This window comes from Wyeomyia smithii, chromosome 2 (assembly GCF_029784165.1).
Source record: "Wyeomyia smithii strain HCP4-BCI-WySm-NY-G18 chromosome 2, ASM2978416v1, whole genome shotgun sequence".
NCBI classification, from domain to species: Eukaryota; Metazoa; Arthropoda; class Insecta; order Diptera; family Culicidae; genus Wyeomyia; species Wyeomyia smithii.
In genome coordinates this window covers 265,819,242-266,035,687 of record NC_073695.1, presented here as the reverse complement: position 1 = coordinate 266,035,687, position 216,446 = coordinate 265,819,242, and the positions used below count along the sequence as shown (strand labels likewise).

The following is a 216,446-nucleotide window of genomic DNA, read 5'->3' as shown; positions in this document are numbered from 1 at the left end:
TGATTGTTGCTACAAAAAGCATTCATGGTCGATTCATCATTAGAGAAAAATTTCACAAGAAATTGAATATTGTTTTAATTGTGTTTGATTGGGCTGAAACTTTGTATAGATGCTATTTTGTGCTATTGTTTTTTTTTTAAACCGACACATTTTTGAGAAGCTGTGTAATTAGGTAGAAATGGAATTGATGATTACAAATATTTTTAGAGCCAAAACGGTTTGTTTGATCTGTGTTATGTCTTCGACAAAATTGAAGAAAATAGTTTTGTCATTTCGAGAACAATATGCACTCTATTTTTTCCAAAGAAAAAAAAAATTTAAAACTAAAATATTAATAAAAAGTTTTTTTTTTAAATACCTGTTTTTTTATGAAAACAAAAAATTAGCCGTCTGATATTGGAAAAATGATAAACAGAAAAAAAAAAAGAAAGGACCAAAGTTAGAACGCTTGGCTTCATGGGTATGACGTCTTAAGCTAAGTTGTAGACAGCCATTTTGTCCTTCTAGAGAAAATATCACTGTGTATGAATTTAATTTAAAATTGATTAGAATGGTTGCCAGTTTTTACCGTGGAATTAACTCTTATTGACTGGTTTCTAGAACATGATGTCAAAAGATGAATTGTCATAAAATTTGTTCTTGCATTCAGAAGCTCTACAAAACCACAGAACTGTACATTTGATTGTATTTATCGTACACCTTTTCATCGCTACAGACATCTCCAATCGCGCATGTATTGGTGCACTTGACATCGTGTTACTCGGATGGAAAATGAGGCGAACAAAGTGCTGTCAAAATGCCAGCATTGATTGCGAAATTTTTATTTTATTTCGCTGAATCGAAAGTTACCCAACAAACAATTTTGTTGGATAACGGCTTGTTAAGCCGAAATCTACTGAATAGTAGCTTATTAAGCTGTAAATCAACAAAAATGTTTGTTGGGTAATTTATTCCCACGCGGATTGTGTGATTTGGATACGGATAGTATCTTAAAAATGAATATTTGATTTTCAACTCCGAGCAACTCAAAAAAGACTATATTTTTCGACTTGCTTAACACCGGTAGAGTTAAACAAGAGTCATTTATGAGGCAAACAACCCGAATTTAGTGTGCGTGACTGAGTTGTCAGAAAGCTCAAAGCTTCAATTATTAGGAGTATTTTAAGTTAAAAACACGGGGAAAACGTTATACTATTTTATCCGCTTCTTAAAACCGTTCAAACATTTTGATATTTCAAATCTGTTCGATTTGATGAAAAACATGATTATTGAAACCTTAATGTTCTCATAGAATGAAAAAACAATTTGCGTAATGATCGTAAACCAGTTTTCTTGGAATTTTCATTTTTTTTAATCTTTCATATCTAAATTTTTGCAGGATTAGGTAAAAAATTATTTCTTTCATGAAAATTAGAATGAATGAATGAATGAGAATGAAAATATCTGAGTTTTTTTATTTTATATTTTGATTTATTTATGGATTTACGCTAAACGCAAAATCGTGGGTAATGTGAAATCAACCAACATACGAGAAAATATTCACTCGCTTCGTAATTGTTGCATAAAACATTGTCGTCTTAACTTAAATAAATTGACTAACTTAGATCAATTGTTAACAGATTATAAAGATGTTAAGCATAGTTTACAGTTCCAAGAAAAATTTTGTCGTGCAAACCCGTTTGCGGAACGCGTAGTTATTTCATCAGCCTGCAGTTTACAGTTTAAGTGAAGCAAAATTCACGAGTTTACACTCCGAGCGAAATGAAAGTTGCCTGCAACTGACAGAATATGAACGCACGCAAGTTTTTGCTTGCTACTGCTTTTTTCACTGCCGTTTGCATGCTTGAAAAAAGTAAACCCCAGTGAAAAAGATGAGATCCACAACTTTCGATTTCGCTGGATAGATTTGGTTTACAGTTCCAAGCGAAGTGAAATTTATGCAGGTTGCATTTTTCACGAGTGTGAAAAAATTAACATTTTGTATGAGATTTTCACTTCGCTTGGAACTCTAAACAGGGCTTTAACAGATATTTCAAAAATTCTTTAGGAAAAACTCGAGACGCTCTGAGACCAGGATTTAAAATTGTTCTTTTTGGAGAACGGTGTTTCTTTCTTAGACTTTTACTCAATTAACACTCAGACGTTTTTGATTCCCGATCCGCGTTATATTTCGAAAATCCGCACACACTCATTCTCATTTTAATTGTTCAGTAATTTTTATTACGGTCATGTTCAGTAAATTTGAAAAAATACTGATCATTTTGTAATTTCCTCAAAAATAACTGATGTCGGTTAAAGTTTTTACCGAATTACCGTTATACAAAAGGCACTTGACGAGATCAGCAAAAAACATTGCTGACCTTTTCTGTAAACTAAAGTATGTTCTGCATTTTCATAAAGTTCAGTAGATATTTGACGATCTGTCAGCACCTACCTAGGTGTTGCTGAAAACCCTTCAATTGATTTACTGAACTTTGATGTTTGTTACTATACTGTTCGGCAATTTTTCTGCATCTTTCAAAACGAAACATCAAAAGTCCGTCATTTTGCAAATATTCAAAGAGTTTCGAAGTTGAGTTTTTAAAGTGTTTCGCGTGTGATTTTCGAAAAAAAAAACTAAAATGGATATCGTACTTTCAAATCTACAAGAAGACGACGTGGAAGTACACGATCTATTCAGTAAGTTGTTATTTATCAAATATGTACGTATTTGTGTATTTTAGTTGAATGTTTCATATCATGGCACATCCGCAACAATGATTTCACCCAAGATTCTATCTATTAAGCATAGTTTACTGTTCCAAGCGAAGTGAAAAATTTGACAAGTGAAAAAGCGTAAATTTTCGCTTGCGAAATCTGTCGCGAAAACCCGTTCGAGGAACACGCAGATTTTTCACCAGCCTGCAGTTTACAGATTAAGTGAAGCGAAATTCACGAGTTTACACTCCGAGCGAAATGAAAATTGGCTGCAACTGACAGAATATAAATGCACACAAGTTTCCACTTGCATGCTGCTTTTTTCACTAGCGTTTGCATGCGTGAAAAAAGTAAACCCAAGTGAAAAAGATGAGATCCACAACCTTCGATTTCGCTAGATTGAATTTGTTTACAGTTCCAAGCGTAATGAAATTCTTGCAGGTTGCATTTATCACGAGCGTGAAAAAATGAACATTTTGTATGAGATTTTCACTTCGCTTGGAACTCTAAATAGGGCTTTACGATTAAGATAATGCAAATCATTTCAGTCAGCATATGGAAATTTTTCCACCACAGGAGAGCAATTTACTAGAAGCCTGCAATAAAAAGCCTATATTCATCATAACATTAAACGTATCAAGTTTTTACTTGAACCAGTATAATCGATCCAAACAATCCGAAATACCTTTATAAAATTATTCAATGGTTGTAATAGCAGCTTTCACAATGGTCGTATTTATTTTTCTCTTTTCGCTGTACGTTTACAGAACGCTCGGTAATTTTTGACGAATCGTCAGCTTTGCAAATTTACAAAACGCTTGGTAATTCGTGACGAAGTCAGCATTGTGAATACCGACTCATGTAGCAATTTTTGATGAACACTTTGTAAATTTTTACTGAGCTATCTTCTATGTTTGACGTTTCACTGAGAATGAAAAATTACCGAACACTCGTCAAGCAAATGAATTACCGAACAGATTGCTGATGGCTCAGCTGTTGAGAACTCGTTGAAAAGATTGCTGAGTTCGATAAAAGAAACTAAAAGAAACGCCGTAACACGTAAAAAACCGCAGTAATTCGAAAAACCTCGTAGAAAAATCCGCGTGGAAAAACGTAAAAATCTGCCTGTATTTCGTCCCAATGCACATAAGGCTACATAAACTGTTTGAAATTGGTTACTTACCCTAATTATATTGAAAGATTATTATTACAATTTTTACCAGTGAGCCGAAAAACTATTTTTTTCCATGCGGTGAAGGTGCTAAGCAGAATAAAAGTAGTAAGTTTTTTTTGCGGCAAATTGTGTTGTTTAGCTATATCAGTTTTTTATATCATCTGAATAAGCTGCATTTTTAAAGCAAAATGTGATTTTCAAAACTTTTCTATCGTTGGCCTTCAATTTTTGAATCACGATTTAAAACTGTTCGAATGCTCGAAATCGCTACAATGATAGTTCACCAATGTACCAACTGTCATTGGAGCAATTTAGAGGGATTTTAATTCTCTATTTAAAATCAAAGGACAATGATATAAAATTATAAATAAATCACGTTTTGCTCAGAAAGTTACACTCTTTAAGCTGATATATAAAAATCAGGAATCCGTGAACAGCTAAACAGCCCAATTATATTGTGTTTACGTAACTAAGTGTGAATTGAGTATGTTTACGATAAATATAAAAAACTATGCAATACAAACTTTTTGGCGGTACGCAATATGTGAACAGTTTCCATAAGAATCGCAGCAGAAATCCAAAAGCAAACTTCGGGAGAGAGAGAGAAAGAAAAGAGACAAAAGAAGAACATGAGGGATAAACAAGAGTAAGAACACAAAAGTGGAATATAAATGTTAAACCTTTGAGGAGAGCGAGTGTTCGGTCGCGTGCTGATTTTTTCTAGCAAGAAAAAGTTGTGCTGTTACTTGTCCGATTAATTTTCAAGTGAAAAAACAAATCCCGCTGTTAAAATTACGAAGTATGACTTCGAGATTATTGAATTTATTGTTTGCGGTGAATGTGGTGACGAAAACTGCCTGCTACAAATTCTCCAATCATCATTAGCGATTGAAAGGACTCGACCATTTTTTCGTTTTCTTTTTTGGAGTCTGCCAGAAATGTGAATGTATGCGAAAGCAAGAGAAACGTGAGAGAGAGAGAGAGGAAAGCGCTCCATAAACGCGTCATCAAAACAAAACAGAGAAGTGCATGATCTGTCAAAATTGAAAACTGACGGAGCTTTCTCTCATCTTGTTCTTTAGTCCATTTCTCGTACGGGTTCCAGATTATTTTATAATTCGTGCATAATACAAAAGTTCAGTTATTCGCTTGAAACGAAAATGTGGTTGTTTTTTGTATGAGTTGCAAAGCCAGCGAAAGGAGAAACCAAAGAGTACTGTTTTGCAATGAAAATGTTCTCACCAGAAACTGACATCACTTTTTTGCACACTCCGGTCGATCGACCTTCATTCTGACTCGACGGCTGCCTAGAAGGTTTGTGTAACTCATCGAGCAGTACGGAAATCAATTCCATAACTGTTCGCCAGATTGTTGACTCGAAGACGGTCGGAAAAGCGTAAGTGAATCATCATTCAGTAACCGGATGGCGCTGTAGATTCGCGAGCTGGAATGAGCACCGCCAGGCCCCGTCTGGTGTCCACCTCGTTGCGCAAAAAAATACAGCCTTCGTCGCCAGTGAAAAGGGTGAAAAGTTGCAACGAAGTAGAGGAACCGTCATCTCCCCCTCTTCCGCAGTCGTCGGAAATGGCTGAACCAGGCGGAACCGGTTCCGGCGAGGATGTGACCGAGGAAGTTCTCCCCGAGCAGCAGCCACCAGGCAAATTCACCGAAGCCGACCTGCAAGCTATCAAACTAACAAGCGACACTCTGAAGGTAAGCCATTTGCCAAATAAGTAGTAGTAGTAGCAGCGACCGAATCGGAGAAAAAATTATCGATTGTAATTGTGCGGGGGTGTAGGCGAGTAACCTACACCTACTTTCTGTTGTGTCGCGAAAGGGTGATTGGTGAATCAGTTAGTATTACCTTCATGGAGATCGTGTCATGGTTAAAAAAAAGCACATAAAGCACTCATCGTGATTATGGCGAAAAATGGGGTCGTTCAGAGATAAACTTCCGAAACAGAAAAGTAAACAAAATTAGCTTGTTGTTTGCTCGAAACATGTGAGCATGGTTTTTGCAGCGAACTAGAAAAAGTTTCTTGCCTCTTTGTCATCGTTTTTTTTTTGTCTACTTTCGTACCTTTCCCCACTGCAAGATGGTGTGATGTGGATACAGCATGCAGTACAGCACATCCAGCTAGCAAAGTGCGGAATAACATCTGTAGGTAGTGAGAAAAATCAATATTTATTTTAGTGTCGTTAGTAGCGAAGAGTGAGAAAGCACACTGTAGTACACTACACTAAGTAGCTACTATCTAGCAGGGGTGAAATTGCCGAGCGTGAATTGCCATGAAGTGCTTTGTTTAACGCTGATAGGAGACAGTTGAAGTACTTTTTTTGCTCGGAATGTCTACCAGACACGGCATATAATCTGGGATGATTAAATATATCATTCTGTAGTAGGTGATTTTTTGAGAGAATTTTGAAATACGACCTGCAACAATTGAATTGCATTATTTTCACTGTCAACGTTTAATTACAAGCTCCTTGGGATCGCTAAAACATGCTCTATTCATATTCCACATTATAATCTTGACACAAACTATGTTTCAAACGTAAAACGATTAATTCATCAACCGTAATCAAACAACTTTACCATTTCGGTGACACACGAATCGTCTTTAGATTCATAATTGCTTTCTAAATCGACAAAATCACAACTTTCCAAGTAATATAATTTACAAGTTAAATCCAGTTCGCTGTAATAATCCGTTCCTTCCACACTTTCTTTCCCTTCGATCCGATAGTTGTTTGCCTAAAAGGCACACAAACCGAACAAGAATCTTGGTTGTTAGTGATAGTTTTATGTGAGAATTGTAAATAGATCAACGAATTTTAGTTCTGAAGTTGAATAATCTAAGACACCCTGCTTTTCGGCAGTGTAATGTGGTTAAAACTTCGAAAATCTTCAGATCCAAGAAATATAAACTCTGCGGACCCCAAGTCGTCTTCACGTGATCGATCCACCTTGCCCACCGCACCGTCGAGTCTTTGGTAGATTGATTTCATGAACCATCTTTACTGGGTTGTCGTTCGACATTATTGCGACATGCCCAGCCCAGCCCACTGCAAGCTGCCAATTTTAGCGGTGTGAACCATAGATCATCGGCATTCCACCGGAGATGGTACGCAACATCTTCCGGTTGACGACCAGAAGGACATGTTGGTCCTACACAAGTTTTGTCCAGGCCGTAGAGGAGTCACGGTCTGAATAGTGTTCTGTAGATGGTCAACTTAATGCGGCGGTGAATTCTATTCAACCGGAACGTCCTTCGGAGTTAAAAAAGTGGGTACGATTTCCAGCCATAATGTGTCGATAAATTCATCTGCTGGTCTTTGCGGCAGTTAATAGGGAGTATAATAGAAATCGTCAACTACCTATTATTCAGCGCTATTGTGTATACAGCAACCCAAAATTTTACCAAAACCAAGATCCGAGCTGTCAACGATATCTCCTAAATAACAACCGGGCATAAACATCCTGGAAGGGTATAAAACCTTACATTTTCACCCAGGGCAAGGTAGTTCATATTAACCCGCTCCAAGGTACAGATTAATAAATCCGGTCTTATGGACACCCCGAAAGAAGCTGCGCACGGAATTTTTCAGTATCGAACCTGGATTTGAAAATTGGTGTTTTCGCGTTGAGATGTACCTGAATACGGCGGTCGTATTTAAGGTGCTGACGGAAGACGCTCCAGCAGCAGATGCGGAGAAAAAGTTTTTGGAGGCGGCCCTCAAGCAAAGAGTTTGATTGTTGGATTCCTGGCTGATGAAGTTCTGGAGGTTGTCCGGGACACGTCTACTGCCAAGGAAACGTAGACGACATCAGGTCGAAGGACTTTAACATGGGTTCATTCTCAGGCTCTCCACTACATACCCTTCCTTCAAGCTGAATTCTATAGTACCCTTGCTGACTTTCATCCTAACAAAAAAGTCCCTCTTATGATAAAGGTAATAAAGGGAACGAGGTTTCGATAAGACTCCTTCCGCTTGACAAAAATATAAGTCCTACTTATAATAAACCTGACCTGAGGTGAAGCATTGAGTGCCTCTTCAGGGTATTGTGATTGTGACGCGGTATTGGTAGGAGGAACGAGGTTCGATAAAACTCCTTCCTCATGACAAAATAAGTCCTTCTTATAATAAAACTGATTTCAGAAATATTTACTCTCTACAGGGAATTGTAATTGGCGATGTTGGCATGAGGAACGAGGTTTCGATAAGACTCCTTCCTCTTGACATAATAAGTCCCTCTTAGAATAAACCCGGCCATAGAGGAACGTTAGGTGTAGCCTCAGTTCAGGGAATTGTAATTTGGCGATATTGGTAGGATAGAATAGAGGCTCGGTATACAAATGCATTGAGTGTTTCATTACCCTAGTAACACAACTGGTTTTATCAAAGTTTTATAGCGCTTTTTTGGCTGTATTGGGCGCTATAAAACTTTGATAAAACCAATATTTTTACTTGGGTAATGAGTTATAATGTCTACTAATGAAGGGTTGTGAATTTCGTGAACCGGATTCAGCAGTTAGCAGAACGTGCCGAGTTAAAAACCATACACAGCACACACACACACAAATCATACCATATCATAGACACACACATCATACCATATCATATAGACACATACACATCATACCATATCATACAGACACACACACATTATATCATATCATACACACACATCATACCATATCATCATACCATACACACATCATACCATATCATACTAACATCATACCATATCATACACACACAGCAAGCAAGCGACCAATCAGAGGACGTTATTTTTATCTCAACAAGGCTTAACAGTTTTCAATAGTGCAATAGTTCTTAGATTCAAACAACATTTTTCTGCACTTGGGCAGATGCGTGTATAATTTTCCAATCGATTGCTGCAAGAATGAAGAAAATCGGTTGAAAACCAACCGACCTATAAGCATTTGAAAAGGGACAAATTTCGTCCCAGTTTTTCAGTTTGCATCCCTGTGTGGTATGCTAAAGTAAAACGTAGTTCTACGTCAAAAGGCATTTTGCTGTTCAAAATCGGTTGCTGATCGCAACCTTTGTGCTGCCCCAACAGTGGGGGAGTTAAGATACACGGACAACATGCACTGTGGAAGCTATTTCACCTTCTGTAAATTAGACGGCCGCGACAGATGTAACTGCTAGAATCCGCACAGAATGCTTGCTTACGTTGTCAAAAATTATTAACTTTCAATGACTTGTTTATTTGCCTTGAAAAAGGCATTTTGCTGTTAAAAATTGAATTTGGTGATGACGATCTTTATGCTGCCCCAACAGTGGGGGAATAATTGCAGTCTGGCGAGGCACGCTTAGAAGAACCGCGCTGCTACTGAGACATGGTGACCAACCACAGCGCAAGTGATTTTTTTATTTGAAGGCAGCCACAGGCGCAAGCCGCTGTTACTTCTGAGTGCTGTATCTGCTTTTACTGCTGTCAACGTTGTTGACGGTCCATCCAGCTCACCTTCCGACTAATGAATGTAGCTAGTTTTCCCAGAAACTCTCTTTTATAGCCGAAGGGTGCTACGTAATAGGCCACGCCCTTCTGTTCAGTTGTCTAATTCTCTAATATTCTTCAGACGAATTATTCCACAATTCGCATTCGATATTTGTTTTCAGCGAATAAACACCGATGGTGCTCTCACACACGCAACGGTTTTAACCCGTATTTTATTGCGGTTTGTAACATCAAGCGATTTCGTTTGCCCGTTGTTGCGTGTTGCATCATGTTGCAACTTGCCAGCTGGGAGACGACGAAATTCTGTTAATGCTGATTGATTGAATCGACTTCATATTAGCTCTGCATATTCGAATTAACTGCCTTTGTGAATGCGTTCTAACAGGGCAGTTTGTTATTCAAAATCGGTTATGTTGATCGCAGCCTTTGTGCTGTCCCAACAGTGGGGATATTAACTAAATAAACTACAACAGAATTTGATTTGATCCCGCGAAGAATGTTTGCTTGTGTTGATGCTAGGAAATTTTCACCCTTCAATTACTTGTTTATTTGCCTTGAAAAAAGGCATTTTGCTGTTCAAAATTGGACTTGGTGATGACGATCTTCATGCTGCCCCAACAGTGGGGGAATAATTGCAGTCTGGCGAGGCACGCTGAGAAGAACCGCGCTGCTACTGAGACATGGTGACCAACCACAGCGCAAGTGATTTATTTAATTTGAAGGCAGCCACAGGCGCAACCCGCTGTTACTTCTGAGTGCTGTATCTGCTTCTACTGCTGTCAACGCTGTGGACGGTCCATCCCTACCCTTGCATCAATATGTACAACTTGAAGCCGAAAAAGGTGCTCTTAGGCTCAAACGTGTTGAATTTTTTCAGGAAGGAGATCTACAGGAACAGGATTTACGAATCCTCAAAAATTTCCAACTGAACACCTTAGTAACCATGAATGAAGATCTGATGGATTCTAGGACTAACTTCAGTGTTCCTTTCAAAGTGATTGTATCCAATCGCACCGAATGGGAAGAAGGAGGTCCTAAAGTTCGTCCAGGATCAGTCATTTTTATACAGATGGCTCTAAAATGGGCGAGTCTACAGGCGCTGGGGTCACTGGACCAGGAATAAATGTATCAACTCCAATGGGACAGTGGCCCACAGTTTTTCAAGCCGAAATAGATGCTATTTTAACATGCACAAATATTTGTTAGCTAGGAAATATAAATATGCCAATATCTGCATTTTCTCAGATAGTCAAGCAGCCCTCAATGCATTAAAAGCATATACATGCCAGTCGAAGTTGGTATGGGATTGTATTCAATCCCTACGACAACTAACTGCAACAAACGTTGTTAATCTATACTGGGTGCCTGGTCACTGTGGTATAGAAGGTAATGAAAAAGCCGATCTCTTAGCAAGAATTGGTTCTTCAACTGCATTCATCGGGCCGGAGCCATTCTGTGGGGTATCTTCATCCTGTTTGAAATTTGAGCTCAGAGGCTGGGAATCAATGATGATTGATGCCAACTGGAAGGCTTACTCCAAAGCAAGACAATCTAAACTATTCATTACACCATGTAATAGAATCACACGGAACCTACTCAGTATGAATAAAGCTGATCTGAGTACGTTAACTGGCCTACTGACTGGACACTGTCCGAGTAGGTATCACCTTAAAAAAATAGGTAAACTGACAGATGACATAAGTCGTTTCTGTAATTTGAAGTAGAAACCTCGGAACACTTACTATGCCAATGCAGCGCATTGATTCAGCGAAGACTGCGTATTCTTGGAAAAGGTGTCCTTACACCTAAAGAGATATGGTCTGCTGAACTAACGAAGGTAAGGAACTTCATCAAAGAAGCGATACCTTCTTGGGGTGAAATGCAAAGTCTGGGGGCGACTATCACTGATACCCATAGTGATGGAACGAACTGGCAGTTCATATAAAGTAACGCGGAGTATACCACAATATATCTAACTAATGGTAGCAAAGGTCATAGGCTCCTACAAGAGAAAAAAAAATTTGCACGTGTCATTAGCCCGAAACAATTGTTCCAGCTCTTCACGATCTCTGTTCTCCAGCTAGCGTTTCGTTTTTCTTCAGAATCATGATCAGCTAATTTCGAGCTCGTCGATATTTGGCCGCGTTATCTCTTGGGTGATGGTTAGATAGCTTTTCCAAGCTAGTTTTTTCCTGTCCATTGCTTGCTAGCATTCCCCGTCAAACAAGTCATTTTGTCTGCTCGACGTTGTCTCATCTAGTGTCGCGGTTGCGGCCTCTTCGATGGCCGAGTGTAGCTTGTCCCATCCATCGTCGAGAGTAGAAGTACATAGTCCCTCCGTTGAAGGTAGCGTCTCGTCAAGTAAACGCGCGTACTTCTCGGCAGCCTGGGTTATGCAACTGCCACATGTTTGGCCGAAGAGGACGGTTTTGACGTGTGTTAAATACCGTAGAAAGTAGAACTTGAGCGCTTATGTACTGCTACTAGGTTTTGAGTGTTTATTACCGATTTTTACATCACTTCCCTACCAACCTGGGCGTTCATAGCCCCGATAACGATCTTGATGTTTCGTAGCGAGCAGCTGTTATATGTTACCTCCAACTGCACGTAGAACGATTCCTTCTCGTCGTCATGTCTACCTTCGTGCGGGCAATGTACGTTGGTGATACTGTAGTTGAAGAAACGATCTTGAATTCTTAACAAATACATCCTCTCGTTATCACCTTCCAGTTGATCACGCGATCATGCATCCACAAAAACCCGTTCCCAGCCCAACCGCTCTGACAGAACTGGGCCTGAAGGCACGGACTCGCCACACCTTCTCACCTCCGCGACAGATTTCCTTACGGTGCTCTAACTTCAGCGACTTGCAGTTCCAAGTATTAGGTATGTGCCCAATCTTCCGAGTTATATTTTCTTGATTGCTCGTAGTGTTAACATGCTACGTTGGTTACCATTGTCTTCGCTTTGTTACTCGTAATCCGGCTGGTGCCACGAGGAGGAAGAGATAGTTGCTGTTGGGCTGGATGCTACGCACTACAAAAGGGTCTATGTTTCTCCACCCTATTTCAAAAGTTCTGTTGTCTTCTGCCCGTGCACCAAGATTATTTGCCATATCGTCTTCGCCCTCTGCTGCATCGGCCATCAGATGCTCATTGAAGTACTGCTTTCTTCTTTCGATCACCTCACACTCGTTGCAAGCTTCTGCGCATATCGGATTGCGGCACGTAGCCTTTGCGGAAATTGTTTATCTTCTCGTAAAATCTTCGGTTGTCGTTAGTTTGGTACAGCTCTTCCATCACTACGCAATACTGGTTCTTTTGTTCGCGCTGCTCCCTTCGGAGTACTGAGATTTAGCTGTTCCATTTAGTGATGGGAAATATCGCCCAAAACGGACTTAGATAACAATCGATAATTCCGGGGCTTTTATCGATATTATCGATAAGTATCGATAATTTGACAGTCAACGTTTGCGGTAAAAAAAATTTTTTCAGATGGTGATGAAAAAAAAACTATTTCAGATGGTGATGAAAAAAAACTATGACAGATAATTGAGTTGAATAAATTTCCCATGGAAGGTTATCATGTTAGCTTCCTCACAAAAAAATATTACGTCCTTGCGTGCAGCCTTCCGGCAGTTAACCGGAAGATTCGCCATGGCGGACGAAAACATGCGTGTAGCCATGTTTTTAAGCTCTTTCTTCGTTTTTTATTAATTCCTCCTTCGTTTTCGCGACAAAATTGTTAGAATAGATCTTGCGCTTCAAGTTTTTCCAGAAATTCTCGATGGGAAGCAGGTGGGGAACATTGGGCGGATTCGCCAACTTCGGTACCACATCGATATTCGGCCGCTCCATCTCCTCCAACGATCGCTTCGAGTAGTTGGCCGACGTCAAATCTGGCCAGAACACCGTGTCTTCGCGCTTATGGTATTTCTTGATGAACGACGCAACTTCCGACAGGCACTTCGTACTATAAATTTCCCCGTTCACGGCCAGCCTGGAGCGAAAGAAGAGCAACTTTGACATCCCTTTCTCACTGATTGTCAGCCACAGCCGCTCCTTCTTGGGGTGCTCACTTCCTTCGTGGGGGAGGTAAAATACGAAGAGCCCTGCTAGTCGTTGCCATACAGGGTGAGATAGGTCTAGTCGTCCAATGCCACTGTCGCGTCGCGATTCGCCGGGAAAATCGACTTGACCATCTTGTTTAACCGCTGTCACTGCGTCATTGCCTGCAGCTCCGAGACCAGTGGACGGGACTGCCGCTTCCTGCATGTATGTCCATGTTCTCCAGATGCTTTTTCACTGTTTTAGAGCATGCACCAACCTCTCGGCCAAGTGCACGCAGCGATTTAGCCACTTTTCCCTCGGTCTTCCTTTTCAGCATCCTTTGAAGCTTCTTGTCGCTCAGGGTCGTTGGCCGTCCGGAGCCGGGCTTTCTTTCGATGCACTGATCGTTGTCCAATAGTGTCAAGATGTTGTAGATGCACGAACCGGCATACCCGGCATCCACAAAGTGCCGCACGATGTTCGTTTTTGACGCGGCGGGGTACCGTTTTTTGAACGCGCACACTTCTGAACGGAGTAGCTTCACTTTTTTCGTCATCACAGTTAGAGTTTGACTGATGGAGCTGTCAATTTTTTTTTACTTACTCATGAGTTACTATGATTGATGATGCATGAGTAGTTTCGTCGGTGCGATTAAAGGTAAACCCATGAAAAATCGGCAATTTTTGTCCATTTTTTTACCGCAAACGTTATTCGAAAAATGCAATTTTACTATATAAAGACAGACAGAGATGGCCCAAACAGAATGGATACGTTTGCGTTGCGTTGACGTCAATGTGACAGTAAATGTATGGGCTAACTGTCAAATTGCCGCAAACGCAGCCGCAACGTATCCATTGTGTTAAGGCCTTGAATGACAAATCTTACGATACTGCGAATGAAAATTCAAACAACCGGACGAGTTAAACAGTTTGTTTTGGAAAGTCTTCGGGTTTTACGCCGGGAGTGCTTTCTACGGAGTAGTTACAGGCCGAAGTTCATTTTGAAGGTTGTATAATAAGGGAAATAATTGAAGCAGGCAAAATTCTGTCAATTTTTAAATGGCCAAAACTTCACGAAAAATGAATCAATTCTGACAAAACATGTTTCATTTTACTGGAAAACTGTCCTAGTTTCCTAGTATTACTTGAGAACTGGACGTGACCAAGGGTCACTGGAAATGTTTCGGATTTCCAGAGTGTGTGCCAAAGTGTACATTTTTGCAACGCGTAGAACTTTTTCTGACATTCTGTTTCACTTAGGTTTATATGTTGTCAATAAATCAGTATTTATTTCGGGTTTATTGGTAGCCAAAGATTGAAAATTCGCCAAGGAATCATCGAGTTATGAATTTATTAAGTATGGGTGTTGATTTTGGCGGTTTTTTTCCCGGTTGGCGGTTGGGTACTAATTTTCTTTGAGCTTGCAGCACTCTAGCAGAATTCAGTCGAACATTGTGGGTGTGTAGGTCTTATTAAACCAAGCAACTTTGCAATCTTGCGTTTGAAAAGTTATCTGGATTAACATTTAAAAAGGTCAGATTATTTTCACGCGGATTTTCTCTAAATGGTTATTTATGCAGATTTTCAAATTAACGTGGTTTTTTACGCGCGGTTTCACGAGGCATGTATCCCCCGCGTAAGAAAACCTAACTGTATTTGAACCTTTTTCTTATGAATCAATATATCTTAGTAAAAATTATCTGAACTTTCCTTCAAAAATATAAAAAAATGAGTTGAAGATCCTACTCTGAAAAACATATAATTTTAAAAACAAAAAATGATTTTAGAAAATACCGGTGATCTCAGATTTTTTTAAATGAAGTATTTTAGATAGACAATTTAGTTGCCTAAAACGTTCTATGCGTTGCAAAAATGTACACTTTGATACACACTCTTGAAATTCGAAACATTTTCGGTGTAGGTTGGTCACACCAAGTTCCCAAGTAATACTAATATAATACTGTTTTCCAGTGAAATGAAACCGGTCATCAAAATTGATTCATTTTTCGTAAAGTTCTGGCCATTTAAAATTCGAAAGAATTTTTTTATCTCAATTATTTTGTCTACCCCCTGTAAACCAGGATACATTTTTGGCGCAACAATTTCGTTGATTTGGATTTTAAGTGGAACTGAAAATTGTTTGTTGGGTAAGAGATACTTTAAACTTAAACAGTTCCAAGTTAAACTAAACAATTACCAGAGGATTACCAATAGACTGTCGTTATACATGTCCATCATATTATAAAACTTGGCAAGCCAAAGAAAATGCATTTTATTACAATTTCGTATCATTTCTTTTTATGAGATGGTGCAAAAAGTTTGGATATTTTTTTAAAGTTCTATGTTGTCGAATTCATCTGTTCTTAGAAAACTAAAAACTATAAATATCTTTTTAGTTACCATTATTTCTCAGAAACTCAGTGACACCCGGGGCGAACCTTTACACCACCCCCAACAATGCTAAATCTTGTCGAATAACAGCACCCAACAAATACCTAGCGGCAAAAGCAACTCCTGGGGTAGGGTAGGTGAGGTCTCCTTCTTTTGGGTCTCCTCCAATAACCAGCCGCACTGACTTGTGCTCGACCTTATAATATCGATAATTATCGTTAACGCCAAAAAATTAACGATTAAATCGATGACCAGCATTTATCGATATTATCGATAAGTATCGATAAGTTTCCCATCATTAGTTCCATTGTTATTTGAAAAAGAAACCCAAAAATGGTATTTTCACGTTCGTCATAAAATATACTGTAAGTTTCAAATTCGTCGATAAACCGATTTTGAGAACATCAAGATTATTGTACCGCTTGATTGAAGTAACTGAAGTAAAATTCATTCGCATTTTCACATCTTCTTTCTTAACTCTTTCCAGCGCAATCCAAAAATGGACTTCAGCAAAACCGATCTGCTGAAGCTGCTAAGCTATCTGGAGGGAGAACTGCAAGCCCGGGACGTGGTGATAGCCGTGCTGAAAACGGAGAAAGTTAAACAGCTGCTCAATACCACCCGGTACAGTAAGTCCGCCAATTTGAACGACCCCCACGCGGCCCTGTACCGGGACAATCTGGCATCCAGCGGTACTATTGCCAGCCGGCAGTCGTCGATTCAGGCGGCCTACTCCGAGCACGAGATGCGATTGCTAAACGATCAGCGCGTGGGTGTGAAGGATCAAATGGACTCGCTGGCTGCGCTGGTGATGCAGCAGAGACAAACGCAGGCTAAGATGGTCGAGGTTCTCAAGGATGCCGAAGAGCGGTACAAGCATGTCGTGCAGGAATTGGAAGACGAGCGGCGGAAGCATGAGCATACTACCGCCCAGGGGGATGATATTACGTACGGGTTGGAGATCGAGCGTTCGCGCTTGAAACAAGAATTGGAGCACGAGAGGGAACAACGCAAGGTGCTAGAGTTGGAGGTGAAAAAGATCGAAGAACAATTCGATGCTGAGAAAAATCGACAAAAGCAAATCGTTCTGTTACTGCTGGCTGAGCGCAAGAAGATAATCATTAAGTATATAGAGGAACGCAAGAGAAGTGAGGATTTAGCGCAGATTTTGTCGGAGGAAAAGATGCGGGTCGATACGATTGCCGAGGGGCTGGAGGAGGAAAGTAAGAAATCCCTCCGAATGGAGGCAGAGCTAGAAACCCAAACGCAGCAGTACGATTTAGAACGAAAGATGCTTCACCAGAGTTTAGCGAAGGATGAGAGAAGGTATAGGATTGTGTTATTTTTTAGATCACGTTTTCACGTTTGTTTTTTGTTACAGAATAAAAGAACAGGAAATAGAGATACAGCAACTTAAAACCGAACTGGATCTTTTGCGGAAACAAACTGGGATACGTCATCCGATTGTTGCTCCCCAGCTTCCTACCAAACCAGGGGGACTGATGCCGTCTAGACCATCGATGGGAGGTATAATTCCCGGTGAGTTTAGATGCAATTTTTCAAAAGCACCGCAGGTATGGATCTCAGGTGCAGGAATTATAGTTTAAATTTTTTTCTAAATAACTCTTGGGAGATTTTTATTCTTACTTTTCTTGTACTAATTTTGTTGTTGCTATTTCTCGGCTGAAAGTTTCAAACTAAGAAACATCTAAAAAGATTTGAATTTAAAAAAAGTGATCGTTTGAACTGATTCAGTATGTTTATATTCTCAATTCTACCCTTCATCAAATTATATTTTCCAACCCACCTGATTCATAAAAAAAAAAACACAACACACATTCCATAACACCGGGGTTCCCAACCAATGACCAACATTATCAACATTCGCCAGATGTAGACAGTGTAGCTCTCGCCGCATCTGGTTCCGCGGTTTGCTCTCCTGCTGCCGGATCTGCTCATGCTGCTGCTGCCGCTGCCGCCGCCTCCGCAATGATTAGTAGTGTAGCCACGAAAGTGGTCCAGCCTACTGCCACTGTGTCTAGCGTTCCCGTTTCCGGACCAAGTAATTGCAACTACCACTAACTAACCTATTTTGCCGCAGTTTTGTTGAGAGTGTCTCATGCTGAACGCGCTTGTTACGTTGCTCACGTTCTCTCTGTCTGTCTATTTGTTTGGTATTTGTATGCGTTTTCTTACCTTTCTTTTTTTTTGTTTATTCTGTACTTGCAATTTTCCTGCTGACTAATCGCACTAAAATGAAGTATTTGGTTTTTGTGATGGTTTCATATGTTTGCCTATTGATTGTTTTTTGTTAGTAAAGTACAATTAAAACCTGTTGGCTTAAACTGTGTAAAATATAGTAAATTGTAGAAAAGTTTACAGAAATAACGTTGTAGAAACTGTGACTGAAGCTTCAAGAAAAAAAAAACAACCTTTGCTGACAGCTTCATCAAATTGTCACTCTGCGTTGCACCGCATGTGTCATAACGTGTATCGCCGTCTATTGTTTGCGTGTGCAGCTCATTTTCACTCGTGTGCCAATTTTCCACATTCCAAGCTTACCAAGCCTTAGAATAATTTGATATTATTCCTCTCCCACAGCCACCGGAATCGCCCGTTCAGTGTCCCCTGGTCAACTGATCCGCCAGACAGCAATCTCGCAGCTATCGATTACGTCGCCCCCGATTGGGTCGGGTCCGGGTTCGAACTCTGCGCCGGTCGCACCATCACCCGAGACCTACGCCAACGCCACACCGGGCAAGGTAAGCAAGTTCAGTTTCTTTCGTTCCTCTGTATCACATGGCTTGATTGATGATAGTTAATAGAATGCTATTTGATAGGATTACTTTAGTAGCTCGCTATTATGGTTTACGGTTTCGAGTCAAAATTCCTGCCTGTCCAAAGTTCCTCCTCATCCATTCCGATATGTTTACGTATATACGTGGGGAAATAACACTCCTGATTCTCTAGCAGCCCTAGTTAATTGGCACGTTTTCGGGAAGGTATTTGAGTTTTATTTTCTTTTCATCAGATCCAGGAGAGAGTGAGACCGGTTTGAATGACGCTTTCATTTCACTACAGGGACGCATCACTTGAGGCGTTTGTGTTTCGATTGGTTTGAGTATAATTTTCACTAAACGATTGTTAGTTTTTACGAACCTTGTGTTCCGTCGTTGTAACCTTATGTTCTTCTGTTTGATGTTTGGAAAATAGGCTGAACGTAAGGGCACAACCGATGATGAGTTTCATGATGAGTTACTTCAAAAACCTATCGATTGGATTTTATTGGTTGCCTTATCCATCTCGCCAGAGCGTAACATTCGTTTCCATTTCTAATACTTTCTCAGTGCTTCTCAACATCTCGAGTACAAGCCACTCGCTAGCGATAGCTAATTTTGCTCTTTCTGTTTTATTTCCAATCACCTTCCTCGAAACAAACCAAATTGCCGGTCCGAAACAATATCCGCATTAAAAAAAAATAAACTAACAATTGAACAAATTCCAATCGATTCGCTTCTATAGAAGAAGGTTTCCTAATATGAGGACTGTAGCGTAAATTAAGCCTAACCACTATAACATGAAGAATATGCTCTTTGAATTCCACAACGAACAAAGAAAAATCATTCCATTTTTTTCATTATAAACTTCGACACCGCAAATCTCTTATCTCTTTCAATAACTGTGAATTGAAATGGACATCGTCACCAATCAACCAACCGGCCGTCACTCGTTCACCGATCGCTAGATGGCAACCGTTAGAAAAGCATCGTCATCGCCAGCTGGAAGTCCTGCTGGTATTGGATTCTCAGCCGGAATGGGGGGCACAGCGACTACTCTCAAGAAGACAATAATTCCACCAGTCGGAGGACGTGGCGTCCCGCCTCCGATTCCACCTAACAAACCGCAAATTCCGCCGAAACTGTCAGCCACGTCGGCAGCAGCAGCTGTTGCCGCCGCGGCCGTATCATCCCGCATACCATTCTTGAGCAATAGTAATCACACCGGCAACAGCAACAGCATCATCAACATTAGTAATAGTCTAGCCAATAGCAGTACCACCATCGGCTCATCGCTTCCATCGCCATCGTCCGTGTCCTCACCACTATCATCATTATCATCACCATCACCATCCTCTTGTTCATCTTCCACCAATAGCGCTAGCAGTACATCGGTCGCGCCCCCGGGGCTCACCGCCGTCAGTGGAAGTGTACCGCCCACAAATAATCTTATCGCATCTTCAACAGTTGCCAACAATGCCACTGCTGGAACAACAACAGCAGCAGCAGCAACCAACTCCCCAGCCGTTGCCACAGCTTCTCCGGCTGTCGCCGTCTCAGCCGCCGCCGCAGCAGCATCACAAAATTCTCCGGCGTCAGCCGCATCTGCATTCGTTTCAACCGCAGCAGAAATACTGACAAACATCGGTTGCGAAGGTGGGATAGTGTAAAATCGCTATTGTTCCCTCCACATCACACTAGGCGCGGGCCATTACTATACCAGTCAGCCACCACCACCAGTGAATCACATAACAAACACCCGAAAATTATTGATCACCAACTAATCATAAATTTCACGCCTTTCGCGCTTCTATTCAGAAAGGTACCATTAATTGACAAGATTTTTTCCGAATATTCTGTAATCTATATTACAGGATTGCTGTTATTTTGACATTGTGAATAAGAATTTTTTCGCGCTGTTAAGAATAAAATGCTGATGCAAGATGCATCTCAATTTGAATCTGAATGGAAGCGCGCCTCGTGTGGGCACAGTCACCACCATCTTCAAGTAGCGATTAGCCTCAGCATCACACTTAACCACACATCATCACCTACACAATAGCTTCTCCGTTTGCTGCAGTCAGTAGACAATTAAGATTTAACGATCCAGTCGAACGTATTATATTGGAACATTCTCTTTTCTTCTTATTTTAAGTGACTATTTCGTTTGTTTCGTATGATACTATCATTTGTGTAAGCCGCTCGGAAAGTGTATCTGCTTGATATTGTGTTGGCTCTAGGACGAAATTTACCAAAAAATTGATGACTTCATCTTTGAAACAATATTTGCAGCTTAAGATAAAATTAAGAACAGAAATGGACGATAAGTTTTTTTTTGAGATAGCGTTGGAGGTATTTTATTTCGTTAACAGCATATTGCGTAATTTTGTTGTTTAATTTGAAATTCTTCAATCTTAGGGCAGACAAAAAAACTCCGTCAAATGTTTGTTATTTTTTATCGCTTTACTATTTCTATCGCTAATGTTTCTAACCGCATATGATCAGAGCAAAAGTTATGATTGTAGGCGCCCCAAAATCCCCTGAAACCTTCAGTTGTGCTTTGACAAAAAATGGCCAGAAATTTTTGAAAATTCTTACGTATTTGTCACCTCTTGGTACTTAGCAGAGCGGGTCGCGAAACCGAAAAGGTAGGGAACCACTGCTTCAGTAAATACGCAATGCAACACAACCCTCTTATTTTGATGTAGGACTATACGTCTTACCGCACTATATCGGGCTACATTCAGCGGAAATTAAAATCAAGGTGTAACTTCGGAATGAATAATATTTCAAACGGTAATAAATACTTGCGAACCACATAATGAATTACAAAAATAGGTCGTGAATTATTGAAAAAAGATAGACATTTTTTTAATACTTCAGTTATCATTGTTACGTCATTGTTCAGTAGTGGAAATTGATGAAATAATTTCAAAGTCTTATTTTCACAAACAACGAATCAATTACGTGCGAGAACGCCTGGTACAGAATTCATGAGTAAACAATAACTGCCTACTGTGATATCCTGTGTACAGGGTGATGAAAAATTATGCATGTTCAACTTTATTCTTTCAATATTAAACAACATTAGCATTGGTTTGTAATATTAACATCACATAGTTTGTAATATTTACATCACGGATTCGAAATGTCCACCCTTGGCTTCAACGCACGCCTTCAATCGTTTAGGGAAATTATCGACGATGGACGATAGTTCTTCTACAGATATGGCATCCCAGGCTTAGGTTAGACTAGCTTTCAAATGATCCAATGATTTGTGTGGGCTCTGGATTCAAGGATGCGATGAAGCCCAATCTTGTTGTAATGCCCATTTAGTTTTACCGAAATGTACACGTGCCCAAGGTGCCACTGTGTCGTTTCAAAGCTTTTGGTAAACAAATTAATTGTTTTTTACACCCTTTTCAATGAATAGTTTACCGGAGTTTTACCGGTAGCCGTAATTCCCGTCCAAACCATCGCCGACACTGGATGATGAAATCGAGCTACGTTCATACGCTTAGAAGAGCCTTTAGGCAAAAGCTGACGGTCATTTTGGTGGTTTTGAAACTGCTCCACAGTGAAAATTTTCCAGATTCAAAAGTAGTTTCCTGAAAGGGCGTATGCATGGTGGCATAGGTTTTATTCAAAGCATTGTAGCCTAGAAACCTTTAGTTGTATAGAAAAACTGCCTGAGAATGAATTGTAGGAAATTAAATTGCTCTGCAAAAAAAAAAATATCGTGTAGAAAAAAAATTAAAAAAAAAGAAGGAAAAAAATCTAGTTTTAGTAAATTAAAGTTGTTAGTTTGTAATTTATTCCAATCGAAAAAAAAAATATATATAAAAAAACAACTTCAATTTACTAAAACTTAATTATTTTCAGTTTTCTCTGTTTGTGATTGTTTTTCAGTTTTCTCTGATATTCCCCTGATCAAAAAATGAATTCCCTGTCTATACAACTAAAGATTTCTGAGCTACAATGTTTTGAATAGAGCCTATGTCAAAATGCGTACGCCTTTTTAGCAAACTAACATCAAGTCTAAAGAATTTCCTCAATTTGCTAAGGTCCAATGCATATGAAAAGTTGTGTTCAAATAAAAAATTGTCGATACTCGAAGCAGGGCCGGATTTAGGCGCTGGGGGGCCTGAGACAAACTTGTTTGTGAGGCCCTCTTTTCTTAAAACATTTAGAGGTAACGTTCTGGAAGGTGACGAGCAATAAAAAAGGTCGCCTTGGGATTAGGGGGGCCCTTTGAATCGGAAAGCCCGGGGCATTTGCCCCCCCCCCCACCAATCCAGGCCTGATTCGAAGAATGATTATTTGCTGATTGTCATTTGCCATAGAAACGCTCAGCATAACCTCTTTTTTCGATTTATTGATTATTTTTATTCTTTCCCTTTACTGCTTGGTAGTAAAAAGCGCTACGCTGAAAAAAGTTTAATCCGAAAACTTCATGAGCTGTCATCTGTTTTCGTTTTTATTATGACGTCATGTGATCTATTGCATTGCTAGACTAGACTATTTTGATGTCTCGAAGGTAAATCTTTGTCGAGAGGTTCGTCGTCAGACTATTTAATTATCTGTTTTAGAATGCTATTGAAACTGATGTCTTGATGGCTTAAAAAATTCAAGATCGAAAATTCCATGAACTATCTGTGCTTTTTTCATCCGGTAATATATTGACCGCTTTGAGGCCCGACTTCCCTTAGTCCGATTGAGCTGGAATTTCGGTTAGAGACTTTTTCATGAAGACGAAACTATTAAGCTCCCATGCCAAACGAAGATTTGAAGAGCCGATTTCCATCGGCACCCAACAGTTTATGTCATGCGACAAACAACAATTCGACAACAATTGTTGTTCTCGAGTTGACCATTGACTGAGCTACGCAGCACGTGCGTTGCACAGTAAGTGGTATCGCTGATGATAGCAGGAAAACACTTAATCCTATAGGTTGATCTATCGTATTCTCTTTTCAATATTCTCCCGCACTCATATGCCGGTACAACACAACACATATTGAGAATGAGTGACGTAAGCGCGCCAAACCACTGTTTTTCTAGTCCCGTTCTACTACATGTTATTCATTCATTTAGGTAGCTCTCACTCAACCTGCTACTCTTTTTAATATTTCCAAAATTCAATTTTTTTATCGTTGTTAACTAAGTAAGCTTGTCAGTTCGCGACTTTTTCGCCAGAAATTTGCCTGAATGCGATTTCAGTTGGCTGGCATTGCTAGCCGAAAGGCTGTGTGTTTGAAATAATCTGGGCCATGCGCGATCTATGGTTAGTTTCTTGAATGTATGAACAAATATCAGTTTTCCAAGGAAAAAATCATAAACGGTAACAGCGCATATTTATTGAAAGGAAATTCAGTAAACAGACTTTACGAAAGAGGGTTATTCGAACGGCTTATTCAATGATAGTATTTTAGATCTTTTGTTTTCAAGTTCTAGCTTCTGATATGTTCCCGTGAAACGATTCCCTCTAACTCGACTTCACTCATTTTTGGCCAGTTGAAATTTGCATTTCAAAAACTACAAAACAATAAAAAAAACTTAATATTCTGTGACGGTGCTGTTGAAACGGATGTGGACACGGGAGCTAGATTTTGTTCGCAACTGTATAAGCAATACTCATCCTCTCAGTAGAGCAAGCTTTCGGTGTGTTTTCAGTGTGTGTGTTCGTGTACCATTTTTTGATTCATACACTAACCGAAAACGAGGCGCCGTTCCATTCCCATGGCTTTCTAATATTTTCATTTTTTTGGAGTGTTCCTTCTTGCTGCCAGTGATACTAACTAAAAAAACAAAACAATCCGTGTGGCCAGATGGTGTACGACGGCAATGTGACGGCATTTCGTTCGAATTAATCTCATGGATCATTCCACGCATTTTTGTCATCCCGTTCCAATCATCGATCATTTAAATTGTGCGGCTAGTTTCAAGTAAAGAGTAACTGATAAATAAAGCAATCTGTAACGGCTCGGCTGTCATTGCACGTACTTCTATTTGAAGTTTCAACAGTTGTATCTGCTAGCAGCTATCGATTTGATCCCTGGTGTTTTGTGGACGTGAAGAGTAACTAATTAGGAAATAGGGTTCATAGCAAATATACTATAAAAAAATATAACTGTTATAATCAAAAAACGAACAACTCAAAAATCATATTAGAATAACTACTATACGCTTCAATGGAACAAAGAGCAACTGCTGCAAGGGTATTTTTGGGGAAAGAGATAGTTCAGCGTGATGCCTGTTTTCAAACCGATCACAGACCGATCAAAAGCAATAGCTCTCTTCTCTCCGTTGTTTAAACATAAACATGTTGACCGACGACCACCAGAATTCCTTTCTGTGCGATAGGCTTATTTTCATAATGTTACATAAATCACTACTTCAAAGCAGCCCTCTAGCCATTAGTGTTCTTTTCCTGCGCGAAAACTTCTATCTCTCCAGGTAAACAAAAATCCACAGAACAGTTGAGCGTCGTACATAGTAGGCGTATGAAATAGTCCGAACATGGTTAACCAGTGCATGTAAATGTAAGCAAGAAAGTTGATATTCTCCGTAGTAGGCCAGCTGTGATTTGGTTAAGTATACATAATTTAGACTGCTAAGGTTATTGAACTCACCAGCTCTGGTGATAGAAATAACTAGAGTTCCACCACGAACTGTCTTGAATGAACTATTTTATTTAGCTAGAGTACATGGATTTTAGTTAGGTTTGGTAATTTTTCTAGTGTTATTCTAGAGCGCTGCGATTTTAGTTAATATCTGAAAACAATCACAGTTATCACTAAAGAAAATAAAGAAAATAGAGTAACATACATCCAAAACGAAAATATGCATTGATTAAATACGCTAATAGCAGATAAGATAGAAGAATCAACTGTTGAGAAATACTTAGCTCGCCGGTTTTCGCGTTTTACAGTTTTTTTTTAATGTAACCAATCGGACGTTTTAATTTCCTGCAAATTGCAATGTGCTATAAAATGGCAGTAATCATGCCACAGAAATTCAATAGTATTATAGTTGTGCATTTCCACGATGTGGCCATGTTTTGCTTTCTGTATACACGCATACACATTAAGGTTTAGGATTAGTTTGCTTTTGCGGCAATTTTATTTTCGAATTTTTGATTCCGGTTAATGATAAAAAAAAAGTTTCAATGCGAGCAAAGTTTTCCGTGGTGTAACCTAATTAGAAACAAAAAGATAAAAAATAAAAAAATAAATGAAGTCTAGTTTCATTTCCTGCAAGGGTCCTTCGTATAATAATAATATTAATAATCAAATAATACGCCGAGTCCAAAACTACAGTGTTGAAACATTTGAACATACTAATGGAATATAGTTCATACGAATATGCAGCAGAATAGAAGCATGCTGATATGCACGTGGGTGTGCATTAATATGTAAAACAACAGAGTTACTTACTGATACACACACATACCGAGAACGGTAACAAGTTGAGTTGGCAACATGTAATGCTGGAATGCCAATTCTGTTTCCAGACAGTACCAGAAACTAACCTATCTAGAGACTTGCAAGAAATATATATTTAATTAAGTTAGCTGTTGTGCTGTATCCGAAATTCCTGTCGCGGATTGTTTCCTGGCATCTAAGGCGAAGCAAATTCAACAATTTGATACAAAAAAAAACAAACTGCTGAAGATCCCTCAAAAATGGTCGAAACGTTGGAAAGTGTTGTCTTGCAACTGGGTTCGCCGTAGAGTTGCTCTAGCTCGTGGTTTATTCTTCTCTTTCATACGCCATCCTCACGTTCTCCGCCGAAGTTTATCCTAAGCACACGTTGTTCGAAAACGGCCAGTGCTTGCGTCCTCTTCGAGCATTGTCCATGTTTCGTACCCGTACAGGTCTTGTGAAGTTTAGTAGGCACGACTTCCAGCTATAATACGTCTGCGGATTTCCCTGCTGCAGTTGTTGTCTGGCGTTACTAATGATTCGAGGTACACAAATTCGTCAACCACCTCCAACTCATCCTTGTCGATCACTACGCTGTTGTTAGCGATCGTTTTCTGCTGCGACGTATTGACCTTTAATTCAACCTTTTCTGCTTCACGTTTCAACTTGGTGTACTGTTAGGAACCGCCTGGAACTTCCTTCCGACAAGGTCCACGTCGTCAACGAAGTAGATGAACTGAGTGAATTTATTGGTGATTGTCACTTGGAAGGGTTGTACTTTGGGTCACTTTTAAAGGGTCTGCCGCTGCGTGGTAATTTAAGCCGTTGTCGATGTACGATGGACTACACACAAACCTTCGCTAACCGGTGAGAGACGACGAAAGACGACCTTGTGATTGCTTGGTAGTTCTTACATTTCAACTTGTCACCCTTCTTGTACATTGGGAATATTACCCCATAATTCCATTCCCCTGCCGGTTGTTCTATATCTCAGATCATAACTATCAGCTGGTGCAGACAGGAAGTCAACCTTTCCATATGCCATATTTTTCAGCTGATTTGTTGTTCTTGAGCTGCTTGATAGCATCCTCAACTTTACTTTGGGGGAGGTAGGTATGTCTCCCTCATCCGTTGTACTGGCGGAGTCGTTCCTCCTTCCGCCGTTCAGGTGTTCATTATAGTGCTGCTTCCACCTGTCGATCAATTTGTTCACCCGTCAAACTTGCTTGTCTCGGAAAAGATGGGTCTGTGGTCTTCGTTTCGGGTTATATCGTATCACGTTTTGACGGGTTTCGCTGCAGCATCGATGCCCGTGCAACATCCTTCGCAACTAGAATTGTCTGCCACTCATCATCAAACCAGTCGTTTCTTCGATTCCTCTCGATGAACCTATTAGCATCTGTTAATGGCTGCCATCACATTACTCCAGCAATCCTCTAGAGGGGCTTCGCAAAGCTTTTCATGATTTTGGGGAGTTTAAGTCGCTTCAGATCATACCGTAGCGAGCGACGTCCGCTAGATGTTGTTGACAACCGAAAGTCTGGCGCATTTTGACCACCAGGTTAGAAACCATGTTTTTGCCACGATAGATTCGGACGCCGATAATTTCCTGGAAGTGTCTTCTATCAATCAAAACGTGATCGATTTACGATTCGGTCTGTTGTGGTGATTTCCAGGTGTACCGTTTTGTGCGAATATGCTGGAATTAGGTACAACAATTACCATATTCTTAAAGGCGGCAAAGTCAATGAGTCGAAGGCTTCCTTCGGGCCAACCTGAACGTTGAGATCTCCAATGACGCCATTTTTTGGGCCTACCTGTATCACCTCTGGTCGCTAACTTCTATCCCTACTTTCACGTGGTGTCGACTAGGGTACGCAACTTTGGAATTTAAGATGGCAGTCCCGTCAGCGGGATAGAGACCTCAGGCTAACAACCTTTTGTACCTGGAAATTTAAAAAAGTTTAAATGAGAGAAGAAATCGATCTGGGTCTTTGGCAACGACATTTGGCATGAAAACACGGACACGAATCGGAACATGGAATTCACTGACCCTTGTCTAGCATGGTAAGCTAGCTCAATTTGCAAAGGAAACTATCCGCCTGAAGCTTGAAATTCTGGGACTGGGCAAGGTCCGTTGGCCGGGACCTGGTGAACACAAGACATCATCGGGGCAAGTCTTGCTCTACTCTGGCATACGAGGTGAAAATGCTATTCGAGAAAGAGGAGTTGGATTCCTACTGAGCCCAGGGGTACATGCTGCCTTGATGAAGTGGGAACCAATTAAGGAAAAAACAATTATGGCCAGATTCAGAACACGGGCTAGACACCTTACTGCAATCCAGTGTTATGCGCCAACAAATGCTGCCGACCTGCAGGAGAAAGAAAGTTTCTACAGCCAGCTGAACCCACAACGCGAAAATTGGCCCAAACAACGCAGACCTTGAACGCGTCATGGGACACCATGGTCTAGGAGAGATGAGCAAAAACGGAGAGTTGTTTACAGAGTTTTGTGGTAATGACAAAATTGTTAAAAATCTGTCCACGTGGTATGTGGATGGCCCCTAAGATGAATGCCCGTCAACGATACGCTGAACTGGAAAGGGCCGAAAAAGGAGAAACTGTCGCCGCCAAAGGGAGATATCCACTTGTTGTTCGATGTTTCTCGCCGCCTTAGTGGTGCCAGGATGAGTACAAAAGTACCGTTAAAAGACAGTGCTAGTCAGCTACTGATTGACTGTACTGAACAGCTCAAGCGATGGACTGAATATTTCGAACAGGTTTTCCGGGTTTTGAACGTCAGTGACCAAAAAAACCAGCAGCACATGACGCCAACAGTTCGGCGCATCAAACGCGTCAATACCAAAGCGCCATTGCTAGATGAAATCGAAGCGGCAATCAGGAGTATGTAGTCCAACAAAGCGCCAGGGATTCGCCCTGACGGAATTAAATCATCTCCTTCACAAACATTGAACTGCCCGTATGCGAGTTTTAGGGAAAAATATTAAAATGTTTGCTATCACATTCACTCTTGAAGAAATTCCTATCTTCTGCACTCATAGAGTAAACAAATTGAAGGTGGCAGCACCGTAACTCCGTCAGAGCGAATAGACTGCATTTCAGCCGAGATGCTCAAAGCTGACCCCTTTGTCAGCGCAGATAATGCTTCAGTTAACCACCGTGGCATCACGTTGCTCTGTATTACTCTCAAAGTACTCTGTAAGGTAATCTTTAATCGGATCCAGAAAAAGATCGACGGCGGCAGCAAGCTGGATTCCGTGTTGGCCGATAATTTGAAGGCTGTAATTACATTCTGACCAAGCGTCAAATATTTGTCTCTTTTTGACAGATAAAAATTTGGTCAAAGATAATTGTTTGTCACTCTCCAATTTGTTAATGTGGTAAACAACAATCATGATGTCAAATAAATTTGACCATTATGTCAAAAAGTCAAATATTTGACCATTGGTCAATGTAATGCAGGCTTAAGAAGAAACTTGTGGGAATCAGAGCTAGGTTAGTTGCTTCTCCCAGGTTATCAGTTCACCATTTGAGACCAATGCAGACATCATACTAACAATTTTGCTTTTTGCTAATTCTCTTCTTGCAGGATAGTTTCAAGTACACGGATTCTTTGGATTGATGTTTCTGCAATTGGAAAATCTTTTTACCATTCATTGTAATAATATATCGCGTTTAATTTGTAGATTTATGTAAAAAAAGTCTGGAGAACAATCCGATGGCGATTTTTGGGGAACAATTTTCTGAGGTCTGGTCATTCTTGGTCATTGGGAGATGTTGAAAACAGGTATGGGAACACACCATATGCGCTTCAAACACAATTTTTGTATTAAGCAGGCATTAGACGAACCAAATATTTGCTATTTCTGGTACGAATCTTATTTGCACAAAATAAAATCCATAGATTTCCATAGTGAAATCCGGAGTGATTCGCGATTCGGGCTCAACTAACAAAATGTAAACAAATGGTTTTATTACACTATTGGTTTCGAAAAGACTTACGAAATTCATGGCAAGAATCCTTTCTTTTGTATAAATCGATAAAATTATTTAAATCAAGCTTTTAGTGAAGGGCGATAAAGCAGTTTACCCAAAACAAAAAATACTTTGGAACTAGGCCCTTTACATTGTTTTGAAGCAACGGGCTTATTAGGGGCCGTTCCTAAACCACGTGGTCATATTTTGATCACTTTTTATACCCCCCGTACCCCCCCCCCCCCCCCGTGGTCTCTCGTGGTCTTTTGGCCCTTGCGACTTTAACCACGTGGTCTTTTCATTTGTCAAGTGCCGAAAATTCGCTTAAACTTTTTGCATTTTAATTATTAAACTTTCAGTACATTCTATATTTCTAAAATGCAAAAGCTTCATTCTCGACTTGGTGGCAACAATAAATTATAAGTCAGTAAAAAAGACCACGTGGTCATTTCTTTAACCCCCCACCCCCGTGCGTGGTCTTTCGTGGTCTTTTGACAACCCCCCCCCCCCCGTCCCTCTACCTATGACCACGTGGTTTAGGAACGGCCCCTTTGCGAAATATTTCGTAAACAGGCGACAGTAAAGGGCGGATCAACTTTTGTTTTCAAAATAAAGGCGCATTTAAAGGGGCGCAACTGGAGAAAAAAGAAAAACAAGGCGAAAGAAAGATGGGCGTATCTAGTTGTCAGAATGCTTTAAGGCGAAATAGAGGTGGGCGAATCTAAAGGCCTAGAGTTAAAGTTTGGCCGACTGAATTTCCGTCGATCTGGCAGCCATTCTATAATTTCAAAGAACTAGCAACATTGCGAAAAGTAAAAGTCATTTCATGACTATTCGTATTTTCAGTTTCAAAGTTTTTTGTTTCAATTTGTTTTGCTATATATAGTAATGAAAAAATGAAGTGCTGTTTTCTATTTTGATCAAATCGAACATCAGGAAATTTTAAAAACATAAGCTTTTTTCGGTTCCCCACCGATAAAAAGCATCGCCGAAAATTGCTTGCATTTTGTGAATTACAGGAGGATTTTTCAATAATAGAAACGACACATATTTGTAGCCTAAGTTTGGCGTTTTGGAAATATCAATCCGAATAAAAAACAAAGTTATGCAGTTCCACTTAGATCACGATGATTTTTACTCCATGTCGGAGAACTGAAAAGCATTAATTAATTTTAGTTATACTGTAGTGTAAGTAAATATGATAAATTTAAGAACTTAGGTTGAGGTTTAGATCAGGGTTTAGTTTAACTAATTCTAGATTTAATATTAAGCTTTAAGTGAATAATAGTTTAGATGCATTTTGAATAATTATGATACAGATTTTAGTCAGACTCAGAATCTCATCTAGTTGTCAACAGTGAAGAAAAACAAAATTTAAAATTCATCAGAAGCAGAAGACCAGAGACAATAGAAAGGAGATCTATGGCGTTATGAATTTGTACCCATTTAAAAAATAAAATATCGTGAAGATTTTTGGAATTTATTGCTTTTCTTTTATAATCGAGTTTCATCTCTAGGGTTTTCGCATTTTATCCACATCCCTGTCACGAACGTCATTTCCATACATTCTGCTTGAAGCCGTTTTTCTCTGGCTCTCTGGCTCTATTTTACGTCAAAAGGCTGTCAGTGCTCGCGAAACAGTCAGATAAGTTCCGTTCATGCGAGATCAACTGTTGCTGCAAGTGGTATGTACAAATGCGAAGCGCCAAGAACGTTTGTTTCGTTTTGAATGTTTTATGGATTTTGTGCAGGACATAAATGGTCACGTTCCAACATGTTCTAACACGTTCCGGATAACCCTACTTTCAATATATTTAGAAGCACTCAATAAAAACATGTGTTGCTGATGCGGCAAAATAAACGGATCTTAAGACCATATTTTCAACACTAGCGCCATCATCGTCAGCGGCGGCTTCAGGAAACAGTTGCCATGACATGGGTCTGATTTTATCATTGCTAAATCACAATACTTCCCATCTACTAAGACAAACTTGACATGTCAAACATTCTTATGTTCGATTGGAATAAGTTTTGACAGTTCGATTGGAACTTTTCAGTGACAGTCGTCCAAACTTTAACTATAGGGCTTTAGGCGAATCTCGTTGTCAGAATGCTTTAAGGCTCAATAGAAAAAGGTTAGAAGAAAAGTGCAGGTTTAAGCCATAAATGCACAAATTTAATGTAGTATTGTGAGGAAACTATAAGCCAGGTATATTTTACGTCGATTTTTGGTATTGATGTTAATGTTAGTCACTTCCTTTGAAATTACGATTTGAAAATGTACTTGAAAATTTTCAAACTGATATTCCCCAATGTTTATCTTTTGCCAGTTGCGCCCTTATCGCAAATCACTCCGGAAATGTTTACAAACTTTTATATTGATATCACTTTTTTTCTAACCTTTTTCTATTGAGCCTTAAAGCATTCTGACAACGAGATACGCCCACCTTCTTTCGCCTTGTTTTTCTTTTTTCTCCAGCTGCGCCCCTTTAAATACGCCTCTATTTTGAAAACAAAAGTTGATCTGCCCTTCACTGTCGCCTGTTTACGAAATATTTCGCAAATAAACCCGTTGCTCAGGCCCGGATTTGAGGGGGGGCAAATGCCCCGGGCCTCCCGATTCAAGGGCCCCCCCTAGTCCTGAGGCGACCTTTTTTTTGCTCGTCACCTTCGAGAACGATACCTCTAAATGTTTCAAGAAAAGAGGGCCTCACAAACAAATTTGCCCCGGGCCCCCCGCCGCCTAAATCCGGCCCTGCCGTTGCTTCAAAACAATGGTAAGGGCCTAGTTCCAAAGTATCTTTTGTTTTGGGTAAACTGCTTTATCGCCCTTCACTAAAAGCTTGATTTAAATAATTTTATCGATTTATACAAAAGAAAGGATTCTTGCCATGAAGTTCGTAAGTCTTTTCGAAACCAATAGTGTAATAAAACCATTTGTTTACATTTTGTTAGTTGAGCCCTAATCGCGAATCACTCCGGAATATATCGTGAGATCCGAGTATTTTTGATCTTAGACCTTTTTGGTTCACGCGTCGAGAAATCTGCCGCATATAAACAAACTTCGTTCAAACACAACACAGCTGTTTGGTCCACCAGTAGAATTTAGGAAAAAAAAAAACAGCGATAACTCGTGTATTAAATCTTTTTGCTATTCTTAAATACGCAGAAGATGAAATCAGCCCAGAGCACTCACCGCGAAGGTTATCCATTTCCGGGCAAATACACCGTGCAGTTCAAATATTTCAAGTTCAATCCCAAATTGAGAACAACCAAACGGCAAACGGATCAGCCGCTGGTGATAGTGAATCCAGAGAAGAAGGAGTGTGCTCTTTCGATAGCTCCTTCGGATTGCGAGCAACCCGTCAGGTATTCGGAACAAGACAATATTCAAAACAAACATGAAACTTGCCCTAAAAGAACTTGTCCGACGTGTGGCAAGGCGGTAAAGGATCTGAAATCTCATACCTTAATTCACACCGATTCGAAAAACTTTCCGTGTAGTTTCTGTGGCAAGGAGTTTACCTATAAAAGTGATCGGACTTTGCATGAGAACATTCACAAAGGGCTGAAACCGTACAAATGTACTCAATGTTCGAGCTCGTTCGCCCACCGGAAATCATTGCTTACGCATAAGGTTTGGTACAAAAACGTCTTACCGGTAAAATATTTTACAGAATACCAAATTAATTTTTAGGTAACTCACAGTAAATCGCGCAACTACAAGTGTGTTATATGCGGTAAAACTTACGGTCATCTAATTATTCTAAAGAAGCATCTAGCAGCGCACAACAATGATCGGCGATTCAAGTGCTCCGTTTGTGACAAGGCTTTTTTGACAAAGTCAGTAAAACTTTGAAACTGCGTCAATGTGACTTATTAAAACATGTATTTTTAGACAAGTTCTCCAAAACCACATGCTTGTGCACAGCAATGACCGTCCCCATGGGTGCCACATCTGTCCGAAACGATTTCGCAGAATTGATAATTTAAGGACACACTTGAAAATCCACAATCAAGAGACTACCGAAGTGGTGTCTCATCCTAATCGGGATGCTGCAGATGATGATACCGTCTTTGTAGATATTGACCAAACCGACAGCCAACCGGGCGGAGCGCTAACACTCGAGCCGTACTTCTCGCGATCGGAAATTGAAGTTCCAGAGGAGTTTGGTTCGATGAATCAGCAGTCCTACACCGAAGAAAGTTACGAAGATCAGTTGGATCGATTGGTTGGAGGGGAGAGCTATTCGCTGTCATGGGAAAATGATGGGTATCAATTCTAGTGATGATACGTGTTTGACCCATGGTGTATCAATCACAAAAGCTAATCGTTTTTCTAGTAAACGTTGAGTAAGGGAAACGTTAGGGTTGGATGCTATCGGAACTTATAACTGAGCATCTTAACGATGTATGGTAAGCCGAAGAAGTCATCGACGTACCATCCAGCGAACGCCATGGCTTTGGCCGCTATCAGGAACGTAACGATTCATCGCTGCATTGTCATAGCCGACAACTTCAAAGCAAACAAACGCTGTCCAATCAACTATCGATAAGAGAACAGGCGCTGCTTCGCGGAGTGTATGGTATAAAAGGTGCTCCAGCGATGACCAGTTCAGGTATCGGTGATTTTTATAGCGCCGAAAGATAAATTTTCCACCAAATTCGATTGTGGAAATTAAACCAATCTTCCGACGCTTCGAAAATTCTTACCTCAATTCACGTCAGGAATACCATTTTCCTCTTGGTATATTTCCTCGTATAATTAATATGTAAGCAAGAAAAAATACGAAATAGTATCAATAAAATTCTGAAAACAATCAGAATCGTTTGAAAAAACAATTTACCGGATTTTTGTTCTATAACCTTCGTCATGATGGAATGCATTTCGACATTTTAACACACTGACTGTCGAAATGTGTAGATATTCAACATACTATTTAGGGTATTTTTTTTTATTTTCAGGGCCCCACTTTTTTCATTTTTTTTAAAGAAATGTATTTGAAATAAGCAACTTTGAAAAGATTCTTCTCATCTCATACTAAATAAATGCACATTAAATTTACGAGTCACCATTCGTCTCCACCAATGAGCTTTCTTGCATACATTATAAAAGCTTGCGTGCAACTTGAATCGCATAGATTTGGTGCCCACAGGCTCGTTCCGTCTGTGTGGTTTCCATGCCAAGTAACCAAACAAATGTGTAGCAATTTTTGTTACATCTCCTCCCCCTCCCTCGCTCCAATCGCTACCGTTCATAACAAAAATAAGGCTGCACTACTGCTCCAATCACCAGTCGGCTAGGAGTGCAGTTTTGATGTAAAAGCATTTTCTACTACCAAATTGTTTGTTGTGGTTACGTGTGTGCAAATTTAAAGTAGTTAAAGGCAAATTACTTTACATTAGTTCTATTCGGAAAAAAAGTTAAATAGTGTCAGCATATTTCGTGTCCTCAGAAAAAAGGAGGTCAATAAAAATCAGTTCCAATCTAGGTGCTTACGAGTGAAAGTTTTATTACATTGTGGTAACACAGGAGCAAACAAGTAAAAATGGCTACCAAGTCCTCGTCGGCCACGTTCGGACTCCATGCTCGGTCCTTTTCGGCCAAGAGAGCGATTAAAAGTGCTCCCAGTATACGACCAGTTCCAGCATTTTCGATCGAGTCACTGCAGAAGAACACATTCGTGATGGGCCCTCCCAAGGCGCAAAAACGTGCGTTTTTCATATCTTCTAGCACTTTCTAAGTGTTACCTTATCGTTATTTATTATTAAACAAGTTTGTTTCGTCGTTTTCCCCCAAAAGATAAATACATGATACAACCGAAGGCGACCTCTTTCCGGATGTACTACGACCGAGGGGATCTGCCCATCAAAATGGAATACCTGACTGGTGGTGACAAAATTGCCTGGACGGTCGACATCGACAAGCTGGACTACGGCCTCTATCTGCCGCTGTTCTTCGACGGTCTATCGGAAACGCGTCATCCGTACAAAACCTACGCCCGGCAGGGTGTGCAAGACCTTCTGTCCCATGGTGGCGATAAAATATATCCCGTCATACCGCAGCTAGTAATACCGATCAAAAGTGGGTGTTCCTTCTTCGATTGTTTGTTTGGCTTATCGTAAAAATTTATCTTACCTTCGATTCCCAGATGCCCTTAACACGCGTAATATCGAGGTCATGTGCGTTACTTTGAAAATCATCCAACAGCTTGTGATGGCGTCTGATTTGGTTGGTCCTGCCCTGGTGCCCTTCTACCGTCAGTTACTGCCGATGTTTAACGCTTACAAAGTCAGAAACAGTAAGTACGGAAACCGTGGAAGAGAGAGGTGTACACAAAATTAAAAAAGGGGGAAAGGGGGATTGGAAAATAGCGTGCGCTCAATGGTAAAGTTTTTCAGAGGCATTCGATGCTGCATTTTAAGGTAAAAGGGTTAGGGGAGGATTGTACAAAACGCACCAGTTAAGCATTTGCGCGATTTACAGCGCTTCTTATCATTTGCAAGCGACATTGAACGTGTGGTATGATTGTAGGATCTATATAATGCATGTTTATGACGAAGTTAATTCTAAAATACTCGATTTCGATGTTTTTTTTTCGGTAAAAATAACCATTGACTCCAAACAAGCGGTAAAAATTACCATTGACACCAAAACCAAAGCGCACCACAACAAAGACAGGAGCAGAAGGCTAACATATGACACTAGCAGAAATCAGCACGCGAAGTGAGAAGTTCTTGAAGTCTCAGAAGTAGAACCGAAGGCCATAGAATGTGCCCTACGTTGTCAAGCAATCTCGCGTAAGCACTTCTCAGTGCATTCTGCCCCAATTTAATTTTTGGTCGTTTTCAGGAGAAAGTTGACGAAAGTTAGTGAAATAAATTGAAATATTCATAGTATTATAAATTCCAAAAGTGTGAAGGTTGTTCCCCTAACCTTCACACTTTTGGAATTTATAATACTATGAATATTTCAATTTATTTGTCAGTCTTTTGTATTATTGACAAGTTAGTCATAAAAGCTTATTGAAAAATTCATGAATAAAGTAAGTATTTTAGTCATTATGGGCACTTTTTTATATGATAACTGTACTGCCGGTACCCGCATAACTGTCCCATACTGATTTTGGTCACTTTTGAGTTATCATCGGAAATCGACTTAATTGTTATCATATTTTCTGGAAAAAAATTAAAATTGATACTTTTGTATGGAAAAACATGAAAAAAATACCATGTTGTTTTTGTCCCATACAGTGCTGATAAAAGTCATTTTCCCCAGAAAAATTCTTCGAAAATTACAGCCAATCATTTTCAATGATCGCAGCACTCTTTCAGATACACTAGATTTTCGTCCTAGTAACGTGCTGTTATACTCAGATAAACTAGATCGCGCGCATCGTTCACGGTTACGGAATAAAATTTGACGACAAATCCAACCAAATGATCTTCACTTCAAAGCGAAAAAGAAAAACAAACAGTCCACTCAACTAAAATGAACCTCACCGAAACACTTTTTCACTGACACTGACCGATGCCTTGACAATCCTCGTTAACTGATAAACTGATTTTGTTGTCTTGCTTTCATAGCATGAAATATAATGAGGTGTTTTGACAGTTGACTTCCATGCAAAAAGCGGGAAGGGAGAACTCTGAGAGGATTGTAAAAAAATAACGTTTATGGATGCTTTTTTTCACTTTCACTCAAGAGTGTCAACAAATATCAACCCTGGTCCCATATTGAAAGTACCCGCATTACAGTCCCACTGCATAGTGGTAAAAACTGCAAACATATAATTTTGCTCCAGATTAGTGTATATCGGATTGTTTTAGGCATGTAGAAGTATGTCATTTAATTAACAAGACTAATGTTGTTTTTCTGTAGTACAATCTACGTTGCCAATGATACAGCCGGTTGCTGGTTGAATTTATATGTGATGGGACAAAATATACGAGTACTTTTCAAATGTACCCGCATATTTTGTGCCATTTTGTCCTTTTTTTCAACTTATACAACGTAAAATCAATTTCATCCATGTTTTTTTGTTCTCAACGATAAACTTGTGCTACCATGGAACTGTTATGGTCATTGGTTCTGGATGTAATTGCTGGAAATCCAAAAATTCACGGATAATATTGAATCACCGTTTTCTCAACATGTTGTTTTTCATTATGGGACAGTTATCCGGGTACCGGCAGTGTAGGAAAGCTGGGTTTTTATGAGAGAAGTGAAGAAATTCTTCACAAAAAGCCAACTGGTGCGTCTTGTACGGCTCTCCCCTATTGGTGTTTCGTCAAGCTTGGCTTTGCGTGACCCTGGTGCTGTTTGTTATTTTAGATGGCAGCTGCGAAAAAGGATTTTCCAAAGGTTTTGAAACACCGCGAACTGATTTTGTTTTCAAGCTTAGAATTATGCTATACTTTTCACATAAAAAAATCCTCTATCCCACAGAAAATATAAAATAGAAGGATTATATCTCGGTTGTTCTATAAACATCTGAACCTTTTCCGCTTAGTGAATCGGGTCTTTAGGGCCCGCTACTTAGTCCAATCTTGAATATGATTTTACGTTGGTTTTGATTTTAATATAGGGTCTAGTTAGGATGTCTAAAAAAAGACGATCAGTTGGTCAAAATTGTGTTTTTTTCAGTTGTTCAAAATTACGAAAGCTGATCAAGTGAAGGTTACGGATGCAAATGCTGGAATTGTTGACAGTGACGATGGATTATTTGAATTTATCACTTTGAAACGAAGCTAATTATTACCAGAATCCCGATTTGCATTTTTAAATTCGCATATTTAGCTTGTCACAAAATCACCATCATTATCAAAGTCTCTCGAAGAAAATTGAAATTTGAACGACAGTAATTTTGTATTGGAACAACGTAGAATGTACCTGGCCACGCCCAATGGAAATTAATTGAGGATTTTGGGAATGTCAGTTTGCTGTTACTAAAAACCGAGGAATCCTCTGCATCAACAAGTATCGTCAGAAGAAGTTAGTGTCAGTGGGAAGGTACTGATGTGGATCAGCCTCGGGTGGTAATGTGATTTTCAGTTGGAATCCGCGCTTGATATGAGTACGGTACTATCTCTGAGTATACAGCCACCGCGCTTGAAACGGTCACCATATAGAGGGCGGTCAAACTACCAAAATTCGAATTTCATATTCAAGAAGTTTTATTATAAAAAATCTTGTTAAATCTTTCATGGCACGTATGTTCGCATACAATTAACAGTTTATTATATTAGTTTCCTAAAACTGGAAGAGTAATGGATTTTAACCCCACAGAGCCTGCCGTAAATTACATGCAAAATATGTGGAATTTTCATAGTTTTGACCATCAAAAACTTTAAATGTAAGCACGTGTAAGCACAGTTGCTGATAGTGTGCTTAAGAATCCCACTTATGCCCTTTAATAATCTATTTAAAAAGTTTGCGAAAAATTTGCGTTTTTGTAGAAAGACATGATTGAAATTTTTCCCTTTTTTTGCATGTTTTGAATTTTTGGGTGACTTATTAACGAAATTATTCATATATCTTAGCAATTTGGCTCAAAACACATTACATTACTCGTTTGTATATATTGACGAGTAATTTTTGTTTTTTCGTAAAAATATTACATTTTCCCAACCGTTTTTGGAACTCTCCTCATACAATTCTCTCAACCGACTTTGAGTGTTTCAGCCGTCTTGGAAAGGGGGAAGATAGAGTTTCCAAAATACACAGATGATTGGTTCCTTGTTGGGAGTATTTCAGGGGTTGATCGAGGGCCACATTTAATGAAAAATAAAACTTTAACTAGATTAACTTTTGGGTTTCTTGAATACTCATCCCTAAGTGGCAATTCTACTAACTTTATTTGAAAGCTGAGCATTTTTCCTAGTAAATACAGCCTTTATATGTGTTGAGGATCTTAATAACGACGCGTGTGTACAGGGGGAAATAACTTTTTATTACTGACTGTGTTACTAGTTTATTTAATAACAACATATCTCTTATCCTTTAATTGAAAGTTAATGATAAATTTAAGCAGTATATCAAGTAACTAGCCAAGAGAATAATCATCAAAACGTTTAGGCCGCTTGACGATTTGTCCATTTCTGTTTGAAGTGTCACACTGTTTCCATAACGCCCGACCACTGTTGCTACTACTACTGATGACTCTTTTGCCCCGACTTTCTTGTCTCTCACTGTTTTGGCCTGATATTTATACACCTTGTTTCGATCTCGCAGTTGTTCGTCGTCATTGGCATCAGGCTGAAAATGCGGGATCACGTCCCGAAATCTCCTACATCAATTGCGCGGGCGCTACTCCTGTTATGGAATGCGGTGTTAGAGAGTACATGTATAAATATTCCTGGAGAGCTTCTTTCCAGTCTCTGCCTTGGTGTTTACTTATTTTGATCACTTTGAGGAAAGACCTGTTCTGACGCTCAACTTCCCCGTTTGCACTTGGCCAATAGGGAGTAGTATGGGTTAGTCTAATACCGTTGTCCACGCAATAATCCTGAAGCTCCAAACTAGAGAAGTTTTCGCATTATCAAAGGTCAATATATTTGGTAGTCCCATTCTAGTAAATATCATTTTTAGAAAACGAATGACATCGCCTGATGTAGTTGATTTCATAGGTTCTGCCACCACAAAGCGACTATACAAATCGATTAGAACAAATACAAAGAAACTGTCAGGTAGGGGGCCCTAAAAAGTCACCAGAGAGGTGATACCAAGCAGTTGTAGGTAATTCACGAACGCGTAGCGGTTCAGGTTTATCGCACTGACCAACAAGCTGACATTCGAAACATTCTTTGCATATTTTCTCGGCTGCTGTATCGATACCGGGCCACCAAACTGCGACTCTCAACCTTCGCTTCATCTTTTCGCGACCAGGATGACCGGTATGTGCCAAGCATAATATCGCATCGCGTAAGCATAGCGGTACACAAGTTTTATTTCTACGCAGCAAAATTTCACCGACGACACACAACTCGCTTTGAAACGGTGCGTATCCTTTAATGGTATCATCCCATTTGTTAAGCTGTAGTGTTGCCTTTACTTTCTGAATTCCTTCATCTTCGCGCGAAGTTCGGATAATTTCAGCCATTGCTACTGCCACCGGTCTACTTGCCTCCACTATAGCGCATAACTCAGCTTCTGATTTTCTATCAAAAGTTTTGCTGTTCAAAATTTCCGCCAGTCTCGAAAGCGGGGCTGCTATGTTGATTTCACCAGGAACGTGAAGAATAGTGTAACGAAATGCTTGCATCCTTAACACCCACCGTTCTTGTCGCGGATTGGGAGTTGAAGTCATTTTAAAAATATTAATTAGCGGCTTATGATCTGTGAGTACGACGAAATCTAGACCGGTGAGGTACATTCGGAAGCGTTCCGATGCCCAAACGATTGCTAATGCCTCCTTATCAAGGGTTGAGTACTTTTTCTCTGTTTTCGACAGGCTCTTGCTAGCGTAGCTGATGACACGAGATCTTCCGTTGGAAGTCTGTAATAAAACTGCTCCTAGCCCGTTGTCACTAGCATCTGTAAAAAGTGTGGTCCTATGTTTTGGGTTATAGTAACCGAGGTACTGGGGGTTGGACAGGGTAGCTTTAATTTTCTCGAAGCAACGTTTCCTTTCGTTAGTCCAAACAAACTTATTACCTTTAACAGTCATTTCTCGCAGCGGTGCTGATGTGTCTGAGAGCTTTGGGATAAACCTGCCAAGAACTAGGCCTAAAAAGCTGCGCATTTCTACAGAATTCTGGGGAGGCCTTAATGACTGAATAGCGTTCATTTTATCATTTGTTGGTAAAATTCCTTTCTCGGACAAAGTGTGACCCATAAAATCAACGGACGTTTTACAAAACTTGCCTTTTTTTCATATTGACTGTCAACCCAGCTGCTCTCAGTCTGTCTAAAACGGATTTGAGCTTTGAATCATGTTCTTCTTTGGATTTAGCATATACGAGGATGTCATATATGAAAACTTTAACTCCTCTTAGGCCTTTTAACGCCTGCTCGATTTCCCGTTCGAAAATTTCGGCAGCGCAACTCATGCCGAACATGAGTCTTTTGTATCGATAATACGCGTTAGGAGTTACAAACTTAGTAATTTCTCGTGATGCAGGAGCCAGTTCGATTTGATGAAAAGCTTTTACCAAATCGTTTTTGCTAAAATACTTGCATCCATCCAAGTGCGGCATTATTTCCTCGAATGTTGGCAACGGTTGACGTTCTGGGATGATAGCTTCGTTAGCACTCTAACTCAATTTCTTCTCTACTAGTTCTTGTAGCGGAATAGGCAATCGTCGGCATGGTTGTTGTACCGGTAAGACACTGTCGTTAAGTTGTATATTTATTTGCACATTTTTCAATTTTCCCACCCGTGGTTCCTTGTCTTTAACGCTAAAAACTTCGCCACGAATTTCAAGAACCCCTAGGTCCATTGATGTTTGCTTACTCAACAAATTATCGCCGTTTTCGCTATCTACCACATAAATTTCCCGTTCAACGCTCTTCGTACGCGTTGCAATAACCGCCTTTATGACTCGGTGAATTTTATTTTTCCGTCTCCGTACACCCGAAGACGATTTCGAAATTTGGCCACTTCGTGGAACTTGCAACCGTTACGTTTTAAGACTTTCCATGTTTTGCGACTGATGACATTTACGTATGCACCAGAATCTATCACCCAGTTTATTTTAGCTCCGCCTGTGAAGCACGTCACTTTTTCGTGATTCGAGCCCATAGTGTAGATCTGCTTAATGTTATTTTCGCTGCTTGAATCATCCGAATCGCTGCTGACATCCGAATCACTGCTTTCCTCTCCAAAACGATGTACTTGCATTACACTCTTTTTGTTTGATGTTGTGGAAAGTTTTGAGCTCGATTTTGTTTTACACATTTTACGAAAGTGTCCGACGATTTTACATTTGTCACAAGATTTGTTTCTCGCGGGACAACTTTTGTCGTTCGCAAAATGACCGGAGTTTCCACAGCGAAAACATACATCCTTTTTTTTATTGTTTTTCTCACGAAGCTAATAGTGCCATCGTCCGTAGTCACACTACTCTTTTTCATTTCAATTTTGTTTCGCTGTATCGTTTCCAGGATTCTAGCTTCTTCTATGATTTCACTGACCAGCATAAGCTTCTTTTTTAAAATTACCTCACGGAGGTCGTCAGAATGAGAATTGTCGAACACTTGCTCTGTTATTCGCATGTCTAGTACTGCACCATACTCACACAGACGGCCCTGTTCCCGAAGGCGGCCTACGAACTTTTCTACGGATTCGTCCTCTTTTTGCTTCAAGTTGCGAAACACGAAACGGTCGTACGGAACGCTCGCTAAGGGCGCAAAGTAATTATCTAGAAGCTTGACTGCTTCGCGGTAAACATCGGATCCCTGGGGCGGTGCAGCGTCATGATTGTCCAGTTCATAGAATATATCTTGGACTTGGGTTCCAGCAAAATGTAGCAGATACGACTTTTTTCGAGAAGGAAGAGCGATGCAGTTAACGTCTAAAAACAGTTCTAATGATCGCTTCTATCTCCGCAAACGGGTGCCGATTGACGAAACATCCGATGTATCGAAAGGTAGCAATGTAGCTTTGTTGTTTTCCATTTATTTGGCCTTTTTACGTCCTACCTCGTGTTGCAAACTTTGAGGTTATGTGCACTCACTGACGTAGTTACTACGTAATTTTCAATGAACACGGCGTTTTATCACCGTAACCCCACAGTTACTGAATGGTACCGTTTCCTCCAGAGCGAATTTAATCTTCCTTTTTGCAGAATTGGTCGAATTTCTATCCTCCACGCGTGTGTATAGGAGGAAATAACTTTTTATTACTGACTGTGTTGCTAGTTTATTTAATCACAACAATATGTTTGAACAAATGTATAAAATAACATTTTGAAAGTAAAAATGTTCAAATGTTCTCACAAAAAAACGTGGTTAACATTATTGTTATTTGAGCTCAAAAAACAAAATTCATCGAACATTACTCTACAGTTCGTTCTTCGACACCGACTCTCTATCTGCTTTAGTTTTTGAGTAATTACAATTTTATTGCAGGTGGAGAACCACCAACATAAAACTGGCAGATGAACCACAAATTCTTGAAATCGCTCGCAAAAATTCGCTGAATAGTTGATAAATAAACAAAGACATCTATTAGATTTGAAATCTGGCAAAATTATATGCATTCAAAGTCCACAAATTTATAAAAATTGGAAAAAAATCTGATATTCCATGTTCAATATAATTTTTTGAAATTATCCATTGATGCGGAACTAAACTCTCGCTATTTGTCAATAGATGGAGCTAGCAGTCAGTGTTGGTCGATTTTGACATATCTAAAACGTGAGGCTAACATCTCAACAGATGTGTAAACGAGATATCATATCACCGACCGCCTCTTTTCATGCATCTTTATCTTACTGCTGACAGCGGGCACAAATTAATTTGAGCCCAGGGCATGAGTTCATTGTCATTCACTGTTACTCGGTATAGGGGTGCCAATGGCGAAATGGGGGCTGAAACGCATCGAAAATTAAAAAAGGACTGCGGAATCGCTGGCTCTATCAAGTCTCCTAGCTAATTAGCCAACTATCCTGGAGACTGGTAGTTAGCTAACACTGGGGTGTCGGGGGCCAACCTGTCGCCTGCTTTGCAACTCTAGAACTTTTTGAGAGGCGGCTGCATAAACCGCCCTCCAGATGTTTGGGTCTTCACACATCCTCCGAACTAGGTTGTCCGGAGTAGTGTCTGGCCCGCTCACTACCATCATGTCGCTCCGCGCACGCGCAAAACCAGGACATACGAAGAAGAGTAGTGTCTTCCGTATCCACCTGTGTAGATACGGCCCGAACTTGTGTAGATACTGCCTGAAGTAGCTATGACCTGACAGGATGTCAGGTGAAAGTTAACTTCTCCATGGCGCTTCCTGACCCATCCGGATACCACCGGAACAAGTCGGTGCGTCCATCTACCCTTCGCGGAATCGGACCATTCCTGCTGCCATCTGATCATCGAGAATGCTCTTTTTGTACCTCATATGCCTCTTGTGTCACGTTGGTCGAAGCATTCTACTTCCTCCCTAATGGCTATACTGATAGGCATCATGCCGGTTAGGACGCAGATTGCGTCGTATGACACTGTACGAAACGCACTCGCAACCCTCAGGCTCGTGAGCCTGTAGGTACATTCCAGTTTACCACGATAACTGTTACTGTACTTAGCGCTTTGGATCACACTGGGCCCCCATACCTAGTTTTGGACGAAACCACGCTAGCAAGAAGTTTCGCTTGCTGCCATTCAACGCTGAGTTATTCGACATCTTTCGAGATAGTGCTGCAATAGCCGTTGACGCCCTCTTGCAAATATAGTTGACGTGACTCTTAAATGTGAGTTTGACGTCAACCATAACCCCCAAGAGCTTCAAAGATCGCTTTGAGGTAATGGTGCAGTCTTCGACTCCAATCACCGCCTGTTGCTCTGATTTGCGGTGATTCACAACCGTGACTTCCGTCTTATGTTGCACTAACTCCAGTTTCCTGGAATACATCCAGATTTCGACCTTGCGTATACAGTGCGCGGCCGTCAACACGAACTTCTCGATTGACTCGCCGTAGACCATCAGCTTATGTCGTCTGCAAAGCCGACGATCACAACTCGTACAGGGAACTTGAGTTTCAACATCCCGTCGCACATGACATTCCACAACACCGGTCCCAGGATAGAATCTTGCGGAACTCCTGCGGTAGTTGGGATCACGGTGTTCCAAATACCGTTATAATAAAATAAAATACGCTATTAAAACTGGTAATGTCAGTTGGTTTGTATCACTGTCCTGCACTTCTGAACCAAATTTGAAAATCATCGTTGGACTATTTTTTGAGTTACTTACACCCTTTTAAAGTTTTGGGAAGAATTTCTCATACAAATATACTCAAACAATCCTTCCAAAACGAACATAAATCATAGTAGGTATTGTTTTGCAGGCAACGTATGCCCATTGACGACCTTTCTGGAAGATTTGAGCTGTGTTAGGACCATCAGAAAATTGTTCGAAATAAAAAACCCCGGGTAAAATGGCCATTTGTCAATCTAAACCAAAAAATAACATCATTTGAACGCCACCACCTACGGCGTTAGGCCCGTTAGCTCCATGGATAACAGATCGACCATCTGGGTGAACCTTTCGGTAGACCAACGTCGCGGAGCATAGCAACTGCAGTAGAACACTCCGTTCATCTTGGCAACTACGTACCTCCTGAGATTGAGACAACCTCCTGATCCGGGAACTTGCTCGTCGCACATATGGCCGCCATACTGGACCTATCCGCGACCCGGTTACCGTTTCCGGGAGGGATGCGGTGAGGGTTCCGATATGATGGCGATGTCCGACAACGACTCGATGGCTGCTTGGTGTAGCAGCTGCTGGGCCGCGAAGTAATGGTTCAGGTTCAGTTGCGTCACCCTTACGCCCGTGGTTTCGCAACTGGCTTACCGGCTAGGCACCTGGGGCCTCCCATAAAGTGTTTAGCATCCCGTTTTCCGGAACATACCATACTTGGGAGACTCTCCACAGTCCTTCGCTTTATGGCCTGCACCTCCACATCGTCTGCACAACTGGCTCCTATCGGGCCGCTTGCAGGTCCAGGACTTATGTCCTCCCCAAAAGCACCGGAAGCAAATGTCCGGTTGCTGTAGTATACTCAGAGAGCATACAGACCATTCGACCTTCAACTTGCTTTCTTTCAGGGCCAGGTTAGCGTCCGCCGACGGTAGTCGGAAGTTAGCTACGTGGGTCCCCGCCGAACCTTTGCGGGGGCGGATCGACTCCTTTGCCACCTCCACCCCGAACTTCGCTTTGAGGACTTGTGCAATGTCGCATCCCTCGGTGATTTATTATTATTATTATTATTATTATTATTATTATTATTATTTATTCGTCTAGTAGTGTAAAGGTTGACCTTTTTAATTTAACTACTTCCGATTGAACTTTCGTCTCTCAATCATTTTTATGTGTTAATTTATTGTTTAACCTAACCCAATCTTTCAAAGCGTGATTCCAGAAATTCAAACAGTCTCTCTTGAACATTACCTCCGATGCAGAACTTTTTACTCTGGCGGGCAACATATTCAAGCTAACGATTTCATCCAGGGTTTTAAGCTGGACAGTCACCTCAAGGTGAGTGCCCGCACTTGCACCTCCTTCCCTAGGATCTGGATGCTGGCGAGTCGATCGCAAAGGTCGAGCTGACGGTCGCGCACTGCATACGCAAGCTCAAAGACTACATGCACTCCAGGAAACTGGAGTTAGCGCACCAGAAGACGGAGGTCACAGGTTAGTGAGCGGGTCAGACACTGCTGCGTACAACTTAGTTCGGAAGATGCGCGATGGCTCGGACCTCTGGAGGCGGTTTATGCAGTCGCCTCTCAGACAGTCCTGGAGCTACAACGTGTGTGGCATCGAGTGCTGGGCCGACGGCAGATCCAGCCAGTACACCGCGTTTTCGCTCGTATGGTATTTCTTGAACTTACGGTAGGCACTTCTTACTATAAATTTCCCCGTTCACAGTCAGTCCGGAGCGAAAAAAGAGCGGCTTTGATATCCCCTTATTGCTGATTGTCAGCCACAGCAGCACCTTCATGGAGAACTTGGTGTGTCAAATGAACTTCTCCTCGGAGCTTACTTCCTTCGTGGAGGAAGTAAAATACGAAGTGCCCTGCCAGTCGTTGCCATCCATGTTCGCCAAATAATTTTCACAGTTTGACCGATGGCACCAACCTCCTCACCAAGCTTTTCCATCGGTCAGCATCCTTTAAAGCTTCTTATCGCTTAGGGTCGTCGGAGCCGGGTTTTTTTCGATGATTTGCTTGTTCAATAGTGCCAAAATATTGTAGATGCTGAAATGGGCGTATTAGGCGTCCACAAAGTGTCGCACGAGATCCGTTTTTGACGCGGTGGGGTACCGTTCTTTGAACGCACACACTTTTGAAGTGGTTTCACTGTTTTTGCCATCAAGGTTAGAGTACGAGGTAAATTTATTCGGCTGACTTATGGGTTACTATGATTGGTCCTGCATGGGTGGTTCCGCTAGTGCGTGTCCCAAAAAAAAATCGATGCTAGAAAAGTCAAGATGCTGTTCTAAATTGTAAGATAATGTCATTTATAGCATTTTTGTAGAACATTTCGACTTAAAAAAAATGTTTTCAGGTTGCCCAAACGTGATTTATGAAAAAATGACTTTTTTACGCTACAAACCCACTCTTTTTTCACTTTTTACAATTCTGGTCGATTCCTACATTTTTCCATATATTTTTTTATTTCTACGGGATTGTTTTTGAATATATTTTGCGTGGTACAGTTCAGCATTGCATTCAGTTTTTTGATTCCCAGATATTATAATAAATATTCAACTCAGACTCAGTGAAATCCTGAGGGATGTTTATCCAGGAAAATAAATAATCGCCATTAAGAAGGGCGAAGACTGGCACAAGGGACATACGAGGTACCAGAAAATTATTCTCGATGATTAGGTGGCAGGGGGAATGGTCAAATTCCGCGAGAGATAGACGCACCCACGAGTTATTCCGGTGCACATTGGTCCAGAAAGGCAAAAAAGTGGAGTCATGATATCAATACTTTTCCTTGAAGTCAAGTTGAAGCGTTTATAACTCTTGTAGGTTCTTTTTGTCCCAATCCACCAATATTAGAGTACGGCGAGCATGTGTTACAGCAGGTTTCCATATATTAAAAATACTAACTTTTCTATGTTAAGAGATAGAATTATAGAGCATACGGTATCTTCATAAGATTCTAGTTTAATCGTTTCTCTTGCAAATTTTAGTCCAGTGTTATCCATACCTGAGTGAAACGTGCAAAATCAACTCGTTCACTGTGACGGAAATTTTCACCCCGGCGAGCTTATGAATACACCTTTCGTGTCTTTTTTTTGTCCCCCCAGTAAATTCCGGCGATGCGATCGACTATGGCCAGAAGAACAACATGAACGTGGGAGACCTGATTGACGAGACCCTTCAGGTGCTGGAACGTCACGGCGGCGAGGATGCCTTCATCAACATCAAGTATATGGTTCCCACGTACGAGTCGTGCTATTTGAACTAGGATGATTAGGGCAACAGGCAAGGGGTTTATTGGGCGGAACGACTCATACCCAAAAACCGCTTCGATGCAGTGTAGAGTGGTTCAAACCCGGTTCGACTAATGATGGCGGCATTTGGTCGCGCTTGAACCAGTGATGCTGCGTAACGCAATAGGAAAGAAGGCAAGTTGATTTTCATTCACCTGGTGGCAGTCGGTTGTAGCTAGAAAAGTGCCAAATTAGTAAAGTAAACTAGCTTCGGAGGCTGCTGGCAGGATAGTCTGCCAGATGCAAATGGAAATACCGTCATCTCATAATTAGAAAATAATTAGCTTTGGTGGAAAGTGAAAACAAAAATTACAGCTGATTAATTACTGAGACTAATGATAACACTAAACCAATTCGCTTGTTTTTTCATGTTAGCACGTTTTTGAAACTCACCTTAACTATTCTAAAAAATGCTAAGTTTGTTGTAGCTGGGAATCAGTTACTGTTGATTAATGTCGATGACATATTAAATTATGTTGCCTCAAAACTAGCTAGATTAGTAACTGTAATACTGAATTAAAGCAATACTAATTTAACTTATGCGAAGGCTTAGTATGATTGAGTAGAAAAGATGATTATTACATATTGGTGAGTTCAAAATTTTACGAAGGAACTCTTTCAAAACCTTTTTTTTTGGGTTGCGGAAATGTAATATGTCATATATTAAAATGTACCAACGGACTCTTTTAATGTAGATAAAAAATGGATTAAACTACTTGAAAGTAAATATATTTGTTTCGCTTAGCTCTAAAATTTCTCTGTACCTTTACATGATCCGATTTTATTTCTATTTGTTGTAGAACGTGTCGTTAGGATTTTTTTTGCACATGAATCCATGACAACCCACTTTAAAGATATTCGTACCTTCGAGAATTTATTTACATTTTTCAGGTATTAGGTTACCATATTTACGCATGTGAGAGAACTATTCAAACAAAGAAACTTATTCGGTTTTCCTTCTCTCTTTGGAACAATTTTTTTCTTTTTCTTGCCAGTTACAAGATGTTAAATGAAATAAATTGGTTGATATAATAGAAATTTGATAAAATACATAAATTTTGTTTCACATATCTATTACCCTTTGTTGAAGCAGAAGGTGACTTTTGCGATTTCCACTTTGGCAATAGACTAGCGCCAATAACAAATGGCGACCGGAAATTGAACATATCGAGTGATGGCTTTATTGCAGCGGAAACGTAAGACAATAAACGAAAGGCCACTATGCTGTTGCTGCTGCCCCCACCATCGGACTTTCTTCGTTAATTTTCACTAATGGTTTTTCCGGCCACGAAATATCGATTAGGATGTGGTGAAATTTCAATTAAGTTAGGTAAACATTTGACTAGCTAGCTTACGGCTGTGTGCCGCGGGTGTATGGGAATGTGGAAAGTTAGGACGAGTGCAAAATTTATTTACTTTTTGTTTGGTCGACGTCGCGTGTCCGGGAACTTTTAATTTATGATAGCATCAGGTTGATATTTTTTTAATTAGATTTCTTTGTTTTCTGTACCGGTTGAAGGTAGTTAGTCTGTTTGTTTTTTATGTGATTGGTGATCGATTAGTTTATTCAGGGTGGAAAAGTCGGTAGTCGGCATGCAGCAGTTCCACGTTGTAAGTAACTCTAAAAGGAAAACATTAACAGTAATTCACTGTAGCGATTTACGGATTATCCATCTTCTGCTCAGTACATACACGAGAGAACGTACCATTCAGGCTGGCTACGGCTTTTACGGTTCAGCGTAGACGCAAAGGAGATGATGGCCTGATCAGTTTTTCTTTTTCATCAATCCACTCTTCTCACCCTCCTGCCTCCGTTTAACCCTGGAAGCTGTGGAAATGTGCCATGTTATGACCGGCTTGTTCCAAATACTGACAGCACAGCTCGTTGAAAGCTTTCGGGCCGCACAGGCAAACGTAGGTCGCGTACAGCGGGGAATCGACGTTGGTGAGCCGTTGTGCGATTTCGATTGATATTCGTCCTGACGCCAGCTTTACACTCCGGTGGCTGGTGGACGGCGGAGTTGAGGAGGGGGAGGAGTTTGTATCGTTTGCCATCGTGTCCGGTGCAGTTGATCCATCCGAAGACTCGTCCACTAGATTTGACGGTTGTACTGGCTCGACTGGGGATGACGCCGAAAGGAAGTGAAGCACAGTCAGCCTGGACGGACGGATGCAGATCCCGGATCGGTGCGATGATTGACGTGGGATGAACGGTGTGCGTGAAAAGAGCAATAAATAAACGTTATTGTAGCGTTGTTGAAAGCGGGTGAATCTGTGCTTTTGCAGGATATACCAGGGAATAGGTTTTGTGCGGTTTCTTTCTCATATTGCTTGTAGTATGATATACTTTGTTTGTTGTCATATCCTGCTGAGATTGAAAAGTACCGCGCGGCTAAAAACTCAAAACCAAGCTCAAACTCAAGCGAAATTTAGGAAGTTTATGCAGGAAAATAAGAGTTTATTAGAATTTACGAACCAATACAAAGAACAGATGCCAGAAATCGATTTTTTTTGCAAAAGAAAGCAAATAGAACGAAAATTATTTAGAAAGGTAAAAAATAATAAAAGAAATAATTGCATAAAAAATCAGTGTGAACATGCAAGAGTATGAAATTGAATAAATATCTTGAAAATATTACACAAAAACAAATTTCAGAAGAATATCTTATGTATCAAAAATTAAATAAATGTTGTAATAATTTATTGTAATAAACATGAACTAATAAATGAATGTCAATAAATAGAAATATAAGAAAACGCCAAAAAAAAAAAAAACTTCGTAAAAGTTTTAAAATGTCAAAGAAGGTCCAAAATTTGGGAAAACTAACATGTCAATATGTTGAAGTCGAAAAATTAGAAATATGGGTCATTCCATACGAAGTGTACATGCCACTTAGACACGACCATCACAGATTTTGTTCAAAGTTGGGGGAATTATTCTTCTACTGTCTCTTTGGAAAAATTCCAATTTTGGTATCGATTTGAATACCCCCCGCTCTCCAGGACCCCCCTCTTTATTGCAAAGTCGCGCAATTTTTGTCAAAAATCTCTTTTTTCTTTTTCTTACAATTCGTAGACGTAAAATGTCCGAAAAATACTGATAGATGATTTTTGAGGGGAACAAACCAAGGAATCCAGAAAAAATACAAGTTTTGACCGGAAGTGTTGCCAGATGAACTATTTTTGTATTTGAAAACTAAATTTACATTTTCACCAAATGCAGCCATTTTTATTTTAAATTTGATAATTTCATCGTGTTCCATGGAAAATTCACATAAGAAACAACTATCATCCCGAGGTAATATGAGCCAATCTCGAGATATTACATTTTTACGAAAAAAGTTGTTAACTTCGTAATTAATTTTTTTTACAATTTCTAGACGTAAGACACCCGGAAAATAGTGATAGGTGAATTTTGAAGAAAATTAATCGAGGAATCCAGAAAAAATATTATTTTTGACCGAAAGTGTTGCCAGAAAGATTATTTTTGTATTTTAAAACTAAATTTGCATTTTTCGGCAAATGCAGCTAATTTTATTTTAAATTTGATGGTTCCAAAGTGTTTCTCAGAAAATTCTACGTAAGAAACACTTATCAACCCGTGGTAATATGAGCCAACCTTGAGATATAACATTTTTACTAAAAATAAATTACGAAACTCAGAACTATTTTCGTAAAAATGCTATATCTCGAGATTGGCTCATATTACCTCTGGGTGATAAGTGTTTCTTACGTAAAATTTTCCAAGAAATGTGATAAAACCATCAAATTTGAAATAAAATTAGTTGCATTTGCCGAAAAATGCAAATTTAGTTTTAAAATACAAAAATAATCTATCTGGCAACACTTCCGGTCAAAAATAATATTTTTTCTGGATTCCTTGGTTAATTTTCTTCAAAATTCACCTATCACTATTTTCCGGGTGTCTTATGTCTAGAAATTGTAAAAAAAATTAATTACGAAGTTAACAACTTTTTTCGAAAATATGTAATATCTCGAGATTGGCTCATATTACCTCGGGATGATAGTTGTTTCTTATGTGAAATTTTCCAAGGAACACAATAAAATTATCAAATTTAAAATAAAAATGGCTGCATTTGTCGAAAAATGTAAATTTGGTTTTCAAATACAAAAATAATTTATCTGGCAACACTTCCGGTCAAAACTTATATTTTTTCTGGATTCCTTGGTTTATTTTCTTCAAAAATCATCTATCAGTATTTTTCGGACATCTTACGTCTATGAATTGTAGGAAAAAGAAAAAAGAGATATTGAACAAAAAATGCGTAACATTGCAATAAACAGGAGGGTCCCACAGAGCGGGGGGTATTTCAATCGACACCAAATTTGGGATTTTTCCAAAGTGACAGAAGATGAATAATTCTCTCAACTTTGAGCAAAATCTGTGATGGTCGTGTCCAAGTTTGTGCTTTTTCGTGGTCACTTCGTATGGAATGACCCATATCTGTAAATGTTGAAAAGGCAAATTGGTAAGCAAAAATGGTTAAAGTTGAAATTATGTGGAGGAAGGAAGGCAAAAACTGTCAAAAAATATTTGAAACTAAATAAAAAAAAACAGAAAAAGAAAAACAATCTTTAATGTATATACATTGAGAAAAATTACAGAAATAATGCATAGAAAAATTGTTGTGAAACGTCAAAAAAATGAGAAAAAAAAGGTCAAAAAGCTAAAAACGGTCAAAAAAGAAATGATATCTTTTTAAAATGGATAAGCAACAAAGATACCAAAGCGAGGTCAACCAAAAGGTTGAATAAACACAAAAAGGCATTTAAAAAAATACAAAAAATAACAAATTTTCGAAAAAATATCTTTTAGTTTAGTTTATCTAAAGTATCCAAAAAATGGCAGAAAAATGTAAATATATCAAAAACTACAAAAAAAAAATGAAAAGAAAAACATCAAACACTTTAATAAATACTAATAACGAATAAATTTCAGTTTCAAAAGCAGCCAAAAGTTATTGAAAATGTCAAGAAAATAAAATTATCGATCAGAAAAATGTAAAAAATAGTGCTGGTTACAAAATATCCAAAAAAGATGGATAAAAACTTAGACAAACAAAAAACTGACTAAGTAACTAAAAATAACGTAACCTGGTGGAAAAATATCATAGATTGATAATAGGCGAGGCAGAGTAACAAAACGCAAAAGCTGCCAAATATGTCAAGAGTTGCCAAGAAACGTGAAAAACGTAAAAAATACGATTACGAAATTGTAAAAATGTCGAAGGAAATAAGAAATGTCGATAACAGTAAAAATGTATGCAAAGCCAAAAGAGGAAATCAAAGAAGGTTGGAAATGTGAGCACATTTGAAGAGGTAAAAATCTTACAAAAGTAGAATAAATAAATTGCATGAATGTATCAAAACCGGTCAAAGGAGAAATTTGTCAAAATTTGTTAAAATATCATTTTCGAAAATACAAAATTCTCCAAAGGCAGAAATGTTTCAAGAATTAAATTGTTAAAAAGTTAAAAAAAAGTGTTCAAAACGATGCAAGAAGGTCAGCAAATGGTAGAAAATCAGATGTAGATAAATGTCAAAAAACTTATAATATGACAGTACAGATATATTTTTTTTTAAACTTTGCGTCAGAAACAAGAGATAATAAATTGAAAAAAAGGTGTCAAAAATGTTGAAATATAGACATAGAACCATAGAAAAATATACGAACATGGTAAAAATATCAGGAAAGTAACAAAAAATTCAAAACTGTATAGAAAAATAAATTGAGAGATGTAAAATATAGTGAACGGTTATTGGATAACAGATTTAAAAGACAGAAAACAACTTAAAAATGAAACCAAAACAGTAAAAACCGAAAGTACAAAATTGCGATAAAAATAAAAAATTGTCAACGTAAAATCTCAGTCAAAGAGGCCAAATATGTCAAAAAAGAAAGATCAAGGAAATGAAAAAAATGTAAAAAGGACATTAATTTCAAGAATTTTTAATTTAGTAAAATATAAAAAAATGTTAGAGAAACTAAAATGTTAAACAAAGGTAGAAATATAAAAAAGTTGACAACCGTGAAAAAACACAGAGATAAAAATAACTCAACAACATCAACAAATGATTAAATTATGCCAAAAAAATGTAAGAAATGTCTAAAGTATAAAAACTTTTATAAAACTGATAAAAAATGGTAAAAAATGGTTGAAAAGTGAAAAAGGGAAATGTTAAAAGAAAGTCAATAACATCAACACACAGACTAGATTTGTTGTAATAGCTGTAGAGGTTGTCAAATAACATAACAATAGTCGACAAAAGCGAAAACAATTTTGCACAGATTGGAAGAAACGAAACATTTTAGCTCTTTAACCATTTCTGTGAATTTTGGTGCCCCTTTTTTCCTGTGTGGACTCATCACTGTGACCAAAGATTAGATTTATTGTGATATTGCCCAGTTGTTTGCTGTACTACGCACCTCATACTATTGGCAGTATAACTATTGACCGAAGTAAGTGATACGCTAACCAATCATATCCGTGCTCGTGTGTAAGTTTTACCTTTCCATTTCAAGCTTACTAAACCGAGCCTCTGTCCATTCTTACTTTCATACGTTACGAACACCAGTTTCATCATAAGAGGCACCTATCTTTTTTAGAAGGAGAGTCAACAGGGGTACGGTAAAATTCAGATTGAAGGAAGGGTACGTGGTGGGGAGCCTGAGAATTAACCCATGCTAAAGTCCTTTGACAACCAAACGGCCTGATTCCACTAAGATTCGAACCCTCGACCATCCGTCGCCAAAGCGGACTCTGTAACCTTGCGGCTGTACGTTGGTGCCCCTAATCAGCTCGGCTGATTATACTTTTGCTTACGGAAAATGTCATTTATGTCTCTGAAGACTTGATGCACTTACGAGGCGGCTAGGGACACCAAAACTCATAGGAACGGTTTGAAAAGCTATAATATTTCAGTTTTCTCCAGTTTCAGTTCTTGGGTCAAAATTCTCCTTTGCACTTTTGTCGACCAGTTGTCAACACAGGTTTACCTTAGAGCAGAAAAAAAAAACTGAAAATAATTGAAAGACTGAAACCTTTAAACCGTTCCTGTGAATTTGAGTACCCTTAGCCAGCACGGAGGTATGTAAAATCTACAGAAATTTGAATTAAGTTTCCCCATATGCAATCATAGAAGCGACGAACCCAGCGAACTATTACTTTGCGGCCTTTGGACGCACTTTTAAGCTGGCTAGGGGCTAGGGCCTGGTTTTGTCTACCAGTGTTGTGTTATTTACCAATTGTTCTGAATTTTGAATCATATTGGTTTCAACTTTAAATTATGAACTATTTAAACATGTCTAGTAAGTGTTTTGATGTTACTGACCAATTTTTGGTTCCAACCACTTTCTATCATTTTTTATTTATTTTATTAAATTTAGGTATCTTATTTTAGACATTGTTAAAATTTGTTTGACATTATTTTATCATTTACTGATGTTGTTGATTTGTTTTTATCTATGTTTTTCCCACGTTTATCAATTTTTTAACATTGCTACAAATATTTGAAATTATCGTTCGACTTTTCTTTTACATTTTACTAGACAGCTATCTTTCATCTTCTCAATTTTGATTCCACGTTGACCATTTTTGATTACTGTCGCTATTTTCTACTTTCGAGGGTTGCCACTGTTTTCGTTTCATTTTGAAGTTTTTTTCCAATCTTTCATATCTTTTATTCGATGATTGTTCGCTATTTTTGACATCTCTCAATTTATTTTCTACATAATATTGATTTTTTGTTACTTAACCGATATTTTTACATGTTTGTACATAAAAATGTTATTCGATATTTTAGAAACCTTTTTGATTTTTTAATCTTTGTTTTCGACGCTGACTTTTTGGCAATTTTTCAATAAATTTTAATGCATGAACTTTTTATTTATAGTTTTCTAAACATTTTTTGTTAGTTTTTCAACATTGTTTCAATGTCTTGTTTTATTTATTTAATGAGGTGACTTAAACTCTTGGTCATTCGTCACTCATCTTGTTTTAGATTGTTGTTTTATTTTCATGTTTTGTGATTTTTAATTTTTTTTTTATTTTGATAGCTCTTTTGTCCGTTTTATGTCGTTATTTGAATTTAATTCTTCGAACAATTTGGTCTTTTGGGAATTTCGACCTATTTTGACATTTTTGATGATTATAATAATAATAATGATAATTTAAATAATAATAATGATAATAAAAAAAATTGTGATTTATTTTATTAAACTTTTGAAAAATGTTATCGACATTTCTTATTTTCTCTGACATCATCTTCTACTTTTATCATTCTTTTCGCATTTTTACCTCTTTTGACGTTTCTCGACACTTTTGGAGCTTTTAAGTTTTTTTCCTGTGTTTTAGATTTTTTTCAACTTTGATCATTTTCCAATATTACGTTCTTTTTGCGTTTGGTCGTGTTTTCTTATGTTTCATTTTTTATTCATTTTTCTTGGATATTTTTTTGTCATCACTGATATTTTTTACATTTTTCACCTGATACGACATTTTTTTCTGACTGTTTTCGGAACTGTCGCTGACACGTTTAAAGTTTTTTCTTTTCAAATAATTTTGTTGTGAATGTTTCACTTTTTTTTAATTTTTTTTTGTATTTTCCGTCATATTTACATTTTTTTGATACTTTCTTGGATACTTTGGAAAAACTGAATTTTATTTTAAAAACTGTTATCTCTTTACGGGTTATTTTCAGTTTTTTACATTTTTTTTAATATTTGGTTGACTTTTCTTTAAAAAGCTTTCACTATTTTCTATCCATTTTTCAAATGTTTGACCTTCCTTAATAATATAACCATATCTCTTTTGATGGTTTCAAAAAATTTTCTGCCGATCGTTTCTAACATTTTTCATAATTTATATTTTTATTTTATCTTTGATATTTTTATTCGTCATCGTAAAAACTATGTCGAGAATGGTCAAAATGTCGAGAAGATAAAAAAATACGGAACAGGTTACGGTAACAGTGAATACTATAAATTGAAAGAACGTTAACAATGTTAAAAATGCTGCGAAAGAAAATTCTCGATCATTGTCAAAAGAAATAGAGAATGTAAGTTGTCAAGAAAGATAAAAAATAATAGAACAATAGGAATATGTCAAACGAAAATATGCGAAAATAGGAATATGTCAAACGAAAAATGCTTTCAAGGTATTAGGAATTAAGTAGTTCTAAACTGAAAACAAATGTGAAAAAATTGTTTAAAAAATGTTGAAAAAAAAAACATAAAAAAAAATGATCGGTAAATGTTTCAAAAGTAGGATAAACCTAAAAGAGAAGCAAAAAATGTAAAATAAATCCCCGAAAATGTGAAAAAAAAACGTAACGCAAAACGTATTTTAAAAAAAAGATAAATTGAGATACCATGGTTATTTTAAAAGATTGTTAAAATTAACGAAAAAAACGGGAACATTAAGACATGAAAATAAGACAAATTAATTAAAATATTATAAAAATGTTAACAAATGTTGGAACATATTATACAGGGGGTCACCGTAAAAGTGATACACACATTTGAGTGCCTCTTTTCGCATCGGAAGGCCTACCTTATTAATCAGCTGTTTTTGTTTTAATTGCAATTTTTTTTTCAGAGGAAGATTGCAATGGATTCAAGTAAAGAACTAATTGTATCTGGCTCAGTTAAACACCACCACGTCGAATAAACTATTAGTGATTAAGAAAAAGTAGATAACAAATCAAGATTTTGTATTGTGCCGGGATCAGCAACATACACATCAGAAGCAAGCTTTTACATCTGAATTTGAGCAGATTATTCGTGTACAGGATCATCAAATGATTTGGGGAAATTGGTACGGTTAACGCCAAGCAGAAAACGAGTAAAAAACGGATTGTGCGGGCTAGGGATGGGCGATACTGACGAAAGTATCGATACTTTGGTATAGCGATACTTCAATGAACTTCGATACCAGGTATAGAAGTGTCGGCTGAGGGAGTATCGATTATCGATGTTCGATAGTATTGGTATCAAACCTGCAAGTTTTTCCGAAAATCATCATTTAGAAAGTATCGATACCGGTGCTCATCTCTCGCGGTGAGTATCGATCCCAAAATACTCGATGCCCGACCCCTAGTATCGATACCTTTGGTATCGATGCTAGCATCGCCCATCCCTAGTGCGGGCTGCAGTGGTGATCAAAGCGATTGAAGAGTGTAACCGACGAAATCCTGCCCGGTCAGCAAGTTAAATGAGAAAAATGACAGGGTTGCCAGATCTCGATTGTTACTGAATACGTACGCTGCTCACAACATATTTTTTCAGATGAAATATTATTTTCTTCGGAGGCTATTTTGAACAAGCAAAATGATCGTGTGTATGGAGCATGTCTCTGTGATATTCCAGCCGTTAAAAGTGGAGTGAAAGGATTCCAGATTGCTTCAGCCGTGATGTTTTGGGGAGCAATATCCAACAGAGAAAGTTGCGACTCCTAATCATCAACAGAGGTGTAGAAATTTATGAAGTGTATTATCTACAACACGTCATTATAGACCATTCACTGTCTTGTGTCAAGAAATTATTTCCTCTAGCCTCTTTCAACAGGCTTCAGCGCCAGCGCATAAGACATTGGTTGTTCAGAAGTGGTGAAACGAAAATTTACTGTGTTTTGTAACCACCCCTAAATAGCCCGCATCATCTCCTGATTTTAGTCCATTGGCTTTCAGCATTTAGGGGTACATGCTACGAAAGCTGAGTGAAGTAAAACATATAACTTTGGACACTTTTAAGAACCATTTAGTGAAAATCTGAGATGCAATGCCGATCGAAGTCGTGCGTGCGGTTTATGATAATTTTGAGGAGCATTTGCGGGTCGTAATCAAATACAAAGGCATAAGCCTTGAATTGAACTGATTCAACTGTAACTTCACCAGAAAAGAAATATTCAGTTAAAATTTTATGGCATAAATAAAGTGTAACACTTTTACGGTGACACCCTGTTGATGCTGAATTTATTTCCCTGTGGTGGAATCAGTAATAATGTAGTAATGTTGAATTAACTGAGTGTGACAGCATAAAAATATTAAAGTAATACAGTTATGAACATAGTTTGATTGTTTTTCTAGTCCAGAGAAGTCTCCGACTAGTTTGGGGCGATTATAATGCCGAAGTGCTGGCCCCGAAAGTTCCCGTTTATCATAAATCCATAATTTTCCATTTTGTTTTTAAACTTTATTTTCGAAATAACGCGAACCTAATTCATTCAAATCAATCTGACCGTTTGGATTCGGTTAAACTGAAGTACTCAACCTGAAAATTAAAGTCATTGTATTTTTTAAGAAACTCTTCCGTCTGTGGCAGAGCACTCCATCTTTCTAACAATCTAACGTTATCCAGAGCGAACATGACACACGAACCTAAAGGCATATACCTAGCTTTCGGACTACGGTGACACAGCTGAGTACCTGATGTTAATCACAAGAACTTACCTTTTGTCCTTTTCGCATAAATTTTCCAACATCTCCCGGCACCATATATCCGCTTCGGTTTTATTGAAGTACAGCAAACTCACAGACTCGCTGGAGGTGGGTTTCGTGGAACCGGAAAAGGGGAAAAACGAAAAACGGATATCATTCATTAGTTTGCTTTTCTACGGATCTACAGGTACAGGTAAATATGTGCTATGGTTATACGCAAAATCGCCAGCACTCGGGACCAGGACACACAGGATGCAAATTTTCGTACAAGCAATGAATTTGTAATTGCACACCCGAAGTTGGCCTGGGCTTGGGTACAATTTCAAACTGAGATCCAGATCAGGCAGTAGCGGAAGGCAATTTGTTTCCGGTTAATTACAGCTGAATAAATCAAGCTGGTTTCCCACATAAATAACAAACGAGCGCTTCTAGCGCTCACGCTCAGGTTTCGTTTGATGAATCGTTCTCACAATTTTGATAGGTAACTGGAAACTTGTAAATTTGTTTTCTCGTAAGAAAAATATGCTCGTACAAATTGTACGAAAAAGCATAAAAGCATTCGAATGGAAACAAAAAATCTCCAATGTAGATTTGCGGTTGCGTACGCGGGGGTCAAAATTTTCACAATCAAGCTTGACGTCGTATTTCATCATACTCCAGTCGTACTAGTGGGGAAATCTATGCAAATGAAAAACAAAAAAGACCAAAAAAGAAACGAAACGCCGCTGGCATTCGCAAGTGGCCTCTTCACCCTTTGTATTTCTGACGCCAACGATGCTACAGCTGAAGAACTGAGTGGTGAGGAATGTGGAAAGTTTATGTCTGAACGTGTAGCTTTTTGTGTTTATGACGGTTGCTAATGGCGCCATACGAATTTGAACAGATCTTGTGGTGTAAGTTTTTTATGCGAAAAACGCTAGAACGAATGAAATCTAAAACCGTGACTCAATCGGGTAAGTTTCTCATATTTCCGTGACGTTGCGAAACAAGCACTGGAATACTTTATCCCACGTAGAAGGAATGTAAGTTTTCCTCTTGTGGGCGCTTAGTGGGGTTGAGAGTTTCTAATTAGTTGTACTGACTACTAAGAAAAGCTGCCAAAGAATGAAAACAACTTTCAAACTGGAAGCCGTAAAGTGTCACATGTTGCTTTACAGTAGCAAATTGAACTAGAATATACTCTGATGTACCAAGAAATAATATTTTCATAATGAACATCCATTTCTGTCACTGGTTGTGAGTTGTTAATCAACAATCTCTTCAGTTTCTGATTTTTACATGTATTTCGAGAGTTAATTAGACGATTTTTGAAGGTATATTTCTAACATAAATGCGTAGAATCAAGAGCTTAGTTCAAAATATTATACTCCCTAGCGGTTCGGAGACAAATATAATTTGAAAAAATTTTCACAATGGTGAAAATCGTCCTTAAACTGTTTTCTTTGGTGTATGAAATTTGTTGAAATATTCTTACTTTGTTCTATATCAGCGCACAGCAGTAAAAAAGCTCAAAAACGTGGCTTTTTTCATTTACTCTCCAAATACTGATTTCAAACTACCTTCGAATGAAAATTTAGTGTAGAAAAACTCTCAAATAATGACAATAAGTTTTGATTCGAAACTCTGCCGCTAGTGGCGCTGTAAAATCTACCTTTTCAGAGTTGCATTTTAGAGGAATGGCGTCTTCAGCAAAATTGTAGATGCCTTATTGAATTGCATGTCAGGCAATGAAGATACTAGAAAGAACTAATTTTTCAATCAATATCGGAAAGTGATCCCGATAATTCATCCTATGCAGGTGTCGTCTGCCAGTATTCGCCTAACTGTGGGATGTGTAAAAAATGACGTTTTTAAGCTATCTTTTTTGTATCTACTTCAAACTACTATACAGACAGTTTTTTAGATATTCATAAAAAAATCTAATTTTGAGGACCAGTCAAATATGAAACAATATATCTTCAGAATAAGAAGAGTTATGTCTGCGGCAAAGTTTTTTGAGACAACATTATCTACAGTGCCTCAACAATTATGGGTCAGCTACAATTATGGGTCACTTTAACGCAAATATGTATATTCTCACGAAACTGAACAATTTCATTGGCAGTGATATTTTTTATAACTTACTTGTAACCTTATTTATATGATTGAAATGATTCTATGTTGAAAATGTCAATAAAAACAATGATTCTGCTCTGTGCAATAAGTGAAGTGACGCATAATTGTAGTGATGTTACATTTAGCGATGCACAATTATGGGTCAGTCCATATTTTAGCTATTTTTATAACTTTTGCATGATAATACATCAAGACTGAATAAAATAACTTATTATCAAGCTAACAATAAAATAACTTTTGTGAAGGATTTTAACGCTTTGATACACTAAATGATCTTGAATGCCAAAAGTGACCCATAATTGTGTCTTTTGCTATATAAGTAATATTCAACCGATTTACACACATCTTCTGCAGTGAAACTAATTATCGATCAAAAGTATATATCAGAGCACAAAAATAGATGGTAAAACATTCGTAGTTGATAGTTTTTCCGATTTTATATTCATTTTTGAATATTCAGGCAACATGTTGAATGAAATGAAAAAAGTTCACTATTTTGAGCTCTCGTCCCCGAAAAATAAACTCTCTGTCTCGTGTTTTAATACGATAATTTTAACTACCACAGGGTTCGCAGTTGTGAGTTTTTTGTGGAAATATATGTTTTCACAGATTCCATCTTGGTGAGAAACTTTTGTAACGTTTTTTCTTAAACACTAGATTCTAGATAGAAAAAAAAATTTCGCAATATTCTGCGGCCTTTCGAGAAATGATTTTAAGATAAATAAAATATAAAACTACATATACATGAGATAATCAATACGAACCTCGACGAATCAGGAATTAAAAAAGAATTCAAAAGTAAAAATCTAAAATCAAAACTCATAACGTCAAAATAATAATTGTTTGAAGATCAAAAGTCAACAGTTCACAAATGCAAAAAATGTTAAAAAACTATGCCAAATTTAAGATAATAAAAATAAAAAAAAAAACAAACTGTCACCGGGTAAAAATGACGAACTATCGAAGATTCAAGAAGTGGAAAAATAAATAAAAATATAGTCAAATTCAAAAAGCCAATATAAAAAAAATCAATAGGTCATAAAACTCAATCAATCATTGAAACATTACTATACAAAAAAGAAATAAGTGACAACAATTCAACTTTCATCCAAAACTAATAAAATCCCCTTTGGTAATATTGTGGAGGCCCTGAAAATATTCAAAATAGTGTCCTATGAATATCATCCGGGATTCGCTACGATCTATGATTATCATCCCGAATCTGGAAATACTCATATATGGTAACTTATTTGATTTCCAGAGTTATTATATTAGTGTTGGATGAAAGTTATTGTTATTGATCACTTCAAATGCAACAATGTAATAAATTATGGTACCTACTTAAAAGAACCTGTTTTGATCTGAAAGAGTTTTCTAGCGAATATGTATTGATCGTCTATAGGCAGCAAAAACAAACTCTAGATCACCCCAGTGAATGTGAGGTTAGAAGGAACTCACTCACTTTTCTCAGAGATGACTGGACCGATTTTTATGAAATTAATTGCAAATGAAAGGTCTAGTTGCGCCATAGGTTGCTATTGAATTTCATTGTAATCGGATTTTTTGTTTAGAGGTTATGTATTAAAATGTAAAAATCACGAAACATCAATATCTCAGAAACCACATAACCGATTTCAATAAAACTAGTTTCATACGGTTGGGCTGTCTCCAAAACCCTTAACTTTTAAATTTCGTTATGATTGAACATATGGCTCAAAAGTTATGTAAAGAAAAGTTATCATGAGGTTGCTTAAAATCACTCATTTTTCTCAGAGATGGCTGAACCGATTTTCACGAAATTAGTGTCAAATGAACGGTCTAGTTGCCCCATAGATTGCTACTGAATTTCATTGTAATCAGATTGTAACTTTGTCCGTTGTTAATAAAAATGTGAAATCACATAATGAAAGTAAACATATTGACTTACTCCTAACGATCACTGGCTAATTAAAAGGTAGGAAAGTGATCCAAATGGCCGAATGTCATATACTACTCGACTCAGTTTGACGAATCGAGCATTTTCTGCATGTATGCATGTATAGGTGTATATGTTTGTGTGTGGGTGTGTACGTGTGTACACGCAAAAGTTGGAGTGTGTGTAACCACATCATTTATGAGCGAAATTAGCGCATTTACTGATTAAAATTGGAACCAGTACAACGCATGTGCGTTGGGCATAACGCATTTGATGCTCTAGCGTATTTTGAATGTATTGCGCAGCTCCAAACCACTGCACTTATAAAGCATCAGCCGTTGTTCAGAAGGTTGGCATCGTTAAAACAGTGCAACCAGCAATCAATACTGATAAGTTGGGTACTGACTCCATTGAAAAAATTATTGTCTGATCGATTCACTTTCATGAATCAGGTCATTTGAAAACATCATTCAATCATTAACAATAAACAAAAATATGAGATAAGTCCAAAACATTTTGCATTTAATTATGACTCTGGTTTCATTCACATGCATTCGGTGCTACGTTACTGGCACCAGCGTCAATAACTTCCGCGGCAACAAGGCTCGCTATTGGCTGTTTCGGTTGCTGACGATTTTTAGGGATGCACGAGCCGTTGATACGCACCGGCTCGTGAAAGTAGAGAACGGTTTTTTGAGCGCCTCGAAACTGATCGCCCGAAGCCGAAGTTTACCGAGACATTACGATTTTTGTGTATATGATACATATTCTGTTTTTGATCTCTGTCAATGTATTCCTTGTACAACTTTTGCGTTATGCGTTTCACGCATTGGTTGTGCGAAGTGCGAAGAGCAAATTCTGTGCGAATTGAAAGGACACATTGGATGATTAAAGCTTGAACTTTTGCGTGTATGTGCACCTTTTTTTTCGTACTCACTTTTCTCAGAGATGGTCTGACCGATTCTTTCTATCTTGGTGTCAAATGAAGGGTCTATTTGCCGCTTAGGTTTCTATTGAATTTCATTGTAATCAAACTTTTAGTGGCGCTGCGTCAAAATGTGAAAATCGCTCTTATATCTCAGAAGCTATGAAAATAGTTGAATTCAAATTAATGGGATTTTAAACCCTTAAACAATGAAATTCATAATGTTTAAACATGTGGTTTGAAAGTTATAGAAAGAAACGTAACCCGCTGACTGTTTAAAACTATAGCAACCATCAAAATATGTGGCCTCAACATCATTTAAATTTGGTATTGTATTATTTCAATGTTTGCGGCCTTGCTCGGAATTGAAGTTGAAATTAAAAGTCATTTCTATCCTTTCACTTTTTCTTTAGCACAAATGTTACGTTAAATATCACATACTATACCTAAATTATTACTCTATATATTACATCAATATTCTAGTACCCAAAGAGTGGATATACCTTCATTAAATTGTATTTGACAATTCAAGAATGTTTTCTTAAACCGGAAGCTGCAAAATCGGGTTTCAAAGTGAAATATGGAGTTTGCGGGCCCCGGATAATGTTCCCAAAAACATTGGGTAATGTTTGTCCCTCTAAGGTTGTTTTCCAGAAATCGGAAGCTACTATGTATCTAGAAATTTAAAATGGCGTCCTAAGATGATTTCTGGTCTCTGGGTGTAACGCTTCCGTAATACTCATAATGGATGATAGGGGAACTGCTCCATTATTCATCTCAGCCCGTATATTCATCTCATTCAACATGTAAACATACTTGAAAACAGGAAAAAACGCATATCTTCTTCTTAAACTAATCTGCTAATTCATGGAATGGATTCTTCTTAGTTCACTTTAGATTTCTCATAAAGTATAATCCTCAAAAACTCACTTAAAAGCATCTACCTCAGAAAACAAAATCCGCGCATCGTTTTATACGACTACAACGGGACTCGTTCAGCAGCCAACCAAAGTTTTTTTCATCTCTAGCGGACTACTTTTTATTTTAATCACTAAACAAAATCACTAACTACACTAAGAATACTTTAATCTTTGAAATGTTCACCTCAAATTTTCTAAAACAAGCTTGAATTAGCAGAAATATATGAGATGAATTTCTACAATTCCTAAATTTCAACTGTATGTATTCTAATCTGTTTTCACTGCGTTGAAGAAAATAAAGAGTTGCCGAATCAGTTTCTGTTAATACGAAAAAATCATACTGAAAATGTTGAATTATTCCGACATAATTTACATGAATTTACAGCACTGTAGTGGTTACCTTGGTTACCTATTTTGCACGTAAACAACTGCAGCGGATATCTAGGTAACTACTACGATGGGCTGCGGCTACGTTCATCCATTATAATGTGATTCATTCATGATTAACAGTGTGATGAATATGGGGGCATCGTGAGATGAATAATTGAGCAGTGATTCAAGTTTTGAGATGGATATGGAAGCGTTGTGAAAAATGGTTTGTTCTAAAAAATTCAGGATAAATCTAGCTAATTTTACTAAATATACAATGCTAAACGATTCCATAAATGCTTATTTGTTCAGTGATTTCGTGAAAATTTGGTGTTTAATCCGTGCATTCTTCGTGAATATCGGCTTAATGAGATGAATAATGGAGCAGTTTCCCTATTTGGTCATCTTAAGTTGTTTTCCAGAAACTGAAAGTCGGCATCTTCGACATCGAAATACCCGGATTAGGCAAAATTTGGCCATTTTAGGATGTATTCCGGCAACCAGAAGTAGTCATCTGGATTTTTCGCGTGATGTATTTGAAACATATTTTTTTCATGGTATTTGCATATGTATGTTTTAATGTATGCTCATTAGACTGGGACACAGTTATATGGGAAAAAGCGATGGTGTTATTTTTTCCAGCAACACTGCTACCTGATTTGGTGAAATGCCTGATTTGCGCCCGATTTTTAAAACTTCCAACGATTTTATATGCGAAAAACCACTTTTTCAAAACTTTTTCGATAGAGATGTCCAGTTGGCTCCTAAAAACATATCAATACATGATATTTATAGGAAATTTGGGAAAAACTCTTCTGAAGACTGCAACGCGCTATCTTGCTTGTGAATTCACCCCAGACTGATTGAATACCTGACGAACGGCTCAACATTGAATTTTACTAGCAATACTGCTGCAGCATGCTGCTGTTGCAAATTCAACCATGTGATGAGAAATCATATCGCTTAAATTTATCTTGGAGGCTTCCCCGAAGATACTATGAGCACTTTTTCACACTTTGAAAATTAATTCCATGCGGAATTATTTCTCATATTTAAGCATGTTTGCAATAGCAGCATGCTGTAGCAGTGTTGCTGGAAAATTTCAATGGTGAGCCGTCCGTCAGTCATTCAATCAGTTTGGGGTGAATAGCTGTTTCGACAAGCATCGTAGCGCCTTACGGCCCTCAGACGAGTTTTTATCCATGATATTTCCTACAAATATCATGTATTGATATTTTTTTAAGAGCCAACTTGACATCTCTAGAGAATAAGTTTTGAAAAAGTGGATTTTCCCATATAAAATTGTATGGAAACTTTAAAAATCTGGCGCAAGTCGGGCGTTTCACCAATCGATATGAAAAGTTACACAGTTGTTATGGGACCCATAAGAAACACGAAAAGTGTATGGGAGCTAACATTTATTTTTTGTCCCACCCTAATGCTCATATGTGTGTGAATGTTCGGTATAGTTGTGCTGTTGGCTATCCGAAATTCCTTTTTTTTTTTTTACCCTAACTCACGACCCGTTTATTAACGGACCGGCGCCAACGGCTTTACTTCCTCATGCGATGGAAGGTGTGATCCCAGAGATTTTTCGCCTCAGAAAATCTCCCAGTGTCGGCTAGGATTGAATCTAGACCAGTTGGGTTGGTTGTGAGTGGATCACGCCACCTCACAACCATCGACACCTATGTCGGCGGTGGGATTCGAACCCAGGCGTCAAGCGTGGTTGGCGGAGACGTTAACAACCACACTAGGCCCCCGCCTATCCGAAATTCCTTATTTAGAGTGAAAAATGAAACCAGCGAAAATTTCAAAGGAGTATTTTTTCTGTTAAATCGTGTAAATCTATTTTAACATATAATAAGTTTGAATGAGAAAGGCTGGGTCTCACCGCTAGGTGGATTAATTTAGGTTTTTGGTATGCCTTTACTACAGTCTGGGTACATGTGGTAGGCATATCGGACGTACCATTCGCTAGTAAAATGATTTGAACAAATTAAGTTCTTTTATAGCCCAAAAAGAGCATTCCTGGTTGACTAGGTATAATATTCTGTCTATCGTATTAGGGAAAGCAAGCATTAAGCGACCAATCAAAGGTCGAAATCTGTGTTTCAACAGAACTTGACAATTTACAATACTACAATAGATTGCACAATCAAATTAAAATTTTTCTGCATTTGGGTGGATGCGTGGATATTTTTTTCCGTGTGGACTCATCACTGCGACCAGAGAATAATCCATTGTGATATTGCCCAGGTGTTTTCTGTACTCGGCACTTCATATTATTGGCAGTATCACTATTGAAGCAAGTGATACACTTATCATACATATCCGTGCTTGTGTGTAAGTTTACTTTTTCGCTTCAAGCTTAATGCTGTACTGTACCTAGCCTCTGTCCATCCTAACAATATCGCCTCATTACAATTCCCTGGAGAGAACTTTCATACGTTTCTCACACCAGTTGTATTATAATAGGGACTTATTTTTGTTAGAAGGAGAGTCAACAGGGGTACTAAAGAATTCAGATTGATGGAAGGGTACGTAGTGCGTAGATAATTTTCCAATCGTTTGCTATAAGAACGGAGGAAACTACATCTTCACATACAAAATACATCTTCCCACCATCCGCGGCGTACATGAAATACATCTTCAAACACTTTAATCATTAGCCGAAATACCCGTACACTTGACTTTACTTTAAACATCCGAAAAAAAATCACAAACATTCATTATTTTTCGACTTTTTAGAGTAGGGTAAGCAAAGCGTTGGTCGAAAAATCGTCGTGAAAAGCGTGAGAAAAATGAGCTTTTGATTAAATTAGTTCACTCGGCAAAAAGAGAGTTATCGGTTGAAGATACTTGGCATTGAACCCGCGAAGAAAGTATTTACACTCAAACTTAATTACACTTACACCACATATACCAGCTTTGATGATGGTGGTGGTTCAATGGAATCTATACAGGCACGGAAGATGGTTTGAAGGGCCCTTTCGTGCCTCAGCCAGTAATGTTTTCTGCTCAATTCAAGTGCACAAAGAGTAAACTTTTCGAAGAATTGCTGCAGCTTATGAGAAACTCACCAGCACAAAGAGGAATGACGTGAACGAAAAAAGAGAAATGATAGTACACAATTCCACTCTTTGTTTCTCTTTGTACTGAGAAATTGGTTACGTTGCTTGCCGCGAGAGCATGAGACAGAAAGACAGGCGTACTCTCATCTCTATAAGCTTTCACAGTAATGTGGTTATTACCACTGTCAAAGGCAACGTGATTGGGACCGGGGATTACTGTGTCTAAAATTCTCGTCTGTTTTGTCTTTGTCATTATTACATCAATAATAATTTTTTTTGTAACAATATTATTAAAAAACAGTATACGTACCTTCATTGCCCATTAAGAGATACGGTTTTTTTTTTTGAAACGTTTGTTGGTTTTGTGATGAGGACGAAGAGCTGAAGAGCTTAGAAATATGATGATGTGTTTTAGCTTAGCTCTTACGTTTTTACTTTCCCGCGGGGGCATTTTCCACTCTCATCATTTGATTTACACGTTGTACTCAGTGATGCCACATTTGCATCTGTATTTTGATGCTCAAAAAATCTTGTCACCTTGGTAAAACTTCAAGAAACTTGTTTAACCCATTCCCGGCGGAGAGAAATCAGATTTTAACTAGTGAATTACATCCACAATTGACACAAACTGTATTGCATATTATAGATCGATATTTTCTCTAACCCTATTGAGTTGTGTTGTTGTTCAAAACTGCAAGTATAAATGTTAAGCTACAATCAAAATTTAGATGCCGCCGGGAATAGGCAAACATATATCCTGTAATTCATCCATGCACACGCTTACGCGAAGCATACAAATATAATCGAACAAGCCTTACAACATTTGAGTTCATTTTTTTTCAACTATTTCAAGAAGTTTAATTTGCGATCAGGAAAACTAAAAAATCTGTATAAATCTGCATTATTTCCAGAAAATCTGTAATCTGTATATGCAGATATCTGTATGGAAAATACGTTACAAAATCTGTATAAATACAGATAAAACGGCATATGTGGCATCACTGGTTGAACTAAGTACACCAGCGCGAGAGGAAGAATGTGAGATTAATTTTCCATTCGAAAAATACTAGTACCAATGACCAGCATATCGCACTAACCAAAACGAGCTTCACAAAGTTTCTCAAAGAGCAACTTTGTGTAAAAGAACAATTTAGAAGAGCACACGACTTCAAAAGAGCGAGTCAGAATTTCACTTTTCTCTTTTTTCCTCTGAGGAGAAACCATCCCTGCTCTCAGCTACACAACAGTTTATTACGCTGTTGCGTGTTGCATATTGCACTTGTGCGGCTGAGGCTCGAAACTCTGTTCGTGTCGGATAGAAGCAGATGGCAGAACGAGTTGCATTCTCAGGAACGCAAAGCTGTTGCGTGTTGCATATTGTCATTTAATACATTATTTGGTTGAGCAGAAAACAGACTCTCGCAGAGTCTAAAGAGTGCATTCCCGGATAATTAGGTATAGTATTCTGTCGACCGTGTTAGGGAAAGCAGCTCAGCTCCGATTGGTTGAAATCTGCGTTTTGAAAAGCCTTGATAATTTTCAATTGGATGCGTAGCTAATTTTTCAGTCGAGTGGTTGAAAACTAACCGAGGGATTTTTGACAAATTTCTTCCTCTTTGGCGTTTTTGAATTTTCATTTAATTCACTTGTAGCGGAGCTTCCTTAGAGACGTAGTTCTACATAGCATAGCATAGCTACTGCCTGTAGTTGCACTCCGTAATTGGTCAAACCAACAAAATTGCAAAATGAACCAGATCAATGGTGCTTTAGACTAGCATTACATTCTCATTGTGCATTTTTTTCTGGTTAATACTTTTAAAACTGACCAATAAAGACGCCGGCCACGACCAAAAAGGCGGTGCTTCTAGGAAAGGAAAGGGATAGTGATGCTCGTTTTGTTTAGAGACCGCGGGTTCCACTGCATCTCTACGAGTGTCATAGAATAGGATTTGTAATAATATAAAAATGCACAGCTCTGGTAGCTTTCTAGTAAATGATACTATACGTCACGCGAAACTAAACTTCAAATATCACAAAGCCTATTGTGAGGGCAGGGTTGGCTTTCTTAGAGACGTAGTTCTACGTCAAAAATTCAAAATGAAAAACGAGAAACTACTTATTCAATAGGTTTAGAAAGAAAAAAAAATAAAAGCTACAGAATAAAAATGCAAAAAAGGTCAAACAACCGAAAAGTTTAAATAGAAAAATTCAATAACAAAATCGGTGTTGAAATCCGAGGATCCTGAAAATAAAATTTAAAATGCAAAATTCGATATTTCTAGTTCAAATATGTATTAAAATTGAACGTTAAAAAGCCAAAAAAGTCAGAATTACAAAATTCAATAAGTCTTGCATTTTTAAAAACCAAACGGTCAGAAAGTAGAAAATTCAATATGATAAGATTGAGTCAAAATAACAAACGGTAAAAAATCCAGGAATTAAAAATTGAAAAACGGAAACTCAGACAGGTAAAGCTTAAAAAGTCATGATGCCAAGAATAAGAGATTTCAGGTAAGCGAACAATCAAAGTTGTCAAAAAAACATTGACCTTTGTCAAAAAATTCAAAATTATAGAGACTCAGAAATGTCGAAAAAAATTCCATTCTAAAGTCAGGAAGTCCAAAATGTAAAATCGAGAATTAAAAAGGCAAAAGATAAAAAATAAAAAATTGAATAATGAAAAATCAGAAAAAAAATCAAAAAGCCAATATTCAATAAGCTAAAAGTCGATAATTCAAGAAACCGTTAATTCAAAAATCTGAAAAACCATAGAAAAAAAAATTTAAAGACAATTTTCGTAACATATTATTTTTAACTTTACGAAAAAAATCATATACCTATATTTGGTTGTCTGTGTAATGTCCACGGTCCAAACAAAATTTTTAGAAGTTATATGAGCAGTTGTCGACGGACGGGGACGGGAGGAGGGGGCTGCAAAATCGTTTAAAATCTGTCCACGTGGAATGTGGATGGCCCTTTAGCTGTCTTCGTTATACAGTAAATTTAATTGTCGGCAAATGCAACAAACTTGTGAAGCAAAAATCACAGGAGGGTTGTGTGCAAAGCCACGACGGCAAGGTTGAAGGAGAATACTTTTACAAGAAAGATAACCCGGTTGCTTGCGTGTCAGTCACTTTGAAATCGGATTTGTTTCGTATATACCGCTTGTTAAGCACAGTATCAACAAATCGTAATAAACATCACACTGCTGTGCATTTGCAGCAGCATTAAACCTCAGTTGCAGTTTATTAATAAACATTCATTATGCACTTCCAAAAACATTTAGTAGCCTTGAAAAAGGCCGATTGCTGCAATTGCAATTTTTATTCAATTATTGCATAAATGCTTCATGGTCAAATATACCCGCTACAACTGCTACGCTAATAGTAGCCATGCCACAGTTGTGGCCGCTATACGCTGCCATTGTCAACGCTGCCCCTGCATCAGCTGGCCCAGCTGCTATCGATGCTGAGATCAGCTGCAACTAGTGCGCTATCCATTGCTACGCCACAGCTGTGGCCGCTATTCGCTATCGCTGGTATCCACTGCACTGCTACTGCTGCTGCTAAGGGATGGCTGCTGTTGTCGCAGTCTAGAACTGTTATGATCGGCTTCGGCTGAAACAGGCTTTTATATAAGCCAAATAGCGTATTTTCAATTGCAAGGTATATAATTCTGTCGACCGTGCTTGGGAAGCAATCATATAACGACCAATCAGAGGTCGAATTTTTCGTTTTGACAAGGCTTGACTATTTCCAATAGTACAATAGTTTGAATAATAAAATTACAATTATCTTGATTTGGGAAGAATCTTAGAAGATTTTCCAATCTATTGCTGCAAGAACGAAGAAAATCCATCGAATACTAACCGATTTATTAGCATTTGAAATTGGACATATTTTTCACTTTTTTCGGTTTAAGATTTTCATTTCACATCCCTATATAGCCGAACTTCCTGAAAGAAGTATTCCAATTCAAAAAATGAATCTTTTTAAACTTTAACATCAATGTAATTGTTAAATGTTGTTTGCAAAAAAAAACACTACAGGCACAACATCACCAAGTGTAAATGAAGTTCTTTCGAGTGAAATTGAATACATTTCTTAAAAAATGAAGGGAGGATGAGGATTAAAATATGTGAATCACTGAACAAACGAATTTATTGTATGTGTAATTACAGTACAGTCCCACGTCACCATTTCATACAACCCTAGGGCTGTATACCTTGTAGTATTTCTATTTTAATTTAGTATAGTAAACTTTTCATAACTTTTGATAACTTGTTATTATGCAGGTCATTCACACGAATAGTTGTTTCAAAGGCACTATTAAGATAGGATGAAGGTGAACCACGCTATGGAATCAGGCTCCACTTTTTTCTTTTTAGACCACTGTGGCACAAAAGTTTATATGCTATCAGACTCGTTTCGTGTTAAGTCAGGGTCAATACGATTAAAAATTCCAAGAATCAAACAACCAGAGATTTAATAAATTAAATTTTTCAATTTTTTGAATCCCTGAAAGATTTGGAAATCAAGAAGTCAAAGGATTTGAATATTTGAAAGTAAACACAAAAAAAAAACAAAAGATCTAAATGGCATCCGGTCATAAAAATCGATCAGTCACTAAGTTAAATCACTAAGTTAAGGATAAAAGTCAAAAAGTCACAATGCCCAGAAGTAGAACAATTAAAGCAAAAAGTTAAAATATCAAAGAAACAACAAATTAAAAACTTCAAACTCAATATGGTTAGAAACCCGAAAAGTCACAATATCGGAACATCAAAAATTCTAAAACTCACACCAAAATTAAAACGGTCAAGAATAAAAACATATGCATATCAAAAATAAAAAAAAAAACTAGGAAAACAATAAGCCAAGTCGAAATAACCCAAAAACCAAGCAGTCAGAAAGTTATTTTTTTTAAGTTTCAAATAGTCGAAAAATCAAAGTAAAAAATGGTAGAAAACATGAAATGTTACAATGTCAAAAACTTCAAAATTTCTAACAGTCATACTATCAGAAAGCCAAAAAATCAGATTGATCAAATCGAAAATTCTAAAAGTCTATAGATCTCAGAATTAAGAAGTCAGGAGATCAAAAGCTCAAGAGCTTGAAGTCAATAAATTAAAGCCGGGGATTCAAAGTCACAAGAACTGAACATTTAAAATGGTTAAAAGTTAAAAGTTAGAGAAAAGTGTCAATGAACAAAAATATTCAGTTGAATCTCTGAAAGTCAAAAGATTTGGAAATCAAGAAGTCAAAGGATTTGAATATTTGAAAGTAAACACAAAAAAAAAACAAAAGATCTAAAAGGCATCCGGTCATAAAAATCGATCAGTCACTAAGTTAAATCACTAAGTTAAGGATAAAAGTCAAAAAGTCACAATGCCCAGAAGTAGAACAATTAAAGCAAAAAGTTAAAATATCAAAGAAACAACAAATTAAAAACTTCAAACTCAATATGGTTAGAAACCCGAAAAGTCACAATATCGGAACATCAAAAATTCTAAAACTCACACCAAAATTAAAACGGTCAAGAATAAAAACATATGCATATCAAAAATAAAAAATAAACTAGGAAAACAATAAGCCAAGTCAAAATAACCCAAAAACCAAGCAGTCAGAAAGTTATTTTTTTTAAGTTTCAAATAGTCGAAAAATCAAAGTAAAAAATGGTAGAAAACATGAAATGTTACAATGTCAAAAACTTCAAAATTTCTAACAGTCATACTATCAGAAAGCCAAAAAATCAGATTAATCAAATCGAAAATTCTAAAAGTCTATAGATCTCAGAATTAAGAAGTCAGGAGATCAAAAGCTCAAGAGCTTGAAGTCAATAAATTAAAGCCGGGGACTCAAAGTCACAAGAACTGAACATTTAAAATGGTTAAAAGTTAAAAGTTAGAGAAAAGTGTCAATGAACAAAAATATTCAGTTTAAAAATTATTTATAATTAATAAAACCACGAGGTATCAAATTAAAACAACCGGAAAACAAGTAAAAAATTAAAAGAAATTAGAAAATACCAACTCAAAAAGTCAGAATCAAGTCAGAAATGCAGTTCAAAATTAAAAAAGTTAAAATTATGTAAGAAAGTAAAAACAATTCGAATGATTGAAAGAGCCAAAAAAATTAAAAAGGTAAAAACGCAAATCTAACATTAATCTAAACCTACAGTGGAACTTCATGTATCGGAGACCGCACTTCGAAAAACGAAAGTCTAGACTGAAACCTTGAATAACGATAGTCGAAAATAGGACATCACAATTTTGAAAAAAAAAAATAAAAAACATGCTCAGAACTATACCTTAGAAAACGAGAATCAAAAATCGAAAAACAAAAATCAGGCGACCAACATTGGAATTAGAATCATAACTTTGAATTCTGACATCAGAAATTGAGAGTTTAAAGACAGAAACAAAATTTCAAGTTTTTTTTTTAAATTTAGACTCTTTTTTGTATAATTTACAATTATGTTAAAATTCAAAACGTGAATGTTATTTATTATAAACCGTTATAGTTTATCAGCATACGTCTACATGAATTTAGGTCGTTTCGCTGCTAAAATTTTTACTGATATCTCACATCGAACGAACTCGAGAATTATTTTGAGTTAATGAAAACATTGTCAACTCCCACTTTGTAATGTAAAATAATTTTTAATGCTGAGCTACAAAGAATTCCAAATTAAGAACACAACAATCACTATAAAGCAGCAAATTTATTGCCCCATGAGTTTTATCCACGCTACGCCAAGCAGCCATTTCCACTAAATTCCGAGTCATTGCATTGAGCATCCATTATGACGAGCCAGTTACCAATTACGTTGCTGACCCGTGAGAGCAACCAGTCTACAGTGAAAAAAAAAAAGCTTTTACAGCTGGCTCCGATTAAGTAAATCCCCCCATTGTTGGCGATTTTTTTTTACATTTTCTCCGACATTGTTATAATACAGGCTCATGGTTGTGCATTTTTGTTTCCACTTTTCAACTGCTTTTATTGCTGTGAATATTAGTATACCGTTCGGATTTTCATCTCTTTACTCAAGGCCAACAAGAAATGCGATCCACAATAATTACCTAGCTAATGGCGATAATCGGCTGAAAAACAATTTGTAAAATAAAGTGGTGCAGAATATGGAACAAGAATTCAGAATGTAAAATGCGATTTCAGAGCCACTGAATAATTTAAAGTATAAATTAAGAAAACGAAGAACTACAAGCGTGACTTACATTTTATTGTTGCTTCTGTCTAGTAGATAGCCGAGTAAGGCGAGCATCGGTGTTAGGCCGCTTCCGGCGGCTAGTAAGGCAACGCGGTTATGGTGCTTTAGTTTTACGAGCGAAAAGTTTCCGCTTGGTTGTGACAGCTGCAGGGACGTAGCCAGGGGTACCGGCTTCGTAAGCTGCTTGGATAGCCCCGCTCCGTCCGGGTAAGTTTTGACCAGCAGAGGAATGAACGTCGCAGGACATTCGGTAGGAATAGCAATACCAGGTACCGGCGTGTAGCTTCGGGTTATGTACTCTCCGTTGATGTTAGCGGACACGGACAGATGGTGCCCGATTGGTGTTACCTGAAGGAGGGAGTTATTTCTTGGTCGGAGTAGCAGGGCACAGGAGTCGTGCGTGATTGCGATTCTCGTAGCAACGTCGTACTCGAACAGTTCAATCTCGCAGTTTTCTTTCCGCTCATGCTCCATCTGTCCGTAGCCGGACCACAACCCGGGCAGTAGTTTATTGAACACAATTTCCACCTTTCCCGTTTCCAGAGACTGTCGCACACTACAAGGCCACTGCACATTGCTCGACACCTGGAACCGGTACCGGTTTACGACGTTTCCTTCGAGGAATATTCGCACGTTGAATTCCAAATTGTTTACGAACTCTACAATCACTGCCGGATTGCAGAGTGCTTTGGTGTAGAAAATGAACGTAACTTCGGCCGTTTTTTGGATCCAGTCGAAGCGAGGCACAACGTTAAGCAGCTTATTGGTGATTTCGTCGCTAGAACTGCTGACTATCGACAGTGCAGTGCTTGGTTTTAACGCAGCGGAAAGACTAGCTAAACTATTGTTACTTGATGAGAGCGATTGGGGACTAGTCGGGGTCGGTGGTTTCAGGAAAGTCGATGGGGATGTGGATTTGGAACTGCCAGAACCCAGGTTTAGAACTGCGGTATTGCGTAGAGGACCTACGTAACATTTGGCCAGCAATGACTCATAGTTAACCCAAGCGTGAACTTCGTCGAACAGCTTAGTGGCATCTTTGCCGGCACCTCGCAGCAACTCATCGACACCTGTGAAGTAAACTTTAGTTGTCAAACTGAAGGATGTGGGGAACTTGCTCTCCTAACTTACCGCCAGGATGAAAGTCCAGGTAACGCGTAACGTTGTAAACTTTCCCCCGAATCGCCAACCAGACGTCGTCTCGCTTGTTGTGAAGCGCCAATTCTGAGTGACTAACGGGTCGTGCTTTGCCACCGTTTCCTGCTAAATCCAGTCCTGAATTACCCAGTCGGATCCAGTCCATCAACGAGTGGCCGGGTTTGAGGGCGCTTTTATTTCTCGGATTACCTGTGAAAAGAGAAACCGGCAAATGTTTAGTTTTAAAGCAGTGTCAAATTTAAATTAAATTTTTAACTCGTGCTGAATGGGTTTCAAGTTTCATAATTTTGCATTCCACAAACAGACTCAAGATGAAAAGACGACTGCTCCGAGGTGCTACAGTGGATGTTAAACATGGGACTTTCATGTGGACGGATAAACCGTCCTGTTTTTACTATTCTTTCGGTACACCTCTGGGGGAAAAGTTTTCCGACAAATTGGTGTTGTGAAAGATTGAAGCTGACCGTGAAAAGGGTAAAGCTCAAAGCAAAAAAGGGGTGTTGTTTTTATTTTCAGTTTTTTCTTAGCGCTTAGCTGCACGGCCTGCACGGTCTAGCACTAATAATGTTTTGACCTCATGCTCTTACCAACGTTAATTGCTTACGGAGTGAAAAATGACTTAGATTAATTGTTCATTGCGTAAAGAATTTTACCCTCAATCCTGCAAATGAAATTTTAAATTTGATTTGCCAAATACGAATAGTAAAAACTGGACGGTTCAAAAATTTGCATCATTTGCATTCTGGTTTTTTTTTCTGAAACGCTGTGAAACCATGTTCCTTTGATAACTGAAAATTTATTAAAAAATTAAGTTTATCCTTTCTCATATTTTTCCTTTACTCTCATTGTCATTGTAACTTTAAATTACGTGTATATAGAATTTTCAACATTTATGGCACTCAAGACATTCTTGACATTTAAGCTATTTCAGTACCTATATTGCAGAATCAAAGAAAGAATTGTGTTAAATCTAAACATATTGTATGAACATACAGTTCTGTTTGTTTATCTGATCCTTTTTAGGCTTAAGAACTACTGAATCGGTGTGAAAATTTGTAAGTAGAGGTTTGAAGAGCGGAAAACGTGATCAGGATAGTTAAACATCTCTCCCTCTTTTGGTTTCGCCAAACCACTTGGTTCTCGGATTCAGAGATGGAACGTACTCTTTAATCCAGTGTTCACACATTACGCTACCCATTTGCCATGAACGCTGGAATGTGTCGCGCAACGGCCACGGCAGGACTTACACACGGTTGATTCAGAGAATACCTTTCAGAAAATGTTTTGGGGTAAAGGCTTTTGCTTCGAATTTAGTATATCCTCCGGACCGATAACCGCAGTTTGCAGAATCTCGTCCGTTAGTCACCTTCTATTTTATAGAGCAACCAACACTCAATTCACGGAACGCACAAGGCGCTCCCAGACACCCTCTGTGTGGCTCCTCGCAAATTCGTTCTGTTCTCGGAGGAAAACTCGAATGGCCAGACCCGGCAACCGGGTGAATCGTCATCAACGAGATCAGGTTGTTATTCCATTTGCCAGACATGTGAACAATGTGATACAACGTTTCTTCGTTCTGTGGTCCACAGCATATCGAATGGTTCTAGGTTATCGACGCTGACGCAGCTGAATGACCAAAGATACGTTGTAAGCCTCTACAGCTGATGGCTATTCGTTGAACTTGCGGTAGACAAGGATGAAACTTGCACCACACGTATAGCGATGACACCTGTCGGACAACCGCATCCACGTGTGATAGTGTTGCACAATCATCCTTGTAACTCTATGGTCACTTGGCAGAATGACTGAAAATCTAAGGTCAAATAAAATGAACTCCGCCCACTCGAACCGACGTTCCAATAAAATCAATTCATTCTGAACGACCAACGGCGTCTTCAGCACAGCCGGCTTGTCGATGAGCCTTTCCGCTGCCGTCATCTTCAGAAGTAACTGTTCCGCTTTTTCATATTCGCTCTGCTGCATTCGTTTACGGATGGATGCGACTAGTCTCGACTGCAGTATTTTCTCCTGTCTGCCTGTTGCAGTGTTTAGGTCGTCAATCCTTGAACCTTTTCGATACAAATACGCTCGATACGAAGCGTCATACGCACAGACATTGTCCAATTTCAAAAATGATGTGCGTCCATTATAGCGTCTTGTACCGTCGCATTGTCCACAAACAAATAAACGCGTAGCTTCTCGGGCGTGATCGCTGCTGGTAGTTCCTCTATCGACCAATCTTCTCGCTCTTGAACATAAAAACAGATCTTGAATCACCTTCTAAATCTTCAATCTGTGTGACTCTCGATAATCGCCTCTGCGTGTCGCGGTTTGAGGACAGCAGCTAGCAGCTCAAGGTGCGAGATCGACAGTTGCTTCAACGGAGCCACCTTTGACCGGCTCATAACCAAGGCTTATTTTTTCTCTCTTCAATATTCTGCAATCTGCATCCGGCGCTTTCATTTCTTGAACGACATTCCATTATTCCTAGCATCTTGCATAAGCATTTTGTCTCACACGGAGATTGGAGTGAGGAATCCCATAGGGTCGAACTGTGCCATCACGAAACTGAGCGCTGTTTACTCCGTCGGATACACTTCGCCATTGAGAACTTTCCGGAGTTCTGTCTTCGACGAGGTAGTAAAAAGGAAAACGTCCTAGACGATCCTCAGAAGGCATTCGTACTCCATTCCTTTATTTCAAGAAAAGTGGACTACTCCGTCTGAACTACGTTCGCCGAGTGCCGCCAAAAACTTCGCCGAATTCGGCATCCCGGAAGTGGTATATCTCGCCTCCTGGGTCCTCTGGATCGCCTTCTCAATCTTCCATGCTATCTCAGTAACCGTTCACGTAGTGCTGCATGACAGTCGCCATCAAATTTCCCGGGAGCTCTCCCGCAAATTCCTCAGCATCCAAATTCTTGACGAGCTGCGCAGAATACTAAGAACACACAATGCCGAAGGTTGCCACGTCTATAACGCACACTTGAGGAGCGCCAGATTCGTCACTCCTGAACAGAAATCAGTCCTGAACAGAAGTGCTTGCTTATCCAGGCTTCGAATGTAAATCTAGTGGAACATTTCCTGAATGCCTTTGAATGACTCTCCCGAAAACCGCAGACTACTTTTGGGAACGATACAAACATGCTCCAATAACTCTGCGTTCAACGATACGACTCAACACCTGGTACTAATCGATCTACTCACACATGCTCCGCTTAAGCCCCGGATCTCTATCCAGTTTTCGTTGGAGGGCGTTCAATCTTCGTACTATCATCGGATAGCTTTCAGAAAACTTCCGTTTATCATTTCGCCACATCAGTCCTATTTCGAAACGATCGCCTTTTATTTCTATGGTAGCTTCAAGGATTGCTCGTGCACGATGCCACCGTCTGACGATTCCCCACGTAAAGCCGGAAGCAGACGGGTGGCCTCGAGAGTGAGTCGCACAACTGCTTCACCGCAATCCCGAACTTTATGAAGGTTTCCAAACGGTTCGCTTTTGGTGATGGTACGCTCCTCACTTTCGTCAACAATATCTTGAGTAGAAGCTCCGTTTTGCCGACAGTTTCCGAAGAGTCAGAGTCGGAACAGAATCACAAGCCGACTCCTTTTGAAGCCACTTCAGGTTTTCGAGATTCGAGAATCTACAGGCTTCTGTTGTAAACTCGAAACTACTTAGGAATAGTGGCCAGACTTCCGGTTTTCTTTTGATCGCTTGGAAGCCAAACAATGACGCCCCCGGCCCATCTTCTTTTTCTTCCAAGTTCATAGGTTTTATTACTTTCGGCGACCGTACACTGTGATATTCAATTTTATAGTCGACTCATGCCGTCTTTAACTGATTGGAAGCATCTTCACTCCGTGTATCTCGTTTCGAAAAGGCGCCTGAAAAATCCTTTATCGGTCCTTAAACGGCACCGGCAATTGCTGCCTCATTTTTTGCTTAAAGTGTTTCTCCGAGGTACCGCCGACTACGTTTTTCAGTGCCTTGACGTACCGACTACTTCGCACCTTTTGCTTCCGGATTTGATGTCCTTTCCTGTTCCTGTCATTCTACCGATAGTTGTCCCATGTTTATTGGAAACTCCACAGGAATTTGGATAACTATGCGTAAGAGCTTAGGTGTTCCCGTTTGGCGGGAAGTCAAACGCCGCGACAAAATATTGAGCAACTACGGGACGCAGAGGCTGCACAGGAATACGCGCAGCAGCTGGAAGCAGCGCTGCCCACGGCGAAGCTGCTTTTGAAGATGGCTGGAGGAGCATCCGATCCGCCATAAGTAGCACTGCTGTAGCGCAACGGAACGATACCGACAGGCACGAAACAGCCAAAACTCAGTCCTCCGAAGGAAGAAGCGCCAGCAAGAGGACCGAGATCGCGAAGCGATGGAAGAGCTGTACCAAGCTAACAACACTCGGAAGTTCTACGAGAAGCTGAACAGCTCCCGTAAATGCTTCGTGCCAAAAGCCGATATGTACGGGAGCTTGGACGGCAACCTCCTTACAGACGAGTGTGAGGTAATCGGTGGAAGCAAGCCTCCGACGAGCATCTAAACGGCGATGCATTAGAGCGATTTTAAATCGGCATACGACACAATCGATCGAGACCAGCTATGGCAAATTATGCACGACTACGGATTTCCGGACAAACTAACGCGATTTGTAAATGCGACGATGAATCGAGTGATGTGTGTAGTTCGCGTATCGGGGACACTATCGAGTCTCTTTGAAACCCAAAGAGGTTTAAGGCTAGGCGATGGTCTCTCGTACCTACTGTTTACTGGAAGGTGTTATTAGAAGAGCGGGGTTGATCCCGAGTGGCACGATATTCCAAAAATCGGTTCAACTGTTTGGTTTCGCCGACGATATCGACATTATGGCTTGGACCTTTGTGAAGATGGCGGATACGTACACCGGACCAAAGGCCGAAGCCAAACAGATTTGACTGGTCATCAATGCATCGAAGACGAAGTAAATGAAAGGAAGGGGTTCACGAGAAGACCTCGAGTTTAAGTTAGTGGTGTTGAAATCGAGGTGGTCGATAAGTTCGTGTATCTGGGCTCGCTGGTAACTGCCGACAACGATACCAGTAGATTCAACAGTGCCCGGTAAAAATGGTTCTTGATCGCGTCGACCATACTATCGCGGAAAAACTGAGAGCAGCATCTGCTATCGTACAATGGCTAAGGTCCTAGTTGGTACATAGAACGCTATACGTTAGGATTGGATCATAGCAATCTGCATGTTATTCGAATTAATCGGGGGCTCCGCAAGGCAGTAAATTGGGACCACTGATTTTTTCGTTGTATATCTCGGTTAACTTTTCAAGAGGACCTAAGTAACAATGAGAGATTCTCTCCTCTTGCACTATTTAGTTAACTACAGCGCCGTTACAAAAGTTTTCATCGATTACTTGCAACAAATCGAAAGGTTATAATAATACTTAGCTTACTATGCAGAGTATCATGAAAAAGGTTTAAATAACTTAGGAATGAATCAAAGAGAATGTAAATAAAAAGAGTTTCTCAATTTTACTTAGGCTCTTTCGAAAAGTTACGCATTATATAAATGACGCATCGTTAGTACTACCAAAGAATTGCCGCAAGTTTTTTTGCGAACGATGTTAACCCATTTCCGGCGGGTGATGTCATATGGCATCACCTGACATTTAAACTTCGATTTAGGTTTAACAATTTCACTTGAAAATTGGCACGATGAACCTATTCAGTATGATTAGAAAACAGATTAACCTTTAATATGCAATTCAGTTTTTACCAATCGTGCATATAGTTGATGAGTAATCAGCGTTTGAAGCTCATTTTCTTAGGTAAAAACTTATTTCTCTCTCCCGGGAAAGGGTTAAGCTGTGAAATATAAAGCGGAATACACAGTAGTTGACATTTTCCATGAGTGTTGTTTTAACAACTCACTGACAGTTATGTGATTACATTCAATAGAATAAATGATGTTTGGCCAAATTTTGACTAGAGTTACCCAGATTCGAATTTTGGTTGTTACATTGAATGCAGCGCTATTGTTTAGTCCGCACAATAATGGAATTATATTAAAGGCCGACAACTTGGATTTATCTGCAAAATTATTAACTGTTATTATTTTATAACAAAAGTTCACTCCGTTGGACAACGTAGTTCTTTTCCCCTAACAAAAAAAAAAAAATCTTCAAAATTGCATCTGAATTTCGTGCCCCACTGTGTCTTTGTTCTGGTGTGATCTGTTCTCGAAATTAATTCTGTAGTGTGGTGTCCTTATAACGCGAACTGAATTGCAAGAATAGAATCTGCATAGCGAAAAAAGCGTCTTGTGTTTTCTCGTGGCTAGTTTCGCAACAGTTATCGGTGTTTCCTGGTCGCTGACAACTTTTAGGTAAGGAAACACTGCAGCAAAGACGGTTCGATGCATGGACTGTTTTTATTTTCAAAATTTTAACTGGTGAAACTAATACCTCGGGAATTTTGCACCAACCAATTTGACTTCAACATGTCGATGTTCAGGCGATTCCTCCGTCAACGACAATTCTAAGTGTTTTGTAAATTGCTTTGTTTGTTGAGAATTGTAATATCCTTAAGCCCTTAGAACATTTTATCATTAGGGCATTTATTTGCCAGATGATTTTAGCAATAAACAATAAACACAACAATGAATACTATGTGCATAATGAGCGTTGTTCTGGTAAAGGAACACGAACACAGACATTATTTCAGACTGTGTTGCTTCGGGGAAGAAGGCTGGCGCACCTCCTTCCACTCATGAAAAGTAAGTCTCTGGAAAAGATAACATATACCGCTAGTGAGTGGTCTGGAACTGCATATAGTAGAAAAAAAAATTAATTTTTCAACTTAATGCATCAGAAATCGATGCAGGGTTTGAGCTAGTAAAAAATCTTCAGAATGTTCGGATTATTAATGTTGTCATACATTTAACATAGTTGAGGCAGTAGGCTTCTTGTGCACTCAAGACTTCTCTATTTTCACGTTGTTTACCCATGTGATTTATTACAAAATGCAGAAGTAGTAACGAATGTTACAATAGTGTCGGCATAATTATATAGCCTTACTCTAGCATTCTAACAACTTGAGATATCCTTTTTAGAGTTGTTTCATAGAAATAAGCCCTCCACAAAATAAGTATAATAAAATACTTGGCACTTCAACTATATGTAGAGTTTTAAATGGTATCCCCGCCGATACATGCGCTTATTCTAAGACTAAAATATTCCCTCGTGTTCATAGAGACTGGAACAAAAAAGTTTTTTGCGCAATTTTCGCCTAAACGTCCTAAATTACGATTCAAACTACCTGAATATTAATAGCCTATTAATAACTTTGTTTGATATACCTGAATCGTGAAATTCGAGATTTTTCGGGGTTTTCTTCTTCAACATGCCATAAGTAGCCGTAAATCATTTTTTTTAAGATTCATAGCTGAATTTCTCAAAAAATACATCAGGCACTAACTTCATATCCAAGGAAGAGTTTCTCAAAATACTATTCTCTACAAACTTTCCTTAGACGTTATTCTTTTATTTTGCTTTCTTGAGAAGTTAGCAACAGCGCCGCCCTAGTGGTGAAATTTAGAACTACATAGCCATTACCAAAAGTTGGCGAATAGTTTCAGGATCAACATTCGAGAAGACATCGTTCATCTAGGAGGCAACCCTTAGTAGATATTAATTTCGCTCTGATTTCAGTCCTTTCCGACCACTGTGTACCAGTCAGCTTATAGGCGAGTAACGAGGGTGCGTAACGAATTCTTGCAGTAAACGACATGTTATGAATAATTTACACTAGTGCGATCAATGGTTTGTGGTTCATTTTCTTTTGTAATACATGGGAATTGTAAACTATTCATTAAAAAAATGCTTTCCTTCCCGATAATTGTTGAAAGACGCTTCCCGAAACCTTCCCAATTCCAAATTTGAAAATCTCACGGAATAGTCGAATATGCAGTGTAAGTATTTCTTTTCATTATTATGTTGTTCATTTAGTTGTTCGTTGTAACGTGAAATCAAGGTTTTCTGGACGAACAAACAACTTACCCTTGATTTTGCAACAAAAATTTCCGAGTATTTTCCATTGTGTTCTTTTATTTTGTTTCAATTAAAGTCCGGAAAAGTGAGAAAAAAACAAAATTTTCATTGTTGTTTTTTTGTTAAAAATATAAATAGCAAATAAATATTTTTTTCTGGTTGCACTGGATTTTGCGTAGGGCAGACGAAAATAATTTTCAACCGGCGATTTGTTTCATAGCAAAGAAGGAGATAAAGAAGCCACTTGGCCACTCTTTTCTTAGCTCGAAACGGCCCCATGAACGTTCTACCATATTTCGATGTAAGGTGTTTAATTGATATCGGGACTGCTAAGGGGCCAAATTTCTTTTTCCCGGAATTCCGGAACCTTTTCAGAAAACCATTGTTGTATTTTCTCGGCATTATGAGCAGGTGGAGTCTTGTTTGAAGACGAAAATACGGCCAGCATTAATCTTCTCCATCAACGGAACAAGAGCATCCAGCATTATCTTCAAGTTCACATCGTTTGCTTTCTTGAGTCCTTGATGAAAAATAGGTTATTACATTCCTAGGAGGTAATTGTTGACACTTTTACCGACCGAACCATCTCTCCTCTCTTACTGTCTTGCTTCGACATCTTTACGTTTACCCAACACTGTTTGTTTACATCTGATACCTTACAAAAGATAAGCTATTCAGTGCTGCCAGATATATCAAGAATCTTATTCCATAAACATGAGAAATCATTGTTTAAAATTTAGTGCAAAAACTCATCACGCACCTTGTATTACATGTGGTATAAATGCATTTTCTTTCTAATTTTGTTTTCAATTAGAGTTCTGCATGCTGAACTCTGCTGCATTTGTTATTCGCATTGTAGCCTCGTGGACTTTCAACAGAGAGAACAGTTGTGATTAATATATGTTAAAACGCATCAAAAGCCTTATTTCTAGGATAGAGTCATTCAAAGAATAAAAATCCTGAGTTTTCTTAAAACTTTTAATTTTTGTTCTATGCCAAAGTTATGTTCTATGCCAAAGTTATCACTATCCGATAATAACGCAATTCACATTATATTAAACTCCACCTTGCATGAAGTATGAGTATTATTTTTCATTCCACATTTAACATATATTAATTGAAAACGAAAATGAAGCGTGTAAACCGGTTACTCGAAATGTAAATAATTCGACAGCTCTAAGACAATTTAAATATTCAGCTTCTCAGCTTGAATGATATCTGCCAGAGGGTGGCGAGGCGAGAAATACTGTTACGTCATGCTTCACTCTCTGAAATGATCCCTCACAGGTTGATTTCGGCCGTTGATGGTACCGATTTAAAGCTCCGAACGAGTGACTGGTGTGCGAACAGGTGCAATATCTTTCGGTCCGCTGAGCATAATTTCATTTACGACGAGAATTAAACCTGCCATCGAAACGGGGTCCGCTTCGCGATGAGTTTTGCACATTTGCAGCCGCGTTTTTTTGCAGGTTTCTACACCGATGCTACAGGATTGGAGCAGTAAAAGTAGTGTACTTCCACCTCGATGGATACGCACGGTACATATCTACAGCGGCGGTGCATAAATATCAGATCCAAATTGTATTACTACCCGAGTGGCAGGTTTAGTCGTTCACGACAAGATTTTAATGGATTTAATGGATGGTGGCGGTGCAAAAATGCGATCAAACAGTAATTAAATTTTATCGTCAGGCTGTTGGAAATGTCGTTTTCTCTCTTGATATCAATTATTCGATTGTAGTTATTTTTGGGAACTAAATAATCAGCAGGACATTAGTCTTCGACTTTCGATGCAGGTTTGATGATGATATATAAGCAGAGGGAAAGGGATTAATCGATATTCATAATTCTCGAAAACAGTCTGGTGGGGGAAGATTGTCAATTAAATTTCATAAAAGATGGCCATCATAACGGATGACTGGTGAATGGAACGTTGACACGATAATTGAAATGTCATTTTGAAATGTTCTTTGCGAGGGCATGATGATGATTCAGTGAAAATCGATTTGTTGAGCATCGAGTTGTCGACCTTACGAATCGCAACGTACATTCGTAACATCTGTTGCTTTTTAGAAGATGAATAAACACTTCATATCACGTTCCGCCTAATGTTGCTCGAATTAAATGATGTTTTTTTAACGCTTTATTAAACACGTAACCCAAGCAACCAGAAGTTCGAATTTCACTTAACAAACGAACTTAGAAGTTCACATAAGGTTCGGATTTGGTTCCGTGGAACTTTCTTGCTGAACAACAAGACACATTACTCACAAACCGAACTTCATTTAAATAAAGTACCGTCTACACCTGAAAGCAACTTTAAAGTTCATGAGAAGCTGCTTGTTCCCCTTTATTGGAACCTTAAAGTTCACATAAAGTTCACACGTGAACTTCAAAACCCCCGAAAATTAAAGTTCGGTTAACATTTTATCCGTACTTCTGATCAGCACGAAAGTTTAGTAGAAGCTGCTTACTACTCTTCATTGTAGCCTTGAAGTTCACACAAAGTTCACACGTGAACCTTAAAGCCGCCGGAAGTTAAAGTTCGGTTAGCTTTTAATCCGTACCTTTAATCAGCACGAAAGTTCAGGAGAAGTCTATATCGTACTTCATTTCCACTTCAAAGTTCATGTTAAGTTCTGACTCGAGCTTTACTCTTCTTTGGCGAAAGTGAAGTTTGCTTCAGAATTAGTGATAAAAAATGAGTTTTCAAAAACATTTAAAAATGTGGTCTATTTTATTATCATCGGAATTTTATTATCTAAATTAATGGCAAAAAGAAAACAAAGCTATGATTCGAATAGGTAATATTAGGGTGCTTAAAGGTTTTTCTATCTAAACACTTTCTTTTGTTACCTTACAGGAAATCAATAATGAATTCAGATACCCATGAATGTGTAGGTCAAAAAATAAAAATAAACCGGATGTAAGCTGTGATTTCCCGTTAGACATTTGCGTGAACTTTCATCTATCTGACATCTATTGACCGAAAAAGTTTTTATTGATTTTGAACATTTATCATATTTTGTATATACTGCTTACAAGAATAGAATTTCGGTAAACGTTTGGAAGGAAAATATTGCGTACACAACGTTTTTCAATTACATTACCAACGAACTGCAGTAAAATCAAAACAAACTAGAGAACTGTCAGACTTAAGTTCACATTGCGTTCCGCGCGTACTTCTTCTGAGCTTGAAAGTTCAGAAAAAGTTCCGCGCCAGCCTTTCTGAACTTCCTAGTTTGTATGAGGTTCCGCCTGTACTTTATCTTAACTTTCAAGCTGAAAGAGAGACCCCGTATGTTCCTAGCTATGAACGTGTAGGTAATGAAGAGAAATCAGCACATCGAGTAAAATTGATGCTGTCCTCATATAGCGGGAACGGAGCAGTGGTATGAATCTAGGCTTCAAAGAGGGAGGACTCGAGTTCGAAGCTTGTGTAGTAAGTTGCAAAAAAATTATGAAATTTAATAATAAATGGAGCCAGAAGTTATTCTTCTGATCTAAATTTCTTCAGTAAATGATTATCATGGGATTGATGAAGCAACACGAATGATGAGTGAGGGAATTGGAAAATTGCAAATTGATTTTTATTTTAGGTATTTTGAAGTTTTCTTCTCAAGCTGAATAGTGGTCTGTTCAGCGACCTAACCGAACCTAATGTGAACTTTCTAGTTCGGTTTAGAAGCTGCTTTGCATGCTACTCGAAGTTTATTCAACAAATGCGAACTTGAAAGTACGATTAGTTACTTAAAAATTGAGCTGAATAGAATTCTATTCATGATCGTTAGATTGGCTGATTAGTCTATAAATTCTATTTTTATCCGAACTTTTGGTTACTTGGGAATGGCTGCCTCCATTCGTTTTTTTTTCATCGATGTCACGTGAGTCTATGAACGTGAATCTGTAGACAGGGTAGCGAAAAATCGGACAGCAGTTTCATCACATGCGAATCACTGATTTGGAATGATTTTCACGTCTACCTGTTCAGCCGTTAAGACAAGTTTTTTCTTGGTTGTTGTATCGGTTATCGTTCTTGAATGGTGTTATTTTTAGAAAAGCACAAGACGAAAGAAAATTATTCTGGTACGATGAATTCTCCCCGCAATGCCAATATTCCGGGCCGGAATGTCTCTCGGTATTTCGAATGGATAACGTTCAGCAAATACTTAAGACATTCTTGCTACTTACTCTCGCAGCTGCCAGGATTTGAAATTCTTCCTCAGTTTTTTTTCGCATTCTGCCATAACAATTTGCGTTTCAATTGTCACTCTTAAAATATCATTTTGCTTTCGTTTTGCTTTTTGTTCTAAAGCTAAGCATCCTCCAACGACTGTGGGTAAATTCCGAGCCAGCACTTGCTCTAACTCCAATCAGCATTCTAACAAAGCGAATTTCGTTTCAAACATTCCCCATTTCAAGGGTGATTTTTGCCTGCTCTGATTATAGTTGCAGCTGTTGGAGAGCATACTAAACCCCTTCTAGAATTGCATTCAGTGCAGTGTAGCTCCCAAAAGCAAAACTACTGCTCGGAGGGCTCTGTTGCATCGTACGAAGCTCGCAGCAAATACAACAGAATGGGGTGGAAAATCGATATCTGGAACAGAGCTATCTTCTCGGCTCGGATGATGCTACTTCCTGCGAAAGGGAATCTCCATTCCGACAGCTTTACGATGCGATCTTATGGATACACGTTGGATGTGAGCCAGGAATGAAAAGTTTTGCGTTTTTTTCAGTCAAAATTGAAGTGAAGCTTGTCAAGTTCTACGATGAAACCTTTTGTATGTCTTCCAGTGGTTGTGATTTTTTTTCAAATCGTCTATAAACTTTTTTTCACATTTTCTGGTGAGATGAAAAAAGCAATGCTTATTATTTTTAACTGCCTGGAACAGCCAAAAATTCATTTTTCCATAAGGCTGGGAGGCAATGTTTACATAGTTGCACGTATCTTTCCACCGACTCTTGCGAACCTCCTCTTCTCATTAGGGTCGCTCAAGTGACTAAAAAAATGGAAGTAAGTACCTAGCTTTTCGTCTCTCTCGTTCACCTCCCAGGCCGGGTTTTATTTGCATGCCACAGATTGGCACAGCTGGCGGTAAGCCAAGCAACCACCGGAAAGCAAACTGTTGAATTCTTTTCAAGTCACGGCCTGCCAAAAGTTGAACGAAACGTGGAATGTCACAGAAAGTTAGGTGTGAAAAAGAGAACAATTTTAAATTATTGTTGTCTCATTAGTTATAATTTAAATTGTAAAAACAGACCACTTTAAATTTTAAATTTTAGTGCAACGTAAGAACTCGCGAATAAATATTAATCGTTATACTGCTTACCGAAAATACACAAAAACCCGTTAGCAATGAGACCAATTTCATCAAATGTCTCCACACCGATGGAAAAAATGGCAGCGTGGGTGGTAAACGAAATGAAACATTATCCCATTTCCCATGGCGCCAGCGTGAAAAACTCGGTCGACTTGGTTGAGCAACTAAAAGGTGTAGAGTTGCGAATGGGGGAGATAATAGTGTCGTTTGATGTCAAAGCACTGTTTCCAAGCGTACCGGTACCAGATGCCATACAAAGCTTTCGTGGACATTTAGAAAGAAGCCGAGCTTCATCCATTCAAATTGAAGCCTACACATCGATAGTGGAGCGATGCATGGACCAAAATTTCTTCACCTTCAGGGGGAAATTTTACCGGCAGGTATTTGGTCTTTGTATGGGCAGCAAATTGTCGGCACTCTTAGCGGAGTTATTTATGAGTGATTTTGAGGGAAAATTGAAAGAGGAAAAAAATTTTCCCCGCGTGTGGAAGCGGTACGTCGATGATGTTTTTGCCATCGTAGAAGAACGTCATTTAGAACAAACACTAGAGCTGCTAAATACTCGACATCCGACGATCAAATTCACCGTAGAACAGGAAGTGGATAAAAAACTTCCCTTCCTAGATTTGATCATATCTAGGAAATCTGACAACTCGCTAAAATTTGGCATTTACCGGAAACCAACATCCACGGACCGGTACATCACTTCGGACTCTAACCATTGTGGAGCCCAAAAACAAGCGGCTTTTCACTCCATGGCCCATCGCCTTGTTAGTGTACCGATGGAGAAAGATGAGTACACGATAGAGAAGGAAAAAATTAAAAAAGCGGCCAAGTTAAACGGATATGACGAAGATTTTGTGGAAAAAAAAAATTATCCGCACACACGAACGGAAACAACACAAACGCGAAGTCACCACTCTGCAACCAGAAAAAGAAAATTTAGAGAGGATCAGCATGCCATTCTACGCAAAAGTTACAAACCGGATCAAAAACGCCCTTAAAAGGCACGGCTACCACGTAACTCACAAAAGTGAAAACAGACTACGTGATCTTTTGTGTAACGCGAAAGATAAAATTCCGTCTAATGAGAAGTCTGGAATCTACAAAATTGAATGCCAGGATTGTGCAGCTGTGTACATTGGCCAAACACGGCGCAAGTTCAAAGTTCGTTTAAAAGAGCATAAGAAAGCTGTGGCCAACAAACGAGCCAACGAGTCAAGTGTGGCAAGTCATGCTATCTCCCTCCAACACAATGTCGATTGGGACAACGCGAAAATTTTGAAAAATATTAGGAAATCGTCGCAACTTAATGCATGGGAGTCGATGCATATCATGACATCGGAACAGCCGCTTATGAACGATGATGATGCTCCCATACTGTCGCCTCTCTTCCACCTCACCAAACTGAAATTGTAACTCTCTCCTACTAATTAGTTGGACATCGCCCCGTAGATGGGTAACAGCTTACCCGAAACCGGTCGGTAAAAAAGGTAAAATTTTTTTTACATTGTAAGAACCATAAGTGTTTGTGTCTCGTTTAATATTTATTGTAAAAACAGATTTTCATTCTCAACGAGATATACAGAATTACAGAAAATTTCCAGTCTGCGCTCAATTTCTGTTTTTTAATGATTATGTATAATTTATCATTTGCGATTGCCAGAGCGAAGGATGCTCACTAAATGTTTAATTCACCCGCAATTAATTACATTGGACGGTACGGTGTAATTGAATTACTGACCGATTCCGGTTGACACGTGGTGAATTTTTTTTTCGCTCATCTGCCCGTTGTTTTCCGTTTGGATGCTTTTTTAATTCGACATTTCAAATTAATCACATAAAATTTTTTTCTACCTGTTGAAAAAATGTCAAGAGAAACTATACCAACAAAGAATATTATTCTCTGATAATGTTTCAACAATCCGGAACATTGAGTTCTGAGCCAAAAAAAACTGTGCTTTTGTTGATCACTGGAGCAAAAAGTGTTCGCATTCTTCACTGTACACGTAAGAACTCCCACGGGGCCCCGTGGACATCAATCTGGGATGGGAGCATAGCTCCGTCTTTCAAGTTGAACACAGTTACGTGCATGTTTTTTACATTCCCTATCTACTTCCTATGTATACTTTCACGCTTACTTGGAACTCTCGTTTGTTCGAAATAGATCCTTTCTTCATCGATTGCTTTTCTCGGTTCGATTAACACAAGAATCTCTGCGGGTGACAACCACACGACTGACGAGCCACTGGGACACAGTAGTTTTACAACACTCAACAAAGCTCCCTTTAGAAATTGTAAAGGAAGTGAGGAATTATTTAAAAATTATTGGCTTTGATTGAAATATTAAAAATCTTTAAAATGACTTATTACATAAAACGTATAAAATGAATAAATTGTATAAAATGTTTAAAATATATAAAATGTATGAAATGGATAAAATGTTCTAAATGTATTGAATGTTTAAATTGTATTAAATGTGTAAACTGTATAAAATGTATGAAATACATGAATGATATGAAAAAAATAAAATATATATATATATATGTAATGTAGGAAATTTAAAAAATGTATAAAAAATCTCAAATGTGTATAGTTTCATAAGCAACTTCAGAAACGTCAGAAATAAACGTTAAATCTCCTTTTAAAAACATCAAAAATAGAAGCTATGAATACCACGATAGGCGGAAATTTCACCTTAGTAAAGCAATTCTGTTTTCAATTGATGTTATATCAATAACTTCCATTGCCCGGCCTCTTGCTCTGTCAGAATATAAAATAAATTTTTGCTACAAACGCTAGCAGTATCGGAGAGAGAAATCTCCCTTTTCTCTACGTAATGAAACGTGTCTTCTTTTTCCGCCCTGTCATTTAAGGTGGTACGAAAAAATTTGGAATATGTATTATGTCATAAATACTTAATAAATACTTAATACTGTAGTTTTGCTGACATTGAACCCTTATCGTACTTGTAGAATGTTCAGGAATTTTCATTATATGCGGCAACAAATGTTGAATAATTATTTTCAATCCGCAACATGGATTCTCCAGAAAATGTAGACAATATAAAGAATATTAAAAGTAGATGGTGCTATCCACGACACGACCGGATAGTTGACGTAGGACTATGTGAATTATTATACTGGTTAACAAAAGCGAAATCGCCCTAAGGCTTGAAAAAAAAAATGGCCCGAAATGATTATAAATTTTAACCATTCCTGTGAATGTTGGACCCCCTAGTAAATGTAGAAGTGCCTCAAAAGGCCACAAAATGAGTGCTCGCTGGGTTCGTCACTTCTACGTTTGCTTACGGGAAAACTCATGTAAGTCTGTGAAAAAGTTATTTTTTTAGGTGCACCTAAATTCTTAGGAATTTCTTTTTTCCAATTTGAGCTTTAGGGCAAAGCCTGTGTTTACCGGTGTTGTTGACGCTATGGTGAATTATGAAAATATAAGAAATATCAAGTATTATTTACATGTTATAAATTAGTAGAATATTAATGAAATTTTCTGTTATGTTGGAATAAAATAAGGAACAGCTGCTCTCATCAGCTGAAAACATGAATTAATATATACAGGCCATGTTCGATTTTGGCAACACGACCAAATTAAAATTTTTTAAGATGCCTACCGGACGAGAGAGAAAATTCAATAGCCAATTATATAGCTAATCCGTTGCCTACCGGACTGAAGGAAAATTCAATTCAACGCTTAAATGGTTGTTGGTGGCAACACGTCCAAAGCTTTTATGGTGCCAAAATTGAACCGTGCCAAAAACAATACGTGCCAAAATCGAACGAGGTCTGTAATATCAACGCTCGCTGCGCTCGAAACATCAAACTTACTCTTTGCTTATGAGAAGCAACATTGCGGCGGCGTTTGCTTAGACGTCATTTAAATAGATCATCTACACATCTACACCTTTGCCAAATCCCGCTGACAACCACTATAACAACAATAACGGTGTACCGTAAACAGGGGTTATTTCAATCAGTTTTTGATATTTGAGCAATTTTACAAAAAACGGGCAACAATTTAATCGATCCTTTTAAATTTGGTTGAAACTTTGCATAGATGGTTCAATGAGTAAAATATGCCATTTTTCGCTATTGTTTTTTTTTTCTAAGAAAGCTCGTTTTTTAAATGAAAACTGTAAGAGATTAGCTAAACATTGCTGGCTATCCTATCCGATCGTGGCAGAATGAAAATTGAAATTTTTCTCGAAAAACAAAGCCAGAACGCATGATTTGGTTGATATAACGCCTTCAGCAAAGTGGTAGACGGTAATTTTGTCCTTCCAGAAACAAAATACGCCGTGAGACAAAAAGATTTTTTTTTATATAAAAAAAGAAACACAAATATTATTATAAACTAAATACACTTCAGTTTTTTCATGCGGGGAAAAACGGCAATAATTCTGAAATCCGCTTAAAGAAAACTTCATCTGCTGAAGGTTTTTAGTAATTTCTGAGAAATATTTTCGAAAAAGAATCAATAGTCATGTTATTTCCATCTACGATTAGAGCTGAAAATCAAGAAAAATATAAATTGGATTATCTAGATATTCGCGTAAAAAACCGCGTAAATTCTGAAATTCACGTAGAAAAAACGCGTAAATTCCGAAATCCGCGTAAAAAGATTCAGTGTATCGCGAAAAACTCACTTTTTGTGAATCTGAATTTTTTGACGTAGGAATACGTCTTTGTTTTCAATATGTACTAGATTACATTTTGTGAAATTGAAAATGAAACTGGCAAATGTTGCGTCAGATTTCAAACGATTATAGCAAGCGAACGACTTAATGCATCTTAGTCATTTATATGTCGGTGGATAGATAAAATGTGTAACAATTGTTTGATATAATGTTGTTGCTTTACTGCTTAATGGTAAAAAAAGGTGAAAAGTTTCAAGGTCAAGCTTTCCCATACATTTTCCTTGCTATTCCCTTGTTTCTCGAGCACGGATAACAATAACATGGACGGAATAAATTCCACTGCCTACATATTCTGACTCAACAAAGTGTTTTGTTTCGTTTGTCTTTCTTTAGGCTGCGTGGCCACCCCCTCATGGCAAAAATCTCCACTGAACTCGATACAAAAGACTGCGTGGAGAAAATTCATCTTCAGTCTAGTTTGTCATACAATAGCGAGAAATCGACTCGCCTTGGCTGCTTTCGCTACTTGATTTGCGAGCACCGCAGAGAACGTTGCGCAACGATTCGTTACTTGTGCCTAGATTTCATCGAACATCTTATGGTTATAATGAACCAGTCGCCGCGTGCATTCGTGCTTTTTCACTAGTTGAAGACTTATTTTTATTTAACGAACCTATCCATCAATTCAAAAATAGACTACTTAGTTCGACTGTAATAGTTGCTGTAATTAAGTTAAGGTTTTCAATTCATTAAGACTTAGTGTCAGATGAATTTAATCACAAATAAACAAAGCTAGCTGTTAGCTATAGCTGTTAGAGGTACGCGACATTAGGAAACGAGAGCTGCATACGAGTCAATTTTCAGGCACTGCGGAACATGTTACCTTTATTTTGCATATGGCAGCAACAGTTACCATCGTACGCTGCAGGATTTTTTGCTGGTACAGCTACTGGAGGGCACAGCGGAGAGCAAAATTTATCTTGCGCGGCCAAGCAAAATATTCAATGCTACCGGTGGTGGTGCGATCATCAACGTTCTATAGCACACATTTCGAGCTGAAGATTATATAATCAGTTCTTTTCAGAACTTAAATGCTTGAAAATAAGAGTTACGAGAATTTTCACAACTACTACTAGTGCGAAATTTTCATGTATTCTTGCATCGTTATTTTTACAATAACGACCATCAAATATAAACAGTTTATCGCAGCATATAATATATATATATATATATATATATATATATATATATATATATATATATATATATATATATATATATATATATATATATATATATATATATATATATATATATATATATATATATATATATATATATATATATATATATATATATATATATATATATATATATATTTAGTACTACGTCACCATTCCATACAACCCCTAAGGCTGTACACCTTGTAGTATTTTTCAACGAAAACTACACTCTATAAGCTAACTAAAAATAGTTTTCTGAACTGAGAGAAATGAATATAAATTTTCAAAAGAACTATTTTTACTATCATACTTTTTTACAGTGTGATAAAAAATTTTTTCAAGTTTATTTTTCGGGGTGTATATTTTTTATTGGAAGGACGAAATTACTATCTACACTTTTGCCAAAGACACTTAATCGATCAGATAAACCATTCAGACACTAGAAATACGTTTTATCTCTATTAGACACATGGCGCAGGAGATCCATTCACGCCAACTCGGCTAGATATTGGCATCACTCACTCAGAATCACTCAGAATTCAATGAAACTTTGTGGATGTGTGTGTAGGTCTTACTACACTGAGCAACTTTGCATATTTCTCCGGAAAAGTATCTGCACTAACATTTGGAAACGGCTGAAATTTTTGTTTACAATTCGATGTATCTGAATAATGACAAGAGATAGAGAAAAGTCGTCAAGGAATGACTACTAGGAAATTTTCTAACCTTTTATTTAAAAATATTGAAAAAATTATTATCCTACATTAAAAAAATATTTTAAAAACAAAAGATAATTTGAAAAAGAGCGATCATCTCAGATTTTTTTTATAAAAAGACTTTTGAATAGACAATTTAGCTATATGAAACTCTTCTCATCAAACCAAAGTGGTACTCTTGATGCACTTTCGAGAAAAAAAGATTTTCTACCAAAAAATTTTTTTAGTGGCTCCATACATAGTCGTGTAGGAGCCGTTTGAAAACTTTACGAACTTATTTCATTTTTTGTCATATGACTTACATTTTCAGTTTAGTAAAGCGGACAATGCCATTGACAAAAACACCTTGCCGGAGACAACGGTGATTGCGGGTTCAAGTCCCGTTTGGACGAGGGAAATTTTTTTTAAGCCTAAAGTCACACCTTCTATTCCCGTTCATTTTCGTTTGAACGTTTTAGACGTCTTTGTTTTACGTCTTTGTTTTTTATACTGAAATGCATTCATAACAGCATAACCATAATATCCAATATGTAGTTGGTTAGACAGAATGCTGGAAAATTTAATAATATATTAGTTATCATTATTGTTCCATTGCTAAGCGGTGAAAATTGGTAAAAAGTTTCAAGGACAAATTTACGCGAACAGTGAACTACATCCGAGCATTCCTAGCACAGACGACAAGAATAGACTCTTATCTGTATCAATATAAAAAAAAAACTACCAGAGTCTCTCCGTCCCAATAGGTCAATTAATTTTTACACACATGAACTGACTAATTTGATGTCTCGAAGGTAAAGGTTTCTAAAAAAGTTTGAAAAAACCCTTTTTCTTGAAAAATGTCTAAACCTGCTGTAATTAAAACTGATGTCTTGAAAGAAAACATGCTGAATAAAGCAACAGTACAATACAGTATATGTGGAGCAGAGTGCGGCTGGTCTCTCGTAGTCTATCATTGCAGCGGTACACGACTCCTATACGCGTGCGATAAAAAAAACTGCAATGGTGTTGCTGTTGGTGATTGGAAGTTTATCTCATGAATATGGTTGTCATGAAAACCATAAATTACTCAACAAGATCATTAAGGCAGACAATGTGGGCAGCAGGGGAAGCAGAAAATAATAATTTTAATAATGGCTTTTACCCGTTAATATTCAAGTTCATTAGGGCAGGGTTCAAGTCCTGTCTGGATGCGGTATATTTTTCCATCATATTCTCAGTTCGCTTAGTTTTCGTTTCCCCTGCTCAAAATGATAAAAATATTTTCACCGTCTAAAAGGTTTGTTTGAAAAATAGATACAGTGTTTTCGGCAAAACTGTAGATGATAATTTTGTTCATTAAAAATAATAAAAAATATAAAAAAATTGTAAAAATTGTTTTTAGAAAAATATATTTGTTTTAGTTTTCATTTATCCAAGTTTGAACAGTTATCATTAATTAACAAAAAATGTGTAGTTTTTGTAAAAACAAAATTCAGATTTTTGGAAAGTGAGTTGTTCTCTGAGATATTCAATTCAACTGTTTTTGAACTTTGTTTCCAAAAAAAATTTTTCTTTGCGGTGTAGATATTTTTTTTTGAACGATACAATAACTATCTACAACTTTGCTTGAGACAACATATAAATCGAACACACTACTTTGGCTTGGAGAAAAAATATATTTTTTCTTGAAAATTGCAGATTGCATTTGAAAAATACAATTTCTTGAAAATAAACTATTCGAGGTGAATATTTTTAATTTTTTCGAAGTATGTTTTTTCGGAATGACAAACATACCAACTACAACTTTGCCAAAGACAAACCGATCCAACAAACCGTTCATAAGCCCTTCTCAAATATTAGTCGTGATTCGAAAAATAAAAAACTAAAAGCACAAAACATATCTAAAAAAAATTCTTCAAGTTCGAATAACTAGCAACGTAAGTTGTTGTGTAGTTTACGTAGGAGAAAAAAACAGAGTCTTGTTTGCAAACCGACGACCGCAAGGTTGACGTAGAACTAGGGTTGTTTGATACATTACTTGTTTTGAATATTTTAAAAATTTAGTGCAGAAGAGGAGTTAAAGTGCTACGGAATTTTAATTTGCACTTGCTAACCTATGAGACAACATCACTGAACAGGAATGAAACAAACAATATGCGGCGGTCAAAATGCATGCAGGTTAGAATAATATTTCACTTTTGATTCAAGCGTACATCGAGAACGTATTGAATCTTCAATTCATTTGTTTGGTAGTCCTGAGAAGGATAGTTTGTTGTTCAATTTACAATCTGATTGCACTCCTTAGCTACCCCGACAGCGGGAATTATTGTACTTTTTGTATTAGGAAGGCATCGAATTATTTGTTTTGGATAGGAGAAACGAAATATTTTGAAATCTTGTAAACATTTGATTCAGATAATATTATCAAATTTCAGTGAGGCGACATGATAACGGAGGATAATTTCTACACTACAAACTAGACACGGTCAGCAGATAGTGATTACCAGCATCCCAAAAACGTTTGTATGTTGCCAAAATACGGCAGAGCATTCCACTGGAGGAAGCGCCGGCCAATACACCTACAGCTAATGCTTCTACTACCGCCTAAAGGTAGCTTTTTACTAAAGAAAGTGCCACTGCATCCACCGCTGATGCTTTAATCCGCTGGTACAGTGACGTTTTGATTATATCACGTTAAAAAAATCGCCGACATAGTTGAAACGTGATATACTTGAATCATTTGTTTCATGTAGGTCGACTATTCTTTAACTCAAACAAATCGAAACATAATACAACATATAACAAAACTATAATATCTTTAAAGAACTATTGACGTAGTGACATTTCATGGCTATTTCACGTATTTTTCATAAAGAAAGGTCAACTCTAAATTGTGTTGGTCAGCCCAATCCACACTGGGCCAGAAATCGATTATCACTGTGTGTTTCATGCAATAAATAGATAGCAATTATGGACAGCTTTCGAAGGAGGGGGGGGGGGGGGAGGTCTGTATAATGTCCACGGTCCATACCAAATTTTTAGAATTTATATGGGCAGTTGTCCACGGAGGGGGAAGGTCAAAATCGTCCCCCTGAATTAAAATATCGCAAAAACACAAAAAACACATCTTTCAAAAATATTTGTAAGAAATTAATTTGAGCGAACTCATAAAACTATCACAATAAAACGTAATTTTTTTTAAAGAATTTTTTTTTAAACTCATAAATCTCCGAAACTTGTATAACTAGAAATTATGTATATTCTGTAAAGTTTCATAGAATTAAGAGATCTACAACTTTGTCGAGAATTGCAAAGCTCTAGCGTGTAAGGGAAAGAAGTTGGCATCGCAACGCCACCTTCGCAGCTAAATTCCAAACTAATTCAAACATCAAAATTGAAGCCCTAACTATATCAAGAAACACCCTGGCCCAGTGTGCAATCGTTTATGAGTTAAGGTAAAGTTTTGTGGAGGTTTTGTTCGGTGGATCAAAGTAGATAGTACGTTGTTTATCATCCTCTTCGTAGGGTCCCACAATCTAAGTCCAATGGGCAAAATTTTTGCTGAAATGAAACAGATTCGAGACATTTTTAAATTTGATTGACAATTAATCCATGATTTTTAGGTAATTAAAGAACTTTTCCTTGAAAGTGTCGATTACCTCAATGACCTCTACTGAAAATGTTTCTTCACTAGATTTCACCGACAGGTGGATTAATGCGTGTTTTAATAATACTTTTCATTTATGTCAGAAGCGTGAATAAATCGAAATGCTTTGCGTGATTAACTCGACAGTGATCAAATTGAAACGTGTATAAAACGAACCGTGATAAAATCGACACGTCACTGAGCTTCATTTGGACCGTCCTAGCGGCCATCCGATAGTAAAATGATTGGTTTAAGTAGAAGCAGGTTCTTATATAGCCCAAAGAGTGCTTTCCCGTTTAACTGAGTATAAAATACTATCGACCGTGTTAGAGAAAGCGAACATTAAATGACGTACAACATTCTGAATGAGTCAATATTTCAATTAAGTAATGATTTGTCCTCAAAAGGACAATTTGTCGTTTAATTTAATATCGGATATGATGCTGATTTCTGTGCTATCCCCGACAGTAGGAATGAGGTATTCTTCTTAGGGGCCATCCACATACCACGTGGACAGCTTTGGGGGGGTTAGCTAATGTCCACGGTCTATACAATTTTTTTAGAATTTATATGGGCAGTTGTACACGGAGGGGGAGGGGTATCAAAATCGTTAAAAGTCTGTCCACATGGTATGTGGATGGCCCCTTCTATCACAGTGAAAAGCTAGCATCATAAAACGTTTTTGTGCTGTCAAAATACGGAAGCTTTTCATTAAAGGGAGAACCGGTCGAGGTACCGACTGCTGATGTTGCCGATGCTGCACGCGGCACTTCTTTACTAGAGAAAATGTCGCTGATGCTGCTGCCACTACCGCTGCTGCTTGATTAGAACCATCCTAATCGCCATCCACTAGTAAACTGATTGGTTTAAGTAGAAGCAGGCTCTAGTATGGTCCAAAAAGTGCCTTTCCGGTTTACTAGGTATATAATTCTGTCAATCGTGCTAGGGAAAGTAAGCATTAAGCGACCAATCAATTCGCGCTTCAATAAAGCTTGACAATTTTCAATGTCAAAATAATCAAGTTACTTTTTTTTTAATTTGGGCAGATGCATAAATACTTTTCCAATTAATTGCTGCAAGAACGAATAAAATCCATTGGAAATTATCCGGCATATTAGCGTTTGGAATCGGACCCATTATTTCCTTTTTACGTTTAATGATTTTCATTTTACACATTTATGTAGCCGATCTTCCTGAAAGACGTAGTTCTACGTTAAAAATTATTTAATATTCAATTCATTATAACCTTTTTGAGTTTATTCTTAATTTTTTATGTTGCAAAAACGTGATCGAAATTATTTTGACCCAAAAAAACTAGATTTTAGAGCCATAATGCTTCCAGGAAAGTTGATCCATTGTTTTTCTCCATTTTATAGAAGTTGCAATGTTGTGATTAATCCACTTAACAGTGAGAATCGAATTTGACTTTTTCATTTTTGCATATAAAAATTCACTTTGTTTGGCAAAGTTGTTGAACATTTTATAAGAAACAACTTTCTCGAAGGTAAAATACTTCTATCTGCCTTTTTTAATGTACTTTTGTGGAGGTTTCTACAGATGGCCACTAAAAATCATTTTTCTTAATATAACATTTGGTGGTGATTTTCTACATTTTTCCAATGTTGTTGTTTGCTATCACAAAAGACACAATTTCATCGAAGAAAGATTATTTTTATCTCTCATATTTCATCGGTTATTGAGATTTTTATTGAAACAATGCAGTAGTTTACTAACAGATATCTTTGAAATCTGCAGATTAAACCTTTTCTATATTTGAGTATAAGAAAAACGTCATTTAGTCCAAAGATTTGTCTCTCGCTGTCTCCTGTTTAGATATTTGTAAATAAATAAGTGCATTATTTTAATAAAAATCTTTAATAACTAAATAAACTTGAGAGATAAAAATAAACTTTTTTCGGTGAACTTATGTGTTTTATTGTAGTTAACAACATTGTAGGACATTAAAAAATTTTAGAAAATCACTATAAAAAGTTATATTAAAAAAATGATTTCAAGAGGCATTCTAGAGAAAACTTCACAATAGTTCATTTAAATTAGCAGATACATATATAGTGTCTACGACAAAGTTGTTTCTTACAAAATGTGGTAAAACTTTACTCAGCGAAGAGGATTTTTATATGCAAAAATGAGAAAAATAAAACTCATTTCTCACTTTTAGGTAGATTAATCACAAAATTCTAACTTCTACAAAATGGAGAATAATTGATTGAACAACTTTACTGAAGACACTATTGCTCCAAAATCATAATTTTTTAGTTAAGAGTAATTAGTGTAAATTACGGCATTATCGCTGTGGAGCAGAATTCACGGCGCCATCGAAACGACTGCGAGAGAGGTGGTAGGTACGACGCGTGGAAGACAGCCTAACGGCTGGTTTGATGCCGAGTGCCAGAGAGCGACAGATGAGAAGAACCGTGCCAGGAGCCGCATGCTCACTGCGGCTACGCGTCAGAACAGAGAGAGGTTCAGGGTGGCAAGAGCTGCCGAAAATAAAACCCACCGTCGGATGAAGCGCGAGTACGAGGAGCAGGTGCTCGCCAGCGCAGAGGACAGCTATGCTGAAAACGACGTGCGGAGATTCTATAGAACTGTCACCAGAGTCAGAAGCAGGAATTTCCCTGAACCGGTCATGTGTAATGACAAGGACGGCAACCTGCTTACTGATGAACCGACGGTTGCAGCCAGGTGGAAGGAGCATTTTCAGGCGCTATTGAACGGTGAGGAGCCGGATGAGCAGAGCAGGAACAGGATGACGATTATGAGTGACGAACAAGCTGTGGAGCCACCAACACGAAGGAGGTGAAAAAGGCGATTAGTGAGCTGAAAAACGGCAAGGCCGCTGGGAAGGACGGTATCCCGGCCGAACTTCTAAAAGCGGGTAGCGAGCGGCTGTACTATGCGATCCACCAGATAATACTAAGAATCTGGGCGGACGAACAAATGCCGAACGACTGGTTGGAAGGCCTCATATGCCCTATCTATAAGAAGGGCCATCGGTTGGATTGTGGCAACTATCGAGGGATAACGTTGCTCAACTCCGCATATAAAGTGCTCTCCCGTATCCTGTTCTTCAGATTGAGACCGTTAACGGAATCCTTTGTTGGCGAATACCAGGCTGGTTTTCGACAAAGGCGTTCCACGACGGATCAAATTTTCACCCTGCGACAGATCCTCGATAAGTTCCGGGAGTACAACCTATCGACACACCATCTGTTTGTCGACTTCAGGGCGGCATACGACTCAGTGAAAAGAAACGAGCTGTGGCAGATCATGCTGGAACACGGTTTCCCTACGAAACTAATAAAGCTGAGTCGTATGACACTGGAGGGATCAAAATCGTGCGTGCGGATAGCTGGCGAGACATCAGCCGCGTTCGTAACGTTGGATGGACTGAAGCAGGGGGATGCGCTCTCCAACCTACTGTTTAACATCGCTCTTGAGGGTGCAGTACGAAGAGCAAACGTCGAAAGAAACGGTACGATCATCACGAAAGCTCACATGCTTCTTGGTTTTGCGGTCGACGTCGATATCATCGGTATCAACCGTAAGGCCGTGGAGGAGGCCTTCGTACCTTTTAAGAGAGAAGCAGCGAGATTGGGACTTCTCATTAACTCTGCCAAAACGAAGTACATGGTAGCTGGCAGAGAGCGTGGGAGTCCCCGTGGTGTTGGTGCTGAGGTGGAGATAGATGGGGAACGATTTGAAGTGGTTTACGAATTCGTTTATCTTGGTACGCTTGTGACATGTGACAACGATATGAGCCGTGAAGTGAAACGACGAGTTGCAGCTGCGAACAGGGCTTTCTACGGACTGCGTAACCAGCTAAGGTCCCGTAGTTTGCAAACTCGCACAATACTAGCGCTGTATAGGACGCTGATACTCCCGGTGGCCCTTTACGGACATGAAGCATGGACGCTGAAGGAAGCTGACCGACGAGTGCTCGGAGTTTTTGAGCGTAAAGTTCTGCGATCGATACTTGGCGGTAAATTGGAAGGTGGAGTGTGGCGCAGACGCATGAATCACGAGTTGTACCAGGTATACAAACATGCTGATATAGTGAAGGTAATACAGCGGGGCAGGCTTCAGTGGGCTGGACACGTAGCCAGGAAGCCTGACGAGAGAGCCGCCAAAACTATCTTCAGTAGAGAACCAGGAAGAGGCTGTCGACTTCGTGGTAGGCCTCGCACGCGGTGGATGTGCGCGGTGGAAGAAGATGCACGATCTGCTGGTGTACGGGGAGACTGGAGAACGGCTGCCCAAGACAGAAGAAGCTGGACATCTCTAATTCGTTCGGCCCTGGACCGGTGAACGGTCCGTTAGCCAAAAAAGTAAAGTAAAGTACGGCATTATTCTAAAAATCGTTAACAACCAAAAATATATGTGGGATAAAAATAAGCTTTCTTCGGAGATATTGTTTGTTTTATTGTAGCACATAATTTTGTAGAACATTCGAAAATTGTAGAAAATCACTATAAAAAGTTAAATAGCAAAAAAAGATTTTTTATAGCAATCTATAGAAAACTCCACAAAAGTCCATTCAAATAAATAGATAGAAGTATGATGTCTTTAACAAAGTTGTTTCTTTTAAAATTTGCTACAACTTTGCTGAACAAAGTGGATTTTTATATCCCAAAATTTAAAAAAAGTAAAACACGTTTCTCACTGTTGAGTGGATTAATAATGGAATTGTAACTTCTATAACATGGAGAATAATTAATGGAACAACTTTACTGAAGACGTTACGGCTCTAAAACTAATGGTTTTGGGTCAAAATAATTTCGATCACGTTTTTACAGCTTTGGAAACAGTGTGCGTTGTGGCTTTGATTTTTTTTTCTTTCTTTCCTTTTTTTTCTTATTTCTTTACGATCAAACAACCATCAATGTTGGGGTTTGGGGTTTTTCATTCAAAATAAGATAAAAAAAAGCTTTAATTTTGAGACAGTAAAGTTTTAATGTTTAATAATTTAACAAACAAGATCCCATATTACTTCCTTGCGGGATGTTACACTAATGTACTTATAACAGACACCCCAATGTGATTCTTATTACGCACGTGTGACATTGAGATGAGATAGGAACGGAGGCTTTTAGTCGACGGAAAAAGTTTCGGTCGAGTGCAGTTCTAATGGCTTTCGATATAAACTGGGTAGAAAAACCAGGCCAGCTGGTATAAATCTACACTGCTACTAGGAACTGTGTTTCTCCTCTGTCCCTAGTTGCTTCTTTTATTTCACAATTACTTGGAATGTGTATGTCATGCACGGCAACTGCTGCACTGTTGGCTGATAGAATTACAAACTTAAACCATTTCTATGGAAATAGATGTAGAAGCTTTTTTTGTTAACAAGGTTGTTACTGAGCGAAACTGAGTGTGGGTACATTATGAGTTATTATTTTTTCCGGAATAGTTATGAGTTATGTTTCGAAGTCAAGTGGGAATATGGGTTCCTTCAAGCGTTAATAGAAGTGAAGCGAAAATTTATGATATAGTACCATTAGCAGTGCGATATATTCTTTCATCCAGAGCATGGTTTGTTATGTGATAGAACTATTATGACAAACTATTGCTTTAATTTTAAATCAACGTGGATGTTATGATTGCTACGACAATCAGCTACGTCAATCTTCACCTCAGTTATCTAACGACCGGTCCGAAAGAGTCAACTGCAGGAAAATAATTTTCATTAGGCTGTTGGTAGGCAGGAAATTGAGGTTCTCTTTTATTCTTGACAGTTGTCTTCTTCGTGACGATACAACTATAAAGGCAAAAAAAAAAAGTTTACGAGTGGAGCAAACAACCGGAGATGGGATGCAAAATTTCCCACAAGCCGAGTCGTTTGGAGCAAGATATGACATAATAATTACGGCCGACTGGCTCCGAAGTGGCTATACACTTCCTTACGATAACCGAGCTCGGAGGAAGAAAGAGTGAGGGCGGCTGCTTTTGTGGGTAAACATCAGCGGAGACAAATCACGAACGACATTCGGTTGTGAAGTGACTTTTGGCAAGTACTTGTTTGATGATTCTTGTACAATTTGATGAACTTGTACAAAGCGCCTTTGCAGAAATCGGAAACAGAAACGCTTGAGTTTTCTTGATTATTTTCAATTAGCATATGTGCAATTTTTAGGGAGTGTCTCTTTTATTATTATGTGATTAATTCGGAGGCAATTTTTGAAAAAGTGCGAAGGGGTGTTTGTTGTCGGTGCAAGAGAGCTGTTTTCTCTTTAAAGTTGAATCAAAATCTTATTGAGAGAGTATTAACTAAAACGTTAGTAAGAGTACTAGAGATGTCTAAATATATGAGAGAGGAAAACAGTTGCGATTTATAAAAATTAAGTAACTAGAGCACAAATAGGGAAATTAAACAGCATTGACGAAAAATAAAATGAAAGAAATTATGTAAATAAAAATAACAACAGAAGTTAACAAAACCGAGAAAAATAAACAAAAATATCTGCAACAAGGTGCTCACGCCAAAAGTGGAAGTTTCACAAACGTTAGATTTTTCCCCGAACTGCCTTTGAACGCTTGGATGATTTAGCGTATATTTACGCTGCGTTGATGTGCTTTCGAATAAATTTGCCGTACAAGCTACTCGTTTTAGAGTCAGTACACGCTGTAAACATGCAAAAGTTCGATTACTTTCCCCCCCCCTCCCTTTTTGCGCTAAATTTGCATCAGAAAACAGATTCACCACCCTCCATCAGCAGCAACTTTCACAACAAACCAACCCCTGAACCATCAACTTTTCGCTGCGGTTGAACAATCTTTGGCCAATGAATTCCTGATTGGAACGTAACTTTTCGACGTATATTGGATTTTCCGTCCCTCCTTCTCATCAACTGTGTTTCAGTTTGTAGCACATACATGAAATTTTGCGGACTAGTTATTTTGGAGCAAAAACATTTGCATCAAACCCATTAGGGCTTAGAGAAGGCTCAAAACTCATCTCATTCTGGTCGACTCGTGTCATCACATCGTCCTCAGGGATTTTCTATCTACGTGACAATTCACAGCAAATCCTGCTGAAAAAACCATCATGATGATCATCGCTACGTATAAATACACCGAAGCATTTCTCTGTCACAGAACACACGTAACCTCTAAGGGCAGCCTCGTAATCCCCAAATGATGACAGCTATTGAATTTGCCAGACGTTTGCTTGCGTTTCGAATCAGTGAGAAGGAGATGAAAGAAAAAAACGAGGTTGGAAATCGCTACGTACGAGCTGATAGAAGCCAAATGCTTGTACTTATGCCATAACCGACAGAGAAAAAGACATGTTTTGTACCGAATTTTGAATCGGAAAACCGCATGTTCTAGTTTGCTACCAATATGGAGAGTGTGGAGTTTCCTGCTGTGAACAATCAATATATTTGGTTGAATATAACACGGGGATGGGGAACGTTTCGTGGCGCAGATTGCGAACTGACGGTTCCCGCTCAGATTATTTGAAGAGTGTTTGGGAACTAATCCAATTTGATCCGATCTAATTGAAAATTTGTTGTTCGTCGAGGGGGCATGCATCAACTTTTTTCTCTCACACATACACACAAAGGGCCATCAAACTCATCAGTTCCACCAGTTTAACACGAAACGGGAATAATTTTCAATCAAACCAAATTCTCTGTGCATGTTTGGGGTATGAGCATAGAATTCAAAACGTTTTATGCATGGATAACCGTGCGACCCCATTGGTTTTTATTCGAAGGTGACGCGTTGCATTTCATTGCGAGGAAAGTTATAAATGGATTTTATTATGAAGCCTCATAAACAGGGAATCTGAATGACATGACTAAATATCCCATTAATATTTACCTTTTCAGCTACTAGTGAACATGCTGTGTGCAAGTAAAATCCCAAACATCAATGTTAAGAATTTTTTTCTTGTGTTAGATGTTTACCGTTTTCGTTTACAGCGTAGCACCAGCAAGTGGTCCAAATTAATGCAAATTCATTCCGCGAAACTGTAAACTTTTTTCCCTTTCTTCTGCACCCTAACGGTGATCGTATCCGAGCTAAAAAAATACATGACTTCCTGTTAAGCACTTGAACTTTCAACCCCCACTCCGTACAAGTCTTATTCGAAGAAATTCATAACGTAGGTTTTTATGTCATATGAAACCCCTACCGGAAGGTTCTATATAAACAGAGTAACGCACCGGAAGGGAAGAAGCGAAAGTCAAAGGCCAACAGGGCTAAAAAGGTCGGTAAAATACAAACCGGGCGCCGGGGATTACCCTTGCCCATGACGTTAAAAGCTGTTGCCATCCATTGCTAGGCAGTATTCGTTGTGTGCTTACATGCAGCTCGGTGATGATAACGAATCATCATCCTACCGAGTAGATGCTTCACGCTGAAAAAAAGTCTGGGAGGAAACCACAAGTTTACCCAGTGTACAGTTTTCATATATTTGTTTGTGCAACAGAGTGATAGTTTGCAAATTCACCCAGCTGTGCTGCTGCTAATGTTGGAAAATATGGTTGCAACAATACATACGAAGTCAAAATTACTACTAGCACTGTGATTAAAATTTTCACAATGGCTGTGTGCTATACGAGGTTTGTTCAAACGTGTTCGATTATAATCTTGATTCTCGCTTTTTTTTCAATGTTTTCTTACTGTTACTTTAGTCCGAATGTTTCACTAAAATCAAATTTCTTGTTTTTCATTTTATTTCTCAACTCTATACTATCTATATTATTCTGTTTGATAAAATGTTATTGATTGAATTATTCTAATTTTACCCTCTCAAGCACCAGTCATGGCAACACATGCAAAATGTACCAGTTATGGCTTCTGAAGCTTACATGGAGTACAGTAAAATATCTTTTCACACTTTTGGTACGTCGTGAAAATGACATAAAAATATGAGCGCTTAGTTTTTCTCTACAATGAAACGTAATTGGCTTCAAGTTATGAGTTCTGCAAGAATAATCATGATTGGTACAATGTCCATAGTAACGAACCCGATTAGAATTTCTTCATAAGGGTAAGATGTATGATCGTTTCATATGTCTGGTGTTCTAGGTTCTCCAATACATTCGTCCTAAATCCATATGTCATCGCTTCGAATTTTGATTTAGAGATGAATTAAGAATTAAAAGTAATTATCTTGCATGTTAACGTAGTTTTGAGTATAATATCTCAGTTTTTGATAATAAGATTAAGACATTTTTAGTTCAGTAAAGCGGACAATATATGTAGTTTTACGAAGATGCGAGAAACAAACGAGAACAAGTGTGACATACAATCAGAATAAAAAAAGTTCTTTTTCTACTGCTGTCAAAAGATGATTGTACATTCTTTATTATGAAAAAAAAAAAAAAAAACATGAACATTAGCGAAAGGTCCGGCGAGGTTTTTTCATGATACCGGGCAAGAGAGGTATACGGCCTTCCCGTCGACCTTTCAAATGTATCTTTTGATTCTACCAAACCACTTTTTGCAGTTTGATGTTCTCCAGTTATTTTTGTACACCAAGACAGTTAAAATCCCACAGAAATCTTTGATTGGACGACATCAACGATGACTAGAACAAGATACCTGACTTCCAGTTTTTTCATACATTTTGTTTACGACATCTTTACAACAGTTAGTGCTACCATCTGATGACTTAAATGCGTATAAAACTGTGGTTATCGTGCATGATCTATCAGATGAAGATAAAAACTAGATGGCAGCACCTTATAAAGGTATTGAAAAATAGGCAGAACCTTACAAGGATATTGAAAAAAATTGCTCCGCCTTTCGCCACCTTGTCGTCATCATGAAATTACCATTATACAAATTAGTTCGACTTTCGTTCTCGCGTACGGACATTCGTCCGCTGCATACTGCAAGAGTCAGATATCTTGTGCTAGTCATCTTTGACGACACTGAGCCAGATTCGTTTGGTTGCGTCATTCTGGTACACATCTTATTTGATAGCCAAACCATTGCACAGTGGGGAATCGCTGGCCATCGACCCAAAAATGAAAATGCGAATTTCATTTCAATTATATTTTTCCTATAGTTGTATACTATTGAAGTGTCAGAATCCAAATTTTTAAAGCATTTCGACAAAATTTGAATTTTCTATGATTTTTCAAAGTGTACTGAGTCAGCGTTTTTCTTGAAAAAAATGCAATGTTGCGAAATTTGCTGGAGCCTCAGGGGTAACTTGTATCTTGATGACGTCTAAGGAAAAGTTGTCTGTAGAATAATGGAGAAAGAATCCTCATCATTGGATAATGTATAATCTCATTGTAATACTCAAAAAAATTAGGCGGAATCAGAAAATTACGTGTTTTTGGCATAAAACAGCGTTTTAAGTTTAGACGGCAGGGTTTGGCACTATTGGCACTAGTCCGATCCTGCGCAGAGTTGCGCAGAGTACCCTTCTTTCGAAGAGAAACAACAAGTGTTCGGCACATATCGGATTTTTAAAATGTAAATTTGAATTGCACACTGCAAACAGTCAACAAAATAACAAATGGCTCGTATTAGTCTGATAATAACCACGTTTTCAAACATGTTTCAGTAGGATTAATCACACTGTTTTTATATTAACAAGTTTAACCCTTCAATATTCCGAAATATAACGCAGTATCAAAAACTAATCATTGTTTATGTTTCGTATCACCAGCACTGAGTACCGAAATGACAATTTTAGTTTGTGTCATACCAGTCACATGTAAAAACAATCGTGTAAACACAAACCATGACATAATAAATCGCCTGCTAATTTCTACAGAACAAATAGTGAATAATTATTTTGACGTTAGAAACTGCATTTTGAAAACTCCCCTTGAAGATATTAAAACTGTATTGAAAATGAACACGAAAATGAAGATGGAGGTGGAAGTTAATAAAAAGAAGAATGCGATAAAAAGACGCAATTTAATATAGTCACTTCGAAAAAACCAAGTCAAAAGTAATTTTCATCACGAAGCATCTTTTTCAATTGTTTTTTTTTTTATTTTCCTAATAAATGAATATATTTTTGTTTTTTTTTATGGCATATGAAAGTCTTTCAAGCATCATGAAAATTACCCTCGTGTCAAAAATGCACATTTTCATGCAAAAATAACATCAAATTCGGACTCAGCGTCCCAAAATTATATAAAAACCATGTATTTTCTATTATTGAAGAGATTTTTTTGCTTAGCCAGCATTTGTATGGAATCGCCCCACTGTGCATTGAGCTTGAACCATAATTTAGACAAGAAGAACAAAACCCTGTATTGTCTATAATTTTGGTCGGTCTTCCACTACCTTCCTTGCGAATGATTGTTGAGATTTCCAGAGAATTATAAATAGTCGAAAGCAAAAGATTTTCGTTTTTAAATGGTACACCGTGAACTTTTTTTCGAGACTTTTGTGCAGTTTATAAAAAAAAGTGGACAATGCGTTTGCTCATTGCTTCTTGTTTCGACGCCATTTTGAATAGAACTGAGCATGCAAAGCCAAAATAAAAAACTGGCACAAAGAGGAAAGAAAGTGATACATACTCTCATTACTCTTTGAGCGTGTTTGTTGTTACGTAGGAGAACCTCAAGAAAGTTTCAATGTTATAGTTATTACCCGTGAGGCTCACAACAAATTAGCACGCCTTGATCAACTGCCCTGTGAGCGATATTTCTGTGACTGGGAGAGAGTGTCTTCTTACACGCAGAGAATATTAACGACGTACTAATATATCTACGACCGGCGTGGATGAAACACAATGCCGGAGACATCGGAGAAAACGGGTTCGAGTCCCGTTTGGATGAGAACAATTTTTTGCTCGTTTTTTTGCAAGCTCGTAAAATTACATACATTGCCTGTATCACTAAACTTAAATTACAGTCGTGAAATCAATAATAAAATTAATGCCAAAAATAATTCCAGCATCAGCTTTGCAACCTAGAATTTCATAATCTTCCATAGAATTTCTAAAGGATTTAAATTAGTAGACTGCGCTGGCCAATCCAACAATTTTATATTTTCTTCTGAAAATCATCTTCAAGTTTTCAATGCTGTGTATTGAAAGAGAGTGTCTGTAGATCGTAATGACGTAACATAACATCATATTACAACGTAAATCAATGCGCAAATATGGAAAATTAACCAAAACTTCAAGTGTATTTTGTATTTTCTCCATGACTGTATATTAGTACGTCGCTAATTTTCTCTGCATATGGAAGGAAACTCTCTCCCAGTTAAAAAAATATCTTTCACAGAAGTAGATAAGGATAATTGTTTCTAAGCCTAAGTTGTACCGTCAGTTAAAGTTCATTTTTCGCGATCTCATTAAATTACATACACTGTCTGCTTTACTAAACCTAAAATAAAGTCCCAAGACAAAAACTGAAATAAGTTTGTCAACATATTCGTATGTCAACATATTTACCGTTTTTGACATTTCGGACTATTCAAAAAAATGTTGAAATTTTTAATAATTTTGACATTTTTAACATTTTGCCAGTTTTGACATTTTTGGTATTTTTGGTATTGTTGATAGTATTTACATTTGTACCATTTTTGGTACCATCAGCTGGCTGGCATAACCGAGACATCTCTCTACCGGGAGGGGTGCTCCTTTCTAGAATTAGGTATAGTCACAAAAACTGATTCAAGCAGTCAGATAAATAACACTCACGATACAGCCTTTCGTTGTTTAGTTTAAAATAGTATATCTTTTCAATGCTCTGTCATCAGAACCATGCGTTTAGTTAGTGCATTTCTGATACTAGATACCTTGTTTACATGGTAAAATAGTAAATTTTTTGACACTTCTTCGCGTGAATAAATTCTGGTATTAGACACCTTGTTTCCCATGAGAAACAACATATGGATGCGGATAGGTAAACAACAAACAAAAAGTAACGATAAAGTTTTCATTTCTTAGTTATCAGAAGCGATAAAAAAGTCAAGAATAAAAGGCTAGAGAAGGCCAGGGGAAAATGAATTATTTCCCTCCGATTTTTCAGCAGGTTAAAATCATTTCGTTTCATGAAATCAAACTAGTAACTATTGACAATTTCTGGGAAATATCACTGAAAAAACTATAAAATTTTACCCGGACTTAAAAAATGTTTAGTGGTTTGTGCACAAAGCTGTATAAAAACAATTGAGACGTGAGTGCCTATATTGAGAAATTGATAATTTTGAGGTTTAAGAATCTATTCCCAGAGAAAATTTCTTCAATAAAAAAAAACTTTTTTTCGCGATGTTTGAGGGAAGACCCTACTCTAAGAGATTGAAAAATAACACTGGGCGACAAGCAAAAAAAAAAAATAAATACTGCCCCGAAGCTCAAAAGAGTTGCTCTAAAAAGGTTATAGCTTCTAATTATTCTTGTGAATTTGGTGCCTCTGGCCAATGTAAAAACGCGTCAACTTACGTTAAGGTGTCGCATAGTAACTGCTCGTAAGTTTCGTCGTTCAACGTTATGTTTACGAGAAAACTCATTGAAGTCTCTGATAAAAAATATGTTGGTGGCTAGGGGTACCAAAATTCACTGGAATGGTTAATGAACTATAATGTTTAATTTTTCTCCAGTTTGAGTTTTACGGCCCCTGTGTTCACCAGTGTGATTGAGAGGTAATGCCTACATTGTTATATTAGTAATTTTGAGGTTTGATATTTTTTTTTTAAAGGCAATTTCATTATTAAAAAAATCTTTCGTTGCGATGTTTAAACTAGACGTTTTCAAACTAACCCTTAAATGTGCAATGTTGTTTTGAAACAACAGTACTAAAAACGTTTTAAAATATACGTATTTCAGTATTTTTAAGAAATACAATTCATTAGAACAGCTCTCTAGACTCTAACGAAGAAAACTTAATAGCTGAAAGTACTGTATTTGAATGTTTTGTTTTTATTTTTGCTGTCAAAAAACATTGCGAGATTCCCGACTGGTGCTGACTGTCTTAGAAAATCAATTTTAAAATAAGGTTATTGGTTAGTGAAAATGTCTGAATTATCAGTTATCAGTTATACTAACAAAAGGTCAATTTTAAAGTTACTGTTAACAAAAGTAATTGTTCAGACTTTATTTTGCGATAAAGGCACAGTGTTGTTTAAAAACAACATGGTAAAATTTGCACATTAAAAAGTAAATCTTTCAATTTTTTTTATGCATATTGGTTAGTTTTAGAGCAGTAAACCTGTTAAACAAAAATTTTATGGTATTAGATGATTGTTTAACGTCGTGCGCATTTAAGGAATAATTAAGAGCGGCTTTTATGGCAAACAAGCAACTGGTAACACTTCTGATCAAAAAAAATATATATTTTCTGAATTCCTCAGCTAATTTCCTTCAAATTGCATAATCCAGAATGTCCATAATCAAAAGAGTTCCAGAGATATTAGCAAAATAGGAATAGTTAAAAGTAAATCAAGATAATTCGAATTTATTTGTTGAAATATCTGTAACTCGAGTTTTGCTTCTAATAACACTGAATGATAAGTGTTTTCTTCAATTTTTCAAATGCAAAAATAACATATCTGGCGACACTGCTACTCAAAATTAATATTTTTGGATTTATTGTTTAATTATATACAAAATACAATTTCTAGAATGTCCATTGATATAGCGTATACGGAGAAATAGTAAAACTCGTAGAAGAAGATTGTTAAAAACAAAAGGAAATTTGGCTTTATTTCTTGAAACATAGCAATAAGTATTAAGTGTTTTTCGCGTAACAATTTCTCAAGAACACGATGAAATTATTAGTTTTAAAATCACCATATGTTTATTTGACGAAAAATGCAATTTTATTTTTCATGTATAAAAAAATCTGACAACACTGCTGTTAGTAATAATAATATTTTTTGTTTTCTTGACAATTTTTCTTCAAAAAATGCTGTGTAAATTTATCAAAAAGTGGAAGACAGCGTTGCAAACCGAGTGAGAAGCAAAACCTTCTCCCCCTTTCTGCTTAAGAACGAGACATATGCTACGCTTCTCAAGTCTTTCGAGATACTCTTTCTTCTTATCGCATTCCCCTCAGTAGCAGCGAGCACGCATCGACACGAAAAAACTCTTTTGTATTGCTACCCAGCAACAGTAAAAGAGTACGTGAGTCCCTGCTAGCGAGTAGGAGAACTCGACTGAAATTGCCCGACTAGGAGGAGTGCTTAAAAAACTGTTCTCGAAAATGAAAATGTTTTCTTCATCTACCCGTTTTTGCCTCGTGCACCGACAGCCGAACGTGGGGGAAGAACCTGCATCGAACTGATTTGGTAAGTTTTTTAAAGCAGTCTAATGCAAAACTTGCTGAAGCCAACCGCTGCCGAAGTAGTCCGTTACCCTATTTGAAATATTCTTTTTGGTCCCTCCGCAACTATCGTAATGCATCTTGAAACAATTGTACTCGGCTGGTTGTGCTCGCGAGAAGGGGACTACACGCGAGTAAAAGAGTAATGCGTACATATGATCTCAGGAGCGAATGCGAGCAAGGAAGACAACGAGAAAGAACGAGAAATAGCTGTAATGGAGAAAACTTCAGTGTGTGTATCGGCAGCTACGAGAACCTCACTTGAGGTGCTGCATACTGTTTATGAGTGAGACTAACAACACTGGAACCAAAGTTGGAATTTTTGTATAGTGACTTTTCACCAAACTTTGAAAAATTCACCAAACTTTGAACCAAATTTCAGAAGATCGGCGACCCGTTTGCACTTTTTCTGCACACTCGAGATAGAATTACCCGCATCTTTTCAATATTGTTCAACTAGAACAATGCATTAAGTGCACTTCTGATACTAGTCTCCTTGTTTCCATGGGACAATGGCATAGTTTTCGACTTTACTTCGCGTGAATTAATTCTGGTATTAGACACCTTATTTCCCGCGGGAAATCAATATTTTTGACCACTGTTTTTTCTTTCAATTAGAGACGTTTTAACTATTAGATAGTTATTCACATTCACTTTGGCAAAGTTTTCTAAGGTAACAAGGCAAACATTTTTTGCTGGAGATACTGGAAACCTACTTCACAATCTTACTAAGCTATCTGATTATGTCCAATTATGTTGAAAAAGATTTTTGCCATTAAAATTTTTATTTTAAACCACTATACCTTCGACATTTTCACTCAACTTTAAAAACAACCAACCATTATTTTTTTGTATGTTACAGCAGATTTTATTTTTTAATAACTAGATTTCTATTAATTTTTTTTTTGCGTAAAAATTCACTTTTGACAAGTAATTCTCGATTTCCTACCTATTTCATCACATTCCACGGCAATATAACCACCAATTGAATCGTCCAAGTGCTCTACGCACACGGCAGTTAAAATTTCTCGCAGAAATTGGCAGAACCTTGTAAAAACATGGAATACTTTTTTCAAACATAATTGAACATAGATAGGTAGCTCAATAAGATTGAGGAACAGTTACCTAGTGTCTTAAGCAAAGATATTTATTACATCATTTTGGAAATTTTTACCAAAGACGGTGATCAAAAATATTAGTCTTTTTCATTTAAAAGTTCCACCTTTCCTTTTAACGTTTGCGAGACAATAGCTACTGGGTAGCTTATTTCATTTCTGAACCATGTACTTGTATGTATTAGAATGCGAGACAAAAATCAAAACAGCCATTATTGTAGTGTTTTTTTGAATTGGTGTGACACGAAAAATGTTTAGTACCGATGAAAGCTACTATTTGCATAAATGACGAATGTCAAATAGGTAATCGTAAAAGTGTCTTAAACGCCAAATTCTTTGTACAGAGGCTTAAAATGATAATTTTCCTGTAATATTATCCATTTCGAGATAAAAAAATTTCTAGGCGCCGAAAAAGTGACTTCAACGCCACCACAATGGTTTTATTTTTGTTTTCATTGATTTTCCCATTATTTATGTTTAAATACATTTCACGGTCACAAAACATTTATGCGGCAACATTTTACGCTGTTCCACACATAAATTAAGTATTGTGCAGAAAAATAAGGGACCGATGTACGTTTGATTGCTCATTCTTGGTTGCAAAGGTATCCGTCGAAAACTTACGAGGTTATTAATATAATTACAGTATGTCTCAAATACGTATAAAACATATCAACATATGTATAGAATTGGTTCAATAAGAAATTCACTTTTTTGATTTTTGTGGAACGTTGCATTGTGCGACGGCGGCATGGCTTTCAAATAGGTAGCCAGCAAACAGCAATTAGTAATTAGAAGCGGTAGGATTGAAGCCTGGAATAAATAGTAGGAGGGTGGTATTCAAGACACGACCGCATGACGTTGACTACCGTATTCTTACATTCCATTGAAACAAATAGTAGAGGGAATTGCAACGCTTCTATTACAAAACTTCGAGGCACCAAAAGGTGCCAGTTGCCGATTATTCTTGTTTACTGGTTAGTCCGTCCAGAACTCCAACCATTTTAGTATTTAGCAGTAGGCAGGTACTACTAACAGCCACCCGCATTACGAGTGATACCGGCACGAGATGACCGGTACCATTTTGTCTTTCCTTCTTTCAGCTGCTAACACTTAGCGTCCGTATGTAATCGGTACGGTTTAGTAATGAAACTGATGGGATGAAATGTTCGAACGGTACCTTTTATATCAAGGCTTCGTCAGTTAGTTAGAAAAAAGGAGGGGCTTAGTAGAAAATGGAATGACAAGGAACGTAAATAAGCATCGGAAACAGAAAGTGACAGCAACAATAACAACAAAGTTAGTGTCGACTGTGCTTGGGAAGAGAGGTTGTGATTGGCTGCGCGGTATGATTTAGACAATCGATAATAATTACCAATTTTTCAATAGTGTACCTCAAACAATAGTTCGTTTTTGTTACATAAATTTAACCGTAAAAGAATTTCTGATCGATTGATGCCAAAACCTTGAAAACCTGATTCTAAATGACTGAAAAATAAGGGCTCAAAACCTGACCTTTTTTCCCTAGTTTTCCCTGGTTGAATTACTTGAATTACTTTTCAAATTCAGGCGCCTAACTTCGATATAGACGTTAGTCAACGTCAAAAGCTTTAAAAAGGACAGTGGAACTCGAAAAAGAGATATGTTTCTCTCCGATTTTTAGTAGGTTAGCATTACATAAATATAACTTGTTCAATACAGAATTTAATCTGGGCGGAGGAATTCCGTACAAATGAGGATTCATGTCTTACAAGTATCCGGTAAAAGTCGAAAAAGGTTAATTTAGCCTGCAGTTGAGTTCTTTTGTTCCAGGATTGCAGGCATTCCACCAATTTGATTAACCAAATGCAGTTTCTTTACCTAATCAATATGGGGTTAAAAAAAACATTATTTGGATCGTTTTTAACAGCTTCTTACAATGTGAATTGTTCATTTAGGATACAAAAATAATTATTTATTGCTTAATTTTTTTCATTCACAGAAGATAAATTATATTCGCACTTGATTGAATATTGGTGTTGACAAATGTTATACATAATAGATACCTGGGAGCCATTTTGATATACTTATCAATGAAGCGTATAGTATAAATCCTGATACGATTTCCATCATAAGCAATCCGCCATCAGTGGGAGCGACAGAATCGATGATTGCTACCGGTGAATCTTTATCGTCACCATTAAATTAATCCAATCAATCACATTCGAACGTCGTCGTCGTCGTCTTTCTCATCCAACTCTTAGCTAACCTGTTGCCCACAGACGCAGCGGTCGTTTAGTTTACCCATATTTATGAACTTTATTGATCGAAATCGCATAATCCCTCAAGCATTCGTTGTGCGCTTCAGTTGTTCCTCTGTGTGAAACCGACAGAAAACAAGTCAACGACAAAGGATTAAAGGATATCAGCTTCCGAACACGAGTCCTTGCCAGGTGTGCTCGTTTCGATACAGCTCCAGCATTTACGAAAATGCGACATGGTTGGTTGACGAATTTGGAAAATAATCACCGTCAAGAATCAAGAAAATGTCTTGAATTTTAAATTTGGTCTTGATAGTTGAAATTTTGTTGACCAGTAAATGGTATGATTTATACGCCTGTTGTAATATGATTAGGGGTGGTAAACAGGTTGATGGCAAATTTATTATTCGATCATAAAATCTGATTCGTAATCAAGAAGCAAAATTGATGTAAACAGCAAGCACAATTGCAAGAATATCCCCCTCTCTTCATCCGAGCTCTTTGGGCGTCTTTTTCGCAACAATAATTGCTCGCGGCATGAAGGAAGGGAAACTCATCAACCTTCTTTCGAAGAAAAGCTTTTTTTGTGTAATTATGCTTCTGATTATTGCCTAATGATCAGAATCATCATCAAGCTGCGGTCTTAGTTTGTAGAATTAACATGAAAAAATAGCGAACTAGAGAAGTAAACAAAACGAAAAGATTTTCTCGGCTCTCGACAGCATTCGCGGTGCCATACTTGGCACTTTGCTGGTAGGGAAGGTTTTATATGATGCCGATCTGCTGCAGACTGCCACCACCACCACCGAAATTATCATAATGCCATAATTAAGTAATTTGTTTGCGACCCTCCGCGATATTTTTGCTTCACCCAACGATTCAGTTTAACAAATGATTCTATCCTAGGTCGATATTCGAGATTGTTTAATCAAATAATTGGCAAAGTAAAGACCGAACGCAACACCCAAAACCACTCACCTTTAACGGGATCGGTTCTAATTTCCGGCTCCTTTTCCGCTTGCTGCACCATCTTCACATTTTTCAGTTCTGTCTCGGCGACGCCGTCGGCAGAAACGTGCACATTTCTCACTTCATTACATGGCGACCGACCGTTGGCCGATTTGCGGGACGCTTCATCGGTCCTAGCCTCGGCCCCGACAGCAACGTCCTGCTGTTTGGTGCGAACTGCCTTGTACTGCTCCGAGTCATTCTCGTCCTCGATAGCATTTTTTCGCTTGAAAATTTTCCACCAGCCACAAAAGTTCATACTTTACGGGTTTTTTTTTCTCTCTGTTATCCCTCACTTCACCTGTTCGCTGTATTTCTTTTTTCCCAACACGCGGTTTACGGGTCAACCAGCTGAGGAGAAGGCCGTTTGCTCCGGTGAACGAATTCAGTGATAGTTTGTCCTGGTGCCATTACACCAGCAACCAGTTACGGTGGTGTTATCGATTTTCCACTGCGGTTCTACTGGATAGATATCAACACATTTACCACTGGCAACGGGAAGCTGGATCGTTTCGATGTACCCCGGTAGGAAGACCGTTCTTTTTGACAGCTTCAATCACATCCTATCGGTAACAACGTTTATTTTTACGGTTCATTCGATTATTTCGGTTGTCTCGTTCGGAATGAAAGGATCACGGCTGATTCGATTTAGAATTTGTGCTGTTTGATTTGCAGTTTGATAACAGTCGTCATCTTTGAATTTTGAATTGCCAGGATTACTACCACAGCCAGTAAGTAAATTAGACTTAACAATGAAAGTAACTGTAACGGCTAAGATTTCACCTGAAAGACTGATTAAATTCTATTCCGATAAAGTCGATCATTATCGCCTTTACCGTGTAACAATCGCCTTTATTACGGAGAATTCTCTCCGGTCATGTTTGCTTCATCACACTGGATATAAACGATGAGGTAAACTTTTTCGATATCCTGTATGCATGCATGCATGCCTGCTGCTAATTACTAATAAAAAGCTGAGCACAAGGCAAATTTTATTTCTTGTCAATAAAGTTCCTAGCTTCTTCAGATAAGTGCCAATTAATTCTAGGAAGGTGATTCTGAAGCAGTTTTTGCAGATTGAATTCAGATTCTTCGGGAATTTACGGGTCGCTTAAAGCTGGTTTCAGCAAATTTTTTTTTTTTTAATGTTATTACCGTACAGATTTGAGCTAGAGGATTTCAAAATTTCTCATGGAGTTATGCATGAGAATCGAATCTAAAAAATCAGGAATGCTCTTCTTTCGCACTATGACTTATAGTTTCATAAATTTAATTCAGAATATATATATCCGCCGCACTAACTACAGTGCTAACGGTGCCATCACTGGTATTCAGCGAGCTTTCAACCGAGTTTCATCTGCCTTTGATTTTCATCTATCGCATCGAGTTTTACGCTCAAAATTTATTTCTCTGTTTCGTAGTGTTTTATATTATTAACCATTAGGACTAGCTATTTATGTCTGTTGGTAGTTGCTTATAAATAAATAAATAAATATAGGTAACGTCTGAGCTAATTCGAGGAATTAAATTTAAGATTTGATGGGAAAAATTGCCCTATGTGCTTATTTTGGGGAGGTAAGCATCTTCAGACATCTTACACATAGCATTTTTCACAAAAAATAACCGGTTGTATCTGAGACACGACCGCCCTCAGGCCTATGGAAATTGTTGTTTATGAGACGCATCAGTGGTATTCGCCCGAGGTTGCCTGTATTCTGCTGAGAATGCAGAACTCGTATGAAAATAGTGCAATTCCACAAAAAAACTGACAACCAATTTAATCGACCATTTTTGATTTGGCTGAAACTTTGAATAGATGTTTCTAAAGCCAAATATGCCATTTTGTGCTATTTGTTTTCAAAAAATTATAACTCTTTTTTTGATTTTTCCATGATCGGACCGGTTTGATTGCTGTAGTTTTCATAAAAAATCGGATTTTTTAAAAACGAGCTTTTTTAGAAAAAATAATTATTATTAATTTTTATTTTAACTTTTTTTCACAAATAAAATATTTTTTTGGTAGAGTGTATATTTTTTTACAGAAAGCTAAAATTGTTATCTACAACTTTGCCAAAGACGTCGTACCGATGAAACAAACCGTTTTGGCCCTAAAAATATTTGTAATCATCATTACTTTCCCGAAATAGCATTTTTAAATAGCTTCTCAAAAATGAGTCGTGTTCCAAAAAAATAAACAAATAGCACAGAATGGTATCTTCTGCTTATAGAAACTTCTATGCAAAGTTTCAGCCAAATAAAAAATGACAATTGCTCAATAGCTTTGTCCAAAAAAATAATGGTTTTTAAAAAGACGGTTTATCTACAGAATCCAAAGCAGCATCAATGTAAGATGTTCACTCCGGACGTCCGCACCTTATGGCTACCAACACGAAATGAAAGAATAATTTTTTGCACACTCTCATAATTTTGTTAATCAGGTAAGAAATAATGTCATGTAAGAAATTCTAATTCGATTTCGGTTTAAATTTTTTTCTGTATGAATCACCCACTGCGACCTGAAACATCCATTTTTTGTGATACTCGCACTTTTATCGTTAGTGATATCACTATTGTCAGTGAGTGATATGCTTTTATTATTTTCCGTGCTTGTGTGTATGCTTTTCACCTTCCACTGTACGTTTACTCTTTAAAACCTCGTGCCTCTTGCCTATATTGTCACCAATTATAATTCCCTGGAGAGGTTTTATTAGAATGTTCCTTCTGACTAGTTTCACTATGAGAGGAACTATTATTGTCAATAGGAAGCCATCGAAGATTTGTAGAATGAAAAGAAAAAGAAGAATGAATAATAATTAAAAGAGAACTTCAAAAATATTCAAGAAGGAGACAGGTTGAGAGATAGTAACCAAAGTCAATGACTATCATGCAGCAAAACGGGATTAGGAAAACAGTGGTTTGCCGCACTCACGACAATCACTCTCAATACGGGTTGCGTTGTCGTAGGGATATGAATATGGGAGAATATTGAAGAGAAAGAATAGGAGAGGATAAATTATGAAGTGTTTTCCTGTTTTCATTAGCGATGCCGCTTACCGTGTAGCGCACAAGTTGTTTGAATAAACCGTTGCGTAGGGGAAATTTGGGTCTAGAGCTCTATAGTAATATTTTAGAGAAAAACTTTCTTCTACAAAGTTGTTACATATGATGAAGCGCTTATTAAAAAAATATCAAAAAAAATAGGGTGACCAAAATTTTCTATGCAATCAAGTATCTAACTCTTTTATCTTTGTAGATAAAGAGAAAAATTTGTTCTACAATGTTATTGCTCCAGTAATTTTAAGTAATTTAGTAAAAAAAAGTTTTTCTCTATCTTTGAAAACCACCGATTTATATTATTAACTTTTTTATTTCAAGTTTCACCTTAAAAGTGTCTTCGAACAACTTTTAGAGCTTTTTAAGAGAAACAATTTGCAATGCTGATATCTTAAATATCTCAATTCTACTCAAAGTTGTTAATATTTTTCATAAAAAAAATATGCGTTTTTCATTCTTTTTTGGGCAAACATAAAAAATATCTCTTGGTCTCATTTTGAAGGGCATACTTGACTCTATTTTTAAAAATTTATGCATTATGCATATATAAGCACGCAGATCTATTTTTTTGTTATTTTTTCTTATAATTAGAAGTAATTACCTTTAATTTGATCCAAGAAGATCGAAAATCGATCGACTGGTTCAAAAGTTATGAATTGTTTGAAATAAAATACATAGAATATAGCCGTTTTGGTCACCCTAATTTTTGATATTTTTTCAAAAAGCGCTTCACCATGTGTAACAACTTTGTAGAAGATGTAGATGAAGAAAAAAAAACTTTCTAGAAGAAAGTTTTTCTCTAAAATACTGCTCTAGAGCTCTCGACCCAATTTCTCCCTAAATTTGGTTTCTGGATCATTGTGCAATGGTCAATTTGAGAAAAACATTCGAGTTGTTGTTTATAAATAGTGAGTTGTCAATGGAAATTGCCTCTTTCCCACATTCAGGTCATTCATAGTCTGAAATAGTATATTTCCCGGCATTCCCTCGCTGGAATAAAGTGCTCGTATTAGACACCTTGATAGTAGCGATTAAGTTTTACTTGAAAAAAAAAAAAAATCGACTTCTTCAATTTATGTGCATTTCTCCATCGATCCGAAAGTGAAACTTTGACCGCATGTAGACTGCATATTCCGAAAGACTGATTGAGCTGAAACGCTTATGAGCGTCTGGATTTATTTATTTTTTCCAGTTTCGAGATGCAAACCAAACAACGCAATCTGCTTTCTAACCTGGATGCTCCCCTCATTTGATATATGCTTGAGAGACATACAGTAAAAGCACTGCATTGAGCTATGTTGTGTAGTTATTGTGCGCAATGTCCTTTCGTACGAAGAAGCTCACATCAGTTTATTATCTCTCTGGAAAGATATTTTGCCGAGATTTTACCGCGTTGTTAAGAGAGAATAACGCAACATTCATTTTCGAACTACCAACATTAGGCGGTAGAATATTTCAACTACCTGTAACGCTTGGAGAATTTTGTTTTGAAGCTTGTTCTAATTGGGAAATTGAATTTTGTTTACCTTGCCTTGCCTTAACAATTGCTAAGCGGACTGGGCATTGATATAAATTCGACAGATGGTTGCCGTTACAATTCGCACAGCGAAATTTTTTACTCTCTTTCACAGGACATGTGTCCTTTTTGTGAGAAGAGTCTCCACAAATCAGGCATTTTTGGTCCATGTTACAGAACTTTGAACCATGGCCATAACGTTGGCAAATACGGCATTAGGTGATATGCATTTCACCTCCGCCAAACTTCCTATAAGCTTCCCATTTTACACGCACGTTATATAAAGCATGTGCTTTTTCAAAAAATTTTAAGTTATTAACCTCACTGCGGTTAAAATGAATTAAATAGTTTACAAGGGAAATTCCAGTTCGCTGACTGTTTTCGCCTCGTGATTTTTGTTTCATTAGAATTACTTGCGTAGGGGCTATGCCAAGTAATTCTGTTAAAGTAAGTTTGATCTCATCAACGGTTTGATCGTTGGTGAGACCTTTCAAGACAACCTTGAACGGCTTGGCGTTCTTGGTTTCATATGTAAAAAATTTGTACACCTTGTCAGTTAAATACTGAACAAGACGATCACGACCCTTTATTGAGTCGGCTAATAAGCGGCATTCACCTCTACGGCCAATTTGATAGGTAACTTTAACGTCAGAAACAAACGTTGAAAGTTCCTTTTTGAATATATTAAATTCAGAAGAAATAGTTACCACAATAGGTGGAACTTTCTCCTTTTTCAAAGATTTTACATTTTGTATAGTTTCATTATTAATAACTTCCATTTCACCAGCTTCTTGCTCAGGCAAAATATCAAAAGGATTGTCACTACAGACACTCGAAGTGTCAGAAAGAGATGCCTCTCTTTTCATCCCCGCAGCGATGCGTGGTTTCTTTTTTCGTCCTGCCATTTCAGGTGATACGAAAAAAGTTAAAACAAATGTTAAATTCAAAAGTAGGTAGTATTGAGAAAGACTGATGGGAAATAACTTTCAGGTAGTCTTTAAAAGACACACTGACAAAACACAAACTTTGAAGCTATAGGCAGTCAAAGACCAGTCCACAAGCAACCGAAAACACGTCTGACCTGTAGGACAGTTCAAGACGCACACAACGCTCGTTTTGTTTGTATAATCCGTTGCGCAGTTGAATCAATGGTCAATTCAATATTTGTATGGGAATTGCCACTTTCTCTCAACCAGGTATGGCTACAAAATTCCATTACCACAGACAGACATACATTCGTGGCAAATTTTCTCCTGCATAGTTTGAAATAGTATATTTCTCAACAAGCTTTTGCTAGAATAAAGTGCTGATACTAGACACTTTGTTTCCCTTTGAAGGAATAACAAAGGTTGCATGGCAGCAAAATAAATGGGGAAAACAAGAGTAGCGATAAAGTTTTTCTTTCCAAGGACTAAAAACTAGAAAAAGACAGGGAGCAAATTGGAAAAGAACATCGTTTCCCTCCGGGGTTTGATTAGTTTAGGTTTAAGCAAAATTTATTTAATACAATTAATCTAACAACAGGCTGATTTAGGGAAAATAACGATATTTTCTCCGCAAAAGATTAACTCAAGTCGAAGTTTTAATTTAATTTTCGAAAAAATTCGTCAAGGCGTTTTTTGACGTGGTCGTAGTCTTTGTTTACTGTATTAGGATGCATTCTGTAAAATTGTAAATGAAACTGGCAAATGTTACGTCAGATTTTGAACGTTGATAACAGCATAACCACATGATAGATACCAATAACCAATATGTTGTTGTTGGATAGATAAATTGTAGAACAATTTCGTAATATGCTAGTTATCACTTTAATTTCATTGCTAAGCGGTAAAATTGATAAAAAGTTTTAATGACAAATTTACGCGAATAATGAACCAATTACATGCGAGCATTCCTAGCACAGACGACGTGAAAGGACACCATCCGTTCCCTGTGATATTCTCGGTATCAATATCGAAATAAAAATTTAAAGAGTCTCCCCATCCCAATAGGTCAATTTATTTTTGCTTCTATGAGCTTAGACTAATATGATGTCTCGAAGGTAAAAGTTTTCCGAAAAGTTTGAAACAATCCTCATACTTGAACAATTTTTGAACCTGCTTTCAGAACCTAATAAAAACTGATGTCTTGAAAGAAAACATGCCGGTAAAAGCAACAGTACCAGTGGAGTAACGAACCGCAGGTCTCTCGTCGTCTATGATTGTAGCGGTACCCTTCTATTCGTACTGCAGCGGTACTATTCGTACTGCTGTGGTACAGTTTTGTTCGTACATTGCTATTCGTGTGCAATCGAGGAAAAACTGCAATGCTACTGGTGATTGAAAGTTTATATCATAAATATGATTACCATAAATTACTTAACAAGAATTGTGAATTTTTGTAACGCATATTTATTTAATTTTATCTTGGATATTCACTAAATAATCGTGACCGGTTAGTATTGGAAGAGTAAATTCCCAACTATACACATTTATAAAAAAATAAGAGCCTGCTAATGCTTGTGAATTTTTGGTTTATTTACTAAAATTCAATTATAATCTCTTTTTACATTTCAAAATCGTTAGATGATATATTATTATTCTTAGCTTTACCATAATAAACGTATATTAGCTGTCTTCGTAATACAGCGAATGTAGTTGTAGGCAAATGGCAAAAAACAAAAATGGAATTATTGATTGCTACGAACTCGTTAATAATTTTGTTTAACATATCTTCTTATGTTTGCCAATTAATGAACCTTTGTAAGGGCTTCCATATTATTTTGAAAGTAAGATCCATTTTATAGATTTGATGGAGTTAAATAAGACAAAACCATTCATTATAATAACGTAAGTATTATTGGATTTGGTTTTTGAGGATATAGAGTTAATTTTGACTTTGACGCATTACGAGAAATTCTTGGTGCTTCTTCAACAAGCACGATATGCTTGTGCCTTGTCAAATACATGTTGTTTGCACAAAAAAATACTACAGGCATAATATCGTCAAATATAAACAATATTCTTTCGAGTGTTGTTGAATATATTTCAGAAATTGATTTCCAGGGGAGGCTGAAAATAAAAATACGTACAGTCGCTGAGCAAATACATTGATTCTGTCTGCAGACTCTGTATATTTTGTAACAAAAAATCCTCTAATTACAGTGTTTAGTCCCACTTCACCATTTCACACAACTCTAGGGCTGTATAGCTTGTGGTATTTTTAACATTTTTGACGTAGGACTACGTCTTTGTTTTCTATACTAGATTACATTTTGTAAAATTGAAAATGAAACCGGCAAATGTTGCGTCAGATTTTAAACGATTATAGCAAGCGAACGACTTAATGCATCTTAGTCATTTATGTGTCGGTGGATAGATTAAATGTGTGAAAATTATTGGACATAATGTTTAACATTGTTGCTTTACTGCTTAATGTTGAAAAAAGGTGAAAAGTCCCAAGGTCAAGCTATAATAAGATATAAAAGACTGCGTGTAGAAAATTTAGCTTCATTCTTTTTCGTCACACGGTAGCGAGTGGAGTATGGCTGTTACAGGTATGCGGCATTAGGGAACGAGAGCTGCGTACGAGTCAACTTTCAGGCACTGCCGAACACCTTGCCTTCATTTTGCATACGATACCATCAGACCTTTATTTTGCATACAGATACCATCGTATGCTGCAGGATATTTTGCTGACACAGCTACCGGAGGGTCCAGCGGATAGCGAATTTTAGTATGCTAGGCCAAGCAAAATATTCAATGCTCACGGGTGGTGCGATCATCAGCGTTCTGTAGCACGCATTTCTAGCTGAAGATTATGGAATCGGTTCTTTTCAGAACTATAAATACTTGAAGATAAGAATTATGAGAATTTTCGCAATCAATACCAGTGTGAAACTGTCATGTATTCATGTATTTCTCAATAATCATTTCTACAATATAGACCAGGGCATTAAAGATAAACGATAGTGTTGCCTATGAACAGTTAATCGTAGCAAGATATAACCCTCATTTTAAGAATTTTCACTGCTAAATTGAGTGATTTTCTGGTTCAATTGTTTTTTTGTGCCTACTCGAACACCGTTATCGGTCAAATATCAATAAGGCAAATTAGTTAATCTAAGAACCAGAGGAATTTTCACATCCGGAAAGCACAAACTTTCTTTTGGTGCTTATCAGTATCATATGTTTCGTTTCTTTTTCTCAAAACTGTGTGGCCACGCCTTTAATGCAAAAATCTACGCTTAACTTGATACAAAAGACTGCGTGTAGAAAATTCAACTTCATTCTTTTTCTTTACACGATAGCAAGTGGAGCCCTTATACCTGTGTGAGATACACGGTGTATAAAAGGCGTAGTGAAATATGTTTAACGAGATTAAAAATCAATATTTATATTTGTCCTACGTCACCGTTTCATACAACCCTTAGGGCTGTATACCTTGTACTTTTTTATGTATGTTTTTTAGCTAGAGGATTCTCCCAGAGAGTTGATTTAAAAAACAAATAAGACAACACCAGGTTTCTAAGTTTTCAGAGCTGATAGCTGGTTGGGTGACTCAAAAATAGGAGTTTTCGAGAAAGTCAAAAAAGGAATCAAATTGAGACCATGAAGAAAAGTTATAAACAGAGACTCAGACTAAGAAGCGAAAAATAGTTATTGATTTAAGAAAAAGGCTTTTGAATTCCAGGGTATAAAATGGTGTACAGGTTGGACTCGATTATATATAGTCTCCAATTTTTCCACTATATATAATCGAATTTTATATATAATCGAAACAGAGAAAAATACTACATAGCAGTATTGCAGTTTTGATTGCACGCGAATAGAAGTCGTGCCCGCTACAATGATAGACGACGAGAACCTAGCGGTGCTCTACTCAACATATACTTTACGGTATTGTTGCTTTTACCAGTATGTTTACATTCAAAACAGCATTTTCTATTACGCTCTAATAGCAGGTTTATAAATCGTTCAAGAAAGGGGCTGTTTCAACTTTTCGAAAAACCTTTACCTTCGAGACATCAAATTAGTCTAGGTCAATTTTTTTTTGGATATTGATAAAAAAAATATTACAGGTGGTTGGTGTCTATTCATGTCGTCTGTGCTAGAAATGCTCGCATGTGAATGGGTCATTGTTTGCGTCAATGTGTCCTTGACACTTTTTATCGTTTTTTTACGGCTTTGCAATCGAAAAACAATGATAACTAGCGTATTACAAAATTGTTCAACATTTTATCTATCCAACAACTTACGTGTTATAGTTATCCATCATGTGGTTAATGCTGTTATTATCTTTTGAAATCTGACGCAACATTTGCCAGCTTCATACCAGTATAGAAAACAAAGACGTAGTCCCACGTCAAAAAGGTTACTTTTTTACATAAATGATTTGTTGTTTTCGAATAAGAAATTTATTTTTGACTCATCCCCCTAAAAGTCAGAAAGCACATTGTGTAATGTCCATGGTCCATACAAGCCAGTCGTCGTAGGTTCGAGTCTCGGCTCGGGAGAGATTGTTAGTGTCAGTAGGATCGTAGCGCTAGCCCCGCAATTGTCTTTAACACTAAACAATCGGCTGCGAAGTCTGTGTATAGTAAAACAGAAGGTCGAATTCCGATACGGAATGTAGCACCAAAGCTTTGCTTTTAGAATAAGAGGTTTAAAGTTCACAAAACGTCATTCATACTTGAGGATTTTGTAAAAACAAGAAGCAACAAAAGTGATTCTGCTTGTATGTATAATAAATATTCTTAGAAATGTTTCTTTAAAAACTTAATTATTATCTGAATGGAAAAAGTAGAACCAAAGTTGCCATAATTTCACGCGCATTGCAATTTACAGAAGTTCTTGGCGTGCCAAAAATTTATTTTAGAAGACCTTGAGTTTGTTCTTTAGAATGCTCATGTGGCATTCTCTTATTGTAATAGCACTCAAAAGTGAGCAATCCAGTTAGCAATAAATATAGCTATAAAGCGCTATACTGCCTTGAAGATTTAGTTGGGATTTAAAAAAAAGTAGACCATATTTAACTAAATCGGGTTGAAGCCATATACGACAGGCGTAGAAGCCCGTGTACCTACCTAACTTTATTTAACTTTCTATGTTGCGTTTCAAACTTAGTTAATAATATTAACAAACTGTTTCAAAACGAAATGTCCGAATTGCATGTTCTACTTGCAAGCTTGACTAGGCTGTTTAGAACAATTCTTGATGATTTCATGAAACCGAAGTACATGCAAAAACTCGAAAATCTTAACGAAATAGTGTTAGATCAAAAAAATTCTGTGAAATTAGATCATTTTACATTTTAATCGAGGAATGCTTAAAGCAAAAAACCATAAACAAAGAAAAATTTATCGGTAGTTAAGACAAATATTGTGAGGTTCTACATTACCTCAACGAATCAGATTTTAAAAAGATTCAACTTTGACGATGAGCTTGTTAATAATATGAATATCATCGATCCAAGAAACATCATACAGAGAAAGCATTGCTGAAGAAAAATACCTAGTGAAGTGACAGAAAGTGACTTTAGGAAACTTCGGAACCTGCACTCCACTAATATTTCTAATAAAAACAGCTTTTTGGGGAAAAGTTGTAAGATTGAGAAATTTTGAAGGAGGCAATAGCTTTCCAAACTTAAGATTTTTTATACCGCAGCTTTTAATTTTATCCCATTCATCGGCTGCTGTTGAAAGATTTTTTTCATCCTATAACTTAAACAAAACAAAGACAAGGAACAGGTTGGGGACAAACATCTCTTGAAGCCCCTAATTAAAATCTACTTCAAAAAATATCTATAAGTTAGCTCTGTTTTGATTTTATTATAGGATCCAGTTTTTTAAAACATTCCGTCAGTTTTTTGAAAAAAAAAAAAATGGAAAATCTGCATCTCAGTATAGGTCAGCAGGAAAACGCCAACTGTCGACATCTGCATAATTCGAATGTGCTGTTATATCAATCACACTGCTTGACTGCTGTAACTCGACTGCAATGCCAAATACTTAACTTTTGTTAGTTACATTTTAAAAGAAAACGTTGTTCTAAATAAGCATTTAAGCATACAAATCACACTTTTTTGTTGAAGACCACACATCTCCAGGACATTTGTTTTGGTGTTAGAAATGAGCTCAGAGGTAGAAACTGAAGCAAAAATACTACAAGGTATACAGCCCTAGAGGTTGCATGGAATGGTGACGTAGGACTAAATGTATACATTATATGCTGCGATAAACTGTTCATAGGCAACACTACCGTTTTTATTTGATGGTCGTCATTGTAAAACTAACAATGCATGAATACATGAAAATTTTACACTAGTAGTTGCGAAAATTCTCTTAACTCTCATCTTCAAGCATCTATAGCTCTGAAAAGAACCGATTCCATAATCTTCAGCTCGAAATGTGTGCTATAGAGCGCTGATGATCGCACCACCACCGGTAGTAGTGAATGTTTGCGCATAAAATTTGCTCACCGCTGTGCCCTCCAGTAGCTGTGCCAGCAAGTATCCTGCAGCGTACGATGGTAACTGTTGCTGCCGTATGCAAAATAAAGGTAACATACTCCGCAGTGCCTGGAAGTTGACTCGTATGCAGCTCTCGTTTCTCAATGCCGCGTACCTCTAACAGCTATACTCCACTCGCTATTGTGTGACAAACTAGACTGGAACTGAATTTTCTACACGCAGTCTTTTGTATCGAGTTCAGCGTAGATTTTTGCCATTAGGGCGTGGCCACACAGCTTGGAGAAAGAGAAACAAACCAAAACACCTTCGATACTACTGAGTGATTTTCATAAGCATCAAAAGAAAGTTTTTGCTTTCCCGATGCGAAAATCATTCTGGTTTTTAGATTAACTAATTTTCGTTGCTAAAATTTGACTGATAACGGTGTTCGAGTGGACCCAAACAAACAATTAAACCGCAAAATCACTCAATTTAGCAGTGAAAATTCTTAAAATGAGAGTTATATCTTGCTGTGATAAATTATTCATAGGCAACACTACCGTTTATCTTTGGTGCGCCCTGGTCGTTATTGTAAAAATGATTCTTGAGAAATAGATGAACATTGCACACTAGGAGTAGTTGTGAAAATTCTCATAACTCTTATCTTCAAGCATTTATAGTTCTAAAAAGAACCGGTTCCATAATCTTCAGCTCGAAATGTGTGCTATAGAGCGCTGATGATCGCACCACCACCGGTAGTATTGAATGTTTTGTTGGCCGCGCATAAAATTTGCTCACCGCTGTGCCCTCCAGTAGCTGTGCCAGCAAGTATCCTGCAGCGTACGATGGTAACTGTTGCTGCCGTATGCAAAATAAAGGTAACATACTCCGCAGTGCCTGGAAGTTGACTCGTATGCAGCTCTCGTTTCTCAATGCCGCGTACCTCTAACAGCTATACTCCACTCGCTATTGTGTGACAAACTAGACTGAAGCTGAATTCTCTACACGCAGTCTTTTGTATCGAGTTCAGCGTAGATTTTTGCCATTAGGGCGTGGCCACACAGCTTGGAGAAAGAGGAACAAACTAAAACACTTTGTTGAGTCAAAATATGTAGGCAGTGAAATTTATTTCGTCCATGTTATTGTTATCTGTGCTCGGGAAGCAAGCCAATAACGAGGGAAATGTATGGGAAAGCTTGACCTTGGAACTTTTCACCTTTTTCCACCATAAGGCAGTAAAGCAACAATGTTGAACATTATATCAAAAATTGTTACACATTTTATCTATCCACCGACATATAAATGACTAAGATGCATTAAGTCGTTCGCTCGCTATAATCGTTTGAAATCTGACGAAACATTTGCCAGTTTCATTTTCAATTTCACAAAGTGTAATCTAGTATAGAAAACAAAGACGTAGTCCTACGTCAAAAAAGTATTCTGGAAAAAGGTGTTAATAGCAGTCAAAAACGTAAAAAATGGGACACCCGAAAAAATGTTCAATGCTAAGAGATGGCGCTGTAGTGGTAGTAAAATCGAAATTTCCACGGGAATTTTGCTTGATTAACATAAAAACTGCTATCAGTTACCCTGTTTTTCTAACTTTCTAGTATTTACTTTTACTATATGCAATCTATTTCTTCTTTTTTTCATGTGAGGATAAAATTATTATTTATAACTTTGTCGAAGAGACTATGCCAATCAAACAAGCCGTTTTGACTGCAAAAATATTTTTAATTCCCCACAGAGTGCTCTATTGGAAATAAAAAAAATTCTACAGCCAAAACGGTTTGAATGATCGGCATAGTGTCTTCGGCAAAGTTGTGAATATCAATTTTGTCCTTCAAAAAAAAAAAAAAAAACAAAATTCACCCGATTATTTTTTTTCCTTAAAAATCCATAAATTTTTTTCGTAGTTGTAAAATAAAATTTTTTAAAAATCGGGTTTTTAAAAAATAGGCTTTTTTAGATAATTATTTTCAGATTTTCTTTTAACTTTTTTTCAAAAAATAAATAATTTTTTCTTAGAGTATATGTTTTTTTCGGAAAGACAAAATTATTATCTGCAACTTTATCGAAGACGTAACACCGATCAAACAAATCGTTCTGGCCCCAAAAATATTTGCTATCATCAATACCTTCTCAAAATAGAATTTTTCAATAGCTTCTCAAAAATGAGTCGTGTACCAAAAAAATAAACCAATAGCACAAAATGGCATCTTTTGACTATAGAAACGTCTATGCAAAGTTTCAGCAAAATCAAAATTGGTCGATTAAATTGGTTACCGTTTTTTTTTGTGAAATTGCTCAGTAACCAAAAATCTGAAAAATAATAAAGTAAGTCGACTAGTCACTCGATGACGCTTCAAGTTAGAAACATTAAAAAATAAAACGTTGAGAAAAATGCTTATATTTTGACAATTTTTTATAGTTAGATTAAAAAAAAGATTTTAAGGGGCGTCCTAGGGAAATCTTCACAATAGTTTATTTAAATTGGCAGGTAGAAGTATGGTGTCTTCGACAAAGTTTTTTCTTATAAAATGTTCTACATCTTTACTCAGCAAAGTGGATTTTTATATTCAATATACACTTCACTTTAAGGCAGAAACTAAAGCAAAAAGAAGTATTCTAAAAATAGGTGTTGATAGCAGTCAAAAACGTAACAAATTATCGAGAGAAAAATTAAAAAAAAAAAACTCGAAGAAAACGGCGGCGTATCGAGAGGTAAAAAAGTTAACATAAATGCTGCTCTAACAACACATAGTGATTGGTTCCGTCGCTTTAAAGACAATAGTTTCAATGTTAATGATCGTCCGTGCGAAGGAAGATCAAAAACCTTCGAATACGCTAAACTGCAGGATTTGCTCAATGAGGATCTATGCCAAACGCAGGAACAGCTTGCTTCGGTATCAAAAGTAACCGGCCAAGGTATTTTAAAGCGATCGCATGTTTTTCCAAAATAGAGTTGCATTTTTATTCAAAGAAACAGCGAGAACTTAGTTGAGCACCCAGAAGTAACCAAAAATATAAGAAGTATAAAAGTAATGAACTAGTCACCCGATGACGCCAAAAGTTTGAAACTTTAAAAAATGCAGCGTTGAGATAAATGCTTATAATTTTGACATTTTTCAATAGTTATATTTAAAAAATGGTTTAAAGGGGCGTCCTAGGGAAGTCTTCACAATATAGTTCATTTAAATTGGCAGATAGAAATATGGTGTCTTCGACAAAGTTCTTTCTTTTGAAATGTGCTACATCTTTACTCAACAAAGTGGATTTTCATGTTCATTATTGGATTAGTCACAAAATTGCAACTTTTATAACATGGAGAATAATTAATGGAACATCTTTGCTGTAAACACTGCGGTTCAAAAACCAATTTTTTTGGGTCAAAATATTTCGATCAAGGTGAAAACTCAATTGTGGAAATTCGAAAAACAATTCCACAATGGGTTAGGTAACAAATTTGTTACAACAGGTAGAATTTTTCGCTGTTCCTTTTGAAGCAACAAGCAAAACTTTTGTATGTGAAGTGTTTTGCGAAAGTTTTCTTCGGTAGTCTAAAATCTAAAATCTAAATGCAAGGTTTCCAATAAGCAAAAAGCTCTAATGTTTAAAGGAAAAAAATATGTTTAGTCTCCAACTGATAAAAATATTTTTCTCTATTTGCTGGCCCATTATATTAAAAGATAGTTTTTGAATCGCACATCATAGAATCAATGTTGATGTATGATTTTGATGTGAAATATTCTCAGTCAGTTTTTGTAAAAATTTTCAAGGTGTAGGCATCATGTAAAAATTGACGAAATATTAAAAACTTCAAAAATTTAATTACATCGAAGAGTGATATCTAGAACATTAATTTATCGTGAACATTGCAGAATGTAGTAAACTTTTGTCCATCGATGACTTCCATGGGACTTTTTCGAAAATCGTTCTTGTTTTGTTTTTGTCTAAGTTTGAATCACAAACTTCTGCAATTGTATCATTGTATCCTGAAGTCTTTAATTCTGAATTATGATAATCTTAAAATGAAGATTTAAGGCTACTGGACCAATATTTATATCATGGAATTGAAAACTCAAAAACTCCTGGTTTTATGTTAGATAATTGTCCCATTTCGTAATTTTAAATTAGTTTTGGCGTTATTTGATGCATAAACACGCACTTCCTGTTTTTAGGCTTTATTTGCCTGTTGAACATTTTATCGTAGAGCTTAATTTATCCCAAATATTTTTCATTCTCATTATTCCATGAGCTTTGAAATAGAGTGCTTATAATTCAGTGCTCTTGTATAATTGGCACCAATCGATCCAATTTTGGAAATCCTTCAATCCACAAATGAAGTCCATTGCATTAAAATACTTCAGCAAGTGATAAAGTTTTAAATGAGTCCTTGAAACAATTTGGAAGCGAATAATTGCCAACTCGTGCAAAGTTTCGACTCTGCAGATATGTTTTTTCGATTAGTTTTCTAATAGTGAATGGTATTGTTGAAACTTGCGATAACAGACAGTATAAACTTTGCTCGTCGTATGCTCAGTTCAACCGAATACCGAGAATTTCATTGGTCGTTTTTCATTTTTTTCTTCTACGACTTGCTAGTTTGCCATATAATTAGAAATGGAACAGAGCAAGCAATTCCGCTCACTCAGCGCAATAAAAAACGTAGTTTTACGGTATTTTTTCTCCGGCACTTGCAGGGTTATGTTTTGCAGCGCTTCTTGCATTCCACTCCACAATCAAAATCCGCACAAAATCCCACTGCATCGCTTGCATGCTAACAGGCGCCTCATCTTCAGGAAAACGTCAGTTCAGTAGTTTTCTCATCAGCCGAACAGTTCCGCTCTCTCACTGCAATGCACGGCTCGGCAGTAAATCTGGACTCCCGATTGCATGTCAAGAGCGTCAGCGTCAGAAATGCACTTCCGAATTGGCGACAAAGGATCAATCAAAGCCGCAGCTATTCATAACTTCAATCCTAAAGCACTGTTTACACAGTTACACAAAGAACTTCACCATGCACCATCGGCTGCTGCTAAACAAAACCTTGTTATCCTTGTTGCGAAACAAAATCTCACTCGCAAACTGGCGTACACTTTGTGTATCACTGCTGCAGCCCGCACGTGTCTCCCCACGCAATCGGACGACCGAATGGAGGTGCTTTTCTTGGGATAGGTCCGAACACCAGTCAGCACGAGGCAGTACTGAGAGGCGGAAACTGGTATCCTGTCGTATTTTATACGCGGTATCGGATGGCGACTGTGGATACGAAAATGCTTGCTTGCTCTTCTTCTCGTCATACTGTCGTAGCTTCGGTAGCTTTGTCAAGCGAAAGCTTCTCAGCTGCAGGACGAGAGAATGCAGAAAGAAAAGCGTCCGATTTTTATCAATGAAAAGCTTCCCGCTTATGGATAGGGTGGTTGTGGTTCGGGCGGAGCAGAAGTGGGGGTGGTTTGAGTTATTGCATAACCGTTGCGTTTTCCGACTAGCTGGAGCTACGAATGTAATAAATTTGGATACTCATATCAATGAAATTTCTAGATTGTAAGAAATTACCATCCCAAAATCTCTACAATCCTGCAATACTCTCAATAGCTCGAACCTTAGAAATCTGAAATTCTAATTACTGAAAACCTCAGAATCATATATCAAAAACAGATTGAGTCCCCTAATTCAAAAATTGTGTCATTGAGACTCTAATACCTAAAAGCTCTGATAATCAAAAATATAAGAGAATCAAATCCTAATAGTATCCTATCCTAATCAAAAACCGGACATTTTAGAATGCCAAAATCACATGACCTTTGGTATTATGAAAATTTTAGAATCCAAAATCCTGCAATTCTAGCATTAAATTCAAAATTGAAAAATCCCAAAACAATAACTTGTTAAAGTCTTTGAATCTAGATTTCAGAAATCTACAATTTGACCCCAAAAATCTCAATCTCAAACGCAAAACTGCAAATTTTGAACATTAAAAAGTTTTAACATGAAGAATCCCTAATCACCCAGAACTCAAATTTTCGAATCTGAAGTAGTCAAATATAATTTGTTTTTCGTATTCCCGAAATCGCATGACCTTGAAAATTCAAAATTCAGAAATCTGGTATCTATAAATTGAAAAATTATAAAATCCTGCGTTAAATAATGAATGCTTGTTGATCAGCTGGAAGCTTACGAAATAAGAGGAATAGTCAAAACACTGATAAGCAGCTGTCTCCCGACCAGACTCCAATTCGTATCAGCTGGAGACTTCAATAGCCCTTTCGAAGCTGTGTCGACTGGTGTGCCCCAAAGTAGTAACTTTGGGCCAATTCTTTTTTTCTGTTTAATGATGATCTGGTGAAGTTAAACCTGCATGGAAAATTACTGCTTTTTGCCGACGACACGTCAGTCTTCCATTAAGAGGTAATATTTACCAAATGCTCAAAAAACAAAGCTTTTTTCATAAATTTTTTTACAGGACGTTTGAGATGTAAGGTATATGAATAATATATCATTGGATTGAGCAACCCTTGCAGAATAGAAAAAATATTTTTATTGCTATTTTTGTTTCAAAATGGCGCCTGTGCAGCGATTGCCGTGAACCGCTTTTTTAAAGTTGTTCCGCGACGAGCAGTAGAAGTCGTGCCCAACTCCACCTATAACCAAAACAAAAATTTTTTCATTACCTACATAAGTATCGCTAGTGAAGTACAGTCAGGTTTTTTTACGCGGTTTTTTTATACGCGGATTCTTTTACGAGGTTTTTTTACGCGGATTTTTGAATTAACGCGGGTTTTTACGCGATACCGCGGTCATTCAAAAAAATTTTTCGCGAATTTCCGAATTAACGTGGGTTCGGAACCAGAAACGTGTTTATCTAGTAAAAAATTTGTCCAAAAAATACTCTCCGTCCACCAAAAGATCCGGAATGACCATCAAAGAGGACAATTATTTAATGGTTCTAGGGCATCTCGGGTTTTTTTTTCCTAAAGCCCTTCTTGCTGAACTACTTTAGGGGTCGTTCCTAAACCACGTGGTCATATTTTGATCCCTTTTTATACCCCCCCGTGGTTTTTCGTGGTCTTTTGGCCACCCCCCCCCCCTTGCGACTTTACCCACGTGGTATTTTCATTCTATCAGGTTCTGTTCAGCCTTTTTGCGATCGCAATCGTTGTCTAGTCGATTTGTTTCGCTTATCGTCACGATTGAAAGCCACCAACTTTTTATAAGTCGGCAGTCCGGCTCGTTTTTTAGCTTGATTCACAGTTGTAAACGACACTCTCAGCTTGCCTGCGACATCTCGGACGGAAAGGTTGGGATTTCGCTGAAACTGCTGGCCACTCTTTCCGTCGTTTTTGCGGCTTTCGGATTTCGATTTCCCCCCCGATTTCGTCTTCCTGGCAGTCGACAAACATTCTCCAAACACTTTTATCACATTGATAATGGTTGATTTTGCCACATTAGACAATTCCAAAATAAAAATCAAACATAAAGCATTATACTATACACACACGTCTTTAAAATGAAAGGTGTTAGGTTTTTTTTTTTGATACACGATAAAAATAATATGGTGAATTGACGTTAGGCAGCTTTTGACCGTAACACCCTTCAAGACCCCGAAATTTTAGAATTTCAAATTTCTCTAAACTTGAAAGCCCACAAGTTTTTAATATTGAAATTCCAAAATTTTAAAATCCGTTATCCAGATAATCGCAGAATTTAAAAAGCTCAAACTTCAATACAAAAAAAATCCAAATTGTTTTGCTCCGATCATTTTTGAAATTCCTATATTGAGTCCTTATTGAAAAATTTTGGACCGGTACTTTTCTGCTTGGCTATTTTTGAAGTTTGATTAGTGGGTTTTTCAAGGAAAACCACCCAACTGTGCTTTGAAGAACGATAACTCTGCGAAAATCATGATAAAAATGGGTGTTTTGGAGCGGTCAACCTAAAAGTAAAAGTAAAACTCCAAAATGTTAAAAACTTGCAATCAGATAATAACGGAGTTTTAAAAAGATAAAACCTTTTAATCACACAGTCATTCCATCATGTTAAAAATCGTCATAGTTGGTTACTATTGAGTTACTTGAAACTGAAAGCTGGTGGCCCAAAAATCGACTTATGGGTCATTCCATACGAAGTGACCACAAAAAAGCACAAACTTGGTCACGACCATCACAGATTTTGCTCAAAGTTGGGAGAATTATTCATCTAATGTCACTTTGGAAAAATCCCAAATTTGGTGTCGATTCGAATACCCCCCGCTCTGGGGGACCCCCCTCCTTATTGCAAAGTTACTCATTTTTTGTTCAAAATCTCTTTTTCCTTTTCCTTACAATTCATAGACGTAGGATGTCCGAAAAATACTGATAGATGATTGTTGAAGAAAATAAACCAAGGAATCCAGGAAAAATATATGTTTTGACCGGAAGTGTTGTCAGATAAACTATTTTTGTATTTGAAAACTAAATTTACATTTTTCGGCAAATGCAGCCATTTCGATTTTGAATTGGATAATTTCATCGTGTTTCTTGGAAAATTTCACATAAGAAAGAACTATCATCCCGAGGTAATATGAGCCAATCTCGAGATATAACATTTTTACGAAAAAAGTTGTAAACTTCGTAATTAATTTTTTTACAATTTATAGACGTAAGACACTCGAAAAATAGTGATAGGTGAATTTTGAAGAAAATAAACCAAGGAATTCAGAAAAAATATTATTTTTGACCGGAAGTGTTGCCAGATAGATTATTTTTGTATTCTGAAACTAAATTTGCATTTTTCGGCAAATGCAGCTAATTTTAATTTAAATTTGATGATTTCATCGTATTTCTTGGAAAATTTTACGTTAGAAACACTTATCATCCCGTGGTAATAGCCAATCTCATGATAAAGCATTTTCAGGAAAAAAGTTCTGAATTTCGTAATTAATTTATCGTAAAAATGTTATATCTCAAGATTGGCTCATATTACCACGGGGTGGTAAGTGTTTACTACGTAAAATTCTCCGAGAAATACAATGAAACTATCAAATTTAAAATAAAATTAGCTGCATTGGCCGAAAAATGCAAATTTAATTTCAAAATACAAAAATAATCTATCTGGCAACACTTCCGGCCAAAAATGATATTTTTTCTGGATTCCTTGGTTTATTTTCTTTAAAATTAACCTTGATCGAGCCGTGGATGCTGTAATGCCGGACTTTGGAGGTGTTGCTTCTCGTTCACCCAGAACGGTACCAAAATTCACTGGAGAGGAAATATCGACGATCTACTGCTTCACCTTTTGGCGTGAATTAATCGCTGGTCACCACTTTAGCCGTAACAAAATTCACCGTGCCGGTCACGCTGATGGCAACGGGTTACTTGGCGCACGAGAATAGCGGAGTTAAAAAACTTCACTTCGAAGTCGGATAGCACACCAGAACAAAAGGCTATCAAATTGGACTTCTGACTCTTGATCGAGGGAAACAATTACGCTGTGTGGTTCGATTGGGGATTTAATTTCTACTGATCGGTTTGTACAGAGCTAGGATTAATTGGTATCGGTATCTGGCTATCATTTCTCCTCTCGCTACATCTCTCTTATCAGAGAATGAACTCTACAGAGTGCGTTTAGTAGTCTTGCGTTACGTTATAAGTTAAGTATGTTTAGCCTAAATTTAGATCTAATACTAGCTCGTAAGAATAATCTAAGTTTTAACAATTTAACATGCACACTATTTACAAATTTACAATTTTACAATTATTACTATTTACAAATATACTAGAAACACTTTTTATGATCAGAGTATTGATCAAACCTATCACTGTTTTTCGGGTGTCTTACGTCTATAAATTATAAAATAAAATAATTACGAAGTTTACAACTTTTTCGTAAAAATGTGATATCTCGAGATTGGCTCATATTACCTCGGGATGATAGTTGTTTCTTATGTGAATTTTCCAAGGAACACGATGAAATTATCAAATTTAAAATCAAAATGGCTGCATTTGCCGAAAAATGTAAATTTAGTTTTCAAATACAAAAATAATTCATCTGGCAACACTTCCATTCAAAACTTATATTTTTTCTGGGTTCCTTGGTTTATTTTCTTCAAAAATCATCTATCGGTATTTTTCGGACATATTACGTCTATGAATTGTAAGAAAAAAAGAGATTTTTGACAAAAATTGCGCGACTTTGCCATAAGGAGGGTGGTCCAAGAGAGCGGGGGGTATTCGAATCGACACCAAAATTGGCATTTTTCCAAAGTGGCAGTAGATGAATAATTCCCATAACTTTGAGCGAAATCTGTGATGGTCGTGTCCAAGTGGCATGTAAACTTCGTATGGAACGACCCTTATTCAAAATCTACAAATCTTAAAAATTGGCAACTTTTGAGGCGATTAACCGATGTTGAATCTTTTTCGTCAATTTTATTATAAAAATGTTGTGACTTTCGAAATAATGAATTTTGGACACCCATCTTTTTGTTTGGCTCTTAGAGTGACACTTCTTGAAATATGGTGGTCCACAAATCGACTTTTTTCAAAATTTACAATTTTCAAACATTCGTAATTTTTATATCGTTGAACCGCTTTTGATTGACGTCAATTAGTGTGCCTTTTAAGAAAAAATATCTAGCTGTGCTTTTAATAGTAATAATTAAGCGAAAATCATGATAAAAACGGTATTTGGCAGGTTTGTAGGGTTCAGGACCTGGGAGACCCAATCGTGTAATTTCTCAAGAAACTTTTTATAAAATATCAAATTATCTCAAAAGTATGCTTTATTTTGAGGGTCTTCAATATCGGTAAAACGCCTTGAAAATTACAAGCTTTTGAAAAATCGTAGATTTTGAAAAAAGTATATTTATTGAGCCACACTTTTTCAAGAAGTATTACTTTACAACCGAACAAAAAAAAAACCGGTTTAATATTTTTCAACAAAGACCTGAATAAATTTTGAGCAGATGGCACTTTTTTTGGTGGAATTGCTGGTCAAATCCCACGAGCTCAAAATTCATAATTTTAAAGTACCAGCAGCAGTAGTACGTGCATAAGCATGAGCATTTCATATGCAAAAACCTGCCGGAGAAAACCTCTCCCGAAGAAGTTTGATACCCTATTAATATGCTAAGATAGAGAGCTTCATAGCCGCAAGGTTACAGAGTCCGCTTTGATGAGCGAGTGGTCGTGGGTTAGAATCTTAGTAGAATCAGGCCATTTGGTTGTCAAAGGACTTTAACATGGGTTCATTCTCAGGCTCTCTACTACCATGGGTTCATTCTCAGGCTCTCTACTACATACCCTTCCTTCAAGCTGAATTCTATAGTACCCTTGCTGACTTTCATCCTAACAAAAAAGTCCCTCTTATAATTAAACTGTTCTGAGTAACGTATAATAGTTCTCTTCAGAAAATTGTAATTATGACGCGGTCTTGGCTGGAGGAACGAGGTTTTGATTCGAATTCCTCTTGACAAAAATATGAGTCCTACTTATAATAAACCTGACCAGAGGTGAAGAATTGAGTGCCTCTTCAGGGAATTGTGATTGTGATGCGGTGTTGGTAGGAGGAACGAGGTTCGATAAGACTCCTTCCTCTTGACAAAATAAGTCCCTCTTAGGCTACTGACATACTGAGGCGTCAAATGAAGCGAAGCAAGAAGCGTCGCAAAAGCGTCCGAGCTACTTCTTCGAACGTCTATATGAAACGCTCAAACCGGTCATACTCAAGCGGCAACGACGCGTCGGTAGAGGCGGCGAAACAGAACGAGAAGTGTTTTGACGCGCGTATACTTACGCGGTAATACCTTGTTCAGACAAAATCTTTCATCGCAAGGTGCTTTACATTTGCTTTGTTTTGTTTTGGTAATTGAAAAAAAAAAGCAAATAGAATACATTTTCGTTTACAAAATGTTAAAATGTTTAAAAAATGTTAGTGCAGTAATACCATGTTCAGACTAAACCTGATATCGCCAGGTGCTTTATATTCGCTTTATTTTGGTCTTAAATATAGAAAATATCGGGAAAAATTTTCAGGTCGTCAGGAAAATAACACTGGTATTTTTGATTGATATTTCATGCCTAACATACTGAACAGATATCATATTTAAACTTGTTGAACGTTACTCGGGGTCAGCGGGTTGAAAATTTAGAATAATCGGAATATATATAGTTTGCTTGTCTTTCAGCCACGCGCACGACAAACGAAAGTTACTCAAATTGCCTTTTTCCCAAGCAAACTCTGAACCTGAGGTACACTAAAGTTTGTTATTTTTTTTGTGGGTAGCAACGCAAACACTCCTGTTCTGACTACAAGTTACCTTTGCTTTTAGTCCTCGACTCACCTCCTCTTGCCTGGTATGAAGCCAGTCGTAAGGAAATCAAAGCTAACTGCGTCTTAACTAATATTCGGCACACGTGTTAAATTAGCACATGGCTATAGGTTCTGATGCAGGCGCATCGACAAAAACCGCCAAAAACGTAATAAGAGCGAAAGGCAATTTTAGGATGTAAGAAAGACATAGGGTAGGGAACATATTTCAAGCAGCTTTAGGAACCGCCTGTGTATTCAGACGAAATACTCGAAATGTGTTGGGTGAAACTCAAACAGTAGTATATCAATCTGTTTGCTATCGTTTTCTCTATCAGAACTTGTTTTCAGATTGTAAAACTAAGTTTGCAAACTTTGACAATCATCAATCAAAGTTACGAATCGAGGGACACTATTCCAATCACCCCGAACCTATTTTAAGCAGTTTCCATCTGTTTTGCAGGTGTTTTTTTGCAGCACCCGAAGTGGCTCCTGAATGGCTGCAATATAGGTCGATTTGTTTCAATTGGTGATTGTTCACAGATTGCTTTGTGATTAACGGTATTTCTCATATTCGTAAGACAGCTAGACAATCAAAGTTTTCGTTTCCATCTTTGAAATTGTCGATATTGATCAAAATGCAGGAGTTTGAGGCCTGTTTTCTTCGACTGATTAAAATAGGCGCTACTGCTTAAGCCGTTCCTTACCCTAGTATCAAAGATATCAAGCATGTAAATGAAATCTAAAGTTAACCAAACCACTGTCAGTTGATTATGAACGTTACTTTATAGTTACAATGTTCAATAATTTCTGTAATGTCATGGCATTGCCATCTAAATTAGGTTGTCAAGTGATGTAATATGGCAGTACCAGTTGAAATTCATTGTGGATAGATTATGAAAAAGTCAAGAAAATAATGGGGATTAGAAACCTTTTTGCTCGAGAAAATAAGCAGTTTGTTTTTTTTTTAAGTGTGTAGCAATTTTTATATGCATTGATATTGTATTTTTTCAATAGTACAGTTATTCGATAGCAAAAAGTTGACCGAAGACGTTAATAACGACAATTTATAAAAAATTTAAGAAAACCGGCTGTAACTCGCCAAAGCCATTTTATGCAAAACATCATATCGAGTTTCAAGTTTAGCTTATGGCGCGGGACAAGCCGCACTTGAAATCTATCCAACTTTCTCCCTATTACTCAAAGCTCTAACAAAATTTACAAAAATGTTCTCAAGAAGTTGTACTCAAAGATAAAGCAATATAATTTTTTTTCGATATTTTTAAAAATAGAAAAGACACTTAACCTACACAAGACATGCTGCACCCCAAATTAATTCTTTAAATATACTACGACGTTCAAGATGTACGGAGAAAGGGATAATTATTTTGCTGATACGTGAAAATTTTAGCTGTTTCAAAAAAACTTAGAGTATAAGATAAACCCATTCCCGACGAGAGACATTCAAACTTTGATTCAAGTTCAACAATTATACTTGATAGTTTTCACGATGAAATTATTCAGTAAGGTACAGATAAATCTTTAATTTGCAATACAGTTTGTGTTAATTATGTTTATAGTTGATGAGTAATAAGAGTTGAAGTTCATTTTTTGAGGTAAAAACTGGTTTCTCTCCGCCGGGATCGGGTTGAGCTATTGGCCATTATTTTTGAACATTATGTAAAATCTGATCAACAGTTTTGATTTAAGATATTTTGATATATCAACATAAAATTCTCAAAGTTTGTAAAATTAAACTTAAGTTTATGTACTATCCTGCAAATTCGCTACAGTAAGCCAACATTTTTTATTTTTTATCAAATAATATTTGTTTGCTTATGTAGAAGAAGACGAAAACAAAGGAGTAGACAATGGTGGTGGTGATGGGATGAGGATTGGTATGTTGTTACGCAACACTATAATAAACGTTTCTGTGATGGAACGCAGATGACAGATGTTTCATGCGCGTCATTTATCACGTATGAAGTTATATCGGAGTATTAAAGAGGGATTTGAACTACCCATAAATGATTAAAAGGGGACAGTACTTCGTTATTTTAAGCTTTGCTATTGTTAATAACAAATTGCAAAGACAAACTGTTGCATGTGTGGATATTTTTTTGAGCAATCCAGTATTTTTTCATGAGCAATGGTTTTTGTAAATTGTTTTTTTTTTTTTACAATCACATTCATTTTTAGTTATTTTGTAAGCTTAGTTTGAATATAACATATATATGTCACATCAAATAATTGAGAAAATGAACTATTATTCAAGTTATGTAATTAAAAAAAAATGAATCGTTAGAAAACAATTTTTCGAAAATAATCAAATAATGGAGAAGAAGTCTTTAGATATTGGAGAAAACAGCTGTGCAGTGGATCCGTATAAGAAGCGAGATGCAGATTCGTTTTCGAGTAAGCAATCAAGCCACGATCTACTGAACGTAGGATTTATCGCAGTTTAGATAATTAATTAAGTTTTAAACCAGCGCTGGCCATTGCATCGAATTGTCGATAGTGTCTTAGTTACATATTGAACTTCTACTCGATATTTCAAAAAAAAAAAAAATTCCATTTTAGATTAAATACCAACTTTTGATAGTTCAAAATGCATTTGAAAGTGGCTAGCCACTACGGGCCAACTAGTTTCTTATATTTTTTACTACGTCTGTAGCGCAACTGACTTCAGAAATATTATTTTATTTCATAAAAAAAAATCCCTATGTTTACTAAAAACGTGATTTACCGTGCTTGAAGAAACAAACAAATCTTCATTGGACGAATTCATATTTCCTTTAAACGAAACCGCTGCTGGAATCTAGGAATATGACAACACAACGCATTTGCGACGCTCGCTCCAGTATGTCATAAAAATCTTCACCCAACGCTTCTGTTTATACCGCTTCTCATACGCTTAACGCTTCGCTTAATTTGACGCCTCAGTATGTCATTGGCCTTAGAATAAACCAGGCCGGAGAGGAACGTTAGGTGTAGCCTCAGTTCAGGGAATTGTAATTTGGCGATATTGGTAGGATAGAAAAGAGGCTCCGTATAGTAGAGCAGTAAGCTTGAAATGAAAGGGTAAACTCTCACACACAAGCACGGATATAAATAAAAAAATACCTGGGCAATATCACAATAGATCAAAATGTCTCTGGTCGCAGTGATGAGTCCACACAGAAGAAAAAAAATATGCTAAGATTCTAAAATTTGACAATTCAAATTGCTAATTTTAATTTTAGCAATAAAGATTTATTGTAAAAAATGGAAAATAATCTGGAGTCATGAATAATGTCATAAAATCATAAATTTCTAAAGTTATTCAAGTTCTGAGCCGTAAAGTTGTGAAAATATCCAGAGGTTAAAATATCCTAAGTTGTGAAAATATCCGTAAAGTTGTAAAAATATCCTAAGATGAAGCAAAATCTGTTTATTGAACATACAAGTTTTGTATGCATTTTCCAGCATAACTCTTGAATGCCCGAAATCCACGAAATTCTCCAAATTCCTTTTACAGAGGAAGTGGTCACAGATGTATTGAAATGGAGAATGGTCACCCCCTGCCCTGAATCATGAAGAAGTTTTCAGGTTTTATACGATAAGCTGATTGAATTCTTTGATTCTTTGGTCCTCGGTCATATCTAGAGGTCAGAAGTTGATGTCCACAGGTCGGAAATCGAGAAATATGCTTAAATACTTCTCATTATTGACAGGACACCAATAAACAGTAAATTGACGTCTTTTAACGTCATTTAGAAATCCAATTCGTGACTTTCGGATTCTGCGAAGCTGCGTAGAGCTAGAAAATGTGTATACACTTTCCAATATTCAAATTTCTGGAACCGGTATTATATCCAGAAACTGAAAACCGTCATGTTGAAGCCTGACATGGTGATTCCAGTTTGAGGAAAACTAATAATGCTAAATATCGGTATTTTCGTTAACAGGGTGACACGTAGAGGATGAAAAATGATGTCTGAATTGATAGAGTTGGTACAGAAAAATTCGACACAGCAATTGTACCAAGTACTTTTTAAAGAAATGGTATCTATTTATAGTGAATCGATGTTTCTATCGATAATAATTATTGGCTGTTTGGCTATTAGATAGTTAAAGAATATCTAAAGCGGGTAATTTTCAACGATTTAAAAACATTCGTGCAAATATTTCTATCGATTTTTTGATCGATCGTTTTTTTAAACCCCTCGACTTGATATAATGATCTTTTATAAACGGAGAGTCCAAAATACGTTAGGAAAATTGCTGAGGTTGAGCTATTATTAAAATAAAATTTAATCAAGAACGTCGAACGAACAAGATAAGAGCTTTTAAAATCTATTTGTATAAAAGTAGAAGTGTATTTGAATGAATGATCACTCCGTAACATTTAGGCCTGTTTCTACCAACAGGTGTTTCTTGACATAAGAAAATAGTTGTTAAATGGTAAACCTGAGATTGAGCCCTGATTGGTACAACGATCTTTTTACAATTTGGTTCAAAATTGTGGATTTAATAGTAACATAGAATATCAATTTTCAAGCTCTTCAGTGATTTCTGAACCACCATAACAATAAAAGCTAAGTATTCTATAATTTGAAGAACCTGGAATTCAAGATTCTTAGAACTCTAAGATTTTTAAATCTTAATGTCCTTAAAGCCTAGTTTTATAAAATTCCTGAATTCCTGAATAATGAGATTCAAAAACCTGGAAATCTTAAGACCTTTAAAATTTAACAGTTTGAAATATGATGAGTTTATCATAGATTTTATTCTTAATAATATATTTATGTCAAAATAAGGCGTTTCTTAAAAAATCATTGGATAATTAGAACTCGTAATAGAAGATTCTGCAATTTTACGATTTTGTGGTATTTTTGAAAAAAAAAAATGGAAGCATTTCACTAACCTGTGGCGGATCCAGTGGACTGTTTGCTGGTTTGCTTCAGTTGCGTAACTGGGGTACGAAGAGGAGACGTGGAAACATGTTTCACATCTTTCTCTTCCGTCGGTACCTGCAGGTTTGTTTTACTATCCATTTTGCGATGAAGAACTGCAAGAAAAAAGAAAATAATTCATTACATGCAACGTATGACTGCAACTTAGTTCAAAATTAAATCAAAAGTTTTAACTTTTCGCAAAGAGAAATTCCTTCACGTTCGCTGACAACATTTCTCCCGTTTAGGCAAATCTCCGCTATTGTATTCGAACCGAGCAGACATCAATTGGCAGTGAGTGACTCTTGCTACTCTCTGCGCCATTCTCGATTTCTCTCACTGTTTGTATTATCAGCTGCGCAATGGAACAAGAAAATGTCGCGCGTCTTCACGTGATGCGACTGTTATGGTTCGAACGTCAAACTGACAGCGCTGTCAGATTGTCGAAGAGGAATGAACGATGCGCAGTTTATTAAGAGATTCTGTTTATTTCACGGCTTCGCGTGTGTAGATTGCAACTTGGAGTAAACAGAATCGGTGGTGTGCTAATAATCATCGTTTCACCGTCAGTCGCTTCGGTCGAGTGTGTATTTTCGGAATTTTTTTGCGCGACCGGGATTCGCCATTCGCCGTCGGTACCTGCCCTGGGATCAGCGAGGTGAAGAAGTGTCGTTTTTGTTGCGATTTCATTCGGTGCATGTAAGTGGCAATAAATAATGAAGAAAGAATTTCCTTTTTCTTTGCAATATTAGAATATAAAGAAGTGATATCTGCGGGTCGCCCCAGGGGTGCACACTAATGAGAACAATATAGCAAGATGTTGCAATTGTGTTTGCGATGGTGATAAAGCGTCTGAACTCCAGATGACCTTAGGCAGATATTTTTCGAAGAATACCACAATTTCTAGACGTATCTACAGACGACGCCACAGACGTATTAAGCGAAATTGCTTTGTGTCACGGTTGGTTAGTGCTTACTGGGGTGATGGAAGCAACACCCGAGCTCTTGGTGTATGGAATTACTAAATGCAACAGGCGGCATGAAGATGCCGCCCCGTCAGACAAAAAATGGGAAGCAATAAAAAAAAGTCGCGCATTTATGTTAAATAATTCACAAACATGACACAGTTTGTAGACTCTGCTGCCGGCTTGAGACCCGATAAAGACCTTGAGTCGAGGATTTGGTAGTATTCATTACATAGTTTACAAGAGAGCCAGTCGTGGCCGTGAGAGAGTTTAAGTGAGATAAACAAAAAAAAAAAAATCTAGAATTAACGCCATGCTATGTTCGATTCGATTGATTTGCATGGTGACACTTATCAATGCGTGAGTCATTTTTCTAGCAACGATTGTACGGACAATATTGAAAGGGTTACATAATTATTGTAACTTGTGTGTCAATACTTTATCATTCCCGGTCGGAAATTATTTGCGTTCTTATCTTATCTTAGGCCAAGTATAATCACTTTCGTAAGAGACACTCATACCTGGTTTTCTGGCTGGCAAATAACTTAAATAAAGCAAAAGTTTCACGTTCGCTAGTTCGTTGTTAGTATGTCTGGGAGTGAAGTGATGTCATCCCGATTTGCGACCACTAATCAAAACCACAAAGAAGAATGTAAACTAAGCACCCACTTGAGCGCATTTCACCACCACCCACCATCACCATCCACTACCACCGATTAGAGCAGCTGAGAACTGGTAAATTCATTCGTCAATGAATGAATGCGGTGCTCTGCTGACACCCTCTACCGTGCTGGATCGGAACCCGTACAGTATCGAAATCCGTACACCGAGATGTTTTTCTTCAGTTTTAAGCATTATAAAAATGAAAATTCATATGATGATTACATGTACAACGTACATGTAACTATCACATGAATTTTCATTTTTATAATGCTTAAAACTGAAAAAACATCAAGGTGTACGGATTTCGATACTGTACGGGTTTCGATTCAGCACGGTACAGAACACATTGATTAAGAGACTCGTTAGGGAAATTAAAGCACCCGGGAGTCGTACATAACCGCCGATGAAAGTGTGAATATTTAGTCGCTTTACCAAGTCAGGTTGTTTTTTGTTTTGTTTAACTGAGCGGGAGAGCGGGGAGTTTTGGAGCGCCACTTCAATTATGTTACACTAGCTAATGCATAACCGCGTTAGTTACTATGATAGACAGGTTGTAAGCTTACACGGAGCTAACAATAATAATCGATTTTATTGATTCGTAATCGTTTTTTCTGGGATATTTTCCGTTAATGAACTTTGCCTACGAAATCGTCGCGTTCTTCTTGTTAGACAAGACTATAACAGAATTAGGTTAATATGTATCGTGTTGAGTTAAAATTTGGAATCATTTCGCATAATATTTGTTTTATAATTCCAATACCGTGGATTTACCGTGGTTGTAAACATGTCAAAACACAGTTAAAGATGTCATAAAGTGTCAAAACGTGTTGAACAGTTTTCGCAACCGTTTACCACATTGATAGTAACATGCTACATACCTAATTGGAAAGCTATTAACCGGTTGTGAGGTTTCTCACGGCCTACATCTCTTTAACACTTTTCTCAATTAAGCAACAGTAGATCTGCTAATAGCATGACGCTTTAGCCAGATACAGTTCATACTAAAAGCTGAATTACTCCAGTACAGATTATTTCAGTAAGTATGCGAGTTTTTTTTACAACCAAGTAAATTTGAAAACAAATTAATTTCAAATAACATCCCAACACTAGCAATGTCGTTTACTAAAGTTAAACTTAACTTGAACCCATGAACTCGCTCGATCTAACTTATGCAGACTGCAGCGTCATACCAAAGACGCTCTCCGTAAACTCATCAAGGATGACTATCAAAGATGCAGAAGTATTCCAGAAAACGAAAAATTTCACTAGTTTGACCACAGCTGTCCGTGCGTCGTTGATTTGTCCAGCTGTAATTAATGGTTCAGCAAAAATCAAACCGAATACACTATTATTGGGTTCGAGCATTCGGTAATTCCTTTATATTTCTTTATAGTTATGGATCGACTAGGAACGTGCATGAGTGTTACATCCAGAGATTACTTTAATTTCAAAGAGTGCAATGCAGATGGAACTGGTGTACAGTATACTGTACCCGCAAACATTAGCGACGAATGGTCGCAAGAGATTGGCTTTTGTTTGGAACTAGCGATGTGTCATTTCGGATCGTCATGGAACACTTTCAAGCAAGAAATGATCCGATGCTATCGAGGTGACGAAAGGCACGAAGAAATTTGCTTAAAATGTTGGATTCTTGGTATTGTTTTTCTACTGCTGTTAGCAACGGTTTTATTTCTATTTGCTAAAACATTCAAAAACAATTGTGTAAATGACCCTAATGCTGCCAGTCGTTAATTTGTTTCAACCATCCTACAACCTACCAATTTGCTGGAATAATAAATGTTCGAAATTGATCCTTTTTCGTCAATCAATCAAACAAAGCTGGTCGAACTACAAAATTTATTTTCTATTTTTCATTGAAGAAATTCTGCTCCTGATCATGATTATTTCATTCTGTTACATAAGTACTGTTCATTTGCAAAAAAGTGTGCAATGCCCAATTTTTCTTTGTTTGTCATTCAAATAAAATTCATATTATTCTAGTAAGCAGTAAATTATTGAGTATATAATCGAACCGAATAGTGCAAAAAGAAAATAGCGAAAACTCAGTTTAAAATAAAAATGTGAGTGGCAGAATGATATTTCGGTTATTACTTTTTGAAATAAAACAATTAAAAGATATAAAATCTTGTAAAACAAATCGATAAAAAACGGAGCATGGATTTTCTCATGACATAACATGTTTTTATCTATTATCGTCGTTAGTCACGCGATGAAATCGTTTGTTGTACACAAATTGTATTCGGAAGGATAAAAAATTATCTTCGCACGCAACACACGCCTTTTTAAGGAGCAAAAAGGCTAAAATTCCCGCAAACCAGTTAGCGTATGCTAAAAATACGACGATATCTTATCGAACGATGACGATCTCTGCAATCAGCTAACTGTTTGTTGATTTATGATAGACGAATTGAAATGTTTGGCTTAGCAATTGCCACTGCGTGGATAGCAACCATTTGTACGCTCTACAAGCTGACTTATTTTTTTTTCAATTATTCATTGATTACCTATTTGTTCTCAAAACGATAACTTATATTCAAATTGGTAGAGTGAACCTAAATGCGTATCCAGGAAATTGTATTTATTAAACCTAGCGTGTAGCGCCTACTAACTCCACTGAAATAAACTAAACAAACATAGTAAATTATGCATTTATCGTGACTGTTTTGCGCCTGCAATATTTACTGAACCTATCCGCTGAACGATGGTGAATGTTTTACTGTAAGTAGGTACATATTTACTGATTCGTGTATGAGCGATTACTGCTGTTGTACATAGGGGCCCGTTCATAAATCACGTGGTCATGCTATGCGATCTACTATTATGTTCCCCTTTCTTCGTGATGTGTTGCTGAGGAAAGGCCTGAGATGTTTTCTCAGGTACTTCTGCACGTAAATTTCCTGGTTGACGGAACCTTTCGCGATGAAAAAGTCGCTCTTCAAACCACAGAGAACAGATGGCCTGCCACGAGATATTTCTTACAAACTTCGTGTTTGAAAATCTCTGTCACCTTTTCTCTTTCAGTCTTTTCGTCTGCCTTGACGTACACACTTAATTTTTTTTGCCGGGTCTCGGTAATTTTTGCCGAGAACGACACCACTGAGTGCTCGGTTAGAGAAAAAATTACACCTGTCACATTTTTTCGAAAATCTCGGTTCAACCTAACTGAAGTTTCGGCACAAAATATTAACGAGCCGAAATATCAGTTAGGAGAATCGAGATTCACGAAAGAATGTGACAGCTGTCATTATTTTTTTAACCGAGCACTCACTGGTGTCGTTCTCGGCAATAAATTACCGAGACCCGGCAAAAATTTTAAGTGTGTAAGTTTTCTGGCCGACTTGATTTGCTTATCGTCATGACCTTTTTGTAAGTCGACTTGTTTTTCAGCTCGGTTCCCAATTGTAGACAACAGCTTGCTTGCCACATCTCGAACGGAAAGGTTAGGATTCCGCTTGAAACCAGTGGCCACTCTTTTCGTAGTTTTTGCGGCGATCCTGTCTTCCTGGCAGTTGACGAACGTTTTTTAAACACCATTTGGCCATTTAATATTTTTGCCAACTTGACTTGAAAATGACTGTGTTTCCATGACAGCCCAGTCTCTCATTGTTTTGCACAACTCTCACTGCTCCTCATACGTTCGGTAAACAGTCCAACAGCGACTGACGACAGCACACACATGCAATGCCAAACGGACTGTTATTTTTCATCTCCTTATGAATGTTGGTTCTTCCAAGCTATCGCTGTTGATATCCGAGTGAAATCCGAGCGGGCTCTCATGTGATTATGATTCACGAGAGTGAAGCCGATACTATAATGCAAGCGAGGCAGCGCTAAACACGTTTTTTCTCGTGTGGGGACTAATATCAACAATAGGAAAATATTTAAAACGATTTGCTTCGTATTCGTAATGCCATCGGCCCGAAAAAGAGGAGAAAAGAAGGGGTGCGAGACTAATATCATCAATGATAGCCACAGCCGATCAGCAGGCTGTCGACAGCGCAGGCCAAACCAACAGGACATTCTCAAAATGAGCAAAACTAGGCTGTCATGTCTGAACGAACAAAATACATGCGCTAGAATGAGCTGTCGTGTGCATTGTGCAACACAAGACAGCTTCGTTGCCTGTGTAAGTTTTGGCTGTATGTGAGCTCTCATGAATAGCCTATTCATGAGGCTGTTACAGTAGAGAGAAAGAGCTGTTGTCAGTATAGTGTCTCATTGCAGTCTTTTTCCAAAGCCTGGTTCGGCTTTTTGCGAAGCGCGGGCAAAATTTTGATGCGCTGTTTCTGAAGTGCAAATGACAAAATATAACATAAAGCATGATACTATAGACACACATCTTTAAAATGAGGGGTGTTCAGGTTTTTTTTCTGATGCACGATAAAAATAATACGGCAGATTAAGGACCCGAATGACAAACGTTCAAAGATCAGAAAAAATACGGTAGATTGACGTTGACAACTTTTTGACCACAACACTATTTGTGATCGATCTGTTTAGAGATTGCTTTTTTAAATTCCAATGACATATGACACATGTGCGGGGTGAATTCCGGAAAAAGTAATTCTAACCAGATTGCCCTTGTTCTGAAACATGCGGTGAACAAGCCGTTTTGACATGTTAGTGATTTTATTGTGGCGTCATATACATTAAGTTGTGTGAAAATTTCTCATTATGTGCGAAATAATTGTCATTTGCGAAGTGTTACTTTTCCTATACCTCTCAAAGAAATCGACGGCTGAAGCGCATCGAGAGTTACAAACAGTTTACGGTGATTTACGGTGGTTTCGATGATAATTTGGGTGCTCACGACTGTCCACGTGAAGGAAGGTCAAAAACCTGCGAGGACGCTGAATCGAAGAAATGGGTTTTTGACATGGGACTACGTCTTTGTTTTTCATACTGGTATGCATTCTGTAAAATTGGAAATGAAACTGACAAATGTTGCGTCAGATTTCAAACGACAATAACAGCATAACCACGTGATGAAGAACTATAACCAATATGTTGTTGGATAGATAAAATGTTGAACAATTTTGTGATACACTAGTTATCATTATTTTTCCATTGCAAAGTGGTAGAAATCAATAAAAAGTGTCAAGGACCAATTTACGCGAACAATGAACTATTCACACGCGAGCATTCCTAGCACAGACGGCATGACCATTCTCTGTGATATTCTCTGTATCAATATCCAAAAAAAAATTGACAGAGTCTCCCTGTACCAATAGGTCAATTTATGTTTGCTTCCATTTTCCATTTTAGGTAAACGTTTTTCGAAATGTTCTAAACAACCCTTTTTTGAACAATTGCTAAGCCTGCTGTTAGAGCGTAATAGAAACGAAAAATAGAATTGAAAGAAAACATGCTGGTAAAGCAATAGTACCGTAGTATAGTAGTATATGTGGAGCAGAGTGCCGCTAGTTTCTTGACGTTTAACATTGCAGCGGGCACGACTTCTATTCACGTGCAATCAAAATTGCAATGCAGCTACTGATGGTGATTAAAAGTTCATCTCATGATTATGATTACCATAAAAACCATTAATTACTCAAAGAGAATTGAACATTTTTGCAACGGTTATAAGTTATTTTTGTTCATTTTTCATCTTCGATATCAACTATATAATCGTGACCGTCATAATATCGAACGAGAAAGCTCCTTAAAATATTAATTAATAGAAGAGTAAGAGCCGGCGAGTGCTTATGAATTTTTTTCCATTTACTTAGATCTATTCAGAATCTTTTTTTTTTAATTTCAACATTGTTAATACAATAAAAAAAATAATATACCTATGTTCACTGTGAACATGATTGTTGGCAAATGAAACAAACTTGTGAAGCAAAAATGAATCTTTTTAAACTTTAACTTCGTTGTAATTGTAAAATGTTGTTGTACAAAAAAACACTACAGGCACAACATCACTAAATGTAAATGCAGTTCTTTCGAGTGTAATTAAATATATTTTTGAAAAAATGAAGGGGAGACTGAGAATTGAAATACGTAAATCACTGAACAAACGAATTTCTTGTGTCTGTTATTACAGTGTTCAGTCCCACGTCACCATTTCGTTCAACCCTAGGGCTGTATACCTTGTAGTATTTTTGTAAGATTTGAACCTCTGCGACCATTGTTTTGATCTTCTGTGGTATACCTCTTCTTAAGTCTAGGTAATTGTGGCAGACATAGAAGTGATCGTCCTTGTCATATCGCACCCTTTTTCTCAATTTGGCACTGAATTGTATATAAAATGCGTTACCTCATTAAATTTTGCAGACCAGACCTCGAAAGGCACTATAGATATTTTTCCAAAAGCTCCTATCCTGCCCTGTTTTAGTACACTGCCTTGGCAAAGCAAATGTTCTGCGTTTTAATTTCCGAACTCGGGCGACAAATTTCGTCATTTGACTGACCAGTTTGTTTTCGTGAGATACGAGACTGTAGATTCTAAAATACACAAGCAGGAGTGCCTGAAAAAACGTATACTTCCGTACAGTAAAGCTCACAATGGACCTGCAGAGTCATGACATATTTTGCTAAGCTACCGCTACGGCGTAGAAGTATTACAGAGATATCGAGATTATATTCCATCATCTTCAATTAACCTAGCTACACTCAATTCGACCCGATGGCTATAACCAGCAGTATTTTTGAGTAATTGATACAATATTTGACATCGAGAGTGTCAATGAAAAGTATATTGATTGACAAATCATAATTAAAACTTGGTAGGTTCTCGAATTACTCAAAATGTTGCGCGTGAGTCTTACAACTCTGCCTTTTATTTCGAGTGAAATCACTTGATCGGGGCTAAATCTAGCGAATCCGGAGAGTGGAGAACCAGTTCGTGGTGAAATTCCTTCAATTTCTCGGCCGTATCGCGGACAGAACCAGCGGGAGCATTGTCTTAGTGAAAGAGCACTTTTTTCACCCTGATTTTACCCCCTTTTTTCAATCAATCCAATAATATAGCAGATCAAAAATATTCCTTTCTTCAAAATACTGGTCAACAAGTTACCGGCAGACTGTTTCGTTTTTGGGCGTTTCGGAAGACCCTTACCAGGCAAAAGTCACTCTCTCGAGCCGATTGTCCTCAGAAGTATATCCATTGTTCCTTCATTGTTTCGAATCGTCACAAAAATGTATTCCTTTTTCGCGTTATCAAAGTCAGATTTTTCGTCGAAAGTTTGACACGTTGGTCTTTTTGATCAATTGTTGCGAAACGCGCCATCCACTGTGCGCACAAATTCTTCGTGTGTAAACATGCATGCATGATATGACCAACATGTTCCTTTGCGATGCCAATGGTCTTACCTAACTCACTTAATTTCACAATGTGATTATTCAGCATAGTTGCCTCATTTGGTCTTTCAGAATTAGGTGCATTGGTTGAAGAAATATGGTCACGACGGAATTGAGCGAATCAAACTTAACGGTTGAATTGGTTAGAAAATTGGCTTCCGTAACACCAAAGATGACTAGAACAAGATACCTGACAAGATGTATACTTAACGTCAAAATAAACTGACGACAAGGCCAAGACATGACTGCTGAAAGGTGAAACAATTTTTTCAGTATCCATGTGGACGACTTTACGGTGCTGCCATCCGAAAAATGATAATAACGTGTACGAATGTTTAGTTCTCAAACATAAAACTTTTCGGAAGAATCAAGAATTATTGCATCATTTAAGATCAAGCGTACCATCAGAACTTCTTGATCACCGCTATGAGCACACTCTACAGCCAAGTTTTCCACTCTTGCCGAGGTTAATAAAGCGAAAATCGGGTGCCTCAGTGAACCTTACCATATGCACAATGGTTCTGAAACCTGGCTTGCGACATATCAAACTTTAAGTTTTGGTAGAATGGGACCTGAAAATAAATATAACCCCTCAATATGAACCCCCACTCTGACAGTCAATTTCACGCTTTTTTTCGTACTTTCAAGTGCAAAAAATATGGCAATAGCATTGAGTGCAAAAAAATGACAATATCATTAATCTGCATGTAATCATAAGCGTAGAGCTGACCAAGCTGCTACACCTTTTTCATATACAATCTTAAGCAGCTTAACGATCGGTGACGGACTATGCACGATCAATCGGTTTTGCTCATAGTGACAATTTTGATGAAAATTTAAGTTATCAGATGGCTGCACTAACCGTCGAAAATCGGTCGTGTTCAAAATGTATGAAAAATATGGAAGTTAGGTGTCTTGTTCTAGTTATCTTTGGTTGAATAGTATGTGATCTCAGCGGAAAGCAATGCTGATGCACGATGCTTTTATGCTCATCACCGAGGACCATAATCAAACTGACGTCTTCGACTTCTAAGGTTCCCAAGCAGCAAAATTTGTTGCATCACAAAAGGAATCGAAAAATGTACTCCGTGTGTCGAATCGGCATTATTTGGAGGATGTCTTCGGGGTTGCGAATGTAGAACAGAGAAGAAGCTGTTTTTTTATACAGACGTTCGTGTCCGCACTTCACAAACAGCGCGTTTCGGTAACAGCCCGAATCAACCGGAGAAATTTTCCCTCTCTCTTTCTATTTGCCTACGAAGGATGCCAGGCTGTTAAAAAAAGCTGTAAGAAGAAGAAGCGTAACGACTGCTCGTTACTAATCGACAGGCTTCGTGCAAAGAAAAGCAAACTCGGCAATAGAGCGGCTGCCCACTGAAGGATGTGTGTATCCCGTACCAAATGTTATATGCCATACCATACATGCAATCGTCGACATGGGAATAAAGTGAACAGCAAAGAAAAAAAATGTGTATGGGGAACTAGACGGCAACGTTATAGTCGCAATATACTTTATCTGTCGGCTGTCTTTATTTTGCCAATACCAACACTGTCATAGAGGGACGCTCTCGGTCGTCATCGAAAAAATGTCATCGCTTTTTCCCCTGAGTAGAAACTCGTAGTCTCAAGGTTACACAATCCGCTTTGGCAAGCAAATGGTCGTGGGTTCGAATCTTAGTAATCAGAACGTTCGATGCCAGAGGGACTTTTACGCATTTGTTTATTCTAACGCTCCCTCAATATTCCCTGAAAAAGTTACACGCAGTTGATTCATTCCAGGCAGTTATGATACTTGGTAGGGTAGCTAACTAACGAGACTCGGCAAAAAAGAACAGTAGAGTCTATATATTAGGGTGGGGAAAAGTAATCGATTTTCCAGAACCAAGTTTTTTTGGTTCCTTTTAGGGTTCCAAGCAACCCTAAACTTACCTGAAGTCGATTGATTTTGTCTCCGCTTGGCGCATTGCATTTCAAATTTGTATGAGAATTCATATGGGAAAACCTATGTTTTTGCATTTACTTTTCTAGAGAGCTCAATAATGCTCTAATAATGCACTACATTATGTTAAAGTATAGTATTTTAGATGCCTAACAACTTTGCAGAAGACTCCGATGAGCTATAATATCCCTAAGAAGAGCTATACTTGTTCAAAGTTGAGTATGTCGATTTAAATGCAGAAAATCCTGTTTTCTGCCAACATTACCAATGTACCGGCGTCAGTAGGATTCCCATCAGAAGTAATCTATCGTAACGAGCTTATACACTCAGCTGGACCAAGCAAACAAATTAAGGTCAATATATATAAAATGATTTGCAACATAAAGAAAAAATGATTTGCAACAAAAAATTACACAACTTTGAACAGCTCTAGTATTTTTTTGGCACGCCCTAGCTCTTTAAGGTCTTCGGCCAAGTTGTAAGGCATCAAAAAACCTACCATTTGAAGTCATGAAACCTATGGTTTGAGCCATTTTGAGCTCTTTAGAATGAAAAATGTAATAAAGTTGATTTTTCCATACAAATCTCCATATAAATTTAAAATGCAATGCGCCAAGCGGAGACAAAACCAATCGACTTCCAATAAATTCAGGATTGTTTGAGGCCCCACATGGAACAAAATAAACTTGGTTCTGGTTTTCTGCTATCGAGTTTCGTATAGTATCCGTCACTGACCACGGTGACGGTGACAAGCTCAATCTCAAGCTCAAAATATTCAAAATTTCGGAAGTGCTGCTGAGTTATGGCTTAATTTTTCTCGCTGAGTTCTCAGTAAATTGAAGTTAAACCGTGTTGGTTCGGTCGTAAGAGTTATTGAGTTCAAGAATCATTTTTAAGTTCTGAAGTTTTATAGACAAGCGAGCTAATAGTTTAGAACTAATAATCATAGAGATAATGCAGCTTTTTCTCATGGTTTTATGGTACAGATTTTAGCAGAGTTTTTTTTCCAGAAGTAGTACAGATGAAAAAAAATGTTCGAATCTGTCAAAACAGTTGAAAATGTGGCAACACTGACCCTTTGAGTGGAGTGAAAGGGAACAGCTCAGCATCCCTCCGATCTGAGTTCGAGCCCATCAGTAGTAATCCAATTTAGATATCGTTATTGGAATACAGCCCGAGATTGAACGGGACCGGTACTGGGGACCATTTGAAGCTGCTGGAAGGGGCCAGTGGAAGACTTAGAACTTGTAGTTCAAGCCACTGTTTGGTTATTGCCGGTAGTAAGTTGTATTAGTATAGCGTGTGGTACTACTACTTTCAACGACATGATGGAAGAATGGAATCAAAATTTTATTCAAACATTCATTCTGGTACACATCTTGATTAATTCTCAAACCACTGGGCTTGAACCATGATTTAAACAACAATCAGGATTTTTGTCCATGACATTGGCCGGTCTTTCGCTATTTTTCTGGCGTATTATTTTTGAGGTTTGCAGGAAATCGTACACAGAGATCAAAGAATTTTCAAATGGTTTAGGGGCCATCCACATACCACGTGGACAGCTTGGGGGGGGTTTGGAATGTCCACGGTCCTTACAAAAAAAAAGGATTTTTATGGGTATTTGTCCACGGGGGGGCAATAATCGTTAAAAATCTGTCCACGTGGTATGTGGATGGCCCCTTTCAAAGAACCTTTTGCCAAAAATTTTCGAGCAGTTAAGTTAAAAATGTACAATGAGCTTGCGCAACGCTTCTTGATTCGACGGCATTGTAAGGAGAACATAACAAAAAATACTGGTACAAAGAGGATAGAGAGCATACTCTTATTTTTCTTTGAGCGTGTTTGTTGTTGATCAACAGAACCTTAAAAACTAAAATTTTAGTTGTCACCCGTTACAAGACTATTGTGTACATCAAGTGTGCCTAAAAAGTGTTCTTCTGTACACCAAAACTCACAAGGGACCTGTAATTGTTTGGTCTGTTTTGGAAAGCTGCCGCTACAGTAGAAGAGTTCGACAGTGGTATTGCGACGATGAGGTGAATGGTAATCCTCCCAGTTGGCTCCAACCAATTTAGAAATATTTGGCAATTGTTGAACCGAAATTGAAGAAGATTGGAAAGCTGATATGGGATACAACAGATGTAGTGATGATGAAACAAAATAACTATTCAGATTAGCCATCCTTCAAATTGTAAAAATGACCTTTCTTCAGCAGTAAATCCGATAGTTGAGTTTTTTTTTCGTTCAGATAATAAATGACTTAATGTTTATGCACTAACTGAGACTAATCCGAAATGCAGCTGGTAGCTTAAATAAACAGTACTACTGAACATCCGATTTAGTATTTGACATCGAGATGGGCAATTTGAAGCATATCAAAGTACTGCGCACTGAGTCCTTGAAAATAGTCGTTTGTTTCCAATACTACCTCTTCATTCGAGTGGAAACGGGGAAACAAATAATAGAGACTATTTTGAGGCTTAGTCTGATGAATACAGAGGGTGGGGAACCAGTTCGTGGCGCATTGTCTTCACTTTATATCGATGAATCGTTTCGCAAGACGATTGAGTGGAAGCGTTGTCTCGGCGAAAAAACACTTTTATCTTCGCCATGTGTAGCATTTTGTCTTGATTACAACTTCAATCGACATAATTACATGCATTGATTGTTTTACCATGTTTTAATCGACACTTTGCCGGCTGAATGTTGTATTTTGGTTATTATTAGTATACTGTTCTATATGCTTTTTTATTTTTTTAGAAAGCTGATACTATAGTAACAAAGTTTGATATGAATTAGATGCTAGTAGAATATTTTTTTTTAAAATTTCTGTTATTTAAACACCTATCGGGATCAAATCGGAAGCACAACCTGAAAGGTTTTTTTTTCATAACAAATTAACAACTTCTGCTACATTTTTGTTTTTTCTTTCTGGTTGGGTAATGTTTGAAAAATTCTCCCTGGTCCCCAAGTTAATCACACGGAGTATAGGGACGATCCCACTTCACTTCCGAGCGATCAATTGGTTTGCTAATTGGCCTAATGAAAGAGGCTACGGAACTAGAATCCACAGCTAAAAAAAAATGCCGTCACTCGTATGTTTTGTCACCAGAACTTGTCGGCACGATTTCACTAGCCATTAATTTCACGCTCCTTATGACATCCACAAAACTAATTTAATCGTTATCTTTTTCATTAATCTTGTTTACCCTCTTCTTGGTGTGTTTGCACAAAGAAGTGCTCTATATTTTTTCATACAGTCAACCTGACTTTTCGTAAAAAATGCAACCCGGTCTCCATGTGCAAAATATGTCGCCTGTGTCCGGGTTAAGGTACAGTAAAACGTTTCTCATTACTCATACCTATATCGTTCTTTGTTGTTATTTCTGTTCCATTCAACATGCAGGCGGGACGCGTATCGCAACGTCCAGCAACGTCGGGAGAAGGTGAAAGAATTCGCGTTTCTCGTCGATGAACTCATCCTCTAGTAAGGGCTAAAGCTAGGCCACTTTAGTCTGGGCAGTCAGTAGTCGTCCGTTATCCACCGTCCAGTGTGGAACACAGAGCGCCTGCAAGCGCGAAAGTAAACAACTTAACTGGATTGCGCTGAAAGCCGATGAAATTGCGGGAGCGGCTAAAGAACAAAACAAAATCCGTGCTGAAAAGTTTGAATGCCTGTGCCAATCGGATCGGAAATATGGACTCCAGTCAGCAACAGCCGGGAAGCAGTAAGCCGTCGAACTTTATCGACAAGAAGAAGCCCCAGCCACTGATGAAAACGCTCGTGAATGTGTTTCACAAGTTCCTGGTGCTGCTGGTACGATGGCTGCTACAGCTAATATACGGCGAGCATGGCCCGAAGATGCCCCCCATCCGGAACTTGATCCTGATGGAGTCGGCCACTTCGCTGGCGCTTAAGATCCGCACGCGAAAGGTAAGTTTTCTTTAAATTCGTTGTTAGAGTTTTAATGAGGTTTTTCTTTTGGTATAGCTGACCAGCGTCGAGGTGATGGAAGCATTTATAGCCCGCTGCGAGGAGATTAATCCCCAGCTGAATGTCGTCGTCGATCAGCGCTACCAAGAGGCGCTGAAGGATGCGGAGAAAGCGGATCAGCTGATCGCGTCCGGGACGCTCACGGTAGAGCAGCTAGCCACCGAGAAACCATTCCTGGGTGTTCCCATTTCCACCAAAGACTGTATTAAAGTTAAAGGTAAAGAATAGCCGGTCACTTCTTGTGGGTCGATCGTTAATTGTTTCATTGTTTTGTAGATCTTTTGCATACTGCTGGTATTTGGAAGCGAAGGTTTATTCGCGGAGACCGGGACTCGCATGCGATGGGCCTGATGCGCAAAGCTGGAGCAATCCCATTTGCCCTGACCAATGTGTCCGAGTGTTGCATGTGGTGAGTGTTGAAATAGTTCATGATTTGTGGAAATGTGTTCCAATTTCCAGTTTGATCCAATGGATTTAATAGGAACCCAATTCGTTGAATGGTGATTTTGTTTGAAAATGGGAAAAGTGACAATTTCTTTTCTCAAACATTTGGAAAAGTTCCAGCCGTTTAAGGTTGTCTTGAAGAATCCCACCAACGATCAAGCCGTTGATGAGATCAAAATTATTTTGACAGAATTGCTTTGCAGAAATCTTAAATGTGCCGGGTATCTGAACGATCATTTTTTTTAGTATTCTGTTTTCAGTGTGAACGGGAACGTTTCTTCCAAGAAAAACATGTTTTGAGCACTAAAAATCGCATTCAATTTTTTTTTCGCCAAAGTGAAACTACGTGTATCAAAAACGATTGACGAAAATCGGTGCAGTAGTTTCATTTTACCCGCAATTAGGATTACATTTTTGAAAATTTTGTAAAAAGCGCGTGTCAGGTACAATGTGCAGGTAAAGTGGGAGTTTTATAGGAAACTTGAGGGAGGTGAAAAGCGCATCACTCAATGCCGTATTTGCCAACGGTTATCATAGGTCAAAAATTTTGTCACATTGATCCGAAATGCGTAATACGCGTAAAGTGTTCTTACAAAAGGCAGTGTGAACAAAATTCAACTTATAAATCTACTTCTAAATAGTACTTTCCAGCCAATTGTGCCGCCTGCGATTTCTAGTACAGTTAGAAGTGGGGTTCATTCATTTTTTGATATTTGAGGTCATTTGACATGTTTTCACATTTTACTATTCTTGACTTTGTTAATATTTCGAATATTTTTGATATTTATTGACATTTTTGACATCATTGACTCATGACTTTTCTACCCTCTTTTGCCACCTTGGTTGAACACTTTTCACATATTTGACATTTCAGACCTGTTTGTCGTTTCTTTCACTTGGCAATTACTTTCTGATTTCAAAATTTTTAACATTTGCGATATTTTACATTCTTTGGAATTATTGACACTTATGTGATGTTTTCATTATTTTGATGTTTTTGAGTTTTACATTTTCGATACTTGTTTCTCGTTTGACCTATATTTAGTCGCTTCTGACACATCTTGGCCCTTTTCAATTTTTCGACATTTTGAACACATTGTTTTTATTTGACATATTTAATATCATCGATGTTTTAAAGGAATTAAATATTTTTTGTTATAGTCAATTTAAATAACTTGTTCCCGATATTGAGCATAAGCATGAGCATGAGGATTGACGACCGCACATATCGTAGTTGCACCTCCGTGATTGACCTGAGCTAGTGAAGTAGCACAGAGAACCACATAGATAGCTTTTGGGCTGTTATATCATCTTCAATGAACAACGAACCACTAACTTTCACTTTAGAAAGATCAATAACGGCGCCGGCCACGTCCTTATGGTCGTTGAAAAATAATAGGAAGAGGATTGTCAGTTCGACAAACGTTGTTATGAGCAGGCTTGTAAGCGGTCACCATTTTCATTTGATCTCGCTTCCTTAGCACAGTCGACTTTCGCTCGTAAACGTAAAACAACCAAACCATCGCTGCTCAGCCGACAGAAAGAACAGGATAGTCAAACGACACTCGCGTATCAAAGAGATGCACACTGTCAATCGTTTAGCGATGTTATTTCGGCCTATTTCTGTCTACTTCGTTCATCTATGTTGAGAAATATTATTACAAGATCAATGATATAAATAATTTTCAGAATACACGCACTCAACGTGCGTAATTCGCTTTACTAGAAAAAATGTCAAAATACGTTTGAGGAAAATAACGTCGTGATGGCGATACTCATTTGACATGTTTGTTTAAGAATGTATTCAGACAGCGATCCTTGGTGGCGTCAGAGGAAGAAGAAGACGATTATCGCAGTGAAAAGTGGTTCTACCGTGACCATTTCGAAGCCTGGTTATGAGACCGAATTCACCTCTGCATCTCTACGAATGTCACATGAAGGGAATTTGTGTTAGTATGATTGGGTAGGTATAATCAGGATTCGTCGTGGCATAAATGGCATAATATAATAAATCTGCAGATATAAAAGCTAAGCGCAACGCTCAACGAGCTTATTTCGGTTGAATCGCAGGCACCGATTTTGTGTCCTGTGAGAGTCAGCTACGCGATACGAATCTCCAGATCACCAGTCGCCGCAACTAACCTTAAACGATTGATCACTGTACTAAAACCAAAACTTATCTTTCTTTTTTTCTTATTTTAGAACTCATACATTACTGTGAACAATGATAATATTTCGCGATAACGTTGTTTCAAACCGCCACTTTACGATATCCGGTTGTTATCTTCATCACATCGAACGCGAGTTGTAAAAATTTTAATTATTCCTGAACGCGGGTATAGTTGCATGCAAGTCTCGAATACCAGAACAAAAACAATGCATTTGGAAACTGAGATTTCAGACAAATTCAGATTAAAAATTTCTAAATAATCTGACAGTTGAAAAATGAGAAAATATATGAAAACGCTACACCTCGCGCCAGCTCCCCCTAGCACAACATCAGCCCAAGAAATCGGCTGGTACAACACACACGCAGATACGAAAAAAAGTATTTGATTCATGTCGGTGAAAACTACCAATAGTTTTTATAAATAAACATGTCTGTAAATGTGTGCACTTATCTTAGACACCGAAGCAGCGAATCGGTGAGTGAAGCATGTCGCCGCTCGCACACGAATGAGCATAAACAACCGTTTCCATGAATACAGTTGCCGCTCTCTCGATTTCTGCCTTTCAGCAGATGGTGCCATAGAAAATCAGTGATAAAACTGAAATTCCTGAATCTCCTCTCTAGTAATTCACTCAAAATATACTGGAATCAACCAAAAATTCCCTCAACTACAACTATCAAACGAATTTCACAATTTCTTGCACTATGCACCACAATTTAACGCGATTATTACGGGCGCAATAAATAAAGCGTCTACACACGGCGAGCTTCCTCTCGCTCTCTCTTTGAATGATTTGTTCCCAGTTTTAATAAAATATTATAAGGTATACAGCCCTAGTGGTTGTATGAAATGGTGACGTAGGACTAAATGTATATATTATATGCTGCGTTAAACTGTGCATAGGTAACACTACCGTTTATATTTGATGGTCGTTATTGTAAAACTAACGATGCATGAATACATGAAAATTTTACACTAGTAGTAGTTGCGGAAATTCTCATAACTCTTATCTTCGAGCATCTATAATTCTAAAAAGAACCGATTCCTTAACCCTCTAGTGCCTAGTGCCGCCTTTAGACGGTCTTCAGTCACACCTCAAAAAGCTTCAATCATTACTTAAAAATGTTAATAAAGATTCATAGGGATTTTTTCGAAGTCCGTCTAAAAATTAACTTGGGCACTAGAGGGTTAATCTTCAGTTAGAAATTCGTGCTACAGAACGCTGATGACCGCACCATCGCACACTGTTTCCAAAGCTGCAAAAACGTGATCGAAATTATTTTGACCCAAAAAACTAGATTTTAGAGCCGTAGTGCTTTCAGGAAAGTTGATCCATTAATTATTCTCCATATTATAGAAGTTTAAATTTTGTGATTATTCCACTTAACAGTGAGAAATGAGTTTTACTTTTTTTCACTTTTGCCTATAAACATTCACTTTGTTCGGCAAAGTTGTTGCACATTTCACAAGAAACGACTTTTTCAAAGGTACCATACTTCTATCTGCCTTTTTAAATGGACTTTTGTGGAGTTTTCTACAGATTACCATTAAAAATCATTTTTTTAAATATAACTTACAGTAGTGATTTTCTACAATTTTTCAATGTTCTACATTGTTGTTTGCTATCACAAAACAAACAATTTCATCGAAGAAAGTTTATTTTTATCTCTCATATTTCATTGGTTATTGACGATTTTTATTGAAACAATGCACTAATTAACTGAAAGATATCTTTAAAATCTGCAAATATCTACAGACTAAACCATTTCTATATTTAAGTATAAGTAAAACATCATTTAATCCAGATAAAGGCGTTTTTCTCTCGCTGTCTCCTGTGCAAATATTTTTAAATAAATAGGTGCATTGTTCTAACAAAAATCTTTAATAACTAAATAATCTTAAGAGATAAAAATAAACTTTCTTCGGTGAACTTGTGTTTATCATATTTAACAACACTGTAGAACTTAAAAAAAATTAAAAAATCGCTATAAAGTTATATTGAAAAAAAAAAAATTTTAAAGGGCATTCTAGAAAAAAATTTCACAATAGTTTATTTAAATTAGCAGATACAAGTATAGTGTCTTCGACAAAGTTGTTTCTTATAAAATGTGCTAAACTTTTACTCAGCAAAGTGGATTTTCATATGCGAAAACGAGAAAAATAAAACTCATTTCTCACTTTTAGGTAGATTAAACACAAAACTTTAACTTCTACAAAATGAAGAATAATTAATAGAACAACTTTACTCAAGACACTATGACTCCAAAATCATTATTTTTTGAGTCAAGAGTAATTAGTGTAAATTAGCGCATTATTCTAGTAAAAGTCGTCTACAATTAAAAATATATGTGAGATAAAAATAAACTTTCTTGTTTGTTTCGTTTTAGCAAACAATTTTGTAGAACATTCAAAAATTGTAGAAATTACTATAAAAAGTTAACAAGCAAAAAACATTTTTAGTAGTAATCTATAGAAAACTCCACAAAAGTCTATTCAAATAGATAGATAGAAGAATGATGTCTTCCACAAGGTTGTTTCTTTTCAAATTTGCTACAACTTTGCTGAACAAATAGAATTTTTATATTCCAAAATGAGAAAAGGAACATTCGTTTCTCACTGTTGAGTGGATTAATCAAGGATGTGCAACTTCTAAAATAAATGTTTTTGGGTCAAAATAATTTCGATCACGTTCTAGCAGCTTTGGTAACAGTGTGCATCGGTAGCATTGAATATTTTGCTTGACTGCGCATAATAAAGTTTGCTTTCCGCTGTGCCCTCAAGTAGCTGTGCCAGCTCAATATTCTGCAGCGTACGATGGTGCCGTATTCAAAATAAAGGTAACATGCTCCGCTGTGCCTGGAAGTTGACTCGTATGCAGCTCTCGTTTCTCAATGTCGCGTACCTCTAACATCTATACTCCACTCGCTATTGAGTGACAAACTAGACTGAAGCTGAATTTTCTACACGCAGTCTTTTGTATCGAGTTCAGCGTAGATTTTCGTCATTAGGGCGTGGCCACGCAGCTTAGAGAAAGTGAAACAAACCAAACCCCTTCGATACTACTGAGTGATTTTCATAAGCATCAAAAGAAAGTTTTGCTTTCCCGATGCGAAAATCACTCTGGTTCTTAGAGTAACTAATTTTCGTTACTAATATTTGACTATAAACGGTGTTCGAGTGGGCACAAAGAAACAATTAAACCGGAACATCACTCAATTTAGCAGTGAAAATTCTTGAAATGAGGGTTATTTCTTGCTGTGATAAACTATTCATAGGCAACACTACCGTTTATCTTTGGTGCGCCCTGGTCGTTTATTGTAAAAATGATTATTGAGAAATAGATGAACATTTTACACTAGTAGTAGTTGTGAAAATTCTTATAACTCTTATCTTCAATTATTTATAGTTCTGAAAAGAACCGATTCCATAATCTTCAGCTAGATCACCACCACCGGAAGCATTTAATATTTTGCTTGGCCGCGCATAATGAAAGTTGCTGCCGTATGTAAAATAAAATCGAACCGATTCCATAACCTTCAGCTCGAAATGTGTGCTACAGAACGTTGATGATCGCACCACCAGTAGCATTGAATATTTTGCTTGGTCGCGCATAACAAAGTTTGCTCTCCGCTGTGCCCTCAAGCCAGCTAAATATTCTGCAGCGATGGTAACTGTTGCTGCCGTATGCAAAATAAAGGGCCTGGAAGTTGACTCGTATGCAGCTCTCGTTTCTCAATGTCTCGTACCTCTAACTCCACTATACTCCACTCGCTATTGTGCGACAAACTTGACTGAAGCTGAATTTTCTACACGCAGTCTTTTGTATCGAGCTCAGCGTAGATTTTTGGCGTGGCCACGCAGTTTCGGTAAAGACAAACGGAACAAAACACTTTGTTGAGTCAAAATATGTAGGCAGTGGAATTTATTCCGTCCATGTTATTGTTATCCGTGCTCGGGAAGCAAGCCAATGGCGAGGGAAATGTATGGGAAAGCTTGACCTTGGAACTTTTCACCTTTTTTAGCATAAAGCAACAATGTTAAACATTATATCAAACAATGGTTACACATTTTATCTATCCTTCTACATATAAATGACTAAGATGTATTAAGTCGTTCGCTTGTTATAATCGTTTGAAATCTGACGCAACATTTGCCAGTTTCATTTTTAATTTCACAAAATGTTTTCTAGTATAGAAAACAAAGATGTAGTCCTACGTCAAAACATAAATTTTTACCTTTCCAATTTTTTTGACATATTTAAGGTTATTTTGTTCGAAGTTGTTTAAATTTTTGACACGTTTTACATGTTTGATGTATGCCAATTTTACGCATTTTAGAAAATTTTTAACATTTTTTATATCTTTTATGCATTCTACACGCAAAAGTTGGATGGTGCGAAACCAGTACAAAATTGTGCGTTTTCAGCGCAATTATTGATGTGGTTTGGAACCAGTACAATGACTGCGTGTTGGGCAGCGTTTTTTTCAATGTATTTGTCAGCTCCAAATTACTACACCTAAACAGTTTCAGTTGATATCAAGCAGCATTGCAAAGCGAGCGAGAAGCAAAACCTTTCTCCTTTTTTTCTGCTTGAGAACGAACATATTTAATACTGTTGACATTTTATACAAATTTAGATTTTTTTATGTGTTTTATTATTTCTGCCTTTCTCCTAGAAAGATATAGCAATCACTGGCTAAACCGAAGGTATCAAAGTGCTGCAAAGGGCCGAATGGCATATATCATTCGACTCAGTTCGACGAGATGAGCATTTTCTGTATATGCGTGTGTATGTGCAGCTTTTCAATCTCACTCGATTTTCTCAGAGATGGCTGAACTGATTTTAATTAAATTATTCTCAAATGGAAGGTCTTGATACCCCATAAAACCCTATTAAATATCATTAAAATCGGATTTTTATTTTGGATGTTATTCAAAAAAATGTGAAAATTACGAAGGTTCCTTATCTCAGAAACTACACAACCGAATTTTACAAAATTGGTTTCAAATGAACGGGATACCTAAAAACCCTCAACTTTCGAATTTTATACATGTGGTTTAAAAGTTATGAAAAAAAACGTGTTCTGAAGACTATTTAATCTCACTCATGTTTCTCAGAGATGGCTGAACCGATTTTCATAATTTAATGTCATATGGAAGGTCTAGTTGCCTCATGAGACACTATTGATTTGTTTTGCAATCGGACTTTCACTTTGCCGGTTATGTTCGAAAATGTGGAATCCAGCTATGAAAAGCAACATATTCCGAAGTCTACTTAAACTCACTCACTTTTCTCAGAGATGACTGAACCGATTTCCACAAAATTAGTGTCAAACTACACTACAGATTCAAACAATAATGGTATTAAATTAACGGGCTAGTTAAGGGTTAGCTTAAGAATTTTATAATGATTAGGCATGTGGTTCAAAAGTTGTGAAAAGACACATGTTTCAGTAAATTTTCAGATTCATTCGTTTTCCCAAAGATGGCTGAATTAATATCAACAACCTTAGAGTCAAATGAAAGGTTTGGTTGCCATTTAATTTAATTATAATCGGACATTTGTTTCAACCGTTATTTATTAAATTCTGGAAACAACGAAAGTCTAGTAACTCGAAGATTACACGGCTTATTTGAACATAACTATGGGCTGTCTCTCATACATACAAATAACAAATTTCATACCAATTTGATACGAGGTTCAAAAGTTATGGAAAGGAACGAAATTGATTAATTAAAATATATTGTACTATTTGAACGTTCCCGGTATTGCTTTTGATCAAAGTGTTTGAAATTAAGAGTCGTTTTTTTATTTCGATATTTCTTTAGCACAAATATAACGTCAAATTTGACATTTTACACTTCAATTATTACTTCAAATACAATATCAATCAATAGGTCCTGGAATACCCAAAGAGTGAATATACCTTTATTGAATTGAATTTGGATATTAAAGGTTGTTTTCCAGTAACCATAAGTCGCAAAATCGGATTTCAAAATGAAGTATGGAGTTGATTCCCGACCTCTAAGCATTACCCCGGTTCCTGAAAAACTCGCATTGGGTAATGAAACTGGAGGCCACTATCCAAAAATTTAAAATGGCGTCTGAAGTTGATTTTTGGCCTCTGGGTATCATACTGTTCAACAAATTCTCATATTGAATGATATTTGGTCTTTATAGGCTGTTGTTCATCAGGGAAAATTTTCGTACTATAAAAAGTTGAATCTAAAATGATATACATTCGAGTCCGACCTATATATGAGTACAATGACGTTTCGATTAGACCAGGAACAAAAAAAAATCGCATCATAGATTTAAAACTTATTTATTCCATGTTACTTCCAAAAGTTTCGGTATTATTATACTTTTGGCTACCAGAAATTCGTTATTCAGAGTGAAAATTAATCCAGCAGAAATTATCAAGGTGTATTTTTCTCTATTAAAAGAAAGGTTTCATGTAAATCTTTTCAAACAAATAATAAGCTCGAAAAAGAGAAGGCTAGGTCTCACCGCTAGGTGGATTAATTTTGGATTTTATACAAATGCTTAGTTTTCCATCACAAATAAAAGTGGCCATATTTCAGCCCCCTGATAAGATATCAAGGATTTTTCTAATGTAAATTTTCGTCATGAATCCTGCTACTCAGTAAAAATTTTAGCTCACGACTTAAATTTTTTTGTATGTGTTTTAAAGGGTTTTATCTAAAATTTATGGAAAAAATCACAATTTTGCGAGTCAAATAACCGAATGCAATGCTGAACCAAACCTTGTTAAATATTCGAAATTAAATTCCTACAAGAATTACAAAAGTATATGGAAGAATATGGAAATCGAGCAGTATTGCAAAAAGAGCAAAAGAATGGTTTCGTAGTTTAAAAAACGTCTGTGCAAATTTCAACCAGATCAAAAATGATCAGGTAAAGTTGCTGCTCTATTTCGAGGAATGGCATATGTTTATTCTTTAGCATTTCGGTGGAAGTATCGAAGATACAGCATTTGAAACTATTTTTCAAATGCCAAACAGAGAAAATGCAAAAAAGCAGATTTTTCAAATCAAATACTAAATGAGCGAACCAGTTTTTTTCCCTTGCGGTTTTATGTTTACCAGTTGCCTCAGTACATTATTTTCCATTTGGCTTCCACAAACTAAACAGTGTTGAAACATGAGAAGTTGTATTAAATTGAATTACAACCTTCTTCCGATACTAAGTCAGTCGCAATCCCGCCGACCGTAACCAATACCACTTGATTAATTGTTTATAATAAGTTCTCGTAACATTAACTCGTATGTAAACATTCTCATACCTCACTTTCCACGTTCGAAGTGGCAGATGTTTTTACTTAAATGGAATCTGAGAAACGGGGTCCGCTTGGGGACCGGTCTCAGATACGATAATCAGTGAAACAACAAATAAATAAACAATCAACGAGTGTGGCAGTGCTGTAGAATATCAGAAGTATTTTTTAATTCCAATTTCTTCTTCAGGTGGGAAAGCGTCAACAAGATCCACGGTCGCTCGCGGAATCCGTACGATGCCAATCGGATAGTGGGAGGGTCCAGCGGGGGCGAGGGAGCCCTACTGGGCGCTGCCGGGTCACCGTTCGGTCTGGGTTCGGACATTGGTGGTTCGATTCGGATGCCGGCGTTTTTCAATGGAATTTTTGGCCACAAACCGTCGAAACACATCGTTTCCAATGATGGACAGTATCCGGAGCCGATCAGCGGGGAGCAGGATATGTTTTTGGGTTCTATAACATGGTGTGAAAGTCATTAGAAAGAGTCGCTAAAATTCTCTATTTTTCAGCTATCGGACCCATGTCTCGCTATGCTACGGACTTGAAATCCATGCTGAAAATTATCGCCGATGAGAATGCCAAAAAGTTACGGCTGGATGAACCGGTGGATCTTAAGCAAGTTCGGTTCTTCTACCAGCTGAATGATGGAGGTGGCAGTTTAGTGTCTCCGGTGGATTTGGACATCAAAGAGGCGATGGAAAAGGCGATGGCGCATTTCCGTTCCACGGTTAAAGCCGATGTTCGCAAGGTCTATCTGGATAAAATGCGCAAATCCGCGCAGATTTGGTTTGGTAACATGAAACAAAAGGAAGAGATAACCTTTGATGCTCAGTTGGCAAATTTGGAGGGTAAAATCAACCCATATGTCGAACTGCTCAAATGGTGTGTGGGACAATCGAATCATACCTTCATTGGGATTATGACCGCAATTACCGAGCGAAGTGGAGTTCAGTACGACACTCCGGAATATCACCACATGGTAAAACAGCGCGACGAGTTGCTGCAGGAGTTCACGACTATGCTGGGGGATAATGGAGTTTTCATCTATCCGACCCATCCGACGGTCGCTCCGTACCACAATGAACCAATAATCCGAGCGCTAAACTTCAGCTACACCGGAATAATAAACGTCCTGGGACTGCCGTCAACGGCGGTGCCTCTGGGGTTGGGCCGCGAGGGTCTCCCGATTGGTCTGCAGGTGATTGGAAACGTGAATCAGGACCGGCTTTGCTTGGCGGTTGCTTGCGAACTTGAGCGAGTTTTCGGTGGCTGGGTGGCCCCTGAGGTGTTGGCTTGAGGGCGTTTGGCGCCAAAATGTTGAAACCAGTGATACCGCGTGCACCACAGGATACGAAACATACACGATTTATTTCCAGGTACGATGGAAGATTATTGTTGAAGCTAAGATAAAGAGCAATATTTTGTGCGATACTGAAATATACAAGGTGTTAGAGGATATTTGTTCGCATCGGAAGTTTTTTCACAATCCTGACTTTGACATTCTCATTGATAGGGTTTTCATCAATTCAAACATAAAAAATTAACTCTTCAACTGGAGCGTTCACTCCTATTTATTCAAAGCTTGCGCCGTATATTAAACAAATAAATTACTATGGTCTAAAATGTGCAAAAATATATCGTATAAAACTCAGCTTCTCGAAAAAGCTCGGTGGCTGCCGCCTGCAAGTACCGATTTGCTATGCGCCGTGCCGTGTCTAGAACAACGCTATTCTGGTGGTCATGTTTTGTTGGTTTTTTATTTCGTTCCGCGAACACTTTCTAGTTAATTCTCCCGCCAAGATCGATGATAATGTTAAGTATTTCATCCCGCTTGCCGCAGATTACATCATATCGGGCACTCTTCACGCCCTCGATCCTGCCGGTCCGTCGAATCTGCTGCGTGACTTTATCGACCGTACACAGGACGTGAACCCCGCAGTCGTATCCGTTGCTCTGCTGCAGACAATCGCCGGTCCTCAGCTGTGCCTCCGAGCAATTGAGGGCACGTTTCAGCACCGCCACGAACTGCCGGCAAATGTTCGTGTTGCTGTTGTGCGAGGAATCGAAATGGTAGAAGCTCTTCTCGGGCCTCGAGAACACTAGCAAACTCCAGTGGGAACCACCGGCTCGATCTGCCGCTTGGTTGTCGTTGAGAGCGAAGAAAATAAACGACCGCCGGTGGGCCCTCAGTGGCTCCAGAAAGACACCGATTTCCGCCTCGGACACCATCCGGATGCACTGCGTCACCTCCGGACTGACGAACAGAATGTCCTCTTCGTCTTTGAAGATCAGCTGTTCCAGGTACTCGAAGTAAAACGAAATAATCTGATCGTTCAGCCAGTAGGGACCCTTCAGCAGGTCAACGTCGGACATCCGCAGGCAGGATTCGTGGAAGCTGAGAGCAACTTCGTCGCCTTTAAAGGACGACATTTCGGAGTCGATAAAAACTAAATTTCACTACCGCTTCGCAATCACAAAACAACACAATTTTGACAGCCAATAAAAGTTGTAAACAAAACCGTAGTGATTTGATTGTTGTACGTAAGCAAAAAGTGTTGCGCAGCAACACGAACAACACTAAAGACAAGCAAATGAAAACAACTCACCGACTTGGATGCCCTCGGAAGCTGGATACTCACTCACTAGCACTAGTGGTTATTCACGATAATTGTAATTCGAAACACTCACTTTCGAATTTCATTCGAAGTAAAATTCTTATCACTTTGCACCAAGCTAAAAACCAATTATAAACTGTGGACTTTGGTTAAAAATATACACACGCGTATCACGATGCACGACGTCTGATGCTTTGATATGTCGCAAGCGGAGTGTTGTGTTGCTCATTCTTCGTCTGAGAGAGCATACAAATAAAGAGAAGAGAAGAACACGTGCTGAGAGTTTCTATATTGGCAGGTACTCATCACACCGTAGGTAATCAGCGGTAATTGAATTCGAGGCGCAAAACAGTAACTGTTTCTGTTAAAGTAGTTGATAAAGTTCAAAAACATCAGTTTGAATTATGTTGGAAACCAATAATTCATTTTGTTTACTCCTGGCAAAAAAACATCTTTCACTGGTGAAATTCTCAGCTTTGGACGCGATTTATTGATGACGAAGGTGATATAGGTCCCACCTTCTACCCATACATCTGGTTGTGCCGTTCGATTTATCTAAGTTAGATATTATATAGAGTCATACGGTTGACCAATAGGCAAACAAATAACGATCCGGTTATTAATGCTGACATAGTAGTCCTTCAAAAGAAAACCAATAATTTAAAATAGATATATTTAAAAAAAATTAAAAAAAAAAAGATTTTCTAATAATATCATTGATCCGGAGCTAAACCAGAATGTTTTCAACCCGAAAATTATTATCTGGGCTTGGTTAGGAATTTGCCCTAACCTTTAGGAATGTTAACTAATTCGAATTGGTTCTAGATAACGATCCAAAACTATGACTATTGTAAAAATAGATTTACATGAATGCTTAAATCCAAAAAGGTATATTTACTCTTTGGGTTCTAAAATATTGATGTTGTAATTAAAGTATAAAATATGAAATTTGACGTACGTTAGTTGACGTGTTAGTGCTACAAAAATAGCGAAATATAAGAAATGACTCTTAAATTCGAACAATTTAATCACGAGTGATACCGGGAACGTTCAAATAGTACGATACCACATTAAAATCATGTTGAGGCCATATATATTGTTCAAAGCAGCTATAGTGTTGAATAGTCTTTGAATTCCTTTTCTTCACAAAGCTTTTGAACAGTATATCAAATTTTTATGAAGTTTGTTATTTGTAAGTTTGAGAGATGATTCGTTTGTATGACACTAGTTATGTTCAAATAAGTCGTGTAATACTTGAGATAATAGACTTTCGTTGTTTTACAAATTAAAACATAACGGTTGCTTAAGTTTGATTACAATCAAATGAAAAAGGAACGTATGGGGAAGCCAAACTTTGAAACCACGTGTTCAATCATAATTCATCAGTTAACCCTTAACTATCCCGTTCATTCGATATCAATATTGTTCAAATCTGTTGTGTAGTTTCTAAGATAATGAAGTTTCGTGATTTTTACATTTCGATACATTACAAACAAAGTTTCAGTCTGATTACAGCAAAATTCAATAGGGTGTTATGAGGCAGCTAGACCTTTCATTTGATACTAATTCTGTGGAAATCGGGTCAACCATCTCTGAGAAAAGTGAGTGAGCCCAAGTAGTCATCAGAATATGTTTCTTTTCATAGCTGGATTTCACATTTTTAAACATAACAGGAAAAGTGATAATCCGTTCGCAAAAAAAATCATTAGGGTCTTATGGAGCAACAAGACTTTCCATAAGACACTGATTTTATGAAAATCGGTCCAGCCATCTCTGAGAAACATGAGTGAGATTAAAAAGTCTCCAGAACACGTTTCTTTCTGTAACTTCTGAACCATATGTTCAATCTTCATAAAATTCAAAAGTTGAGGGTTTTTAGGTAGCCCGTTTATTTGAACCAATTTTGTTCAAATCGGTTGTGTAGTTTCTGAGATATTGATGTTTCGTGATTTTTACATTTTGATACATAACCTCTAAATTAGAAATCAGATTACAATAAACTTCAATAAGGTCTTATAGGGCAACTAGACCTTTCATTCGCAATTGATTTCATTGAAATCGATTCAGCCATCTCTGAGAAAATCAACATTCTGTGCCGAACACGCATCAGTATCGGATGTGCTTGGTGATCGCTCCGATAGAATATAAAACAAAAGACGCGCGAGCAAGTGTTGGCATTGTTTGCCTGGTCGAGTGAAGGTTCAAGGTCGCCCGCCTTTGTGCAACTGTTTCGCATCGTGGCTGTTTGCTGGTGCGTAAGCCGATTTGGCTGCTAAGTGATTTGTGATACAGCAGTGGACGAGAATCTCAACACAAAGGAGGAAAAAGAAGAAGCCAACAGTCGACAGCGAGTTGTGTCGCTGTGCTGAGTGATCACACACCCGGCTCGCTGCTGGTGACTGTTTGGAGCTGCTGTATTGGTGCTGCTGGCTGTAACGGCTGCAGCTTCGACCGTTCGGACAACCAACCCTGCTGAAAGGAAAGTAAAGGGGTACGTGTTCTGTCGGCGCTAGTGCGCTAGATTTAGCGCGATGGATGTAGATCCCTCGCCTCCCGTGCCACCATCCCCGAACCCCTCCGACCCTGTCCCTCCTGCCAACCCTTCCTCTGTTAATTCTCCAGTCCCCCCTCGCCCCAGGCTTTACCCGGACGGATCTCAGGGCAGCTTTACTGTTTTCTTTCGGCCAAAAGCAGGACCGAAATCGAAACCGTTAAACATCCTGCAGATTTCGAAAGACCTGACGGAGGGGTACAAGGCCGTGACCGAAATCTCCAAGGTCAGATCCAACAAGCTCCGTGTCGTGGTCAGCGACCTGGAACAGGCCAACGCTATTGCTCGCTCCGAGCTTTTCACACGCGAGTATCGCGTTTATATACCCGCACGAGACGTGGAGATTGACGGTGTCATAACCGATTCGAGTCTGTCGGTCGAGTGTATCTTGGCAAGCGGTTTTGGCTGCTTCAAAAATGCTTTGTTTCACGACGTAAAAGTAAAGATCATAAATTGCAAGCAATTGTGGTCTGTGTCTCTTGTCAACGGCACAAAAGTGTACACTCCGTCAGACTCGTTTCGTGTTACGTTTGCCGGATCTGCTCTCCCTAGCCACGTCTCGATCGATCGGGTTCGTCTGCCTGTGCGATTGTATGTACCCCGTGTTATGAATTGCACCAATTGCAAGCAGCTAGGCCACACAGCCGCCTACTGCTGCAATAAGGCACGATGTAGCAAGTGTGGAGAAACTCATGCGGACGATTCTTGCAGTGTAAATGCTGAAAAATGTATTCACTGCGGGGAAAATCAGCATGAGCTCTCCACATGCCCGGTGTACATGCAGCGCAGAGATAAAATCAAGCGGTCACTTAAGGAGCGTTCAAAGCGATCTTACGCTGAGATGCTGAAGAAGACCGTGACCACTTCTACCATAACATCGAACCCCTTTGATCTGTTGTCCTCTGATGAAACCGATTCTGACGATTCACCAGCGGCCAATCCTGGGGCGTCTAGAAAGAGGAAAAATATTTCCTCTCCTAAACTTCCCCGAAAAGTTCCTAAGATTTCTCAAAGTGAATTGAAAGTTACAAACAAACCAAACAGTGCTGCGGAAAAACCGAAGCAAACTCCTCCTGGGCTTGCAAATTTAAAGTCCCAGAAGGAGTTCCCAGCACTGCCAGGAACATCTAAAACCCCAGTTGTTCCTTTTGCACTCCCAGTTGATGAAACAAACTCTGGATTAGTGAAATTTTCTGACATTGTGGACTGGATTTTTGAAACTTTCAATGTACCCGCTCCAATTAAAATTTTTCTTACAGCATTCCTCCCAACAGTTAGATCATTTTTGAAGCAGTTGACTGCCCAATGGCCCCTCCTTGCAGCGATTGTATCCTTCGATGCCTAATTCAACTGCGTATATGAAGGATTCTATCTCTGTCTTACAGTGGAATTGTAGAAGTATTTTACCAAAAATTGATTCATTTAAAGTTTTAATAAATAGAAACAAATGCGATGCATTTTCCCTTTGTGAAACTTGGCTTACTTCAAATATTGATCTCAACTTCCATGATTTTAGTATTATTCGCCTTGATCGAGACACCCCCCATATGGAGGAGTACTTTTAGGGATTAAAAAGTACTATTCTTTCTATCGTATTAACCTCCCCTCGATTCCAGGCATCGAAGTTGTCGCATGTCAAATGACAATACAAGGTAAAGAGCTTTGTATTGCCTCAATATATATTCCTCCCAGAGCACAGGTTGGGCAACGGCTGCTCTTTGATTTAATAGAACTTCTTCCCTCGCCACGTTTGATTTTGGGAGACTTCAACTCTCATGGTGTGGCTTGGGGTTCCTCTTACAATGATAACCGCTCCTCTTTAATCTATAAACTTTGCGATGACTTCGACATGACTATTTAAAACAACGGTGAAATGACACGTATCCCGAAACCTCCAGCGCGCCCAAGCGCTTTGGATCTATCCTTATGTTCGACGTCGCTACGGTTGGATTGCACATGGAAGGTAATCCTCGATCCTCACGGTAGCGACCATCTGCCTATTCTTATTTCAATTACAAACGGGTCAACTCGCATGCGATCAATTGACATTCCGTATGACCTCACACGGAATGTCGATTGGAAGTTATACGAGGAAATGATTTCAAAAGCGGTCGAGTCGACTCAACATCACCCACCACTTGAAGAGTACAACCTCCTCGCGGGCTTAATTCTCGACGCCGCGTTGCAAGCCCAAACGAAGAAATATCCCGGCGTAACGATCAAAGAGCGGCCTCCAACTCCGTGGTGGGACAAAGAGTGCTCCGATGTCTACACGCAAAGATCCGACGCGTTTTTGGCCTTCCAGAAGGGAGGTATACCCGACGAATATATACGGTATTCGGAGCTTATTACCAAGCTTAAAAGCTTGGCTAAAGCAAAGAAACGCGGATATTGGCGTCGGTTCGTGAACGAGACGTCGAGGGAGACATCGATGAGCACTCTTTGGAACACAGCCCGAAGAATGCGGAATCGCGTAACGGTCAACGAAAGCGAGGAGTCTTCAAGTCGGTGGATATTTGATTTAGCCAGGAAAGTATGTCCGGACTCTGTTCCTGCGCAAAACTTTGTTCGCGATACGTCTCCGGGTCACGACGCGATAGAATCACCTTTTACGATGGCAGAATTTTCAGTTGCCCTCCTGTCCTGTAACAATAACGCGCCTGGGTTAGATAGAATCAAATTCAACTTGTTGAAGAATCTACCCGGCAATGCCAAGAGGCGCTTGTTGAACTTGTTCAATAAGTTCCTGGAGCAAAACATTGTACCGCAGGATTGGAGGCAAGTGAAGGTGATCGCCATCCAAAAACCAGGGAAACCAGCTTCTGGTCACAACTCTTATAGGCCGATTGCAATGCTATCCTGTATCCGGAAATTGATGGAAAAAATGATACTCCGTCGTTTAGACCATTGCGTCGAATCAAATGGTCTACTATCAGATACTCAATATGGCTTTCGCCGTGCCAAAGGGACGAATGATTGTCTTGCGTTACTTTCAACAGATATTCAGCTGGCGTATGCTCGCAAAGAACAAATGGCGTCTGCGTTCTTGGACATTAAGGGGGCTTTTGATTTCGTTTCTATTGACATTCTTTCGGGTAAACTTAACCGACAAGGATTTTCTCCAATTTTGAACAATTTTTTGCACAATTCGCTGTCCGAAAAGCACATGCATTTTACGCACGGCGATTTGGCAACTTTTCGCATTAGCTACATGGGTCTTCCCCAGGGCTCATGTTTAAGCCCCCTTCTTTACAACTTTTATGTAAATGACATCGACGAATGTCTGGCAAATTCATGCACGATAAGACAACTTGCAGACGACAGTGTAATCTCTGTTACAGGAGCCAAAGCTGAAGATTTGCATGGACCATTGCAAGATACCTTGGACAATTTGTCTGCTTGGGCTTTACAGCTAGGTATCGAATTCTCTCCGGAGAAGACTGAGATAGTAGTTTTTTCTAGGAAGCATGAACCTGCTCAGCTTCAAACACAATTAATGGGTAAAACGATTTCTCAGGTTTTGGTACACAAATATCTTGGTGTCTGGTTCGACTCTAAAGGCACCTGGGGTTGTCACGTTAGGTATCTGATGAAAAAATGTCAACAAAGAGTGAATTTTCTTCGTACAATAACCGTACAATGGTGGGGAGCCCACCCAGGAGACCTTATAAGACTTTACCAAACAACGATATTGTCTGTCATTGAGTACGGGTGTTTCTGCTTCCGCTCCGCAGCAAACACACATCTGATCAAACTGGAGCAAATACAATATCGTTGTTTGCGTATCGCCTTGGGTTGCATGCAGTCGACCCATACGATGAGTTTGGAGGTCTTAGCTGGAGTACTAGCATTGAAAAACCGCTTCTGGAGCCTGTCTTATCGCATTCTTATCAAATGTGAGGTCTTAAACCGTCCTGTGATTGAAAATTTTGAAAGGTTAATCGAACTTAATTCTCAAACCCGCTTTATGAAATTGTATTTCAATCACATGTCCCATAAAATTAACCCTTCTTCGAATATTCCAAATCGTGTCGACTTATCAAATACTTCTGATTCTACTGTGTTTTTCGATACATCCATGATAGAAGAAACTCGTGGAATCCCGGATCATTTACGCATGCAGCAGATCCCCAAATTTTTTTCCAATAAATATCGAAACATCAACTGCGAAAATATGTTCTACACTGACGGATCACTTCTTGATGGGTCCACTGGCTTCGGTATTTTCAATAACAATTTAACCGTCTCCCATAAGCTTGATAATCCTGCTTCTGTTTACGTCGCAGAATTGGCTGCAGTTCAGTACACCCTAGGGATTATCGAAAAAATGCCCACGGACCAATATTTCATCTTTACGGACAGTCTCAGTTCCATTGAGGCTCTCCGATCGATGAAAGATGTTAAGCACTCTCCGTATTTCGTGGGGAAAATACGGGAACATCTGAGTGCTTTATCCGAAAAATCTACTCAGATTACCTTAGCGTGGGTCCCTTCTCACTGCTCGATACCGGGCAATGAGAAAGCGGACTCTTTGGCTAAGGTGGGCGCAACAATCGGTGGAATTTATGAAAGACCAATTGCCTTTAATGAATTTTTCGCATTTGTACGTCAGAATACGATCATCAGTTGGCAAAATTTTTGGACCAAGGGGGAACTGGGAAGGTGGTTACATTCCATAATCCCCAAGGTATCGACGAACCCGTGGTTCAAGGGGTTGGATGTAGGTCGGGATTTCATTTGCGTGATGTCCCGGCTTATGTCCAATCACTATAGATTTGACGCGCATCTCCGTCGTGTTGGGCTCGGGGAAAGTGGTATCTGTGCCTGTGGTGAAGGTTATCACGACATAGAGCACGTTGTTTGGTCATGCCCTGTACACCGTGACGCCAGGTCTAAATTAATAGCTTCCCTGCAGGCCGAAGGTAGGCAGTCGGCTGTTCCTGTTCGTGATGTCTTGGCGAGCCGTGACCTATCCTACATGTCCCTTATATATGTTTTCCTGAAATCCATCCACGCCCCAGTTTAGTCCTACCCCCTTCCGCCTGCATCCAGCCTAACGACAAGAACACGTTAAGACTCCGGATCCGGAAACAGCAATCAGACCCGCACGATACTCTCAAGGCCCGAGGGAGACAACCCAATATGCCAGTCCGTAATATCTTGGCCCAGCAGCGGAACATGTGCTTACCTATGGCAATGAAAACCATCATACAGTAAACCAGTGCTTTTAATGCAAAATATTAAAGCTTTAAGTTACATTTAGTTTCAGCTCGTAGTCGGCAGCGAGGATAAAAAATTTGCTTTTAGTTATTAAGATACTTTAGAAAGTAAGCTACCAGATATAATTGGCGCCGTTAAACATTAAATTGTATTTGTGCCGTGTCAAATAAATTATAGATAAACAAAAAAAAAATATCTCTGAGAAAATCGAATGAGATTGGGAGAGCGTTACACACACACACATGCAGAAAATGCTCAGCTCGTCGAACTGAGTCTAGTGGTATATGACATTCGGCCCTGTTGAGCACTTTTTTACCTTTAGTTTTTGCAGTGATTGCTTTACCTTTCTAGGAGAAAGGCAAAAAGTGAAATGATAGAAATTACTTTTAATTTCAACTTCAATCCCGAGCAAGGCCGCAAACATTGAAATAGTACAATATAAAATTTAAATGATGTTGAGGCCACATATTTTGATTGTAGCTATAGTTTTAAACAGTCTGCGGGTTTCGTTTCTTTCTATAACTTTCAAACCACATGTTTAAACAATATGAAATTCATTGTTTAAGGGTTTGAAAGCCCATTTATTTGAATTCAACTATGTTCATAGCTTCTGAGATAAAAGAGCGTTTTTCACATTCTGACGCAGCGCCGAAACTAAAAGTTTGATTACAATGAAATTCAATAGCAACCTAAGCGGCAAATAGACCCTTCATTTGACACCATGATAGAAAGAATCGGTCAGACCATCTCTGAGTAAAGTGAGTGCGAAAGAAAGGTGCACATACACACGTACACACCCACTTACAGGCCCGGATTTGAGGGGGGGGGGCAAAGGGGGCAAATGCCCCGGGCCTCCCGATTGAAGGGCCCCCCCTAGTCCTAGGGCGACCTTTTTTTTTGCTCGTCACTTTCCAGAACGTTACCTCTGAATGTTTTAAGAAAAGAGGGCCTCACAAACAAATTTGCCCCGGTCCCCCCAGCTTCTAAATCCGGCCCTGCCCACAAACAAACATATACACCTTTACATGCATATATGCAGAAAATGCTCGATCCGGCCATTTCAATCATTTTTCTACCTTTTAATTAGCCAGTGATCGTTAGGAGAAAGTCAATATGTTTACTTTTATTATGTGATTTCACATTTTTATGAACAACGGACACAGTTACAATCCGATTGCAATGAAATTCAATAACATCTTATGGGGTAACTAGACCTTTCATTTGACACTAATTTTGTGAAAATCGGTTCAGCCATCACTGAGAAAAATAAGTGAGTTTAAACAACCTCCGTATAACTTTTCTTTACATAACTTTTGAACCATAAGTTCAATCATAACGAAATTCAAAAGTTAAGGGTTCTGGATACAGCCCGATCATTTGAAACCAGTTTTATTGAAATCGGTTGTGTGGTTTCTGAGATATTGATGTTTCGTGATTTTTACATTTTGATACATAACCTCTGAACTAAAAATCCGATTACAATGAAATTCAATAGCAGCCTATGGCGCAACTAGACCTTTCATTTGCAATCAATTTTATGAAAATCGGTCCTGCCATCTCTGAGAAAAGTGAGTGAGAAAAAAAAGTTGCACATACACACACACACATACACACTAACAGTTATCACGTATACACACATACATACATACATACACGCAAAAGTTGGATGGTGCGAAACCAGTACATAATTGTGCGTTTTAAGCGCAATTGTTGATGTAATTCGGAACCAGTACAGTGATTGCGTGTTGGGCATAACGCAATTAATGCTCTAGCGTTTCTCCAATGTAGTTGGCAGCTCCAAACTACTACACCTAAACAGTTTCAACTGGTATCAAGCAGCATTGCAAAGTGAGCGAGAAGCAAAACCATTCTCCTCCTTTCTGCTTGAGGACGAGATATATGCTACGCTTTTCAAGTCTTTTGTACACACGCTTTCGAGATACTTTTTCTTCTTCATGCATTCCTCTGAATAGCAGCAAGCACGCACCGACAGTATGAGTGAGAGACACTGGTATCAAGTATGTACAGCAGAGGTGTCTCGCTCATTTCGTGAAGCAACGAGATATCGCCTTGCGCGTCGCAATCCGAACCGAAAGAGGAACCTGCAAATTGTAATTTGTCGCACATACATGGAAATTCTACGAGCGAGAGAGAAATTTCTCTCGTCGCTTGAGAAAAAAGCGCGTGCAATCACTAATACACTCGACGTGAGAAATAAAGTGTCGGTATATGATACATATTCTGATTTCATTCTATGTCAATGTATTCGCAGTACAACTGTTGCGTTATGGGTTTCACACATTTATTGTGCGATTTCTGTGCAACATTTGTGCGAATCGGGAAGACACAATGATTGTACAAGAGTATATTTGACATTCGGCCATTGGGACCACTTTTATACCTTCGGTTTTTCCAGTGATTGCTATACCTTTCTAGGAGAAAGGCAAAACGATCTGAAAGTTTTATATCATCAATGATCACTCCAAGAATGCTCGCGCAACTCTACGCTGAACCCAGCATCCAGAAAGTGGCAGGGCACGTGGCGAGAACAACGGCCAATTACCCTACAAAATTGGTTCTCTCTTTGAATCCGGTTGGTACGAAACGAAGAGGAGCACAAAGAGCAAGATGGTTAGACCAGGTGGAGCATGATCTGGCAAGTACGGAGTGCCCGCGGGATTGCAGGCGGGACAGATCAAGTTGACAGAATTATATTGTGCAGGCCACGTGTTAGGACGTACGGCCATTTAGGTAAGTATGTAAGATCACCCTAAGATATTTAATACAATTACATGATCAATTGGCAGAGGCAGAGGTAATGATCGAGTACTTTGTTTTACTAATATTCAACTTTCTAGGACTAGCACAAGCGGTGCCTTGCATGCCTTAGACGATGGCAAACGATTCTGCAAACAGTTCGCTGTACAAATCACTCCGCCCTAGTACCTTTGCTCAACCCTGCCTCCCAAAGTATACACTGAAGTATTTCGACAAGATTGTGATTTTCCCGCTCAACAACGCCACTTTTTGTGGTGAATACGGGGTCGTGAGCTCGTGAATTATACCCAAGGCCGCAAAAACTTTAATCAACGAGCCGCCCGTATACTCGCCACCGCTATCAGAGCGGATAATGCCCGAACTGATTTTTCATCAGATTGCAATAGTCCTGAATCTTCCTGTCCAGAGCCTACGGTGTCCAAAACGACGATGACGACACAAATCTGTATGTTTTGGGTTAGCTCAGAACGCTTTCTCTGGAGTCTGCTTCAAGTGGTTCAGCCCTCCTTTGCGCTGCTTAACTATGACGATTCTTCTCCTTTCAGCATATGGCAATCCGTTTCACCGAGAACCCCAAATCAGTAATTCTACTCACCAATAGCAGGTTACCGGCTAGAGATGGAACGTGCAAGACGTTTTCAAGTCTGACATTCATTTGAATTTCGTCTTCGTTGAAAGTGATTAGCTTAACGGTAACGCATCTTACCAATTTGATGGAATTTCCGTCCGCCAAATAAATCGTTAAATCGCTTTGGATTAATTTCAACAACGGCGCATCACTCGCCATATGAGCCGTTGTACCTGAGTCTATATACTAGAATCCAGTACTACCGGTAGTACCCGCCGCCAAGTACACTTCGAATCCAGCTGTCAACTTGATAGTTATACTCGTCAATTTTCGGCAATCCTGTCGAAAACGAACTGACGCACTGCGTGCAATATGCTGGAGAGAGATGCGCGTCCATGACAGTCCTTTAGCGCATTCCATCCTTTGCCGAGTATTTCTCGATGACATGGATCAGCTGCGTGTCTTCCGAAAGCAGACAGATGGCCGTATGCGTCTTATCATTTTTTGAGATCCAGGTCACATACACGACCCCGCCCGGCTTCGGTTCGGTAACCACTTTCAGCAGCTTTTCCTTACTAAGAAGAAAATTCATTTTAAATTTCCATACCGTGTGATTTCAGTCGTTCAATTTTTTTATCGCCACTTTTGTGTCCTTCATCTTGTTTTTCTCGCACTTTCAACGATACCTGGGCCCATAGCGGAGGTCTTAAACTGAAAGCAAAAACATCATATCATGAATGCCAGTCTTCTTGATATGATGTTTTTGCTAAAAGTAAACGCGATACGATAGATCCGAACAAAATTACTAACATGTCCGGTCATGTTAAGAAATGCTGTGCAGTGCTGCGGTCCACTGGTTGATCGTCTGCTATGGAACGCTGCGATCGAATGAGTCGCCTGGTCAACCTTGCTGTGCTAAAATCAGCTGCTGCGGGTCAAGCCAGTTTCCAGCCAGTTTCCAGTGAGAGTCTTGCTGCGTTAATCGGGTATACAGTGAAGACTTAATTCCAGCATGCTAGCTTTTATACGTGATAACTGTTAGTTAAACTTCCGGTAGGCATGTCTTTGTGCACTAGAAATTGGTCAGCGAAGAAATTGGTTATAAAGTCAAATTGTTTGTATGTATGCTTCAGCGTCGGCTGTGCTGGAGACGAAAGCCTTGTTTCAGCTCTGATTGGTCGAAATGAGTGTTTTAAGTTTTACGTTGAAAATATGGTAAAATTTGACGATATATTGATAAAAAAGGCGTGATGAGATGAATATAGGAGCCTATTACCCTATTACAGGGCAAAAGCATCGGATCAGGTTTTCAACCGTTTTACAAGAGCATCAAACGAAATCAACTCATTCACAGCTTCAATGATCCAAAAGTTCGCTCAAAATGGTTCGATGAAGATTGCAATCAAATCAAGCTATTTAATGCAATCAAGTTCGCGGCGATTATAAAGAGCTCTTTAGACGCTGTAACTGAAAAGATGAAAAATCGCTTGTGGTATTTAAGCCCAGAATAAGTTGTATTGGTTGATTTCCCGCTTGAAATTAAACATAAAATGATCAGGCGATTAAAAGCGAATGGTCCTCCCTTAGCAGCAGCAGTAGCAGTGCAGTGGCTACCAGCGATAGCGGATAGCGACCACAGCTGTGGCATAGCAATGAATAGCGCACTAGTTGCAGCGGATCTCAGCATCGATAGCAGCTGGGCCAGCGGATACCAATGGCAGCGTATAGCGGTCACAACTGTGGCATGACTACGGATAGCGTAGCAGTTGCAGCGAGTATCAGCATCGATAGCAGCTGATGCAGTGAGGCACTTTAGTGAAATGCAATCTCTGTGCGATAGCGGGCAGTAGTAAATGCATTCAATGTAAAGTTGACTCATTTTGACAACATGTGAGCCGTTTAGTTTTGAGGGTTAAATCAGCTTTTCACTGTTTATTTTATCACAAGAAATTCTTCATTCGCACTGTCACTGGTAACGCAAAGATGTGATCGGCATCTTATCCGATATTGAATTGAACAAAAAAATTGTCCTTGCAGGATGAAATAAAAGCCTGATTGAAAAGTTATTATTTCCTAATGAGTTGATTTACATTTTTAGATTTGTAAAAGTTATAAATTTTACTTTAACTTCCTTTCTCAGAACGAACTGTATTATCTTCTCCTTCAGTCGCGAGCACGACAGCCGAAAAACTTTCATTATCTGCATAAAAATCAATTTTTCACATAATCAAAATTTAAAAACAAGCAACCCTCTTATATTATTGAAAATGGTCAATCCTTGTTGAAGCGCAAAATTCGATTGATCTGATAAGTCAACGTTCATTTACTAGAAAAAATGACTGATACGTAAGCAGCCGGGTTATCTTTCTTTTGAAAGTATTCTACTTCAACCTCGCGGTCGTGGCTTTGCACACAACCCTCCTGTGATTTTTCTCATGTCTCCATGATCGAATAACCATCAATGTTAAGCTAATTTTTGTATTTTCCGTAAAAAAATTAGATATAAAAAATGAGCTTTTTAGATAATTAATTTTTAATAATTTTTATCCTTGAAAACAAAAAACAATCAAATATTTGAAATCTTCAATACCATTTATATAAAAATGGAAACCTTTTCAAAAATCAGTTCTAATTAAAAAAATTGAATACTGATAGCACAAATTGACAAATGGTGGATTGAATTGGTTACTTTATTTTAAAATTCATTAAAAAATAACTGAAATAAAAAACTGCCTAGAAATCTACTTTTCAGGGAGAGAGGGGGACAAGAAAAAATGTATGTAAAGAGTAAATAACAACTTTCAGCAACAACAATTGTTACACAAAAACCTTAGCTAGTGTTCAGTTTTCTACGTTTTGGGAGTAATTTGATGTAGGACGGCATCTTTTTTATACTGGGGTACATTCTATGGAAACGGAAATAAGCTTGTAATGTCGAAAGAACAAGATTTTAAGTGTGTCGTAGGATGGCTGAAATGCTCAAGATTTCTTTGATACGATAATTATCACCATCACCACGATTTTCTAATTATACGTGGTAAAAATTGAGGAAAAGTTCCAGGGTTGTATGTTGCAATATATTTTTCATAAGATGAGGTAATTTCTACAACGCAGATGCTAAAAATGTAGACGAAACGATGCCAAGCTTACGGTTATAGTTTTGACGAAGAATTTCACCTTTCCGTACAGTTGTGTATGATCGATGACTCGTACAGCTGTGTACAGCTCTCGTAGCAATTCTAAGGCGTCCACACAAATTACGTAACGCAAGAAGAGGGGAGGGGGAGAAGAGGTTTTAGCTTGCGTTACTTATTGTTACATATGAGGGAGGGGGGGGGGGGGTGTGTTGTGGTAGTTGAAACAGTTCCGTAACTGTGATTTTCCTTCAAAATCGAGAATTTTTGAGGGTTTAGCGTTACGTAATTTTAAAGAGGGGAGTCATATTGAACGTTACACATCGTTACACAGGAGAGGGAGGGGGTCTAAAATCTGGATTTTTAGCGTTACGTGACTTGTGACGTTACGTAACGACGCCCAATTGGCCATCCTGTATTCCTGGTTTGAAATTATAAATTTTATATGACTCATATCCAAAATGATTTGTCATATCATATCCGTAGTCCTATATCAAGTTTGTTTTTTATATCTTTTATCATGGTGATTTCTATTTTTGCACCAGTTTGCATTCTTCAACGGCATTCATCAACAGCATACAAAAACCGTTTACAACTCGCATGGGATATTTGCGTGTGGATTGTTAAGGTGTAAAAAAGATCTAGTCTCGTATGAAATTTACATGTTTCTATGCGAGGTGCTATGATTGGCGCCGTTAAACATTAAATTGTACTTGTGCCGTGTCAAATAAATGATGAATGAGAAAAAAATTGCAGGTGCAAATCAAATAACTATTTTTTGCAACTTTATAACCTCAACTTTACCTATTATTGAGAAAGATTTATAGCAAATTTTAACTAATGGTATACTCAACAGTCGGTTATTTTTTAAGTGTCTTGTGAACAACATTTACTACAGTTTTTGCTTTGACTTTTTGTTCCATATTTTGTCGGTAAAATTTTCTTAAAGTGTCAATATGAACATTCTTCATATTAGATTTTTTTAACAAAGATCGAGATTTGCCGAATGTTGAAACTTCTAGGTGAATTATTTTTTTAAATCGGACTAAACAAATCTAATAAAAAACCTGTCGAAGAGCGACATACCTGATAAAGATTAGTAAGCATCAACTTTAGAAGTTTTGCTAGGGTTTTTGATCCTGGTTCGAACCATGCCAAAATTGATCCAGGTTCGAACTATTACGAAAAATCCCAAATAATCATATTAAATTCAGTTATTTTAAATTAGAACGATTGCATAATATGCTTTCGATATCTGTCTTAACATAGGATTTTTTTTTACATATGAAAAATTAGCCTTAAAAGCCTTAAGTTAAATTATTTACAATTAAAAAAATAGTAGGAGGGTGGTATTCAAGACACGACCGCATAGTTGACGTAGGACTACACTGCCCATAATCGCATATCAGTCCCAGCTTCATTTTCATCAAGTTGACAAAACAGTGCGTTAAGGTATTCTTCTTCCTTAAGTTATTTCAGCTGTTGCGCGTGGTTCATTCCCATATTTTCGACATAATATAATGAGATAGACATTTACCATAACTGATATGCGATTATGGGCAGTACAATAGTTTCATATTTCCCTTTGAGGCTCTGTTTGATTTGAGCTCGTTTCACTTTTGACACGCTTCGATTTTGACACACATGTGCCAAAAACGAGCGATTATGTCTAATCACATTTCTTAGTTTTCTTGATTATTTCAACCAATTTAAGCTCAACATCCTCCAAAAGAAGGGTATTTTGGCTCTTTATGTTGCCGTAGCGGATGACCGGAATCGGTAAAACGGTTCCTGGAATATGACCGCAACATGTGCCGGTAATATAATGATCATGATCTAAGCAGTACTAAGCCTCTAATTACTCGGGTAGTAATATCAAGTATCTAGGTCGTCAGCCTTGATTCATAAAGCGACACCGCAAACGACTTGAAACTAAAACTAGTTCATTGGTGGAAATATCTATGAAAAGAAGTCATGAAAAGAGAACCGTTAATTTTTGGCATGGTTCAATCTTGACAACAGAAAATTTCTGCCGTGTCGTGTTTGGCAAAATCGAACGGGGTCTATATTTTGTTTATTTATTTGCAGCACTCTATTTTAGAACAAAAAAATATTCTTTTTAATATTGATGAATATCATTCATTTTGATACAGACGATCCGCGAAAAGACAAGCTTCTATGCAGACGTTATTTTACGTTTTAGTAAAATTCAAACAATATTTATTTGTATTGTGAACGATGGCTCACTCTCCGATCACCAAGCGGCAAAGAGAGTTCGTGCAAACAATAACGATAAAGAATTACAGTTTTTAAACAAAAATGTATATTCAAAGAAAACTTAAAATGGACATGAGAAAAACAGAGTGTGGAGTAATAAAATAAACAACGCATTTTATCTGTACAATGAACCTAATTTATATACCCTGCTATCTACCTGTACCGACACGTAAAGAATTTTGTTGTCCCTGGTGGCGCACCGTATTTTGCGGCACCCGATTAATCATATTGAATTCTGATATTTGCTACTATACGAAACAAGAAGAAGAAGAAGAAGGCAATTTAAACGGCAATTCGATTGTGTTCCAGATCGCAAAACGATACCTACGCGTTAACCCAACACACCCCACTGTGCGTCGACAGCGGCAATATAGTCTTCACTTGGCTTGGCTGCACACAAATGAATATCGAGTTCTACTGCACTGATAGACGACGAGTGACCTGCGCTCTATTCATACATTGCTCGGTGCAGTACTGTTGCCTGTGCCAGCATGTTTTCCTTCGAGACATCAGTTTTAATAAAATTCTAACAGCAGAACGTAAAACTGTCTGATAGTGAAGGTGATTACGAAATTCCCGAAAAAGCTTCACCTTCAAGACATCAAAATAGTCTAGCCTTATGGAAGCGAACATTAGTTGACATATTGGGACGGGGAGATTCTGTCATTTTTTTTTGCCACTGCTATACAGGATATCACAGCAGGCAGTTGGTGTCTACTCATGAAGTCTGTGCCAGGCGTGCTCGCATGTGATTGGTACATTGTTCGTGAAAATTCGACCTTGAAACTTTTATGAAATTTTCACTGTTCAACAATGAAATGATTATAATAATTTAGGAATCACAAAATTGTCCATCATTTTTTCAATCCAACGATATATTGATTATTGTAATCCATCATGTGGTTACATCAGTATTACCGTTTGAAATCTTTCATTCCAACGTTACACCTTGGTTTTAGTTTCCGCAGAATGTATCTCGATATAGTGCGGTTAGACGTAGTCCTACGTCAAAAGTATTGAATTTGGCTTTGGTTGTTCATATACGACCTGGTTCGTCGTCATTATTATATAGTATCCAAACCAATTATATTTAAGCAAGAACAGTTTTGAAACATTTAAACATGAATATTATTCCATCCCTGTAACATTTTTTTCAATTGAAAGGTTAGTTAAAATAAATTTTAAACAAAAATATGACTAGGGATACCATCCGTCCTGATTTAGCAGGACTTGTCCTGGTTTTGAGATCATATTTGGGTGTCCTGATTTATTTTTCATATTTTAGCATTTGTCCTGATTTTTATAAGACATGCAATTATCTTCAATCACCAAGCTCATATTGCAAGGCACAAGTCGGTAAGTTTTTAACAGAAACGTGAATGTTGCCTGATTAGAAATTGTTGGAGATTGCTCAGTATTTTTTCCGTTCTGGTTGTCAGTTCGAATTCGTCGCTGATAAAAAATAAAAACAAAAGGACATTTTTCTCCGATAAAAACCTTATTGTAACATTTTATGAGGTAAAATTGTAAAATTTGAAGTGATGACCGTTTTGCGGGCTAAAGGAAATAAAAGGGTCTATTACAGTCAACGAGGTGAGCAGCGAGTTACTCGTCTGACCAATCTAGATATAACAGATGGTGAGTCGGCTGGATCTCGGACGAGTAGCTCGACTGCGAAACTGCTCCACTCAGCTGTCACCAGCCAAGTTTCACTCGCGTTTCCTGATACAACATTTTGCTCGTCAGTGACTCTAGGCGAGGCGATTTGCTCGCTTCGTTACCTGTAATCGGTCCCAAAATCAGGAAAAATCTACATTATTTTTGAAATATCTGGGAGATTAGATATTCTATCTTGATACATGTTCAATAATGTGGATAGTTCAGATAAATCTCGATACCTGACCACACAACGCTCACTGCGTAAATTATTTCTTTGGTTAAGCCTGAGTAAAGTGAATAGTGTTGAACATTTGACAATTTTTATATTTAATTTTAAACAGTTTACGTGTGCTGAATTCTTTGGGGACATACAAATTCCTTAAACTTCAAAGTTGCTTGATAAAATTGGATCGTTCGAGATACATGTTGAATAAATTAACAACCGAATAGAATTTTGAAGTGCAAATCACATACCATAAGTTTAAACCAGAATAAAAATAATTTGAATCAAATTTGTGGACCATCTGTCAGATCAAGGTTTCAAATCAATTTATCCTAACATAAATCGGAATTTATAGATGTTCGTGACGCACATTGGCTATATAAGATGTTTAATGATGGAAGCTTTCTGAAAATCGCTCAAGTTTTCGAATTAATTGAGTTCATATGACGTGTGGTCCACTTTAGGAAAGGGGTTCACTATAGGTTAATTAATCCTAAACTGGAATTCACAAATGCTCTTCGTGATTCTGATGCAGACTAGTAGCTAGCGTAGCTACCTTGGATGGACCTCTTCCAACAGTGGACCACCCTGACAAAAAACAGCTGTTCTCTTGATATACCTATACTGCCGGTAACCGCAAGTCAGTCCCATCTGTAATTTTGTCAATTTTGAGTTAGCATCGGATTTTGGCCTATCATTGAGTGTATTTTCAGATGTACCGATAAAAAATAGTTGTTTGTTCAACAAAAGTGGAAATCAATACCAAGTCGAATTGTCTCATTATGAAAAGTAACCGCAAGTCAGTCCCAGAGAAAAATAACCGAAAGTCAGTCCCAATTAAAAAAAAAATAATAAAATGGATGGGGATTGGGGTGTGGGGAAGAGAAGTTTGATCTGACCGTCTATATGAAAATAAGTTATCTAGTAACAATTATGAATTATTGGGATTATATTGTAGTTTGAAATGGTGATGAATTTATGTGCAGCAATTTCCTGCTAATATGAGTTCAAGTCCATTTTTTTCTTGGTTCGCTTCTATTTCCGGATCTATCCGGAAAATCTTCAGTATCGAAAAAGCATTCATCAGTATCTAGGAAATCGTTCCCTCACGATGTACGGAACCGATGAAAGCTCATACGAATCCTCACCGGATGAGCTTTCATCGGTTCCGTACATCATGAGAATTTCCAACATCGACATTTTTGGAACTGTTCACATGAACATACACTTCCGAACTGGAAGGATTGACGGATTTCCACGGCAACGAATAACAACACGTCGACAAGCACTATAGCATCAACATGGCAATGTGACTGACTTGCGGTTACTTTTCTCTTCGATGTAGAATGTAACGGCAAGTCAGTCACACTCAAGGTTTTTATCATTAAATCAATGATTTCAGTGGTTTTCACTACGTAATAAGTGCAGGCTAGTATGCAATATATGTTATAGCATGAATATTGTCAAAATATTTCATGTTGAATAAGTAATAACTGAGCGTGAATAAAATATCTTTCGAAGCTGTTTTCTCGATTTCATATTTTCACAGATGGGACTGACTTGCGGTTACCGGCATTACAAACGTTTATTAATCCTGATTTATGTTAAGAGAAATGGAGTTAATCTAATGGGTGGTCCACTACAGGTTAATAAAGTGAAGGGGTCCACTATAACTTAATTTACTCCAAATCGGAGTTTGCATACGGTCCTCGTGATTCTGATGAAGATAAGTTGGATAACATGTTGCCAAATGGAAATTTTGGAATGGAAGTAAGGTAAATTAACTTCTAGTGGACCCCTTTGCTTTTTTAACCTATCCTTCAGATTGACTCAATTTCTCTTGACAAAAATAATTTAGATGTTAGATGTTTTTTGATGCAGATTGGCTGTCTTAGACGTTTCCCAATGAAAGTATTCTGAAAATCCCTCGAATTTTCGCTTAAATTGAGTTAATCTGGCTGGAGGTCCACTTTAGGAAAGTGGTCCACTGTAGCTTAATTTACCCTACGTATCGTCCTGAAACGATTTGAAAATCATCTGAGTATCGACATGAAATCCGTGTAAGAAAAATAAAACTGAACTGATCTTAAAACTCATTGGTTCCAAAAGTTGTATCAGAGAACAGAAACTTAAGGAATAAGGTCCTATAAATGACCTCCCGCCAGATCAACTAAATTTATGCGAAAACTCGAGGGAATTTCAAAAAACTTTCATCGAAAAACATCTTGTCCAGCCAGTCTTCATCACAAACGTTTATAGATTCTGATTTATGTTATGAGAAATAGAGTTAATTTGATGGTTGGTCCACTATAGGTTAACAAAGTAGAGAGATCCACTAAAGGTTAATTAACCCTACTGCAGATCAAGGCTTCCGAAAAAGTTATCCGTTTGCAAGCAACCCGTAGGTAGCTGCGGGCAGCAAAATGCCACTTTCAAGATTGCAAAAAAATATCGAAAGGAAAGCCAGAAAATGGCTGCCTTTTTTGCATCCAGTTGAAGATTCAATTCATTTATTTATTGGCTTTTTTCATGCAGTCTAATATTTTTATTGTTGCCTTGATGATTGATAACACTTGCCAGGCAAAAACATGGAACAATCGTGGTGTATGGTTTTGAGTTTTTTTAATTTAATTTATGAGCATGAGCATGAGCATGATTGACCGCCCGCGGTTGCTACTCCGTTATTGCCAGATCAGCTGTAATTACACAGAGAACCAACAGATGATGCTTGGGACTAACATTCATCTTCAATGTGTAAAAACTGGTGACCTTAATCTTTATATTAGGCAATACCAGCGCCGGCCGCATCCGAATGCAGGTCAAAGAAGGAGTGTGTATAGGAATATGTTGACGTAATACTCGCTTTATTGGAAGCCGAGAACACCTCTGCACTTGCACGAGAAATCACTGGGATGTTGGAGAAAAGGGTAAGGTTTGCAGCAGGTTCGTTTTGGTAAACGATGCGCTGAGCTCGAGTACCGGGTTCATAATAACAAATATCGCGCGTACGAGTTCTTTATACCTTCTACGGAAATCATAACGCGATCAATATGTTAGATGAAGTAACATTGCAAAAATAAAGCGCACGGGAGAATACCGGACCTATGACTCAATCAAGACCGACTCAAATATTTGAACATCTGTTTATGTAGTCATTATGCAACTACCGTAACGTGTCTCCCATTGATTGATCTCAGCTGACTACACAATGTTACGAAAGCTACGAGACTTGAGTCCACGTTAACGCCTCGCGACTTCTATCACTTCTTCGTGGAGTGACCCTATTTATATCAAAAATTATAACACGTTTATAACCAATCTGTAGAAAATACGACCTCATGAATGCTATCGACGCGAAGTCTCTAGATATTCGGTCACCCGGACATCTGTCTTTGAGCTTAACAGGTCGACTAACGGCGTTTCTTGTATACTGTTCGTCTGTTCTTAAAAAGCGATTTTTTTATTTGAGACCGATTTAAAGCAGTAATAAACTAAAGAGTGTTGTTACCGTCACGCACAGGTAAGTGTGGTACATCCTAGTGAAACGCAAAATGGTATACCACACTAAGTGGACGATTCGAACTAACATATCATAAAGTTGGGTCACTACATTTCGAAAACATTTATATGAGCAAAACTCTCCCGGACCGGAGACGCGTTTTACCAAAGCATTGTGCACGACCGCTCAATCCACGACTACCGACGGAGACGCTCGGGAGCACGATATTTCACGCCGATTCTCTATTAACTGTCGATGCGAGTGTTGCCTATCAAATAGAAAAATTGGCAAAGTTTCATGCATCCAAAGCCCCAATAATTTGAAAAATGCAGATACGCAGATTGACCAAAATATATATCTTAAGTTTGTTGACAAAATGCCGAACTAGTCATTATTGGGACATAGTATACAAAAATCTCTGCTCAAAAACTAGACGAATCGATAAAATTGAATCAAAAACTAGACAAATCGAAAAAATTGAATCATAAGATTTCGACTTCGACTAGCAACAATGCACCATATTCCGAATTCCACAAACCACACCAGTACTCTCTGGGTGACGAGTTCGAGTAATGTTACGCTGAGCGATGGGGACCTTTTTGTCAAACGACATGCGTAAAAGCATAAGTAATGTCGAACTCGTCTCCGCGGCGCATTCACACCCGGACTACAGTTTTGTCCTGTACTTTTTTTCACTTTCCGGACTATACTTTTTCTGTATCCGACTACACACTTTATCCTGGACTACACCCGAAAGAGACAGGGTGCAGTCTAAAAACACTAATAACAAAAACAAATGCTCTCAAATAGCGTACTAAAATTATGACAGCTGAGTGTAGCGTCGCTTGCGTGTTTGTTTTCGAGCTGTAAAGTGTAGTCCAGGACGGTGTAGCACAGCCGCAGAAACGAGCTTGACACAACATTACAGTATTTCTAAACCCTTTACAAAATGCCAGAACAATTATTATTCATTTTACCGTTTCGGATCTGCGTCTATAAAAATTTAGCATGTTTAACAAAACTTTGCTATGGCGTAAAAATAATTATTCAAAAGCTAGTGAAGTCATAAATAGAAAAGGAATGACAATGGATATTAAAACATGGTCATCAGATATATTTCAGTTAGGAAATTCAAGACATTTTTAACATTGGGAAATATCGCAGAATAGATAAACCGCAATCGTGTGGTACACCTTTTCAAGCGGTGCATGTATGAATGACAGAACAGTACGAAAATGCTACGCTGTGGTAGCACACATGAAAGATGAATTCGCCATTAAATGACGCACAAATTCATCGCTAAAAAATTCATACTATACTGCACACATTACAAGTCTACAGTCTACAACACGAAATATAGAAAAAAAAAAAAACAATTTGATTCTTATCGGTGAAAACTACTACCTTCGAGTCATTTATAAATAAATAAACAAACATGTCTGTAAATGTATGCACTTATCTTTGTCATTGAATCAGCTTTCAGCAAACCAAACATGCCTCCGCTCGCACACAAACAAGTATAGCCAACTTGTTTCTATGGTCACAACTGCCGCTCTCTCAGTTTCTGCCTCTCAGCAGATCGTGCCGTCGGCAAAGAATATGCTTGCACATTACCGTATCAAAGGAAAGTCACCAACACAACACTGCGCTTTGAAAGCAGCCATTTGCTAGGCGACAAATTGTAAAAAAACGGCAATAAAACTTTGAATTTCCAGATCGTTTGACTTCCAAATCACTTTCAATACAATGTTATAACACTCAAAACACTTTCACCTACAATTACCACACGAAATTCACAATTCATTGTGCTATATACCACTATGAAATGCGATTACCACGGACGCAATAAATAAAGCGTCTACACACGTCGCCAGCGATGCCAGCTCCTCTTGAGTTTTTTTAATTTATTTTATTATTTTTAACATAATTTATGTAATAGTTCCCTGTTTCAAAATGCACAATAACTTGAAAATGATTGCCCGTAGGCGAAAAGTTCATATAATTTTATCGAAAACTTTATTGGCTATCGAAAATTGGAAAAAAAGTAAGTTAAGGTGAGTTTTTATTTTCGTACTTCGATTGATAGGATGCTCACAGCTTCAAATGTTGATAAAATTGAATAACGTAATATGGTGCCTGGCTAAGCGCCAACTGAAGAACATTTTCAAGAGTTTTCAATAGTTCAACAATCACAACAAAACGTTTTCGGAGTTTATTGGAAAAGTGATTACAACTAAATTGGTTCAGATGAATAATCAAAAACTGCATGACTGAGTCCGGATAATTAAGTTCAGAAGAACAGTTATACAGTTAGAACATTGTTAACAATTTCATAGCTCAGTTGGTTTGTGCTTTCTAGTAATACAATTTAATCTTTTAATCTTAATCTAGAAACACGATCGATTCTTAACTGATTGATAACCTAACTAAAATAGAAAGTTCTGTTACGGAAGTTCTTAATCCCGTGTGCAAGAGACAAAAATGCATCAACACTGGCTAGATTGTTTTCGTTTTTTCTCGTGTCGGTCAGCCTTGCGGCGGATGGTCTCGACCAAAACCGGAGCTCGAAAACTCATGCGAGATGATAAATTCGATTGCATTCGAACGTGAGGCTCGCAGATTACGAAGCCAGCATGTTATTGACCGAGCCTGAACCGTGCCGCGCGTTGATAAGCAAGCACGGAACGACGGATCCGAATTGAATTCGATAAGGGCTAAAGGGTCCCGGGCAGCAGTTCATTTGGCCTTGAGTTCACACTTTCTCCTGCTAGTAGAACCGCGCACCGGCGGCATGTGCACAGCGCGGCCGATTCCTCAAATAGCTGATCCTCGAAGCTCACGTACATTCGTTCACGTTCGCTCGCTGCTCATCGCCAACTGCATTAGATTATAATTTGATGTTTCAGTAGCGCAAGGTTTTTTTTTTTGCCATTTCTACTTGCTGATAATTACCTTCTCAGTTTTCGGCAAAGGAAATAAGTGATAGAGCTTATTTTTCACAATTTGGTACGACCAATGGGTTATCAGTGAAAGTCAACATATTTTTTGCCAGTGGCTGAGTGCTGGTGTACGATTCGGTGAAGCGGAACGTACTGGTGTGACCAGTTCTGGGTTTATCTATTAAAAAACACAAAAAAACTAGGAAAATAATGATTAGTCAAGATTGCAAACTAAAACCAACTGCTATCAAGTTTTTACTATGTTTAATATGAGAATTATTATTTTATTATTATTCTTAAAAAAGATGCTAGAAAAAAAATAAAGTTTTACTTTTCTCACTTAGTTATAGTATTACTGTTATAAAATTGAACGTTTTATTCTTCACGTTAAAATGATTTTACAAGCATGCAATGCAATATAAAACTGCCGATGTGCAAAAGTAGTAAACAACAGGGAACTGGAAGCGAATCTTCCATACAACCATCATGCGATAACAGTGGATTGATAACAACCGAAGACATATAACCGATCACTGCAACACTCGTATCTGGATTAAGCTGGAACTTGCCCTTTTCTGTTGCAACTAGTATAAATAAAGTTAGAACACTATCAGCCGATCGGAGAAGGTTTAGAAAATTGTGCTGACCTATTTTCTACTAATAGTAAGCAGCGATGGAAACGAAACGATTATGACCCGATTGTCGTTTTGTCCCAAACTGTACAGATTGCGATGTGTTCAAGTAATGAATAAACTTGAATCCTCTCAGTACGTAACAAAATGTTGATGCATTGCTCACTCGGAAATAATAAATACATAACTAGACTATATACAGCTCTTAGAAGAGAATGATCCGCGCAACTCGTTGTGTTTTTTTCTCCGTACGTGGCTCGTCGCACGAGGAAAAACGATAGCAAAAGAGAATAATAAACTTGACTTGTCCCCTTCGCATCACAGTGACGCAGTAGCAATGATGTGGTATGGTGACGGCGGGAGGGAGAGTTATTTTAGGCTATCGGACTACTTGGGCAACGATTGTTTTCAGCAGGTTTGCTACACCAATTAATGAAAAACTGCTGGAGTAGTGTGAAACATGATATTATATAATATTTTTTTGTTTTATTCATCTAAAAAAAAGGCTGCTTAAGCAGGTAATACAGAAATTAATAGGTACCAAACTTTGCTATTATTCAATTAACCGAATTATCCTACGTTAAGCTTGCGGTTATGCCGAAGAATTTATCTACCTCTCGTTTTGGTTATGGTTTGAGGAACATTTTCCTCATATTAATTTCAGAGGTAGTGCTAAGAGGAGAGAGAGAGAAGGTGGCTACCTGATATAAATAAATTTAAAAAACGCAAGCTTGGCATAGTTTGCGTGATTGATAGTAGACACTCAAATGCTTGAACCTATCTCTGAAAACTAAATTCTTTTTAGTCGTATTGAACTAAGATTTTCAGTAAACATAACAATAATTCTTTTCAAGCAACAATAAGTTTCAGGGTACCTACGTGTAATATTTTATTTTTTTATCGTTTCCTTTCGGATTGACTTTTTACAAAGAATCACTGCGTTACTTATTGTTACGTAGGAGGGAGGGAGGGAGGGAGGGAGGGGGAGGTGGTAGAGACAGTTACGTAACTATCATGTTTGCTCGAAATTGAAAATTTCGGAGAGGAGTCAGACTGATTAGTGGTAAGTAATTTTGGGGGGGGGAGTCATGTCGAACGCTACCTATCGTTACATAGGAGGGAGGGGGGTTTGAAATCTAGATTTTCAGCGTTACGTAATTTGTAATATAACACGTCGATGTTGCACTATTATGTTTCATATCAGAGCAATTCCATCACAAAACCGGGCAATCAATTTAGTCGACCATTGCAAATACAGTGATCACCCGATTATATCACCCCCTTGATGATGTTTGGAGTGATAAAATAGGGAAAGTGATAAAATCGGGAATTTTTTTTTTATTATTATTTTGTTATAAAAGATGGTAAACCAATAATTTAACACGTAAAATTAGCGATTTTGATTACTACAAGAAATCGAATCATATGAAAAAGCAGTTCTACCCGCCTGTCTGCTTCTCTGATCCTTATAGACGTGGGAACTACTGTACTAATCGGCGTGAAAATTTTTATGTAGGGGTTTTTGAGGCCGGAAAAGGTTATTAGAGTAGCTCGAGACCCCTTCCTCTTCTTAAAGGGAGGGCTTCCATACCAATATAACACAAACTTCTACGTAACTTAAAAACTAATCAAGCAAATGGAACCAAATTTGACATGGTGAGGTAATTAGGAGTAAGAAATATGTCAATGGTCACTTGACACCCCTCCCTCCTCTGGAAGAGGAAGGGCTCTCATATAAGTAAAACATAAATTTCACTACTAGTTCGTAGGTTAGGTACTAGTGTTTGCATAAATCTGTGAAGTTGTTCTCTTAGTGTCATACATATCTCAAGCAGCTCAAAAAATTAGTTTCAGCTATTTTCTAAGGTTACGGAAGAGGGATCAGAAATGACCCAAAATGTGTTTATGTGGTTTACTGATAGCCCTTTCACAAAATATCTCTTCAATACATTTCAAAACACATGAAAATTGAGACTTTTTGTACTTTTTCTTCATTCACCCAGAAGCAGAAACAAATCGATGACGTACGTAACGTATCTAACAGTCACAATCCCTGGAAATTGATTGCTAGTCTCTCGAAATAGCCTGTATAATGATATACACTATAAGTAGCATCGAATACATCATAATTCATAATATAGTGAAAAATGAGTATAAAATTAAAAAGCACTTCGGTTCGTTTGATTGGTGTGACGTCTTCGACAAAGTTGTAGATAATAATTCTGTCTTTCCAAAAAAATACATTTAAAAAAATCATTTATTGAAAAATAAAATAAGACGAAAAATTAAAAAACAATTATGTATTCAAATGAGCTCATTTTTTAAAAATCTGATTTTTTAATAAAACCTACAAAAGATTGCCAAAACAATGAAACCAGTCCGACCATTCAGAAGTTAAGAAAAAAAAGTTATCGTTATATTATATTATCTACAACTTTGCCGAAGACACTATGTCAATCAAACAAACCGTTTCGACTGTAGACATATTTTTAATTTCCAATAGAGCACTGTATGAGGAATTAAGAATATTTTTACGGTCAAAAAGGTTTATTTGATTGTCAGTCAGTATGTCAGTACCTGGAAAAGTTGTAAATAATAACTTTGTACTTCCAAAAAAGATGTACCCCGTGAAAAAAAATAGCTTTTTTTCTGATTCCTCCATGACCGGTTTCGTTGTTCAGGTAATCTTTCGAAGTTTTTATAAAAAAAAATCGATTTTTTTCAAATGGGCTGTTTTGGATAATTAATTTTTAATTTTCTTTTAATTTGTTTTCAAAAAATCAATAATATGACAAAACTATAAGTTACAACTTTGCCGAAGACGTCACACCGCTCAAACGAACCGTGTTGGCTCTAAAAGTATTGGTAATCATCAATACCATCATAATAGTATTTTTCAATAGCTTTTCAATATGAGTTGTGTTTCAATAAATTAAACCTATAGCACAAAAGGGCATTTTTGCCTATAAAAACGACTATGCAAAGTTTCAGCCAATGGGCACGTTCACTTTCTGATGATGTAAACTTGACAGAAAATGTATGGTTGAACTGTCAAAACGACGCAAACTCAGAAACAACGAGTCAATTGTGTTGCTTATTGATTGAGATCCCTATCCCTGGCAAAGGACATTATTGTGGTAAGGGGCTGTCCACATACCACGTGGACAGCTTGGGGGGGGGGGGTTTGTGTGATGTCCACGGTCCTTACCAATATTTTATAATTCATATGGGCATTTGTCCACGGGGGGAGGGGGGGGGTCAAAATCGTTAAAAATCTGTCCACGTGGTATGTGGACGGCCCCTAAATAAAACGAATAAATTGTCTGGTACAGCATTCGCATAAACAAGTACAAGTGTCCTAGAGAGTATATTTTTCAAACAAAATCAAAAATACACATTCCATCAGTATCCACCGTTTCATGTACTTTCAAGACACTTGGAATAGAAAACATTATTCAAATTCCATGCACCTCCCGTGTGTGATTTTGTAGATGACATGGAAGCATTCAACATTTTCCGCGAGACACAATCTTAATTTTGGTTGAGTTATATTTTTTTGCACAGAGTAGTTTTTTGAAACATTTTGTAAATTTGTTTTGAAATATCTTGCCATTTTACATGGTATTTTTTTCCAATTCAACATTGCCACCCTAACGACAATGATGTAGCAAATATTATATTTCCAGGAATTTTTCTATTGGTATCAGACTTCCTGTGCACGTACTTTTTTCTCAAGCGACGAGAGAAATCTTTCTCTCGCTCGTAGAATTTCCATGTACGTGCGACGAGACGAGACAACGTCACATGCGATTTGCAGGTTGCTCTTTCGGTTCGGATTGCGATGCGCAAGCGATGTTTCGTCGCACTACGAATTGAGCGAGACGCCTGTACTGTACATACATGATACAGCTCGTGCGCCGGAGCTCGTGAGACTTTCTCGTGTACCAGGCTCAAAGTAATACTTATTTTGTGCGGTTCTGTTAGGTAAAGTCAATTTCATTCGATTTAAATGGAACTTTGCACTCGTGTTTGACTTGGCAAACTATGTATTTTTTTAAACTTTTTGGGCCAGAGTGAATTGTTAATGAACACTTGATCTTGGTTAGCAAAAAATAAAGTAAAATAGTAAATTTTTTTCAAAGCAACCGACACTGGTCTAAACTCAAAAAACCGTGATCGTTTTAGATTCGACTGTGAAATATTGATTGTATGTACCCAGTGTCTTCAGCAAGTTTATTCCATATAACAAGGCCTTTCTTTTGGCATTTTCGTTTTTTTTTTATCAATCCTCCTAGAAGTTAGATATAAAAACTATTTGTCCTAATTTTCAAAATACCAGATTGCTTTCTTCAGCAAAGTTGTAGGAAAATATATAAGAAAAAGAATTGCTGAACACTGTAATCTTCTAACTGTACGTCTGATATGACGAAGCAGAGTTTTACGAGGAACACTCCTCAAAATTAATTTTTCGGCCATAACTTTTTCTGTAATCGTCGAAACAATTCAAAATGTTCTAAGATTTTGTTCATTCTGCTAAACCTTGCATTTTTGTAAAATATATTTGTTTGCTATTTTTATTTGTTGTAAAGACATTTCTAGTTTTTTTGCTGAAAATAACCATATTCTGAGTCCATGTTTCTGCGAAGGTTGCAGATAGTAGCAAACCAGACTGTATGCATTTGAAAGTTTGTCAAAAGAAATTTATTACTCATAAGAGTTTAACTGTTTCTAGTTGTATCCAACCGAGTACTGAATGAAAGGAAAACACCCCTCAAAATTAGTTTTTTGTCCATAACTTTTTCTGTAATGTTTCGACGATTCTAAGATGTTCTAAGATTTTGTTCATTCTGCTAAACTGCCCATAAATGCATAACAGTCCCATATGAGTTTTCATCACTTTTGAGATAAACCTTAGAAACTTCTTTACATTACGTGTGCTCTCGAAAATTTACAACAAAAGTTAGGTTTGTTGCTAAAATAATGAAAAAAATATTGATTCTGGTCAGGCCCACGTTACGAATAAACGCATAACCGGCTCAGAGCTAAAACCAATTAGCAGAAAATTATGGTAACTTTCATTAAAAGACTAAATAAAGTGTACTGATCGGAACAACAATGACCTTATTGCATATAAAAATATTCTGCACAAATATATTTACCTCGGATGAATGCTTATTTTAAATTTTTGTTTCTTTGATTGAATCCATAGGAAGGAAAAAATGCTATGGTTTACCTGCGTCTACTGCGTTTTACTCAGTTGTACGTTTTTGGCAGTGTGACTCTTATGCGTTTATGGGCAGTAAACCTTATAAACAAATGCTTTGACAACAAAAGCTAGTCGAACTTTTTGATTGAAAATGTTTACTAAAACCTCTTAAAATCATAAACTTTATTTTTTTCTTGGAAAATTACATCTGGTTTTCTTCCGCTTTTAAATCATTTTTAATAAATACTTCAAATAGTTAAATATTAGGGATAATATTTTGAGTTATGAATAAAAAAGTCCCTGCTGTGCTTAAAGATGCTCTGAAGCACCATTTCAAATTTAACTTTTTTCTTCAAAATGCAATATTTTACACTCACTTTAATTGGTCTACAATGTATTTTGCTTAAATTAACCCGAAAGTATTTTTAAATCAAGTGAACGGGAAAGAGTAACAAAATCGGATTTCTCAGTTCTTTTTTTCTCAAAATAAGTTATTTAGATAGACATTTTAGTCCAAAAAGTGCGATGCCCGCCTCCACCCAAAATCATGAGAGCATGAATGTTTTGCAAAATGTTTAATTTGATTTTTTTTTATAAAAGTTTACCTTCAATAAAAATATTTACAGTTCATTCCACCATCCTGAAATTTAAACCAGAAATTTTGTTATAACTTCGGATTTCTTCGAAAAGAAAATGAGAAAAAAAAAACTCTTAATTTTTGTTTGTCAATTAAGATAAGGTGTTTGTTTATAATTTATTTTGACCAAAAAAGGTTTTATTGGGGTGTATTTTTTTTAAAAGCATTATTAGTTCCCTGCAATTCATTCTCAGACAGTTTATTTTGTACAACTGAAGGATTCTGAGCTACAATGCTTTGAATCAAACATATACCAAAATACTTATGTTCTTTTAAAAAAATTCTCGTGAGTCTGAAAAAATTGCCCGCCCGCGAAAAATATTCAGTTTGTTAAGTCAGGTACATGTGCTGAGATTCAGCCAAATCAAAAATGGTAGATATTCGATGATGATAGGACATTTGGCATGATAACACTCAGGACTCAAATTGACGCAGACTATCTTTCTAGGATTAACACTCCGCATTTGACGAATCGAACGTTGAAATGGTTGAAATTCATTCATAAATTCCATGTTGCACATTATAAAACATATATTTACTAGATAATATAACACCGTAGCATTGAATTGCATTTTCGTCTCCGGTATCGAAAGCATCATGTATCAGCGACATGATTCGAGCAACGCGTCTCCCAGAGTTACTCAAAGATTTGTGCCTTCGATACAGTATGAGCCCTCAGACCCTTCTGGAGGTGCATTAGTTGGAAAATTTCATAAAACAATATTACTAAGATTATTACAAAAGTTCACATCGTTGCACAAGGTAATATCCCCCTAACAGCAAAAAAAAGATCAGATTACTATAAATACGAGTATATATAGTCGCACTAGAGTTAATGTGGCTCTAGAATCATATATCTGATTTGCAATATCTATACCTCATTTAAAAATTCTATATAACACCTTTACCCCCAACATGTATTGAAAAATATAAAATTGATTATATTGGTTTAGTGGCTCTGTTATTTTTAACTCCCGAAAGGCTTGTATTCGAATTAAGTACAAAACTGAATATGATTTTCTTTGGAATGGTTTCTATTATATAATAGTCAATGACATCTTAAACGACGACAGAAACTCACAGCATCTCCACGTTAACCAACATAACACTCTGCATCTAATATATTTGTTTCAGTTAAAATATCATGCATTTTTATACCGTTCGCAAAGAAAATAATAATATATAAATATGGTAACAAAACGTTCTTCATTATTGTTAACAAAAGTAGGTTTAATCAACATATGATTTGATAAACAAATGAATTAGTTTACACACCATTCATTATTCAAACAGTGCTCTGACGCAAGCTCCTATAACACCGTAAATAATAAATCACATAAAATCTCCTGTCTTCATCCCTCTGGGCAAAATCAATTTCTCACTTGCGCCATCAGCTCAAAGCAATATGTGAAACTAGCTCGCGAGAATTTGCGCGCAAGCTGTCTCGTGTGCGCAACGCCCATGCACCGCGCTCGTTACGTTGAGAGACGAGATATCTTCGTGTACGTCGCAAAAGAAATTCCATGCGACGAGACATGGCTCGTACGTATTGCAAGTTCTCTCGCTCGCATGTGGCGCACAGCACAAAACGACTGAATGAGAAACGAGACTTGTAGCTCAAAGCGCATTGTCTCTTTTGGCGTTGACTAACGTCTATATCGAAGTTAGGCCCCTGAATTTGAAAATCTAGTAGTTCAACCAGGGAAAACGAGAGAAAAGTGGTCAGGTTTTGAGCGCTTATTTTGCAGTCATCTATAATCAGGTTTTCGAGGTTTTGGCATCAATCGATCAGAAATTCTTTTACGGTTAAATTTATGTAACAAAAACAAACTATTGTTTGAGATACACTATTGAAAAATTGGTAATTAATATCGATTGTCTAAATCATACCGCGCAGCCAATCACTACCTCTCTTCCCAAGCACAGTCGACACTAACGGATACAATCGATCTGACTTTGTTGTTATTGTTGTTGTCACTTTCCGTTTCCGATGTTTATGCTGCTGCTAGCGGAAAAAACCTTGCAAATATGCATCTTTTTGTTGGTGTTAATTTTACGACAGCGGCCGGCGCCCCATCATTCTGATTCCAAAACCGCACCAGTGACATGCGGACGCTAGGTGATAGCAGCTGAAAGGAGGAAATACAAAATAGTACCGGTCATCTCGTGCCGGTTTCACCCGTAATGCTGGTGGCTTTAGTAGTAAATGGCTACTGCAAAACACTTAAATGGCTGGAATTCTGGACGGACTAACCAGGAAACTATAATCGGCAACTGGCACCTTTTGGTGCCTCGAAATTTTGCGTACAGAAGCGGCTAATTGAATTTTCTGTTTTACCAAATGCTGCTGCTAGCGGAAAAAACCTTGCAAAAATGCATGTTTGTGTTGGTGTTAATATTATGACAGCGGCCGGCGCAACTTTCAAGAAACATTTGTCTCTACCATTCCATCATCTATGTAGCCCCTCCCTCTTTCTAATTATCTGACGAAGCCTTGGTATAAAACGTATCGTTCGTACATTTCACCCCATCAGTTTCATTATTAAACCGTACCGGGTACATACGGACGCTCGGTGTTAGCAGCTAAAAGGAGGAAAAACAAAATAGTACCGGTCATCTCGTGCCGGTTTGACCCGTGATGCTGGTGGCTACTGCAAAATACTAAAATGGCTGGAATTCTGGACGAAAACCAGTAAACAAGAAATCGGCAACTGGCACCTTTTGGTGCCTCGCAGTTTTATAATAGAAGCGGTTAGTTGAATTGTATGTTTTGCAATTGCTGTTGCTAGCGGAAAAAAACCTTGCAAAAATGCATGTTTATGTTGATGTTAATTTCACGACAGCGCCAGGATGTTAGCAGCTGAAAGGAGGAAAGACAAAATAGTACCAGTCATCTCGTGCCGGTTTCACCCGTTATGCTGGTGGCTTTTAGTAGATTAACCAGAAAACAACAATGTAATCGGCAACTGGCACCTTTTGGTGCCTCTAAATTTTGTTACAGAAGCGGCAAATTGAATTTTCTGTTTTACCAAATGCTGCTGCTAGCGGAAAAAACCTTGCAAAAATGCATGTTTGTGTTGGTGTTAATATTATGACAGCGGCCGGCGCAGCTTTCAAGAAACATTTGTCTCTACCATTCCATCATCTATGTAGCCCCTCCCTCTTTCTAATTATCTGACGAAGCCTTGGTATAAAACGTATCGTTCGAACATTTCACCTCATCAGTTTCATTATTAAACCGTACCGGGTACATACAGACGCTCGGTGTTAGCAGCTAAAAGGAGGAAAAACAAAATAGTACCGGTCATCTCGTGCCGGTTTGATCCGTGATGCTGGTGGCTACTGCAAAATACTAAAATGGCTGGAATTCTGGACGGAAACCAGTAAACAAGAAATCGGCAACTGGCACCTTTTGGTGCCTCGGAGTTTTATAATAGAAGCGGTTAGTTTAATTTTATGTTTTACAATTGCTGTTGCTAGCGGAAAAAAACCTTGCAAAAATGCATGTTTATGTTGATGTTAATTTCACGACAGCGCTAGGTGTTAGCAGCTGAAAGGAGGAAAGACAAAATAGTACCGGTCATCTCGTGCCGGTTTCACCCGTTATGCTGGTGGCTGTTAGTAATAAATGGCTACTGCAAAATACTAAAATGGCTGGAATTCTGGACGAGAATAATCGGAAACTGGTACCTTTTGGAGCCTCGAAATTTTGTTACAGAAGTTTTGTAAAAGAAGCGTTGCAATTCCCTCTACTATTTGCTTCAATGGAATATTTTTTTTTTTAAGAATACGGTAGTCAACGTCATGCGGTCGTGTCTTGAATACCACCCTCCTACTTTTTTTGTACGAGCGAGATTTCAGGAAGTCCGATTGGTATTGAGTGAAAAGTGATTTTTTTTCTTTTTATACTCATTTTACACAATATTATAAACCACTCTATGTCAAATAAATGAACCACCCTAATGAAACATAATGCTTTCGATGCTAGTTATAGTGTATATCATTATACAGGTTATTTCGAAAGACTAGCGATCAATTTCATTGAATAATTTATTAATATTTTGAACTCCGCCTTCCGCATCTGAAACCGTCATTCTCTACTGCGAAAACTTGCCGAACTTTTTGCGGATATGTTAAACTTTTCTACCTTTTTGTCCATCCTGACACACGTTTTATACAAGCAAGATCTCTAAACCAACTGGGAACTTGAACCTGCAACCAAAACAATCTCATTTTGGGAGTAGGAGCAGCGTTGCCAGGTCATTTTTTAAAAAATCTGGAAAAGGCAAAATAAAAATCTGGCAGTCATTTCGTGGGGTGAAAGGGTAATTTTTCGGATAAAAGTCTTGGTGTACGCAAAATTTGAGGTGACAAAATTGCAAAATTTCGCGCCAAAATTGAAGTGATGACCTTTTTGCGGAACAGAGAAAATAAAATCTGGATAAAATCTGGATCATCCATGAAAAATCTGGATAATTTGAAATCAAAGCTGTTTACCTGGATACATGTCCAAAAATCTGGATAATCCAGCTAAATCTGGATACCTGGCAACGCTGAGTAGGATACAACACACTTTTTTGAAGTAGAATACTTCTCTCAGGAAGTTCGGCTACATAGGGATGTGAAATGAAAATCTAAAACCGAAAAAAATTAAAAATATGTCCAATTTCAAATGCTAATAAATCGGTTAGTATTCGATGGATTTCCTTCGTTCTTGCAGCAATAGATTGGAAAATCTTCTAAGATTCCTACCAAATAAAGATAATTGTAACTTTGTTATTGACACTATTGTACTATTGAAAATAGTCAAGCCTTGTCAAAACGAAAAATTCGACCTCTGATCGGTCGTTATATGATTGCTTCCCAAGCATGGTCGACAGAATCATATACCTTGCAATTTAAAATATGCTATTTGACCTATATAAGAGCCTGTTTCAGCCGAAGCCGCTCATAATAGTTCTAGACAGCGACAACAGCAGTCGTCTTCCCTAAGCAGCAGCACTAGCAGTGCAGTGGATACCAGCGATGGCGGAAAGCCATCAGCTGTGGCGTAGCAATGGATAGCGCACTAGTTGCAGCGGATTCCAGCAACGATAGCAGCTGGGCCAGCTGATGCAGGAACAGTGAATACCAATGGCAGCGTATAGCGGCCACAACTTTGGCATGGCTATGGATAGCGCACTAGTTGCAGCGGATCTCAGCATCGATAGCGGCTGATGCAGTGAGGTACTTTAGTGAAATGCAGTCTCTGTGCGATAGTGGGCACTAGTAAATGCATTCAATGAAAAGTTTCCAAGAAAAGTTTGTTAGTTTAAGATTATCAATCCTCGTTTAACTCTTTTGGGTCTATTATGCCCATATTATGAGCCCATTGTCCAAGTTAAAACCATATTATTATTAACTTTATGGAGAAATTTTGATTTGTGCAGCAAAGGCACTTCTGCTCATAACTCTGGATTTTTTGGGAATTTCGAAACGAGATTTCGTGGGATGAAACTTAACTAGATTTCGCATCGTTTTCCATCAAAAACTCAAAAATGCAAAATTTTGAGTTGTGCCAGTGTTGCACGAAGCCGACGATATCTTCCGATCACATCTTGGCGTTATCACTGACAGTGCCAATAAAGTATTCCTTGCGATAAAAGAAAACAGTGAAAAGCTGATTTAACACTCCTTTTCAGGACGAAATAAAAACCCGGTGATTGAAGAGTTAATATTTTCCCTTGAGTTAATTAACATTCTCAAATTTGTAAATGTTATAAATTTTACTTTATCTCCGTGTCTCAGAACGTACTGAATTATCTCTTCCTTCCTTCAGCAGGACATCCGAAAAACATCCATTATATGTATAAAAATTACTTTTTCGCATAACCAAAATTTAAAAATTGTCTAGCCCCAATCATGACAAGCAACTTAGTATATTATTGAAAATAATCAATCCTTCAAAATTCGATTGATAGTCAACGTTTATTTACTAGAAAAAATGACTGACACTCAAGCAGCTGGGTTATCTTTCTTGTAAAAGTATTCTACTTCAACCTTGCGGTCGTGGCTTTGCACACAACCCTCCTGTGATTTTTTTTTCACTCTCTTTTTGACAAAAATCTCAATCATTGGCTGAATGATCATGAATGATCTTTGTTCATCATATGTACATATTGCGACTAACCCCATATACTCAGCTGTGCACATTTAGATACAGATGTTGTTGTTAGCAGTCACGACAAGAGGCGAATAGTGCGAAGGAAGAGAAAGAGAGTACGCCAGCAGGGATACTATATACATGGTGCTCCTTTGCAATCCTCGTAACTCGTCTTACACATAGATCTGCTTGCAAATGTGAGAAGAGTAAATGTGTATCGCACACTGACAGAGATGTTAATGCATCACAAAGGAGATTTATATGTATTCAAAAATCGCTAGAAACGATTTTCTTCCATCGCTGCTCAGCATTAATGGTAATGCGCTAATATCTAAGAGTGGTAGTCAAATTATGTCTTATATTCAGATAAAAAGGCTCAGGAATCGATTAGTAGGTGTCTGATCCACGTAAAATGCCAAAACATATCAATTTTGCCCATGGGCGCAACTAAGGAAAATTTCTAGGGGGGGCTAGTTTTCATACACTTCATTTAAAAAAAATAGGAAAAAGAGTTACAATGCGCCTATTTAAAAACGTAATCTCTTCAATCGGGAATAAATCTTCGAAGATATATTGAATATCTTGACCATCTCTTTCAGCTGACACTGATTCGATATTGAGGCGAACTAGGTTTGGTAAACGGCTGGGCAGTGCGTACCAGCAGTACACCCATGCTAATCGGCATAAAATAGATCCCAGTGTGGTCCAAGGCATAATGCCATATTCTTAACTCCACGTGTAACCGACTGGAATACGAGCAACCATGAGAAGATTGGGGAACCGGTGGGAACTTGGTCGTATGCTGACA

General features: G+C 37.8%; 6 protein-coding genes and 1 long non-coding RNA gene across 22 annotated transcripts; 4 read left to right on the top strand and 3 right to left on the bottom strand.

Moving 5' to 3' along the window:
• Window positions 1–4,557: 4,557 nt before the first annotated feature.
• On the top strand, window positions 4,558–26,146 carry LOC129721361 (CTTNBP2 N-terminal-like protein). 3 transcript variants are annotated; one of them, XM_055673829.1, is made up of 6 exons: window positions 4,558–5,584; window positions 16,289–17,127; window positions 17,183–17,340; window positions 17,693–17,863; window positions 18,403–18,563; window positions 20,046–26,146. In XM_055673829.1, exons 1-6 carry the CDS (start codon window positions 5,321–5,323, stop codon window positions 20,214–20,216), a joined length of 1,764 nt encoding a protein of 587 aa, XP_055529804.1. In that variant the 5' UTR covers window positions 4,558–5,320; the 3' UTR covers window positions 20,217–26,146. The 3 variants fall into 3 exon arrangements, with proteins under 3 accessions (XP_055529804.1, XP_055529802.1, XP_055529803.1); XM_055673827.1 differs by having other exon boundaries at window positions 19,547–26,146; XM_055673828.1 differs by lacking the exon at window positions 17,693–17,863 and having other exon boundaries at window positions 19,547–26,146.
• Window positions 26,147–33,067: 6,921 nt separating this feature from the next.
• LOC129723061 (zinc finger protein 43-like) lies at window positions 33,068–34,840 on the top strand. Its single transcript, XM_055677011.1, has 3 exons — window positions 33,068–33,635; window positions 33,696–33,841; window positions 33,897–34,840. The coding sequence occupies exons 1-3, from the start codon at window positions 33,171–33,173 to the stop codon at window positions 34,282–34,284; spliced, it is 999 nt and encodes a 332-aa protein (XP_055532986.1). The 5' UTR covers window positions 33,068–33,170; the 3' UTR covers window positions 34,285–34,840.
• Window positions 34,841–35,269: 429 nt separating this feature from the next.
• Window positions 35,270–52,197, top strand: LOC129725752 (parkin coregulated gene protein homolog). The gene is made up of 4 exons (XM_055681917.1): window positions 35,270–35,710; window positions 35,802–36,083; window positions 36,151–36,300; window positions 48,971–52,197. The coding sequence occupies exons 1-4, from the start codon at window positions 35,548–35,550 to the stop codon at window positions 49,129–49,131; spliced, it is 756 nt and encodes a 251-aa protein (XP_055537892.1). The 5' UTR covers window positions 35,270–35,547; the 3' UTR covers window positions 49,132–52,197.
• Window positions 49,870–178,373, bottom strand: LOC129725749 (cytochrome b5 reductase 4). 13 transcript variants are annotated; one of them, XR_008728165.1, is made up of 6 exons: window positions 121,509–122,329; window positions 78,290–78,505; window positions 77,166–78,228; window positions 60,626–60,715; window positions 50,849–51,314; window positions 49,870–50,777 (listed from the first exon to the last, which is right to left on the bottom strand). XR_008728165.1 is itself a non-coding variant. In XM_055681914.1 (6 exons), the coding sequence occupies exons 2-6, from the start codon at window positions 150,858–150,860 to the stop codon at window positions 50,972–50,974; spliced, it is 1,842 nt and encodes a 613-aa protein (XP_055537889.1). In that variant the 5' UTR covers window positions 150,861–150,874; window positions 178,165–178,373; the 3' UTR covers window positions 49,870–50,971. The 13 variants fall into 13 exon arrangements, 11 of the variants coding, with proteins under 11 accessions (XP_055537889.1, XP_055537890.1, XP_055537884.1 ...); XR_008728166.1 differs by having other exon boundaries at window positions 50,863–51,314; XM_055681914.1 differs by lacking the exon at window positions 121,509–122,329 and adding exons at window positions 150,731–150,874; window positions 178,165–178,373 and having other exon boundaries at window positions 49,870–51,314.
• Window positions 151,213–177,016, top strand: LOC129725751 (fatty-acid amide hydrolase 2). Its single transcript, XM_055681916.1, has 6 exons — window positions 151,213–151,457; window positions 165,058–165,585; window positions 165,643–165,862; window positions 165,922–166,054; window positions 175,749–176,008; window positions 176,068–177,016. Exons 2-6 carry the CDS (start codon window positions 165,268–165,270, stop codon window positions 176,853–176,855), a joined length of 1,719 nt encoding a protein of 572 aa, XP_055537891.1. The 5' UTR covers window positions 151,213–151,457; window positions 165,058–165,267; the 3' UTR covers window positions 176,856–177,016.
• Window positions 177,099–178,092, bottom strand: LOC129725753 (sentrin-specific protease 8). The gene has a single exon (XM_055681918.1). It carries the CDS (start codon window positions 177,986–177,988, stop codon window positions 177,338–177,340), a length of 651 nt encoding a protein of 216 aa, XP_055537893.1. The 5' UTR covers window positions 177,989–178,092; the 3' UTR covers window positions 177,099–177,337.
• A 23,655-nt stretch (window positions 178,374–202,028) lies between the features above and the next one.
• On the bottom strand, window positions 202,029–204,103 carry LOC129723651 (uncharacterized). Of its 2 annotated transcripts, none has more exons than XR_008727784.1 (3): window positions 203,362–204,103; window positions 203,035–203,220; window positions 202,029–202,959 (listed from the first exon to the last, which is right to left on the bottom strand). It is a non-coding gene; the product is annotated as an uncharacterized LOC129723651 (long non-coding RNA). The 2 variants fall into 2 exon arrangements; XR_008727785.1 differs by having other exon boundaries at window positions 203,669–204,103.
• Window positions 204,104–216,446: the final 12,343 nt, after the last annotated feature.

What these genes read in the sequence shown, in the direction of transcription:
- LOC129721361 (XM_055673827.1), top strand. Translation starts at nt 5,321, where the DNA reads ATGAGCACCGCCAGGCCCCGTCTGGTGTCCACCTCGTTGCGCAAAAAA. An exon ending in TAACAAGCGACACTCTGAAG is followed by an intron (nt 5,585 to 16,288) that starts GTAAGCCATTTG and finishes AACTCTTTCCAG; the next exon opens with CGCAATCCAAAAATGGACTT. An exon ending in GATGGGAGGTATAATTCCCG is followed by an intron (nt 17,341 to 17,692) that starts GTGAGTTTAGAT and finishes AACATTCGCCAG; the next exon opens with ATGTAGACAGTGTAGCTCTC.
- LOC129725753 (XM_055681918.1), bottom strand. Translation starts at nt 177,988, where the DNA reads ATGTCGTCCTTTAAAGGCGACGAAGTTGCTCTCAGCTTCCACGAATCC.
- LOC129725749 (XM_055681909.1), bottom strand. Translation starts at nt 121,797, where the DNA reads ATGAACTTTTGTGGCTGGTGGAAAATTTTCAAGCGAAAAAATGCTATC. An exon ending in GACAGAAGCAACAATAAAAT is followed by an intron (nt 60,716 to 77,165) that starts GTAAGTCACGCT and finishes ACCCACCTCCAG; the next exon opens with CGAGTCTGTGAGTTTGCTGT. An exon ending in TTATGCGAAAAGGACAAAAG is followed by an intron (nt 51,315 to 60,625) that starts GTAAGTTCTTGT and finishes CCGTCCGTCCAG; the next exon opens with GCTGACTGTGCTTCACTTCC.
- LOC129725752 (XM_055681917.1), top strand. Translation starts at nt 35,548, where the DNA reads ATGGCTACCAAGTCCTCGTCGGCCACGTTCGGACTCCATGCTCGGTCC. An exon ending in CCCTCCCAAGGCGCAAAAAC is followed by an intron (nt 35,711 to 35,801) that starts GTGCGTTTTTCA and finishes TTCCCCCAAAAG; the next exon opens with ATAAATACATGATACAACCG. An exon ending in GCTAGTAATACCGATCAAAA is followed by an intron (nt 36,084 to 36,150) that starts GTGGGTGTTCCT and finishes TTCGATTCCCAG; the next exon opens with ATGCCCTTAACACGCGTAAT.
- LOC129723061 (XM_055677011.1), top strand. Translation starts at nt 33,171, where the DNA reads ATGAAATCAGCCCAGAGCACTCACCGCGAAGGTTATCCATTTCCGGGC. An exon ending in AATCATTGCTTACGCATAAG is followed by an intron (nt 33,636 to 33,695) that starts GTTTGGTACAAA and finishes ATTAATTTTTAG; the next exon opens with GTAACTCACAGTAAATCGCG. An exon ending in GACAAGGCTTTTTTGACAAA is followed by an intron (nt 33,842 to 33,896) that starts GTCAGTAAAACT and finishes ATGTATTTTTAG; the next exon opens with ACAAGTTCTCCAAAACCACA.
- LOC129725751 (XM_055681916.1), top strand. Translation starts at nt 165,268, where the DNA reads ATGAAATTGCGGGAGCGGCTAAAGAACAAAACAAAATCCGTGCTGAAA. An exon ending in AGACTGTATTAAAGTTAAAG is followed by an intron (nt 165,863 to 165,921) that starts GTAAAGAATAGC and finishes ATTGTTTTGTAG; the next exon opens with ATCTTTTGCATACTGCTGGT. An exon ending in GGAGCAGGATATGTTTTTGG is followed by an intron (nt 176,009 to 176,067) that starts GTTCTATAACAT and finishes TCTATTTTTCAG; the next exon opens with CTATCGGACCCATGTCTCGC.